The sequence below is a fragment of the Zosterops lateralis genome (assembly GCF_965231275.1).
Source record: "Zosterops lateralis genome assembly, chromosome: 19".
In the NCBI taxonomy this organism is placed as follows: Eukaryota; Metazoa; Chordata; class Aves; order Passeriformes; family Zosteropidae; genus Zosterops; species Zosterops lateralis.
Window position 1 is genome coordinate 4,909,047 of NC_139779.1, and position 258,363 is coordinate 5,167,409.

Genomic DNA, 258,363 nt, shown 5'->3' on the forward strand with positions numbered 1-258,363 from the left:
GTGTGTTTGCCAGTGAGCTGTGCCCCCACCCAGGGCAGAGGCTCCGTGACAGTGAGATTTGGTGAGAAATCAGCCTTCCTGTGCAGCAGGGCACAGGCAGACAAGGGAGAGGGTGGGACGTGAACGGCAGAGTTCATGCAGGAGCCAGCGCCGGAAAAATAGTCTGCGAACTGCTGCTGCAGCCAGAACGTTGCCATCGTTATGGGGACAAACAGACTGGATGCAGGTGATCCTGGCCTGGCCCTGGCCTGATGAGAGCGTGTTTCCCAGTGGGAGCTGGTGAAGTAAACTGGTTGGACTGGGAGCAGACTGCTGGCGATGCACCCTGTTGCTTTAAGAGCAATCTCACATGCATGGATGGCTGTTGGCTGCCTCCTCGCTCGCAACCCCTCTTCCTCCAGCCTCACAGCCCAGATGAGGATTTCTCAGCAGAGGAAAAATTCTCCCTGGCTCCCCTCCCCCTCACCTCCGCCCTCTCTAATGCCCAGGGCCCTTCACTTCCATAATTCTTCATTTTCCAGCCTTGAACGTAAGCCAGACACATCTGTCTGGCCATATGCGTGAACTCTGCAGTGTGTGCCGAGGTGGTTGTAAAACAGGGCTGCTGAAGGCCCTACTGGGAGAGCCTGCACATGTGTACCCTCGGGCTACTGGCGCCGGGCCCAGAACCACTGCGCTTCGCTTTTCCAAACCCACCCCAACCTTTTCAGATTTTGCCTTTTTTCTCTTTTTCTTTTTTTTTTTTTCCCTTTTTTTTTTTCTTTACATTTGAATTTGGAGCAATCCATATCAAGGCGAAGGTAGAAGTTTGTGTGCCGGGAGGGAGGGGCCGCCCCCACAAGCCGAGTCCATTATTGTTGGCAGGTACCTGGGTCACGTTAATACGAGGAGGAAGAAAGCAGCAACGAAAAAACGAGTGAGAGATTGGAGAGATGGGCTGTAAATTAAAGCGGCCTGAAGCCTTCCAGCCTCCCATGGTTGTTAAGCGGGAGGTGTAAGTAAATTCCCCACTTCCCACTGCCTTGTACAGACACAGCAAACAGGAACTGCACATGTTCGGGGAGGGCAGCGCGCGGCGGATCCCGGCGAGCGGCGCAGCTGCAGCAGGGCCCCCCGGGATGGCCGCTGCCCATTCTGCGGGGAGAGTGGGGGCTGCCTGATGTTGTCAGGGGCTTTCTCCCCCCGGCCTGCTCCTCCCTTCCTCCCTGGCTGTGCTGGGGCCGATGCTGGAAGGCAGAGAGAGGTCAAAATGAGGGTGTGGGCAGCTTCAGGGGCTGCACAGCTGAGAGCTGAGGTGCAGTTGGAGTCTGAAGGCGCGGGGTGGAGGAGAAGTCCTTGGGGTTTCAGTAAAGTCATCCAGGCCTTAGCTGGCTGGGAATGGCCTGGAGCAGAACATGTGTGCTTGCCCCGGTCCTCTCCCTGCCTGGGTACTGACCATGCAGCTGGAGCAGCAGAGGAGCTGGGAGGGAAATGCTGCCGGGGGAGGCCAGGTTGGAGTCAGCTCAGCATCCACCCCCTCCACTTTCCCTCTTAACCTGTGATCCTTGACCTTTCTGCTCCTCCCAACAGATTCAGTGTTTCATGGAGCTGGGGACCTTTTCCCTTCCCTGTTACAGCCTGTCATTCACTGCCCACCTAGGGAATGTCAGCTGCTCTCCAAGTCACCCTTTCATTTTTCTGGGGACAAGCCACAGCTCCATCTGAGTCCAGCAGATGTGGCTCCTGTCTCAGGAGACAGGACTCAGCTCCCCACACAGCAGTGGGGACTCAGGTCCAGGTGCTGTGGCTGCCTCCTGTGGAATCTGTGAGGGTGTGTGCAGTCCCCCAGGGTGCAGGGCAAAGCCTTCATCTCTCGGCTGTGTGGTTTCTTTCTGTGCCCAAGGAGAGTGTAGTGTCACAGCTTCACCTGGGACTTGCAGAGTTGTACTTCTGCTGAAGTCATTGCCTTCTCCCCTGCAGGTTTTCCTGCCTTTGCCCTGCTCCCCAGTCTCTGGCAGCCCAGCTGTGCTGCTGATTGACACCTTGAGGGGGATTTGAGCTTCATTGCTCTCCTTAGGTCCCTGTCCCTGCCCTGGCTGTGTGCAGGACTGTGACTCTGAGCTGCTGGGGAAGCACAGGTCCAGGCAGGATAAATGGCAAATGTGGAAGCCCTCAGCCAGCACCAGTTTAGAGGGAACTCAGCTCCATTCCCCTGCATAAGCACAGACCCCAAAACCATTACAATGAGAGGAAAGAAAGACTAGAGCAGGATCAGGTCTCTTGCATTCCTGGGCAGCTCTAGATGCAAAGCAGCTCTGTGGCTCTATTGCCAGGCTGCCACTGCCCTCACTGCATTCCCACACTGGGACAGAGCTAGTGACAGCTGGTGACAGCAGGGATGCATCAGGACGAGGTGGAAGACCAGGCACATCCCCGGGTGCTGCTCAGGTGTTTAGAGGGAGGAGAGGCCAGGCGGGCAGGTGGACAAGAAGAGATGGCAGCAACGCTGCTGGGGCAGGCAGAGCTCTCAGGCAGGGCTGTCCCCAAGCCACAGCCTGTCTCGCTGCTTGGCCAGCCCTCGGTCCATGCTGTTCAGCGTCCCCTGTCCTTTGTGCCGCCGCTGCGCGCTGGGAGCGGTCGAGTTTCCTGACCGGTTGAAAACATCCCACCTGAAACATAACAGGCTCTTCCTCTGGATGCTGCTATTGTTTTGCTCAGCATTACAGAAGCAGCTCAACCGGGGCGGCCAATTATGACATGTCTTCCCAAAATAGCCGCTCTCTCCTGTCCCTTCTGAGCCCACGGAACGGCCGCCCCCTTAAGATGCAGCCGCTCCTTTGTGGCGGTAGTGTGAGTAAGTGGCTAAATTTAGCCGTGTCCCATTCACGCTCTCCCTTCCCCGCAGGAACAATGCCGCGGGCGCACACGCGCCGGCACAGCACCTGCCTGGGAGCGGGTGCCTGCTGCCTGCGGAAGGCGCACACCCACCCACGGCGGCTCCGCCACGGCGGCGGCCCCGGTGTGCTACCAGGCACGGGGCACGTTTACTCCCGGGGAAGACGCTGGGGACGAACCTTGGGAGGAGGAAGCCCTGGAGCAGAGAGGCTCGGAGGAGGCATTGTTCTCGGCCCTGGAAAATCCGATCCCCGGGGAGCGCGCGGGGCTGGCAGGGGCAGCGGCGCCGGCTTTGGCCGCGCTTGGGGAGCGGGTGGTGGCAGGAGGGGAGGTGGTGGCAGGATGGTGGTGGCCCTTCCGGCCTGGCTGAGCGGCGTGACCCCGTGTGACCTTGTCGCTTTTCTCTTTGGCCTCTCTGCCATCCTGGCACCACGGGCAGGTGGAGTTTCGGGGTTCATGTGCAGAGCTCCAGGGTCCATGTGGAGCCTTCTCCTTTTTTCTATGCTGGTGGTGGACACCCTCAGTTCGCCTCCCTGTCGCTCTTCACAACGTCCTGGCTTTTGGGGGACCCGTCCTCTGCCCACGCTGGAAATCCTCCCCCGGGCACTGACTTCCGGGGAATTCCCCAGGTGATCCCAGCTGATGGATGAGCTGGGAATTTGGGACTGCGTGTGCAGGAGTGTCTGATCTCAGTGCTGCCACCAGCTGGGGCAGCCGGGGGAGCCACCTCCGGCTGCGGCCCAGCTCCTGGGAAAAGCCCCCGCGGCCGGAGCAGCGGGATGGGCAGGGGGCTGCGGGTGGGACCAGCGCTGACCACGCAGTCTGCGGGTGCAGGAGGCCAGGGGGGTGGAGCTAGCAGCCCAGAGAGGGCAAGGAGCCCCTGGTCTCAAAGGTCCACTGCCATGTCCAGGACCGTGGGGTCACCCTGCCACTGAGTTGAGCCAAGCCGAGCCTATTTGTTTAACCCAAATAAGCCAGAGCTAAAATCCGGCTGTCCCAAAACACTAGGGCCAGGGTGAGGCTGTAGCTCTGCTGTTCTATCCACCCGGGATAGAGCACTCCCCAGGGTGGTTTCCAAACCCCACCTCCCAACAGGACACACAGGCCATCTATCTCCCTGTCCTTGTTTTAGGGACACTGAGGCACAGTGGGACCAGCATCTCGCTTCTGGCAGCCCTAAAAGCACAGAAGCCAAGTCCCAAACATGGGCATCCCGATCCACACCCGCATTCTCCCCTTCCTCCCCACGGGGCCGTGCCCCACGGACCGGCAGAAGGGTTAAGGCAGAACTGGCCTCCCCAGTTCTGCCGCACATGGGCTCCTTTCATCTCTGGCGTGGGGCCAGCCAGCGTCCGCATGAATCACAGGCCACTCCTCTCTCCCCCAAACCCCTTGGCCGGAGGCTTCTGCAGCCTTTTACTCACACAAACAAAAATAAATCTCGCTGCCGGCCTCTGAACTCTGCAAAGGCGAGTTTCCCTCTGGCTCCCCGAGCGGCCCGGAGCTGTGCGCGGGGACTTGGCACGCTCCCCGCCGACCTCGCTCTTTCACTCCCGGCGCATCCTGTGTCCTTCTCTCACCGGGCGGCCCGGCGAGCGGAATGGGACGTGACGGCCGGCACAGGCGTTGCTGCCGGCTGCCAGGAACCGGCCGGGTACGGCCCGCCAGGGCCGCGGGGGCAAATGCCACACACGAGGGTACTGCCCTCCCCACCGTCACCGCCGTGCCCCCCGCCAGAGGGGTAGGTGAGCGTCCTGCTGACGCTCCTGAGGTCACCTGCAGGGGCTGGGGTGAGTCACAGGCTCAGGAAGCGTATTGGGGTGCAGGCAGGGATCCCCTCCTGCCACCAGCTCTTGTTCACATAGGGCTGTCACTGTTCAGTGGAGACTGTGTGGTTTCACCCCCACTTCCTGCAACTTCAGGGCCATTGACCTCTTTGGAAGCCACACAAGAGACTTGCCACTCTCTGAGCCTCTGCATTGGTCAATGAGGCCCTTCTCTATCTCCCCAAGGCAGGTGTGCAGGGTCCAGTGCCTCTCAGGGACAAGCAGCTCCTCTCACACCCCAAAACCCTATGGAGACACCCCACCTGCTGTTCTCCTTGTGGTGAGGAGGCAGCAGCAGCTCCATGCTGGGGTTGGTTCCAGGTGGTCCCTGACTGTAGCTCTTCCTGTGTCACCAGTGAGTGCCCAGGCAGAGCACAGGCAGGGATGGCATCTAGCACGTGGCTGGTACAGAGCTGCAGCCTGGCGACACTGGTGTGTCCTCTGTGTGAGGAGGAAGGCACGTCCTGCAGACAGGACCTGGCATACTCCCTGCTCTGCCTGACACCCCTCAGGGTTTGTGGGAGCCACATCCCCAGGACCAGCACTGCCAGAAGGAGGGTGGGAGGCACGTGGTGAGGTTCTGGTTGCTGCCTTGCCTGGAGACACTTGTGGGAGGTGGCAGCATCAATTTAAAGCCTTGATTTAAAGCCAGATGACAACACTTGGAAATGAATTAAAAACCACTTCTTTCCATGGCCACTGCTGGCCCATGCAGCTCGTTGTTCCAGGGCGCCTCCAAGGGTTTGGCATGACTGAGGGAGGGTTGGGATCCTCACTGCGGGCAGGGGGAGCTCCCCATACCATTGGGCAGGACAGGCTTGGTGGTCACCATGTGTGCCCAGGGCACATCTGGGGGTCCAAGCCCAGTCTCAGAAGGGTTTGCATGGTGGATGTGTTCCACAGCAGCTCTTCTGTGCTCTAGGGGTGACGGGTTCCTATTAGAGGCAACAAACATCAGCGAGTCCAGGGAAGCTATTTTTAAGCAGAGGAAGCACTAGAATAGCATCCTGAGTTTTTTAAGCCTGTGGCTTACTAAAGAGCCCAAGTCCTTCGAGAGCCTCGAAAGTCATACGTGAGCTCTGGGCTCCCGTTCTGGCAACTGGCATTGGCCAGAGGTCCAGGTGCAGCCCAGAGGGCAGCCAGTGAGCCCCAGCAGACCCTCCCCCTGTGAGTGTGAGCACCTCTGTCTCTATGGGTGTGAAGGTCTCAACCAAGGACAGTACTGAGAGTTTTCAGGGCTGGAACCCACCTGGTTTCCCAGCTGGATGGAGTTGGAAAAGGCAAGGCATGTGCAGGAGGTGGTAGGACAGTGAAGGAGATATTCAGACAAGGATCCCTACACCACCGACCTCTGGCTGCCTGTTTGGGGTCCCTGTGTTAGGAGGCTGTTGGCAGGACTTATGCATCCGAAACTGGTTTGTTTTGTGTGTTGTCACCTTGACCTGTTTCCATACAAAACCCCAGAACCCCTGTCCTCCCTCCCCCTTGGCACCAGTGCAGATTATCCTGGCAACTGCCAGTCCCACCAAATAGGACCATTCCCAAAATACCTCCATTTTCAAGACTGGTCCCAGTTCTCCCAAAGCCTGGACAGGGCTGTTTTCTAGGAGAATGTTTTCTTGGAGATTTTTGCCATCCACGTGCACTATGGGCCTGCAGGAGCTGATGTTTGGGGTGTGCAGGTGGGATGGATGCTGCCTCCTCCCAGTCCCCTTCACATGGATCTGTACGTGCCAGCCAGGCTTATCTTCTATTCTCAGGGTCCACGGGTCGTAGGACTGACATCCTCCTTACTCACCATGTGTCCTTCCTTCTCCTCCAGGCTGTGCTGAAAGACCAGAGCCAAATGAGGCAGATGGAGCTGGAGATCAGACCAGTCTTTCTGGTCCCGGACACCAACGGTTTCATCGACCACCTCGGCAGTTTGGTCACACTGCTGGATTGCAGGAAGTTCATCTTGGTGGTGCCCCTGATCGGTGAGTAGGGCCAGTGCTGTGGTGGGGGCTTCCCCTCTCCCCTGGTGTGGTCTGTCCTTCCAGTCTGGCTCCCTCTCTCCATGCCCCATGTGCCCACAGTGCCTGTGTGGTCTGGAGCTGGTCAGCTCATGCTGTGGGACTAGACTTCATCTTGCCCTGTCTCAACCCAGTCGTTGTTGGCATTCCTTCAGCCCCTGTCACCCTGCTCCCTCCCTGCCAGCCTTCTGCCCACAGCACTCAGCAAACTTCTCCAGTGCATTTGGGGATGCCAGGGGCTGGGAGAAAGCAAATGGGTGTTAAATGGGATTTGGAGGGAATTTCAAAGGGGGCAAGGAGGAGGAATTGTTAAACAATCAGAGCAGATAGCTTATCCCAGCTGAGCTGGGGCTTAGGCAGGCTGAGCAAATGGCCGGCCTGTGTCCCAGCGTCTCGGAGCTGCTCAAGCCCAGCCCTTCTTTTTATCCTTATAAAGCTCGCAGTAAAACAGCAAGCTGGTTCCCGTTATTGGTAAACACTCACCCTGGCAGATAACGGCTGTGCTGCTGGGTGGTCTCCCGGGGTGGCGGCAGCATTTGGTTCGATGCCTCTGCTCTGATTGTTTGATCACGCTCCGGGCTGGAGGTGCCGCTCCTCCGGCCACTGGCACTCGGGCGCCTGGCACGGCCCCGTGCCAGCCTGGCACTCACAGAATCCCTGAGGACAGCAGGAGAGGCTGGGGCAGGAGTGGGGCTGAGCATTGCAGAGCCTACATCCCATCCACAGCCCCAGGAAGCCAGGGACCAGCTGGGTCCCGTGGGTATCTCCGGTGTCCAGGCAGTGAGGTGGCACAGGTACACCCCGTGGCATGTGGGGGTGCTGCCCTCCGAGTAACTGTGGGGATTCCTTCTCAGCTCCTGGTGTCCAGCACACAGCTCTGCAGTCCCAGAGCAAACATCCAGCTGCTGCCCTTCCCCTCAGGCTGAGCAGCCCAGCTTAGGAGGGATTCCTGAGGCTGGGGATGGCACCCCTGGGTAGGGAGAGCAGGGCTGGATGCCTGCCCAGCTCAGCACAGGAGTTGCCAAGTTGCTCTGTGGCTTGGCACTGCAGAAGTCAAGGGAAGGCAGTCAGCAGCACCAGCAGAGCCTGGGAAGCCCTGGGGGCTGTGGGGCATATTAACACCTGGGAGAGCTGGGACCTGCCCTGAAGCCATGGTTTTGCTTCCTGGTGCACTCCAGTGGTTGCTGGGAGGCTTCTCCATCAAACCCCAACCAAGGGCAGCAGGAGACCTGAAAATTCTGGTCCTCTTCCTGTCCAAGATGCTGCTCCCCTCAACCTGCAAAACAAGCCTGGCCTGCCCTTCCACAGGCATGAATGAGCACTTTTACTGCCCTCCTGCCTCATCATATGAGGACAGAGTAACTCATCTTCCACTGCTGCCACAAGCCTCCCAGAAGCACCTCAAAGCCAGCAAGTCCCTGTCCATGAACGGGTTGGTCACATTCCCCCTCATCCCCCAGGATAGCCATCAGCATAGGCAGGAGGAAGCCATCCCCTGAGCCTGTCACTGCTGGGGACAGAGGCCTTGGTGCCATGTCCCATGGGAGCAGACTGGAGAGAGGCACAGTGCCCTTCCCCCGGCACTGCTCCCTGCTCTTCCCGGGGATGCAGCAAGGGGTTAAGCGCTTGGCTTCTCGTTGGGTTTGTTTCTCTTGCTCTTTAACCTGCTCTGTGCTCCTTGAGCCTGACCCCGCCATGGAGAAGCCAGGCCTGGTGCAGAAGCACAAACAAGCCTCCCCTTTGAAGCCTGTTTAGCTTGGAAGCAGGAAGGCGGATTTCGGGAGGGAATACCAGCTTTTCCTGTTTGATGTTCCGTTCTTGCACGGCTCCCCCCACCCCGGGCCCAGCCGTGCATTGTGTGGAAATGGCAGCATCAGGTCGGTAGCAAGAAGAGTCTCCAGCCAGGGAAGAGCAAAGCAACTCCACGCAGATTTAATTGGAATACCCAGACAGTGAGTGCCAGTCTCACCATGGAACAGAGCGATCACGCAGGCTCCCTGGGCAGTGATTCACAGCACTGGGGAGAGGCCTCAGACCCCGAGCTCTCTCCCCGAACCCCCCAAGGAATGCATAGTTCCCACTTGAACTCAGGACTTGGCTCCAAGCTCGGAAACAATCTTCAGAAATGAAGCCATGGCTCAAACACACACACACACACACACACACACAGAGTGCAGAGGCTGCCTCGCGCACACGTGCACACCAGCTCTGTGCACACGCAGCCCCGTGCACCAGCACAGCCAGGGGACACTTGTTTGCACATCTGGATACACATTTGTGTGCCCAGCCCTGCTGCCAGCTGTGAGGCTGAGCATACCAAGGGTGTGTCCAGATGTGCTCACGAGCATCGTCACTCGTGCACGCTGAGCAGCTCTTCCAGCAGCCCCAGCACCCAGGGGTTGCTGCCTCTTGGAGCTCTGGGGTCCCTTGGGCTCATCGGGCTGGAGCAGCTGGAGTTCCCAACCACTTGGCAGCAGTACAAGAGGTTCCAGTCAAGGTGAACAGGCTGGGAATTCACCTGGATTCCAAGCTCGTCTCGAGGCAGGACAGATGCGCAAAGCCAGATGGGTGAGGTGTTGAAAGGAGTGTGTTCCCTGCCAGGAGCACGGGGTGGTGGCTTCAAGTGGGAAAACAGGCCTGGGATTTGTGTGGGAAATAGTGCCAGGGTGGGAACTGCCTGCTTCCTGTTCCCATGTGCAGCCCTGCAGTCAGACAGTGCAGAGCCAAGCAGTGCCACACGGGCAGGAGGCACAGTGCCACCAGCCATCGCTGTGCTCAGAGATAGAGGAGCAGGATGCAGGAGTTCAGGGTTTCCTGACAGCCCCGGGCACGGACGTGCTGTTGGTCACGCCACAGGAGTGTGGGGTGGGGGGCACAGCGATGCTCCCTGGGGTTTAGCAGGGCAGAACCAGTTGCCCTCACACTGCGGGGGTGAGGTGCCTGCGCTCTCGGGGCCGAGCCAGGTGACCCGTGGAGGTGGAAGGCAGCAAAGCTTTTCCAGACCCGCAGCCAAGTCCAGGAGCACAGGGACACTGCAGCAGCTGAACCCAGATTTCCTGAGCCAGCTCCCAGTGCCCCGGCCCTGAGGCCTTGGCAACTTGCGTGCTCCAGCAGCAGGTCACGGGAGCACCTTGTCCCATAGTAACTGTACCTCCTCTTCCTGTTTGAAGTGATAAACGAGCTGGATGGCCTGGCCAAGGGCCCAGAGATGGAGCACCGGGCTGCAGGCTATGCCCGCCAAGTGCAGGAGAGAGCCAGGAAGTCCATCGAGTTCCTGGAGGAGCGATTCGAGAGCCGGGACAACTGTTTGAGGGCTCTGACCAGCCGAGGCAACGAGCTGGAGTCCATCTCCTTCCGCAGTGAAGACACCACTGGCCAGCAGGTAAGGGACATCCTGGACTCTGAGGGCCACCACCTCCTTGGGGAAAACCAGGGACCCTGAGGTCCCTGAGCTCTGGGCAGGGGGTGGCTCTGTGCTCCCACATTGCTGGTGGCTGAGCAGGCCCTTATATCTCAACTTGGGGTGGCCCTGCTCTCACTGAGCTGTGTTGGAGTGTCTCAAGGTGGTACAGCAGTCAGGGTGGTGGGAGTACAAAGTTTTCCCTGCCAAGGTTAACCTTGCCCTTTCTTTTCCAGGGAAACAATGATGACCTGATTCTGTCCTGCTGCCTCCACTATTGCAATGACAAGGCCAAGGATTTCATGCCCTCCAACAAAGGTGGGACATCCTCACATCTTCTTTGTCCCTTCTCTGTGGCATTCCACAGACTCCTCCCGTTTCTCTTTCATGGCCCTTGGATCTGTTCCCTCCTGCATTTTGCCTCTTTCAACACCCAGGTGCCACCTCCTGCCTCCGGTCAGCCCCAGGCTGTGCCACTCCCACCTCATTGCCAAATGTCACCTCATGGCACCTTGGGGATGCCCCAGCCTGTGACAAACTCATTATAAACATCCACAGAGCCATTTTTGTGGTGACAAAGGGCCAGAAAATGCCTCCTCCCCATGACCCCTGATGCCTTCCGTCCAGGACTCTTTCTTCTCTGGATTCCTGGCTGGCATCAGCCATGTGTGCTGGGACCAGAGAGCCTCCAGGCTGTTGCCAGGGCGGCAGGGATGGGAATCGCATCAGCAGCTGCCCAAGAAATCAACCCACATTTGTCAGCACGAATTCTTAGCAGCTTAACTTGTCAGATTCACAGAGAAACCGTCACCAAATGTTTATGTGCAAATGATGCTGAATTTTGAAATCATGTGGATTATGGGGAATGGGGCCTGACAAGCTGACAGCCTCTGGTTTGTAACAAGGAGGCTCGTCACCAGCGCGGGGCAGAGGATGTTTATTGTTACACATTTCTTAAAGTGTCCGCGCAAAACCTCCCAGTCCCACTTGAGGCAGCTCTCAGTCCCTGGCCTGTCTTCCTACTGAGCCCCCAATTCCCTTCCTTCCAGCACAGGCCAGCTGGGTGCTCACCCACCATCCCCAGCCCCGACACCATGACCGTAGCCCGCATTCCTGGCCACCCTCCCCTTCCCCTCGTCCTGCTGCTCCCTGCACAGCCAATCTGGGCCCATGTTGGGCTCCCATAAACTCTGTTTTTTCCATTCCCGTCCTGGCTCGGAGGCACTGTGTTTCCTGTGCTCATAGGAACAGTACTCTGGTCACAGGACCCAGCTGCTTACACATACCCCATATGCTTCCCCTGCCTCGCACACACGTAAGCGTGGCTCCCACATCCCAGCCCGGCGCGTTGCGTGCGGGGCAGCTCATCCATCTGGGGGCAAGATCCCTTCGGTTGTTTCTCAGGCATCAACTCTCAGTGTCTGTGTGAGCCCCAGCCAGAAACGCCTCAGTGTCAGTGGCGACTCCAAAAAAGCTCCGCAAGAAATAAGGGGTGGCTTTAGATCTTATAATGAGATCAACAGAATAATAGCACCAGCTTCCTGCTGGAGCCAGGGTCGCAGGCCGTCTTCCTGGCCTGGGTCAGGCAGGGACCTTCTCTTCCCAGCCTGTGGCCAGTCCACCACCCCTGTGGGCAGTGGGCAGTGATGACAAATCACCCCTGGGTGGCAGAGAGGGGAGCTGATGGCCTTTGGGATGCTGGGATGTCTCCAAGGCCCACCAGGAAGCTTGGCAAAGGAGCAGGGAGCTGAGAGCTGCTCCCTGCAGGTAGGGATGGGTGGAAGGCCTGGGGCAGGTCTGAGCTTCACCGTGCTCTGTGTGTGTGTGTCTTGTTGCAGACGATCCCATCCGTTTGCTCAGGGAAGTGGTTCTGCTGACGGACGACCGCAACCTGCGAGTCAAAGCTCTGACCCGCAACGTGCCGGTGCGGGACATCCCCACCTTCCTCAAGTGGGCTCAGGAGGGCTGAGGGGGCCAGGTGGGGCCCAGGGCCCCTGAGCGAGTCACGCAGCCCCTGACGGTGGGAGCCCGGCTCCAGCGGCGGCCGCGCCGCACCGCCACCGCCGCCAGCCCACCACGAACAATAAACGCCACGTCTTCAACCCACCCCAGAATGGCCGTGCTGCCGAGGGCCCCCCGAGGGCAGACCAGCCGGGAAAGGTCATTGCTGTGGATGGTTCACGTGGAGGCTGGGCCGTTGAGGGTCCCGCCGGCCTTTGGGCAGTGCCAGCGTGGAGCTGGAGAGCCCCGCTGACGAGGGAAGCTTTGGGTGAGCCCTGTGCTGGATCACCACCAGCCTTTCGCTTGGTTTGCTTGGGTGCAGAGAGCTCGAGTCACGCCTCGGCGGCTCTTTGGGTTTGTAGGCTGCGTAGGGCAGAGATTGGGGACACGCCGGCACAGACTTTGGGATTGCTTAGTCCAGCCTGTACATCTTGGAGAGGCCATGGGCTTCAAGGGCAGGTTTCCCCCTGCCCCAGCCTGTTTGTCCTGCATGGCCAGACAGCTCCAGGTCCCCATCCCCTTCCCCATTGTGTGCTTCCCCATGCAGGAGTGCTGCTTGCAGAGGGGTTTGGCCTCTCTGTGCTGCGGGGTTTGCTTGTTGAGTTTCATTTTTTCAGTGTAGGTTAGTTTTCAGGTGTGTGCCCTGCCTGCTTTGCTGGGGGAGGCTTTGAACACCCCCACAGCTGCTTTGTCCTGCCATTACTTGCCCCTTCCCTTCTCCCCCAGATCCCTTAGTCCTACCCTGCTACCTTTAGGCACGCTTTTGACCTAAGACTCTGTGTGAGGCTAACAGAATTCTCCAAGGACCCAGCACCGGCTGTCCCATGGGTACTGTGTGTCCTCACATTGCCACAGGCCCCTCTTCCATGTGGGATCTGGCTTCTGCCTATGGCTGCAGAGTCAGAGAGAACCACAGAAATGCTCAGACCTAGCATTTGCCTAGCTGAGAGGGTCCATGGATGGAGCTATTGCCTTGTCCCTGGGTCATTTTGCACTTGGATTTGGGGTTGGGGTGCTGCTAAGCCTTCCACACCCCACATCGTCCCATCACCAAGTGTCCTGTCCCCAGTGACAAACCAGATACAGAAGCTAAGAGGGAGCATTAACCCCTGAACCAGAGCCCCTGGAGCTCTGTCAAGTCACAGTCCCATGAGCCTAGGGTGGGAGCAACCCCAAGGCCACCCCTGGTCCCCGCTGGGGCGCTGCAGCCATAGGAGGAAAGTGTCAGAGGTGGCAGAGGAAGCAGCAGGACAGAGCCCAGTGTTTTCCTTTCCTGTGTGGGTGGCTCAGACCCAGTATCTGCATCAGGAAGCCCAGTTACCCCTGTGCCAGCTGCCCACCCCACGGCCAGAGCCAGCAGCAGGGTCAGAGCCTCGGCAGCACGATGGACACACAGGGTTTGTGCTGGATAACCTGTGCCAGAGCAGTGCCCAGCCTGGGACACAGCCCACAGAGACTTTGGGGTGCCCGCTGTGGGGCACACGGAGCCATCAGCACAGCACCCACGCCCCAGTTCCTTGCCCACAGCCGTGCTGGCTGCCAGCTTTGCAGAGACTTTGCCTTCTCCTCCAGGCCGGGTGTGTTTCAATGTTTGTTTTCTTACGGCGCTGCCCCAGTGCTGCTTTCCAGAGCCCTTCCCGAGGTACCACCAGCCCAGAGGGCCCTGCAGCTCTGCCAGACGTGTCACAGGCTCGGCCATGGGACTGTTTTGGTGCCACCAGACCAGCTGGCACAACAGCAAGCAGAGCTTGAGAGCTGGGGCAATCCCTGCCAGGCTGCTGGGAGCCCTTGTCTTGGGGCAGCGCCTGCCTTTGAGCTGTTAAGTTGGTTTTAATAATTTTTGGTATTAAACATGTGTCAGTGCAGAGTGGTGTGTTATTTGCTGTCAGCACATGAGTTGCTGCTGAGGTTGGGGTGGGGGATAGCAGTGGGACACGTTCTGAGGATGACAGCAGCTCTGTCCCACCTGCTTCTGCTGCTCCCCTCCAGCTGAGGAGGTCTGGGCAAACCAGATACACAACAAAGCGCCTTGGGTCCCCTCCCTGCAGCTCTGCACCCACAAACACCCCCTGGGCCACTCCCAACCGTGCTCAGCATCAGCCAGGCCCCTCCCCAGAGAAGAACGCGAGGCCACGCGTGTTAATGTCACTTTATTGCTCATTCCGTTTCGACTATAGAAAAAAAAAAAGGGCGAGAAGCCCGTGTACAAATTGGACGTGATACAGGGGGGGCCGGGGCCCCGCTGGGCGCTGCCAGCTGTGCTTTGGGTGCTGCCACCGCTGCCAGTCACCCCACGGCAGCTCCGGGGGACACGGCCCGCCCCGGGGGGCTCGGGGGGCAGCCGGGCAGGAGCGGCCAGCTCGGGCTAAGGCACAATGGCGGCGAGGCCGGGGGCAGTCGCTGCTGGCGGCCGCCCGGAGCCTCGTGTGCAAAGGAGAGGAGGGGGCTCAGGAGGGGGGAGAAGCTTCACATTAGCCCCAACGGAGGGGTCAGGGCACGGGCCGGGGGGGTCCAGGCTGGGGGGACTTGGCCCACACCGAGCAGAAGGTGGGAGAGGGGGTGCGGTGGTGGCAGAAGGTGCCCGGGGTGGGACTCGGCCCCAGGTCACATAACACCCCCCGGGCTCTGCCCCACGGCCCCTCCCGCAGCCCCTGCCCACCTCCCGTAGCTGACAAACCAGAGACCGCTTTGTCTTTGTCGTGGACCCCCCGGCCCGGCCGCGCTGGAGACGGGCGTCTTTGGCAAAAATAAAAAAATAAAAAATAATCAAGGCGAGTGGCCGCCCGAGGGCGAATCGGCCGGGCCCCGGGGCTGGCCCGGGTGCTCTGGGCATCCCTGATGGCGAGGCAGGGCCCAGGGGCTCAGTCTGGGACAGGCCCTGCCCCACCTCCCAAAAACACGGGGAGCGGCCGGCTGAGCCCCTGCCTTCGGGACGGGAGGTCAGTGCTTTGCTTCGGGGCGAGGAGCACCGCATTCCCCGGCCGCCCCAGCATGGACGTGACCGCCTCTCCCCCGTCCCCTCCTGCTGCTCAGACCCCACCGTCCCCCTCCGTCAGTCTGTCCCCGAGCCCCGGGCGGACCGGGGGGTGCTCGGGTCGGGCACACACCCCCGGCCCAGCGCCGGCCGCTCCCGCTCAGCTCGGAGGCGTCGCTCCGGCCACGACGGACGAACTACTCACGGCCCGCGGCGGTCGGGGAGGCACAGTCCGGGTCCCGTCGCGGCAAAGCCGAGCGCCGGCGGGTCCCACCGCGGCGGGGCCGGAGCGACGCGGCGGCTGCCGAGGGCGGCCCCTCGCCCGGGGGCGGCCCTGAGGTAAGGAGCGGGCTCATGTCCTCCAAAGCCTCGGGGCGCAGCCCGGCCTCACAGCTTGTGCGTCGCTGCCGCCCGGTGCCGGGGGTCCCGGCACCCCCCACGGCAAGGGGCGGAGGTGCCGCGGGGTCAGTCCCTGATTTATCGGCTTCTCCCGGGCAGGCCGGGCCGCTGCTCGAGGGACGCGCCGTCCATCCATCCCGGAGCGGCTCTCGCGGGACCTTCGCTACGAGCGAGTTCTCCGGGACCGTCGGCAGCGCCGGGGGACGAGCGCCCACCGCCTCTCGCCCCCCCCCAGCTCCACACGGGGCAGCGAGGGGAGCCCCCCAGCCCCCCGGCCAGGCCGGTGCTAGGGGGGCGAGTATCGCTCTATGGTCCGGGCAGCCTCGGTGTGCAGGTGCGGAGCCTGCGCCAGCACCTCGGCCGCCTTGTCCTGGCTCAGCCCCAGGTGCTCGGCCGTGAACTTGGCCAGGGGGTAGAGGCTCTCCATGGCCTTGGGGTCGCTGAGGAAGTGCGAGGTGTGGGAGAGCAGCTCGGCCGCCTTCTCCTGCTTGAGCCCCAGCTGGTCGGCGGTGAGACGGGCCATGGCGTAGACGCTGTCGGGGAAGTCCAGCTTGGCTTTGCCGTCGGGGCCGGCCGCGTGCATCTTCATGTGGCTGATGAGGTTGCGCTGCTGGGCGAACTTCCCGCCGCACACCTGGCACTCGTAGGGCTTCTCGCCCGAGTGGATGCGCATGTGCTCGGTCAGGCGGTACTGGCGGGTGAAGCGCATCCCGCAGGCGTCGCAGGCGAAGGGCTTCAGGCCGAGGTGGCTGCGCATGTGGCGGGTCATGGTGCCGCGCTGCGTGAACTTCTTGCCGCAGATGGTGCAGGGGTAGGGGCGCGTCAGCCAGTGCGTCTTCTCGTGCTGCCGCAGCGTGGCCGGGTCCTTGTAGGACTTGTCGCAGGAGGAGCAGCGGTAAGGCCGCAAGATGTCACCCAGCCCCGGGCCACCTTTGTCCAGGAAGGGCACGGCCTGCTCGGCCGCGGCCTTGTGATAGAGCTCCTCTTCGTTGTGGGCCTCCACGTGGGCGTTGAGCTGCTCGGAGCTGGGGAAGCCCTTGCCGCAGGGGATGCACACGTACAGGTTGTCGCCCAGGCTCTCCGGCTCGTAGCCCAGGTGGTTGCAGTAGCGGTCCAGAGCATCGCCGGGCGAGGGGCCTTCGCTGCTGCCCGTCTCCTCACTCGTGCTGTTATCAGGCTCCAGGTCGTTGCTCTCCACACTGGGGTAGCGGGACTGCGGCGCCGCAGGCGGCGATTCGGCCTTCTCCTCCCGCTCCAGCTCCTTCTCCGCCTCTCCCTCGTCCAGGTAGGGGCCCAGGGGCTCGTGCTTCATCCAGCGGTACATCAGCTCTCTCCCATCAGCGCGGGGCAGCGGGGGCTCGGCACAGGGCGGCGTGCTGCGGAAAGGGTCGGGGGCGTGGGGGTGTCCCCCCGGCTCTCCGCCCGGCGGGGAGTCCTTGTAGGCAGCGGCGTGGCTGCCCAGGAGGCCGGCGCTGACGGGAGGGCTGTCGTGCCGTGGGGGCAGCGAGGGCTCGCGGGGCTCGCTGGGCAGCAGGCGGTCGGTGGGCAGGAGCTGGGCAGAGGGGCCGGTGGGGCTCTTCTTGGAGAGGTCGAGGCCGCAGGGCGGCGAGCAGTGGCGCTCGGGCGGGCACAGCCCGTGGGGGTGCAGCGGGGCGCCCTGGGCGGCCGAGGCGTACAGCTCCCCGCACTGCGTGTTGAGCGGAGCCGCCGGCTCCACGGGCGGCAGGTCCACGGGCCGCGGCGTCCCCGAGTAGCAGGCCTGGATGACCGGCGTGGCGGCCCTCAGCCCGCGGCCCAGCTTGTAGGGCGCGTAGCCCCCGCGCAGGTGGCAGTACTTGCCGCTGCGCTTCAGCTTCTTCTTGCACAGGGCCACCAAGCCGGGGATCTGGAGGTAGCTGGCGGCAGCCAGCACAGCACCCAGGCTCTGCTCGCTGCCCGGCTCGCAGTCGGCCAGGCGGCCGGTGTAGATGAAGTCGAGGATGAGGCGGAAGATGCCGGGGCTCACCATCTCATGGTCCAGGTTGAGCAGGTTGTCGTGGACCACCAGCGACTTGAGGTAGGCGCTGCTGGCGGCCAGGATGTTCTTGTGCGCTCGGAAAAGCGCGTTCTGCACCACGATGATCACGTCGCACAGGAAACCCTTGGTGCGCTGCGTGTTCAGCTGCAGCAGCAGCTGCCGCGAGTGGCTCGGCACCTCCATGGCGTCCAGCATCCCGCTCCTCGCCCGCCGCCCTGCAACACAGCGGCCGCCCCGTCAGCGCCGTGCCCGGCCCCGCACGCCCGCGGCGACGCGCGGGGGGCTCGACGTGCGCGGCCGGGGCTTCCCCCGCGCGTGGGGCGGGCGGCGTGGGAGGGTCGGCTCTCAGCCCCACGCACCGCCGCCTCCCGCCCGCTCTGCGCGGCCGCCCGGCCGGTGCCACCGCTTATATGGGGGCTCGTTTCTCGGCGGGTCGGGGGGGCGGGAAGGGGGCGAAAACCCCCGGAGGGTTTTTGGAGAAAGTGACATCACCCGCCGCCGCCGCCAGTGCCGCGCCCCTGCCCCGCCAGCCCTGGGATCCCGCGCCCACCTGCCGGGGCGGCGCAGGGCGGGGGGACACCCCGAGGCGCTGCCCGCCGCTCGCCCGCCGCTCCCCGCGCCCCGCCGCCGTCCCGCTCCCCGCCGCGCCTTCCCCGCTTCTTATGCGCCCCGGTCCCGGGAGGCGGCCGGCCGGACCCCCCGGGCGCCCCCCGCCCCCGTTTCCTCTCCCCCCCTCGAGGTGAGCGGGGGGAAGGTTGGGGGTGTGGGGGGGGAGCGGGACCTCCCTTCCCGCCTCCGTTCCGGTGCCGGTGCCCCCCGCCCAGGTGCGTAAAGCCAAGCGCCCGCGGAGCTGCTTTCTCGGCCGATTTTCCCGTATTTCGGGGTCTTCCCCCCCTCCTTTTACCTGGGCGTCCGGTGGCCTCCGCCAGCCAGCTGAGGTCTCGGTGAACTCTCATGGCTCAGCCCCTGGGGGGCCGCCGCCGGTTGCTGCTCCCCTCCACCCTCCTCTTCCTCTGCTGCTTCTCTCCCTCCATACCCCGCGCTCCCGGCCGGTCCTACGGAACGGGAGGAGGAGGAAGAGGAGGAGGAGGTGGTTGTGGAAGAAGCAGCAGCGGTTCCTCGGGGTTCCCGACGCCGCCAGCTCGGAGGTGAAACCCGGGCTGCGAACTCCCCCTGACCCCGGCCTGAACTCCGAGCAGCGCCGCTGGCTGTTAAAGGGACGGCGGGAGGTTTTCCTCCTCCCATCCCCGGGCGGGGCACCGACAAGCCGGGCCCCCCCTTTACACACCCCTCCCTCCCCATCCCGGTCTCCTCCTCCTCCTCCCAGCCCGGATTTTCCCTCCTCCCGGCTCTTCTCCCGCCGCGCCCCGACCGCCCCCTCGGGGGTCTCTGTCCTTGGGACGTCGCCCTTTGCCCGGGGACACCCCGGGTGGGGCCGGGAGCCCCGAGGAGGGGGAGAGCCGGGGTGTCCCCGGGCTAAGGGCGATGTGTCCCCCCCGTCGGTACCGCTCGTAGGGCGCCATCTAGCGGCTCCCGGTGCGCTCCACCCGCCCGTTACCGGGGGCGGCTCCTCCCCGCGCAGGTGGGACCCGACGGGGCGGACGGAGCCGGGGAACGATAAAGCGGAGGGGTTTCGCCTGCCGCCCCGCCCGAGGGATGGACGCGGATACACAAAGCGGGGTGGCACCCCTCGGTTGGGAAGGCTGGAGCGGGTGGGATCATTCTGGGGTGCAGAGGGTGAAGCATCGTGTCCGATGAGAGGAGATGATGCGGGAAAGGCTCCGGGGAGCAGGGAGGGAAGGAGACGGGCCTGATTTGCTGGTGAGGGGGGAGAGCAGAAAGCGGGAGGGGCGCGCAGCGCTGGCGCCCAGATGTGCGGTGGCAGTGGCTCGGGGTGGGCTTGCGGTGGTTTGGGATGAGGAGGAGAAGGAGAAGGAGGGGGAGGCAGAGCCACGTTTCCCCCGGCTTCATCCCCCCAGCCGTCCCTGAAAAGGCCGCTGTGCTGGGGGTGCTGCGCGGGGTACCCCCCTTGGCGCGGGGGGAGCCGCCTCTCGCTTCGCACTTTCACTTCTCCTTTCTCACAGCCGCAGCCTCTTGCACAACCTCCTGGTACAGCAAAGCATCGTGATGGGCTTCCCAGGACGGCTGCTGATCCCGGCGTGTCCCGCTGGCACCCCCTGACCCCAGCAGGGCACCCCGGGCAGTGGCCACCCCTCCCACTTGGGCTCCTGGGGTTTCACCCCATAACTCTGGTCCCCCGGCGAGTGGGAGCCAATGTGGGGTCCCTGGTGCCTGGGACAGCAGGGCAGCCCTGAATTTGGGACAAAAACCGATGTGTGCTGGCAGGGAGGGTGCAGGCTGGTGGCAGCTCAGCATCAACTCACCTGGAACTCATCCTCAGATTCCCTTCAGACTCAGCGCGTCCCGCTTCACTACGGAGACATCCCCTGGGGGCCGGGACGGAATGTCAGTGCCCGTGGGGAGCCTGCAGCGGGCTCATCCCAGGCACGGCTCACAAATCCCCCCTCCCTGCTCCCGTGCTGGGCTCTCGGCCACAGGGAAGCGCTGGGATCCTGGGAGCGGGGCGTGGGCGACCCTCGTTAGAGCCGCGGTTTAATCCCAACTCCCCGGGCACTAATTTCTCCCCCCTCTCCCATTTATTTATTTTTTTTTCCCTCTTCAATTAACGGCTGGAAGTGTTTCAGGTTCTGGCAGCGAGCTCTGGACGTCGCTGTGAGCGATGGCTCCCGCGGGCTCCGTCCCGGTAATTTATGGGGCTGAGCTGCATAAATCACGGCAGCGAGCGGCGCCCAGACAGCTGCATCCCCCGGGGCCGGCCGGGACCCCGGGCTGCCCCAGCTACCTGCTGAGTGACGCCCGAGCCCGGGGGCAGCGGCCGAGAGAGGGAATGGAAAAACTCTTCACCTTTTCCACCCTCCTTCGCAGCTCCTCTCCCATTCCGGGGCGGATCGATGCCCGTAGGGGGTTGGGGCAGGTGGAGGGGATTTTTTTTTTTTTTTGCATGAGTATCCCCCGTCTTGCCCTGCTCAGCCTTCTGGAGGGATCCTAACACAGCAGCCTGACCCTGCGCTCTGCACCCAGAGCTCTCAAAACCCGCCGGGTCCTCGCAGAGAGCTGCAGCCGGTGTCCGGCTCCGAGGGGCGGGGACGGCCGGGCTGCAGGACCGCGAGCAGAGCCAGCGCCGGCGCCCGGCAGCGCCAAGGGGAAAGGGGCATTTTCGCCTCAATGTGCTGAGCAGATTGGAACCAGCTCTGGTTAAGTCATTGGCTCTGTTGGGAGGTCTGAGCTGGGAGCGTTTCCCGCCTGTGCCCCTCCCCACGATCAATCAAAGTTGCAGCAAATTAGCCCAGATGCTGGGAGATTCGGTTCAAATCCAGCTGTGGTTTGGATCGCGTTCGCATGCCTGGCCTTCATGTGGGACTGGGCTTTTGGACAGGATACAGCCCCCCGGTCTCTGCAGGGCCCTGTTTCCCAGCGCAGCCTCTCCCCAAAGCCCACACACATGTCTTGCATTACGGCGCGTTGGCCAGCGGGGCCGCATCCGCAGCGCCAGGAGCCTGCAGCCCCCGCTGGCAGCTCGGCTCCTTTTCCCGGCGGTGCCGGGGCACAGCAGCCCCGAAACTGCGGCCCCTTGTGTGTGCGAGGGGATGCGTGTCCCCTCCACCTGGGCTAGGCTGAGCCTGGGAAACTCGTGACGCGGCTGAGCTGTTCCAGGCTGGGCAGGGATCGCCGCTGCCCATCTCCTGAACCGTCCCAGTGCCAAGCCCTGCCTGCTGCAAAGCGAGCCTGGGGGCAGCCACGGGGCCCTGCCAAGTTCTCCCAGGGTGCTCCCCATCATGAGAGGATCCCTGAAAGGCAGTGGGAAGGGCAGAGCTTCCCTGGCACAGCACAGGCCCAGCCAGGGTGGCTGCTCTCTGCTGTGCTGTCTGGGTGGCATTGCTGGGTGGGCAATGGGAGTCATCCCCTGTGGGGTGATGCTCAAGTGGCTGAGGGGGCCTTGTCTGTGGACCAGTCCCTGATGGGGCAATGGGACCCCTTTCTTGTCTGGTGACACTGAGAGGACCCTTTTCTGCAGAGTGATGCTTGGTCAGACAAGGGCGCCTATCCCTGCAAGGTGACATTTCATGGAGCAGGGCAACCCTTCCTTGGAAGGGGAAGGACATCCAGGTGCACAAGAGACAGAATCAAACAGCGGGAGCCAAGACTGGGAGACACCTCGGGAAGTCCTCACCCAACCCTCTGCTGCAGCAGGGCCACCCAGGGCTGGCTGCACAGGACCTTGGCCAGGTGGTTTTGGACATCTCAAAGGACTCCAGCACCTCCCTGGGCAGCCCATGCCAGCGCCCCCCTCCCAGTGTGAAGTGTGACCTCCCTGATGGTCAGAGGAACCCGTGGGGCTCAGTCTGTGCCACCTGCCCCTGGCACTGGGCACCACAGAGCTGAGTGTGGCTCTGTCCTCTCTGCACCCTCCCTCCACGGGTCACTGATGGGCCCCTGGAGCTTTCTCCTCTCCAGCCACTCCCAGCTCTCTGCCTCTCCTCATCAGAGAGATGCTCCAGGCCTTTACTCTTCTTAGTGGTCCTTCCCTGGACTCTCTCCAGTATTTCCATGCTGGGAGCCCAGCTCTGGACCCCACAGCCCAGGACTGAGCAGGGGGGAAGGATCCTCTCACTGCTGTCAACCAACATAAACCAGGACACCATTCACCTCCTTCATCTCAAGGACAAATGGTCAACTTCCTGTCCCCCAGGACCACCAAGGTCTTTTCCAGTGAACTGCTGTCCAGACAAACAGTCCCTGGGATATCCCAGAGCTCAGGGATTTTCCTCCCCAGGAACAGGGCTTTGCAATTCCCCTTGTCCAGCTGGGGTCCAGTGGGATCCCTTCTTTATGGGGGGATGTTTGGGAAGACAAAGGGCACCCAGTCCCTGTGAGGGGATGCTTTGTGGAGAAATGGGACCCTTTCCTTGTGGGATGATGCCTGATGGGGTGACAGGACCCATCCTCTGCGGGCAGATGAGGATCCTGACCCTGTGGGTTGAAGTTTGGTGAGATGATGGGACTCCTTTCCTGACGGGTGATGCTTTTTAGGGGGCAGTGGGACCCCTTGTGGGGTTAAATTTCAGTCAAAAAAGGGCACCCATCCCTGCAAGGTGCTGTTTCCTGGGGCAGCGGGATCCCTTCCTTGTAGGATAACACTTGGTGGGGTGATGGAAACCCTTCTCTGCACTCAGGTGACGATCTCATCCCTCTGGGATGATGCTTAGTGAAACCATGGGACCTCTTCCCTTATGGATGATGCTCCATGGGGCAGTGGGGCACTTCCATGTGGGACAATTCTAAGGAAAAGGCACCCATACCTGCCTGAGGTTGTTTTCTGGAGCAGCGGCACCCCTTCCTTGCAGCACAACGCTCAGATTGGGCGAGGAACACTTCCAGCAGGGTGACAATTTGGGGTTCAAGGTGCTGACACCCTTTTCCTTCGGAGTGACGCATCATGGGGACAACATCATCCCTTCCTTGCGGAGTCACCTCCAAGCAGGTGAACACTCCACCCCTGTAGAGTCACGACAGCACAATGACACACCTCCATCCCTCATCTCAGGTGAGGCCATACCACTCCCAATCCTCCTCCAACCCCACAGGTGACCTCCCCCTCCCCACCCACATCCCCGCGCCCTCTGTCCCCTCCTCCCGCGACAGGGACACGCTGTAATCACTGGTGGGAAGCCCACGAGATGGCAGCAACGGGCCGCTCTCCGGGATGCGACACCCCCACCTCGGGGGCCGCGATCCCCCCACTCCGCGTCCCGGTACCCCCGACGCGCACAAAGTGCGCGTCGGGGGTACCGGGGACGCGGAGTGGGGGGGATCGCGGCCCCCGGAGGAACGACGGAGCTGCGCAGCCGGTTGCGGGTGGGCCGGCCCCAGTTGCTGACTAATCCCGGGGCTGAGTCACGGTTGCGGCGGGGAGCGCTGCGGCAGCAATTCCCTCCCTCCCCTTTCCCGAACCGGAGAGCCCCGACGGGGCGAGCGCTGGTGCTGCGTGGGGAAAAAAAAAAAAATAATTAAAAAAAAAAAATGAAAAGAGGGGAGAAGAGTGGGGATACCCCAATTTGGCAGTGAGGCGTTTTGGAGAGTTCTAGGAGGGGTGGCAGCATCTTGATGGGGAGGTCGGGAGGGTTAATCCTCTGAGCTGCTCTGCGGTTTTTTTTTTTGGGGGGGGGGGGGGCGTGTTTGAGGGGTAAGGGGAGTGGGGAGAGCGCGGCTCCAGGCCCCCGTGGCAGCGTGTGGCCTTGCAGCAGCGTGCGGCCTTGCGCAGCGGCGGATGCTGGCGGGCGCGGATGCTGCTGTCAATGACAACGCCGCTGTTGCTGTGGTTACCGGTGTGATGCTTCGCCAGAGCAGAGTGAGGTCAGACGGCTCCGGCAGGAATGGGGGGGATGCATGGATGGATGGATGGATGGATGGATGGATGGATGGATGGATGGATGGACAGGTGCATAAAGGGGGAAAGGATGCTCTCAAATCCCCCTGGATATGATGCCAGGCCCATCTTGGGGGGTGCTGGCACTTGGGAAGGAGCAAGGGGCCAAAATTAATTCGCCCATGAAGCCGCAACCTGTTTCTGTAGCACTGATGGTTTTTGGGGCACCCAGCCCTGGTGGGAGTGAGGGCCAGGCCCCACTGTGAGGCTGGAGGGGTCAGGGCAGCACGGTGCTGCAATGAAATGCTCACCCCATGTATTCTAAACTCACCCCCCACCACCACTTTGTGCTGTCCCATTATCCTGCAGCGCCCTGGAGTGCCACCCATGGGTGCTTGTGACACTGGCAGGACAGGGGTTCTCATGAGGGGGCACGTGGGAGGTGCTGCTCAGGTGAGGGATGCAGGTGGGCAGGGGGCACCCCCAGGGTGGTGCCCAGGTGTGGGGACCTCTGTGCAACCCCTCCCCATGATGGGGGGCTCAGACAGCCCCGGATGAGCAGCCACGAGGCCAGGAGGGGGCCACGTTCTGGCCTAGTGGGGTGGTCAGGAGTGATGGGTGCCCTGGGCTCCCATGGGTGCCTGGATGGACACCTCGTGTCTGGGGCAGGGGGTGTCCCACGCCGCATCCCCAGGGTGTCAGGACCCTCAGTTTGTGTCTCAGTGGGTGTTTCAGCTCCTGAATCTGGCAGCAGGTGGAGAAGGGATGTGGGGTGCTGGGTGCTCTCCACTGCACTCCTCGAGCTGCCGGGGAACGCGGGGGGCTCCGGAGGGGTCGGGGGGGGCCCGGGGGTCCTGTTGCAGCCCGGACCCCCTGCCCGGCTCCGGGCCGCTGTTCTCCCCCCGCGCCGATATAAATAGTAGCGTCTTCCCGTTCCCTAAATTTCCTCGCTGACGTAGCGCTCACGTCATTGTGTAGGTTGATGCTTTTCTATGAATGAGCCGAGATCCCCGTTACTACGAGCCCGATCCTATAAAAGCCCCGCGCGCTGCGGACAGCGCAGCACCGACACCGGCGCCGGCCCCGCCGGGAGCCGCGGGGCCCCTGCCCGGCCCGGCAGCCGCGGGGCCCGCGGGAGGTAAGGCACCGGCCGGCTCGGCCCGCAGGTAAGCGGGGACGGAGCCCGGTGCGGGGGCGGGAGGGGGCGGCGGAGCCCCGCGGCACCGAGCGCTGCACCTGCCGGCCCCGGGGCGGGGGGTGAGGCGGAGCGGAGGGCAGCGGGGGCCGGGGCGGGGGGAGAGCTCTGCGGCGGGCGGGGGCGGCTGGCGCAGCCCCACGTGCGGGCCGGGCGGCGGGGGCGGCGGGGCCGGGCGGCGGCGGCGGGGGCGGTGCGCGGGGGCGGGCGCTGAGCGCGGGGCCGCCCCGGGGGGGGCGCGGCGGGGACCGGCCGCCCGCACCTTGCGGGGGTTTGGGGGGAAAAGGGGGGGAGGTTGGGGGCGGGGAGAGGTGCGGAAGCGCATCCGCGTGCGGGGCTGCGCGCGGTTCGTGTCCCGCTCCGCGGTGACACCGGCGCCCGCTGTCCCCCCTCTCCGAGCCTCCCCCGACGGGACCCCCGGCCCCATCCCGCGGTGCCGCCGTGCCCGGCGCTCTCCACCGCCGCCTCCTCGGGTTCCCCCGCAGCCCCGTGTCCCCAGCCCGGGCGCTGCCGGCTCCGCAGCCCGCGGGAGGGGGGGGGGAGTCTATCGCCTTCGCCCCGCTGCGTCTAAAGAGCGCGGAGAGCCCGTTGAGGAGAGCCCGAGTCAGAGCGTCGGCACCTTGGCTCTAGACTGCTTACTGCTGCGTAGGGACAGGACAGTAACAGTCTACAGTCATGGCTACTGAAGCATGACCCACCGCCGGCACCGGCCCCGGCCCCGGCCCCGCACCGGCCCCGCCGCAGCGCCGGGGGGGCGGGCGCTGTCCGTGGTGCTGAGCCGTCGGGGAGCGCGCCCCGACGGGGGCGGAGGGGAAAGGCGGGAAGGGGCGGGGATGGGGGGGGTGTCCCGGTGCCCGCCTGACCCCGCTCTCTCTTTCCCCCCCCGCAGACACCGACCCCCCCGCGGCGGAAGCCCCCCCCGCCTTCCCGCTGCAGCCCAGGTAGGGGGGGACCCCCGGCGGGGCGGACACGCGTGGGAGGGCGGGGGGCGGGGAGGGGGGCGGGCGGACGCTACCGATGCTGCCGATGCTACCGACACTCCCCCCTCCCGAGCACCGGGAGTCCCCCCCGCGCCGCCGGCGGGGGTCGGGCGCGCTCGCTGCGGTGGCGGGGACGCCTCCTCGCCGTCGCCAAGGCACCGGCTGCCCCCTCCCGGCCCGCCCTCCCGGCCCCCCCCTCCCAACTCCGACGCCGCCCGGGCGACCGTGGCTTTAGATTGTTACTGTGCCGCTGGGGGGGTAACAGTCTACAGCCATGGTCGCCGGGACAGGCGGACTCGCAGCGCGGGCAGCACCGGCTCCCCCCGTTCGCCCACCCCCGGGGGTCCCCGAGGCGGCGGAGGGGGGGTCCCGTCGGGGGCGGCCCGCCTCCCGGGGCAGTAGGAGCTCACATGCAGGATGCAGCTCACCGCACATCAACTCTTACTGTTCGGGGGGGCGGGCGCCGAGCGGCTCCTCCTCTGGCGGCGGGAACGATGGAGACCCCCCTCCTCGGATCCCCCGTCCTGCCCCCCGCCCCGCAGCCCCTCACCTGCCCTCCCGGCGGGGACCCGGAGCCCCTGGGGGACCGTCCCCGCCGGGCTCGTCCCGCCGCATCTGTCCGCTCGGCAATCGGGGTCCCGGCCCCCCGCCCCGTCCCCCCCGCCTGGCCGCCGGTGCTCGGGGGGCCGCGGGCCGGTGGCGGAGCGGGGCTGGCGGCGGGGCCGGCGCGGCGGGGACTGAGCGCGGCCCGCGGGGCCGGGGCGGGGGCGGCTGGGGGCGGTCGCAGGTTGCACAACCCGCCCGGCGCGGCCAGGAGATTCCTGAGCGGCGAAGTCAGAGCGGCCCGGCCTGCCCCGGCACCGGGCACCGGGCCTTCGGCAGCCGGCGGCGACCGGTGCTGGCCGGGCAGGGCTCCTCGCGGGGGGCACCGGGGAATTCACAACCCTGGAGACGGAGAGAGGGGGCTGGAAGGGCTGTAGTGACCACCCAGATCCTGGAGGGGAGGGAGGTACCTAATCCCATGGGGGCACCGGGGATGTAGGGTCAGTCCCAAGTGGGTGAGGGTGGCAGAGGCAAGAGGAACAGGGGGACACCCTGAACAGGCACCTTCAGTCTTGGCATCCTGCAGCACAGGGCTGCCGTGGGTGGCCCACCAAGATTGAGTAGGGGTCACACAGGGTCCCCTGTCCACACTCTCCCTCTCCAAGGCAGCCCCATTAGAATCCCTCACCCATCCATGGGGTCAGGGACCTGGCAGCTCTGCCCTCACCCAGACAGGCATGGCCACCCCCAGGTCCCCAGGGGTCAGCAGGGCCACAGTGGGACACGGGAGCCACAGGCAGGGGAGGATCAGAGGTGGCAGGTCCTCACTGTGCCCTGCCGTGTCTCTTGCTTGTTCCCTTTAACTCCTGCTTTTCCCATTGCTGCTGTTGGTGACGGGCCAAACACCTCACACCTCAGGATGGGGATTTTCGGGCAGTCCCAGCAGTGCTCAGGTAAAACTACAGGTGTGCCCAGCACATCCACACGGCAAAGTTGCCACTGCCACAAAACCCACCCTCCATCCCCTGGGAAACACCTCCTTGTTTGCACCCCGTCAACAGCATCACAGTGCAGTCCAGGCCACGGCAACACCCATGTCCCTTCCAGGGTAACCCCTGAGTGAGGGGACACGTCCCGTGGGCAGCACTGTGGCCCCTTGGACCCCACGCTCCAGCTCGGGAACCTTCCAGCTGCACTGTTGTTTTGAAGGCCAAGTCTCTCCCGCTGACACCCTGGAATCAGTTTTTCTTCCAGAGTACTTAAAAATATCCTGGACTCCTGACACCGGGACTTGTCTTCCAACGGCGCTTCCAAGGCGCTGGGCCTGGGGCCAGCCGTCAGCGCCGGGGGACAGAGGCCGTCCAGCTCCTGTGCTCCTCCTCAGCACAGAGATCACGGCGGTGCTGGGGAGGAATGTGGTGCCAAGGAGGATCACAGCCCCTGCCATGGCCTCTTCCATGATGGAATGGTGCTCAGCAGGGCACAGGCACGGCACAAATGCTCCCTCACCTCAGCAACGCACCCAGCGGCTTCAGAGCGTGTCCCTGCACACGGCCAGGAGGGTGGGAAGGGTCTTCCTGGGACCTCCAAGCCATGACCCTGCAGAGCCCGGCAGCTGAGGATTGGAGTGGACACTGCCTGCAGAGAAGGGACTCTCCCAGTCGGGATTTCCCTGTGCATCCCTGGGAAAGCACGTGGCCCCAGAAAACTTCCAGACAAAACCTGTCACCCACTCCTGGCTTTGCCAAGTGGCATCCTGGCACCGTAGGAATTCAGGGTGGGTCTGGGGGGGCTGAGCCAGCGAAGCTGGTGGGGGCTGCATGGAGAGGTGCTGCTGTTGCCCCCTCAAAGGCTGGGCAGGTTCCCACTGGCCCCACACGCTGTTGCTGCCATCTGACAGCTCTTGGCGAAACGGCCTTTTGTGATTCAGCCGTGTTTATCCCAGCCTGCAGCCCGGCCCAGCGTGGGTTTCCATGGAAAACTTCCATCCAAAACAAGGAGAGAGAAGGAGCTACAGCAGGAGTGACTCAGCCACAACTGGAAGCTTCTGCGAGTGAAGCAGGGAAGGGGGGGCTGTTCCCAATGGCTTGGTCCTGCTCCAGCAGCGGGGCCCGGGGATGGTCCTGGCTGTCCCCTGCCCGTGTCACTGTCACTTCACAGGCAGGAGCTCAGCAGGTTTGAGGGAAACCTTGCTGTAAAACCATCTGGGAAACACGGCACCCTCCTGGAGTGTCCCCTCCCCACGCCTCTGGCAGGTCCCGCTGGTGGGGACAAAGGAGGAAGATGAGTGAGATGAGTAAGGCTCAAACCCTGGCATGAGCCGTACATGACGCCAGGCTCGGTGGGAAGTCGCTTTTTCCAGTGCTGCCCACAGGAAAGTTGGGTGTGCCCCAAGTACCTGGTGTGCCCCAGGTGGGTGGCTGGCAGGGTGGGCAGTGGCAGTGACCTCGAGGTGGCAGTGGCACAGGGGGAAGGCATGCAGGGAGCTGGGGAGAGGTGAGAAAACCACTGGGAGTTTGCAGGGAAGTGGTGGCAGCAGTGTCTCTGCTCGTGCCAGGCTCCTCCTGCCTTCCCTGGGACACTGGGAGAGGCCTGGGGGCTCTGCTCACCCAGGGAAGGGAGAGCAAGGCTGTGCCTGGCCGAGCCCTGCACTCCATGCCCACAGCAGGCTCCACACAAGCGGGGCCACAGCCAGGGTCCTTCCTGTCCCTGAGCTCACTCAGGTGGCTCCAATGGCTGCACTGGGGTATGGAAAGGCCCATCTGGGGACAGGGATGACATCTCCCTTGCCAAAACACCCAGGCGCTGCTGGTAACACTGGTGATTGTCCCCAGGGCCCTCTTGTCCCAGGCAAGTGGCACAGCTGCCACCTGGATCCCAGGCTCACTCCATCATCCCCCTGTTCAGCAATAGCAACTGGCCCACGCTGCTTTGGGGTAAAAAAACAACTCCCCTGGGCCCCACCGGGTGATGGAAAAGGGAACTGCCCAGCATCAAGCTGAGTGAAGGGTGGGAAGGCATCAGCCAGTCTTGTCTCCAGGCTCACCTTTGCGGGCAGCCAAGGACTGTGGCTGCATCTCAAGAACAGACCTGGACCTGCGAGAGAGGCGGGGGCCAGCCCGAGGGCATCTCGCCCGCGGAAGGAGAGGAGAGGGCAGGATTCCCATGGCAAACCCCTCCGCCTGCCGTGACAGCCGCGGGAGCCGCTTCCCTCCTCCCACCACACCGGGACCAAGCAGGACCTCCCTCCGCTGCTCACACAGGCACCTCCTGCGGACAAAGGTCGCGTTTATCTGTTTTTATTAATTTATTTACACCGGTACAGCAGATACCCGGCAGGAGCCATCTTTATGCAGACCCCGGGAAAGAGGCAGGTATTGCAGCACCTCAGGTCACCCATCCCTCCCCGACCCACCCGAGGGATCTGCCTGCAGAGCTGGGACCGTGCTGCTCACTCACCGCACCCTGGGCTTCTTCCCTTTCCTCCCCTCTTCCCTGAAGCCGCCGGGGCCTCCCCGTGCCCGGGAGCTGCGGGGCCGCAGTGCGGCCGTGGCTGCGGAGCCTCCCCCGCGCCGGGAAAGCCCCGCGGTGATCAAACAGCCACCGGGGATGGCGAGGCGGCCGCTGCTGTCCCTGCCCGGCGGCGCGGGGACAGCGGAGATAAAGGCTCCGGTGTGTTGTCACAGCTGGTCGCCGTGCTCAGCCACAGCCCACAAAAAAAAACCAGCCTCTGGTGTCCCCGATGGGACCCCAAGGGGTGTAGGTGCCCCACGCCTTCCCAGCAGATGTGGCACAGCCCAGGTGAAGTGGCACAGCACTGCCCAAGCCCCCCCAGCCCCACAGGGGGGGCTGCAGGGAAACAGCCACATCCTCCTGCCACCATCACCACCGTGCTGCAAACCAGGGCTAAAAATGTGCTGGGGCTGAGAAGTGCTCACTCCTGCTGTGCTGGTTTAACCCAGGGCAGCTCCCAGGCCTCTCCCAGCTGAGTGAACACAGGAAGGGCTCCAGCAGCACAGTGTCCTCCGGCCCTGGCAGAGCTGACACTGCCCTGCCCCGCTGCTCAAACAGGGGGAAAATTCACATTTTTCACCCAGTTTCCCTCTTCTACCAACTCTACACCCCCAAGGAAAGATGGATTAGAGGAGCTCTGCTAGCACTCCCCTCCTGAGACTGGTGCCCAGTGCTGAGCTGGGCAGAAGCTGAGCAGGACACCTGCAACTGGTACAGCAATAAAGATTTTCGTGTGCTCCTGGATAATACAGAGCCACAAACAGCGACAAGTTTTTCTTGTTCATGGAGGCACTTTGTACAAGGAAGATTAAATACACGCATGCCGAGCAAGCAGGCATTTCACTCCTGAAACAAACACCAGCCCTGGCACTGCCAAGGATGAGAGAGTTTTCCAGGCCCAGACCAGCTGGAAGCTTGACTTAATATTAAAAAAACTGAATCTTTGGGGTGTAAAACTGCAGGAGCTCTGAGCTCTGCAGACACTTCCTGTGGCTGAGCTGAGAAACTCTCCTTTTGAGCAGGTGTTTGAGTCTCTGAAAGCACCTTGCACACAGAGCAGTGTCACCTTCCTGCCCTCAACCCCCTCACTGTCACACTCCCACACTCACATGTTACATCATACATGGTATATACATAACATGTAGCTTTATATACATATATATGTATATATTTTATACCGATATATACAACAAAGCTGAAAAAAAGGGAGATAAAGAACCATTTAGCCTGGCCTGGGTGAACACTGAAGAGCAGAACGTGCAGTGAGCTGTTCTCTGGTCCCTCTGGAGGCACGGAAACAGTGATGCTTCACAGGATGGGTTGGCTGCACGTGGCTCACCAGAGCCCTTTTTTTTATTACAGAGCCCATTCTCAAACCTCCCCAGCCCCCGGGCGCTCGGCCTGGCCCTGCGCGGGGCAGAAGCGTTCCAAGAATTCCAGGTAGCCTTTCTTCTGCGCCGCGGCCGCGGGGATGAAGTGCCCGCCGGGGTGCGTGAGGACCACGGGCTCCACGAAGCACTGGGCCAGCTCCCTGCTCAGGGGCGCCGCGATGACGGCGTCGGTGTCGCCCACGACGTGCAGCGTGGGCAGGGCGATGGGCTCCCGGTAAAAGTGTCCGTGCGCCGGGGCGCGGCTGGGGAACCCGGCCACCAGCACGGCGAAGGCCACCGGGAATCGCGGGTCGCCGCGGGCCCGCAGGGCGCACACCATGGCGGCCAGCGCCGCGCCCTGGCTGAAGCCCAGCAGCCCGTCGAAAGGCCCGTGCTCCGCCAGCGCCGCCGCCACGGCCGACAGAGACTCCTCTAGCCCCGCCGGAGCCGCGGCCGCTTCGCCCGCCTCGAACGTGCCGGGCCCGGAGAACCACCACCCGCGGGGGGGATCGTCCCCGTCGGGGTCGTCCTCAGCGCTGGCGGGCAAGAGGTGCGGCGCGTCGATGGCCACCAGCTCGGCGCGGCCGCGCAGGGCCTTGCGGAGCGCGCCGGTGCGCTGGCGGAGGCGGCGGGCGCTCTGCCGGTACCCGTGCAGCGCCAGCAGCCGCAGCGGCCGCGCCTCCGCCATGGCCGCGCCCCCCGCACCGCCGCTTCCGCCTTCCCGCCGAAACGCTGCGCGCTGATTGGTCGGAGAGAAGAGAGCGAGCGGAGCGCCCGAGCGGAGGTGACGCGCGCCCCCTGGCGGTGGGAGGTCGCCGCGAGGGTGAGGACGGGGCAGCCCCGACGGGGCGGGACGCGACCCCCGGTGCGATGGCGGCGGCCGCGGGCAGGGCGCAGCACGGCCTGGTGGGGAACTCCCCACGGACAGCTGGGGTCGGTCCTTGTGAGCAACGGTGTCGTTGGGTTACGGGGTGCGACCCCATCCATTCCAGCGACGGTAGAGCAGGGTCCCGGTGGTGCTTATCCTGGTGGAAGCCATCAGCGGTGCCCTCGCCGCTGCCCGTGCTGGGTCCCGGAGTGCGGCAGCTGCGGGCGACACTCACGAGGCTGCGGGGTCCCCGGTGCTTGGCTGTTCCCCACCCTCGGGCGGGGCGGGGGCCGCGGGTGGCTTCCCCTGCAGGGAGAGGGAGGGTGAGGGATGCCCCAGCCCCAGCCGGAGCTGCGATGAGCCAGGCCGTGCTCAGCCCACAGCACCCCGCGGGGCACTGCGGGGGGAACCCCCCCTTTCCCGGGGAGCCGCGGGGCTCGGCAGGCGCTCACCCCGACCAGGGCTGGGGAGGACCCGCGTGTCCCTCCCCCGGGCCGGGCTGGCACTGTCCCCGTTACTGTTGGATGGCCACGACACCACCGGGTGGCGCTTTTGGTACGCGGCACCGGGTGCTCAGGCAGTCCCGGTGCTCTCACCGGCCCGAGGGACGGGGCGGGGACCCGGTGACGCCCCGCTGCCCACCCACCTGTGCCGGCCGCCCGCGGCGCGGGGGCTGTGTGCCGCCGTGGTTCACCGTCCACGGCCCCAGGGACTGGCTGGCGTAGAAGTCCATGGGATAAGGCTGCTGCCACTCGATGTCCTGGAGAGCCACCGCAGCCTGCGGAGAGGACCGGGGATGAGTCCCCGAGCTGTGCCCGCAGAGGGGGAGCTGGTGGTGCTGGGAGAGGTTCCAGCATCCACCTTGGTTTGCCATTGCTGGGGCAAAGCTCGAGGCACTGGTGGGAATCCCACTGGTTTCACAAAAGATTGGATATCCCAGCAGCATGTCTGGACTGTGCACAGAGCACAGATGGAGAGAGGAGGGGACACTGTCTGGGGTGCAGGGACACCCCCAGGCCTGCTCTGGTGCATCACCCCAAGCCAGGACTGTCCCCCCAAAACAGAGAGGGGTGCTCACCTCATAGGGTGTCAGCAGTGGCTTGCTGAAGGCTTCTCCCCAGTCAATAGAGAGCCTGGGACAGGCTACCTGCACCCACCTGGAAGGGAAATGTCACAATGGGGATGAGCATTTTGGGAAAAACAAGCCACAATGAAGCCCCTCAGCAGAACCCCAGATGGTCCTTACTGTGCCAGTGCCACCCTGGTAAGGACAGCCATGCCCCTTCCCTGCACAGTGACAGCAGACAGATGTGTCAGGGACAACTCCAAGTGGGAACTGCACAGGGATGGGGCACCCTGGGGCTGGAGAGGGGTCAGCAGCACTCACACATCCACCTCTGGGAAGAGCTTTAACTTGCTGGGGAAGATCTCAGACAGCAGCACCCGCACATAGGGCCGGCCCAGGGCGCGGAGACGCAACTCCAGGTGCTGCGGGGGAAAAAGGCACCTGGCAGGGTTAGGGTGCCCCAGCAAGCCCCCCAGGCCGTGCCCACAGCCCCTTCCTGGCCATCAGACCTTCTGTGGGTCCCAGCTCTGCCCCACGGCCGTGTCCCCTCAGCAGTCATAGGCCAGACTGTGGCCATGGCTCTGGCTTGCCTTGCGCCCAGCTCTCCCCAGCACGTGCCTCAGCCTAATGAAGTAATTACTGCTCAATGACAACAATCTGTTCTCGTTAGCGGCTGCCTGCCCTGGGACACCCGCCTGTCATGGGCTGGCTGCAGCCAGAGCTTTCAGGAGCAGGAGAAGGGCCAAAGATGTCCTTGTCCTCCAGAGCTGGCACTAATCACCCCCTGCCCAGCCAGCCCGTGTCCTGCTTGCTGTGGAAGAGCAGCTACTGGGACCTTGCTGCCCTGCACTGCCTCAAATCTCACCTGTGGCTACCCCAGAATTTCTGGGTGTGAGCAGGGCCACCATGCTCAGAGGGCAGAGCTCTGCTGCCCTGCTCCCCTCACCCAGCTGGGGTGCAGAAAGCGCCAGCACGGCAGCTGAGCAGGGATGCTGAACCTGATCGGAAGTTCATCCAATTAAAACAAGCCCAGCCAATTAATTGCTGAGCTGTCCGGGTGGGGGGGTTCTCCAAGACTGGCCAGCTCTCCCCAGGAATGGGTTTAATGAGCCCTTGTCCAGCCTCCCTCATCTGCTGCTAATTGCCCACGCAGACCGGGGCCAGTGGCCACTGATGGGTTGCCAGCGGTGCCACATCCACCCTCACCCTGGCAGCGAGGACAGCAATGGTCCCATCGCTCACCAGCCTTTTCCCCCACCCAACAGCAATGCCTGGTGCCCGGTGGGGACATTGGGGAGGGGGCTGGTACCTGTAGGATGCTGGGGGAGCCCTGACGTCCCAGCGTGCCCAGGATGAGTCCCCAGCAGCGGGCAGTGGTGGCAGTGCGGATGGCGTCCTGCCGGGCGCGGTGCATGCGCTCGTGGCTGTAGTGCTCCTGTGAGAACACTTTGCTGTAGGGATCGTACCTGCAAAGCACAGCCAGGTTCACACATGCTCCATCACCTGCCCTCCTCCCAGTGATGCCCGTCCCTCATTAGCACTAATTGCCTCCCACAGCATCTGTGCTCCTGGCTGATGTAGGACCCAGCCGGCTCGTTAGGGGACAAGGACAGGGATAGGGACAAGTGTCCCACAACAGTACCCCAACACCCAGCACAGCCTCGACTCCGTGCTCGGCTTCACACTCGGCTTCCCCCCCCCCCATCTTGGCTCATCAATTATGAAGAATTCTTTGATTTGTTGCTTTGTTTGACGAGGAGAATTTTAATCAAATCCCACTCGGGTTTCGGCAGCTTCACCAGCGCCATAAACCTGACGTGCGCCTCCCGTTTGTAACAAACGACCTACTAGGAAATTCAGATTCTTCCAAATGGGCCCAGCCTTTCACTCCTGATATTTCATCTGCTTTCAGCGGCCTCATCATCGCGCTTTATGGCCTCTGCCTGCAGCAGCCGGGCTTTAATGGCTGCACCTCCACGAGCTTTCACAGGTACTTGTCAAAATGTTTATATTCAGCCAGAGTAAATGGCTGGTGTTCATCTCCCCCCAAAGCACCTCCTCACCCACCCTGTGGCCTCTCACCTACCCGTGCCTGCTGCTGGCAGCTGCCTGCCCAGCCCTGGGGTGTTCCTGGGGTGCACATGGGGACAGACAGGGTGCTCCCTGCCATGGGATTGGAGTGGGTGCAGTACCTGTATGCAGGTATCCCTGGGTTGGCAATCATGATGGACTCCAGGTGGAAGCGCCCGTCGCCCAAATACCTGCCGAGAGGAGAGGGAGAGCTATGGCACAGGGAAACAGCAGCACCCCATCCACGTGTCCACTGGTTTCCCAAACTGCAGCACAGTGGAGATGCCAGGAATCCAAACTCCTGTGCTGGGACCCAGGGGCAGCAGGCACAGCCAGGGCTCCCTGGCGTGGCAGGGCTGGAGAGGCAGCCATGCTCAGAGCAAGGAGGGGTGCTCACACCAGCACAGGATAGCTGGGAGCTGCTCCATCTCAATGGCTGGTTCTAGACGTTGCTGCTTCCATTTCTAATCGGATTTCCAGTCAGCAATTACATTTCAAAGCCTTTCATTCAGCTGCCCTAATGGAGTGAGGGCTTGGAAAATGAATTCAGACGTAAAACTTGACTAGATTTTGCCCTTAATTGGAGAATGACATTTTGGGAGATCAAAGCTAATTTGTCTGCAAAAGTTAGCCCCAGAGACGGAGCAAAGAAGAAAATAATAACGCAGGGAGGACGCAGGTAAGGCTAAGTGCACCTGCGCAGGTTGGTACCGCACTGCCGCTGCTCTGCCAGCTGAAAGGACTCACTCTCACCAATGCAGTGCCAGCCTGGCTGACCATCCCTGCTCCTGATGTCCTTGGAGAGATGGAAAGTGGTTCAGGATGAATCCAGAGCTCCCACTGACCACATGTGCAGCAATCCAGAGCCCAGCTCCCTGCATGGCCATGCTTGGAAAGGCACTGGTGCTATTGGCTCCCAGCAGGGTGGGCAAGAAGGAGCTCAGCAAGGCCCAAACCCACACCTGGGCTCCCCAGCTCCCCCCAAGTGTGGGGTCCTTGTATTTATTTATTCTGCAGCACACTGTATTCACAGTACATTAAGCATTTCCATTACCTAAAATAATTAGGTGATAGGAAGCGAAGTGCTCCCTCTAATTTGCTGTCCTTAAATAAAATTAATGTTGCTGTGATGTTGGGCCCCAGCCATTTGTCTTTTCCAATTATCCACCCGCCCTTCCATCTATTATCTATTCTGATATACGACTCAATTATTTCCTCTGTGCTACAAGCACATGACACTTAAAGCAGCGTGAGGAGCTGAAGGAGGCCCATCCCAGCCTGTGGATGTCCCTCACCACACCCCAAAATTGCACAAAACCAGGCAGGGGGTGCAGGAAGGATGGCAAGTCAAGGCCAGGCAGGAGGGTGCTGAAGGACCCTGGGTACTTACACAATGGCATCCGTGTCCTGAGCAAGCCGGGGTGACGTACAGCCCAGGATCTCTCCAGGGGACAGTGGCTTACACTGGGGAACACACACCTTGTACTGGGAGCGCAGCTCCTGTGACACTGCCTGTGGGAGACGTGGGGTCAGCAGGGACAGGCCATGGCACAAAGGGTGGCTGAGAACCCTTGGGGACATCCCAGTCCAGCTGTTGTGACCCAGCGGAGATGAACCAGCCCTCTGGGGGCGGCACCAGGAACAGCCCCGCACAGCCGGGATGCTCAGCGAGGCTCAACCAACGTATCAATTAAAAGACAAGGGAAAAGGCTTAACGCTTGGATAGCCCCGTGTTTAGATAGACACGGCTCAAGAGGCTCATTCATCTCCTCCCGTCCTGCCCAGCCGGCCGTTGAGGGGCAGACAGACAGACCCGCCGGAGCTTCCCCGGCCGCTGCCGGCACTGCATCAAAATGCCAAGTGCTCCACCGCCTGCCCTGACATTTCCAGAGCAGCTCCCGGGGGAGCTGGGGAGGGGTGCCGCCATGAAACATTGATCAGAGTTATTATAAAGTACTTGATCAACATTATGGTAGCAGCACATTATTGCAGTGGCTCGTCAGAGGAGAACCAGCTCCACCAGCACCCCAGGGCAGCCGCTCCCACCGTGGGGTGGGATGGGGAAAGGCTGAGCCAGAGGAAAACTCAGGGGGAGACAAAAGCCAGGGATTTCCATCTCACCTGCACTGTGGAGACAAACTGGATGGTGCTGACCAGGGCCAGGGAGGTGCCCGCTGTGAAGTTGAAGCGAATGGTCTCAAGAAAATGGGATGCATCGATCTTTATGTCCACAAACACATAGAGCATCTTCAGCCCCTGTGTGGAGTCGATGGGAACTGGTGATGGGAAGAGACAGGGTCTGAGTGTGGGGCACTCCCCGGGCTCCAATGAGCCCCAGGCTGTTGCTGCCTGCAGCTGGGGGATAAAGCATGTTGGTGAGGCTCACTGTGCCCCATACTGCTCTGGCATAGGCAGGCTGGGCTGTGCCACCCCTCTGCCTGTGCTGGCACCCATGGCAGATGGGAGCCATGGAGAGCACCCGCTCCCTTCTCTCCAGATAATGGCAGCCTGGGGAATCAATGAACACAAATCTAATTACCCCCGGTGCTAAGAAGCCTTTGTCACCACGATTAAGTGAATAATTAAAGTACACAGAGTCCACATCGATCCGCAGCTCCGCGTTCACTTCCCATTTTGGTGCTCTTCGCCTGATCACAATTAAGTGCAAATTACTCCCTCCTGCGGGGCACGTGGGGCTGGGAGGGAGCAGGAATGATCCCTGTGCCTCACCACTGGCCACCCTGGTGACAGGATTACTGTGGGCACCTCAAAAGGAGCCCAGCATCCTCACAGCAGCCTGTGGGTAACCCAGGGTGCCCTGTGACCCACCCAACTCTGCCCTGTGACCCACCCAGAGCAGCCAAGAGTGACAAGGCCACGAGCATCAGATGGCACCTGGGCTGGTGACAGTGAGCCTGGCAGTGCCTGCCTGTCCCTGCAGGGAGCAGCTCCAGCTCATGTGACTCCCATTCCCTGGAGCAGCCTGATAGATACGGCCCCTTCCTCCCCTTCCTGCTGTTCATTCATGAGCAGCAGGCTACAAAACAGGAGTTTTATACTCGCTGTTCCAGTGGTGCCCATAACCCTCCTTCCGTAACAAAGCACCTAGCACACATATTTATCACCACGAACGCTCACACCGACGTGGCTTTCAGGACAGAGTTCTCAACTGGGGAGTCAGTATTTCATACAGAGCCTGATGCAATTCTTCAAACCCATTTATAGGGCCCCATAAACGTCCAGGAGGGCTGCCAGGTACTGGGAGCGTGGCAGCAGCAAGGATGCACACACCTCCTACTCGTTATGGCAATTCTGCAGATCCACCTTAAAACCCAGAGCGTCTTATTGTTATTTTTGGGCTGATTCCATCCTGGGTGGACTTCAAAGTTAGCAGCATCTGGGACAGCAGCGCAGTTTCCATGGCAACTGGATCCAGAGTACTGTCCGCCTGGGGAGCACACAGCCTCCTCCTCCCTTCCCCACCCAGCCTGCACTGTACCCGCAGAGCCGCCTCTCCCAGCTCCAGGGTGAATGGGACCCCCAGGCCCTTGCTCTCCTCTGTTATCATTCCCTTCCTCATCACTCCACAGAGGCCAGGGGGGCAAGAGCAGCCTCATCCCTGCTGGCAGCTCCTGGGCCAGCATGGTCCTGCCAAGCCATGGCATTGCTGCTCTGCTCTTGGGGACAAGGCTGGATCCGTGCAGTGCTGCAGCAGCCGAGCAGGATGAGCATGCCCTGCTGTACTCAAAATCCTGCCCAGGAGCAACCACCCAACCAGCCTGGCCCCATCCAAAGCCAGCAGCTGAAGCTGGAGAACAGAAAGTCCTTTGGGAAGGGATTAGCCTTTGGCACTAAGTCGCCAAGCTGGTGTTGAGAGGGGTGTGGAGTTGCTCGGCATGGCACAGTGGCAGTGGCATAGCCTCCACAGTGCCACACACGGCCACCCCAGCAGCACCCCAGGACTCAAGTGTCACCTACTTAGGCAACTGTGTCCATAGTGCACCAGGAAGTCAGCGCCCAGGGCCCGGGCCGTGTAGTCGTCCACGCAGCAGGCGCCGTAGGTCACGTCACCCATCACCACCGCCTCTGCATCCGTGAATCTGTGGGAAGGCACAGCACTGAGGGTCATGGCTGCTCACCACAGCCCAGGTTCTGCCCCCCCAGCCCCGTGCCATGTCACTATAGGGGGACCCCACGCTGCCACTGAGCCACGCGCCGAAGAGGACAAGCACTGGCTACTCTCCGAGATGTCAACATGATTAAGCTGGAGAGCGGTAATCCGCCTCTTCAATTGGGTAAAGCTGTTTGCAATTCAGCGGATTATCCACTCATCAAACAATACGCTGCCAGATTCCTAATGCTCCAGCAGGGAGAGCAGCAGAGGGAGACCCGGCACAGCGTGGTGCCACCGCTTCCACCAGCCAGCCTGGGGGACTGCAGCTACCAGGATGGGCAGAACAGCTGTCCTGGCATCCTTTGCAGTGCCAGCCAAGCCACCCTCACTCCATGCCCGGGCACTGTGAGAGCTGGTGAATCCAATCTGCACCTGGTTGTGTCACTCCTGGATTTCAGTTTGGCCAAGCTGGGTGACCTCCAGAAGAGCTGGTGCTTAAGCGGCACTTGGTGAGGAAAAGTGCCAAACTACCACTGGTGCTGTCCCCTACCCCCAGTGCTCCAATCCAAACCTACCTGGCACCTGCCAGCCTGTGGGTGAAGGGGCACACACCAGGACTGAGCAGCAAAGCCAGGGCTCTGGCATGATTCAAAGGCACCACCTTGGCGGGTATTTATTGCACCATTTTGGGGGATTATTAGCTTGGCTGCCTTCCCAGGGAGCCTCGGCGGCAGGATGAGAGCAGGTATCGCAGTGACAAAGCCCCGTGCCTGGAGGGGCTGCTTAAACCAGATGCTAATTCCTTATTTACTCGAGGCCTGCTGTAGCTCGGTGCCAGCGGGGGTCCCCCCTGCTGCTGGCACAGGGGACCAGGGAAGGAGGGGGCCCTGGCACAGCATCACCCCCTGCAGCACCCATGGCTGGCTGGGGGCCAGGGTCCCGCGCTCCCCCCAAGCGCCAGGCAGGGAGCGTTACGTCGGCGGCAAGAATAGAAATGGTGGGCAGAGCTGGGCAGATGGCAGAAGGTGGAGAAATGGCGGAGCGTGCTGAATATTAACAGCTCCGGCCCATCCGTCAGCGCCCGGGGTGGGGGACAGGGGAGCAGCAATGCTGGAGTATCCCAAGGAGGAGGCAGAGCCATCCTCACCTCCTGAGTCCAGCATGGGCAGCTCCCACTCTGCAAGGGTTGGGGATGCAGCTGGGGAACGTCAGAAGATGGGCTGGATCCTGCCATCACCCAAATCGCGCGATTCCTCACGGCCAGCGTGGCCTGGATGGGAGGATGGCTCTTCTACTGCCCACATGGCCACGCCGTGGGGCTGGGGGCTGCCAGTGAAGGTTCGAGAAGGCTCTTCCCACCCTTCTGAACCCCCAGCCCCCTCCTCTAATGAGAGGTGATGAGATGAACATGAATCAGACTCCACACATCTCAGCAAAAGTGGAAAATTATTCAGCTCCTTAAGATTCAGGATGGGGAGGTCTGACTCAGAGCAGCAGCCAGCGCCGCTTAATTTTTTATAGATTAAAATGTATGCAAATTGGCCCAAACCCCAGAGAAAGTCCCTGGGGGTGAAGAGCAAGAAAGTGAAATAGCAACGGTGGAAGGAGGAGGGCAGAGGTGCCCGTGGCCCTGCCTGGTGTATGGGGCTGCAGCTGGGCAGGGAGAGGTGAGGCTGAGCCCTACGCTGGCCATGGGCAAGATTCCTCCTCTGGCTGCAGGGAGTGGAGTCACAGGTGACCAAAGAGGCCACGGGATGGTGCCTGGTGAGGAGGGAACTCAATGGTGCTGGCAAGGCCAGGAGCCTGGTGGTGCTGCAGGAGGGGCTCCAGGATGGCACACACCAGGATCACCCGCTCCGGCTGGGCTGGACAATCGAGCGGAGCCGTAATCATCTCCTGAGACAAATCAAAGGCAAGAGCCAGGGCCTCCCCTTGATGTTTTAATCAGTTCGGTGTCGCCAGAGTCTTTCATCAAACTACAGAGGAAGGAAATGTCAATTAGCAGCCACCTGCCTCCGATGTGGGCTGGGGAGCTGCTCGCCAACCAGCCCAGACTAGGACATGGGCAAGGGGCAGCCATGGCATCATCCTTGTCAGTGTTTTGTGTCCCTGGAAGTTGTCACAGCCACAGATGGGTCCCAGCAGCGTGCTGGCAGTGGTGACAGGGATGTCCCCACCCAGTGCTGAGATGCTCATTACAGCTGGGAGCTCATGAATATTGAACACGTGGGGAGGTTATTCATCTTTTACGTCCCGCAAACCCCGGCTCATTCTGAAAAACCGCCTGGCCTTAGCATTTTTCTCATCTCCCCCTAATTCATTATCTGCTCCTTTAAACAGATGGCTCCCAAAATCCCATTTATAAACCGCCATGCTCAGCACTGGCAGGATGTGCTCCAGGGCAGGCCAGGTCCCGGCCCTGATCCCAACTGGGACCCCTAGGCCCTCCCAGCCCTGCTCCCCAGCACAGGATGGAGGCAGCAGCAATCCAGGGACAAGTTTTGGGGCTGAAAACAGAGTCAGAGACATGCACACATGAGGCCTGCATGTCTCCAAGCATGGGGTAGCCAGTCCCTGTCACCTGAGCACAGGCACTTGGCTGGAGCAGCCCTGATTTATCCCAGCCCCTCGAAAAATGAATGAGAGCATTTGCTGCTGGCAAGAGCGCAAGGTCCCTTGGCAGTGTGTGAATGATACAGTGCTGGTCCTCAAGCCACGAGGCAGAGCTGCTCTCCCCAGCAGGGATAAGTCCTCAGCTCCTCTGTGTCCACCAGCTCTTGGTGGGGAGGGGATTGAGGGGACTGAGCTGAGAGTGGCCAGTCCTGGCACTCCTTTGCTATGGGAGATGGAGCCAGCAGTGGGATGCCAAGGTGCCTGCATGTTGTGCTGGGAACAGGGACATGATGCAGACTGCCCTTTGCCTCAGAGCCATCTGCCTCACCTGCATGTGGCCCTTCAAATACCCCACAACCACCCCATAATCACCCCACAAATTCCACATCCACTGCCTGCCCTGTGCCCAAGCCCAGCATGTCCCAGGACAGCCGTGGGTGCTGCTGTCCTGGGCTGTGCCCAGCCCTGGCCGAGAACAGTGCACTTAATTAGTGGAGAAACCCATCACCCAGCCCCATTACCAGACTCCCAACTTCATTAGCACAGGAAGGCTGCACGTAATTAAAATAATGAGTTTGCAATTTTATTGCAATTGGTGCTGGAAGAGCCTGGCTGCAGCTGGACAGTGATGGGGCCCCACAGAGATCCTGCAAGCGGGCCATGATGGGGAGAGGTGGGTGTCCCCACAGCCCCTCAGGAGGAACCATCTCCAGCTGGGTCCCCTCCCCTGAGGGGACTTCCCACTCTGTCCTCACTAGAGGTGGCAGGGCAAACACCACCTCTCAAGGGGCATGTCCTAGGGCACCCCAGCTTTGCTGGTCCCATAGCAGGAAAAAAAACCCCAAAATAAAGCAAACCAAGGGCCAGTGCATGTTGGTTGTAAAGCTACCATGACCATCCTGTGTCTGGATGGTGCCTGTCCCCTCTTCACAAGGAGGTGGCATGGGGCACCTGGTGGTGGGCACATCTGTGCTGGCACATCCCAGCCCTGGGAGGTGACAGCCCTATACATCCCACATATTCCCCCCAGCCCAATTCCCCTGGCGCAGCCACCACCCGGGCAGAAGGTTTTGAACATCTCCAATGAAGTGAGAACTTCATTCCTCTTAATGATGCTGTTGTGTGGTTAATGACAGTGATTAAATTCCCCTGCACAGCGTGCACTCGCTGCCAGAGCCTCCAGGTTGTGCTTAAAAGGACGAGGGGAGATGAGAAGGCAGCGCTGGTCGGCAGAGCCATGGCACTGGGCAGCTGAGGCCAGATCCTGATGTGTGTTAGTGTCCCAGGGTGGCCTTTTGGGACATCCTGGTGATGCTGCCAGCTCCATCACATCATTCAGGGCCACACTGCTCAGTGCCACATGGCAGACCTGCCTGGCCAAGGGACCTGGTGCTTGCTGGCACTGAGAACTTGCTGGGCACACCAGCCATGGCACAGGGGACTGCGGGGCACACCGGCCACCAGGGCCTGTTTTGTCCTGGCCATAGTGGGGCATTTCAAGCTCTGCCACAGCTGTTGGGCTGTGCACACAGATGTTTAACTCTTTATTGCTCAACCAGGGCCCGCTGTCACTCCAAAAAGTCCCCATATGCTCCCGAGTCACCAGGATGAGACTGGGATGGTCTGTGCACCTCCCAGCATTGCCTTGCATGGATCTTCAAACGCCATTGGGAGTTGGGAGGTGTTTAAAGCTGTGTCAGGGCAGCCCGTGCAGGCATCAGGACACCCCTGGGCCCCCTGCCATTGCCTATCCCCGCCACCAAGCCTCGGCTGATTAGCACGAGCCTCTCACCCCGGCGTGGCACGGGAAGACAGAGGGATTAGCAGCTGCGAAGCCTGACAGCCGACTTTATTAACACAGAATCAAAAGCCCAGCTGAGAGCCCAGCTGATCCGTCTGCTCTAGCCCCGGCGGGGAGGAGAGCAGGGGTGTGCTCCTGGCTGCACAGCCCCCAGCTGCAAGCTGCTGGTGCAGGGGGACACGACTGCCACCTCCCCGGCACGACAGCGGGTGGGCTGGGGGGCTGCCCCCTCCCTGAGCTGTGGTCCGAGCTCCCCCCACGCGGCTCTCCACGCTGCCGCCCCCCAGCACGAGTTCCCCTCTGCCGAATTACATCAGCCGTGACAAATGGAGCCAATTTGGAAGGTGCCGCGGGAGCGCCGTGATGCGGCGCCGGCAGCGCCCAGACCCCGGCCCCGCCGCCGGGCCGCTCGCCCCGGCACAGCTTTGACAATGACAAACCTATTAGCGGTAATTAAGTGGCCTCACACCGGTCAATGCTCCGAGTGTGCTCTCGATTTCAAAGGCTCCAGGCTAAGAACCCCACCGGCCTTTTCGGCGGCTGTTGTGATGCTTTAGCTACATCTTCATCCTCGCAGCCCCTCGGGGCTCGACAAGCGCCAGTGCAATGCTGGGAGGCTCAGACAGTCCCCACCTGGCTGCCCCCTCCCCTCTCTACTCCACGGAGCTCCCCGGAGGCCGTGCTCACTCCCACATGGCAGTGAGGGACGTGGTGACACTGCCATCCCACTGCACGGGGACAGACAGACGCAGAGCGAGCAAGCCGCCTGTGATGCGGGGGAGTGAGCCACATCCCCGCTCTCGGCTCTCCCCAGCACCACCAGGCCACGGCACAAATAGTCTATTTAAAGGCAGCTCCAGCAGAAGGGATAAATATTCCGTCTGAGTGGCAGCTGACACGGCTCCAGTTCAAGCGAAACACACAGGGGTGGGCACTGTCATCCCAGGGGCACCAGCCCCGGGCACGGCTCTGCAGCCAGCAGCAGACAATGCAGGGGAGGGGAACTCGCTCCCCAAACTCCCACCAGCAAGGACAGGGCAGGAGGTTGTGGGGATGGGCTGGGGAAAGGGGCTGCTCGCTGAACAATGCCCCCAGTGAGCACACAGGTATTCCTGTCACGCTCAGCCCTCACATCCTCTCTGTCACCAGGAGGAAGGGAACACCAGCCCAGGGCTGATGGTACCCCAAGCCCCTGTCCCCAGCCTGGCCACGGCAGGCAGAGCACAGGGCTGCAGCGATTCCTGTCACGTCGGAGGCTCATCCGGCCCCAGCACTGGGTGAGGAGGGCCAGCAGGAGCAGGCGGCCGAGCTGCGATTCCACATTAATGCTGGCGATGAATATTAATAGCAGGAAGAGGCAGGAACTAACGAGGCCACCTGCCGATTCACACCTCACCTCCAGCAGTGTAACCGGGTCCCCAGTGTGTCCCCGAGAGACAGGACACGGGGCTGGGCTCACTCCTGCCCACAGCCACAATCCTCTGGCTGGCACTGCTGGTACCCAGCACAGCCCCATCCCCAGCCAGGGTGACAGACAGCACCCAGTGCTCCCAGTAAGGGAGTGGCAGTGGGATGTCTCTGGGTGCTGCATGGCGGCAGTGAGGGAAGGATACAGCCCTCCTGCTCATCCCACATCTAAACACCATCCCACCAGTGCCCCCACAGCCCCTCCCTTGGCCGGGCACCTCCACCCACGCAGCACCCGTCTCCCACCAGCACCCCTCACCAGCCCTGTGGAGCCCCCCCAGCAAGAATCCAGCACCCCAGAATCCACCGGCACCCTGGCATTCAGCACCCTGGAATCCACCATCCACCGGGATGCGGGGCTTAAGGTTTCATTCAGATAAAAGAGCCCCTTAATCCGCTGCCTTTGAAGTCGGAGACATGAAAGCGGCTGGGTGCCAAAGCCGGAGAGGAGGCAGCTCCACTTAAAGGGACAAACCCACGCGGAGCTGCCCACACTTGCACCCATCCCCTGCCCCCCGCGCCCATCCCCTGCCCGCGCCCACCTTCCCACCGAGTGCGGGGCTGCCGCGATCCCCGCGGGGGAGGCGGTGGCAGAGCGGGGACAAAGCCTGCGGGCACGGCAGCGGCGGGGGAGAGGAGAGGAGGCTGCTGGCCTCGGCGAGGCAGCTGCTAATGAGTGCCACGACCCCGATGGCAGACGAGGCACCAAGTGCTATTAGCACTAATTCATTGTGCTAAAACAGAGAGGGGCTGCGGAGGGGGCTGTGGTGGGTGGCGGAGGAAGGCAGACAGCGCTCGGCAGGAAAGAGATCACGGCCAATTTCTGCAAGGTGCCTGCATCCACTGTCATTGCACAGCCCGGCTCCTCTCCAGTGCCTCAGCCTCACCTCTCAAGCGGCACAGAAAAATCAAGAGAGGAGCTGTGGCCAAGGGGTCACCCAGCAGGAGTGACCCTTTCCGTGCCATCACCGCGGCCTCAAGCCTCCCCAGCCGCAGCAAGGCTGCCCCTGCGCATCTCCGTGCTGGGCAGTGTGGCTGGAGAGGCAGGACGAGGCCGTGGGGGAGGAGGATGGGTCTGTGCTGCAGTGGTGGCCCCGCTGTCCACCCTCTCCTGGCTGTGCTGCCGTGGGGAGCGCGTGGACACCGGGCTGGCGTCAGCCGGTTGTTAACACGGCTGCTCCCTGGCTCCAGCACCCCCGTGGGGGCCCCGGCAATGCTGAGCCTGTCAGCAGCTCCCGGCATGGCTGAGAGGGGAGGAGAAGCCAAGCAGGGAGGGCTGGGCTGGCACTTGTCCCCTGTGACCTGCCGCAGGACTGCCCAGCTGTGCCCAGCCAGGTTGTGGTCCCACAAAGGCAGCCACGGCACCTCCACATCCAGAGCCCTGGGTTTCATCCTGCTCAGTGGCCAACCCATCCCCAGAAACAGTCCTCATCCCCTTGCCGGCCCCGGAGCCCTGCAGGGAAGCAGGGAAAAGCCGTGGTCTTACCGCTCAATGATGTCAGCGATGGTGCAGGCAAACATGAGGAGCCCTTCTGGCATCTGCAGGGCCACTGGGAAGAGAAACAGCCACGGGGTTAGGAGGGGCTGGAAGGGACATCCTAAAGCAGGAGCCAGCTCAAGGTGCAGCCACAAACCAACCTCCCCAAACCAGCCAGGTGTTGGCCAAAAATCTGGGTGGCTCTGGCAGCTGGGGTGCAGAATGTCCTGCCTTGGGCCGTATCCACTCTCCCTGTGCACACACCTCATCCCTCTCTGAACCCGCTGACACTGCTGGTCTCTCCCACTTCCCGCAGTAATGACTTCCAGATTTTAATTATGTGCTGCACAGCAAAAGGTACTTTCTTCTGTTTATTTTAAACCTGCTCCTAATAATGTAAGCGTGTGCCCCTGGTTCTCCTGGTACAAGAAAGAGTGAATAATCATCCCCTGTTCAGCCTCTCCACATCACTCACAATTCGACATCCCTATCATATCCCACTTCGTTCACCTTTTTTCCAGATAAAGGATCCAAATCTATTTAATCTCTCCTTATACAGAAGCTGGTCCAAACCTTTGATCATCCTCACTGCCCTTCTTCACACTCCCCTCCCAGCTTCTTTCTCCATTTCAGGAGGGTGGCCAGCAACAGCCGCAGCATTGTGCCTTGCAGGAATTTACTCAACAACAAATTATGTTTCCTCATTTGCTCCCTCCTCACAGCTCAGAACAATCCCTCTTCCTCCAAAGGCCAGAGGACTGCCCAGTGCCTGGGGTACAGCCAGGAGCCCCCCACAGGGTGGTGGGGAGGAGCAGAGACCATGATGGAAGATGTGAATGGAGGAGGCCCCATTAATCCTGTTGCTGTTCCACCTCCCAATCATACTAAGACGTCCCTGTTTCCATGCTATCTATCCAAACACTCTCTCCAGATTCCCCTCCAACAAAATCCCCCTGCTGTCAGGCCCAGCCCGCTGGCCAGTGTGGAGCTGTGTAAAGGCCTGGCTCAATTCAGGCTGATCCCACCCTGTTCCAACCCACAGGGCCCAAGAAAAACTGCACATGCTCTGCCAGCTCCTGCCTGACCTGGCAGGGCTAAGAGCTCAGTGTCCCAGCATCCCCCAGCTCATCAGAGACCATTTTGTCCCATTTGGGGCTGCCCTTCACCCCAGATCTGCAAACAGAGGGCTGGCAGGAGGCAGCCAGGTCGCTCTGCACCATCCCAGCACAATGGGGAAAAGGGGGTATGCCCCAGCCCCCCCAAACCCCCCACAGCAGGCAGGGCACAGGCAGGGCTGGCTGCAGCCCTGTGGGAGGCTGCGTTCCCCCAGCAACGAGCCCCTGGCTGGTCTGTGCACACGCAGATTTTTAAATCCCAGCACGGCTGGCTGGCTGATGGGCTCCGCTCCCAGCTCGGAAACCTAAATCCCAGCCGCATATTTACATTTAATTAGGAGGTGCCAAGCAGCAAAACACAGCAAGGAAAGCCAGAGCAGCACGGCTGGGCGGCCCCGCTGTGTCCTGATGGGACACGTCCAGCCCTGACTGCCACACCACAGCCGGAATGGGGCGGGGACAGCTCTTCACCCTCGGCCCTTCAGCGTCGCAGCCGGGAGCAGCTCAGCTTCCAGAACATCCCCCGTGACACCTGCCAGCCCTGCCAGCTCAGTGGCAGCAGGCAGAGACGTTCCCAGGTGGATACAAAGCATTTCAAATCTGGCTCTGCCACTGTGCACGTGAAGTCAGGGTGGGGATGCTGGTGACACCCGGGGGTGGAGGGGGAGGCTCCGTGCCCTGCTCCCCGGAGATGATCACATATTGCTCAGTGGGATGCACAGGCTGTGCAGGGAAAAGCCCTGGCACCACTCCTGAAGCCTCCACAATCATTCCCCTGCTCCTCTGGGGCTGCACAACCCTCTGAGGAAGGTTCAGAGCAGAGAGCAGCACAGCTCAGCTCCCTGCCAGCCCCCCCGCCCCAGTACCCGGTGTTGTGGGGCTCCCCCTTCCCAGCCCACAGCAGTGTGTCAGGAAAGTGCAGGAAGAGAGGAGAGAGGCAAGAGGAGCACAGCAGGGACCTGGCCAGCATCCCAGACACATCTCCAGGCTGACAGGTCTGCGCAGCTCAACCTGTCCTGTCCAATGTGATTATAATCCAGAGATACAGATCTATTAACCCCCCTCGAGAGGCGGAGAGCTCGCCAAGACAGAGCCTAAACACACCGGGGGCACAGCAGCAGCTCGGCCCCACCCCTGCCCCAGCCTCATCTGCCCCATGGGGGTCCCAGCAGCACAAACCAGCCCCAAAACCGCTCATCCCCCGGGGTCAGCTCTCACCCTTCTTGGCCTGAGCCTGCCGGATGCGCCAGATGGTCTTGGGGATCTCGAAGTTGTAGTTGGGGGGCAGGGCCTCGGCCGCCTCCCGCAGCTCCGCGTTCCCGAGGATCTCCTCGGGGATCTGCTGGGCCACGTGCCGCGCTCGGGCTGCGGGACAAACCGGGGAACCTAAAGGAGCCGCGGGAGGGCAGCGCACCCCGCACCCTACGGGCCACCAGCAGCTTGGCTGTCCTCATGCCAATGCTTGGGTCAAGCGGGGGAAGTGTCGCTGTGCTCAAACCCCCAGGGACAAGCGGGGAAAAGGGGTGGGGTCCTGCCCTTCACGCTGGGGGCAGATTGCCAGCGCTTTCTGGGGGAACAAGAAGGCTTTTTTCAGCCCCGAAAGCACCGCAGGAATTACGTGAAACGCTATGAGCGCAGCTGGCTGTCCCCACACCGAGAGGACAGCACGCACAGCCCCTCAGGGCTCGTGGGCCAGCATCACGGGGACACCTTAATGCACCCCTGTTTCCCCAACAGGGGGATCCCGTTATCCCACCGGGAAAAAGCCACACAGCGCCGGGCGATCCATCCCCGGGAGCCTCATCCTGAAGCCGCCCCCCGACAGCAGCCGCCCCCCTACAGCTCGGCGATGCCAGAGTGCAGCGGGGGAGTGACAGCAGGGGGATTATTCACTATTTCCAGCCCAACACCAGCACTCACGAGCCACCAAACCCTCCCCGCACGGCCCACGGGACAACCGACAAAGGGCCAGCTGGGCCGGGCCGGCGGCGGGGGTGGCCGGGACGGTGGCGGAGCCACCTCCCGCCACCGGCTCGGCCTCCCCCGTCGAGGCAACCAAAACAGCGCCCGGTAACGGCCCCGGGAGCCCCGCGCTGAGCCGGTCCCAGCCCACCTTTGGCGGGCACCGGGGCCGCGCTCCCGACCCGCACGGGGGCCGCCATGGCTGTGGCGCACGTGGAGGCGGGAAGGCAGCACTAAGCGATCCCCGCGCGAGGCCGGAGCAGTCGCCGGCCGAGAGATCGAGCTTGGGAGCGCACCTGCGGGCCCCGACGGGACGGGCGGTGCGGCGGGGACCGAGCGCTCCCGCCACGGTCCCGGCGGGACACTGGGAGTGCGGTGGGATGTGACAAGCGCTGCCATGGCGGGGCTGTTCGCCCGTCACGTCGGGGACGTGGTCCCGCCGCGTCCCTCGCGGTGCTGACAGCTCCAGGGTTAACACTCCTAACGTTAACACAAGGACGGGGCGGGGGCACCGGGGACGATGTCATGGTGACAGGTCCGCGTGTGTCCGTCCCCCATCCCCCCCCACGCCCGTGTCGTGGGGCAGAAGCCGCGTCCCTGCGAAGCGTGGGGCAAGAGGGACATGAGGGTAATGGGGACACAACGGGGATCCCGACGGTGCGATAGGGACAGCAGTGCTCCCGGTGGGATAACGGGACCCTCTAGGGCTGGGGGGGACAGCAGCGTTCCCGTTGGGACAACCGGACCCGCGGTGGGACAGAAGGAAGGAGGCAAGGAGGGACCCTCGAGAGGCAGGAGGGACAGTCCGGGGCCAGCGGGGACCTCCAGGGGACGATAGAAGACAGAGGAGGCAGCGGGGATCCCCCGAGGAAAGCGGCGATCCCGGCGGGGCAGCGGGGACAGCTGCGCTCCCGGCGGGATAACGGGACCCCCCGTGGTGCACAGGGGAGGGGGCGCGAGGGACCCTCTGGAGGCAGGAGGGACTGTCTGGGGACAGTGGGGACAGCTCTGGGGTGCCGGCGTCGCGGCGGAGAGCGCGGGGACAGCGGCAATCGGGGGACAAAGGGAACAGCAGCCACCGGGAGGCAGAGGGGACAGCAGAGCCCCCGGTGGGGTATCCGTGCCCCCGGTGGGACAGCAGGGACCCGGTGGGGCAGAGGGGACGAGAAGGGGCGGAGGGCACCGTAGGGAGCGGCTGGGACCGTGCCGGGGCGGCGGGGACCCGGATCGGACGGCGGCACCTCTGCAGGACACCGCGGGCAGGGGGGACCATGAGGGACCGAGGGGACGGCGGGTCCCCGGGGAGCGGCAGGGCCGGGGCCGGGCGGGCGGGACAGCGGGGACAGCCGTGAGCACGGCGGGCGCGGGGCGGCGCGGCGGAGCCTCGCTGCGATAACGGGGCACCGTGTGGACACGGCGGCGGAGGGGACAACGATGTGCCGCGGGTGACAGTCGGTCCCGGGGGCACCGCAGAGCCCCGGGAGGGCGGCGCCGGGCCGTACCCCCCGGCGGGGCGGAGGGAGGGCGGCGGCGCGGGGAACGGGAGCAGCGGCACTTTCACGAACTGTCCACGGGAGGCGGGAGAGGCGGCGGCGGCGGCGGAAGGGGGGGGCCCGGGGGGGGGGGGGCTCGCCCAGCCCAGCCCGGCCCAGCCCTGCCCGCCCCGTCGCTGCCCCGCCCCGCCCTGCCCAGCCCTGCCCGCCGCTGCAGGCAGCGCGGCACCGGCACCGGGCACCCCTTTATAGGCTCTGCCCGAGGGGGTGGGGGGCGGCGGCGGCCCCAGCCCCGAGGGGGCGGCTCCCCCCTAAAAGCCGGCGGCGGGACGCGCGGCGGGCAGAGGCGCGGCCGGCGCTCCCCGGTGCTCCGGGGCCGGCGCTCCCCGGTGCCGCTGCGGCTCGGCCCGCCATGCCCCCGCGGGGGCCGCTCGCCCGGGCTCCGGCTCCTCGTTCCCGGTACAGCAGCAGCCGCCGCCGCCGCTACCGCTCGCCGCCGCCGCGCCCGAGGCTCTGAGCGCCGCCGCCGCCGCCGCCGCCGGGAGACCGCGCCCGCCCCGGCTCCAAGATGCTCCGCCAAGGTGAGCACCGCACCGGGAGGGCACCGGCTGCCGCGGGCACCGGGGGCGGCGGGGCCGGCCCCGAAGTTTGTCTCCCCGCCGAAGTTGGGGCCGCGCCGCCGGGCGCCCCCCGCCGCCACCGCGTTACCGGCGCCGGCACCGAGGCTCGGGCACCCCCCGGGGAGCGGCACCGGCGGGAGCGCAGCGCGGCGGGGAGGCGGGAGACCGGGAGGAGCGGAGGGAGGCAGGGCAAGAGGCCGGTCCCGCAGGAGCGGGGACGCGGCGGGTCCCGCGGGCACCGGGGTACGGCGGGTCCCGGAGGCGGCGGAGCTGCGGCGGGCGCGGGGGGGGGTCGGGGCTCGTCCCTCAGGGCGAGGGAACGGGAAACGGAGCTCACCGGGGAGCGCGGGGGGTTCGGCGGGGAAGTTGGGGCGAGCCGTCCGGTTCGGCCCCCCCCGAGGAGAATCGCTCCGCTGTGACATCACGCCATTTCCATGGCAACCGCCTGGGACATCATCGGGGAGCTTTGTGACATCACAGCGAGGGGAGCAGCTGCCCCTCCCGGGGGGTCCGGGACGGTGGGGGGCGAGGGGCAGGACACCCGGGCCGGCTGCACCGGGGCCGGTCCCGGGGAGGTGCTGGGGACAGCGGTGCCGTGCGGGGGGACCTCGGCTGGACCCCCCCAGTGCTGTCCCGTGCCCCAGGGAGGGGGCGGCCACAGAGCCCCAGGCCCGGCCCTCTCCACCAGCAGCACATGCCCCTCTCCGACGAGGCTCGGGCAGTGGAGAAGGTGCCGACGCTGTGTGTGCAGCCCCTGGCATTGGGGTGCGGACCCCCAGGCAGGGCAGAGCCCCTGCTGCCACCCCAGGGATGCTTTTTCCCACTGGGGGAAATGTCACCTTGCGGCTGTGGGGCCTCGCACTCGGATGCTCCTTTCTCTGCCTCCCGCCTCAGCTTTGTTTGGCGTATTAACCCAACCCAGCTGGATGACTTGAGAATAAACCCCAAGCTTTCGGAGCAGTCCCGGTTTCCAGCCTCGATTCCCAGCCCTGGCGCTGCCGGCTGGAGGAAAAGCATCATCCAGGCTGGGAAGCTGGGAGCCTGAGGTGGAGGCAGGCAGCGAGGCTGCTGACAGGGTTGGATCCCACCAGGGGTAGCCTGTTAAGGTCAAGATCTACAGCTTTCATTTGTGGAGCTAGAAAAACAAAATGCAAATTGAAGAGCCTGTGGGCTAAAGCAAAACCTATTCTTAAAGTTTTTGTCTTGTTAAGCAAGGAAATAGAGTGCCAAATAGGCTTTGTTAAGTGGCAGTCTAATTAATAATTTAAAATCTTGTAGCTGTCTTTCATTAGAATTTATCTGTACATCAACCACAAAATCAGTCAAACACACTCATTTATAAGTTAATACCGTTCCTGAATAATTCAACAGGCAGTTAGAGGAGGCCTCCACCCTGCTGACAGGTCCTCCCCTCCCTGCCTCACCGTGGCCAGGTGTCCCTGGGCAGGGAGTCCCCGTCCCCATCATTTGCCTCAAGTGGAGGGGACATCCCACATGTGAGGCAAGGGGACAAGGGGCAGCTGTTTGGCTGGGCTGGGGCCAAACCCCTCTGCGGGGCTCGGGGGTAGCTGGTGTTGTCAAGGATGGTGGCAACGCAAGGCTGTGCTGGTGGGTGGCTGTGCAGGCTGATGGTGGCACTGCCACCGCCTTCCACGTCCCACTGCCGGGGACCAGGCTTGAGGCTGGGCTTGAGGCAGCAGGAGCTGTGCCGTGGTTGACACCTCCGAGGGAGGCAGCTCAGAGGGGACGGCTTCACTCACAGTGCCACACAGGCAAAGTCGTTTGCAGCAGGATGGCGGCAGCATGGCTGGGCAAGTGCTGCCATTCCTGGGGGCATTTTGGGCCTCTTGTGCCCTGTGAGCTTCATCTGTGGAGTCGCTGGTGGGATTCAGGGTGGATTGTGTACAGTGGGATGTCATTGGTGGCGTGGCAGTGGGTGACAGCGTGGGGTGCAGCTCCATCCTGAGTGAGGGGTTGTCACAGCCTTATCAGAGGTGGCCGCAGGCAGCTGCAGGCAGGAGTGCCATACTGGTGATGCAGGAGAAGGAGATTTCCAGGTCAAGGATGACACCAAGGTCATGGGCAGCCACATCCCTGTCCCTTCCATCGCTCATCCCATGGATGGAGTGTCCAGCCTCCGTCCCTCCCTGCCAGGGCAGCAGTCAGTGGGCAGGGTGCAGGCGCAGGCTGGACTGCGGTTCTTGCGCCGGGGAGCCAAGAGCCCAGAAACCTTTCTGCTTATAAAAGTTTAATTTCCTAAAGAGCTGATAGGAAGCCACAAGCTCTCTGTGCCCGGTGAAGCAAGGGAGGGGGTCAGGATGCAGCCCAGGCTGTCCCTGCGGTGGTGCTGGGGGGAGTGAGGAGGGCTCAGCAGACAAGACCTGCCTAGACCTGGAGTTGGAATGTGAAGGAGCCGTCGGCGCTCAGTGACCTGCACTGATGGAGCCTGGCAGGGTCAGAGCCGTGGCCATGCTTGGCTGGATGTTATTCCCACCTTTTGCCTAAAATGCCACACCCGGCACCCCGCAGACCCATCTGGGTGCTGGAGGCTGTGGGTGACACTCCAGGTGGCCTCAAAGCGCCGCCCTAAAAACATCAGTGAACCTGCCAGGGAGACGTAAAAATATGCATTTTTCTGGCATGATTTCACACCCGTCCTTCCCTGAGGCACCTGGCAGTGCTGGAGCCAGTGGCACAGGCCAGCAGCTGGGGCAGTGGGGCTCCATGGTTTGCAGGATGAGGCCACGAGTGGGATGTCATTGCCTTGGGGCCAGGCAGGAACTTGGGCTGCTGGAAGCTGGTGGAGCGCTGATGGGTTTTGACAGCAAGAGCCAAAATCTTGTTTGAAGACAAAAACCACACAGGGAAGTGTGGGAGCCTGGAGGGACATGGTGATGGCCAGGTGTGACTATCTCCCTGTTGGGGTGTCCCCTGCTCCTGGCAGTGCCCCTGTAGGGGTATAGAGGCAAAGCCCCCCTTGCAGAGGAGTGACCCAGGACACAGCCACTTCAGCCCCATGTCATTGGGGCACTGCCTGTCCTCACATTGGGGCACCACTGAGTGACACTGCTGCTCGTCCCTGCCCCTGGCAGCTGCTCCAGTCTTCCCCAAACAGCCAAAAACGTGGGCTTTGTTTGCAAAGTGCGATTCCAGGGTTCAGCCACGATCAGTAGAGACTTGGGTTATTAAGAGCAGATTATGTTTGCAGAGCACTTTGGTGGAGCAGCAGCAGCACAGGCACCCACACCCCCAGCAGTGCTGGCTGTTGTTTGGGTTCCCAGCAGGTTGGGATGGGCGAGGTGTTGCCCTCATTCAGAACCCACTGAAGGGAGGCTGGAGTCTGATTTAAGAGCAAAGGCAACAAGTGGGAGGCTGCAGGGAGAGCCATGAGGCCAGGAGCAAGCGGGATCCTGGTGGGAGTCAGTGAGGAGGAGCTGGGGATCCATGTGCTGGCACAGGCAGGGGTGCAGGGCACGGCCTCAGGAGCACCACTGCGATACAGGAGCATCCGTGTCCTCTCCAGCAAGGCTGCTCCTCCCCTGCTATTTTGGGTGACACTGCTCAAGCCCAAGGTGGAAGGAGCTGGCTCAGCCTCAGGATCCTCTGCCAGCAGCAGGGCTGGTGCTGTCCTCGCTCCGGATGTCAACACCACGTCCCATCTCCCAAAACCGAGGAAGCACCAATCCCACCGATCCCCCCGTACCATCCCTGCGGAACGGCATCACCATGGAAACCCACAGCCCTGCGCCTGCCGCCCGGCAATCAGAGGGGGGACACTTTTAGGAACATTATTTTTACTGATGACAAATGGTGGAGGCTCGGAGCTGACAAAGGAGATGAGCCCAGCGCTGGGCATCGCCTGTTTTCCCAGTGGCTGGTTTTTCTCCTGCTTTTCCTGCTGAGGGCACGTGCTGCTGGGGCTCTGCCCGGGGTGTTAAAGTGCGGGCAGGGCGAGCGGCAGATGCAGGACGAGAAGATGCGGGGGGCAATCTTCTTTACGCAGATTAGGATTGGGGGTTATTAAGCAGAAAATGCTCCATTTGGTGTAGAAAGCTCCTTTTCCTTTTTAACAGCATATGTGCCCGCTGGCTGCTTGCGTCCCGGTGGTGTTGGCACAGCGGCTGGGAGCCGGCACGGCAGCTTGGAGCCGGCCCAGCTTTGGTGAGCAGCTTTTAGAGATGCTTCTGCCCGGGCTGGGAGAGCCATGACCACTCACGGTGCCAAAAGCTGGTTCCTCTCACAGCTGCGTCTCTCATGGCCAGCGGGATTTGGCCCTGGAGAAGTGATGGCACAGCAGGTCCGTGGTGGTCCGGCGCATCCAAACGGATCCCGTGTGTGGGGAAAGAGCGGTGCTGGAGCTGGAGGGTGGCAGAGGTGCTCCACGTGCTCCCTAAGTCCCGGCATCACCATCACACGGGGAGGATGCAGCCGCTGTTTACCGGGGAGCAGCGGTGGGAGGGAATTTGGCTGCTGCTGCTCTGGCAGGGCTCCTTACGGAGCAGCCCTGCAAGCGGAGGGGAGGTGCCAGCGGCTCCGCCAGCCCCGTGTGCCGCACTTGGGAACCGCTTTCTATTTTTTTTCCAGCTGCATTTCCACCAGCGTTTGCATTGGTTTGCTCGGGGAAACCCCATCCCCGTGACCACGGGACCCCCACGGTGCCACCCGAGGGGTGCAGAGCCTGTCTTTGGGCACGGAGAATGTCACGGGGCTTTTTTGGCCCGAGGTGACCTGGGTGAGATCTTGTCCATGAGACCTTCACCCAGCTGGCTATCCATGTGAATTTGGTATGTGCTTGCACGGGGCAGAGCCCTTCTGATCCCCTCGGGGTGAAGGCAGAGTGGGACAAAGGCTGCCGGCTGCATCCGCTGCCAGCTCCTGCCTCCCTGAACCTCCCTCCTTCCCTCCCCGCTGCCTGCAAATCCGGCATCCCATCGGGTGCTGGATACAGCCACCCTGCGGGAAGCACACCGGAGCCAGCAGAGGGGTTGGGATGATCCCCCCTCGGCAGGGATATGCCGGGGTGTTTGTGCTAACAAGCCCAGCGTATTATAATTTCAATGGAATTTAAAAAACAAAATAGTCCTCAGACAAACGACTCTGCAGTGCCTCTGCCAGGGCCTAAGATCTGCTGCTATCTATTTTTTAATAATTGAGGGTAATAAATATGTATTTCTTTCTCCTTTCTCTCCATACGCCGCAGCTTGTCAGCTCCCTGCGTCTCTCCTCTGATCAGACCCCATCTTTGCCGCGCGGAAAGGAAAAGAAAGGGGAAAAAAGAAAGAGAGGAGAGAGAGAGAGGAAAAAAAAAAAGATTCTTTAAGCAAAAAGGATTAAAGCCTTGAAAGTAGGTCTGCCCGAGCCACTCGGCTCTTCCTGCTCCCTGCCAGCCGCAGGCAGGGCCAGGGACATAAGGAGCATCCCCAGGTGGTGGAATCCATTCCCATGGGGTGTTTTTGGGTGCAGAGCTCGGCTGGGCAGCAGCAAATCCCCCAGGGAACGGGGCTGTGGCTGGGCAGAGCCGCCGGATAACTTGGTGAGCCGCTGCTCAGAGCCAGTTCTGCTTCGGCGGCAGATATTCCCAGGCTTATTATTCCCTCTGGTTTTCAGATGGAGATGTTGGCTCCAAGACGTGGAGAGGGTTTGACGGTGGGGCTGAGCCCGGGCCAGGCTGTGGGACCCCCCCGGCCTCGGGATGTTGAGGTGGAGGAGGCGCTGGTGTGAAGGAGGTGGCTATTTATAGCTTCCCTCGGCTTTTGTTCCTTTTCCAGTAGAGCTCCTCTCGAAATAGAAACAGTGCCGACTGCGCGGCCGCTCCCGGGGCCCAGCCTGGATGCGGGGGGCACCTCCCGGCCCGGGGCAGGGGGATACCCCAAGCTATGAGATGCTTTCTCCTTGGGCATCCCCCTCCCTTACATCCCTCGAGACGGGGCTGATGTGGGATGGGGAGTGGAAGCTGCCCCACTGCACCTCCCGTGTGCTGGTGATGTCTGTCCTGACCCTGAAGGGGATGGATGGCTCTGAGGGGAGCATCTCTGTAGGGTGACAGCTCTGGGTGCCCCATGGGAGAGCAGGTGATGTTCCCTCGGGAACACCCTGACAGGGTCTGTCCCCGTTTTCCAGCTCAGCCGTTGCCTCTGCTTTTCCCTCCCAGCATCCAACAGCACCCCCTTGCTTCCTCCCCCCACCTCCCCACTCCATCTCTGATCAATATAGCTGGGAAAAACAAAACAAAACAAAGTAAATATTTAATACGATCCAGGGAGCCACAGCGAGCGCTCCCCCCGTCTGTCTCCTCCAGCAGCCGCTCGCAGCAGCTCCTCGGCCCTAATGAGCCTGAGTGCAACAGGGATCGATGGCAAAGGCAACCTCTGCAGAGGGGTCAGGTCTGCCACATCCCCTGCACTGCTCTAGAGCTCAGGCTTGGCCCCCTGCACCCCCCAGCCCTGCCTGCCCTCCTTGTCCCCCTCCGTGTGCCCCGTTTTTCCTCTCCCTTGTCCCCTTTGTCATTTCCAGTTCCTGGGAGGGATGAAGGTTCTGCTCCTCTATCACAGGCACACGGGACATGAGCTGTGTCAGGCATCAGCTCCAGGCTGGGGGCTTCCTCGGGGTGTGGGGTGGGCTGTGTGTAGGGCTGGATCCAACGTGGGATGAGTGTGTCTTCCCCCACACTTCTGGAGCAGATCCCTTAGAGATGGAGGAGGGAGCCTTTGGGAGACCCCAGATTACCTTTAGAGCTGGCATTGGCTTTTTAACTAGAGCCAAGACAGTGTCTGTGTTTGTAGCGTGAGCAGGTGTGCCTCCTCCTCCTTCTCCTCAGCCTCTCACCCCCTCAGCTGCATCCCCTGGTGTCCTCCAGAGACCCCAAGTGCTGACAGAGTTTGGGAAGTGTCAGTGCCAGGTAACTGGCAGGCTGGTGTTGGCAGTGCCAGCGCAGGAGCTGCCTCATTGCACTCTAGCTCCACATGTTTTCTGAGTTTGGATGGTCCCTGGTCCCAACACCAATGGAGCTTCCAGATTTCCTGTCACCCTGACCCAGCTACCCTGCACTGGACAGTCCCTGTTGTGCCCACCAGCCTGTGCCGTAGGTGTAGGAGAGGACCAAACTTTGCCCCCAGCCAGGCATTTCATCAGCTGGACCTGTGCATCCCCATGCAGCCTCATCCTGCCCTGGTGTCCTGGCAGGATGCAGAGGTGGCACACAGGAGGCAGAACCCAGGAGGGGCACCAGGCTGTGCTCCTCTGCCACCACCACATTTTGCAAATTGTTTTCCCATGGAAAAGTCAATTGTCCTTGGTGGTGCCTGGGATGAACCCATGGCTGAATTCCATCTCTAAGATGTGATGAGGGGGATGCCCACCCTGCCTGATGCCCCTTGTCCAGCAGCACTGCCAGACCTCCAGCACTGCAAAGCTTCAGCAAAGCTGTGCCTGGGGATGGGAACTGCATTTACAGCTGGAAAACAATCCAGTGTTCCCCGAGCACGGGGCTGGGAATGTGCATCTCCTGCCTCCCAGGTGATGCTGCTGAGCATCTTCCTGCAGCTCAGGGTCTCCCAGCAGGCAGAGGGCTGCAGAGGTGCCAGGGCAGGACTCCCCCAGGGAAGTGCAGCAGTGGGAGCACGAGTTGGGACAGCGGTGCAGGTCCTGCGTCACAGATGCAGCTTGTGGCAAAGTGCCGAGGAAGTTTTGCAGCAGCATTAGAAAATGTTGACATGTTTTTTGAAACAATTTCAGATCTGATATCTGCGCCAGATTGAGTTTGTAACCAGCTTTATTGTTTAAGCCTGCTGGGATTTCATCAAAGGCGTCTGCTGTTTACCCAGAACCATTTCATTGGAGAAAACAGCAAACAGACCTGCATTTCTATCTGATTTCACTTTTTCCTTTTCCTCCTGAATTTAAGTGCTTGTGAAAAGCATGGCTGATAAGGCAGAGCGGTGTGGATAAATCCCGAGGACTGGCGCGGTGGATGCTCTACCAGCTGCTCCAGCTTTATTAATAGACCGAAGGCAGTTGCTGGACCAGCTGCTGGGTGCCAGCCTGGAGCGAGGCACCCGCCTCAGGGGCAGCTGGATGTCCCCAGATGGTTTTGGGATCTCCATCCCAGCAGGCTGAGCCGAGTCATGACTCCTCAGGATGCCGAAGGCTGGGAAGAAGATCCACGCAGAGCTTTTTTAGTGCTTTCAGTGCGAATTTAGATTTACACTGTGAGGGAGCCAATGCCTGTCCCTCCCCAGGGAGTGACCCCAGCAGGCAATGTGCTCTGTCACTCCATGACAAGCCGGGCCAAGGCAATGCAGCCACGGGAAGCAGAGAAGGATGAAGGAGAAACCAAACTAGAAAGGGGCTTGGTGTAAACTGCATCAATCCTTCTCTCACATCCCTGGGGAATTCAGTGGCTGCCAGCCTGGCTGTGTCTTTTGCCTGTTGCTGACCTTGGAAACACACTGGAGAGGAGGATTTGGGGTCTCAGACAGAGCCCAAGAGGCTTTTACAAGAAGCTGACCTGGGGGCTGAGCCCCCTCTGCCTCTGACTGCTTTACTCCAGGCATCTTCCCACAGTTGCATCCTGGTCACCCATCACCAGCATTGTTTTCTCCAGGGTTTGTCATCTCCCTCACTTGGGGATGGCCTTGGTGGCTGTTCCCACTTTTCCTGGCATTTGGGACAGAGACACAACAGGCTGGGGTTGGTGGAATCCCACTGCCTTTCCTGGAGTCCCTTTGGCATCTGCCAGCTGTCCCAGGTGCTGGCACTCCCTGGGCAGGTTGTGCCAGTGGCACCTCACCGTCACTCTGAGGGCTGGTCTTGCCCATCGATCACACCTGCACAGTGACAATGTAATTTTTATCTCCAGTTGTTTATTTCTCAGACAGAACTACTTGTAAATTCCGAGAAGAATATATATCCCTGCGCGTGACAGATCCAGCACATGGCGATTAATCTGGCCCTCTTAAGACCTGAATACAAAAGTGTCCCTATGTCACTCCTCGATGGGGTGTCAAGCCCTGGGGCAGCACTTTGGGGATATGCAGGGACTTGGTGGTAGAACGTGCCCAGCTCCAAGGTGATGCTTCCCAAATACTTATTGCACTTCCTACCAGCTCGGGTGGTCCCTGACTGATATTCCAGCTCTCCAGACTCAGGCTCTGGCTCCTCTTTTTGGGAGGTTTATGCAAATAGGGCTTTTTTTTTTTTTTTAATTCCTCACCGCTGCTGCTCTGCTGTGCCCCAGATAGCAGAAGTGCTGAGGACAGGTGTTTGCGTCAGGTCCTGCGGCACCCGCGTCCCACCCGCCCGGCCGAGGGGAGGAGGGATGTGCCGAGGGGATAGCCCGGGGGGAAAGGGGCAGGGAGCAGCCAGCAGAGGCCAAGGATGGAGAGGGGAAGCTCCTTAAATGGCTGCGCTGCGCTAATGAGGGTGGGCACTGATGGCAGTGCAGGTCTGTTCCAAGCTCAAGCATGGAACAGAGGGGCAGGACAGGGATTGGGGTGTCAATTTGGGCTCTGCAGCATCCCACAGCCCCATTGGCAACACCCTCTGTGTCATAAAGCCTTTTATTTACAACGTCCTACTCGGGAGCATCTGGGAAGCGGAGCGCGTCATTTCCAGAGAGAGCAAAAAAAATGCTGCATATTTCAGTGTCTTTTGAATTTTTTAGGTTTCCCTGAACTGTGCTAATGGGTTGGTGGTGGCGGGGGGGAGGTGAGGGCCCAGCCCAGCTCCCGGCCTGCCTTGCTGCTCCTCCGCGCGGCCATCACTGCATTGCTGCTCTTAAAATATTCAGTGCTGTTGGCCACAATTTCACAGCGGGTCAAAGCGCGCCGAGCCAGCAAGAAGGAGGGAAAGTGTGACAACGAGATTAACCCCGGCCCGGCAGGCCCCGGCCGTGCTCGGCAGGCTGAGCACGATGTGCTGCAGCCACCTCGTCCCAGGGGACCAGCAGTGAGTCCAGAGGGGCCACGACACCCAAAATCCCTCCAGTTGCCCAATCTTGCTGAGTCGGTGGCACCACCTGCAAAATGGTGAAGGGACATTGAGAGCATCCAGAGTCCTGCTGGGAGGACTGAGCATCTCTTCCTTCTCCCAGCTACTGTGAAGCAGGAGCCTGGTGATGAGGAGCTGAGTATAGAGTATACCCCCAGCTCTTGGGGACGTTGCTGAGAGCCCTCAGTGCTTTTCACCCCAAGAGGTTGTGGTTCCCAGGCCTTGCACAACCATCAGTTGGTGCTAGCAGTGGAGCAGCAGATTTACAATGCAAAAGAGCAGCTGCTTGAGCCCTGTTTGCTCACAGGGATTTAGTAATCCTGTCGTCAGCCCGGAGTTTGCTCTCAGAGTCGCTGGCTTTGGCTGCCAGGCTTTTCTAAGAAAACTTCTGAGGCTGGGGGAAAGAAGTGAAGCAAAGCACATGGTCTGTGCCCACCGTGCAAGAGGGGTCATGGGTTGTGTCTGATTCTGTGTGGAGTCTGGGGTGGATGAGGTATGATGCCACAGGGAGAAGGTGTGTGCCAGGCTCAAATCTTGGAAGCCACATGTTGTTCAGAGGCTGGAGACCCCCAAGAACCTCCTGTTGCATGGGCTGCACACCTTTGTGCTGGGATACCCTCCATGGCCACGCTGGCTGAGGCTTGGTCTTGTGTCTCCTGCACTTTCCTTGGATTCTTGGTCGCGTGCCACGACTTCAGAGCTCACCACCAGCAGCGCGGATGAGTGCGCACGCAAGCGTGGTGTCACCTGCAGGAAGTGCTGCAGCTGATGGATGCTCTCCTGGGGTTTGAAGGGCACTGTGGCTGATTTGTCAGGGACTCTCCAAGGGTCAGGGTCATGCCACTGTCTCCATGAAGAAGAGGTGGCTGCTGGGTTGGGTGTTCTGGCAAGGAGCTGGCAGCACTGTGGCCATCCTGCTGTCCCAGGCAGCCACCTCCAACCCAAAGACAGCCTGCTCTGTGGTGACACCTCTGTCACTGCCTCATCCCCAGACACACCCCACTCATTCCCAAAATCACCCTTCCCAAGGGTGCAGGGGAGTGTTTGTGTCTCTGCCAAGCCTGGGGCTGGACCAGCAGTGCCCTCCTCGAGGCAGCCCCGTGGTTGCCCTCCCGCACCCTGTGCCGGCGGCAGGCCAAGCTCTTCTCCCTAATTCTCCTTCATCCCTGTTAATGTACCACCAGATGTTCTCATTATCCATTTAAACATATAATCCTCCCCCGAATCCCGCTAAGCTCCTGGCCTCCCCGATACCTCATGGCAGTGCGTTCCACAGGTTAATTATGCATTTTTAATTAATCACCAAGCAGAGAATGACCCATGAATAAGGGATATGAAGATCCTTCAACTGGGAATAGTTGGCAAATTGTCCCCAGGCGGGGCCATGCCGGTGTCATGGTCTCCTTGAATAACAAGACTAGCTCTAAAAATTCCCGGTTTGTGGATCTGACATGACTGGAGGTTGTGACAGAGCTGTGCCTGTGTGGATGGGACCCCTTCTGTGCCTCATGTCCCCCTCCAAACGAGGAGGAACCACATCCCCACCAGAGCTGTCTGTGTCCCACCTGGAAGTGATGGAGCAAGCGCAGGGAGGAGGAGTGAAGCAGGGAGGAGAAAAAAAAAATCACATGTTGTTTTAAAAAGGCATTTTTGAGTGAATGCTGAATAGGGTTTGGGAAAATTGCCTTAAAGGCCTGTTCTCTGCAGGGACGGAGCTTTTCATGGAGCAGGAGTATTCTGAAACTTAATTGCACATTTGCACGGGCTAGTGTTTTTATTTCTCTCAGGTCTCCGAGGTGGTCTTTGAAGATTGCTGTCTCTCTGTAATGGTTTTCTTTATCTCAAATAAATTCCGCACACCTGCGAGGTGGAGCTGCTTGAAAGAAATTATGTAGGAATTGGCTCTCGATTTAATAAATCTGCAAATGGAAGTGGGATGCAGAGAGGTGAGGCGGTTGGTGGGGCTGGCTGCACCTCCTCCCTGCTCCCCACCTCTCCTCTCCCTTCCTTCTTCCACCATCCTACTCTCAGCCTCCCCGTGGGCCGGGAAGAGTGTGGGGCTGAGCAAAGCGAGTCCAGATCCTGCCTTTCCCCCCTGTCAGCCACTGCTGGCACATCTGAGGGGGCTCCAGCTGAACGTCTGGCAGTGCAGACCCCTCTAATGCCCACCTGTCTGCCTCTCCAGGAACGTGCGACCCTGGCACAAACCCATCTGCGCTTCCAAAAGTTGCCATTAAGCTCTAAACACTCCCTTGATGGAGATGAAACTACAAGCTGAATGCCCAAGGGGTATTCCCAAGGAATGTCCTAAGGACCCTTCTTCATGGAAGTCCGACGCCATTATCTTTCCTGGCCTCAGTTTGGAGCTGTGGTTTGCCCCGGCAGCTCCTCCTGCAGCCTCCCATCGCACGCTGCCACCATTTCTCCTTCTCCCCAGGAATCAGTTCCGCAGCTCCCCAGCTCACCAGGGGACGTTTAGCCAGCGCTCCATTCTGGAAGCAGCAGGAAAACACGGGAGAAAAGCCTGCGGCAGGGCTGTGTGCCGCCACAGCAGCAGCAGGCAGGCAGACACAAATCCCCGGGCAGCCGGGGCAGCGTGTGCCGGGCAGCCCTGGCTGTCGGCGGGGAGAGGGATGGGCGGCCGCGGGAGTACACAGACAGGTTAATGGCAGCCGTGGATGCTGCACAATTGGATTTCACCTCCCCGCTTCTTAAGGAATCAGCGGCTCTCCCTTGCTCAGAAATCCGGCTGTCCCCTCTCCCCTGTGAGCCTCAGGATGAAGTGCCTCCCGTGAAAGCTCACCAAGGGCCGTTTCAAACCCTCCCTCCCCTTGCTGGGCTCCCCAGACACGAGGTTGCCCTCCGAGGCTGTGCCACCACCACCTCCTGTGCGAGCCCCGTCTGCTCAGGCTTCAGGTGAACAAGGTGCCGGGAGGTTTTATTGCATTGCTGGATTTTGTTCCACTCTGTTATTGGCCACGATTGAATTTGCTGCCGGGGAGGCAGGAGCCGGCGCAGCCGGAGCTCCCGCGCCGCTCCAGTGGGACCGTGACCTTGTCTGGGTGCCTCACTTAGCCCTGGGCTGGGTAATTCGGTGCTGATGTGGGAGCTGAGCGTTCCTCTGCCTCCCACTGAGCATCCCAGCGTGGTCCCGCTCCCTTGCCTCAGCCAAATCCTCTCTCTCTGCTCCACTTTTAAGCGTTGACCTTGGAAATGCTTTCAGGGAAAGCTTCTGCCTTCCTAGCTCTCTCTCCTCTCTTTTCTACATGATTATGTCCCTCTGTCCTCATCTCCCTCACAGCTGCTGAGGTTTCAATGCCGTGGGCATCACCACAGTGCCTGAACCCCTGTGCAAAGCATTCCCAAGTTTTAGTCACACTCTCTGGTTCATGGTGTCAGCTGGGAAACAGCTTCTTATCTCCCTCCTGCCCTGCTCTTGCACTTACATAAAAACCACCTAAGTTTCCTGAAAATGTCGTTTCTTGGCTCGTTTTCTCTTAGGACAGAGAGATGTGTGGCAGCAGAGCTGGCAACATCCCACCTTTGGTGCAGGTGGCCTTGGATCAGGGCAGTCCTGTGTGGTGACATGGATGCCACACCACACCCCAGCCCTTAACAGCGACACAGAGCCATTCCCAGTGCGTTGGGAAATGCAGCCGTGAGGGGTCAGTGGGCAGAGCCACCCAGGGAGGCTGTGGAAGCCTCGTTCTCTCTGTGTTGACAGCGATAGCTCCTCTTCCCCACCAGCTGCACCATCGCCTCTGCCCCGTGATTGAATTAGGGGGCTTTGCCCACCCCCCTCTCGCCCGGGCCCCGCCGCGCCGGGCTCAGATGCTGAACTCGAGAGCCATAATTTAATAAGTCTCAGGCAGACAGTGCTCCGATAGCCGTCGGGATCTCTCGCCTCTTCCCTGCCCAGCCATGCGCTGATTTATGCTCCCAGGTGATGGCTGGGATTTTGCCTGGGATTTGTGGCCTTCTGGGATGATCTTTTCCCAAAGCAGGAAGGTTGTGGGGTGAGCTGGGAGCAGGAGCAGGGCCATGCAGGCTGGGGTGAGTGTGGTGTTCACACTTTGCCAGGTTGACCCTTTATTTGAGAGGGAAGGAGAGATGGGGGGGGCAGAGGGACCCCATTCCTTACAGCAGCAGCTGCTCTGGGCACAACGAGTTAAAAGTTGCAATTAGTAAAGTGCTGACGGTGGAAAGGTGGGGTGAAAGCAAGAAGCAAGCGGCACTAAATGAATCCTGAAAGGTTATTCCAATAAGCAGCAGCACAGTTTCCAGCTGCGCTCACTTTCCTGGGAGCTGGGGGACAAGGGATGGGATCCAGGATGAAAGATACCAGGTGGGATGAGGGATGTTACTGGAGCATGCTCAGGTGCCAGCAATGCCTGCTGGAGTGGAAAATACGGCAGGGGAATTAAAGCAGGAGGGGGGACAGGCCATCACATCCCAGAGATGCTCACCCAGGGGTGTGGTGGGTGAGTCCTGCCCATTCTCTGTCCCCAGTGGCTTTTCCACCTGGTCCAAGTCCTTTCACAGGTGTGGAGCCCTGTGGCCCATGTGCACTGGGAGGGGTTTGGGGAGTGGTGTGAGCCACGCTGCCTTGGCAGGGAATCCTTGAAGTGTGGAGAGTGGTCTGTCAGTCACAAGGGGGGCTGCAGGGGGAGCAGAGCTGGGAGCTGGGGAGGAGGATCCCGGGAAAGGCGTTGTTCTTCCAGCTGAGCAGACAGGAGCCCGGGCAGGCGCAGGCAGCCAGCGGTGGCCTCTCCCTGCCAGACGTAGCTGTTCCAGCTCTCTCTGCTGGTGCAACACCACGGAGCTATTATTAGACTCCAATTTTCTGTGGGTAGCTCTGAACTCCCCGGTGCCTCCAGCAGCTCGGCAGATGCCAGGGCAGAGCGGGATCTGCTGGCACCGGTGGGGACAAGTGTCCCTGGTGAGTTCAGAGGGGTGTGGGTGGCAGTGAGGAGTGGCAGAGACCTCCAGCACAGGGACATGGAGAGCTGAGCACCACAGCCTGGTCTGGAGCTGCAGAGCAAAAGGCAATTAGTTGTCTAATGAGAGGTTTGGCTGATGAGGAGGTCACAGAGCCCCTGGAAACACTCCTTTTGTGTCAGTGGTAGATGGGAGAGGTGCTGCCCCAGCAGGGACATGGTCTACTGGGCTCTGCGCCTCAAAGCACATCTGGATTTCACAGCATCACTCCAAAATGGAGCCACAGCATCCCCATCACTGCCGTCCTTGGCAGCGGGCACGTGGGACCACAAAAGGGTTATGGCACACCAGGACAACCCATCCCATGCCAGAGGAGGGCTGGGGCTGGGGAGACATGGCATCTCCTTGCTCCCACCCTCTCCAAGCCTGGTTTCCAAGCAGGAGTGTTTAAATGCCTTTTATGTTGTGACTCAAATGATGAAAGGCCTGAAAATGGGACTAACAAAGACGAGTTGTACTTCAGAATAAAAAACCCATGAAAGCAGCAGATGCTGTCATAGGAATAAATTGTATCAACAGCGATCAGATGGGAAGTGAAAAGTCAGAATGGAGTTGCTCTGTCTTTCTCGCTTCCAGTGAAAATTTCTGGGTCCATGAATTTAGCCAGAATCAGGTAGGATGAAAGACTTTGTCTGACAAGGCATTTCAAAGGATCTGGGAGCCTCCAGAGATGTGGCCACTTGGACAGGGAAATGGGCCCCCTCAGTTTTAATGAGCATTTCAGTTGCCTTCCTTTATCCTTCTGCCAAGATCTTATTTTTTTGTTTTCTTTTCTTTTCCCTTAAAACCGCCGATTTCCGCTCTTTACGATCTGTTTTAACTTTGCAAAACGTGCATTCCAGCAGCACAACATTAGGAGAAGGAGGGTAGAACATCCCCATCACTCCATCCATCCCAACGTGTTGCTTCTCACCATAAACCCCTCCTTACTGTGGCCAGCCCGGATGTTTTGGCTGCTGCCAGTCGGCACCGCCAACCTTCATCATCTTCCCAGCCCTGCAACGATTTCTCATCTCCCCATCTCCCCTTTCCACAGCGACAGGATCCTGCACAGGCTGTAATTAATAGAAATTAGACTGTCAAGACCTTGCAGCCCCCATCCCGTAATTACTTGGCCTTGGCTGTGTTGGAGGCGCAGGGATCGGCGGCGGGCTCGAGAGCTGCTGGTGATGGGAACACATCCCGTTATCAAGCTATTTTTGTTAAGCTTTTAATGCAGGCACTTGCCTGGCACTGGGGGGGATGTGCAGCATCTCCACAAAGTCCACTCCCGGAGGGATGTTCAGGGGGATATTTTGGGATGGAATACCGGCACTGGAGCTAGACAAAGCAGGATATTAGCAGAGTGCCGTGAACTGACCACGTTCATTGCTTGCGCATTAATTCCCAGCACCCAGCTGCTCCAAAGATCGAGATTTCAGGGGTTGGCAAAGCATTGCTGCTCAGTCCTCAGGTCCCTCACATCCCCACACACCCCAAGAGCCGTGTGGGAGAGTAACAATGCCCAACATCCAACTGGGCACTTGGCATTTCCTACCGGCTCATTAAGCCTCCAAGTGGCCCCGGATGCCGGGCACAGGAGCGGCACAGCTCAGCTATTCACAGTGCTCTGCTTTCATCACTGCCTTTTTCATGAGCTGGTAAAAAGTTCAGTGCAAAGCACAGGAGAGGTCCCTGAAAGGCAGCCGTGCTCATGACCCAGCACGCTGGCTCACGTCTCCAGTGGGGATGGGGTTTTGCTGAGATCTGTGGTGCTCACTCGGCTGGTGACCCGCAGGGATGTTCTATTGAAGGGCTCGTGGCATGGCCCTGAGAGGAGACCAAGGGCACAGGGAAAGGTGCTGCTGCCCTTTTTGGGTGTGGGAGAGAGACCTGAGGCTGTGGGCTGGGCTCCAAATGACGCCAAGACTGCTTTTTTGGTTGGGGGGAAGAAAATGTGACAGAGCCGGCAGCTTTGATGCCTCCTGTCCGTCTCCTTCCCCCCTGCTGCAGGCAGAATGATGTGCTGCTGAATGAGGAAGAAGGTACACGACAGACTCCAATTTGCCCTCTTCTCCACCAAACACAAGGACATCCAGTAAATCTCAAATGCAGAAAGGCTGAAAAGGAATGATGAAAGGGAGCCCATGCAGCACGGTACAGAATTCGCTTGTGGATCTCGGTGGCACAGGACACTGCTGGGGTCGGGATTACAAGTTTATAGGACTAATGCCCTCCCTTTTAGCCATGCTGGCATGAAACCATCTTTGCCTCCCTGTGTCGGGTCGCTGTCCCTCCCGTCTCCAGCCAGGTAAAGATCCACCCAGCACATCCCCACTTTTCCACAGCCTCCAGTTTTTCCATCTCGAGTGGATGCGGGCTGGATGGGGCAGCCGAGCGTGCACTGAGAGCTTGGGCAGCTGTCACTTTGCTCTTCCATCTCATATTTGCTCTGTTTTGGCTGTATTTCTGATCCTAAAGAAACCCTCGGTAGCTCCTGGCCAGCTGCTGGCAGGGAAACGGGCTGGTGAATCTGCTTTCTCTACACATGAGCTTGTTCAGTGTTTGATACCGATCTGGCTGGTGCTCAGCTGGGGTGGGTTTTGTCATTTCATCTGCAATTGTTTTGCTGTAAAGCACCTCGAAGGGTTCACTCCCCGGCTGTTTTACAAAGGACATCGTTCTTATTACTGCTGTGAATGAACTGCTTTGCATTTCTGTGAATGGGAAGGAAAACTTGTCACCTCGGGACAAAAAGGGAGTGGAAGTATCTGATGATCCCCTGAGACGCCTCAGACAATCCACTAAGCTCAAGTCATCCTCCTGTACTTCTCTTTCCTCGGGGGCAATTGGAATTATTAGTCCCTTCTCAAGGACCTCGAGATCTCCCTGTCCTTTGCCAAATTCTATCCCGGCTTCACTGCAGGCTGCTGCAAGTCCTGCCAGAGCCCTGTCCTGTGCTGGGGACCAGCAGAGGATGCCTGGTCCCTGCTGGGGGTGAGGACAGCAGCGCCTGAAACCCCTGTCCATGCCTGGAATCCTGCTCAGGGTGTTCCTTGGCCCATGCCATTCTCTCCTGGAGAAGCAGGAGCATCCTGGTATCCATTGACACCTCCAGCCACAGTGGGACCCAAGGATTTGACTCATCCATGCGCAGAGAGATGTGCCTTTCCCTCCAGCATTCCTGCACTTCAGAAAGGTCCCAGTGGCTTTTGAGATGCACAGTGGGGTGAGACCCAGGGGCACAATAAAGCCTGCAGCAGCAGGGAAAGAAGACTCAGGAAAAGAGGATGGTGTGTCTCCCCTGATGTGCAGAGACAGGACGTGTGGGAATGGTTGCACCAAAGGTGGTTTAGACTGGACAATTGAAAGCATTTCTTCACTGGGAGGGTGGTCAGACCCTGGAAGAGATTTCCTGGAGAGGTGGCTGATGCCCCAAGCCTGTTAGTTTTCCAGAGACATTTGGACAGTGTCTTTAAACAACAAACTTTAGCTTTTGGGCAGATGGAGCAGATGACCATTGTAGTCCCTTCCAAGAGAAATATCCTATCCCATCCTGTCCCATCCCACCCCATCCCAATGATCTGTCTCCAACTGCTACAAGCAGCAGCCCAGCCTCTGATTTAAAGGGTCTTCTCCCAGAGCTGCCCCGAGGTACTGGGGTTGTTCCCTGTGCCTGCAGCTACAGGACCAGCAGCAGCCCACTGCAGTTTTCCACCAAGGGCATCCCTGCCGTGAAAGGTGTGCTCAGAACTGGGGTTAAGCAGAGCAGATTGTACTGGGAAAACACACTCTACACTCCCTCTGCTTCTGCGTGTGATAGTCCTGAAAGAAGCATTTAAATTAAACAAGTTCCTATAGCCGAGTTTCAATCCCACAGCCACTTCCACCATTGACCTCCTTTTTCCCCCCTTTTTCTCTTGCTTGAGAGCAGGAGGAGGAGATGCAGACAGAGAGGAGTGCTAATTAAACAGGGAGTTCCACATTAGGGTACAAATCCTCTGGACTAGCACAAACCCTGCCAATTTCTGTATGTATTTATTATTTTTTCAGTACAATTGTAATTTCCAGTGGTGCCTCCAGCACCAGGAGAGAGTTCAGGGGCTGCTCTTGGAGAGGATTAGCACGCTGGAAGCATTATTGCTTTCCTTCGCTGTGAATTCAGGAGTGATTCCCTGACGGCTGCACTCTATATAGAAGTGAATCGGTGCTAATTTGTTTTTGAGGATCACACATCCACCAACATGTGAAAGACAATCCTGCTTCTCGATGTATATTTTGAGCCAGTGCTACAGCAAACAACGGAAAATAAGCAAGCAAAGGAAGCCAGACCTCCCTCGCCCAGAAAGCCAGGGCTGGAAAAGAGCGGACTTTTATTATTTTTTGCCCGTGTGAGTTCGTCCTGCATCTTTCCAGAAGTATTTTGGGTTTTGGCCCTGCTGCCCATGGCAATAGAGAGCAGGGGCTTGGGCAGCTCTTGCATGGAAAGCCTCAGGGACGCTCTGTTGGACGGGATGTCAGAGAGACTGAGCATAAAAGGCTCCTTATTTTTTCCTGTTAAATCATCCTCGAGTTTAACTGCGAGAGAGGAATAAATGAGCTAATTGAATCTGTAACTATGGAGGGACTGGGCACCTGGCAGGGGAGCAGCAGCCCAGCCACCCATCGCTCCTCTCTCTTTATTTGTGTGATTCAGAGGGACGTGGTCCGTGGGGAGATATCAGAGCCGGCTGAAATGGAAGACAAAGCTATTGTTTCAAACAGAGTTATTGATTTTTACATTATTACACTATGAAATTTATGGTCTGGTTTCAAACTGCAATAGGAGTTAATGACCACCATCCAGAAACTTCCAGGTGACCTTGGCCTTGACTTTGGTGGAGGAAGGTGAACAGCTCCAGTTACCAGGTCAGCAAATGTAAATTGAAGTTGCAACACTCTAAAGGACTTGATTTTGGGGTTCTGCTGGCCCCAGGTCTTCACCCTGAGCTTGAGCTCACAGGAAACTCCAAGCTGGTTGACAGCCATGATGGAGTGGGGAAATTGGACCTTCTCAGCTCCAAACAAAAATTGTTCCTGCTGTTAAGCCATGTTTTTGCCCCAACCAGAAACACCATGATGTCCCCAGAGCTCCTGAGCACGGTTCTCCATCCTCAGCTGACCTCCCATCACAGCTGGGCTGCCCAAGGGTTTGCTCCTTTCAGTCACAGCTGGAGAAATGCAAACCAAGGGGCTCTGGGATGGATAAAGAGCATCCAGAGAGAGAAGGCAACACAGCCCAGAGCAGGAGAAACCCTGTGAGAGGGGAGAGCAAAGGGCAGTGCCCAAAGCAGGCAGCTGCCTGCAAATGCCACGGCCCATTCGTGATTCCAGCTCTCCCATCTCAGTCACAAGAGGATGATTTGCTTTCAGAGTGACCAAGAGGACATTTGTACCATGAGATACTGGTGACACAGAAGGGTGTGCAAAGGCACTCCCCAGTCTACAGCCTTTTCCTAGCTTTTCTTTAAAACCTACCTCCTCATGCATCTTTTGGCACTGCTCTTTTCCCTAAGCTTTTCCTTAGCACTATTCCTTCCAAATTTCCTTGTATGCTTCTTCCTGTGGGAACAGTGTTTCCACGTGCCAGCCAAGGAAGGCAATTTCCAGCTGCTGGAGAAGGTTTTTTTTTTCTTGTAGTGCCATCTCCCTGGAACATCCCTGATGCTGCACCCCGAGCTAAAGTCGTGTGAAGCCAGTAGCCTCCAAGCTCATCTTCTGCCTCGGAGGTCATAATTGCCATTAAATCACAGCTTGCCTAACCAAATTATGCAAAACCGAAATTATCTCCAATGATTTTTATGTTGCTGAAATGTTCCAGAACTGCCGGGGTGATGACTGGGGGATTGGGAGCAGCTGTCACTCCATCAGAAACCATAACTCCAAACAGCTGGGATCTGTCAGTTATTTATGACACCGGTCGCAAAAAAAAAAAAAAAAAAAGAAATAATAAAATGATGAAGGTGGATGGGTGGCTGCCACTCTCTGGCTGAAAGGCAGCTCGTGCAGAAAGCAAAGGCTCGTGCTGTGTCCCAGTGCTGGGAGCTGCAGCTGATGTTTTGGGAGCAATCCCAGTGAGGATGCTCCTGCTGCAGGACCGTGGGGCAGCACCTGAGGGGCTTTGCACAGAGGCTGAAAGGGAGCTGCTGCTCACTGGGGAATTTAGGCTTTGTGACAGTCAGCATGGGTGTGTTTATTTTATCCTCTGTGTTGCCAAAAAAAAAAAGGAAAAAAAAAAAAAAAAAAAAAAAAAAAAAAAAAAAAAAAAAAAAAAAAAAGGAGAATAAGAGGAAATAAGCCCTGCAGCTGCTAAGCACAGGCCTGACACTGCTTTGTCGAACCGTCCCAGATCTTGAGTTTGACTCTTGGCTCATGCCCAGTTGCTTTTGCTACTCTGTCCTTGCCTTACATCGTCCTTCACTTGGCTGATGAAATTGTGAGCATTTGAGGCGGCTTTTTTCTCCCTAAACAACAGTTTCTCTCTGTGTGAACATCCAATTCTGAGGTCCTTCCCAAGTTTCAAAGTGTACTTTCCCCCCGGGGGTTGCAGTCATGTCTTTGTGCACCAGCTTGTTAGGGGTGGATTTTGAAAAATCCTTTGATAGATCCAGGGTGGGAACAGTGCAGGAAAATCTCTGTCTAGAGCTCAGTTAGGTGCTGGTGTTAGAGCAGGTGTGAGTTTGGCCTCAAAAGAGGGTGAGTGATGAGGAAGCTTTTCCCTTTTTGATAATCCCTCCTGTGAGCAGATGCTTTGTCCCCACTTGTAGCGCACTCTGGTTAAGTATTATTATTTATATTATGTAGTAGCTATACATAGTGTTTTATGGCAGTAAAAACACATAAATCAGCAACCAGAAGACGAGGGCTTTGCTCTAAAGAGCTTATAAATCTAACAGCTTGAGCAGCCCCGGTAATGGACACAGTAAGCAGGCAGTCAAGTTGCATGTAGACATGAGCTAAGATGGGTCTCCCAAAGCAGATGGTGGGTTTAGGAGAGATTTGGAAGAGAAGCAACCTGCTCCATCCTCGAGAGCGGATTCTCCTGCTGGAGAATTAGACGGGCTCTGACCCACATAAGCTTGTCCGGGTGGAGAGGTGAAAACATCCATCTGAGAGAAGCAGCTCACCAAGAGGGAACAGGCAGGGGGTGCTGGGGTGTGTGGCAGGGCTGCCTTGTGGGGTTGTCCTGCAGGTGCATCGCCCCCAGGGACAAACCTATCCTTGTCTTGGGTGATGTCTTGGCCTTGAGTCTGAACCTCCTAATGAAAGTAAGTGGCATCATGTTCTAAAGAAACCGAGTCCCTGCCAGCTCAGAGGAACAGTAAAGCGTTATAAACCTTAAAAAGCAAGAAAACTGCCAGGGCAGGTACAGCTGGCTCTCTGGAGCAAGTGGCACTGCAGAGTCAAGAGTCCCTGCCGTGGTGGCAGAGAAGTGCTCCAACCCTTCAAACCATCCGTCTTTGATCCTGAGTATCAAACCAGGGGTTTTTTGTTGGTTTTTTTTGGGTTTTTTTCTTTCAAATTTCTTCCTGTGCTGGCACCGGCCTGGGAGGAACCTGGTCTGGGCTGGAGAGGGATGTGCAGTGTCTGGCCGATCACGGTGGCTCCGGGTGTCTGCATTCTTCTGGCTGCTTTCAGCTCCTGCACAAATTGAGGCTTCACGCTAAATGCATTACACTGTATAACAATTAATCCCGTGCTACATATAGAAAGTCCTTACTCATCAATAATGCATGCAGGAGGAGTGATTTTCACTCTCAGTAATAAGGCTAAGACAATGGAAACAAGCAGGTAATGGAGAACATTTATAACGATGTTAATCTAATAATGAGTCTAGTGCTGTTAAAAGTAAGACTGCAAACTGGACGCATCCAAAGATAAATTATTTCAAGCATTCATTAACTGATGCCTAATTAATGCCCAATTAGAGGGATGTTACATGGGAAATGGTTTGGACAGTCAGACGAATTCATTCCAATCACTGAAACCTCAGTCAGGAGCAGGAGGCAGAAGGACTCGGCAAGCAGAGGCCGAGGTGACACAGCACGTCAGTGGGAGAAAGGCAGGAGATAAACACCCCTTTGCTGGTTTTATCCATGTCAGCGGGGATTTGGTTTTACTCACTTCACCAGCAGGTTTCTGGAGGATTTTTCCATGCTGCTTTTGAAGCTCTCCCTCCCTGGTGAGCTCTGACACTCGGGCTGGTGACCTTCTGTGTGCCTCACAACCTTTACAAGATGAAGTTGAAAGGGCTGAGTCAGGAATAACAAGTTAGACAGGGTCAGACTCTCAGGAGAGCTGGGCTGGGGCTTCTCAGGAGGCTCCCAAGGTGTTTTCCAGGCTGGCAAACCCAGTGGGACCCAAATGCTCCTGGCTGTCACGCCCCAGTGGGATTTGGCTGCTGGATATCCCAGGGTTGGTGTTACCAGCCTCAGGAGCTTCATGGCTCCATGGCCACAGCCTCTTTGGTTTTTGGGGTCTCATTCCCAAATCTAAATTGAGACCAGTCCCAGAGCATGCCAGGAGCAGCTTCTCACAGCACTAAGCACTCAGCAGGTTTTACAGGCTTGGAGGGAAGGCCTCCTTGATGAGACGACAGGCCTTGTGTGCATCCACTGGGAGTCCAGACCTTCATAGAACCACAGATTGCTTTGGGTTGGAAGGCACCTCAAAGAACATCTAGTTCCATTCCTCCTGCCATGGACAGGGATACCTCCCACTAGATCAGCGTGCTCCAAGGCCCATCCAACCTGGCCTTGGACACTTCCAGTGATGGGGCAGCCACAGTTTTTCTGGGCAGCCTGTGCCAGGGCCTCACCAACTGCACAAGGAAGAATTCCTTCATTATGCCTAATGTAAACCTACTCTCTATCCAAGTCCTGCTCCCCTCTTCACCCTTTTTATTCTAAGTGTCCATCCTTCTGTTTCCCCATTCTCCTTAGTCCCAAGTTGCAACAGGGGGAAAGACATCCCTGTCTTTTTTTCCCACCATCCTATTATCAGGAAGCTGAGAACCAGTGACAACCCCAGCCTATCCTCACCAGCATCCCTGGCTGCAGGAATCCTATCTCTCTCTCCATAGGAGCTCCAGCCATTAACTCACAGCCGCCTGTTAATTAAAGAGATGGACTCAGTTCCCTCTGACCTTTACCTCTGGAGTTATCCCTGCAGGCAGCGAGCTGTTAAACACTGCGTTCCCTTTCGGCAGGAGCCTCTACCTTGGCCATGCTCCAGGGAGGCCTGGGCTGCCTTGGTCCATCACCATGCTTTGCTAACAGCCTCCTGTCATCACCATCCCTATACGTGAAATCCTGTATGCTCCCAGATCCCTGCCCGGCTCCACCTCCTGTCAGTAATCCCGTTAGCCTGGCAACTGTCGTGTCACGGAAGAGCGCATAAAACTGTTGTTTGGAAGCAATATGTAATCTTCCAACCTGCTGCGTGTAGCTGGGAGATGGTTTATTGATTCAGGCCCTTGTGATTTGGTATTTGCAATAACAGACTCTGCATGTGGGAGATCGTCACAGCACTTGTGCCTGGCAGGGTTTTGCTAATAAACATCAGACCTACGGAAGGCGCCCGTGCTCCGGTGTCACCGAGGTAAGACGGGGGACGTGGAGCCGTCCCACCTTGGTGAACACATCCTCGAGTTAAAAAATAATATCTGCAAACGTTGCTCTACCTCTCCCATTGTAGGGTAATCACAATATCCTCAGGATACCAGGCTGTGAGTGGCAGCCAGGGCTCCCGTTTTGGCAGGGTAGTCAGCACGATGCTCCCACCAGCGCAGCCCCTCGCTCAGGCACGACAGCAAAGCCAAAATGCTACGGCAGTGACTTGGAGAGTGTTCCCTTTCCTACACAAGCCGTAGGAGTTGTCGCGAATTCAGCGTTCCCGACTCACCAGCCCTTTTTGGCAGTGGCACAGGGATGAGACATCCCTCCTGGTGGCCCATGCTTCGTTTCTGAAGGGCAGCTCCTGGGAGTCATCCCCCTCATTCCCATTCCCAGGCAAGGCTTGATCCAATGCTTTGGGCAGCGATGCTATTTTATTTTTTTTTCCTATTAACCTCCCAGTCAGAGATGACTGGCTCTTACTGGTGATTTATGGAGAGTCTGAATAACCCAGTTTATCTAAAATATATGGCAACTTTGCCTTGAAAGGATGGGTCTAGATGGACGGGTCCACCTGCTGTTAACTAAACAGCAATAGATCTCCATACCAGGGAGAAGGCAACAGCAACCACACAGTTATATTTCAAACACAATTAATAAGAAAACAGTGAGGTTTTTGTGCCTCCAACTCGTATTAGGCACTGAAAAGAGGGACTGTAAAAGCCCAAGGGGTCCCAGCTCTTGGACTAGCTGGTGATAACGACGTGGAGTAATTAGAGATGAACTCCACTTCCACTCTCGTTTTTCAGATTATTACAAGCTGAGTAGGACTCGTGGGCAGGATGGCACTGGCAGCTGTGCACTGCTCCGCTGCTACTCCTTTTCCCCGTGAAGTCCAGAGGCAGAATTCATTAGACATGAGCAAATTTTGCATGTAAGAGGAAAAAGCCAAATCTAGGAGGAAAATCTGAATGAGAAATGACAAGTCTGGTGCAATGAGTCTGAAAAGCCACTCGGCGCAGAAGGAATAGCCTGAAAGCAAGCCTGGTGCGAGGAGTGGGAGCGAGACGGGAGCGGGGCGGTGAAACCGGAGCTCTGGGAGCTGAGCAGAGGGAGGGGATGTGATTCTGCTTCTCTGCTGCGAGAAAGCCCCAGCCACAGGCACGTACTGTAGCATTAGAGGATGCAATATGCTTTGCCACAGGACATCCATTTAAAAATATGTCTGAGCATCCCACTTCCAAACGGAGTTTTCGGCTCAGCCTTTTCCACCAACTGCTGACAACATATTTCCCTGTAAATCACCCGGGTTTCGGGGTGGATGGTGGTGTCTAACGACTGTAGTGAAAGGAGACGGTGGGGATGGGTCTGTGCCTTTGGGGGAAGTTGGGATGCACTGCACAGGTGTAATTTTAGGTGGTGCACTGGGAATTGCCCAATCTCTGCACCTTTTCCTCTCTGATACGTGCAGGCGATTGAACAGATGCGTTTCAGGAAGAGTGGGGGGCATCTATGAGGGTTTGAATTTCCTCTGTTTGCTCTCACACCGCGGCGTTCCCTTGCCTGCAGGCAAGGGGCTCTGCTGCCTGCGCTGCCAGCGTGAATTCTCACCGAGAAAGTTTCTCCTGCCTGTTCCGGGCTGGGAACACAACCAGGCGCCTGTTGCAGGCAGGGAGAGGAGGCAGGGAGTACTCCATACATCACGTTTTAACTGCCGTGGGTGATGAGCCTACTCATCACAGCCGCGTGGGTAATTCATGAGCAGAGAGGAGGGCTGAGCTAATTGGGGGCGTTTTTCACCCGGAATAGTCTCCACAGCAGCGATGGGTGGGCGGGAGGTGCCCGGTTCCCGCTGACGCCGCTCTCCCCTCTCTCCGCACAGGGGGGTTTGCGGAGCTGCTGCTGGTGCTGCTGGGGCTGAAGGTGCCCGGTGCCCTGGGCTGCCCCACCGACTGCGTGTGCTACCCCTCCCCGATGACCGTCAGCTGCCAGGCTCACAACTTCGTCACCATCCCCGAGGGCATCCCCGAGGACAGCGAGAGGATCTTCCTCCAAAACAACCAGATCACCTTGCTGCTGCGGGGCCACTTCAGCCCTTCCATGGTCACCCTCTGGATCTACTCCAACAACATCACCTTCATCGACCCCAACACCTTCGACGGGTTCGTCAACCTGGAAGAGCTGGACCTGGGGGACAACCGCTACTTAAGGGCTTTGGCTGCAGACACTTTCCAAGGGCTGGTGAAACTCCACGCCTTGTATCTGTACAAGTGCGGGCTGAGCTCCCTCCCCAGCGGGATTTTCGGTGGCCTCCACAACCTGCAATACCTTTACCTGCAAGACAACCACATCGAGTTCCTTCAGGATGATATTTTTGTTGACTTGGTTAACCTCAGCCATCTTTTTCTCCATGGAAACAAGCTCTGGAGCCTCCATCAGAACACGTTCAGGGGACTAATAAACCTGGATCGGCTGCTCATCCATCAAAATCAGCTGCAGTGGATTCATAGGCGAGCTTTTCATGACCTCCGAAGATTGACCACCCTTTTCCTGTTCAATAACAGCCTCTCGGAGCTGCAGGGGGACTGCCTGGCCCACCTGGGAGCCCTGGAGTTTCTCAGGCTGAATGGGAACCCATGGAGCTGCGACTGCAAAGCCCGTTCCCTCTGGGAATGGCTGCACAGGTTTAGAGGCTCCAGCTCCAGCATCACCTGCGAGTCCCCAGAGCAGATGCACGGCAAGGACCTCAAGGTGCTAAGAGCAGAAGACTTTAGGAACTGTTCAGGGTCCGAGTCGCTCCATCAGATGAAAACACACACCTTCTCTACAGCGGACAGAGGAGCCTCCAAATCCCACCACCCTCACCAGTCCTCCAAGGAGAAGGGGAAGGAGCGAGGGGCTGAGAACAGTTTGCACAGCAACCAGCCCGCCGGCCCCCCCGGCTCCCGGCCGGGCTACCGCAAACCCGGCAAGAACTGCACCAGCCACAAAAGCCGTAACCGAACCTCCAAACCGGTGTCCTTGGGGCCGCGCAAAAACGGGCAGGAGGTGCCAGATTATGTGCCTGATTATCAGCACAAATACAGCTTCGGGGCCATGCCCACGCTGTCCCCCAAGCGCAAGGGTAAGTGCACCCGGCGGACGCCCATCCGCCCGCCCAGTGGGGTCCAGCAGGCCGCTGGCTGCCCGGGGCTCAGGGCGTCACTCCTGGTTTTTATGGTGGTGCTGGCGGCCGTCATCCGCTGAGCCCCCCCTTCCCCCGGCCGCGGACGGAGCGGAGCTGTTACTGCCACCAAATCTACAAAGGACCAGAGTTTCTTTTCTTCTTCTTCTTTTTTTGTACGTGGCTCAGCGTTGGCCTGGCGAAGGGGAAGAACGTTGTCTCGGCTTCTGAGGGTTTGTCTCCGTGCCCGGCCGGACTGTGCCGAGCGCAGCGGGAGCAGATTAAAAGGCATTATCACACCTTGTCACAAACAGCCTAACCGAGCACCTAACAACAACAACAACAAAAGCCAACCTTACAAAAAAGCAGATAACAGGGACGGTAACCAATTCGTCGGTGACAACACCTGGACAAATGGACTGTATCCATGCTCTTGTGAAATCCCGTTCGTTTGAGAGCGCTCCGAACGACCCCTCCAATTACCGAAAGGAACATAATTGCTGTAAAAACCATCACCGATTAAGCCTACACTGTTTCTCTCTGAAAGTGAGTGCAAGGACACTGATGCCGATGTAATAAGGACATTTGGTTCTCCCACGTTTTAGCCCTTTTGGCTCCAAACCCAGAGGCCAAAGTTGGCTGGGAATCTCTTAGAAGACAATCTCAAACCCCTGAATATCTCAGGCATTACAGCAGAACAGGGCTTGCCTGCTGGGCTTGGAGTAGCCAACAACCAAAGGAAAGACTGATTAGAGGTGGAATTAAACAAACAAAACAAAAACAAAAACAAAAACCAAACCCCAAAAACCCAACACATAAAGAAATGAGGTACCCGCAGGAGGTGTGTTTTTTGTAACCATGTTCACACATCAGAGAAAAAAAAAAAACCCCAACAATTGCACAGGCTCCCCCTCTTCCCCTCAGTTATCCATATGTATGTCTTACAATGTTTATAAACTATATGGAAACTGTATCTTCAGAACTAAGGATTGTATTATTGAATTTATAGCAGACCAGTATATGATTTTTTTTTTTTCCTTGAGAAAACAAACCGGCAGCAGTGCCTACAGATGCTGAAAGCCATCGGGCAGGGCTCAGTTACACGCGGGGGAACCACAACGGACCAACATTCTCAGCAATTCAGAGCACTAAACTTTGGCAGGGGTTGGGTGGGGTGGTTCTGTGCGATGCAGCAAAGTCCATACCCAGAGAGCCAAAATTCACCCTTACATCCTAATTTGTAACTCGCGGGGTGGGGGGAGTGAGAGAGATTAATTAGCCCAAATAAACAGAGCCATAGAGCTCTGTCTCCGGAGAGCACTCCGAGGCCCCAGGGAGGAAAGGGGCTGGTTTTGGGGCTGGAGGCAGAGAGGAGCTTCCCAGCCGTGGTGGTGGCGTGAGGACCTTTATAGCTGGACTAAGGTTTTCACTGGGGCAGCAAGGAGCAGCTGCCAGGCTGCAGACAGACCTGACAGAGTCAGGAGAGGTTTTGTTTCTTAAAAGGAACAGATTCTGGAAGGAGGGAAACTACAGCTTGTAGAGGACCGGCGAGAAGCGCGGTGCCCGAGGTTTCTGGTCCGTGGCAGGAGAGGGAAATCTGTGGTCCAAGAGAGCTGTACAAAGGGGGTTGTGGGGAGGTGGAGGGGAGGGAGCAGGGTTCCCCTCCTCTGGGTTAAACCACGTGCTGAAGGGATGTGTTTGCTGGTCGGGGGCATGGCAGAGCCGGCAGCTCCACCGTGGGCTCGGGGAGGTGCTGCCCAAATTCTGCAGTTGGTGTGAATTCCCTGTCAGCGTGGATATGTGAGACCAAACAGACACTGAAGTTAATGCAACAAGGGAAATAAAAGTGATCTTGGACAAGAAAAAGCTTCTTTCTTTCCATAACCATATCTCAGTGGCGGAATTTTGAGCCTGTGTGTGGGGCTTAGGAGTGGGGCTGGAAATACTGAAGAAAACAGCTGGAGTTTTCCATCAGACACACAGCTAGCTCCAGGAAGGATGGGCCAGCTAGGGAAATCTGCTCTCCCAACCACTGTGGGGAAGGGGAGAGGGTACTTACACAGTGGCAGATCCCTTGGAGGTATTTGGAAATGAAAAGGGAAACTCCCAGTGAAAAGAGAAGCAGAAAATTCCCCAATGCACTTGTGTTTACGAGCAGTTGGATGGTGAGAGTGGGAAGCTGGAGGGGCACGGCCTCCAGCAAGCAAGGAAGGCCAGAGGCTTGGATGCTTCTCTTTTAAACGCCCTTCTTGGGGAATAGCAAGAGTAATTCTGGGAGGAGAAAGGAAGAGGTTACTTCATCAAGCCCTCTGCCTTCCAGCTCCTACCCAAACTTTTCTGTCTACAGGGCTCTAAAGCTCCACTAAAGGGATGTCCAATGCAGCCAGAACAAATAATCCGTGATCTGAAATAGCTCCCTCAAGTCCTACTCTCTATAACCAATAGCAACTGAATGAGTCTGGCACTGTCCCTCAGAAGTGGAGCATGTTGTTATGTTGGTTATTTCGTTTCATACTCTGGAAATCAAAGCTCTCAGTGGGAGAATGAAGAAGAGAAGCACTTTATTAATTTTTTTTTAAGTCTGCGTGTAACTCCTGTAATATAGGAGTGAAATGTCAGCACAGGAGATGCTAATGTTTTATAAATGATTTGGGTGCAGCAGGCACGGTGGATAGTCTTTGAGATGAATTATATTAGAACAGACTACGCCTGGCTCAAAACCGTAATTGTATTTTTAGTATCTTTTCCTTTAACATGTAGGAAAAATAAAGGCAACTGCATGGTGTATTACAAGCCTTGTCAATCAAGTGCTCTAACTCCTAGTGATAAAGGCAACTGTTTAAAAACCAGAAGGGAGACATGATACACTGCTAAATAGGAGATGTGTCTTGACATGGTGTTGTGGTTTAACCTGGCAGGCAGCTGAACACCACATGGCCATGCTGGAATGGGGGAGAGGATTGGGAAAAATACAAGTGACATTCATGGCTTGAGATAAGGCTGGTTTAATGGGAGAGAAATTGGAAAAATAATAATAGCAACAATAGAATTGGAATATGCAAATCAAGTGATGCACAGTGCAGTTGCTCACCACCTGCTGATGCCCAGCCAGTCCCTCAGCAGTGGCCTTCAGTTTATGTACTGATCATGATTTGGTTTAAGATATCCCTTTGTTCAATTGGGATCAGCTGTCCCTTCCCAGTTTCTTGTGCCCACAGCATCCTCAGAGGAGCAGGAAAGTCCTTGACTCAGGGCAAACACTGCTGAGCAACAATGAAAAATCCATGTGTTATCAATATTATTCTCATCCCAAACTGCAGCTCCTAGAAAGAAAATCAACTAACCCAGCCCAAACCAGGACACACAGGTTCTTGATATTCCTCCTGTCTCCTCCTTAGCTGCCATCCTTCCCCGCTCCCATCCTTCTTCCATGACCACAGCTCTTTGAGGATAAACTAAATTTTTATGGCATGCTCTGACACTCAGGCTTGATAACGAACTTCTCAGCTGTGTGGTTCAGCTCACCACAGCCCTGGGTTCACGCTCGTGTGTCTTTTCCCCAGCTCCTTCCTACAGCATGTCTTCATGCATTTTGAATGTTGCTCTGAGGCCCGGCAGAAATCCCCTCTCCTCTGAAGCAGCAGCTCTCCAGTTGAGCAGGTATAACCCTGACTCGCCAGAGATTGTCTGGCTCGGGCTGGAGTTACATTGGAGAAATTTGGGATCTCATTAGAACTGCTCCCAGGCACCCAAGGTGCTGACAAGGATGAAGAGCTGAGCTCCAAAGTGGTGGGAAGCACCATGGCCACTGTGAGGTGGTGCTGGACTGGAACTGATGGGCTGAGGCTGATGGGATGAGGTTGAACAGGCCATGTGGCAGGTCCTGCACTTGGGTCACAACAACCCTGTGCAGCACCACAGGCCTTGGGCAGTGTCTGGAGAGGTTCCCCAGGTGGGAAAGGACCTGGAAGTGCTGGTCAACACCGGCTGAACATGAGTCCAGGTGTACCCAGGTGTGCAAGAAGGCAAAGGGCACCTGGCTTGAGGTCCCTATTCCTGGAGGGATTTAACAGAAATTGGATGTGGCACTTGGGGATGTGGTTTACTGGTGGCCTTGGCTGTGCTGGGTTAACTGTTGGACTTTATGACCACAGAGGTCTTTTCTAACCAAAATGATTCCATGATTCTATAAATTCTAAACCCTTCCTTGCTCCTATCACAAGCTCATCCTTTGGATGTGCCCTAATCCCTTTTTAGGGTGGGGGCAGACAGGCCGTGTTGCCTGGGCAGACACTGCCAATAGTTCCCCACAGCTCAGCTGTAAGCTCCTCTGGGAAAAATGTCACCTGAGCCTCTATTTGCTCATCAGTTTGCCTTTCCTTTAGTGTTCTCCAGTCTGTGCTGCTCTGGAAGATGAGACAAGTCCCTGTCGCTGCGGCTGCTTTCCCATTCCTTCCATCAGTGAGCTTTAACACTCTGACTTTGGGCTGTTCATGCAAATCCTTTCCATTAAAAAAAATAAACACCAGAGAACCCAGAAGAGACCCCAGACTGTGCCTCTGGGAACTCACTCCCAGAGGCAGAATCCCGTTTCCTGAGTCGGAGCCAATTTTCTCTCTTTTGTACCACTTTTCCACAGTTTCATCCCGTAATTGCTAATATAGAGCTTTTCGTACATGCTTTGAAATCAGAAACCACGCAACACTGCATCTCTTTTATCCTCCCAGGCAGGATGAAAAACCAAACACCTCTTGGATACTGAGAATAAATTTTTAGTTTATCAGTCTAAACCAACACCACGAGACTGCAGTTTCTCCTGTGTTCCCCATCGCTTCCCAGACCAGGCTTGTGCCCCCCCTGCACCAATTCCAAACTATTTCCTTTGTCTCAGAAAGTTGCTTTGTGACATGTTCCCCTTCAGAGGGACAGAGTGAAACAAAAGCACCACTTCACATTTCTTGCAGCTAAATAACACTTTTTTTGCAGTCCTTCAAGTTTATCCTCCCCTAAATCCCCTGCCTGTGTATTCTTTCCCTTTCTTAGCTTCAACCACTCCCCCAGGAACACTTCCCAAGAGCTCATTTCCCATTACTAAGATTATTTCCCTTTTCATCACTATCTCCTTGAGGTCCTGCTGGTTGGCCCCATCCCCCTGTGCCTCCAGCCCCCCTTCCCTTCCTTACCACATCCAGCAGCCCCTGAGCTCACCCCTGCTTTGGAGAAACACGAGATACTGACACCAGTGCTGGTGGGAACAGTGATTCCAGGGATGCTGTTGTATTCCTGACTGCGTTGGAGTTTGTGGGTTACAGATGGAAGCAAAAGCAACTCTGAAAGCAGGACACAGGTGCTCACGCTCTGCAGTGTGTGTTTTTGGGGAAGGTGTCACGCTGACGAGCCAAAAACATCTCTGCCCACATAAAAGCAGCCCCGGGAGCAGCACCCCTCCAGACTCCCCATCCATCTCTGTCCTCCCCATTCCCAGAGAAGCAGCCTTCAGCAGGGAGAAGGATGTGTCAGCTCAGTGACCATCTCTCTGGTCCCCACTCAAAGGCAGCCAATTCGGTGAACAAAAGAGGGTGTTACACCGCAAGCCCCTTGTTACCCAGCTCCCTGCTGGAAATAGCTGCTCACTAAAATCCATTTCTTCCCCCCACCCTGTGAACACGGGTGAAATTCTCCCCATGCCCAGATTCTCCCCACTCTGCAGATGCATCTTTATGTCTCTGCAGGCTCATCCCCACCCTCATCCACACAGCCTGAGTCCTTTCTGGAGCTGCCCCTCCATCCTCTTCCTCCTTTGTGAAAACAGAATCAAAATAACTGTTTAACAAATCAGCCATTACCTTCTCTCATGTCACCAATTCCCCACTATCATTTCGTAATTGGCCAATTTTCTCTTTTACCTTCTCTCTGCTCTGAATACGTCTCGGGGAGCTCTGATTGTGTGTTAAAATATCCTCCCTAATTCACTGCTCAATATCTCTTTCTGCTCTTCTAATTGCCCTTTTAACTTGCTTCTAATTTTTTTATAAATCTCCTAATCCTCTTCCTGCACAAGTTGTTTACATGCACCGGAGAATGTATATGTATTAGCAGATGTTCCTGGGTAAATAATGCACAAAAGAATATTACTGCTTCACGCAAGCTGCAATTACTGCTTCCCTCAGAATAAGCCCTGTTTAACCCTCCTATTTAGGGCACACGCCCCTGCTCTTGCTGCACATCTCCAGGCTATTTCACTCCTGCTGCAGAACATTAACACCACCAGCTCCACCACAGCTCTCTTGCTATCTTCTGGGAAAAAAAAAAATCAAAAAAGAGAGAAAGGATCTAAGGATAAAGGGAGTGGTATAGTTTTGCTCCAACAATTATTTTTTTTTTTGGGGGGGGGAACACAGCTAAAAGAAACTAAACAAAGTAGCTACATGAGTCAAACACAGCAAGTAATACTCTGAGTAATAAACAAATTTGATAGTCTTGGTGCTTTTGATTTATGGACAGCTTCCTGCACTCCCAGCTCGCAGGGAGTCGGATGTCACAGCCCCAGTGCCGCAGACAGGCACGGGGTCAGGCAGGCAGTGTTTGCCATCTGCTTTGTAAAACACTTCCTAACATTGCTCGAAATTTCCTTCCTCTTTTCCATCTCTCCTCTCCATTTGTTTGTGGTCTCCTTTTGCCAACACGCTGCAGCACTCGCCAGATGCTCTGAATCCTGTGTTTTCCAGCTAAAGCATGGGTTTAAAGTTACGGGTCTTGTTTGGATGAAAAGAGTCGAGTTCTCTTCTCTGGGGATCCAGGCAGAAATCACTGCTTTGCAACCCAACCCTTGATCTTCTTGAGGGACAAAAGAGGCTTTGCTGGAAGCTTCAGGGGGTGGGGGTTATTTTGTACTTACAGAGTGTCAAAATCTAAGTACCAAATCTGTACCAACAGAACATCTCTGGTGTCTTACACCTCCATCCTGCCAAAACCAGGTGTGCTACACCCTGTGAGGCTCCAGCAGGCACACCGAGCACCTCATCTGCCCAAACCTTCCTAGGGGACAGGAGATTTAAACAAATGGAATTGGAGAAAACCCCAAATGTGATGGAAACAGTGAAAACTCTCCTGCTTTTCAAAAGGGGCTGTGCTCTGCCACACAGGGTCAAAAGCAACACATTTCTATTACAATACTGAATTGCTCATGTGACAGGCTGAGGATTTCTGAGGCTGTTATGTAATAATGAAACTCTTGGCTATTTGTTGACTTGCCCAGGAAGATTCCCATTTCTCCCCCACATCCATACACTTTGTTCTCCAGAGAAGCAGATCCCACTCTCGGCAAGAGTTGCCATCCCTAGAGATGGATTTTGTTTGCTTCAATGTGAGCTGCACCAGGTGATCCCTCCCCACCTGGGCAGGTACCACAGCATCCCCAACACAGGACTTGTCTGCACCTTCCCCACCACTTAGATGAGATTTAACACCTTCACTTTGAGCCTACCAGCACAACTTGGTTATTTCTTTTTTCCTATAGACCTTGCAAAACTTCTCTCAGGCCTGATTTCTCAATAGTGCATACAAAATTGCTCTCCTTGGAAAAGGTTTTCATCATGATTCCCCCAGTCAATCCTTCTACAGCTAAAATATCCCATAATCAAAGGTGTTGGCTCCTCACACATCTTCTCTGAGGAAGCGTTTCTGCGTGTTCTCTCTCATGAAGTGCCTTGCATGCCCTCATGTCCTCAGAATAAGCCCTCCTGGAACACCTCCTGGGAATCACAGGCTATCTGTATGATTTTCAACTCATGCCTTAACCTCCCTCTGAAATAAAAAAATGTAAAAAAAATGTAATTTAAGAGAAAAATCAGTGACTACTTTGGCACCAAAGGATCCTGGGGAGGACCAAATGTGCAAAATCTGCTGGTACATGGTGTTGGCTGCGTGCAGGGTCCTGTTCTGTGTGCCCTGCTCCCAGGAGAATCATGTCCCTTACCACTTTTTCAGGGATCGCTGATAGAAGGAGTCCCTGGGACACTTGTTCCTCTCCAGCTCAATGTTTCCTAAGGGCACAGCTCAGGGAAGCAGCCCAGCAAAGGAGAGCAGAAAACAAAGCAGTGAAACCTCACCCTCACTGTCACGGGAAGACTTCTCCACTCTTCCCTGCATCTATTTAGCACATAGGAAGCAAAAGGAAACAAGAGAACACACACATATGGAGCCCCTGTTAAACCTGAACTAAATATACCACGGGATGTTAACAGCCTGCCTCAACTCCCTGGCACTCCAGCTGGCACGGCAGGACCCCGGCCATCGGCTTCCTTGGGTAGCTGGAAGGGTTTTCTCTGGAGCAAAGATGGGAAACCTCCAAAATCCCCCTCCACATGTGCTGCTGACACAGCACTGCCCTGAAACGTTGGTGCCAGCATCCAGAGAGCAGAGAGGCACTGAGCAGCCCTGCCTGACAGCATCTCCTTCTGTGAGGCTCCATCTCCGTGTGTGCCTGTAGGATCCCCTTCCCGCAGGCGGGCAAGGAGCAGAGCTGGGACCAGCCAAGGACATCTGCATGGGGGAGCTGTGCAGCACACTAAGCCATCAACTGAGTGGATCTCCGGGAAGGAAGATGGGAATTCTCGAGATTAGAGCAGTGAGAGAGAAGGGAAGGGCTCGGGAGAGGCAGGAACAGCAGGAAGGAGGGCATACGTGCCGGCTGGAGTGGGTGTGTGCAGCCCTGAGAGGGGAAAGGTGGACATATTTGTCTTGAGAGCTGAGAAATTATTAGAGCCAATTATGCGAGCGGAGTATGTGAAAAGTAATCCCAGCTGCAGGGAGCTGGGGGTAGGGGAGGGGGGGAAAGAAAATCATGATGTGATTCAAGGGGGCCCAAGAGAAAAAGCACAAGAGCGGCGATGACCTGGTTTGCAGATGGATCCATTTCTATTTCTGCTCAGATGCTGGAGCTGAGCCTCACCCAGAGCTCTCGGCTCTCCGATGGCTTGCGTGACTTTTTCCCTGCCTGGTGCAAGTGTCAGGCACATGCATGTACCACACGTCATCTGGGAATCATATTTGCCTTAACAGTCTGCACAAATGTAAGGGCAAACAAGAATTCACTATTACCATGAGCCCTTCCTCTTCCAGCAGAACAATGTTTTTTAGTGCAATACAACACCCTGTTCCCATGTGTCAATATTTGGGACATAGGCTGCTCGCTTTATTTCTATTTTCTCTCTTTGTACAGCTTTGGAAATAAAAGATAATTCATTGTGTGGATTCTGGTAATTCTGACTTGTGCACTAAATACAGCATTTCTCAAGCAGATTTTTTTCCTTTCCCCCCACTTGGTAACTTCCCCCAAGTAACACTGTACACAGAGAAACAAACACCAGGGGAAGAAAACAAAAAGCAGCTCCTACATCAAGGCAGATCCCAGCTCCTCAGGCTTCCAGCACATCTCAACCCAGAACTAGAGCAAAAGGGCAGATTATTTAAAGCCATTGCATGTAGGCCAATTTTCACTGCAGTTCCTTTTGGCTCTGATTTTCAGGCCCCAGTGGAGTGGTGAAGTCATGAATAAATGCAAGTAAACTGAGCTTATCCACTCTTATTTTGAGCAGTGGAGTTTACTAACCTCATGCTGCTTCAGATGGAACACCAAAGGGTAAGTTTAAAGGGAAAAAAAAAAATCCAGGGGGGAGCGGGGGATAATCTACTGCCGCCCTCACCTACTGGCTCAGTGAGTCCAGCACGGAGCAAAGGCAGGGCTGGGAAGCTGCAGACCCACAGAGACTCCTGCTCTGGATATTGAACACACAGAGTTATCTCCTGGTGCTCTGGAAGGGCTGGAGTTGGTCCCCTGCTGCGTGATGGGCAGGGGGAAGCTCCCCGTGCCCCTGCCAAGAGGGAACTCATGAAAACGGGATTTCCTGCCTCAGCCACTGCACACAGAAAGCTTCACTGGAGGAGGAGAAGACACCCTCAGCTGATGCTCTCCATCAGAAAGGCAGTGTTTGGAGGAGGAGGGCTGGATTTTGACCGGAAACAACATCACAGTCTTCCAAACTGAAAATAAATAGAGCAAATATTTGAGATTATCACCAGCCTTGGAACACATCACCTGCCCAGTGGTGTCCAATGGGACCAACAATCAAATGCTGCTCACCTGGGATGTTCCCTAGGGACAAGGCAAGCTGGAGACACTCTCAGAGCTGGCCAACAACAACACTGCAAAGGTTGTGTAATGAATTAAATACACTAAACACCATATCCTGCTCCTTGGAGCCAGGACCACCCTTGCCCACTCACCTGGTTTGTACAGAACTTTCTCTGAGCTCTGCCCAGGAGTGGCAGAGCCTGAATCTCCCATAGACAGGATCTGAAATCTACAGAGATAAATCCATTATGGTTATCACATTAAGCTCAAACGAAAAAAAGAAGGAGAAACACCCTGCAATTTTATCTCCCTGCAAGCATCCCTTCCGCTCAGCTCTGACTGTAGTGGAGAGATGGCCACACTCATCTCCTTGTGGTCTAAACAGCAGAGAGAGCCAGCTTCTTCAAAGTTAAAAGAAAATAGTAATAATGGAGTCCCCACATTCCTGCTGTGTTCATAAAGAGATGTTTTCTTCCTGAGCTCTACAGCATGGCAGGCTTAATCTGAAATTTCTTTTTAATCATAGCGGGAGTCCCAATTAACGTGTCGGGTAATCGTTCAAGTAGAACTGGAGTTTCATGGCTGCAGCAAGGCAAGGAGAGGCTCAGCATCAGGGTACCAGAGCATAGGCAGGGACCAGCAGCACATCCTGGTGCCACTGCTGGCCTCACCCCCTCCCCAAACCAAGGGGAATGAGGGCAGCTCCCCGCTACAACTTTTACACACAAATAGGTCCCCGAGCTCCCCAGGCGTCGGGAATGCAGCAGCTCCATGGAAAAACCTCACGGTGGGAGCGACAGCACCGCGCTGCTTTCACATGCACCTTCCCGAAGGAAAAACACCCATCACACTCACTCCTGCCTCAATCTGCAGGCGTGTAATCCAACACATGTGCTTCCAGCGCGCAGGCGGGGAGGGGGACCTGCCTCTGACCTACTTTCTTTTGTTGCTGGAAGTGCTGATCTCTATGCAGAATTCTGCGAGCAGGCAGAAGCTGTCATTAGGGTCTGGCATCATCTCTGCCTTACACCGCTCCTTACATCACCGCAGCCACCAATTCTAGCCCGAGTGCTCCCGATTTTTGCCCAGGACGCCCTGACCTCGTCCTGCCTGCGAGCACAGAAAATTCTCTGCCAGCACGGGAAATTGCCGCCTGTCACACAGCGGATTTTGGCCAGGCAAGGGGGTTACCTGCAGCCTCGGATGAACACTGTACTTACCCAGGGGAGTGTGCTGCAGTCGGCACACCCAGACCAGAGCAGCAAACACATCGCCTTCCTCTCTGGGTTGTTTTTTTATTATTATTTTTATTTTTATTTTTATTTTTCATTCACAAGGAAGTTGGGTCTGAGTTAAGGCACCGTGCTGACCTGGAAAGCAAAGCTCTTAAAATTCAAATGCGTACACCCAGGGCGGATCTCATCGGGAAGTATTATGGAAAACACGGGCTCTTAAAACAAGCTCTTAAACACACAGGCTTCCATCTCGAAGTATAAAAAATGTGGCGTGAGTGTGACCCTCCTCCAGCTCTCCTCTGCTCCCTCAATATCTCCTTTTAGGATGTTGAGCCGCAGCCCTGAGGTTTGGGAGTTCCAGGCTCACTGCAGTCACTGGGGCTTGTGTAAATTGGTCTTCAGAGAAAACCAACTCCGCTGCCTTATGCAAAAACACTCTTTAGTAACCTACTAAAGAGCTTCCCCAGAATCTGTCTTCCCTGTGCTCCCAGGTACCCGGGTGTAACACAGCGCCTTGATGTTGCAGATCTTGGAGATAAAAGGCTGTTGTGTTAAACCCGCATCCTTCAGACCTTGTAAGGCAGTTACTAGAAACAAGCCTTCCCTTCTGCAATGGCTTAAGAACAGACCATTTTAATTGATTAGTTTGCCCATTATGGGTAAGCAGAAGAACAGCCTTGCAATTGAACCTCAGTCCTTGAAATGCAGAGACATCAGCCTGCAGTGCATTTGCAAACCTCAGAGGCTAATTTCTACCCTTTCTGCTGTTCCACTCCCTCAGTCTGGGATTTACCTAAGCACAGGATGCATCTCTACACCAGGCAGGGGGGGAATTGCTTTGCATCGACGTTCAGTCAACAGATTCTAACGATAAAACAATTTCAAATCCACACTTTGATTAAAATCAGAGCCATGGAAAAATCATGGTAAGGTTCATCTAATGAATTTTACTTTCCAAGACTTCAGCAGAAGCCTGCCAGGGACTAAATCCAAGGGGGTAAAGCTAAATTTGACAGTCTGATAGTTGTCTTCACCCCAACTCCTCGTGCGGGTTTAGCAGTATAAATAAATCTGGTGTGGCAACCAAGAAAATAATCCCATCTATTTAGCAGCAACAGTCTTCTGGGGAGAGGATAAGAGGCATTTGAAGGCAGAGGCAACAATCACAAATTGTATACATATGCAGTTAAAGGATGAGGGTAATTAATTGTTTGATAAGATAAAATCTGTGCTAAGTTAGGGCCATGAGTCAGAGAAATGAGAGATAGAAAATATGTTCATCACTCAGTCCACCTCTTTACCAACACATATTTTCTAGCATTTGTCCAGTGTAGGCTTTGTTTTGTTTTTTTCAAGTCAATGAATCAACTTTCTTGATATTCAGCCCGACGCCAAACAGGAGCTACTGGCATTTGCCGAGGATGAATAAATAACTAGTAATGGCTCAGTCTCGTGAGATGATGGTCCAGGAAAATCCTGGGCGAGGTTTCCCCGGGACACGGCTGGCTCGATCACACTCCCCTGTGCTTTCTAAAAGAGCATATATACCTACATATGTACAGATCTGTGTTGTTACACCAACCGCCAACGAGAGCCGCCCATCCCGCACCTCGCCACGGATGCGTTTTTGCCTGCTGCTCCCATCTCCCCGAAATACCAAGTGACTTGTTTTGAGAAAGCTCATTTCTCCCGGCACCCTTACCTCACTCTTAGCAACCTTCTATTTAAAGTCACAATCTGTTGCAGCAAGCCAGCTTAGGAGTGTATAAACAAGCTGTTATGACCCCGCTGCAGGAAGGGGAGGAAATGGCCTATGCTTTAAAGTCAGCTGCCTTCAATAATTAGAAGCGAGTAGACAAACATGAAAGCAATGACACTTCAATGTTCTGTTATTTAAAGGGTACAGCCGCCGCTCAGTCCCTCGTTACCACCCAGGTATGCAGCCCCGGTGCAATTAGTCAAGCAAAGAACAGTGTCACCTTCCACAGGAGGGGGTCACAAACTCTTTCCCCGTCCCTGTTACTGGGAGAAGTACGAGGTGCTTTTTATTTTAATCAGTCTTTTTCTCTTAGCATGCAATGGCAGCTGCTTCTCACATCAGAAACCCTGAAAGGTTTTTATTAGTCCTAATGCTCCGCAGAAGAATTAAAGAGGTAACAGCACATATGTTCTGCTGTGCCCCAAAGAGTGGGAAAGGGAGGAAAATTAGCTCTTCTGCAGCAGCACCGCCCAGGGTGTAGGACTTGCTTATTACCAGAATCAGCTGCCGATGGAGTGAACACATCCATGCACAAAGCATTCCCTTTGCAAAGTAGCAGGCTCTGCATTCCTGGTCTGGGAGGGGGAAGCCAAAGGTCCCACAGAGCAGCAGGAACGTTTCTTGTGGAGCTGTCAGTAGAGGAGACAGTCTCCTTGCGAAAGGCAACGTGGGACTCTGCTTCATTCCATCTCCCAAATGGAAAGTGGAGAAAAAGGCAAAATCAGCACTAACATCACACCTGGGAAGCTCACAGTGCTGCGTGGTTTAAACCTGAGCGGGGCACATATCTCCCATTAGGCTGTCTTGACATTACACTCACAAATAACCCTCAAGTGCTTTTAGTGTAAAAGCCTGAAACTTGTTTGCTGAGGGACTCATTCGCATCAGCATCCTGAGCAGGGAGCCGACTTCTTCAAAGCAGCTTTCTTTAGGGAAACACAACGCCAAGGAGAGCAGGCACTCAGCTCTTCCAGGAGAGATTAAAGAGGAAAATTAGAGAAGCTGCAGCTTATGCCCATACCAATAAGAGCAGGTGTTTACCACCACTTAAATAATTAAAAAGATTTTTCACCAGTGACCAGGTTGTCACCGACTCATCTCGCTGCCACCCATGGATGCAGGCAGCAGAGTGACAGCAGGGCTCTGCTCTGTGGGATTCTGCCACCTCAGTCATCCCAGCACAGTGAACTGCAGGGAAGAGAAGAGGAAAGAGAGAGGAGGAAAACCCCGTTTCCCCCAGGAAACTCTGCTATGATTTCTTTTGGAATAGGACCCAAGGTTTTTTTAGAACAATTTTTAGCCAGACCATGTAATCCAGACTACATTAAAATGCTGAGACTTTGGGAGCAATTATCCCAAAAAAATAGCATGCCAGGCAGAGCAGTGCAATTAGGCTGCATGTTAAGAGGCAGGATGCAGGCATTAGCACCCAAACCAGCACGCACACGGGACACAATCCACATTTAGTGTATTTACAACACATGACCTAATAGTAAAAGTAATAATTAGCTACTATTAATACTACTAAAAATAGCTACTATTAATACCAGTGGATGAAAATAGAGGGGAAGGGAAGCTGCATCATGTAAGTTATTTATACAGAGGTGGCCCCACCAGCCAGGAGTAAAGATGGCAATGGTTTAGCATGCTCATCCTGAGCCCCAAGAGGAGACAGGATGGCCCAGGAATGAGGGACAGCCTTTGGAAACCTCTGTGGCTGTGCCATGGGTGTTCCAGCTGGCATTGAGGATGGGTACTCCAGGCTCAAGGAGGTGGATTTGAATCCCACCTCCATCTCCTCTCCGTGTACCGAGCTCACACGCAGCAGCCACAGAATCTCTCCCAGAATCTTCACAACCTGTGGAGGGTGAACCAGAAGGATGACACCCCCTCTCTTTTTACTTATCCAAAACATTGCCAGGCAGTCAGGCAAGGCAACAACTGCAGTGATGCAAAGCAACACCACGACGTCTCCTAGAGCAGGAAACAGGACTTGGCTCAAAGCTTTTGTTAGGGAGAAGAGGGTCCTTTCATAATACAGCCCTTTGTTCTGCTGGAGGAATTCAAATGCTATAAATTCATCCCCCTGGTAAATGCAGCAGTTATCAGGCATTTTACCACAGGATTCCTGGTCTCCTAGTGAAGTTAAATGCAGTGCCATTACAGCAGCACTTTAACGTGTAAATATTACATTCCCGGTTCTTTAGGAGATGTTCATTTAGTGAAATAAAATCCTGCTAGTAAAACACCTGATCAAACCCTTCAGCTGAACTGGCCCAGTAATTGCTCTAGGACTGGAGGGAGTCCAATGACTGGTTGCAATTTATGACCACTTTAGGAAAAAAATCTACCTTGAAGCATCCGCTAAGGACTGAGTTGTAGATGAGATCATGGAGTACATTTACATCGCAGCTTTCTATAACGTTAAGTGGCCACTAATTCGTGCTGAATTCTTTTGTAATTCTGATGGAATCACATCTGACAATCACATAAATAGCAAAAAATTCCTCAGGAATAATGTTACTACAACAAGGAGTAAAAGGCAAAGGAATGATTCATCTTTCATGGTGAGACATGCCCTTTTCTATCATCTCTACTCACCCAAAATAATTTGCCCAGCCCAAATTTCACAGCCAGGGCTGACAGACACCAAGTTGTAAAGGGGTCACTCTCCTGAGCCACACAACTCAGACACAGTTACAGTTTGAGGGGAAATACAGTTAAAATCTGAAGCTGTGAGAAAGCTTAAAGACAATTAAGCAACAAGATGAGCTGCCTGAGGGAGGCGGCAGGAAAACCTTGATGAAGATTTTGCTGCAGGCAGGGGGGCTGCATTAAATGACCACCATCTCCACTGCTATTCAAAGTCCAGGGGTCGTGGTAGGAACTGGACAGAGAGAAGAAATACAAAACACAACCATTTTAACACTTTCATTCAGCAGAGAGAATCAAGGTTAGGAAAGGGTGGAACAAAAAGATCAGAATGCAGGAAAAAGCAGAGTCATAAATGTATTGGAAGACTAAGATCCAGCTGGAGAGCTGTAAAATGGCAGAGCAGAGTCAGAATCCTGTCAAAGACATGGAGGGGAGGGATCATCACAGATTTTTAAGGAGTTTGATGTTTTCTCCTTCCTGCAGTGAGGGTAAATCCTCTCCATATTCTGGGAGCAAGGAGGAAAGGAGGGTTTAGGCTCTCTGCATCCCCCAGCTCCAGAAAGCAAACATTGGTTCTGCCCTGGAAGAAAAGTGGTTTTATCACCTTCAATCCTGCTCCAAACGGGCTGTTAGAAAAGCCACAATCCTTTGGCACTTGAATAGCACTGAAATCCAAGTACCAGCTCAGTTCTGCCTCCACATCCTCCCTGGGAGAAAAAAACACCTGGGAAAGCCATCAGGACATCTCTTCCTCTCGCTCCACGGACCTGAGAAACCTGGAGATGATCCAAAAAACGCTGTATTTTGACTGTCTCAATTAACCAAATAGCTAAAAACTTTGTTATTTGCCTGGCACCAGTAGAAGCAGGGTCCATATGCTGAACTAGAACAAGAACTTGCTCGAGGAATTGCTGCCTGCACCGTGAGATGCCAGAAGCCAGATGGGGGATTTATAACAGCACAAGGCTGGCTCAATGGGCAGGGGCTGCTCCAGCACAGCGTGTTCCTGGAAGAAAGCAACAATCACTAAAATTAGAGGAAAGGGTTAAAAATAAAAGTGAGCAACTTTCTTATCATGCACTCCTTGCCTTCCACTGAATTAACATCAGAATCAGAAATCAGATGATGCTCCAGGCTGCCTGAAAATTGTTTTTACACTTTCAGTATGCCCATGGCCAAAACCTAGACAATGTATGTTCATGTGAGGTGATTATTTAATGAATTAAGGGTGCAGATAGATTAGGAGGAGCTGATGCTCCCTTGTGCTGTTCCCCTGAACAAAGACTTTGGGACCAGCTCCCACAAAACAGCAACAGCATCCCTGGAAAGGTGACCGGCTGATGCCTCAACTCTTTTGGACAGCCAACACATTCCCCATCTCTTGTGGAAGTTACAGGGCCTGGGTGTGATGTGAGGCAGAGGGATGCACAACATGAAGTTGCAGGTTTAGCTTCCCATTGGGTGCAATAATTACAGGTAAGAAGTAACAGCAGCATCTCTCCATAAGGCTGTTAATAAAGTTCACCTTCACTAGCTGAACCCATTCCTCTTTCCTAAAGACTGGAAGAGATTTTATAGCAGATTCATCACCTCCACCCTTTAATTCTATTTTTGGAGTCTATTGAACTTTTGCATATGTTGAAATGAAAAGAGTCTATATTAACACAACCACTTTTTTGTTACTGTAATGAGAGCCTTGAAACCACCACAAAGAGAAACATGCCTTTTAGCAGCTGAAACAAATTATTACAGCAACTGAGTCTTAAAAGGAATTTCAAGTAAAAATATAGTATTGCATGAAGTTGTTATGGCAACTGATGTTGTAGAGTAACTGCACTGGGGCAAGTTTTCCTCCTTTATCCTGCTCAGCAAAGTCTGGGAAAAACTTTATGATAAAATTGTGCCTTAATTAGTCAAATAAGTCATAAATATAGCTTATCCCAAAATCCTTAACATTCCAGCCTCATGCAGTCTGTGTGCAGTTACTCTACTAATGAGAAAATATATCTACTAAAGCCCCACTTACCATTAAAAATCCTATCCAATATTTTTCTAATACAATTTATCAATTTAAACACATTGCACAATGTAATATTCTGCAGCATTCCATTAAAATGATAAATAGCTATGGAAAAAACAAGGGATTAAACATACTGTAATGTAATCTAACAGTATTTAAACATAAATTAAAAAAACTTAAATATGGATGGGAAATGTACCGTATTTGCGAGCAAGAAGAGCCCACGTTGCTCCCTGGGTTGGAGTATTAATAGGCCAGAGGAAGCAGAGCAGTGAGAAATGACAGTCAACTTCAGAGGATATAAAATGTCCATTAGGCTTTGTTATAAGATTACATCAAAGCAGTTCATATGTTTTAATCTGGGGAAAGAGAAAGCAGCTACTTGGGGTCTGTGCCTGGGGGCTGCCTCTGTGTACTGAACCAGACAGTTTGCATAATGAACAATTTTTATTCAATCAGGATTTCAGCACAGATAGTTCCCACTCAATGGGCTCTAGCACAAATGGGGTTGGATATTGATGCTATTCTTCAAGCTCCACCTGCTGGCTCCGGAAGAAGTGCTGGTGGCTTTCTGAAGGGCCAGTCTGTGGAGGGACATCAAGTTACTGGCATAAAAATCCAAGCCCAGGCTCTGTGCCTCTTGCCTTTCTCAGTTTCAAAAAAAAAAAAAAACCAAAACAACAAAAAACCAAAAAAAAAACCACACCAAAAAACAACCAACCAAAAACCCCCAAAACCTTCCCAAAAAATTAAATCAAAACAAAATAAAAACCCTACAAAAAAAAAAAAAATCCTCCAGACTTCAGAGTTTTCCTTGGGTTGCACCAATAATTTGGCTGATTTGCTTAGGCAGATGTTGAGCTGCAGACGAGCTCCCGCAGCAAAGGTGCACGAGCTGCCAAAACTTGCCTGGTTGAACCCACCTGATCACCAAGGGAGTTGCCTTGAGCTCAGAGTGCAGCCAAAAGGGCAGAGCAGCCAGGGAAATCATTCCATTTAGCGTGCGCCTTCTGCACAATAATTACTTATTTAAATTTTACTCTGCTGCTCGAGCCATTAGAAAAATGCACTATAAACAAAGGTGATTTTATGCAGACAATAGCTGAGCCAGTCATTTTTTAAAGACAGGCACACCATGACTTATGTCCCAGGATGTGCAGCTCTTATGAGATGGCTGAAACAAGGTTTATAGCCTAAACCCTATTTCCAAGGGTTATTCCAGTGGCTGCACTGCTGGATTCACCTTCAGCGTTAGCAGCAGCATGGAGCTCACTTACCCCACAAATGCAAGCCAGGGTCACTAACAGCTTTATGGACAGGAAGAGCCCAGACAACACTTTGCTGCACAGAATTGCTTGCTAAATCCTGGGATGATCATTTAAAGGTTCCACATATACACCTGATAATTCAGAGTTAATTAGTGTGGGCATATTAGAGATGTTCCTGCCTGCACCTCTGGATTCTGCCTATTGATCAGGCACTGCGGCTGCTCTCAGCTCTGGGAGGAAGTGAATTCACTCTGTTGCAGTGAATTTTGCTTCCTGCCTGATTCGGGTAGGCTTTGCTTCTGACTGGCACCAAATCCCTTCTTCCTATTTCCAGAAGAAAAATAGCTCCCTTTTAATCTAGACCTTCCAAAGCTCCTGCCATGCCTGTGACGTCCTGAATGCAGAATTATGGCTTTCCCTGGTTTCTGCTCATTTGTCTGGAAAGCCTGTAGGTTGTTGTATCTCACCACCAGTACTTTTTTGGCTCTGTCCAGAAATACTCTTTTATCAATTCACCTGACAGCGATCCAGCAGGAAGGGTGTGCTGGAAGATGATGCTAATCCAGAGAGACCATTCTTCAGTTGGAGCATTCATGAAGTCTAATGAACTATTGGCAGAAAGGGACTTCTGTGGCGCAATTAAAACTCGCTTCTGCGAGACACAAAATATTGCAACTAAAAGTTAACGGTGCCAAGCAGGGGAGGTGGATTAGCTCAGGGAACATAAATTGGTGAGAAGAAGCCACTTCCTTCTCCCCCCTCCTCATCCCCAAGCCTTATGCATTAGGCAAAGCTGAAATAATGAATATGTATTGCAAGGTGTTTGCAACAAGCCTACTTATAAAGTGCACAGCCAGGAACTCCTGGAAGGGGGATTTATGGGAGCAGTCACACACAGCTGGCACACTGTGTTCTGCAAGCTTCAATTGGGATGAATGCCCCCCCTGTAAGCACTTAGCACCCACCACAATAAACTAAGGTGTATAAGCAGAGTCTAAAGTTTATTTTCAGGAGCATCCCTTGAGGGGGAATGCTAAATCAACCACCTCGGGTTTGGTAAATTCAACAAGAAGCCTGAGCTGGGAGAGGGGACGTGGCTCATCTCTTGCTCTGAGATACCCAATGTCCTCAGAATGCTCAAGGAAGAGGAGGCAAAGCATGGGAATAGGTTGCTGCTTGAGGACTGGACCAGTCATTAACACCAGATGACATCCCATTAATCAGAGGAAATGACACTAACAGGACCATTACAATGCTGTGATCCTTCACCAGCTTTGCTAACTGAGGGGGGAAAAAATCACAACCCATTGGACACTAAGTTTTAATTTCAAAAAGAAATTCACCTTCAAATTGCTTTGTATTTTTGCATTTGTTTCCAAGCAGACTAATTAAAATTCTAAATCAAAATACAATTACTCTTTTCCTTCACTCTCACTTGGCAGTGAGCACGCCCTCCCCAAAACCCGATACAAGGCCAGCGTATAATGAGAGCAAGTCAAGCAAAGCTTTCTACAAGGTGAAGGCAGCTCCTGGAGCTTTAGCATCAGCCAGGAGCTGTGGTGACACAGGCTCTGACTGCAAAGGCTGGCTTAAGGGCTGATGCTAAAGACCATGTCCACTGATAGGTGGGATATTAATGCCACTCCTTTCTTCAAGCCCTCTAAGTCTGCACTGCTGCCTGGGAGAGGTTTGAAGACTAAAGATATATTTTTTGAATTATTAATCTCTTTGCAGAAGCCCTACACTTGGAGACAGCACAGAAAATAGGTTAAGGCTCACAATAAGCTGAACGAGTTAAATCAGAATCAGGCAAGTGTGCTGACAGCCAGCTCCTGTGACTCTTAAGCTTATGGGCCAAGGTATGAGTATGAAGGGAACAGCAGGATCAAGTCAGATAAAATGAACATGTTGGGTTTGACTAGTCTGTAAGGAAGGGTCAAATAGTGGCTTGCTGGTGGGACCCATAGCCAACATGGAGTGACTGACTGAAGCAAAGAAGGACTGACATTACTTCTCCAAATTATAAATTCTGCTTCCCAATCTATCTGAATGGATTAACCTCAAAACATGAGATCCGGAATTTAAAGATTCAGAATTCAGAAGCTATTATGAGTCAAGAGCAGGAATTAGCATTTGAGTTATAAATATGCTCTAACAAACTGACAGGAGTCGGCTTGCTGTTCCTTCCCTTTTTGAAGATGGTGGCATCATACTCGCAATATTTAGAGACATAAACCTAGAAGTGATTTTCACATCCCAGCTGGATGTTAACAACGTGGCTTGTTGGGAGAACGCTGCTCCTCATCTAACCAGTGCTGCCATGCAGGAAAGCTGTTACAACAAGGCAGGGTCTGGGTTTCCAGCACAGGAGATGGGAGCTGTCCAAGGAAAAAGTGCTGTCCCAGGACACAAAGCTGTGTCATGGCACCCTGATCTTCTACAGGTCCCCCCCTTACCTAAAAGGCCGTCAGGAGAGAGGCAGACACAAGCACATTCTGAATAAACAGGAGCCACTAATATCAGAGAAAGTCTCCAGGCAGTAAGTAATGAAGGCACTAAATAACTGTACCCGCTATTCGGATTTTCTGCCAAACATTAGCCAATTTAAAAGGCAGCAAGAGGCCTTTTACACAGGGAGAATTTCTTTGAGCACCGACTTAAAAGCTGAAGTTTGGCAGGAAAGTGTCTGAGAAGGATGGGGGAGAGGTAAAAGCCAATTTCACCTGGTAATCTGCTACACTATTTGTGTCCTACCCAGACCACACTTCATGCATTAAGAACACACTGCAGCTCTCCCCCGCGCTGGGGGAGCGGGGAGCTAATGGTTTCTATTACAGGCGTGTGTGGAGGGTGGCTGTGGCATGCACATCTGTCTGCAAAATAGATGTTAGCTCTGGAAACTGCCTAAACACCTCCGTTCCCCAGCAAACGGGGCCGGCAGCGGAGTTTTTTGGGCTCCCTCCTGGCGTGACAGGCAGGGGGTGATTGACAGGGCTGGGAGCCCAAAAAGCCCGCACGTGTTCCCACTGTAAATAGTAAAAGCTTAAAAGCCTCAGCCCCTTAACTGACTATTTCACAGACTTCAACTCGGTTACTCTTAATGAGGATTTCCACGAGCACACATAGAGAAAAAAAAAAAAAGAGTCTACGCGTTCTCCGTGCGAGGGGAAAAAAAAAAACAACAAAAAAAAAAACAAACCCAAAAAATCAACAAGCAAACAGCAAAATAAACAGCTGGTGAAGTGAAATACGAGGTTAGAGCCCTCTCTGATTCAAGAGAAGATTATTAAAACAGCTATAAAGATGGTGTTGGCATCTCTTGAAATGAGTTTGTTACATTCAGAAGAGGCAGTTACACATGACAAACCATTTTCTGTTTAATTAGAGGGCTCTGTGTGGAACACTTCCAGGCGGAGGAGGGGAGCAGATTGCCACCCAGCATCTCAATTATGGGACAGAGCCTTAACGATTCGACATGCAAATGTTTTTTGACTGACCGCAGAGGGAGGAAAAAAAATGAGGAAAAAAAAAGTTTTAAAAAAAAAAAAAAAAAAAAAAAAAAAAGCAGCAGCTCTGGAGGTTAAAGAACAGGAGCTTTGTCCCAGCCTTCAGCAGTCTGGGCTTTCTTGCCACACACATTAGTGCTGAAGGTTTCTTTCTGCCCAAAGAATGGTTTCTACTTGCTGGCTGGGAAAAAGAAAATTCTATGGGGAAAACCACAGAGATACCCTCTGTCCAACCCTGGTTAAAAGCTTTCTATTCTTCCAACCAGGTAAAATAATTCGTGGTTGAGGTATAGAGCAGGACCTTGGTATTCGCACCAAGGCTGTGAAAGTAAGCAAGCACAGAAAGGAAATTCTAGCTAATACAAGTTAAATATAGGTTATGTTAGCTGCATTTTACAAGCACTAAGAATGTTTTTGGAGAAAGCTGTCATTTTTAATGACAGCACAAGCTCCAATTACCACATAGCTGATACACTTGGGATTTGGAAGTTTTTTTTTAAATCACTTGAAATCTAAAAAAACCTTCATTATCAGCTTCTGAGTTGGATGTAAATAACTTCACCTGGTGCTAAGAAGTTTAACATTTCACAGGGGCACATGAACAACTTAAAGCCATTTATAAATGCAGCTTCAGCTTCCTGGCAATCTAAATGCAGTCTCTGGCAACTTGAGCAGCAGCAAAGAACACAAGGCTGGGCTGCAAGGGGAAGAGGAGCAAGGCTAAAGGAGATGTGTGAGCATCACCAAACCCTGGAATGAGGCAAGAGCACACCTCAGGCTGCAGATACCTGTCAGTTCAGGGGGAAGATTAATCTTGCTGCTAGGCTTAAGAAAGGCCACTTAAGCTGAGAGCAAAACCATGTATCACCTTGAGCCTAAAGCAAAGCATTTGCCCCACAAGACGCTTCCAGAACAAAAATGCAGCTATGCTGAGGAAACCCTGTGCCCAATGGAACACTCCCAGCTCCACCAAGGTTCCCTCAGGCATTCACCAAGGTTAACAAACCCAAAAGCAAGTCCAAAAAAGCCCCCAAACTCGCTTACAAAACCCAGAAAGCTCCTTGGAAAAGCCTGCAAAAAACAGCACCGCGCATAGGGCAGCTCCAGCCCCAAAACCTAATGCAGGAGGCAGCGAAGCTGAGGGCTGAAAATTCCCCTTCCCCACAGCTAATGTGAAAGCCTTACAGTCAGCAAGAAGAAGGGCAGCCTTCTAGCTTGTGGCAAGCACAAAGTGGGATTGAATCATTACTTGAAGAACGTGTTTCAGTGCCTATAAATAAAAACCTGCGAGGCTCCTTGCCAAAGAAGCCCAAGTCAATATCGCTTTTCTATATGCGCTGTCAAACTTTACTTTTAGACAGTATATTAATTACCCAGTCAATAATTGTGGGTTTCATTAGTGTATTAAATACCCCAATCGATAATATTTATCCTTTTCAGAGTCGGTCTTCACCAAAAACAAAGGCAGGAGTATTTTTTGATCCTGCAGTTCAAAAAGTCAGTGCAGCATAGCAGCAAGGCTTTAATGGAAAACATAAAACACTAGAAACAGACAAAAATCGGATTATTACTCTTATTTTTCAGCCTTTTGTACAATAAGCCATGAGGGAATTCCGAGAGCTAAACTGATGGCAAAAAAAATTAGATTTCTTCCTCTTAATTGCTCAGCAGTGATGTCAGAGTGGACATGACAAATGTTCACATCTTTCATTTCTCCATCAGATAAACCAGCAACCAGCTCTGCTCTGCCAACTTTCCTGAGGATAAACTCTCAGAGCAAAGAGCCCATTTATTGTGTATCCTCTGCAGTGCAGCCTCCCAAGTGCCTTTATCCTGACCTGGGCTATCCCAGGGAATTACATCCCTATGAGAGGTAACATCCTCACATGGGACCCTAAAGAAAATTTCATGAGACAACACAAAAGGAGCTCAGGGAGGCTATTTTCTTGTTGGTTTTGTTGGTTTTCAATTTTGTTGTTGTTTTTGTTTAAAATCTCCATTTAAAGGGCAAAATGTTGGGGACAAATTAAAAAAAAAAAAAAAAAAAAGGCGCCTTTGCAAGTGTCCAGTTTATTTTAAATAACTTACAAGGATGGGAAAAAAGAAAAGCACAACAAACAGCCAAGGAACACTCCCAAAGGCACGCTTTTGGCATGGCACAGAGGCTGAATTTAACAACAAATCAATGCAATATAAACAGGAAAAAACTAAAAACAAACAACACCCTACCCCCCAAACACAGACACCTAAATATCCAAATAAAATACACAGAAAAATGCATAACAGGCCTCATGAAAAATCCATCTGGCGATCCAAACTACTTTTCTTTTTTTTTAAATATGCATATGATTGAAATGCAAAAATGTAAACATGAAAAACAGACTTTAAAAACTGCGAGAAGGTCTGTGGGCCTCTTGCATCCTCGCAGATAATATATTAAAGAGAATTTCCACTCCCTGTAATAAGATTACTGATATTTACTGCACTACTCTAGTATTTATAATGCCTAATATGCTGCAGACCACTCCTTTCCATGAACACAGGCTTTGGAAGTAGGCAGCCCACTCCATTTCACGTTTTTCCTAAGCCTTTTATATCAAAGTGATGTGAAATTTCCCTTTCTTTCCCATCTGAGTCTCCCCAGCAGCCCTACAGTTGCCTGAGGGCTGAGGGAGAAGCCCTGTGGGGTGGCCACTCTTCTTCAAAGTGGCCACTTGTTCAAGGGCTAGAAAACAAGGAGGCCAAAGGAAAGATGACACAAAAAAGGACCCAGAAGGAAAGTTAATATTCCCTCCTCAAGATGTGATGCTGCATCTTGGGCAGCAAAACGTAAATATCACCAGGAATTAGGAATCAAAACAGCAGACTCATCTGCTTCCACTCTCACACCCGTTGCACTAAAAGGACAATCCCGTCGTGCTGGAACACAAGAGCCCACACACACACACTCATCCCAGCTGCCAGGCAGAGCACACACAGCACAAAACAACCTGATCCATCTAAGACCACCATTTATTCCTTACAACGGCTCTGAGAATGTATTGCTCCTCAAAGCTTTACTTCGGGGACAAAAAAAACCCCCAAACAAACAACAAACTACCTGATGCATCTTAAAAACTCAGTGCGGCTCTAACAGAATGTCCCCTCCAGGGACTCGTAAAGGGTCACTAACAACTCCTTTGAAATTCACACCCAGTGAAAACACAGCTCAATCCCACCAGAGGGAATTAAGACAAACAGCAGAACTACCTGAACATGGCCCGGCAGGGCACGCTCCAGATCTTCCCTCGGCCATGCAGAACTTGATGCTCTTGTGTAATTGCCTTGGCACCTGCCTTTTTCCAAACCAGCAGCTTCCCATTTTCATCTCTGCTGTGTACATTTAATTTAAAGCAAAACACGAGCAGCCACAGGAATCCTCACCTCACAGAGATCTAGTTATGAACAATTCCAGAATCCTTTCAATTGAGCAAATACATATTCAGCCCAGGTAATGGCTGAAGCCATCCAGAATAGCCTGGATGGTAGCAGGGGAGATTTATGATGAGGGGAAGGAAGGCACAGGCTAGTTTGCCAATAATCCAAATTAGCATTGTGAGTCCACTTAATTAGCACAGTCAGAAGAGCCCAGAGCCTTTGTGAAGTTTTCCATGGCTCGTGCCAGTGGCTGCAGGGATCTACCAGGGTTTGGATGGCTGTGGTCAGCTGGCAGTGAGGTGGGAGGAGAATGGAGACACCTTCCTTGCCCTCACTCCTCAGCTGGATACCTCACTTTCCTGGGATTAACAAACAATTTATTAACCAGTTACCTTCAGCAGCTCTAGCCTATAATCAAGGGAAGAAAGGCAAGATAGAGAGAGGCATCTATCTTTTATATAAGTGGGAAATCATATGCCCCTCTCAGGATTCATTCTGCTATATTAGCTCTTCTAGGCCCCTCCTAAAAAAGATCCTCATTCTCCTACTCAGCAGTGTAGTCCTCCTCTGTACTCGCCCCAGCTGAGTTTCTTTTTTGCCTCTCCACATTGCAGGCCAGAGCTGTACATAGCATTCGAGATGAGATCTCACAGCAGAGGCTTATATAATGCTGTGGCACTTGTATAGCTACACTAGAAATACCTTGCCTCACATAGCTTGATGTTTTTATCATATACTAGCTGATTAAAGCATGATTAAAACCCTCCAACTCTTCAGTCACTAATGAGCATCCACTTTAGAGCAGAGGGTTGTTTTTTATTAGTCCTCAAATAAATGGCTTTTCACACAAACTGTTTTAAGTTGATTTTCTGTTCCAGTTCTCAAGGTCATTCAGCTGATCCTGTAAGATATCTTAGTGCTCTTGAGTATTGATACCCTCCATCTCTAGTGCTCTGGCTGATGGCACAGTAAACCCTGCAATATGGATGTGCAGCAATTCTCCTTGGGAGAAGGAGCTGCCCCAGCAGAGACAGGTGTGCAACACTCAGATCAGCAAACACCTGCCAAAAACAACACCCATAAAAGCTTCCTGGTGTATATGGATGGGCCCAGGAATTGGAAATGAGCCTCAAGGAACATTGTACATTACCACTTGTTCCCAGTTTCCTAAAATTGGGTAGGAGGGATAGGAAGGGAGCAGAACTAAAAGACTGGTTAGCAGAGTGGAAAGATGGATTATCACCACTAACCTACCATTTGTCAATCCAGAACTGTGCTGAAGACCGTAATTTTCTAGTCAATGCTTTATAAGCAAGGTCAGAGGGAACAAATACTTCAATAAAAAAAATGCAAGACATCAGCAGAAGAACCCAGTCGTGATCTTCAGAATCAAAAAAAGAAGAGGTTGTGTTCACAATTAATGGGCCCAGAATAATGTGCTTCATGTCCATCAATGGAAATGACATTTACAGCACTTAAACACCAAGACTTGAGATGACAAACAGGAAATCACAGGGAATAAAGGGCACCAACTGAATACACACTGAAGAAACTCTGCTCTACGGAGCAAAATAAATAAATAAACCTCACTTGTGCTACCAGAGCCCCACTGCAGCATTGCCTGGATGCTTGGAGCTGTGCAGCAAATGCCAAGCTGTGAGCTGCAGCCAGGGAACACATAATTAATGTGATTAGGAGCACACAGAGCTAGCATGCTCTGCTGACTGAAAAGCCCAGTAGCATAATTACTGTTTTCTGTACTAGCTCTATGTCTGAACAAATCTCAAAGCCTGGTTAGTTTTAGACTGCTGTGTAAACGTCAATAAAAATCCCAGAAGTGCCAGCTCATCAGCATTCTCAGGCACAGAAATGGTGAAAATATCACTGCATTTCCATGCTGTTAACATCAGGCAAGGAAGTCTCCATTCTTCAGTCTAACCTTAGAGTTTGTAATAAGGTAACATCTCCCCCAAGTGAATGCTTATTATGAAAGCTAATTAATTGCTTTCCAGTAATGAGAAGTCTTTGGTGTTCAAAGAAAGCAAAATTCACTATACAGGAATTAAACAGTGTTTATTGAAACAAAGCTCCCCCCATTTAAAGACCTATTTCAGATTAACATCGTTACAAATAAAACCAAAGAAACCCAACATACAAACATACAAAACATGTATAGGCAGGAACTGTGAGCCCAAAAAAAAATCAGTCAGAAATCCATAGTATTAATTGAAGAGAAAACTAAAGCAATGCTTTGTAGTTGCCTGGATTTCCCTGGGGGATGGAGAGTCAATGCTTATCTGCCTTCCTCAGAAGAGACAATTTTGATTAATATCAGACCCATCTGACTCAGTCTATTAAACCCTGAAGGAAGGATATTCTTCAGATATAAGAGATATGTCTTTGATTAATAATTCTACCATATTGCCATTCCAAGCATTAACAACTGCATGGCACCTGTGGAAAGTGAAAGCCTTTGAATTCTATGGAAGGGAACTAACTTGTACTAATAGACCTGTTCTCTTTTGTCCAGATCTGAAAGCTCTGTGACACTGTTCCTCCTACCCTCTGCTGAACAAGTCAAAGTGTCAAGGTTGTCACTACTTCCTTGCAAAGACGACAAAATGGTTATATAATTCAGCTTTACATATAGGAAGAGAGCAAAGTTACCTCAGACATACTGAGTGGTTTGTCTTAAAGAGCCTGGCAATCTGTCTAGAGATTCCTTTCCAGCACTGTCAGAGTTTAATAGACCACAACAGACTACAAAGTCATGGCCATCAGAGTGCACTCTTACCTCCCAGGGCACATCTCCAGAGAAATACATCAAATCACTCAGCCCACTACGCTGGGCTGCCATGCTTGGCGTAACTAATGCTGAATTATCACACATGGGGTGCAGAAAAAAAGTCAGTGTAACGTTATCTATTGAGTTTTTCCTGGAAGTTCTGGGCTCAAGCAGCCAGCACTGGCCTCCTCACCCCAGCTGAGCATTTCTCCTGATGTTGGCAATCAACCTCTTGCTGTATTCTCTGTAGTTCACGGGTTTGACGTCCATTGCTGTGGCCTTAATACGAGACTCGTCCTGCAAAAGAGAAATTTTAGTATGTAAAAGAACATGAAGCACTCCAGGCATTTGGTTCCAACCTCCTTCTGCCCCATTAACTTACTGCTCATGGTATCTGGGTTAGCTGGGAGTGCCAACACAACTCCCAGAGCTGATATGTTGTTTTCATGTGAAACCAGCCACTCTTGATGAGCCTGAGAAGGAGCAGCAAGGATCCCCCCCTTCAGTGCTCAAGATTGACAGTATTTGTGTGATCTTTGGAATCTTCTGTTCTCTGTGAGCAAGGGAAACCTCTCCCCACAAACATAAGAGGAGGAAGCCACCTCCTATGGAGACAAGTTGAACTACAAAAGCCACAAGTTACATTATTTGCCTTTTGGGCAACACTTACGTTGTAAGTTTCCAGTTTCACTCGGATCCTGAACTCGTAGGTGTTGAAGTTTGCGTTTTGGAACACTTCTTCAAAAGCCTGCTCGTTCTGAGGGAAGGACAAAGACAGGGATCAGCCGCAGACACTCCAAGCTCCCAGTAGTGCCATGAACTTTGAGAACAGCTCAGTTTTTGGGGAGGTTGGCAAAACACCAAAAATACCTGGCCCCCACAGGCAGAGCCAAGTCTTTCGTCACTACATTTTAGATGCCAAACCCATAATTCAAAAGTTTTTAAAATAAAAAGGTGACAACTTTTTAGCTACAAAGGAACACACAATTGCACTGAATCTGCAACCAGGTGTAAGGAACAAAAATGCTACAAATCTTCAGGAGCTGCCAAACTGGCTAATTCTGGTGTTGTACTGTGATCACAAACACTGACAGAGTTAACTATTTCCTTATTAATTGCCTTATTAGGCATTCTGGTTTTCTGCTTATCCATCAAAGCTGCAATGTATCCTTCTCATCCTGACACAGGCCTATTTAAGAGAATGTTCTATAAAAAAAGCAGATCCATGTTTTGAACGTGCTTTAATAACCATGAGAAGACTGTGTCATATTTATAACATAAGCTGCTTCTAATTACCATATGAACACTAAACATCATCATCATCATTTATAACAGACAATTTGTCAAAACAGTAGAAAAGGAGCAGGCAAGTCGTGGAGACTGTGAAAAAAAAAAAAGTTTATTTTTGTAAAAATATGAGTCGTAAAAACCTTTGCTGACATTCAAAAAAATTCCTGCATCTCCCTGATGATACTGACAAGTAATTATTAATGCATTTATCTACCAGATGCACTTGACTTGATCAGTCACTCCAGCAGCAGACAGAGCATCTGATCTGGAATTGAATCCACCCCAGTTCCACTCACATTCCAAGTGTTACATCTGCTGTTTTTCACTGTGTGCAGCACTATTTTACACTACACAGTGATTCTCCTAGGGTTTAGAAAAGCACAACAAATGAAGGTGAACAGGAGCAGCTAGGTTCACAGATTACAGAATTTAGGCATATCCCTCCTGAATATCAAAACCCCTTCCTTTGGCCATTTTGTGGATTAGAGGATAAGAAAACTCGCTTAATAAAGCATTTAGCTCCTCTCTGCAGCTCTGTCACAAACTGTGCTAACCATTAGTGAGTTGAAAATGCCCTCAGCATAGCAGTCACTGCTACCCCACATTACCTCCTTTGGTATCTAACAAGCACAGGCAAGAGGCAGATGAAAAACCTTGCACATGTATCTCTGCTTAGCGTGGTCACGGGCTGTACATGAACTCCATCCATACTGTGAGCAGTGAAAAGACTCCCACCAACTTCACAAGACACTGCATCAGCTCTATCAGAGAAAAACCACTAAGAAAAGCTTACTGCAAATGCATCGAGTACCATTTTTAAAGGCTCATAAAAGTGTCAAATCAAAACCAATTTCTCCTGGAACACAAAGCATTCCCGCTCAAGGGCTCACTCCATATTATGTTCCATTTTCTATCCTCAGCCATTTCCATTAGGCAGCTCTTCAAAAGGCATTACATGTTTGTACTGGTACATAGGATCTGCTGTCTCTCCTTCCCCACCCAGTTCTCTTCAACATTAAAAGCGACTAAGAAATTTTGTTTAAAGTCTAGCAGAGATTAAGCACGGCTGAAGAAAGAAAATATTGACAGGTTAAGAACATCTGAAAATGGAAATGCAAAAGTGCAAGCACATCTAATTAGAATCCCCTCAGCTGGACATCTTCCTACAGAACAGAGGTGTACAGCCTTTGTAATGCCACAAAAACTCAGCATCCCACAACCACAACCTTTGTACCCTTCACCTCTGACAGCCAGAGTACAGAAAATTTCCAAAAATCATTCCACGTTACAGGAAAAATAGCCCTGCTTTGCAGAAACAGACGTCTCCAACAGTGTCTCAAGACAACAGCCTCAACAATCCCTCCTGCTTCATTTCCCTCCCAACATCCAAGCAATGTGTTAACCAACAACTGGGCTATCTGTGGAGTCCTGGAATCAAACAGCCTTAGCCTGGGAGCACAGCAAGGCTCATATGCAATTCAAGAACTTATCATGCATTCCACATCATTTAAAAACCAAACAAAGCCACACAGTTTTTATACAGTACACAAGTTTAAAAAAAAAAAAAAATCAGGAAAAGATTATTTTGGTTGGAAGAAAGACAAATGCAGCAGAAAAGCACAGAGTGACAAAGGGAAGATAATACTGCCTGTTAGTGTCTAATGACTTACAACCTTAAAAACTGTTCTACCTGTCACAGGAAGATCACTTCAGCATCTCTGCCAATGACCTGTTTTACAAACTGTGGTTTTCATGAGACCCTCAAAGTTCTGATGATATTTGGTGCAGGGAAAAAAGAGCCTTCAAAAGTGGGCTCACACACATCAGTTCAATAAGCTTCCTGCCTACTTAACAAAGATACATACAAAGTGTTCCAGAACTTTTTGATTTTGTAAACAAATTTTTGGAACACATTAGGGATAATGTTGTCAGCATTCATCGCTAAACTAGGGGTTTTTTTTTTAGATTCTTCCAATCTAGGTACAGTGATAAAACAGGCTGTCTTTTCTGCTGGAGCCAACACATGTTAAAGCTGTCAGTCCCCCAAAGGCCATGGCACAACCCTGGAGTCATCAGCTGCCTCTGCAGGTCCAGGTGATGAGGACAGGCTCATCTCCAGCTTTCAGCAGCCAAAAGAGCTCAGGGGTAGACAGACTGACTGTGGGAGCAAACTATGGGGGAAAGCAGGCAAATCTCTGTTCTTCAGGCAGATGGCCTGTGGAAAATAATCCCAAGGAGAGTAAACAAGTCCCTGCCAAGAACTTCGGGCTAGGGAGAAGCAATGATTTGTGAACTTGTAAAAGATACTGAAGGCCAACATCTGGAGGACAACCTTGGGCTGAGCCGAGCTGGCCTATCACCCAGAGAAAGGGTCAAATCAAGTCCTTGACAAATGAAACAGAACATCCCTTTCTTTCATGTGGCATAATTTTATCTATTTTAAATGCTGTTAATTCCCGCAGCAAGTACATGAACATGCCCCAGTGCCTTTGCCACATTTCCTGCACATTCACACACAAATATCAGACCATGCTCTCTGGGGGATCAGCACTGGTGTTCCACACAAACCTTACATCTTTGTCAGACCCACCTTCAAAACATTACAAGAATATTTCCTTACCAGAAGGTTTAAAAAAAAAAACAAAAACAAAAAAAACCAAAAAACCAAGAAATCTGAGGGCATCCCAACACAAGATGAGTGAAACATAGTCCAACTTCAAGGCAAACAGTAAAAACACAATTAGCTAATTGACTGACCTTTTCCTTCAGTTCTCCCAGGAAAGCTGCGTTTTGCCCAAGAATGAACTCTGCTGTGTCTTGGAAACAAGTCACCCACTGATATTCCAGACAGTCTGCAATGGTAATCTAGAATACAACAACAAAACCCAAAAGGTTATTTCACCCAGTTGCCTTTTCCTCCAGAAAGACAGAAGATAACACAAAAGAAAAAATATCTCAGAGCTATAGTGTGTTTTAAATTTCCAGTAACTCTCAGAGCCTGACCTGTATGTCCTTTCAATCACTGAGGGTAGAAAGCAGTGACTTCCTATCTTTTTTAAGCTCCACAGAATGTCCATAACTTAACAAAGGTTAATATTGGCAGTAGATTGAACCACAGGGAGAGGCCAATAAGATCATAGCAGGACAACACTGATGGATGCTCAGCTGTGTCCTGCTGCCACTGATGAGCTGTGAGCAGGAACAGGTATCCCACAACAATAACCACCAAGGGGGACAGCAGAAACTCTGCAAACTGAATTCACTTTGCACATACCTAAGTGCTTGAGCATAAATTCATGTAACACTATGTTATGGTATGAGGAAACTATCAAAACATTCAAGGATTGGACAGTTAAAAGATCAATTTCCGGCCTCACATGCACTTCCTGGCTGCTTTGACAATTAAGAATGAGGAAATGGGAGACACTGCTCTGACGGCCTTGAGTGTACCCTCAACATCCTCTTTATATTCTACAAGAATGACTCTGCTATGCAAAGCAGCCTATGTGTTCCTAGAAGTTAGCTGATAAAAATTATTCAGAAGTAGTTTGTGTTTTAGGGAGGCTGCAGGGATAGTTCTCTTCTCTCTGCATGCCCACCTGGCAGAGCATTTCTAAGAGGCAGCTACAACCCTAATTTATAATGTAAAACAGAAGAGGGTTCAATGCCTATGGTGTAAGTGGGCATCACAATAATAATCCCCAAACAACTTTCTGAAGCAGGCTCCATTAAAGCACGAGGCAGAACAATACCTACCAAAAAAACTGTACTAAATATAGGTAGCAGCTGTAAAAGTGCAATTACTGCTCTCCAGAAATGCCATTTTACTTCAGTTTATCTTCACTACTGAAGAGGCGGAGGCCATCTGTATTCTGCACTGCATAGTACACTTGGAAACCAGAATCCACCGAGCTAGCAGCAACTTTTTGGCAAAGAGAAAAGCTCTTAATTGGAGCACTAGGAAAACAAACTGCTAATCAGCTCAATGAAACATCCCTCACTCAGGTATACAGCACACAAAGCAGCTGAATACCCTCTAACTCAGGGGCAGCACAGACAGACAAACAGCACCGGTGATCCCTCAAAAGATTTCCTGTTTGGAATGTGCTGGGAACGTGGCAGGAAACGCCCTGAGATCTGATCCGGGTACTCACCAGGAGCATCAGGCGGTACTTGAAGTTGGGGAATTCGCGGTCACACTTCTCGCAGCGGTAAAGTCCGTTTTGCTGGTCTATCACTTTCTTGTTGCAATCCTGAGAGGGACATGCCTGGTACATGCTGTTCTCTTTGCGCAGATGTACAATTGTGCCCACACAGCTAAAATAATCTGCCTGGGAGAGTGAGTGTGCAACATTAGCCTCAAAATACTCAATGTTTTCCCCCATTCTGAATTAACTACAAAAGCAAGGCGCCCATACTTGGATATTTAGGATTAGAAAGCTTAACAGCTATGGATTACTGGGAAACTGTAAATCAACCCCTCTGTTGCAATAATTTTTAGGCTTCCATTATGTTAATAAAGCCCCTACAGCAAGATTATTTTGTGTTTCCATTGCAGGAAACTCCAATTGCTAGGTCTTCTTTAGATAAAGCATATTTGATTCTCCATTGTGTCTGTTCAAATCTGCACTTTTTCACAGGATTAAGATTCTGCACTTTCCTACGCTTCTTTCGGGAACCAATACAAAAAAACAGAAAGCCTATTGTGTAGTGTTACAGATAAGCATTTGATTAAACTATAGCCTACAGAACAAAATACCCACTCACCACACTAAAATAATCATCATAATGGTTTGAGACCACGGTCAAGTCTTTCAGCAGAAAAACAGAGGTTGCTTAAGAAGCATGGGCAAAAATTGTCAGAGAAAATAGCTGAATTACAAGTAAAGTGAAAGTGTTCAAGGCCAGGCTGGATGGGACCTTGAGCCACCTTATCTAAGAGGTGGCATCCCTGCCCATGATTAGGGGTTTGGAAAGAGGTGATCTTTAAGGTCCCTTCCAACCCAAACCATTCTGCCATTTTAAAGGTTTTTTCATGGATAGAAGCTCTTGGATATTCCAAACAGCTCAGCACTTAAGACAAAAAAAAAAAAAAAAAATTAAGACTCTAAGAAAAAAAAAAAAAAAAAAAAAAAAAAAGAAAAGCGCAGTATAAATTTTAAAAAATTAAAAATAAAAAACCTAGAGAGGTTTCTGGAATGAAAAGCCAAAGACCTGGGGTTTATTACCAGCTTTTCTATTGACCAAGTGTGCACCCTTGAAAACCACTTCCTCCTAATGCACCTGTTTCTCCTGGAACACTCTGTGCTGCTTATCTGAAAATCTCTGGGGTAGAAACATCCCCCCTTCATTTAAACAAGGCTGAGGATTCTCTTGCAAACAATGTGTCATGTTGCAACATCAGCAACAAGCTTGGATTTATTTGAAAAACAATAATATTAATTAATAGCATAAATTCCAAGGCAGTAAACACATACTGCTCAACACGTAGGCTACTTCAATAAGAAGAACACCTGCACAAAGCCTTGCTTTTATTTTCTCCCCAATACACAAAGCTTGTGCTGAGTGGCCATGCCTTACCTTATCTCCTTGTCCCAAGTTCTCAGATTTGGCTTCAGACAAAGTTTTCCAATTGGTGTTTGCTCCAGCTGCTGGCCCACCCCTCACATCAGAGATGGAGGAACATTCCAGAAGCTGCCCCTCGGAGTCAAACCTGCAACCACACAGATGCACTTCTATTTTTGGAGAGCAGACCATACAGACTTATCAAAAAGCTTATGTTTATTTTCATGTGCTTGATACATGAGGGATTTTTTATCAATGATTGCAAAGGAAACAATTACAGTAATATGTGTATATTGCAAACAAAAATAGCATTTCAGAATAAGTTAATAGTCTGACTTAATTAGCACAGTATTTTACAAACCCACAAAAGGAGGACAGCTTTGTTCTATATAACTGCAATTTGTTTGCCAGCTAGTGGTCAAACCACGCACTGCACACTTCTCAGAGAGAGGCAGATAACAAGATTTAAGGGCATCAAGATATTTCCATAATTAAAATTAAATTACATGGTACCATTATCTTCGCAGCAGCTTCGAAAGAAAAAGCAAATAGCATTGAAAAGATTATGCTTCCTCTGTTAAAATAAGAAAGCACAGCTCTTGAGCAAAAGGTTGCACTGCATTCCTGTTGTGATGGGCTTTGTGATTTCACAAACACACCAACGAGGCTCAAAGATTGAGCTTAATTAAAGCGTGACAGTAATAGCTCAGACCCACAATCAATTTTATCTCCAACAAGCCTCTGAAGTATGGGAGAGCCACAGCTCAATGACAAATGGAGGATGCCACTTATTTCATCCACATTTGGGTGATGTAACTGGAATCTGAAGACTCAGGATTCACAAGTCTGATGCTGTTGGCACTTAACCCTCTTCACACATACACACACCACATCTCACCACATTCATACTTACAGCAGACAATTTAACAACTACTTACAGGAGAGGCAACAATGAAATCGCTTTGTTTTCCTGACAATAAAAGAGTTATTTTGCTATCTGAAAAATATCTGGCAAGAACCAGACACTGAGAGATGTCAAACAGTCCCTCCACACTAACTGAGTGCGTATCAGATTCCACACAATGGAAAAAAAGCCTGTGGAAAAAAATACTGTTCTCTCAGATCAAGCCTCAGAAAGTAGAGCTGGTCAAGCCTGATTTCATGCTGCCTTCCAAGGCTTTGGGTCAGCATGCACTACCCCGATTCCAATTTTTCAAGGTCTGTCATGGAATTAAAAGTTTTTTGAATTGAACAACTTAAGAAGGACAGCCTTCCAGGCTCTAGGGCTTGCAAGCCAGAGAAGTTTCTACAGCCCTGGAAGCCATACCCTCCTGCCACTTTCCCTCAGTGCTACACAAACACTGCTCAAGTACAGAGAAACAAAATAAAACAAATACTCTGCGGGAGGTTGAAATGAAACAACAAACACGCTCATACCATCCTCGGAGCTTGAAAGCCTCTGGGCTATCAGGGTTGATGACAACTGTGCTGGAGGACAGGACAGACAGGCTTCTGCCACCAAAGTCAGAGACACGGGCTCCTTTGATGGCAATCACAGGCTGTCTGGAACCATCAAACTGTTCAGCCTGCATGTGTGAAAAACCAGAGAGCAGCAGCAGCAGCACGTTACAGGAAAGGCACTGAACTTGTGGTCATAATTCACAGGTCGTGACAAGAGACCAAACCTGAATCAAACGACACCACTGTATCTAAAAGGTGAGGTTTTGAATGGTGTCATTAGGAGTTTAAGCAATGGTAGGTGACAATTTTCTGTGCAATCCCAACACCTTGTTTCCTGGGGAACCAGAGAATCCTTAAGTCACACCACGGGTTTATTAGCAAAGACTGGTCCCCTCTGTCAGCAGCTTTACACCAGGATTTTAGGAAGGGAGATGTGTTATGGGAATGGAAACAAAATTAATTGTTCATATCAGACTCCTCAGGAGACAGAACAACTCATTCAGCTTCACTGAGCCAATCATGTCCATCTTACTACCACTTACACAGAAGTGCAGCTATGCTGACCAAACATTTTTACTCAACTTTCCATCTTCTGGTTTTTATCTCATAAAGCTGCTCTAATGCTGTTCAACTGCCATCACCTCAGTAGTCTGACACTAACAAAGGACCTCATGGCATTAGAGAGAGTTTGAAAAGTATAGATTTTATGGACCCCACACCACACAGCAAGCAAGGGGGGGATCATAAGATAACAAATGAGCTGGAGTTGCAGTAGTACTCCCTGTACCTATGAAATGCAAAACGAACAGAAAACACATCCCAGGCGTCATGGCAGTGACTGTTGTAAAGGACATACAGATTCTAACCCTAACTGTGCCAGCTGCAAGCCATACATCACTCCCCCTCAATGTTTATTGATATTTCTATTCTACAAGCAAGCAAACAGATTTAACTATGCAAAATGCAGACTCTGATCTCTGTTGGAAGAGTTATGCCAGGAATTGTACACCACTAGTCTCTCCTAGTATAACCTAGTTCAATCTTAAGGCTTTGTGATACTGAACTTTAGTTTACTTCATTTGTATCAGCAGATGGTTAATGGTGTTTAGGTACCTACAGTATCAGTGCACTTGATCATTTAGCCATAAAGCATCACTGTCAAGCTGGCAGGATCCCTCCCATTTTATAGACTGGCACATAAATCCCTAAGTATCTATAACAACAGTAGAAAACAAAGTAGCCTGTTAAAAAGATAAGCAGTTTACTGCAACTGTTCAAACTTTCGCTTCCAAGCCTCTGATGCTTTAAAACTCCCAGTCTGAGACAGAGCCTCTCAACCTGCTCATTAGGGGTAACACGTATCCCACCCTAAAAATAAAATTCATCTCATTTGAGACAGCCATAGCCAGCAGGCTTTTCCATAATCAAACTGCAGCTCATACCCTTTCCTAAACCAGGAGCCCGTTCCCTTCAGTGTTTTGGCTTGAGACATCATGTCTGCAGTTGTTCAGAACACATTAGTCAGATCATGTCAGCAGTTTGTCAGGGAAAGGTTAAGAACATCACACCTGAATGCAACCAGACAGTCTTTCACCTTCTCTTGGCCCCTGATCTTTTGAACACCCAGGACTGTGTCAGTGCTGTGCCCATCTCAGGTGACAACTCACCCTACACCAAGGAAGCTTTGTTAAGAACAGGTAAGAGAGCACATACCTCATTTCCCCACAGCGTAGCTGTCACCAGTTTCCCTGATGTATCCATCAGATGCACGTTCCTCTTTGAAACCTCCCTATTGTTAGCTTTCACTGTAATTTTAGTGACATCTTCGTAGCTCTTGCAAATTCCAATTACATCTGAGAAACAGTTACAATTTAGAGTTACTCAAGGGTCACAATCGGGGAATACAAGATCACAAGAGAAGAATTTAAACCTACTGTCAGATTTTTACCTTGTATCCCAGCTCCCTATTGAAATGCAATCTGATATGGAAATTAAGTGTATTATGGTAGGAATGTTCCACTACAGAACTCTTCAGTGCTTTAATTTTGTTGACGCAGTCATTAAGATATTCATGAATGCAAGCCTCGCCACATTAGAGAGATCAAGGCATTGTACTATCTTTTCCCATCACATTCTGTCAAAGGACTTCAGTCCTGATCATGTAACACATACTTGCTGTTAAAAGCACAAGCAAGAGCCTTCAAAGTGACTGAAAGACAATGAAACAACTGGCTCGTGCCTCCGCAAAACTCTGCAATCATAAGTTACAACTTTAACAAGTCTGCATGTTCAGGTGGTAAGAGCTAAAGCAAGCCCCTGTGCAGTCCCTAAAAATACACCATGTTTAATATTACCCATCTACCTTTAAAATTCCCAGCTGAATGTCTCTGAATCACAGGCATCTTGTGCCTCTGAAACCTGAGAACCCTCGCCCCCACCCAAGCCTCTGATTTTTCCGGAGTACTCTGCCCAACGAATTACAGAAAAACAAACCTCCAATACTTCACAAAGCAAGCCAAAACAGTCATGCAACTTGGACTTGGATGCAATGAATTATGCCAAAATCACTACAGAGATAATTAGATAGTGAAAGAAAGCAAGACCACAGAAGGTATGAAATGCACACGTGCTGAGCAAGGGCATTTTTTTCTTTCAGCCTTTTTCTGTGGAAAACAGTGATCACAGCACAATAAACAACTATCACCTACTGTCTTTAGTTTGAAGCACAAGTTTGAAGAATAATTGTTATATATTGTTAGAAAACATGGCAAAATCATCTTAACAGGAAATTGCCTGTGGTGTTTTTTAATGGCAACCACCACTGGATGACTTCAATTAAGAGATCACAACACTCGAAGCATCCTATGCTCACTACCTGCCCAGAATTGAGGACACAAAAGTCAAACTTCAAAGCTTTAGAATTTGCCATTTTTCTACTTTCACTGACCAACAATCGAGTCTTTGGGTGTGTTCTCCAACTCAGAGATGGATACAAAATCAAACTGAACAGATGGAAGATGCTGGGCATCATCACAGGGCACAACTGAAGTCTCATTAGTGAATGTAATCTCATAGTCATTCTTAACAGCTGTATATTGCTTGTTAGCAGTCTTCAAATTGCCTTTGGTAAAATAATATACCTACAGGAGAAAGCAATGAAACAGGGGATATTATCAGTAGTCAGGGAAAATAGATTGTGTTCACCTTTAAAAATCCTTGCTAGACTCAAGTTCCTCTTTTTCCAGCTCCTGTCAGTCTAAGAAAGCACAAAACTACCATACCTTGTTCAATTCAAGGAGCGGAAAGAACTTGTCTGCTTGATCGTTGAATGCAGTAGCTCTAATCTCACCCTGCAGGAAAATAGGGGAGCTGGTCAGAAGTGAAATTTGGCATGGAAAAAGATTTTAAAAAAATAATAAAAAAAATCTTTGCAATGTTAAGTGGCAGCAGTCCTGCAGAGACAGCGGGGTCTGCCAGGGTAGCTTCAGGCATGTGAGAAACAAACAACCTTCCCTTCACATCTGTAGTTAGAGCTAAAATGACATATTCTACACCTGACAATCAAACCTCATATTCAAGTCTCATTAGTACATCTACAGCTTCAGAATAAAAGGCATAAGAACTACATCCATCATAGAGACACCTCTGAAAATGCCAGTGAAACTGGCAGTGATGAAATAAAATTCAAATAGACCCCGCAGCTCCACAAGTTAGCACACAGTGTATTGTGATGGCTCCCACTCAGATATGTCTATAAGTAAGAATTAATAACAATTATACCCTCACTAGATATAAACACTGTTTTAAAAAAAAAATTAATACAGACACTATGCAGAGAAAACAAATGCCTGGTGACAACATGTTATATTATTAACCTCACATTTTACACTCAATATAATCTAGCAGAATCTTGTTTGTTTTCACGACAGAAGGCTGTAATTTGATAAGAGGTTTGACAAACGGCAAGTTTAGTTCGATTAACCAGATACCATTCCCCAAACAAACCACAGAGGAAATTTCTCGGTGTTACAATAATTTGTACTCCAATTTCCTCATGAAAATTGAAAGCTTGTAACTTGGAGGTAATGCTCCTCTCACTCTCTGTTTTGTAAGGTGTAGCTCAGCCAGGAGGAGATGTCACTCTCAATCTACAGGAAACCACCACAACCCTCAGTATTAGGTTGTCAGTTTGCATAAATAACTCTGTTTTGAAGCTGCAAAAATCCAGTCACACACTATAGACTTTGATGAAAAATAATCAGCAATGCTGCACATTTAAGACTTCATTCTGGATAAAAACTGGCACGTTGATGTGCAACTTAATGAATGCGGGGATACAAGTTTCAGTTGTAATAAAAAAAAACCATTTCCGAAAAATGCACTTTATTTCCTCTATTCTGTCTTTATGAAGGGTTCATCAGCATCTGGCATACATTATCTTTGTCTCAACATATGACACTTACACTTTCATCAACCAGCTCTATGGAAAAGAGCTTTCCTTCACCACGGGAGTTGCTCCACGTGCGGATCTGACCTTTTTGGGTAACCCGAGCACAAATGGTCCACCTGAAATCATGCAAGAAATCACTCTTCTGCATCTCCTTAAAGAAGAGATTGACTTGACAAACCTTTGGAACTGTAATGTGACTATTTAAAAGCCAGAATCTTCCCACTGCACCTCGGCAACTCTTTCCACAGCTCTCTGTTTTAATGGCCTAGACCATTAAAGACAGAAAGTTGTAGAGAAGGCAACAAAGCAGCCATAAAGCATCCAGTATGATAATAATAGTGAACAATTCTTCTGCACAGAAGCAGGCCTCAAATCTTTTACTCTTCTAGGGTACATTTCTCACACAGCAGTTTGCCTGCTCTGAAAAGCCACGCCAGAACTCAAGAGCTCAATTATAGGATTCGCATTTAACTTGGGTAATCAAATCAGTTTGCATAACTTAAAAATGTCATTCACTAAATAATTACATCCTCATGCTTTTCAACAGCTCAGTAGCCGAAGTGAATAGCTTACTGAGCTGTTTTGTCATTAAGTTACCAAAAAGAGGGTTGCTTTAGGAAGAAAAAACCCCCAGACAAGTCAATCGATTTTCAACTAAAATATTAAAAACCTATCAAGCTCAGCAGGGCAGCTGCACCAAGACAATGGCAAGGCAAATCTCAGATTGTTAAGAGTGTTGATGCAATTTAAAAAGATAAAAAAGAAAGAAAGAAAGAACACCCTTCCCCAAAAGAAAAAAAAAAAAGGCAGAAAACAAAACCCCAAACAAACCCCCAAAACAACAAAACAAAACCCCCCAAAAACCAAAACAAAGCCCACCAGTGTTTCTATGGAAGGTTTTTTGCTTGTTTCTTTGGGTGGTTTTGTGGTCATTGTTGGGTTGGTTTGTTTGAACTTAACCAATAAAGTCTAAAGAACTCAATGAATTATCTGACAAAGACTCACACACAGAAAAGCAAAACAAAGCTATTGTTCCTTCATGCCTGTGACATGAACAAGGCCTGGCAAACCACAAGAACTCACTTGCTCTGGTATGGATTCAGGCTGGCAATTGGCACCACTTTGGCCTGAGACCCTCCAGGTGTCTTCGGGGCACTGGGAGCACTTGCTTTTCCAAACTGGTTGGAGGGAGCGTGGTACTTGGGAGCAGCAGGACCTTCCAAAAACCACAACAGAGCAGAGAGGATTTCAGCTTCGCACACAAAAATCAGGTTAAAACCAACTCAGGGTGCAGAACTTCTCCACCATGCCAAGAGGAGCCACACAGGCAAAGTTCTAGGGAACACTGGAGCTCCCTGTCCATGTGGGTACCACAGAGGGGCTTGAAGTTTGTTGCATGGTTTCTGCTCTTGGTCACAAGTGTTTTCTAGGCTGCAAAATGCTGCAGAAGACACACTCTCAGACCTTTTGGAGTGCCTGCACTTAAGTGGAGATGTGTCCACAAGAGTCAACCACTTGAACATAGGTTAAGTGGCATACAACAGTTTAGCAGTAAATTCTCTAAAATAACAGAATTACAGGGTGGTTTGGGTTGGATGGGACTCATTCCAACCCCCTGCCAAGGACAGGGATATCTTCCACAAACAACCTTACCCAGAACCCCACCCAACTCAGCCTTGAACATTTCCAGGGATGGGAAGTGTTAGATCAAGACAACACTTGGGGAACAACTAAGGAAAAATACCCCACAAATAGTTTTTTGACATCAAGTGATGCTGCTAATTCTAAACTCAGTCTTGTCAATGTATATGCAAAAAACTCTTGTGATCAGCTTCAAGCATGGAAGGAGGAGCTTGTTTTCTGCTTCAAGTTTCTAAGCAAATGTCAAAATTTTACTATTTAAAAACCCTTCCCAAACACAGGGGTAAAGAATACAGACAAGTTAAAGCAGCACCAAGAATTGGGATTGACAACTTTTTAGCTCAAGAAAAAAAAAAAAAGTCTACAGGCTGACATTTAAATTGACTGCATCTTTCTCTCACTGAAATCTTGATTAAAAAAACACGTTTCTAGATGTACTATCAAATAATTTCAGTGTATTGCCTAAACTGTTTGGCCTCTATCTCAGCATTGGTAACACACACAGTTGGTGGCCAGCTCCAAACTGCAGCCTCATTTGGGTGTCCAAAGAGCACTGCTTCAAAATGCAGTGTAAACTGAATAAAGTTGGGGGTTTTTTCCCTTGGGGAAGGAAAGGAACATTTTTTTTCCCACTTTTATAACCAAGTATTGAGTTCTCTGGAGAGAATTCACCTTGTCAAGCTATGGGTTACTCCTCAGTGGAGAGTTTCTCGTGCAACACCATTAGAGAAAGGATTTTATTTAAACTGAAGCTGTAGTTTCTCACTGATCACATTATCAGAATTCCTGCCCAGGATGATTCTTACCTGCTCCAGACAAATTGCCATTTTGTTGCTGGGGTTTGCTGGCTGCTGAGTTTCCTGCTGGAGCTGCGGAACGTTGCCCTTGTCCTGGTAATTAAAATGGAAAGAGACCATGGAGTAGGGAGCACAATAATTCAAAGTATCCTTTTAGGAAATAAGACTTGCATTAAAAAAAAAAATTAAAACCACAGAGAACATGCTAAAATTCAGGTATTTAAGACACAGGAGCAGCAAGCTATCTGTTGAACATTACCATGAAGGAATTCCAGTCAGATCTCTTTCCTCAAGCAACTGCTTTCAACTTGGAAAGAACTCAGAGCTGATGGTGATTTAAAAGGACAGCCCTGAAGTAATCTTGACAACTTTTCAGTGTTTATCAGCTGCTATTGCTCTGACAGGTAGTTTCTGCTTCTACCTAACAGCTAAGATAAAAAAAAAAAACTGGAGAGAATTCTGTCTCATCACTCAGAAAGGGCCAAAAATCCACTGGGTAAAGTCAAATCTGAAGTTAACCCAAGACAAAGAAAACACCTGCTGCATTTTATTTCCAAAATATGAAGATGTTTAATATGGGTGTGATGGAGTCATCACTCCAGAATTCACCAGGGCCCCTCTTGGCACAAAGCAGTAAATTGCTTAGGGAGCAAAGTGATGCTATAGCAAGAACACAGTGTCCATTTTTTTACATTTCAGGACTTTTACTTGCTTTAAATTAATGATAAATTACAAGGGTAAGAGCAGACAGGCATATCTAAAGTAAAAGTCCATTAAAAGACTAATTTACCATTCAAAAATTTGAATCTCTTTACCATAATCTGCCTCTAGACGAGAAAATATCCAACATTTTTGTCCTTTTGGACACAACTGATCCTTAAGGTCTTGCTTTGCAGGGAGACCTAGGCCTGACAGGGAAAACCCCCACAATTTGGGATGTGAGGAGGAAAATGGGCAGAGAAAGTGGATAAGAAGGTCAGGCCAAGCCTGAAGAGCACTACGAGGAACAAAAGCAGAGAACTCCAGGATGGAGGGATGGCACCAAACTACGGGAAAGGATTAAAAGGCTCACACAAGGAGAACCCAGTGTGGTGCTACCTGATGTGGTGCAGGCTCCAGAGGTAACCCCCTGGTTATTTTTAATCCAAAATCCAGGTTCTTCCTTGCACAAACCCCAATCTGCTCTTCTAACTTGCCGCAGTAGAGTCACATCGGTGAACTGGTGACAGTCTCCCTGGCAACAGCGTGACGTCAAACAGCAAAATGTGTATTTGCTGCAGGTTCCACTAGATGGAGGAGCCAGGTCTCCCCCTTGCTCAGTGGCCTCAGGTGCTCAGAGGGTCAGCACTCCACACCCAAATTCATTTTGTGCAAGGGAAAGTGGAAAAAACCCAACAAGACGCATTAGGAGAAAAATATGTCTGGTCAGGGGAGGAATATTCAGGAAGAACAGAATGTGGGTATGAAGCAGCAAGAGGTTTCCTCATTGCTTTTCTTCCAAATATGTTTTTTTCTGTAGGAATTTGTGATTTAAAAAAAAAAAAAACACACTGAAAACCAAACTAAAGACCACCACATCCATTGGAACACGTGTGCGTTATGAAACACAAATTCACATTTTAATGGCTGCCTACCCACAGCCGAGTGTTTCTCAACAGAGTAAGAATAAATTCACACATCTGTGCATGTGTTCAAATACAGAAGTAGCAGAAATATCTCTCCAATTTTCTCGCTTGGAGAGCCTAGGGACTCCTAAACTGTGATTTTTGGTGGCTGGTGGCCTACAGATCACTTAAAGTGCTCAGAAAACTGAGGAGGCTGCCTGGTTTTTGCTGTTAGTTTTTATTAGAAGAGGTGAAAAAAACCAGCTGAAATACCTGCTCACATTTCTGCCGTATGTAGTGGGTTAGGCAAAGCCAAGACCTTTGCCTGCAGCTGCCCCACAGCCCACTCAAAGGCAATAACTATGTAACAGGAGCCCTCAGCTTCCAATAATTTGTCACCAAGAGGTTTTGCCACAGAGCCACAAGACCTGCCCCAGAACTGAGCAGCAGGGAAGGGAGAGAAGGGGGGAAAAAAAAATGCACTTTGAAACAACACACACCTAAATCACAGCAGTTGGAAGGGCAAGAATAAGGAGTTCAAGTGAATGTGTAAGTACATAAACATTTCAACATGGAAAGATTAATGACAGAAGTTAAACGTAAGTAGCAAGTCATTGTCATAGTGAAAAGAAAGTCCAGCATCAGAGTAATTTGAATGAGATTAACGACAGTAATAACACAACCATCCAGTCTTCAACAAGAACTAAACTGCTCAGTCTTAATTTTCAATACTATTATGAGAGGCTGCCTGAAAAGTTTTTATGATTTGTAATAAGAAGATTGTGTCTCTAGCTTCCTTGTTAGGCAGATTAACCACCTACTGCTCCCATGTAAAGTGGCCAAAAGCCAGCTTCTCACCCTCCTGGGTCCCACTGTGCTATTACAGCCTGAGAAAGAATATTCCTTAATCCTAGGTCTGGCAGTCTGAGATCTGTATTTCAAGAAAAACCAAAAGTAGGGCTATAAGATACATTTTTAAAATACCAGAACTTATTTTTAATGGAAACCGCAAAGCACATTTAAGATGCTCATTTTGCTTCAGCCGAGTGTCCCTCAAAAATATTATTTCTTAATATATACAGGAACTTGGAGAATATGCAATTTGAAATACACACCTCTGCCATTTCATCAGGGCCTTCGTGACAAACCTTGCAGCCTGCAGATCAGCAAGGCTGGGTTAATCTTACCTAATCTAAACTATTACCATCTTCTGTATGAGAAACCTTATTCAGTACCAAATAAAAGGGTATGAAGTCGTCAGAATAAGATCAGTGTAAAAATGAAATACATATCCCATCCTATTTGGCATCTTTTATCTAGTGCAAGCCTCCACATATTATGACCACAGACCTGTAACATCTCCAAAAGAGTTTAGATTTGAAACCTTCACCGCAGGGTATTTTTGTAAGTCCAAATGAAGAACACAACTTTGATCAAAGTAATGGTAATTTCACCAGAATTTATAGTTTAAGGTATATTTTCAGCTCAGTTCTGTCAGATACCACGTTCTCAGTGGTTTCTAAGCAACAATATAACTGAAAAACACTATAGTTCACAAGCTCTTGTATCACATAAGCAGGGAAATGGGAGAAAGGCACAAAACAGTCTGCTCAGTAGCTATTCTGAAAGTCTTGGTCTCTACAGCAACTGTGGGATTAAACCATAAAATCTGAGATGTCAACACATTTTTTAAACAGCAATTAGCTAAGTAACTATCAAAGGAACAAAGGATTCTTTAGGCTCATTTAACAAACGCCCCTCTTAATTCCCTTGGAAAAAGTTAATGAAGAAAGATGTCTTTGCCTTTGCAACAGAATAGATTTTTAACCAGAAGAGCAATGTACCTACCACCACTGTTTGTCCAAACTGTTCTACAGAAAACTCTTGCCACTAATGTGTGGTCCCTTAGTAATAAAAATATATTAGTTCACTCCTCTCAGGATAAAAAAAAATCTTCAGGAAGAGCTGTTTGCTATTAAATTCCAGCCATTATCTGTGTATACATCACTGACAGAGCTGTTCAAATATTTTCTTTAAGTGCTTATTATTCTCCCTCCTGTTTAAAAGATCAGAATTGGAAGAGCAGAACAGACTTTTGAACGTTCTCTGAGGGAAAAAAATGTTTTAATTTAAAAAATCATTTGCATGAGAACTGCAAGCTCAGCACACAAAAGTGAAGAACACAGTTATTTATGCAACATAACAGATCTAATGAGATTCATGGCAGGTCAGATTAAGGTCCACCCAGTGCCTCAATCCTTTTTCAGCTGGGCATGGCAGGAATGGGTGTTTGGGGAATTTTGTGCTCTCCTTGTTTTCATACCAGTCTCTCATCTATGTACTTGGAGCAATCTAAGTTTTAGTGCTTCCTGCGCCTAACATTCATGCAGAGGATGTATTGTTATGTTTAACAGCCTTTAATGGATTCCTCTTTCACATCTAATTGCTTTTTGAACCTGAGCCAATTTTTGGCACCTACCTCCACAAGTTCCATAATCTAACTATGCAGTTTAGGGGTGTGGTGCAGCCTTTGTTTTACAACCACTGCCTGACAACACGAGAGCTAAAGAGCATCAAATGAACATAGGAAAGAGAGAGAGAGAGAGATTCATCATTCTTTATTCATCCCCTCCACACCATCTTAGACTTTTACAGATCATTATTCCATCTTCCTCCTCCTGTTTCTTTCCAGACAGGAGAAATTAGAATCTATTTGATTACTCATTATGAGGAGACATAAAAGAGCTTCCGCTTACTTACTGGAACTCGAGGTAGAGACCACTCACTGCAATAAAAACCTGTCAGAGTTATAAGGTATGGATGCTCCAAATACCATGGAGAGACTCGAGCTTCAGCCACGGTGCAGAGTTTATTAAAATAGGAACAACCTCCAGTTTTGTGTGGCACAAACAAAAAGGATTTTCAAGATCTGGACATCACTATTCCAGGCATAAAAAAACCTGAACATGTCTGACTGCTTTTTTTCAAGTGAAAGAGAAAAGCTGAAAGGCTCTCTGAGCTGACAGAAAAAGTATTTGCTTACAGATACTCACCTTCATTGTATGGCTGGGGATTGCCAATAGGCCCAGGGACCTGATCAGCAGTTTGCAGGACATTTACATCCATCAGGATAACCACTCTCCTACAACACAGAACAGACAGCAAATAAAGACTTTCACTTCCTCTGCAACTCCCATCTCTGAATATCCTTTGCAGCAGGTGAGAAAACCAGGCATGAAGAGGCTGATTCTTTGGATGAAGGATCTGGGAGACAAAAGCTCTCCACTGCCAACTAAGCCCCCTCTTGAGGGACAAGTAAGCTTGGAACAACATCACACTGCATCAAAGACGGGTGATGGCAGGTTGAACAGGCACTAAAAATAGCTTGGGAAACCACTGTGTTTTAAAAGTAGCAAAACCATACCAGATTTTTATTTTCTGCCTCAAAAGTTGTCTTTTCTGCAGAGTAAATAGAATATGAACCTCAGTTCACATCCTGCTAGACATACACTTAGTTTTTCTGTAATAGTTTCACCTGGATTCTTTCTCATTTTGCAGTATCTCATCCCCTCAAATTTTTCTCCTATCTTATTTCCTCAAATTTTGATGAAAGATTAGATTCCACAGCACCTAAGTAACAAGGTATCTTTATTGTTTCCTTTCAACAGCAGATAATTTTAAGGAAGCTTTGTACAAGTATTTGGAGTATTCCAGCTGGAGTTGGAGTATTGCAACTGGAAACTTTGTATTACTAAATCACTGTACCAGATACATCTGATCCCACTAGAGCCACATCCTGCAATTTATTTCTTCTGTTACTGCTGTGGACTTTCCTTCTCACCCTAAAGCCCAAGTATTTTCACATAATCCCAACCAAAAGCACCTGGCCTCTGCCTAGCCACAAAGCACAGAGCCCCCACTGGTGCAGCTGCCTTTCTGTAGGGCTGTACTTAAAGATTAACATAAATACCTTCCATCTTTCAGGCTGTTGACAATGAATCTGTTAACCTGGCAAATACACCGGGCTGCCAGGCGTTCCTCTTCCACCAGGGAGTTCAGCTGTGTTGCTAACATGAATGCTGCAGGAATAGAAGGAAAATATTGAAACAATTCACAGTGCCAGCTGTAAAAAAGGGCTGCCATGGCTGGCCACACCTTTTCCAGCCAGTCAAGTATTGCACTGATCTACAGCTTGACAAAGAAAACAGTGCAGCTGCTAAGAAGTCATCAAAACTGGCTATAAACTGTATTTATTCCCCACACTTCAGAGTGCAGTGATAGCTAGAATGATTGTATATCAAAGAACTGAGAGGAAAATTAAATTACTTTAAAATCAATGCTACACGTATAGACTTCTGTATTTTCATTATATCCTGCAGCAAGTTGATTGCTTACATTTCACAAAGTTCCAAAAGTCAAAGATTTCACCTAAACAACAAAATGTAGCTGCACACTTCAGAGTCTGTGGCCCAGTGAAAAACCACAATTTCCTTCAGTATTTATTTTAGCACCTTGCATCCAGTTACCACCAGACCAGGAACTTTATCACCCTTAGCATCTCCACACTTAGAAAAACCTCAGAGCAGCTTGTCATACTCACAGGAGAGGGTGTTCACCCCATCACTCATCAGCACACGGTAACGTGGGGGTCCAGTTCCTGTGGCAATAGCCCGTGTGTTCTGCAGGGGAAAAAAAAAAACAACCCAGGCTGTCCGTTCACATTTGTTCAGAAACTTTTCAAAAACAGGAAGTGACATCAACAACAAGTAACTTATCTACTCGGCTTTTTTCAACATTAATATCAATGGCACAGCCCAAGGAATGTAAAATAAAATTAAGAGAACTAAAAGTAGAGCAGCCTTGATCGGCTTCTCTGCAGAGAAGTCTGACTGCACTCAGGACCCCGGAAGGAATAGTACTCACGATGACTTGCAGCACGGGCTTGGAGACTTCCTCCCCTTGCATTATGGCCTGGAGAAATAAAAGAGACGCTCAGAAATGTGGCACTGCCACGCCCGGGAACGCCTCGCCCCGCACAGTGACAGAACCACAGAATCAATGAGCTTAGAAGTCTGAGACCATCGGGCCCAACCTACGAAGGGTTGTAGCCAAGCAGTTGAGGAGGAACTGCCGTAGAAATGCCAGGGATGCGGGTGCGACCGTCACCGCTGGACCAGGACCATCCCCCGGGACCAGGCCCCGCTCCGGGCCTGCTTCTTCCCTCGGGACCGGGCCGGACTCGGTGCCAGGCCCGGCTTTCACCTCCCACCCTGACCAGGAGCAGGTCCATCCCAGCCCACCCCGAGCCGCTCACCGCGATGGCCCCCTCGGTCAGCCGCACGCTCATGGTGCCGCGTCCGCCAAATCCTCCTGCCGCTGCCGCCAAATCCTCCCGCCGCTGCCGCCAAATCCTCCCGCCGCCGCTGCCGCCACTGCCTTTTTCCGGCGTCGCTACGTCACCGTCGTGTTGTCACCCGCCAGCACGGCGCTTCTATTGGCTGTCCGGCGCTGTACGGCGGAAGTATCCCCGTATTCCGTACAGGGATGCTGCTGGGCGCCGCCATGGAGGTGGCGGCGGCGCTGCCGGTGGCGCGGTGGCGGTGATGGCGCTGCCGGTGGCGGAGTGGCAGGCCCGCACCGCCCGGCTCTGGGCCGCGCTGGACCCGGCGCTGAAGGAGCGGATGGGGGCGGCTTCGCTTCACGACGCGGTGCGGCTGGGCTGCGACCTGCTCCGGTGAGCCGCGGGCGGGGCGGGTGCGGTGCGGGGCAATGAGGGGGAGTGAGGGACTGGAGCATCTCTCAATGCGTGTAAATAAAGCGGGCGGTATCAAAGGATAGATTAGGCTCTGCTCGGTGGAACAGAGTAATAGGACACGGAGTAACGGGCGGAAAGTGATGCTGGGGAAGTTCCATCTGCATAAAATTCCACCTTTCTACCTGACGGGAAGTTGGAGTTCGGCCTCGTCTCCCAGGCTACTGGAGATAGGACAAGACGTAGGCTTAAACTTCACTTTAGGAAGATTTAGGTTGGACACTAGTAAGGATTTCTTCTCAGAAAGGGTGATTAGACGCTGGAATGGGCTGCCCAGGGAGGTGGTGAAGTCGCTGTCCCTGGAGGTGTTTAAGGAAAGACTGGACCTGGCATTCAGTGCCGTGGTGTGGCTGACAAACCCGGGATCCATCACAGAGTAGACTCGATGCCCTCAGAGGTCTTTTCCAACCTAATTGATCCTCTGATTATACGAATATGAGGAAGAACTTCTTCCCTGTGCAGTGCCCACGCGCTGGCACAGGTTAAGGGTGTGGAGTCTCCATCGCTGGAGATACTCCAGAACCCTCTGGACACAACCCTGTGCCTCAAGGATCATCCTGCTGGAGCAGGAGGCTGGACCAGGCAGTTCCAAACTGATTCTCTGGTGCTGACCCGGTGTCCCACAGGAGCCAGGAGGAGGAGGAGGAGACAGCCCTGGTGAGGTTGTGCCACCGGGCACGCACGGGCAAGGAGCCGGAGGCCGCCAGCTGGTACCGGGAGCAGGGAAACCGGGAATTCAAGCAGGGCCAGTACCAGGCTGCCCTGAGGCTCTACTCCAAGGTAGGTGTGGAATGAGAAGATCCTGGGGTGGGGGTCCCACAACACCTCCCAGCCAAAGGGGATTCCCGAGGGAGGATCCTGCAGTTCGTGGTTGAAGGGCTCCTGTGAGGGGCGAGGAGCAGCTCTCTCCCAAAGAGGGGACCCTGCTGAGAGGGTCCTGTGAGGGATCCCCTGAGGCAGCAGCAGTTTTCTGGTCTCTGCAGGCAGCATCCCACGAGCCCCCTGGGAGCCCCGAGGTGTCCATGTGCTTTGCCAACCGCTCGGCCGCCCTCCTCCACCTGGGGCACTTTGAGGTAAGTGGGGCCAGGGCAGCACCCACCCCACAAGGTCCTGGGTGCCCCTGAGGTGTTTGATTGTTAGAATAAGAGGCAGCAGATCAGATGTGCTCCTCAAGCTGTTCTTAAAGTATCCATAACTCAACGTTCTGAAGGACTCCTGCTTCGTTTCAGTGTCAGAATGCTTTATTTGAGCAGCAGGTTGATTATGCACATGGAATTTGCTGGTTAACACACAGAATTCTTCCATGAGGCTGTCTTAGGTGAAATGAAAGAGCACAAGCTGGTTTTCAAGCCCAATTAAAAGGCATTATATTTGTTCCTAGGTTTGTTTGGAAGATATTGCCAGGGCTGAAAGCCATGGCTATCCAGACAGGCTGCTGCCCAAGGTCTTACTGCGGAAAGCTGAGTGTCTACTGTGCCTGGAGAGGTTACAGGAGGCACAGGATATCCTCGGAGTGCTGGAGAGTAAAATTGCTCTGGATGGGGTCGTGACTACTCACCTGACACGGCTAAAAAAGTTAAGTCAGCTGAAGGTTAAATTGGGTGAGAAAAAGAGGTGTCCAGAGCCTGCACGAGAAGCACATGGTGGCATTCAAGGGGAGCCAGAGGTCTGGGAGGAGAACAGCAGAATTTCAGGTGCATCTTCATCTCTGAGCTTGAGGTATGATGCAGAGAGAGGACGTCACTTGGTGGCCTCCCAGGACATTGTGGCAGGACAGAGCCTGGTGAAAGAGGAGGCCTTTGTGAGTGTGCTGTGCCCCGGGGAGAGCCTTCCTCTGCAGGATGGTGACACAGCGTGGGACACTCGAGCCACCAACGCAGATCTTTACTGCCACCACTGTCTGAGGCAGCTCCTGGCCTCGGTGCCTTGCCAGGGCTGCAGTTATGCCAAGTACTGCAGCCAGGACTGTGCAGACATGGCATGGCAGCAGTACCACAGGACAGAGTGTTCCCTGGGAGCGCTGCTCCTCACACTCGGCGTCTTCTGCCATGTGGCCTTGAGGACTGTGCTGCTGGCAGGATTTGCAGAGGTTAGCAGGCTGGTGGAGTGGTCCCACCATGGGGAGAAGAACCTTCAGAACCCTGAGGCAGGATGCAAACCTCTCAGTGATGCAGGAGATGGTAGCAGAGGTATCCCTGGTTGTGGCAGCAATGGTCGGTACCAGAGTTCTTACCAAGCTCTGTTCCACCTTTTGCCCCACACTGAGCAGCACAGCCCTGAGCACAAGTTCCTCTGCACTCTCAGTGTGGTAGCTATATGCAAACAGCTGCAAGCAGCTGGCCTGGAGGCTGCCGTGTTGAATCAGGAATCACCTCAGCAGGGGTCCAAACCAAAGACATGTGAAAAAACGTCAGATGAATTGTCCCCAGAGCTGAAGACTGTGGCAGAAGCAATGCTGAGGCACGTGTTGCAGCTGCAGTGTAATGCACAAGCAATCACTGTAATGCAGGAGCTGGGTAAGATTGAAAAAATTTAAGCCCTACTGTGTTGTCACAGAATGGTTTGGGTTGGAGGGGACCTCTGAAAGTCATTCAGTCCAAATCCCCTGCCCAGGCAGGGTCACCTGGAGCAAGTGACACAGGAACATATCCAGGTGGGTTTGGAATGTCTCCAGAACTCCCTGGGTAGCCTGTTCCAGTGCTCTGCCACCCTCAGTGGAAAGTTTTTCCTCATGTTGAGGTGGAGCTTCTTGTTTAGTTTGTGGCTGTTACCCCTCATCCTGGCAGCACAGAAAAGAGCCCATCACCGTTCTCTGACACCTGTATTTGAATATGTATTGATGAGATCCCTCCTCAGTCTTCTCCAGACTAACTAAGCCCAGCTCCCTCAGTCTCTCCTCATTAGAGAGATGCTCCAGATCCCTCATCATCTCTGTGGCCTCCACTGGACCCTCTCCAGTAGCTCCTTATTCCTGTCCTGAGGAGCCCAGGACTGTCCTCCCCATGCCCATCTTGTGTGAAGTGAAGAGATTGAATTATCAGCTGTAAAAAGCTCCTATTGCAAATGGAAATGACTTGTTTAAAATTTAATGGCCTGTCCCATTCTGGCCTGTTCCTCGGTGCACATGCAGAGAGTGTTTAGCTATTATTTATTGCAGCAATATACCAGGAACCTTTCTGCTGCTGCCTGCGATTGGTCACAGTGCTCATTGCAGAAATTGTGTGGGTTTGTGAGCATTCAATCTCAACCTGCTTGGTTTTCCTCTGTCTTCAGGGCCTGGAGATGGGGCTGTTGTAGATAAGAAGCCTGTGAGGCTGGCAACAGCTTTCTTCCCTGTCCTCAGCCTCCTGAACCACTCATGCTGCCCCAACACCAGCGTGTCATTCAATGGGACAGCTGCCACTGTCAGGGCATCACAGCCAATCTCAAGTGGCCAAGAGGTTTTGCATTGCTATGGTAAGCTCTAATTCTGTGTTCCTCTTAAGGCACAAACATTATTCACCTCTCCTTATCATGCTGATGGCTATTTATATCATAACTTTCATATAATTCTCATCTAACATTGTCAGAGTCTTTGTTTAGCAGCCTTGACCAACATTTCATCTCTTAAGCCCACTGTTAGATTTTCACTCTCCTGTTGTGTCCTCCCCAAAATATACTTAGTCCCAGTTGTAACAAAAATTCCATTTATTCTGTTATTAAGAACTGTATCTGTTGAGAGATCTGTACCTTTGCCATCTTTTGCAGGGCCTCACTGGTGTAGGATGAGGATTGCTGAGAGACAGCAGCTTCTCAGTCAGTATTTCTTTGAGTGTCGCTGCCAGGCGTGCCTCGAGGAGTTAGAGTCTGGTGTCAAGAGTGTGGTGTCCATCAGAAATTCATTCTGCTGTCCCAAATGCCAGGCCCAAATGCAGGTAATTCTCCATAGTTATGATTGTGCAACTTACTGGGTTGTGCAAGCTTGGGGTCTGGGAAAGCCAAGAGCTGAAAACCTCACTTTGATCCCTGCTCGGAAGCTAAAAAGCCCCTGCTGAGTCAAGACAGTATCTCACTGTTTCTTATAAAATCAAATAAGCTGATAACAATTTATAACAAAATCACTTTGTTTAATGAATACCACTGAGAAACCATTTAGCATCTCTATAACCCAGAGCTAATGCTCTGGAGAGTAAGCTTTGAGCTGAACGTGAGCAGGAATGATCACAAGGGTGATTTCCACAGGAGGAAGAAGACACACTTTGCTGTTCAAATGAAGCCTGTGCAACCTCAGCCAGCAGAGATCACCTGTCAGGCCGTTTGCAGGAGCTTCAGCAACAAATCAAGAAAGCTTTAGACCTGCTGAGAGTCGGGAAGGCTGGTAATGCTCAGCTTTGTGCCCTGAGGTCAGGAGCTGAGGAGCCCAGGTCGGGACAGGAACCATGAGATGGCACTGTTGCTCATGCCATTGGGCTGCTGTGACATGTGGCCTGGTGTCCCTGGGGACTTGAGCTTTAGATTGTTTATACCCCCTGATCTGGGTGTTAATCTAAGTCATATTGTTCCATAGTAAAGTAATTGAATCAAAAGAAATCTGGGTAACATTGGAGTTGGGCATTCCCAGGCCTTGTTTTCCTGAAGGGAGTTGGGCCAGCACTGGGGTAGAATAAGGAGAGGTGCAGATGAATTTACTTTTAATTCCTAACCAAACCCCAATCAGCTGTGTAACATGCAAAGATGAGATTGGATTGGTTTTTTATTTCATGGATCATGCAAAACTGGAGACTGGCCACAGGGTGAATTTTATAACCTTTTTTTTTTTTTTTTTTTTTTTAATAGATCAGGCTATCAAAATGCTCCTGAAGTGTCAGGTGGATGCTGGAACCTTCTTGTCTCCAGAGCATTTGCTGATGGGAGAGATGGAGGATCATCTGGCACAGGTCTATGCCACTCTTGGTATGGCATTGTCCTCTCACTATCCCATGTTTCCTGAACTTTGAATTTAACGTGACTAGCTTTTTCTTGGACTGGCCCTCTCATTTTTTCCCCTAGTTTTGTAAGCAGGGCTCTCAGAAAGACCAAACCTGTGTTTCCAGCAGCCAGTGAACTGGAACATGTGCTTTCATGTTCTTTTAGATTCCCTGTCCTGTTTTTGTGGACAGAGTTCACCACATTTTGATTAATTCTGTCAGATTCTTTGGGTGGCAGTAGCTCCAGGAAGTATTTATTCATTTCACATTGTTTTGTTTTGCTTTGTTTTTCCATCAGGGAAGTGGCAGGAAGCAGCCAGACACCTGAAGAAGAGTATTGAGATTGTGGAAATGCACCACGGGCCATCAAGTGTAGAAACAGGCCATGAACTTTTCAAGCTGGCACAAATCCTCTTCAATGGGTGAGTTTGGTTTCATCCTCTGTCCCTGCCCTGCACCACTCCTGTGTGTCTGACACAATATCAAGGCACCTTGAGGGTGTCTCACAGGACACAGGATAGTCTAGCACAGGTACTCTCTTAGGAATCTGTTTCTCTCCTTTGTGCCTGTCTATCTTTTTCTTCTCCCTGGCTTAATTTATTCCCTGTCCAATTGTTTTATTCTGTCAACTCATCACCCTTGGTGTTTATACCTCAGTTGTATAATGCTGCTGACATCTTTTCAAAGGAGGGAGTGAAATCCTCTTGCCTTATTGACAAAGAAATCCCCTGACTGTTTCTGAAAAATCTCACAACAACTCTCTTCTACCAAATTAATTTTAGAAGGAGCTGCAGTGATGAAGTAGTAGGTTCCTATATACTCAAAGATAATGTTTTCAGGTTTTGTCCATCTCCTCAGCTTTCCATCCCCCTCATCCTCCCTTTGCAGCTGAAGCAGATACAATTTTCCTGCTGCTGGAAGGCAGAGGAGGGTGGGATCTGTGGCCATGAACAGGTTTAAGTTTTTGTTAGGGAGGGCTTAAAGGTTGTATAAGTCAAGAAGCTGAATTAAGTATTTTGCATGCTCTGTTCTTATTATCTCCCTGTTTCAGATTTGCAGTTTCTGAAGCTCTGAGCACAATTCAAAGAGCAGAGGGGATTTTGTCAGTGCACTTTGGTCCTCAGAGTGCTCAGATCCAAGAACTACAGGAGATGAAGGCCTGCCTGTCAGAGCTTCCCAGAAACATCCTTCAGAGAACTTAATTTCCCTGTCAAAGGAAGCTGCAATGTGATCTTTCATCAAAGCTAAGTGTCATGTGGTAAGGTAGTCATGTAGTACAAGCTGGAAAATCATGTGTAACAGCAACTTGAATGAAGTCTTGAAATGCTCTTTAGTGAGCCTGTTGTAAATAAAATGACCAGTTCTAACGTGAGAGGTGTGTGTGTGGTATGGTGGGAACAGAGGCTGTTGTATAAGTTCTGTGTGTGGGTTGGAAGCAAATGTTTGAGTTGCTTTTGTGTGAGATGTGACTCTCCCCTGTGTGGTGCCCTGAGCATTATGAACATACAGTCATCCAGAGCACGTTGCCTTCTATTTTTAATACTGTGAGGCATTTTCCTTCTTGCCAGTGTCAAATGGAAGTGATTGGAAGGGGTGAGGCAACAGCCTGGGAAGTGCAAACTTAAAAGGGGGCACTGCAGAACTTGGAGGGCTCCAAGTGTTGTCAGTGTTGAAGGATTCAGAATCAACAACTGGTGTCAGGTTGGAAAACAGGATGGGCAACAATGCAGCATACACCAGATAATGTTTGCTTTCAGGACACAGAACTGCATACCTCATGTGGGGAAATTGGGAGTGTGGGCAGACAACCTTTCAAGGGAGAATACTTGGGCTTGCTGAGATTAATAGCAAAAGCTCTTTTATTGCAGCATGAAGGCGTAAGATTTGCAAGTTGTGTCTTTGTGCAGCAGAGCAGGGAGCCGAGTATCCCTCCCAATATCACCCTTTCCATTTGGGCCCTACCATTGCAGATTATTGTGAAGGGATCTAAACACCCCTGGGATCCAGGATCTTGCCAATGAAGAGGAGGGTTCCAGTGGTGTCATCCCTCAGGACAAGAAGGAAAGGTCTGTCCACGTGGTATTCTATGGGGAAGGTCAGACGAGCAGCATTGGCCCCAGGGTTTGGTGTGGATCCCTGCCCATCCTCACTAAGCTCCAGCATTGCCTTGTGTTGCACATGTGATAATCTCAGAGGTTTGGCAGAAATCTTGGAGAAATCAGGTGATGTGAAAAGTGATTGGAGCCCTGGAGAAAAGAGAGAAAGTTCCATTAGCTGAAGGCATGGATTGCAGAAGGGGGAGCAGCCCTGCTAATGTGTGATCCACGAGGGCTAGGAGCTGCTTGGGCAGAGTTTTTTGGGGGAACAAGGAGAAGCAGCTTCCATCTGCTTCACTGAGCTTCACCCACAATCTCAGCAGTATCAGCTTTGTGGAGGGATTTGCTAAAAAGCTGAGAAGTCCTGGGTGAAGGTGGTTTGGTTGCTGGTGAAACCTCCACAACCATAACTAACAACCCACTAGCTCCCTATTCTGAAAGCAGGAAGCAACTTGACCACTGCTTTGAGCCCTGGCAGCCTGCAAAGGGGGTGTGATGCACATACTTGTCTCCTTTAGCGTGCTGTCAAGTGCCTCTTCATGGTTCAGCTTTAGTTTGGGCAGGCTTAGCACAGCATGGACTGTCTTTAGCTCCTTGTCCACATCATGGACAAACTCGGAAGTGAGGCTTTCCTCTATCAGAGTCATGTTCTGGGTCACCTTCGTGGGCAGGAAGAACATGGCACTGATTCCTTCTGTTAGGGGCAGCTGGGCAATCTACAAGGCCAGAAATAAGAGAGAGATAAGAAAGGGTCACATCAATAATAAGCGTTTTTACCCATCCTGTACCAGGCAGAGGCCTGATTCTCAGGCTGGAATCTCAACCTCTTCAGTGAACATTTGATCTTTTTCCCTGTTTGCTTTTATCTCCCCTGATGCTTCCTGACACTTCTGGCTTTTTCCCCAGGCTTCCATCCATCCTTGCTGCACTCTTCCTGCTATGGAAGTGCTCTCTCACCTGCTGAATCCTGCAGCATTGCTTGGGGAATTCTCACTGGAACACCTTTTAGCTCATGCTCCAGGGGAAGATTGGTTGAAAGAGGTAGAGATGGAAAAGTTTTTAGAGGCGTGCCCTGCCCTTCTTGCCCAACTTTAAGTCAAGCAATACAGGCTGGTAGGACCTGGGCATAAATTAAATTTTGGATTACTTGTGACATAGCCTGGGTAGAAGCAGGATGTCCTAAGAATCAACACACTGCCTTTCAAAATAGGGATTGCAAAAGTAGCTGATGGGAGGAGCAAGGCTGGAATGGGTTAACAGGTAGGTGTAGTTGAACCTGCTCCTCATTAGGTTTAGGAGATCTTAGGCAATATTTGCTGTCTGACCTTGCAGTTGAGTTCCGAGTCAAAACCGTATCTCAGGATGGCTTTGGGGTCTGACATCATGGGCACCTTCACAGTTCTGTCCTCGTCCAGGTGGAAGTCCTTCAGGGCAGTCTTCTTGGTGTCAAACTTGGTTTTCCATGTCCCTGTTTTGTAAGAGAGAAAATGGAAGATTTTCTGGAATAATAGTATATGAAACCAGGCTTATGCCTGTGGCTGAATAATCTTGTGCTTTAATGTGCAGTATTTGTGCATTAAGGAGTTGAGGCATAACAGGGATAGAAATAGACTGATTGGAGCTACTGATTTACTGCCATCCTTGGCCCCTCCTTTTCATCTGAGAATTGGCTAAATGGCAAATAAATAATCAAGCCAGTGTATGGGTGGAGTAGCCATTGGGAAGTTGATGTCTACTTATGTAATTACAAAACTATTTTAAAGGGTAACAGTCGTGTCAATGGATATGAAGTGCTTCTCTCCCCACCCTTTATTTTGCTCCTTGTCTCTAAGCAATAATTCTCCAGGACACTGACTTACAGTGTGTTTAAGAACAGCTCTCTAGTATCAAACTTCCTTCTACAGTGGTAAGAAGGCTCAGAACACTCTAAACTGTTCCTTCCCTAAATGGTAATATCCTGTCTCTGAATGGAGTTTTGTGAGCTTGAACTTTCTTCTCTGATTCTTAGTGCAAACGGGTCAAGATTCAGTTTCTCAAGAGTAATAATTCGTCCCTCAGGACTATTTTTGTTCAGGTAGTGTGCTTTTTTTTTCCTTCTTTACTAAACATTCTCAAACACCTTCTTCCCACACTCTCACTTTGGCAGCCTGTTTGCTTTATTGGAAGTGAGAGCATTCCTTCACATCTCCTCTAACACGTACTTAATGGACATTTTCTGTGCCCAAGCACACAACATCCTTACCCTTGAAAAAAGCAGCCCCAGCAAGGAGAATGCTGACATCTGTGGGCATGTCCTTCATGAACCTCATAATCCTTCCCTTTGTCTGCTGTCTGACCCAGTTGTTGATTTCTTGGAGGTCCAGCTGGGTGTTGCCACTCAGTGCCCTCAGTCGCATCTTGTAGGACTTCTCGAGCTGGCTGGGAAATCCAGGCTTTGCCCTGAGTCCTGGGGAATAAAAACATGGATACTGCAGCTAGCTCCCTTATCTAAACAATCTCAAGGCAGCAGGTGGCAATCCAAAGCCCAGCAACAGGTCTCTCATAAAATATCTGTGCCTGTTTGTCTACAGAAACCTGCTTTGAAGAGGAATATCTGAGAGCACATTAAAGAAACTGATCCAAATCCTACAGCCACCCATGCTGGAGCATGGGATAACTCTCTTCTGAAAACTGAAAAAAGGAGATAAGAACTGAAGGCTTGGACACAGCCATTCCTACATCAGCCTTTCTTCTTTCTCCAGCCTGCTTTCTGAGTACAGCTTACTCAACCTATTGGATTCTTGGAACCAGCAGGTTCCAAAAGATAGCTCTTAGCATTCTCAGCAGATGTTTATTGCATGCCAGAAGCAGACATTTCAAATAGCTCTGCAAGGAATTAAATAAAGGAATATGGCCGAGTGTTATCACAAATAGAAAATGTGATCTGTGGTTCCTGGAAGCCAATAACACCTGCCAGACAGCCTGGAGTGAAGGCAAAATTATCAGCAAGTTTCTTTCAGGTCTTCTGTGAGTTAACTGTTCTGTCACCAATGTCTTTGTGTGCATGTCTGGTCTTTTATTTAAGTACACACAAACTTTCCAGGCTTTTTCTGGAGCAGCAAGAGCATTCCATGCCCTGTCTGCATCCTGGCTCAGCAGAATGTCAAGAGCCAGCACTGTGTTACTCAATGTGTCTTTATATATATATACACACCCCAAAATAACAACTGCTGACAGCTTTTTAAGGAGGATTTCATAGAGGGGAAGAAGGGCTTTTACTTTTCTCCAGGATGATGCGGGAGGCACTTTTCATGCTCTTCTCTGGGCCAGTGACACTGCTCAGGAGGTCCTTGTAGGTGTCGTGGACCTCAGCCTTGTTGAGCAGATCGTAGAAGAGGGCGCGAGAAATCACATTTTCGGTTCGTTCTCCAGCCCCTGCCAACGACCAGGAGAGAACATGAGGGAAGGGCTGCTGAGCCAGAGGGTGAGTGTGGAAATGGGGCAGAGAACTCACCAAGTGAGAGACCAGAAAGTGCAGTAGCCAGGCTGAAGGGAGACAGCAGCACGTTGGCTGTGGCTGTCCGGCTGGACTGCTGGCGGTACAGGTCATAGCCAAAGTTGGAGACTGCAGCTGCCAGCTTGTTCACAGGGCTCTTGTAGAATGGATCTTCCTCTTCCTCGCCAGCATGGGCTCCATCAGCTGTGGCAGAATTCTGGCAGGTCCAGGCAGTGCTTTGGTTAGACTTGCAGGTGTGGTAAACACTTTATAGGCAAACAACTACAGATATTCTTCTGTGACCTACAGAAATATTGACTTCATCTTATAGACAGTGTAGGAACAGTTACTTTAGTGCCAAAGGCAGCATTGAGTTTGAAATTCTGCCTCCTGGTCATCCCCTGATGTAACTACTGTGGTTTTATCCAGGTAAAGCAGGAGTTAGTCTCATTATGTTGCTAAATAAAATCCCGGTAATTTAGGAGGGTAGTGCTTAATCCTTTGGTAAGAATCTCTAAAATTAAATTACCTGCTCCACACCTCTCACTCTCTGTACATTGTCTCCTACTCACCTGGTCATTAGCTGAGTTCTGTGTTCTGCTTGGGACACTTAAGAGACCCAGGAAAAGGAGAACCAGTGGAATCTGCATGCTTGGACCTACAGAGTAAGAATATGACAGAGAGAGTTTGAGCAATCAGGTAAATACATCTCTACTAAAACTATTCACTGTACCTGGTTGTGACAGGAGCTGCAGTGACAGATGCTGCTGCTTGTCCTTCCAGTTGTGAAACACACACCTGATCTGAGCCAGGTTTCCTTCTCTAGTTGGAAGTATTCAGCCAGACTGGCCCCAGTGACTTCAAAATTGGGCAAGCACATGGTGTGGGTGTGCCTGAGCAAAAAAGCAGATGTGTGTGGCCCAAACCACACTGATGCTGGCAGTTACTGAGTGCCAAGGTCCAGAAAAGCACCAAGTCATTACTTCTGAGTCTTAGGCTTTAAAAAAAATGCAAGACTTCATTTATAAAAGGTACTAAATCCATTCTATTGAATGGGGCGGAAGGCAACACTGACTGGTTACTGCTTTGATATGCAAATTATCTGCCTCAGGCAGTAGTTTGCTTGTGTCTACATGTACCTGCGTCCATCCTTTGCTTCTTATTTGCAATCTGATGAAGCAAAATAGAAGAACTTTCTTAAAAGACAATAAGGAAACCTAGAGAAGTAAAAGGCAGAGCTTGGCTTATTCGACATTTTTAATGGAGGTGGGAGAAAACCACCAAACTCCCCAAAGCTGTTCTTTCTGTGGAATCCACTTTCCATCACTCCAGTACTGGGATGAGTGGCCTTTCCAGACAGATCTGTCTGGTCCAGAGGGCACTGAGTAACCCAGGGCTTTGCTGTGGGTAAACCAGAGCTACTGAAGTGTCCTGCCCCTGAGAACAGACGCCACTGAGGCTGGTCTGAAGCAACGTTTAGATAGATTCCCAGAAATTAAAAGAAGAGGGTTGTATTTAACTAACCCCTGTCATCCAGGCAGCTAGAGAAATCAGAGCAAGAACATGTGTTTCAGATTAACTTCAGCTACAAAGAAAACACGCCTGCTGCTAGAAATACACGTGGCGACAACAGCCCAAGCTCGGGACCCTGTTCAGGCAGAGTGAGAGGCAGTTTGCTGTTTCCCTTCCCTGCCTTTTCTTCTGGAGGCAGCTCTCCCTTTGAGAAAAAAAGCGTCACAGGGGAGGTTTTGAGCTTTCATCTGTGTTCAGCCAGTGTAACACAGAAGTGGTACCCTCTTTTCCCCATGTGCTTGGATCCTGCAACCTGCTGCCATCCCAGCAGAATAGGTGAGGATTTCTGGTGCAGAAGAAATCTGGATCAAGAGGATTTACTGTCTGGTGTATCTGGTGGTGTGATAGTGGATATGATGCTGGGACTGCTCCCATCATTCCAGAGCTTTACAATAAACAGGCACCACGCTGGAAGAGAGATGTCAGAAGTCCTGCATGAGTCTAAGACAAACAGGCCTTAGGGAGGGCTCTGTGAGGATGCCTGTACCAAGCTGCACTCCTGCATGCTGAGAGGAAGAGGTTTGGCCCAGTTTAGGTTAGAGATGAAGCTTTTCCATGGAGCATAACCTTTTCTCTGTAGAAAAAGAAAATAATCTCAACACAACCTCTGCTTCCAGCTACACTGAGCTCCTGGGAGCATGGGAGCAGAGATTGGTTTTGCAGATTGTATTGTTTTTGCCAGTACTGTCACCAGCTTCATATTTCTCAGACTTCGCCAAAAAGCAATTTCCATTTTAAAAAGACAAAGCCTTTTGCGTTTGAATTGGCCTGAACATCTGGATTCTATTTGTATTTCTCTTAGCACACAGCCAGAAACGCAGAGAAAAGAATTTGGTTGGATCGGAGGTGGGGTGGTTTCAGGCATGATATTAAAATCTGTGGCTGCCTTGAAGGAGAAGCGAAGGAGCAACAGCCAGTGATGTTACAGTCAAAAGGTATAGGAAGAAAACCTTGAGAAATGAGCTGAGAAGGATCTTTGTGTCTGGGTGTTGTCGATTTGTGAAGGCCTGCAGGTGCAAAGGAAATATTTTACTTTCCACCTACAGTGGTACAAGTCTCTCACATCATTTATAAACAGTTCTGACTTTAGAGGTGCTGTGAAACAAGACCCAAGAGTTCAGACTGCTTGCTCTGCTTGTTCCTCAGCACCAGCTCCTGGAGCATCCTGCAACAACCAGCTCCAGAGGAATTGACTGTCACACCATCACAGACAAAAAAAACATGTTCCCAGCTGCGAGGCAGATGCTTGAAAGGCAGAAAACCCACCCCAGTTCCCAAGCACAGCTCAGCCCCGGGGGCAAAGCTGATGCTGGTGGCTCCCGATCCTTGGTGAGGTCTCTTGGTGGGAATCCCACCTGCAGAAGAACCATTCTTCCCATTTCCCAGGCCCTCTGAGAGCTGCCCAGCCTCAGCCCCTGTGCTCCCCTGGCCGCTGGCAGTGGCACAGGTGAGCTGTCCCTGAGCTGTGCCTTACCTGGGGCTCCTCTCGGCCGCTGCTGTCAGGGCTCCCAGCGGGTGCGAGTCGAGGACAGTGCGGGTTTGGTGCAGCCACATCTGCTTTTTGCTGCTTCCCCCAGCCCAGCCTTCGGCAGGCTTCAGGTTACAGCTTCCCAGGGCTCTCTTAAAGTGCTCTGCTCCCATTTTCTGCCCTTGCCACCCTCGCCCTGAATTGCACTAAATTTTCAACCCTTTTTTTCCCCCAAAACAAATCCCCGTGCTAAGGGCAGCCTGGTGGGTAAAGCACAGGTAGGAAAGGCAAACACTCCCTGCCCTGTTTGAGCAAGTCTTTTATCCCAGGAGTTCTGCCATAGGTCACATCAGGGAATTCCTTCTGTCTCAGAGGTATGGTTAATGCAGTAGTGTTTAATGGATTTATAGATTTATGTCCAAGATTTAATGGAGAGACTGTGGAAAGAGGATTCTGTTGTTTGAGGCAGTTAAGATGCTGGGAACTGCTTGTATCCAGTGATAGTTAACAAGAAATCATTAACTGGCTCAAAGTTTTTGGCTGAAAAGAAAGAGGCTAGAAAGCCAAGGACTTGTTTAAAAAGAAGATGAATTAAGAGAATCTTGTAGAAGCTTTCAGAATGATAAATGATATGGAGACAGGAAAGGGACAGAGGAGTTCCATTATTGCTTTCCACAGAAGGCTCAAGGGGAGCACCCACCCCTGCACATTTAAATCAAGGGAGTGTATTTTTAAGCAAGTATTAAATCGTAAAACTCATTACAACTAGATATTGCAGAAGATGAAAGATAAATAGATTTGAGGGTAAAAAACCCAAGTCAAATTAGTGGAAGAAAGGTCCCCTGAAGGCTACCGATGGTCACCTGGGCAATACAGACAGAGAATAGTGGGTTTTCCTTGTCCCTTTATTTTCCTCAGCCATGGTTACTGGAAAGACCAGGATACTGGGCTAACTGGACACGTAGCTGACCAGATCCAGCTGTTTTTTCTGTTTGGAAATGCTGGAGAGGCAGTGATGTCAGGGCCCCCAGGCTGGGACATCTCTTTGGGCTCGCTGCCAGCAGGTAACAGGAGCTCCTCCTGTGTGAGCACTGAGCTCATCCAGTCCCCCAGCAAAGAGGAAAGAATGGGCTCAGAGATGCATTAGCTGCTGGTTTTGCAAGCCAGGAAAGCAGATCAGGTGTGCCCTGTGATTAGTCAGTGCTTCAAAGGCCACCCCTCATAACAAGAGGGGTTGGCAGCTCTGCTTTCAGATGCTTCTCAGCTTGCTCTGTGCAAAATCATCTGCAGAGAAAAAATTGTACTTGTTATTCTCTCACTCTCAGCCCAGGAATGGGGGTGTTGGCTGTGGAGATGTTTTCTGGTGGTTTTCGTCTCTTTGTGATACCTTGTTTGTGGTGTTAAAATGCCCTTTATGGAAGGACCGCTAGAGAAGTTTTTATGTCTTGTCTCTATCTTCAAATGAAAATCCATCTGTTTAAATACAGGTTTGGGTTTAAAACCATTTAAATCAGAGTGGTAGTTTCATAGAATGTTATTACAGACCAAAGCCAGCTTTATTCCCGTAGGTGAAGGGTATCCCTGAAATGGTGCATTAAACTCATCTAACAAAGTCAGTTTTGTTAAATCAATACAAACATTTTCCTGTTGTTCTGGTTTGGTTTCAGTATGCTCTCTGACAGGGTTCACTTCTGCTGTGAAAGTAGTGGTGATATGAATTTGCTCTAGGTAAGGAAAAAAATACATCTAATATTAAAGAAACTGGGACTTATTTGATATTCTGAGCCAGTGGTGCAGATGGATAGAGCAGACACCCTGTGCTAGTCATGTCTTTTCAGAATACAGCTCCGTCAAAATGAAAGCTTTAGCAATGCAAAGTGGAAACTCCTGAGCAGAAACATTAATATTACTTTGCATTTTACAAACTGCCTCTTCTGGAAAGTCAGTGGAGTGAAAAAGAGTCTTATGGTTGGTGTAACTGATAATTTGTTGAGCGAAGCACAGTCATGGAGGGCTGCTGTACTGTCAAATAAGATGAAATTAATAGTTTGACAAGAATAGCTTGGAGGAGGAGTGATGGCAGCAAGACAGAAAATAGGAAATAAGAACCAAGCTGTTCAGGAAACTGAGAACAAGGGGAAAAAACTTTATAAAAGCGGGAGCTGGAGGGCAGAGGCGTGAAAAGGAAAACTTGAGCTTCAATTTTTGCAGCGGTTGCAGTGCAACAGGGTGGCATTCAGGGAGGCTACAGTAGGCAAAGAAGACTTACCTAAGGCATGGAATGGTATTTCTGAATGCTAGGAATGAATCTGTATAAATAAATAAGTTAAAATGTTCCCTGTGGGCTAGAGCTGTGCCCTCTAGTAAGAAAGGCTGAATTCTTGTGGGTTTACTTGTTAAAATTGCAGGGCCCTGTAATTACAGCCTCTTTCTGAAGGGTTTGTGTCACTACACTGGCTAGAGGGGTAGGCATTATCTTTGGCCATTCTTCCCCTTTTAGACTGGAAGAAATGTATAATTGGAGGTTGGAGCCAGGACTTTTTTATTCCCCAAAGTCGCCTGCATCCCCGAAATTCATGGTTAGTGAGTCAGTCCTGCTCTTATGCCAGCAGATGGTGCAGACTATTCAGGGACGGAGGCTCCCAGAAGCATTCTGCTCCTTCCTTTGAGGGAAGGCAGCCTTCCCGAGAGAGGAAAACACTGCCAGAAGGGTGGCCCTTGGGCTCTGTAACTGCTGCTCTGCAAGAACAGAGCACCATCCTTTCTAGCCAGCAGCTGAGGAGGGGGGTTGGAAGCAGAAATTACTATGGACAGGAGTTATTTTGTACAGAAGTACTCATGAGTTAGGCCTATATTTTTAGGTGGTGGGTGGAGGGACCCCAAAATTCCTTGATAAAATCATAAAATGGTTTGGAAGGAAACTTAAAGATCATCTTGTTCCAACCCCCTTGCCATAGGCAGGGACACTGTCCACTATCCCAGGCTGCTCCAAGCCTTGTTCAAACTGTCCTAGGACTCATCCTTCCAGGGATGGGGCAGCTACAGCTTCTCTGGACAACCTGTGCCAGGCCTCATGGGCTTTTAGGGCACTGCTGCATTGGAACAAGGACCCATCTCTGCTTTGCCCATCTCAGGCCAAAGGGAAGCTATAACAGGACGTTGCCTTTTGCCAAAACAAAGGCAGTGACATTCAGCTACAGGTGTCAGAATCTTTCCTCCTTTCCCTGGAAGCTGTCCCAGCCATCCACAACATGGAGACTGTGGAGCCAGGAGTATCCCAGTGAAGAACAAATCACAGATAACAGATGCCAGATCAGCACCTTTGACCCTCTGAGCAGACTCCAGCACTTGTCAGGTTTTACCCAAGGGAAAGGTCAAGGGCTGTTCCATCCTTGCTTATCCCTGCATTCCTGCTCACAGGCCAAACGCCCTCCTGACCCTGAGCTCATGCCCTAATTCAGGGAATTCTGCCATCTCACAAAGCCAGCTCTGACACAGAGCATCCATGCCCTGCACACTTGGCAGGGGAGATGCCCAAAACTTGTTGGACTCGGTCCTTGAAGAGTCTTTACAGATTTGCCATTTCACCTCACAGCCCCTGTGGTTCCCTGTGACAAGGTGTAGCAAAAAGCAGATCCTTTGCCAGAGCCCCTCCTCTCTTTTCTTCTGTCATACCCAGATTTTTTTCCTCCCAATCTTTGCAATTACTAAATTTTTGCACCTTTTTCCTTTCTCTGTTGGGTCCTTCAATGCAACACCTTCAGCAAATATATTCTGCTTTATTCTTTATTATTCTGCCAACATAAAATTTACTAAAAAACAACTCTATAAAATATGCCTTGAAAAATCTAGCATTACCCAGCGTCTAGAGGAAGGGCTGGAGAGAAGGATCCTAAGGGAGGGGTTTCCTACTGCAGAGCCTCCTACATCAAATCCAAATAGCCAAGGAGTGGGAAAAGGGAATCTTTGAAAAGAACCCATGCCTGGAAGTGGCTGTGACTCATCCTAGAGAAGATAACTGGTTTCTAGTCCAGTTGCTCTGGAGGTCGTTGTCTAGGTGGGCACAGATGGTTTTCAGAGGAACACTGAGGGATTCATGTTCCCAGGAACTGCGGAAGGAAGAGCCACATTAATACATCCCTGGCTGATGTCCAAGCTGCCAGATGCTAATGATGATTCCAGGCTACAGGGGACTCTAATAAGATCTTAATGAAGACTCTAATAACAGTCTGGGGACAAGAAAGTCTCCCTTCCATGACTGAGAGCCCTGGAAGGGAACAAGCTTTTCAGGTTCAGCAGAGGGGAGCCTCAGCCTGAAGAAGCTGTCAGAGCTGGAATGGGCTATCCCAGGACTGATCTCTAGGGATCTGTAAAGGAAAACAGCAGGGAAACAGGCCCCCTGTGGCCTCAGAGGGGCAGGAGACCTCTCTCAGCTGGTCCAGAGGCTCAGGCAGGAGTCCCAGAACACTCAGGCTCTGCCCTCTGTTACTTGGGCACGCGGCGCTTGTTGGTGTCTGTGGCTTCACTTGAGTCCTGTGGCTCCCGGATCTGGGGAGTAGCATCTGGGCTGGGGTTCTGGACACTGCCAATAAAAAGTGGGATCCCTGTTTCATCCTCAAAGATGATGAAGACAAAGGGCCTGTCGAGGCTGAAGACAGAGACTGAGCGTGACAGCATGACACTGGTGGCAGCAGATGCTTCCACCCCATCTTCTTTGAGCTCCAGGGTGGCCTGGTGCTGTACACTGGACACAAAGAGAGGCTCCTCTGTGATCTTCTGGAGATTTGGGCTCGTGAACAGCTCCTGGAGGCCTGCAGAGAAATGAGACCAAGTTGGTGCCATGAGTTTCTCAAAGCTGTTTAAAGAAAGCAATTCCCTGATCTGTTGCTCCTTGTCCTGCCCACCATGGAGAAATGGAGAACTGACAGATAAGAGAAACAAAAATTCCACCTCTTTAAGAATACTGGTGTAAGAACTTGACATCATCCTTTAAAAGCAGCAGCAAGTCTAAAGAGTTTCTAGCTAGGCTGGAAACACTTACAGAGGTTATTTTTTTAAGCAATTCTTCACAAAACAAAGTGAACTCTTAAATTATTCTCATCTGGAAAGGCAGCACCTGGTATTTTATTTCAGCTCCAGGTTTTGTGATCTGCATTTTCTCTGTTGGCAATTTCCATGTCCTGGACACTGAATTAAATGACAAAGTAAGAGAATGAGATTGATGCAGGGGGACATTGGTCTTGGCTACAATAGCAAGAACTCATAAAGACTGTGAGAAGCTGTGAATGCTGCCTTCTCTGTAGTATCATCTTGTTGGAGCAAAACATTTGGTGCCAGGCAAGCAAGGAGTAAGGAGGAGGAGAGGAAGAAGAGCTGGGAGAGTTTGGAGTTCTGGAGCAAGCTGTGAGGCACAGCTTTAGAAACAAGGGTGGCAGCTTTTGGTGTCAGCGAACAGATTGATCAGCTCCTCTTGTTCTCTGCAAACCCTGCTAGAGGCCTTACCCATTTGGCTGAGAACCTGGTTGAGTTCCAGCTGGTAGTCCAACTTTATTTTGGGGATCTTCACTGTGGTGGGCACCTCTCTGGGGAAAAGCCTGCACAGTTCTTTGTAAGGGAAGTTCTCCAGCACGTGGGAGGTGTTCTGGGTGTTATGGTTTGGTACAATGACCACAAAACTCACATTACTCTTAAAGGGAAACTTGGCCACCTGGAATAAAAAACAACCAGAGAAGAATTTAGGGAAAAGGAAGGGAAGTCCAGATAGTGATGCTTTTAATTTAGTCTTTTTCTAATTGGTCTACAAGGCCACTCTTGCTCTTGGATTAAAACAGCCTGGTGAGAAGGAGGGATCTGATTTCTCCAGAGGAGAATTTGTTGGAATAACAGCTTTAAATTTTAGTATTAGCCACTGGCTGGTAAAGATTGAGCACATGGCAGAGTGAAAGCCCACATGCACAAGCTTGCCCCACACTGGATTCTGAAAAACTCCAACAGCACATTGTCTGAGGGAGTTCCTTTCCATATTTCCTCATTTATCTTTAACTCAGGGCTTTAAAACTCTATTAATTCCCAGTTAGTCGGAATATCTCTTTGTGGTTTTTCCTGGAGATTAAAAGTGAAGATTCAACATTCTTGCTGGAAGCAAGGACAAAGAATGATTATTAAATTTTTGTGTGCTATGCCTGTTTAAAAAAAACATTTGAGTTTTTTGGAGAGAATGCTTGCAGTTAGTTAAAATACCACAGCAAGAGGAAATTCCAATGAAAACTTGCAGTGCTCTTGAGATCCCTACCTGAATATCCTGGGACTCCAGTGTAAACCAGCTCAGGGGGTACAGGTTAGCTTTCATCATCTCAACTGGGACCACAAACTCATTGTCAAGGTGGAATACATCTGGCCCAGTGAAGCTTGCATTAAACTTATTCATCCAAAACCCTGTAAAAATAAAAGTCTTGAAAGTGATGAAGTTAAATGTGGGTAGAAAACCAGAAACTGCTGAGCTGACACTCCTCCTATCTTGAGTTCTCTAACAAGGCCAGTAGTGACCAGGGAAGTGAAAATACAGCAAAGAGAAGTCAGTACCAAGGCTGGAAGAGCCCTAACAGCAGGAAACTCTTATCATCCAGAGAGAAACTATGGAATAACAAAAAGAACATGGATTAATCCTTGTGCCTCAGTGTGGGAGACTACTGAAGGCTGTGGAGATAAAAGAAACTATGTTTGTGCTTTGAAAAATAGGGAGTATTGCCTCTGTGCTGCAGAGGGGGAAACACTGCTCCAAGACCAAGGTAAAACGTTTGTAGATTTACACTGGAAGTGTTTTGGTCTGTGCACAGCCCTCAGGGAATTTAAAAAGGAAGATGTGGCCGACCACTGTGCTGTAGTCAGAGAGAAATCCACAGAAGCTGCCTCTGAGCTCTGTGGTGGGTGTGCAGTGAGCTGCAAACTACCTGGTTCATCGTTTAGGTTAGAAAAGACTTTAAGATCAGAGTAGATGAGCAGGGATGTGCCACTGCCTGGGATCCTGAACCAGGAGGCAAAGATATTGCAGGTCCTGAGGATACTGCTGTGCCCTGGCTCTGCTGTCAAGCAACATTTTTAGCGCATGTGAAGCAGTTGGGAATCATTACTGTAAAGAAATCTAAGCAAGAGGAACAGCAGATGCACAGGAACAAGCAGATTGCCTAGCAGGAAGCAGGGAGAGGAGATGCTGTTCAGCTACAAGGCTTGCAGAAAACTGGAGTTCTAACTATTTCCTCTTGGAAAAATAAGGAAGGGCCTGTGGAGCTCACCGTGGAAATAGACAGCGTTGAGCAGGAGCATCACTGTGTTTGCAGGGAGTTGCTGGAGGAAGGAGGGAATTTGTCCACGAGTGACTTCTTTTACCCAGTTGTTTATGGCCACGAGGTCATCCTGATCGATCCCAGAAAGGGTCTTGGGCTTTGCTCCATAGAATTTCTCTGAATCCTCCAGGAACTTCTCTTTCACCTCAAGCCCTGGCAAAGGGGAGGGATGATGGAAAAGGTTTGCCCAGCGTGATATGACACTCCCCAAGAGAAGGAAATAGGGGAAATTGATGTCTGCAGTGTGCTCCCATCACTCTCTGTGACTGGGAGGTTTATCCAGCCCTCCCTGGGCCACCTCTCACCTTTCTGAAGGTACAGACGTGACCCAAGGCTGAGGGTGGACTCTGTGAGCTTCCTGCGAAGGGTGCCCAGCATGTGGTGCAGGCAGGGCACTGACTCCAGGTGCATCACCTCCAGCAAATGCTTCTCTGTCTGATTTGCTGCTCCTAAAAATCAAATTCCTGTTAGGTCTCATGCTCATGGAGTGGAAAACAGGGATGTTACTCTGGCTGCCTCTTGTCAGAAACACACTGTGCTTCACAAAAGAGGCTGGAGAAATCTGAGAGTCAGCACCTCAGAGGGCAGCTTCAATTGTAATCATGCCTAATTAAAGCTGCAGGAGCAAGGATAAGTGGAAGAGACTGTATTTCATTTGCATCTTGCACACTGGTTGCTCGTGCCTCTGGGAGAGGAAGCAGGGAAGGGCAGGGAATGGTGGTTTTGCCACTAAGAATTACCCAGTGCCAGGTGAGACAAGGTGAGGGCGATGCTGAGGGGGGACAGGATCACGTTGGTTCTGTTGGACTCCTGCTGCACCTCTCTCAGGAGATCAATGCTGAATCTCATCAAGCCATCTGCCAGCCTCTGGCTCTTCTTCCAAGTCATCTCGCAGCTTTTATCTCCAGCCTCTCCCTCCTCTTCAGAAGAGGCGTTTTCCCCACGACAACCCCCAGCCCCAGCTACGGCTTCATCTTCTGAGTTCCAATCATCCCTCATGTCTGGCAGGTTGGTGGTGAATGGTGCCATGGCTCCACCATTCTCCTGGAAGCTGTCATAAGTGAATTCCACCAGCTCTCCTTTGGGCAGCTTGGCCATCTCTTTTGGTGGGATGGCTCCTGGCAAATCCGACTGTACAATTCCAGCATTTTTCACATCCTGGGGAGAAACAAGGATAGCACTGGGAAAGCAAGAGCACAGGTGACACCCTCATGACACCCTCATAGGCTTTCAATGCACATCTAAATGGGCTGAGAAAACTGGACAGAGCTGGACTCCTCTGCTCTGGTGATGGTTTTGCTTCAGTTTCCCTTTAACCCTGAGGATAATGATTTGAGGCTTTGGAAAAAAGAAGGTCTTGTATGTGAAAATGGATCCAGTGAGGGTCTGGCAGTGGTTCCTCCTCCACTTGCTCTCAGGAAAGCTTGAGGGCAAGACCCACCACCAGCTCAGCATGTCCTGTCCCTTACAGATCTATCATCCACCTTGATTTCATTTCCTCCCCTCACCTGCCAGTGCTCACCCGCCTCACACCAGTCAGTCCCTTCTGCTGCTGTCACAGTCCTGATCCAGTTTGGCACAATTCCTCCTCCAGGCATCTGTGTTTTCTTGATTCTATTCCATCCTTCTTCTCTCTAAATTTCCTCATTTTCCACTCTTCTAAGCCATAGCCTTTAGCACTGCCACCACTCTCCTCACGTTTGCATGGTCTGAAACATCCCAGGCTCAGTGGGCTGGATAAGCTATGGGTCTTTCTCCCTGTCATCCTCACAGCTGGTGGTTTCCCTCACCTTTCTGTTTCAATCATAAATTAAATCATCCACCTGCCAGTCCCTGTACACACCAGCACTGATGTTAACTCCATACTCTGCCCAGTTATTTAGGGTGGAGCTTCCAACTTGAAGGAGCACAGCATTGGCAGCAGCTGGGAGTAAAGCCAGCAGAAAGGTGGACTTTCTCATGGCACTGGCACTGCCTGGGCTCATCCTTTCTCAGGAAAAACTGCAAATCCCACAGCAGAACTTCAGCCCCCTTGGGTGGAACCCATCAGTGCTTACCCTCAGCTTCCCATCTTTGTCCAGGAAGAGACGCTGCTGATCAATGGCATGTGCCTGCTGTGGGGAAAAAAATCAACAAAGAAACAAAGTCGGGTCCCTCTGAACTTCCAGAGTTTGTCTTCCCTCTCCCACTGCAATCCTGGCTGTAGCAGTCCCCACAAGGCAACAGCAGGGGCAGGGTTTTGGGATGCAGACCCAGGGGCAGTGGGGTCTGACATGGGGAGGTGGAAGTGAGGAGCAGCTGCAAACACTGGATTTGTTTAGAAAGGGGTCAGGCCAGTCTGGCACAAAATAGTGGATCCTTTTGAGAGTGAGCAGTGGGGTTTTGCAATCTCAGTTCTGACAGTGATCCAGATTTAAAAGTGAGGGGGGGAGGAAAAACCTGACTTTGAAAAACCTCCTGTTAACTCCTGAAGCTAACAGTCACTAAATACAGTTGAGGTCAAGTTCCAAAAGAAAAGTTTCTACAGAAATACAAATATTAAGAACACCCACAAGTATTTCAGCTGGGTAAAAGATTAGAAACCTTGCTAGTGAACCCCCCCTATGAGTGTGCTCCACCTATCTGCCTTCTAGGGCTTCTCTGGGTGGTATTTGCCCCATGGTCTGGCTCAGGGAGCCACCACACTTCCCTTGCTGTTTGCTGGAATAGCAACTTACCCTTGGGAGGCTGTGCAGAGCAGCCAGGCACAGCAGCCCCCAGAGGAACCCCATTTTCCTGGAACAGAAGGACCAGCAGAGAGAGGAGTTATTTCCAGCTGCAAGCTCAGCCTATTCAGGTCTACAGGGAGAAAGTTATCAACCTGGCCAAACAGGTTGGCACAGGAGCTGGTGGAAAGCAATAGGGAGATGAACAATGCTGCAAAGAAACAGCACAGGGCTCCTGGGTTCGGTGCCAAGGCAGGGAAATCAGAGAGGAGCAGAGGCCCGCAGCCACAGCCAGGCTCCGCTTGGATCCTGCCTGTCTGACCCTGCTGCCCTGGTTTCTCTGGACTGCAAATGGTATTTCCCTAATCAGTGCTGCACACACTGTGCCTCTGGAAGGAGACAAGAGCCTTTCTGCTCCTTTCCCATGGAAACCACCGAGATACAGGCACAGCATCCTCAGCTGTGCCCCAGGCTCTTGGGAGAAGGGCTACTGACCTGCAGGTGCTGCCTGGGAGAGAATTTGCAGGTAGGAAGTGCAATACCAGAGCAGTTTCCCAGCATTATGTCCTGCGAGGGGGAGTCCTCCCCTTCCCAGCACTCATCTTCCCCCTTTGCTGGCAAACTCCGCCTCTCCCACCTCCGTGCTCCGATTCCAGCTCGGGACAGTGAGAGCAGGGCTTCCAGGGTCACGGACAAAACCCCACCCATTCCCTGGACAACGCTTCACCCAGCCACTTTTCCCTTTCAGACAGAAATAAAATACATTCTCCTTCTCATAAAACATCCACGCCAAAACCCAGCCCCCTGCATGGCGTCCACATTTAATTCCTGGGGCTGCTTTCCACTCTCCAAGCAGTCCTTACTTCACCCAGAACTGCTGGGCTGAGATCCCACTGGCAGAAGATAACTTGAGGCCATTTCCCTGCTCCCCTTCCTTCACTCCAAATCCTGCAATCACGTACAACCCCAAATACCCCTCTTCCTCCCCTGGTGGTGCCCATCCTTTAACCCTCAGCCAAATTCACCCCTCTCTCCCGGAGGACCATTGGAGGAGCCCTCATTTCTATCAAATCATTTGATTTTCCCCTTACCTGAGGCTGTTCATGTCCACGTTGGAGCTGGCACCTGCTTTAGCCTGTCCAGCAGCTCTGCATGGGGCACACACAGAGCTCTTGTCCAGCCCCCCCCTCCCAGCAGCGACCTTCGGCACCACCCCCTGTTTGGGAATTTGGCAGGCAAATATTGACCTACTGCATCCGGTTAAACATTTGTTTGGGGGAGAAGAGTGAATTTGTGGTGCATTTGGAGATGGGGACACACTTTTTTGGGCTGCTGTACCTTCAAGACAACCTTAGCACCGAGTTTACCAGATCCGACACTCCCAGCAGCAGAAGTGATTTACAAGTGGCTCCACTTTGCATACACTCCCTGTGCTAGGAATATTCTCTTTTATTCATAAACTTCAGTGAAAACACAGAGATTAGTGTTTATTGCCACAGGGCTGTCTGGTTTGGGAATTTTCTGTGCTGAAACCCCCAGCTCTTCCCTCCTGGATTCCCAGCTGCTGCTGCTGCTGCACCCAGTGTGAGGCAGTGCTTTGGCAGAGGGCAGGTGCCCAGAGCCCCGTGGCTGCACGCAGCAGGTTCTGATAGCCAGGCTGGGCTGAGCCAAGAGCAGCTGGGCCCTCCCCTGGGGCACAGCACGCTCCAGAGCTCTCCCAGGGCAGCTGGTCCCAGTGTTCAGGGCATGTACACAGTGCCTGGGGCACAGAGAAAAGGTCTTGAGGACGGGCAGAACTCCAGCACACCTGCCCTGGGTGGATTTGTGCTGTATGCAGAACTGATGGTGATCCTTCCTGCCTCTGCCCATGTGCTCAGTGGGAGAGGAGTCACTGAGGACCAGCAGGCAGCACCAACAGCATCTTCCACTCATCTATTCCTAGCAGGAACTCTTGGTTCCCAAGTTCACCCCAGACAGTGGGTGACAGATCTGAGCTCTGCAACCACATTTGGGACATGCTGCTGCAACATAGGGAGCTAATTCCCCTTGGAAAGCAAATCCTGTGCAGCAGAGTCCTATCCTACATCCAGGGCTCCCCCAGATCACAAGAGGAGCCTGAAGGAGGAGGTGTCACTTTGGCTGAGCAGGAGGAGAGCTGCAGCCAGCACACCCAGCCCCTCCAGCACAGAGCTTACACACACACACAGAGCTTTGCAGCTCTTTCAAAGAGTTTATTAGAAGTAAATATTTACATCTATTGCAAATGGTTAATAGGCAACATGGGACTGAGAACTCCCCTTGGGTAGGGAAGGACAGCACTGGCCAACCACTCACCTCCCCAGCTGCAGCTGGATGGAAACCCTTTCCCCTCCCAGGACAACCCACAGCAGGCTCCTCTTCTGCCCAAGGTAAGAGCTCCCTGCTCCCCTGATACTGGCTCTGGCTAGGCTGAAGGATGGGTGGGAAAAGGGCTGCAATAGAAGGGAGGAAACTGCTCCTACTGGTGGGGCAAAGAGCACCCTCTGTGCCCTTGGGGTGGGGACAGTGCTGTCCCAAAGGAAAGGCCAAAGAGAGACCATGCTGGATTCTTCCCTCTCACCCTACAAGGGCAGGAGGGCACAGAACTGAGCACCTTTTTGTTGTCCTGTCTTCCCCAGGAGCCTGACCAGCACGAAGGAGAGGATTAGAAGGATTTATTGAGGATCACTGCCAGTGCATAGCACACATGGCATTCCTCACCCCTTACATCATCATGGGATGCTGGGGCAGCGACCAACAACGGCCCTACCCCACTGCTCCAGAAACCAAAATCCCCATGGAAGCATCTAGTCCTGGCCTCCTTAGAGAGTCACATTCCCACCCCAATCTGCCCCTCTGCAGCAGCCCATTCCTACAGGAACTGGCAGAGCAGATGGGGTTTGTACCTTGGCTGGCTTCCATCCCAGTCTTTGCCCTGGAGCCAGCACGGCAGCAGAAGGGCTCTGGTGAACCTCTCCTCCTCCCGTGCAGGCTCTAACTCAGCTGGCAGAACCTAAAGTTCACAGAGCACCTCCTCTGGGCTTTGAGCACCAGCCATGGGAGGAGGGGATGCAGCTCCAAAGGCAGCAGCTCCCAGGCCCAGCTTCTGCCATCCCAGTGGGGCTGTTCAGTGGTTCAGGAGAGGCAGGGGAAGTGCAGGTGGCAGTAGCTAAACTGTTGTGTTTTGTCAAGAGGCACCTCTTACCCCTTAACTGAAGGGAGAAGGGTACCTGTGGTCCCTATTACTGTGGAGGGCAGCTCACAGTCCCCTGGGGATCAGGCACACACGGTTAGGAAAGCTCCAGGCCTCTCTGCAGGGGTGACAGTGACCTACAACGCCTAATATCTCTCCCAGCAGCAGCGGAGGTTTCTCAGTTATGGCTTTTTTTTTTCTTTTTCAAGATACAGAAAGAGTAACAAGTACACCTCCCCCTGCATCCTCTGCTCAGAAACATCTGACTCTGCCTCCTCCAAAAGCCATGCTGCTGGCATCCAGCTCCAGCACAGCACTGTGGGACAGCCACAGGCTGCCAGGCCGGGGGTCACTACGCCAGGAGCCGGATGATGCCGTTGTCCGAGCCCAGCAGGAGGTGGCACTTTGTGGGCAGCACTGCCAGGCTGGTCAATGTACCCCGAAAGTTCTCTGAGCTCAGCTTGGTGGTGCTGGTGGGCAGGGCTGAGGACTCCAGCATGGAGTACACCCCGATCTTGTTGGCCACAGTGCCAGTGACCACTTCGTTACCGTAGAGGTCGAAGGCGTGGATGGGCTCGGAGGCAGATTTGTAGTGCTGCAAAGGTTTCTGCTCCAGCTCCTTCCACACAGTCAGGGAATGATCTGAAGAGGAGCTGATCAGCACATTGCCCTCTGCAGCCTGCAGGAGAGGAAAGGCCAGTGAACCGATGTTTCTGTAAAAACTCACAATCTGGTGCTGCACGTGAGAGCAGCAGGTGGCTGCCAGTGATCCAATCGTCACAGTGCAATCCCTCCAGACAGCCGAAGCCATTTCCAAGCAGCTGATGGTACTGAGCCTGTTAGCAAGACCTTGGGTGAACACTGCAAACTAAAGGATGCTCTGGTAGCTGGCAATCTCCTCCAAGAGATGGGCTAGGGCTCTTCTCAACAACATCCTGACACCAAACACAACTCATTCATCATCTGTAACTACTGCATTGCGTACAGGGATTACCATGCAGTCTCTCTTTCCACTAAATCACCTGTCAAAGTATTTTCCTTTTCAGGAGAAGGAATTGGGAGGCTCTCTCACAGCTGAAAATACTGCTGAGGGTAGGAGAAGCCTGGAGCTGCTTATTAGCAGAGCTAGTGAGAGGGTAAACAACCCACACTGCTGAACTTTGTTTAACCCATGTTTGGGTCGAGGACACTGGAGACCCAGCACTGCTCCCTGGGGGTGGGTAAATATGGACAAGAGTTACTCATTAGAGCAACACTCTCCCAGGGAAGCCCAAGAGCCTCGTGGAGAAAGCAACACATTTGCTCCTTTACGGGAGCCACGACTCCTCCCTGCCCCTGCTGCAGACCTGCCTGGCAGGGATTGAAACCCAGGAGGGCTGAACTCTGGCAGCATGAGTTGGACCAAGAACAGCTGGCAGCAGCACTAACCACGGGGCAGAAGAGCTTGGGCAGCCTCTTAGGGAACACTGCAAGGGATAGAGCAAGGATGGAGCACACAAACCCTGAAGAAAGGATGCTCCACACAGCCTCAGAGCATGGATGAGGCCCCACCCTGATCCCAGCTGAGCCTCTCACCTTGATCTGCAGGATGTCTCCCTCATGGGCGGGCCAGCCCCTCATGATGAGCCCCGTCCTGGTGTCCAGCAGCACGATGAAGCCGGAGGAGAAGCCGGCCACGACGCTGCGGCCGCTCGGACTCACGGCCAGGCAGCGGATCAGCCCCGCGCTCACGCCGCTGGCCAGGCGGAACTCGTGCTGCAGGAGAGACAGCATTTAAGGGCATTTAAGGGACAAGCAGAGCCACCACAGCTGGCTTTGGGCCAGCTGTGATGCCATCATTAAGCACAGGGCTGGAGGAAGGTGACTCACAGAGCGCCATATCCCTACCTGTAGTCCCGGCTTCCTGTGGTCGATGAACCTCAGCACGGAGTCTGCACTGGCCACAGAGATGCTGTGATAGGGAGGTGGCATGGTGGTCACAGCTGTGATGGGGACTTTGCTGTCTAACTCATCAAAAGTCCGCAGGAGTTTGCCTGTGAAAAGATGACAGGTATTATGGCAGGACAAGTCACACAGCAAACCTCCAGTTCTGTGCTGGTTTCTAACAGGAACCATCCAAACTCAGCCAAATAAGGGCTGGACCAGCTCACTCCAGCCCCTCACCCTTCCCCTGCTTACCCGTGAACTGGTCCCAGATGTGCACGGTGCCATCACAGCTCACCACGTGCTGCGGTGCCTCCAGCTGGCTCACGTAGAACACAGATTTCTTGTGCTCGGCGTAGGTGAAGCGTGGAGGCACCTCACTGGTGCCATCCCCGTAGTTGTACAGCGGCCAAAGCCTCACAGTCTTGTCCTTGCTGCCACTCAGGAAGAAATCCTCGCTGCCCAGCGGTGCCACGCACTTGATGGCCCCGGAATGCCCTGAGAAACTCTGCAGCTTGATCTGGTGGAAGTGGAAGCGAGGGTCGTGCTGGCTCACCCCGATCTCATACTGCCAGTAGGCCAGCCAGTTCCCACACAGCATGTGGGTGCTGCGGGGCAGGTCGTGCTTCAGCGTGTTCTCCTCGCTGGACGAGCTGGGAATGAATCCATCAGTGCCAGCACTGAGGCGGAGCAAGCCCAGACCCTCCCGCTGCGTGTCCACGGGCACCTGGATGCGGTTCCCCACCAGGACACTCCCAAAAGTGCCCGAGTGAGTGTCCTCCTGGGGGCTGGAGAAGGGCTCAGCCCCTCGAGGGTCTTGGTCTGAGCCCACCACACTCGGTGTTTGTTCCAGGCTGACGACCTGCAGGTTCTGGGGGCTCACGTTCTCCAGGTGGAGGCTGGCCAGCTTCTCAACCAGAGAATGGTTGGGCACAACCGTCCTGATAACGTCACCTGAGGAGACAGAGACAACGTGGCTGCAAGGGAAACAGTGTCCCCATCATCATCATCATCCCTCTCCACACACAGGCATGTGGGCACAGCATCCCCCAAGTCAGCTACATCTGCTTCCAGCCAAGGCAGCCTGAAGTCCAGTGGGCTCCCAACTCAAGAATCAGCCCAAGCCATGCTGTAGAAACTGTGGGTTTCCCCCAGCAGCCCTGTGAGCTGTGATTGCCCTGGAGTTCAGACCCAGAGCATGGAGCTCCCTCACAGACCCCTGGAGCTGGTGGCCAAGGCATACCCAGCAAACAGGAGAAGGGGATGTAGGTGATGTAGGCCATCTCAGGGTTGAACACCTTCTGTAACTCCACCAGCACAGATGGATCCAGGGCCAGCAGCTTCCCATCTGAAAGGGGCACCTCCATCACTGGCACCTCACAGCTGCTCAGTGACTCTGCTGTCAACCCCTGGGCAAAAGAAACAAGTCAGATAAACCCCAAGATCAGATGCTCTTACCACACAAACACAGCCAGGTGTGCCCACCACATTCCCCCATCTGGGGAGGAGCAGGAGGACCTCTCCCACACCACTGACCTGGTCCTGCAGCTCCTGCAGCAGTGAGAATGCCCCAAAAAAGTTCCTCACTGTGTCGCTCAGGTGCTGCTGCACCATCTCCTGCCCAATCCTCAGGCAGATCAAGGCAATGAGGCTGATTGTCTTCACACACAGGACAACACGGGCCTGGGCTCCACTGGGGAAACTGAAGAGGACATCCATGACCAGCCTGCCTTCCACATTTTCCATCCTCAGCCTCATGCTTCCTGCCTTTTCTGTGTTATCAGAATGCCTTCAGCAGTGTACCAGTGCAAGGAGATGCACATCAGAGCAGAAACACCCCCCAGCCCTGGCAGCATTAAAACCCCCCCAGAACCATTCCCAAATCCCTGATTTTGTGCCAATCCTGCAGCGCTTACCCGACAGCTGGTGAAGTGAGGAAGCCCAGCACTGGGAGCAGCACCTCCTGACTGATCTTGGGGAGGATGTCCATCAGTGTGGTGTCAGAGAGACACACCACGATCTTCTGTGTCAGTGTCACAGCAGCCAGGAGCCCGGCCTCCTTCCGACTGTTCAGCCGGACCCCGCCGGAGCCACTGCCAGGTGCCACCTGTGAAAGGGACTCCTTCAGTGCCAGGGCCACCACCTCCTCTGCAGGGCACAGCAAAGGTGACCTCGAGGTCACCTGAGCTCAGCCTGGAACCCAGCATTGCACTGCTGGTCACAGCTCCTAGAAGAGGAACCTGAGCACTGAACGTCAGCAGCAAAATATGTCTGGCACTCAAGGGATGAGTCCAAAAGCTGACAGGAACCCATCAGCACAAGAGATGAGCCTGGAGAAAATGGGGAATGACACCCCTGTGATCACAGATTTCCTCTGCAGAGTACAACATCCCCACAAGTGGGAAGCTGAGTGGCCAGACCAACAACCCCACACTGGCCCAAACCACCCTGGACACCCCAGAACATCATTTGCCAGCACAGAGAAAGGGGAAACTCTTAGATACACACAATTTAAAAGCAAAAATCAGTGTCTTCATCCCACAGTCTGCAGAGGAACAGTCCTTGCATGAAATATCCAAGCACAAATTACAGGCAAACCTGCTGCTGACTTCTAGAAATCCAGCTGCTAATAATTGCATGAGGCAGAACTGCACATCCTTTTTCTGCTGACAATGTACTGCTGCTGTTATGGCAGTGCCAAAGAGTTAATAACATCAGCAGCAACACTAAAATATTTCTTTCTCGATTGTCCTATTTCCTAACTCCTAGACAAATCAAACACCCAAGAAAAGAGAGCCAGTAACAAAACCCACAGACAATTCCCAGTTCCTGCTATATTTCTTGTACACCTGCCATCTTCCAGCTCATCACAGAGGCTCTTCCTCTCACAAAATAGCCACCCTGCCAAATCCTGCAAGAAGGATTGACTTTATCCTATTTGTGACCCGCAAGTTCCATGGCTCCAGTATCAGGTTGCCAAATGCTGTTTCACAGGGGTATTAATCCCCTCTGTGCCCCCAAGCAATGAGCTTAGAAAAGCAAAGCAGAACAGCTGGAACTATGATTGCAACTGGGTGGAGAATGATTTTTTGCTGAAAAATGGGATTTTTTCCCCTGAAAAATCTCCCCTTCGACACTGGAAAAACTGACAATGCCTTTTTGTTTTCTCTAAATGAACAGCTGTGGCCTCTTTTCCTCTATGTTTAAATTATCAGAAAGCTACTGAAGTTTCCCATTTAAACGAGAATCCATAACCAAAGTGTTTACAACCACTAAAGAGGGAGCAATATGAAAAATAAGCCTGTTTAAAACATTCAAAATCTTTTGCTTTTTAATGAAAAATTAAGTTTTTCAACCAGCTGCATTATCCATTTCCTTCTTGATATGAACTTCAAGCTGAAAAGTCAGTGAGTCTTGCCAGTGCTTTTTATTCAGTTGAAAACCCGTTGGTCTCCTCCCAGTTCACCCCTATCTATCCACACAGACCTCTGTGAATGCTCACTCCAGCAATCTCACAGCAGCACAGGCTGCTCCTCCTGCCTGTTAACACTATCCCACCCTCGTGCCAGCTCTGTTTGGGTACAGAAAAGCAGGAGAAATGTTTTTTCTCTGCTTTCACAAGGTCTGACAGGGAAAGAGGGGTATGAACACAGCCGTGTGCTTTGCTGGGAGCAGTCTGGAGCTTGTGGCAGGAGGTCAAAGTGCTTCTCCTGCCCTTCTCAGCCAACACAGCCAGAGCTCCTCAGCCCAGACTGGCCCAGACAGAGCCCAGCCAAGCTCAGTTTTTATGCAGAAGGCTCCTGGTGAGGCTGCACTATTATTTTTACATCTTCCCTTTGTGCCTGGACACAGCTCTTGCCCCAACAGAGAGGAGAAAAAGGCAATACTGACCAGGTAGCTGATGTAGGGCAGGTACTGGTAGGTGAGGACAGGCTCTCCATACAAATATGCCACATGCATGAGGCAGGCCAGCACTGGCTTGGACACCTGATCTCCCAGCACAGGCCGCTTTTGGTAGATATTTCCTGTACTCAGGGGACTGTTCTCATCACTGCTCGGTACAAACTGCTGCCTGGTCGGGCCTGCCCAGAGAACAACACACCATGAGCTGAAGCAGCAGCCACACCCAAGGCAGCAGCACACAGACTGGGACCCAGGGAAAAGGCATTACCGACGTAGCAGGACGTGAGCAGCCGGAGCAGGTTCCTGGCGATGAAGCGGGACGTGACAGTCGGGCCCAGCTTGGCCGAGAGCCACCTCACCATCTTACAGGCTGTGTCTGCAAAACAACAGCAGTCACAAGGACAGTGCCCAGCACAGCACTGATTAGCTATCAGTCCCTGCTGCCCCAGCCCTGACTCTCAGACCCACATGCAGTCCTGGCCTCTTACCCTGGTTTCATCACTGTCCCCAAGCTGGGACCACAAACACCCCCAAATGTGGACCCGCTTCTCCCAAGGCTCTGACCAACAGCCTGGACACTGGCAGGGTCTTACCCAGCAGTATGGTCTGCTCTTTGTCATCGGAGTGATCTGGCAGTTCCTCTCCCTCCCCATCCTCTGGCTCGCTGCTGTCATCAGCCAGGGTGACATCCACAGAGGCCCCAGCAACCTCCACGACCACCGTCAGCTCCGCATCAACAGCAGCATCCTCGTGCTCCTCTTCCTCATGCTCCTCTTCATCCTCCTCTGAGTCCTCACTCTGCTTCAGGTCCTGGCTGCTGTCCATTGACTTCAAGCTGCTCTTGTCCTTCTGGGAGTCCCCATCTGCAGGTCTGTCCTCGCCCAGAGACACCTCGCTGGCGCTGCTCTTGTCACTCAGCCGGCCGAGGCTGAGCGACTCCTGCTCCTGGGGCTGCAGGGATTCCCCGACGTAGAGGCCACTTTGGAAGTCCTCACCCTCGGGGAGGTAGGCCTGGTCATGGAAGCTGACCCCAGAGGTGTAGTCCAGGAGGTCGAGTGCAGCAGAGCTGTGCTCCACATCCATCTTGATCTCCTCCCCAAACACACACGACACCGGGCTCTCCCCTCCGCTCTCATCGTCCTCAGCGGTGCCCAGGAAGGATTTGCTCTCCTCCCGCGAGCTCTCGATGCCCACGAGGATCTGCAGGATGTGGGGCAGCAGGTTCAGGAGGAAGGACTGCAGCCCCAGGCGCACGATCAGCTGGGCCACAAAGCAGTCTGTGTACAGGTAGAACCTGCCGTGGCGGGAGCAGGGGGTCTCGTAGGCTCCGATCAGGGGCTTCAGCAGGTATTTATTGGCATTCTTGGGCCCCAGGGATTTAGCTATAGGTTCAAAGAGGTACCACGCTGCGTAGACAGCGGTGTTTTCCTCGGACATCAGAGATAATATGAAAGGCAGAAGAATCTCTAGGCCCTCAGGTGTGATTTCAGAAAGGATTCCCTCCAGCTGCTGCCACAGCTGGAAAACAAGCTCGCGGCCTTGCCCTTCATCCTCGATCTTCTTTGCCTGATAGGTGAAAATGAACTTGTGCAGAGCTGGGAAGTACGTGGGGAAGGGGACAATGGAGCTGAAGGGGCTGAGGAGCTGCGTGGGACAGGGTGGTGGGAGGCCCTGGGAGATGGGTTTGTATTCAAACAGCTGCACTGCGCTCTTGCTCGGCCTGCTCTTCAGCAGCTTCTCCACGGGCACGCTCAGCTGCAGCAGGACATGCAGCACGTGCTGCAGGGGGGCCGGGATCTCCTTGGGGTGGTAACGGCAGAGGTTCCTCACCATCAGGAACCGCTCCAACAGGGACGCGTCGGGCCTCGAAGGACGGAGCCTCGGTGCAAATATAATCTCAGCTACCAGGATGCCCAGGGCTTGCATGTCTCTCTGGAAGAGGTCTGAGAGACCCAAGGGTGGCTCTTCCCATGGCTGCTCCATCAACTGCATCTCGCTGCTTAAACCTTTAACCAGGAAATTATCCAATTTCTCCAGTTCCTCCAGGGCCTGGAGTGGGTTGAAGCCTTCAGGAAGGGTGATCTTCATGTCAAGCTGATCCACAGCCCCCGCCTTGCTCCGACGGAGTGGTCGGACCCCCGAGGATTTGCTGTCAGTGGCATAAGCAGGAAGGGTGGGGGGCTGTGCTGGAGGCACAGTGGCACAGGGCTGGTCAGGGGCTCTCCCAGGAGCAGTAATCGAATCCAGGGCTTCTGTGCCTTGTTCTAAATCATCCTCACCAGCGATGGGTTTGTCCCCAGGCCAGGTGGTTTCACTGGGAGTAGCCTCCAGGACCAGCCCGTTGACTGCATCTGTCACTTGGCCTTGGATGTCCTCCAAAACCACAGTCTCCCGGATGTTCTGGAGCAGAGGCCGGGCAATGGCTGGGGCTTCAGCAGGAGTGTAGGCAGGTCCCACCATGCGCTTGGGATGGGGCTGGTCAAACAGCTGCACCACCCCGTAGGTCGTCAGGTGCGTGTGGTTGTCAACCAAGTGGAGGCAGACATTCTTCTCCTTGACTGCATCCTTCCCCAGCAGCTTGTAGCCAAAGGTGAGGTCAATCCAGTGGTGCAGGTCCTGGGAGACCTCCCGGCTCTCCAGCAGCATGCGGTGAACTTCGATGAACTCCTCGTAGGAGCTGCACCATGAGGGCACATCCAGGTCGGGCATGTCGGGGTGGATGGAGCGGAAGATGGAGGGGTCTGTGTAAAACTCTGGGATGCACTCGTCTGGTGTCCAGCTCTGCATGCGCTCCATGCTGGCTGGGTACTCATTGGGCTCCCACTGGGACCTCACGTGGCAGCACAGCACTGCCTTGGGTGTCCTGCGGGCCGTGTAGACATAGTAGGTGATATCTGAGAGGACATCTGAGATGTGATGGGGGACATGGAGCTGCTCCCCACTCGACCCCCCAGCAACAAACGCCTGCTTGGTCATCTCGTAAGTGAAGTCCAGCTGCTTGTCCCCCTTGTTGAGACGGAACTTGGATTTCCGTAGGTCCCTGAACTTGCCATTTTTGGTAGTGAAGTCCACCACCCATGGAAGAACTGGGTGGTAATTGGGGTCTCCCATTCTCCTCCCAGCCAAGCTGTTCAGACACATAAGGTAGTCGAAGTTGCTGACCTGCCCATGCACCCACTGCAACACCAGGTCTCGGAGGTCCTTCTGGCAGGCATTGCACGTCACCCCCTGCCTTTGCACGCAGCTTTGCTCACTCTCTCGTTCCAGACCACCCTCCAGATTCTCTTCCTCCTTCCCGGGCCCCTCGTACCCTCTGAAGTTCACACGCAGCCGGCTGCACAGCTTCTCATCCACAGCCACGTCCCTAAGGGAGAAATCTCCACAAGCCAGACCCGCCTGGTGACAAGCCCTCATGGCCTGCAGCACGTGGAAGAGGAGGAAGAGGATTTTGGCGTGGCTGTTGGTGAGCTTGGCCGGGCTGAAGGTCACAACATCATGCAGGCAGTACTGCACGTAGGGGTAGATGATGTACAGCATATCAGCCGACTCCAGCAGCGCCTCAGCCTGCAGCACATTGGGGCACGAGGGCACCCCTTTGGCCGCGCTCTCCTTGGCAGGGGACGTGCCAGGCAGGTTCCTGCCCACCTGGAGGACGGGGCAGCCGTAGGCTCTGTGCAGGGCCCCCCTCAGCGCGTCCAGCGCCGGCACCGTGGGCGGCGCGTCCGGGCGCCGGTAGGGCCGAGCGTACAGCCCGTGAGCCTGGCCCCACAGGTTGTGGTAGTTCTGGGTGGCCACGCTCCGCATGAAGCCGTGCAGGCTGTCCACGCTGCCGCAGCAGCGCTGCTCGGGGGGCTGCGCCCGCAGCGGGTACCTCAGCCGGGCCTTGCGCAGCCCGTGGATCTCCACCCGAGTCCAGCCCGCAGGGAGTTTCTGCACCGAGTGCTGCAGGAACGTCCTGAGCTCCACCTCGCTCAGCCCCTCGGGCCGCGGGCAGGCCGGCGGCAGCGCCCGGCGCTCCTTGAGGCTCTGCAGCCATTTGGCCGGCACCAAGGCGGTGACGTGGGTCCTCTCGGGGGCCAGCTGCCGGCGGTCGATGTTCAGGTCCTTCTCCACGCTCCGCAGGAAGCCTTCCATGCTGGGTTCTGCCGGGAGAAAGGTGGCCCAGGCAGGCTGTGAGCGAGCAGAGCGGCACAGAACCGCCCTGCCCGCCCCAGTCAGCGGAAAGTCTCACTTCCCCATTGGCACCCGGGTAAAAAATAGCTGTTTTGAGGGGGTGGTCACTGTGCCTGTGTGTGGGGGTTGAGAAGGGATCAGCCCTGGCTGTAAGGGACAAGGTGGGACCTCTGCAGCCAGGCAGGGTGATGTTGTGGGGCTCCCACAGGCTCTGTCAGAGGGACATGATGGGGACACGATGGGGACTTGCACATCCAAGTGCTGGGGGAAGTGACATGAGAGAACCTCTGCGGGCACAGGGTTGGCGGGGGCACACACAATGGAACATCCACAGCCAGGGAGCGGGACGCGATGGCACCTCTTCAGCCTCAGGCTTGAGAGACACAATGGGACATTCACAGCCCCAAGAACTGAAAAGAAATATGATGGGACGTGAAGGGGGACATCTGCAGCCCCGGGGTCGGTGGTGGGGACACGACGGTACCTCCGCAGCTGGAGGGAGTACACGATGGGCTCTCCCCGTCCTGGGGACACAAAGGGATCTCTGCAGTCCCCAGGGCCCCGGAGAGCGGCCACGGGAGCGACGGAGGATGCTCACAGAACGGAGCACCGGGCCACGGCCACGGCCGGCCAGGCGGCCCCGGCCCCTCCGGGCCCTCGCTACCGGCGGGGGAACGACAGAGCCGGGCCGAGCCCCGCGGCCCCGAGGGCCGGCCCGGGGAGCCTTCATCCCCCCGTGAGGTCCCTCACCGCCCCGGCGGCCCCGCGTTACCTGGCGGCGGCGGCTCAGCCGCGGCGGGCGGCGGCGGGGGCGGCCCCGGCCATGTTGGTCAGGTGACGGCGGTCACATGCGGCCGCCGCTCCGCCATGTGCGCGGGGGGGCCGGGCCGCGCTCCCCCCGGGGCCCCGCGGGGCCGGGCCCGGGCTCCCTCCAGCGGCCGCGGGGCGGGGGGGGCCGGGGCGGGTGCGCGCGGCCGGGGCGCGGGGCTGCGCGTGGGGGCGTGACGCTGCGGCGGGCCGTGACGTCACAGTGACGTCAGAGGCGCCCCGGGCTGTCAGCTGGAGCCGGGCGAGCCGCGCTGACGAGGCAGCCGGTCTTAAAGGGGGCCCCACCCTCTGCGGGCGGACCCCACCGGCGGCAGGTGAGTGCCCGGGGGGAGCCGGCGCGGGGCGGCGGGGCCAGTTCAGCCCCGCCGCCCCGGGACCCCGCCGCCCTTTGCCCCGCAAGGCACCGCACGCTACGGGAGTTGCCGGCCTCGATGCCTGTGAGCCGAACCGGGTCTTCCCACCGCCCCCCGGGTGGTGTCGGGCCTCCGGGACCGGCGGGTGCGGCAGTACCCAGGGGGCACACGGTCACGACAGCCACGGGCGGCCGGACCGCGCACGGCCCCTTTAAGGGCGCCGGGGGCTCCCGCCGGGCAGCGCCGCATGGCGCGGCGGCGCGTGGGAGTCACGTGGGTGGGACGTGGCGGCCGCCGATTGGCCCCCCGGCCCTGGCCCGCTGCAATCAGCTGTTACTGGGACGAAGGGCAGGAAATGGCTTTAAAGGGGCACCGCAGGTCAGACCCTCGCCCCACGGGGCGGGAGCGGCAGCGCCGGCGGGGCAGCAGGTAAGCGCCACTGGTCGTGTCAGGCTGAGCCGCCGCTGCCCTGCGCTCTCCCCCGAGGGCACCCGCGGCGGGCGCGGCCCCTTTAAAGAAGTTGTCCAGTCATCGCGCGGCGCTGCCAAGTCATCGGGGTCAGTCGAGTTCTCGCGGCCACGCCCCCCGCGCCCGCCCATTGGTGAGCGCTGCGAGCGCTCACTTCTGATTGGTCGAGGACTTAGAGCAACTTCTCGGAATCGGGGCTGTGTCACCAGCCTCAGCACAGTGAGGCGCCGCCCGAGGGCGGGCGGGGGCGGCCGGGCCATGCCCGCGGCGGCGCCACGCCCCGCCCGGGGCCCGCGGAAGGGTCGAGGCCCTTCGGAGCCGCCCTGCCCCCGCCGCCCCTTCACCCGCTTGAAAATGCCAACTCACAGCACGCGGGGCATGCCGGGAGCCCGGCGCCGCACTACGACTCCCGGCATGTCCCGCGGCGGGGTGGCCCCGTCCGTTCCCAGGGTAACCGCCGCCCGGCCGGGAGGGAGCCAAACTCTCCCTGGGCGGGGTGGGCGGGACAGAGCGCCCGCCTCGCCTCCCCATTGGCTGAGCCGCGGGTCGCGCCGGGTCTCTATTGGCTGGAGCGGGCGGCAATCGCGGCGCGGGGGCGGGCGCGGCGCGCGCCGGCGGTGCCGGCCGGCGATTGGCCCGGGGGCGTGGCCGGGGGCGTGGCCGGGGGGCGGCTGCGTCATGACTCCGCCAGCTGATCCGGGACGGAGCCGGCGCGCGGCGGGGGGAGGCGGCGGCACCGGCACCGGGCACGGCCGGGGCGGCACCGGCGGGGCGGCGGCGCCGGCGCCGGGCCAGCTCGGGCCCGGCCGAGCCGCGCAGGTGGGTCAGCCGGTACCGCGCTGGGACGGGCGGTAAGGGTGGCCGAGCCCCGCGCGTCGCCCTCGGTGCTCCGGGGGTTGAGGGGCTCCGCCGTGCCCCGCTGGGGAAGGTCACCTTTCCCCGGGGCAGGGCGGCCATGGGGGGCGCGGTGCGGCGCGTCCTTCGCCGGACTCCGCGGCGCCGCCTGGGCCGGGCGGCCTCGCCCCCGGTGTCGGCGGGGCGGGGAGGGGGGGCTGGGGCCGCGGCCCGTGCGCGGCTCCCGCGCCGGAGGGTCCCGGTGGGGCGGGCGGGGCCGCGGCCGGGGCCTCCCCGCGACGGGCGGTGGCCGCCCCGGGGGTGACCTTCACTCCGGGACCGGACTGGGCAGACTTTGACCCACGGCCGCTCCCCGCCCTGGGCACGGAGCGGAGCATCCCGGGCAGCGGAGGGTCGGGAGGGCGGCGGGGTGTCCCGGGGGGAGTGGAGGGACAGACTTTGCCGGGGGGCGGCGTGGGGGGAGCTGCCTCCCTTAGGGGGGAGGGGGGAGTTGGCTTTACCGAGAAGAGAGACTCTGGGGGAGGGGGGGTGACCCGGTTATACCGGGAGAGGGGCACCAGCTGGGGGTACAGCGTTTTTTATTAGCGGGGTGTGCTCCCACCGGGGCCCTTCCCGGAGCCGCTGGGGTCTGTCGGTGCTGAGAAGGGCTGGGTGGGAACCCTGTTAACGACAGGGCCCCCCCTCGTCGGCCCCCGGTGCCGGCGGGGCCCGCGGTGCCGGCGGGGCCGGTGGGTTCGGCGGCGGGTGCTGATTCACGGGCCGGCGGGGGTGGAGCAGGGCCGGGACCAGCTCGCTGGAATCCGGACCAGATGTACCCGGCACGCCAGGAATGCTCGGCATCCCCGCCGGGCCCCGCCGCCGCCGCTGCGCCCCGGCCACCGGCCCCGCACCGAGAGCCCCGCAGCCCCCGCCGCGGCGCCCACCGGGGCCCGGCCTCCCCGGTGCCTTCGGGGTGACGCTGCTGGGAGGATGCTGTGCTGCCCCCCCGGGGATTTCCCATGTTTCCCGTCTGTCCCCCACCATACCCGGTTTCCCAGGGGGTTCCCAACACTCGATCCCCGGCAGCCAAAGCGCTGGGTGTTGTAGAAAAGGGATTTTTCCCGGGCCGAGGGGAAAGCGGTGGGGTCCCACACCAGCCCTGGGGTTGGCGTCCTTACCCTCCAACAAAACGACTGGGAAGGGGGCTGGGCTGCCCGAAATTCCCCCGCCGGTGGCTTGGCAGCAGCCGCCTGACAAAGTGTCTTCCCCGTCAGGAAGTGGCTGGCTCCTGTCCAGGTGGGACCCTGCCAGCGCTGATGGATGCCCGAGGTGAGCCCTGGGAACGCCGTAACCCCTACCTGCAGTGGCCTCCCTGCTGCAGCCACCGGGCCCTGCCCGAGCAGGTTGCCTTATCTCTTGTTTTCCAGCAGAAATGGCCTTGGATTTCCCTGCCTGTCGCTGGTGGTTTAGGGCTGGCTGCAGGTGCTGGAGCTCAGGCACTGCCCGCTTTGGGAGCGGGGAGGGATGGGGAGAGTTGAGGTCGGAGCTGCCTCTGGATTTCTTTGGATGGGGGATTGTCCCTGGGGAGAGGACAGAGTGATAGATCAGTGTTGGGATGAGGGAGAGAAGCTGCTGTGGGTGACAGCTCAGCTCGGCACGGTTCAATCCTGGCTCTGAAATGTGTGTTCCCTTCCCAGGTGCTGCCGTGCCACCCTGCTCCTGGCTAACCAGCACCAGTTCTTCAGTGGCAAGCTTTATGTCCTTCTCCAGTAGCTAAAGCTGCCAGTTGAAGAACTGTTGAATGTAGCCACTCTCTTCTCGTCACTGGGACCTTGGATGCCAGCCAGAGCCGTGCCCTGAGCGACCGGGATGAGCCACTCTGCAGCGTCCTGTGGATTGGAGGGCTGAGGATGAGTCTGACCAGGATGAAGAAAGTCTCCTGAAAGCCTCCAGACAGAGCCTTGGCTGGAGGATTCCAGACAGCCATCCCAGCAGGGCTGTCAAACTGTGTCCCCCCACCTCAGTGGGGTGGCACTGAGCTGGGAGGTGACTGGAGGAGACTGAGAGAGAGGCATTAAACGTTGTTTTGCTCAACTGTTCGGTTTTAGGAAGTTTGTTGCCTTGTGGGTTGCCTGGATCAGGTGGGAAGATGGTGGGGGCTGCAGACCCTGGGAGGGGCCACAGCCCCAGAGCTGTGCCCCCATCTGATGCCACTCTGGGGTCTGCTGGTGGAGAGTTGATCCTTTAGGTGCCTTGGGCCAAAGGCTGGGCGTAACCCACAGGTCTGACCAGCTGCTGAGCTCAGGAGCTGGATTAATCCTGCAGCATGCCAGGCAAGTGGGATGGAGCCTCAGGAGAGAGAGGGTGGCTGCACACCCACGCTGCCCTGCGCGGGTCGGGCTGGGCCACTGGGCCAGGGTGACTCAGGGCCGAGTCACACAGAGCTCTGGACGGCTGTTCCCGGAACCTCTGTCCCTGGGAGGCCCCCCAGCAGTGCCAGCATTCCAGGTATTCCAGCTAGCAGCACTCAGAGGGGCTCTGGTGAACTTTATTGGGCTCTTCCACGGTCCAGGCTCTGTCTCATTGGTGAACAGAAGCAGAAGACTGCCCCAGAAGGAACTTGGAAGCTGCTCTCCAGGGCTGGAGGAGGCCCTGCCTTGCACTGAGCGAGAGGGGAGCTCCCAGCAAGGGCTCCAGGGAGCCTCTGCACCCCAGGCTTTCCCACAGGACTGCCGGGACCTTCAGCTCCCAGGCTGCCTTGGTGAATGGGAATCAGGGGAGTGTCCAGGCATTGCTGCTCAGGGCCTGCCAGAAAGTGCACGGCTCATCCCAGCTCCGAGGGCGGGCAGGGAGGAACAGCCCTGTGCTGAAATGTCTGCACAATCTCAACTTAATCTGCCTGCCCAGGCTGCAGCTGCCCAAGGCAGGGCTGCTCCCAAACTCTGGCACCCAGCAAAGCACAGAAAGTGGCCTGGTGTCCATTAAGTGGTAAAAGTAGAATAAATCTCTTGTCCTGAGGTCTTTCCTTTTTACATAAAGCTGCTGTGCTTGGTGTGTTCTTGCTGATGGTTACAAGAAGCTGAGTTTCTGTGGGGTGGCTGTCACCCAGAGGGAGTGGGACTGCTGAACGCCCTTGGATCAGTTCCTCCAGCTCAAGGCAGAGCCTGTCTCTCCACCACAGCTGCCCTGCTGCAAGTCCATGCAAAACAGCTGGCACCTGCTCAGTGCCCAACACATTCTGGAGTGCAGCGAGGGGCAGAAAGTTATGGTGGGGGGTATGGGGGGTGTGGAGGGTGCTCGAGGGCAGGGAGGAGCAGCTCCTGAGCCATGCTCCCCCTCCTCTGCAGCACAGACTGATCTGTATGAGAGCTGTGTGCTCCATGTGCCTCACAAATCTACACGTTCCTGTCACGAAGGAACAACCTGTGCTGCTGAAACTCAGCTCTTTCCTGGTTAAAATGTGCCTCTCTCACAGCAATGAGTTGCTTTGAGCAGAAGCACCAAACCCATGGCCGGGTCAGGAAATGCAAAACGTTGTATTTCAGGTCAAATTCATGCATGAGGTGGCAGAAGACAAATTCGGGTGTTTAACACAAACCAGCACTGCAGTATCTCACCTACTGAGCAGAGGCTCTGGCTGTCTTTCACTTCATGTCAAACCAGAGGGGATCTGGGCTGTCAGTGAGTGTCCCTGTGGGAACTTGCCCGGCTCCTGGGACTTACCCTTCCTCCTGCACAGCCCCATGTGACTGGTGAGTAAGTGCAAGGTTTCCTGTAGAAAGCACGGCCTCGCTTGCTGTTGCCTTGCAAAAAAATCTGGTAACTCTTTCCTCTAGCATCTGGCCACCTCCTCCAAGCATCCAGCAGGAAAGGCTGGATCTGGGATTTCTCTGCCAGAGGCTGGCTGCTCGCTACGGCAGCTAAAATATTCCAGACAGCAGTGACACTGCCAGCAGGTGCTGCTGGCTCGCAGGTCGGGTGGTATCCCTGTGTCCTTAGGGGCAGAGTATTCTGTGCAAGTTCCTGCACACAGCCCACCTCGTTCCCTGCTGGGAGAGCAGCTTGTCTCGGTCACAGCTCCCCTTGCTGGGAAAATGTGTTTTTGCAAAGGAGAAGGTCAGCGTGACCGGTGTGCTAAATGAGAGCTCCCTGCCAACAGGGAAGGAACAGGAGGAGCTGGTGTATCTCTGGCTGGTGCATCTGTGCATCTGTAGTGGCTGCTGCCAGCTCAGACCCTCAGCTGAGCCCCAGGCCATGGGCATCCTCCTGTCATCCAGCACAGCAGAACAGCAGCTCTGCTGAGCTTTGCCCAGCACAAGTGGACAGCCAAGGGCTGTCTGCAAACACAAGATGCAGGTGCTGGGTTCAGCTTTGCTGATGGTTTTATTGCTCCAGGGTGGGAGGATATGGAGCTGTTAATACTTGATTGTGAGCCCCTCACAAGGAGCACACACCAAGCTTAGCTTTGTGCCAGCAAGGGGATGTTGCCAATGTCACAGGCCCTGAAAACAAGAGGAAGGTTGGGGATTTGCAGTGACTCCTCTTGGTTTTGTGTCTCTCAGTGGGCTCTGCTGACATGGGGAACAGCACAGAGCCACCCACCAGCTCAGTCAGGACGTCACTTACTCTGCTTCTTCTTTGGAGATTTGTTTCCCCAAGTACAAAACTTCTGCAATCAGGGACACCATGGGGTCACAGTTCAGGCTGGCAGCTGCAGTCACATGGCCATCCCTGGAATGGAAAGAGGAAGAATGTGGATCTTGTCAGTGTACATAGCTCAGCACAGCAGCATCCTCGTGGCACAGTGGCCAGGGATCAGCTGTGTTTCAGAGGGCTCAGGGCAGGGTGGCTGGTGCTGCAGGCTGCACAGGGACTCATGGCAGATTGCCTGGCACTGCTGGGAGCTGGGCACTGAGCCTGGGAGCAGTGGGGCACAGGGAGAGATGTGTCCCAGGCTCTCTGCCCAGCTGGTGTCATCATTTTAGTTCATTCTCTTCTCCTTCCCTGCTCTGCTTTGGTTTTCTCTGGTTCAACACCCAGCAGCTGCCTTCAGTGCACAGCCAGGAGCCTCTGTGGGATCTCTGCAGGCTGTAAGAGAGAGGACTGTGCCCTGTTTCCAGGGCATGGACTGGCCATGGATTCACTCACCTGATGTAAAAGATGAGGAATTTCTGTTGCTCCAGGCTGCCCTTCACAACAGTGTCTGTGTATCCCTTCCCACAGCCTGTGAGAGAGAGCCTGCTCAGGGAGCCCTGGCACAGCAATTGCCACCCATCCCACCCCAGAGCCAGTGTGGGTGGGGACAGAGGGGACAGTGACTGGGGCTGGGGAGCAGATGTGAATGCCCTGCACAAGCAGAACTGACTTTGAGCCTCTCCTTGGTTTAGAGAGGGAAGTTCTTCCTCTGTGACCTCTAAACCACTGGAGATTAGCAAGGAACAAGAGCTCTGGGTGACCTCTAGACCCAGGGCTCCAACTCACCATGACAGCCAGTCCAGAGCTTGAGCTGCCTCAGGTGAACTCTGCAACCACAGTGTGTTTACAAGCCCCAGACCCAGCTGGTGGGAAGAAGTTGTGCTCCCCTCTCCCTGCCCCTTCCTACCTGCATAGCGGATGCTTTTCCCAAGCATTGTGGTCCAGAAGTAAGGAACAGTGTGCAACTCCTTACCCCTCTGCAACATGTTTAAAGCAGCACAGTGACCTGTGATGAAACAACACAGAAAATATTCTTCTTGCAGGTCCTTAAAAATTGTTTCCTTCTGTTCCATTCCCATCTCCAAGGGAGCTGGAAGGTGGCTGTGCCCTCACCATGGGCCTCTGCCACTTGCTGGTGGTGGATGCTGGACCTGTCCCCGTCAAGCAGCGCCACTGGGAATGTCACCACGTCCCCCGCAGCAAAGACATTCGGGATGTTAGTTTGCATGTGCTAATGGGGCAAAAGGCAATTAGTGCACTGAGGAGAGGGAAGGGATGGGGTGTGGGGTGGGATATTCAGCTGGCACTCACCTGATTCACCAGGATGGCACCTTGGTCGTCTCTGGCGATGGAGGTGCCCTTCAGAAACGCTGAGTTGGGGGTTGACCCTGTGGGCGGAGGAGCAGGGATGAAATGCAGCGAAGCTCTGCAGGGACAGGGAGGAAATTTGACCTCACAATTTCTGTTCCTGCTTGGAGCAGAGCACTTGGAGCAGTGACCTGCGCTTGGGCTGGTGCTGAGCCACTGCAGGGGCAATAAAACCAGGGCCCAGGACACAGCACGCTCTGGTAATTCAGCAGGGACCTGTGGAGCACAGCAAGAGCCAAAGGCACAACAAGAGTGTAAACCAACTCCTTTCCTCCTGCCAAGTGTGTGCTCATGGGCTGCTGACTTTTCCAGGTGTTTGGGGCCAAGAGGAAAGGCTGGATGATAACAGAGTGGGAAAGAGACTGCAGGGAATGATGTCCTGGAAATGAACTGTGATGCCCTGGGCTTGCTGGATGTTCTCCCCATTCCCAAATCTGCCTTCCTCTCCCAGCTGGGGTCTCTTACCTATTCCCACCACCACCACATCTGCAGGGAGATTCTTTCCATTGGCAAGAACAGCCTCTGTGACCTAGGAAAGAAGGAAGGATCATTAATAAAGAGTTAAAACCTCTGTCCTAATTCCCACAGCCTCCCTGCTGCTTTGCTCTTTGCTGTCTTTTTTCTTCCCCAGGTTTGGATCACCTTGTCCAACTAATGTGTGTTGCTGGGAATGAAAAGAAAATCACGCTGTTGTCCCTGGGATGGGAACACTTACTGGTGCCCTTTGAGCCCAGAGCTGTGCTCAGTGAAAAGGAAGGGAGGGTCTAGACATGGGAGAGGAAAGCCTGATGTAGGCACTGGGTTATATCCCAACTTGGGCTTTTTTCCCCTAAAATTAGCAGTTCAGGGATCACAAAGGCACGACTGACCTTTCCATCCTTTCCTTTCAGCTCACGGAGTTCTGTTTTCATGTGGAACTTCACCCCTTTATTTTGCAGCATCTGAAAAGGACTGGTTTGAGTATTCATTAGGAAATTCCAGGCTATAAAAACAGCTGTACCCAGCCAAAACCCAGGCAGGCAGCTCTGCTGCTGCTCCAGGCTGCAGGGAGGTTCCATTTGTGTCCCTGGCTGAATGCAGGCAGCCTGGAAGCCTGACTTTTCTTTGCAGTCCTGGTCAGGACTGGTGTGTGAGGTGAGTTTGGGGTGAAGAATCGATGTGTGTGTGTGGGAAGATTGAGACCAGCCGTGTGTGCAGAGCCCGTGGGTGAGGACAGAGGCTGGGCATGCAGAGTTATGACTCAGCACAGGGGTGAGGTTTCCTGGGCTGATGTGGATCCCTGGGCTGCTTGGATATCATGTGTTCTCCATCCTAGAAATCAGCCCCAGGTTTTCCTAACCTTCATGGCGACACCTCCAACCTGAGGACCCAGGGCGTGCTGGAAAGGGAACTCCTCTCTTTCCACCACTGAGATGGTTCCAGCCTTGTCTGAGAGGAAGGCAGCCACCTCCATTCCTGCAAGGAAGAGGCATGCCCAAGGTAAGCCTGCTGCAAGCATGAACCTGCACCCTTGGAAATCTTCTCCCCTTCCAGGAGAACAAATCTGATGTGCTGCCAGTGCTGAATTGCTTTGCTATGCATTTCTGGGCTGAGGTATTTAGCTCCCCCCATTCTTTGTTCTCGTGCACACCGACCTGGATATTAGGAGATCCAAAGAATAGCTCCTGGTTATGTACAAAATAACTCCCTTTCTGTGCTTTAGCTTTCCCAGTGCTCCTGGGGAATCCAGCTCCTCTGGAGGACAGTGACCTTTTCGTAAGGCACATTTCCCTCTATCCATGTGTAGCAATTGTTTATAGCTCTTAAAGTTTCTGGCTATCAGAGGAAAGAATGAGTGTGTGCTGCGTAACACACACCCCCAGCAGCTCCAGGGAGGATCCCAGCCGGGCAGAAAAGGAACATCCCTTCCCTGAGGGCCTCCAGTTAATGTGCACACCCAACAGAAGGGGATTTGAAGGCTCTCGCTGATGGTTTGACACCCACTCCAGCCTGGTACCTATGAATGAAGCTCCTACAATCACCACATTCTTCCCAGTTGCCAGCTTCAGGATCTTGCTGGAGTCTTCTGGGATTTGGAGCGTGCAAATGTTCTGCAGGTCTGCACCTGGGACTTTGAGGAAACCAGAACTGAAAGAGAGAGAATCCAGATGGATTTCATGATATAGATCAAACAGAAAGAATGAGAAAGGAGCACAAACCCTCGGCTGTGTCATTCCATCCTGCCCTTTCATCTCATTTCCTACCTCCACCTCTATATCCCAGTGTTGTCCTGCCTAAAACCCTGCGTGTGGCAGACACTTTGTGCACTCACTGGCTGCCTGTTGCAATGAGCAGCTGCTGGTACTTCTGAGAGGACCCATCCATGAAGCGAACCCTCTGCTTCTGGAAATCCACAGACGTTGCCTGCAGGAGAGAGGGGGCACAGGTCAGACAGGCACCTCTGATCCACACTCTGTCTTGCCTGTGCCTGTGTGCCTTGTTTCTGGGCACTCAGGTGAGATGAGGTGTGCTGGGGTCCTCTCCCACTTCCCACAGGTGCATCCATGAATGCACAGATCAGTGTCACACCCTCCCCACGGCAGGAACAGGATCACCCACTGAGGACTGAGCTCTGGTACCTCTTTCTCTGGCCAGAACTCTATGTCCAGAGCCTTGAGGAATTCAGGTTTCCTCAGGTACATGTCCTCAGGTTTTAAGTTCATTTCCTGGAAACACAACAAAAATATGAAATGAAGCATTTCTTGGAGGCAGAAATTCTCCTGAAGTGTTTCTTGTGGTTAGTTTGTAAAAGAGGCGAATTTTCCATTAGTGAATCACAGCTCCTCACACTGCCCCATCCCCATCACCTTGTGCCCACCTCAGAAAACCCATCAAACTCTAGTGAGAAGAACTCAATAAAAGGAGATTAAAACATCAGTTTATGTTGACTCTGACCAAAGACTTTTGTGAGGAAAAAGATGTTTTCCTGGAAATAACACCCCTATTCCTTTTGGATCTGCTTTGCTCTCTCCATTGTCTCTGGCCCTGAGTGTGGCCTCTGGTGCCCAGGCACAGTCCTGCCCTTGTCTCACACAAACCTTGCTCAGTTTGGACTTGTCATAGGGAACATGTTTCTCATTAGTGGCCATGATGATCCTGCCAGTGAACCCCTCCTGGCGAAGAGTCTCTGCACACACCAGGGCAGCCACACCTACAAGAGATGCTCATCTCTGACACGTCACTGAGGAGGAGGAGGAGGAGCAGCTCAGTCCTCCCTGGAGAGGAGATTGGCAGCTCCCAGCGTGTGTGGAGGGGGCAGAGATCCCTTCACTGACCTCCCCCCAGCAGCAGCACCGTGTTCCTGTTGAGGAGGCACCTCCTGCTTGTGTCCTTCACCCTCAGGCTGCTTTCCAGGTCCTGCAACAAAATGCAAAATGCTCAAATCATATGCAGCCCAAGGTGCTGCCTGTGCTCAGTGACAGCAGGTAAGGTCAGTACCTTCTTTTTTGCTGTAATAAACACCTTTCCATCTTCCACTGTTACCTGAGGGAGGGAAAGGAGAGGGTTTTTAAAGTGCTGCATCCATGAGGTTGCGGTAGGAGCTCTCCTGGGAGATCCTGGTCCAGTGTGCCATCTGTCTCTGACTCTGATCTTGGATGTCACATGATACTGAGGAGCTCATGAGCTTTTCTCCTCATCCTAAGAGCACTGAGGAAGAGCTGTAAATCCTCTTTTTCTTTCCCAAAGCACTTGTGCTGGCTCTGAGGAATACCAGGATCTATGGCATCACCTTTGATTGAAAGGAGCTTTAGGGCAGGGATTTACATAATCCCAAGGAATCATCCCAAGAGTCATCCCTTGTGTTGAAGCTCTAAGTGACAGAGCTGTGGTCAGGGCAGGGGGCTTGTGAGAGGCAGCCAGATGGGAGGACAAGAAGTCACCTTGAAGCAGGAGATACAGTCCAGAGTAGGGTATTCCTCAATGTCTCCAGTCCTGATGTTAAAGCAGGCCCCATGCCAGGGGCAGCGCAGCCTCTCCCCTCTCAAGACCCCTGCAAGAGACCCCCCCTCTCGAGCTGAGCACTAAGAACCAACCTCCCCAAGGTGTTTTTTTCCCCCCTGCCTTGAGCCAGGGTTACCTTTGCTCATCGGGGCACCGTAGTGGGGACATTTGCTGCCTAGAGCACTGAATTCCATCCTGTTCCTCACCAGCAGCACTGGGTAGCCAGCCACCATCACCTCCAGGAGCCTGGAGGAGAGGTGCAGAGGTGGGCACAGAACCAGCCAAATCCCCCACCCTCAGCCCCAGGCACTCACTGTCCATCCCCAACGTCATCCTCCCTGCAGACCTCTTCAGTGACAATGTCATCGCAGTCCATGCTGGTGGCAGGTCAATGTCAGGCACTCAGAGGGTCCCAAATTTCTGATGAAGCAGCAAAATGACCTTCAACTGGTGGAAAACACCCCTTTTTTTAACTTTGTGTCCTAACCCAACACCCATTCCTCTGCCCTTTTCTCCTCTGAATGAAGCAACTTCTCATTTCCAGCCCTGTGTCCCATTAAACTCAACTGCAGCACAGGGTGAGTGAGTAGATGTGGTTAATGGCTCTTGTAAACAAATATAATTATTTATGGGGAGGTGCTGCTGCTATAGCCCATGTCTCCCTCAAATTGGGTCTAAAGAGATGCTTCAGCCACTCCAAAGCCTCTCCAACATTTATGCAGAGATGTTATTCATGTTAATTGCTGTGAAAGCACTAATCCCTACCCAAAATGCCTCCTGGGCTAGAAAACAGCCAACCCCCTTGGTCCTCAGGGCTCTCCTTGCCTGAGCAGTCATTGAGGGGCTGATTAGGAATCTCCCTCTCTAATTTGGAGGGAAAAAAGCAAGAAATGAAGAAGGGGAAGTTCATTCAAGGCAGGTTTCAGTCAGGGTGGTGACTTGCTCCTGCAAATCCCCCCTGCACCACTTCCCTAATCCCAGGTTCTTCAGGAGAAGCATCAGTGGGTACTCACCTGGTCCTGCCAGGGGGGTTCAAGTACCTGTCCCCCAGGTCAGACAGCCACCACTGCTTCTGTCTGTGACTTTCTCCTGTGAGGTGCCACCCTGGTGTCTCACCACAGATGCCCTGCCTGCTGCCAGCCCACGGCTGGTGATGTTCTCCCCACGTTGCACAATGTTCCCATCCATCAGGAGATGCAGGTCCTGGAAGCAGCCGCCAGCAAGGGTGTTTTATCTGATTTCTGCAACTGGCCTGGGCCTAATTAAAGGTATTTTTCTGGGGTTTAGAGTTGCAAAAGGATTAAGGGCAAATAGGAATTATGGCACAGGTGTGGTGTAAAAATAGGGTGTGTCATGGGCAGTGTGACCAGAAACTCAAGGGGATTCAGTGATATCCCATGGTCCCTTCCCACTGCCCCTTTTCCTGATGGAAAGCACTCCAGCTCAACACAGGGTATTTTTGCAGCACTTTGGAATGATATTGCTACTTTTTATGTATTTCAACAACATTTAAAGTTCTTTAATTTGATTTTTTGATAGGATTTTTCTCCATTGAAGTTTTCAGCAGCTCTGCACGTGCCTTACATGCCAACTCTGCTCGTGGTTCAGCCATTGATGTCCAGGCACACGATCATCATCCCTTGATGATGAAGGAGCATCATCCCTTGGCCCGTGAAGGATGGCATGGAGCAGGGTGCTACTTGCTGGGCTATTTTTACAACAAAGTGGGAGTTGCAAAAAACCAGGAGTAACACCTACACTGTTTGTGTTTCCTCTTGTTCTTATCTCTATTTCACAGTCAATATGTTTCACAACTTAAAATATGTCTCAAAAAATTAAGAGGGGGGGGGGAAGTTACCCACAGCGTGCTTCCATCATCTCCCTTGCAGAACAGGAGATCCACAGGGATCAGCTCCCTGCCAGCAGCACGTTCCCAAATCCAGCAGCGGGGAGGATAAAAATCCTCTGGTGGCTATGACCTGGAGAAGAAGGCACGTGCAGGATGCTGGATGAGTGCAGGCTGAATTATTTGAGAAGCAGTTCAATTCATGGGACCCTCCAAGCCATGAGGACCCATCTCTTCAGAGCAGGATACTGTGACACTGCCGTGTCCAGACAATCTTGGCCCAAGGGCTCTGCACACCCACAACGGGCACAGGAATGAGGGATTTTCTCACAGCACCAATGAGCAGCTTCTGGGCTCTGCCCTCCTGGCCAGGAGCCTGAATGTGAAGCAATTTGGCTGCCAAACATCCGTATTTAAACTCTCTGTAATTATTCCCCAGAAACGTGTTCCCACGTGGAGGAGCAGCAGCCCTCACGGAGCGTTCTCTGACTCAGCAGAAATCACTGGAAAAAACGTTTGCTCATGGATGGAAATGTGCAGTGAACAGCCAAAGGGGCAGGCACAGAGGTGTGCAGCTTTGGGATGAGGCAGTTGGAGCTTGATCCTGTGCAGAGACATTTGCACTCCAGGGCTGAGCTGCAGACTCGGCTGCTGGATGCTCTGGATGCAGCCAAGCACCCAGGAAAGGCTTTTGTAAAGTGCAAAGGAAAGGGCAAAACAAAATGCCTGACAGAGGCAAAGATGATAGAATGGATATTAAAAAGGTGGTAGACAAAGGATTCAAAGTGGAAAAAGGCTTTGGATGTCAGAGAGAAGGTGGGGGTTGGCTGCAGGGATGTTAGTGTGTGTCAGGAACACACAATACGACCTCGAGTGACTGGGATGGGATTGGAGGCATGTTTTCAGGAAAATGCCCTGTAAACTTATTTTGGCCCTTTTTAGGTAAACCAGAGGTGGTTACTCAGAGGGTTTTAGACCTTTGCTTGTAGCACAAGTCAGGATTAAACATAGGAAGGAAGAGAGGAAAAGGAAGTGGCACCCTCAACCACAAACCGAGCCCAGGTGGGCATCAGACGTCTCTGGGCAGATCTGCCACCCACATTGGTGCTGACTCACAAGCTGCTGAGCTGACCTTGGATTTAATTAGATACCTTCACTTCTGCTGTGCCTCCCCAGTGCAGCTGGCCCTCCCAGAAAACTCAAGTTTAGAGGCAAGGATTTAAGGGGTGTACCTGCCTTCAAGTTCCCACCACCATCAGCTGGAGTAGCACGTTTTTTCATGCCATGGCTGTGTGGATTCATCTTTTTCCCCACTTTTTTCCCAGCTCTCCCAGCTCAGGGCCCTTCCTTGCTCTACCAGACCCACTGACTTTAACAAGCAGCACCCACAGAGTCAAATCATAGGAAAACTGCTCAGCTGCAGGAAGAGGAAGCGAGGTGAAACCTGCAGCAGAGCTGAAGTGATTAATGGGGCACTGCTCTCAGAACAGCTTGGTTTGTGATATTAATAACGAGAGAATTCAGGAGGGAACCTAACCTGTTCCAAGCTGCAGAGCCGGCAGCAGCAGGAGATGCAGTGGGGAAGCTCCTGTGCTTGTATTTGTAAAACAGGAGGAATTGAGTGGGCTGATGTGTGATGTTGAACTGGGTGAAGGGGCTGGGACGTGCTTCCACCTTGGAGGACTCATTCTTAACCTGTCTGAAATGCAAAAAAACCCCCATGTAGTCATAAATGCATCATGATATAATCATCAGGCACATGCATATTCATCAAAAATTACTTAAGCTTGAGACTGGTGAATTAAACAGGGAAAAAAAAAAATGTTTATCCCACAAGGGAAGAAGACAAGGAAAAGGAAATATTTAGCGGGAATGAATTTGCTTACAGGGTAAGAATAATTATATGTGATGTTTCACATTTTCTTCCTAGGCAGTCATGTCTGGGGATGGTGAGAGATGGGATACAGGCCTGGCAGACAGCTGGCACCACTTCACAGTGAACACTGGGAAAGGAAAGAAAGAACCTGAAACCTTACTAATAACAGCACATCAACAGTTCAGAAAGTCAAAACGTTTGGGGCATGGCAGCTGCTGAAAGCAGAGGAGACCTGCCTGTGCTGCTGTGCTTGAAGGGGATTTGCCAGTCAACGGAATTTTGTTTATCCCATGGCATACCTGTGCAGCTGGAGTGAGGAGAGAGCACATCCTTTGTGCCACTGGTTCATGACAGCTGGTCCAGCCCAAGCCCTTGAGAAACAGCTGAGCCTGCAGCATCCTTAGGGACACTCTGCTGTCAACACAGGTTTCTCCAACGAGTCCCTTGTGCCAAGTCCTGAGGGGAAAAAAATATCCTTCCAGTCCTGGGAAAAAGGATGAAGGCCAAAAGAAGAGCATCCAGATCAACCTGCCCTGGGGTAATTTATCATGTGGGCAAAGCAGGCTCTGCCTGGGTGGTTTGGGGACATTCCCACATGCCAGGCTGCAGAAGGCAGCTGCTGTGCCCAGTCTGTAACTGGTATCTGGCACCAGAACACGCTGGCTCTGTGAAACTCCGGGGAGACATTGCATTCCAGGAATGATCTCAGGAAGGACGAGCAGCCTGGGCAGCAGAACACCTGCAGGGCTGGTCAAAACACTGTGGGGTGGAAGAAAAACCCTTCTCTCAGGAATGAGAGCTTGCAGACATGGGCAGGGTGTGGTGCAAACACAGATGATTTCCTCTGTTCAAGTCTTGAGGTCTGGGTAAAGTGCTGCACATTTTGGCATTTCTTGCTCTTAATTTCAGAGCTGCTCACCACACTCACAGACACTGAAATCCCTTCCTCCCATGTCCACAGCAAGTTCTACCTGGAGAATATCCAGCTTCCACATCAGGAAGGTGTTCCTGGCTGGAAGGAATGGATGCTGAAATTTGCATTGATTTCAGCTCTTTCCACAGTTGCCTCTGCAATGCCTGGGCATGCTTTGCCATGCAGAACCTGCATTTTGCACAGTAGATCCTTTCATAAGTGTGAAGTTCCAGACTTCCTGAATTGGAGATGTGGATATATAAAGCATTCCTACATCATCTGACTTCTTATGGCCTAAGCAGACAGAGTGGTGACACAGTTTAGAGAGGGATGGAGACGACAGCTAATTAAAGTTTGGAAGCCAAGCTGCTTGATTTGTTTTGAGCTCTTGGACTCCTCCGATTACTTCAGGTGTGAGCCAGGTCTGGCATTAGGTGAGCAGATGGGTTTTATGACTGCCTGGATGCGGAGAGGCAGATTAAGGGAGGGAAGCTTTGCAAAACTCGTGCCTGGTTCCCACATCTGTTGGCTCTGGTGAGTCCTCTGTGGCATTTGGGAGGAGAGTGAGCTCCTCCTTCAGTAAGGGATGGTGGAAGTGCAAAAGCACACCCAAACCCCCACCCAGGAGTAGCTGGGGAGCATCTGGGGGGGACAGAGTTCAGCTGTCAGAATTCCTGTGGTGAATTATCACCAAACTGCCAGCTTTTTATTGTGGAAAATGGGTTCTATCTCTCAGATGTGCTGCAGAGAAACTCCAGCAGGGGAAAGGGAGACAAAAACCGAGGTCTAGCTATTGAATAAAATTTTGTACCCTCGATTTTACACCCCGACCGCTGCTGGAAAGTCCCCACTATGGGATTAGCTGTGGTGCCCGTGGCATTAGGGGATGGAGCTGGGAACGTCCTTGCTGGTACCTGCGAGGAGTGCCCTGCCCTGCTGGGAGCAGGGACCGGCAGCCACCCTGCACCAGGCTGAGCTGCCTCCCCGCAGAAAATGAGGTCGTTTGGGGACAGTGGGAAAACTTCTGGAAATCTGGGTGAAAAAGGCGGTATCTCCAAATAAGGCGGGAATGAGGAATCCCATCGGGTCGGGCTCCCGGTTCTCCAGCGGGCGTGCAGGGACCTCTTGTGGCAGCTGCGCCCGAGAGCTCCGCTCCCTGCTCTTCCTTCGGGTTCTTTTGGGACAAGCCCGGCCCCCGAGCCTGTGGCGTGTGGTTGAATTATTTGGCCTCATCTGGCGTCAGGGGACTTGTTTGTAACTGGGCTTGGAAGTCTCCAGCTCCAAAACCGCCCCCGGTTAATGCCATTGCTGCAGAGGAAGGAAGACGAGAAAAGGCTGGAATCGGGGTTGTAGGAAACTAAAGCACAATGGGAAATCCTGGTAAAATTAAATAAAATCTGGGCTAAAAAATGACCCAAGAAGTGGTTTATATGTAACTGTTGGTAATACTCTAGCAATGGGATCAAAGTCCTTGAATCAGAGGCTCAAATAATCACGGCTTAAATTCCTCCCATGCAGAAGTGGTAGGTAAAAGCTCTCCAGGCTACAGAAACATTTTAACTATTCCTGTCCCCGAGCCCGGCTGAATGTTCATCTTTAGGATAAACACACCACAAGTGGAGGAGCCCCTGGGGAAACGGGGCTGGACTTGCAGGCATTCCACGGTCTGGGATTTTCCCTGCAGGCAGGTGAAGGGCAGAGTTGTCACCAGGGAAAGAGGCAGTCAAGATTTTTTTTTTTTTTTTTTTTTTTTTTTTTTTTTTTTTTTTTTTTTTTTTTGAGGCTAAAACACCACAGATGACTTCTCATTCGGAAACTGGCTCTGTGCAATTTTATACTCAATTAATTGTTAAATGATTTTTCTTCTCAGTGCCCTGAGCAGCCCAGCACGTCTCCAAGGCATGTCTCTCTTTCCTCAGCATATCTCATGCTGAACAAAAATGTCTTTGCATTTGGTCTTCTCAGTAACAGATTAGCCTGTGTGATCCTTTCAGTCCTAATACAGGAGATTATTTAAAATCCCCCGAGCACTCAGGGCTGCCTATTACTTCAGGCAGTGTCTCCCAGCCACATAACTGTTATGAAAGTACATTGTCTTGCCTGGCTTTTAAGCAAATTTGTGCAGCATGAACAGATGCTTTTCTACCAGCTGGGACTATCATAGAAACACAAAATCGTTTAGGCTGGAAAAGAACCTCACCCATCTCCCAATTTGATTTAATCCCTCAGCATCCTTTCCATCAGTGTGTATTTGATGTTTTTGTGTCCATCACCCCAAAGCCAGGACAGCAACTAAGAGCTCAGGCTCCACACGCTTCTGTTTCAGGGAAGAGGAAGTAGAAGATTTCATCCAAAATTAATACCTCAAAGGAGAGGTGGAGTTTGACATTAATCGGTGTGTACACGGTGACTCAGCCCGGCGGCACAAGGGGAAGCGAGGGCTGTGCAGCAGCTTCTGCAGGAGACATCAAAAAGCACCAAGGGAGCGATCGAATTACGGGAAGCTGGAAAAGCAGCGTAGTTGTAGGGTTGGACTAAAATTGTGGCTACGGGACTGTGAATTTCCACAACTGCCAGACAGCAGAGCTGGGGTACCCCAGACATCGGGGAGCTCCTCTCGGGACCAGACATGGGACAGAGGGATGAGGGATAACAGTGCTGTGGGCAGAGCATTTTTAGGCAAGGCAATCAGATCTTTTTCCATGCTTGATGTGCGATCAGCCCCGGTGGTGTGCTCTGGGGGGGTCCCGATCCGGGCTGAGCGGCGGCTTGGAGAGCTCCTGCCCGAGGGAACAACGACGGTGACAGGCATCACCTGCCGGGGGTGTTTGGGGCCGGGGACCACCGGCCGCAGCACCTCATGGGAGAGGCGTTCGGCCACCCGGTGCCACCGAGGTGGAGGAAGAACCCCCGGGGAACGAGGGCAGTGCCCCCAGATCCCGCACAGCAATGGGACACGCGTTCCCCGCTCCGTGCCACGCTCCCAGCCGGCTCCGGGCTGGCGCCGCCGCTGCCGTGCGATGCCGGGGAAGGCGGATACATCCCCGGGGGCTCAATTCCCGTTCTCCCCGTGTCCCACGGCCCGACGGGAAGCGCTGAGTGTCCGTACCCCTGTGCGGGGGGTGCGGGAGCTCCCAGCGCCAGCAGCGGGGCGGCCCCCGGCCCTTCCCCTCGGAGTGATGCTCGCCGTGCCCCCGCCCGGGCCGTGCGCGTCGCGGCCGGGGCAGGGCGGTGCCGGCGGGGCGGTGCCGGTGCCCGGGGCGGTGCCGGTGCCCAGGGCGGGCCCCGGGGCCGGGCGAGGCGGAGCCCGTCGGGCAGCGAGGCCGGTCCCATGGGAGCCCGGCGGGCCGCTGGATGCCCATGGCTTTCAGCCCGGGGCTGCTGGTGGTGGCCGGGTCCTTCGCCGCTTTCCGCCTGCTGAACCGGGGGCTGGAGCGGCTCGTGCCGCCGCCGCCCTCGGCCCGGCGCAACCGCTGGAAGTGGCGCAACATCTGGACATCGCTGGCGCACAGCGTGCTCAGCGGCGGAGGGGCGCTGGCCGGGTGAGAGGGACACCGGGCTGCCGGGGGACACTGCGAGGGAATGGGGACATCGAGGGACCCCGACGGGAATCTGTGGCCAAGGGGGCACTAAAGGAAATGGGGGTGTTGTGGACCCTGGGGAGGGTGAGAACTTGCAGACTGGGGGCACTGAGAGAGGGAGGAAGGTCCGAGGGACAGGGAGGCACCAGGGGATGGGGAGACTCCAGGAAAAACAGGAGGAGAGGGGTGGCTGTGGGTGGAGCAGGGCAACAGGAGGTCTCCGGGGAGGGTCAGCAGCACCAGGTGGATGCTGAGGACACCGGGAGGGAAATGGGGAACCAGAGGCACTGCCCGACACTCACAACCTCTCTCCCTGCAGGTTCTACCTCCACCCCGAGATGTCCAAAGACCTGGTGGGCACACACCCGCCCGGGGCGCACAGCCTGGTGGCCGTGTCTGTAGGTGAGATGTGGCGATGGGCTGTCCCCTGTTTGTCCCGCGGGGGGTCTTCACGGGCTCGTCGGTGCCTGACACCAGCCCCTCGAGCCATGTCGCGATGTCTCAGGCACCTCAAACAATCGCCCTATTCTTGGCAAAGGACAGTGGCTCCTTTCTGTCCCACGGCACCCGCAGCCGGGAGGTACTGGGCACCGGGCTGCCCTCCACCGTCCTCGGGGGGAGACGGGGCTTGGGGCAGCCCAAAAGTGCCCACATGGGTTTGGTGGGGTTAGTTGGAGCCTCTTCCTTGGCACCTATAGAGTGAGTGCCTGAGGGACACAAACCACACCAATTTCCTTCTTTCGCTGTGTGTGATTCCCCACCCACACAGATGTAACCATCACTTCCCTGGGAGGGCTGCCCAGCCCAGTCAGGCACAGAGCCCACTGGGGCGGGGGGGGGTGGTTCGTTGGCACAGCCCTTCCTGACCCCCTTTTTGTTCATGGACTCCCTGATCCCAGGCTATTTTCTTGAAGACTTTGTGGACATGTTGTGCAATCAGAAACTTCATCAGTCCTGGGAGCTGCTCTTTCATCACTCTGTGGTGAGTGCACCAGCACGGGTACCACCAGGGAGGCTGGGGATGGGGGACACGAGTGGGGCTCCTGCTGTTGTTTGTGTGGGTGTTTGCTGCCTGCTACAAAGTCTGATTTTATTTCCTGGGGAGAGGAGCCCAGACAGCAGGGCCTGGAGCTCCTCTTGGTCCTGCAGGATTCTGCTCTTAGAAAGGCATCCAAAAATGGGGTAGGAAAAAAATATGTGTACACAGAGTATGGGGGGCAGAGGGCTGGGCTGATCCACAACAGTGTCACTGACAGCAGTGACCCAGGTGTCCCCTCTGGCATAAGTGAGCAGCTCACCTCCTGTGGCTCTTTGCCCTCTCAAGCACCTGCCAGCAAGGGTTGCATTCTCCCTCCATCCACTTCCCTCTCCCTGGGGTATTTTCCTCCCACCTGGGGCTGGTGTGGCTGAAGCAGCTGTGATGCAGAACCCCCACCCCAGTGCCTTCTGCCTGTCTTGCTGTGCCTGTGGGTTTCTCCCTGCTCACCTCCGATGTCCAGGTGCCAGAGGGTTTTTCCCAACCTAAACAATTCTCTGGTGCTGCAGGGCAGGGCAGGGGGTGGCACAGCCTGGGGCTGAGCAGTGGAGATGCTGCAGGGTTCAGGAGAGGCTCAGGGGTGTGCAGGGCCTGGGGAGGGGGGCAGGAACACTCACCTGGGCTGAGACAGGGTAGTCAGACTTGCTCTGTCAGTGAGCCCTGGGGCTCTGCTGGCTGCTGCTAGTGAGCCAAAAGTTCATCTCCACAATGGCGCTAATTCAAGCCAAGACAGTGACTTAACGAGCGGGGAGCAGATAATCTCATTACTGAGCCCATACAGAGAACAGCATTAATGGCATAAACCAAAGAAAGGACTGAGTGTGCTGAAGCGTGGGCAGGCAGAGCCTGTCCCCCTGCCTGGCAGGGAGGGTGCAGGGCAGGAATCCTGTCCCAAACAGCCGCAGGGTGCTTCAGGGGGCTCTCTGATACATCAAAACCACCTAATCCCTGCAGGGTGCCTGTTCTGGGGAGAATCCCTGAGCCAGCAGAGGCCATAGCCCTGGGCTACAGTCTCCCTTCCTGTCCATTCACTGTGTGTGGGAAAACCTGCTGGGCCACAACCGGCTGCATTCCCCAGGCCACAACAGCAGGGTTAGGTCAGGCTGCTTTGTCTCCTCAGCCAACCCGGGACTTAGGGAGTTGTTTCCTTCTCTTCCCACTGAAACAAAAAAACCCACTCAGGTTTCATGCAACGGTGAGGAGGTGCCAGAGACTGCAGTGCTGCAGGGGTGACCAGTGGTTTGGCACTGCTGTGATGATCCTTTCCACCTCTGCTCCATGCTGTGCCCAAGTGTGGAGGGTTCCAGCTTGCAGCAGCTGAGAGCAACCAGCCCCTGGGCTCAGCCTCTCTTCTCCCTCCTTCCCAGGTCATCATCTGCTTCGGCCTCGCCGTGCTGCTCCACCAGTACGTCGGCTTTGCCCTTGTGGCTTTACTGGTGGAGATCAACTCCATCTTCCTCCACCTGCGGCAGATCCTGCTGATGGCCAACCTGGTGCACACCACCTGCTACCGCCTCAACAGCCTCGTCAACCTGGGCACCTACGTGGTGTTCCGCATCGCCACGCTGGCCTGGATGACCCGCTGGCTCTTCCTCAATCGCCAGAACGTGCCCCCGGCCACCTACGCCGTGGGCACGGTGGGCATGGCAATCATGACGCCCATGAATATCATCCTCTTCTACCGCCTGCTGCGGAGTGACTTCTTCAAATCCAGGCGGGATGTGAGGAGGGAGAAGGAGGAATAGCCCCCTCCCGTGTGAGGGGGGAAGTTCCAAGCCCGTGGAGCAAGTGGAGGGTGAACGTGGCTGTTACAGGGAGGGGCTGCACTAACAGAGCATCCAGGCTTTCCTTGTGGCTCAAGATCCTGGGCCCTGCACAGCTGAGGAGGTGCTCACGGACCAGGCACTGTGGCTCTGCTCCCCAAACACTTTTGGATGATGTGGTTGGACAATTGGGAGCTGCTCAGAGAAGCTTGGACAGCTCTCACAGCTCCCTGAGGCACCACTGAGACAAGAAGGGGGTAAGGCAGCGTTGTTTCCCCACTGCTCTTCCAGACATCCTGACACCACAGGGTGTTTCCAATCCCTATGCTGCTGCAGCCCACCCCTTTGGTGTCCCATCAGCCACAGGACACTGAGTTCTCTGTGGCATCTCCTGTGAGAACACCACCAGCAAGACAGGCCCCAAGGCTTTGTCTTTGAGGTGATGGTCACTAAAAACCAAACCCTGCACTGATGAGCCCTCCCTGAGGAGATTGTCCCAGGCTGAGATCTGGCTGGGTGGCTGCTGCCCACGGTGGGGTGCAGGTCGGGGGCAGCAGCCCCAACCTCTCCTGACAACTGGAACTTTTTCCGTGTTGTTTTGTCCCCAGATAATTTAAGTGCCCATAAATGAGCGTGGGAGAGAGCGAGTGGCTGGTGGGAGGATGCTGTGTGATGGTCACTTCCCACAGATGTGGGGTTTTCAGGCATCTTTTAGGATTCAGGCATCTGTTAGGAATGCCAGGTTGTGCTGCAGAGCCCAGTGTAACTCTCTCACCCGGCAGCAAAGGCTCTTACTAACACGAGCTTTTAATAAATGGCTGCAAATGAAGTGGCTTGAGGGGAAAGGACTGAGAGGGGACAAAAGGACTCAGCATCCCAGCCCACTCTGGGGGTGTCACTACTTAGCACAGTCCTTACCCTGTGTCTCCCCGCCATGGAGTGAAAATACACTGTACACTGGCACACTCTTCCTCTCTTGTTATTTGTTGGGGGTTTTTTTCCCACCCCTCTCCTTTCTGTGGAGGAAGATGAAGGTTTTTTAATGTTTTTCTACTCCACATTTCCTTTTCCTCACTGATTCTCACACACTGGAGTGTTCCCCAGCAGCCCAGCACTGTGTATATAACAGGATCATCCCACGTGGAGTTACGTGAACCAGTCTGGAGAAATGCACTGGGCTCGGTCACGTTTCCTTTGTGTGGCAAATAAGCTTTAGCACAAAATCTCTCACTTCGTTTGAGGAGCTTGGGGGTCAGACTGGAGCCAGGAACTGCTCAGAGAGGGCAGCACGTGTTTTAAGGAAGGAGACACATTCCTGCTGGGCAGGGAAAGATGAGTGATCCATGGGCAGTGTGAGGCTGGAGACAATGCGTGGCCAAAGCCGCTTATACTTCTATTTGTGGAGAGCAGGGAAGCTTCCAGGTGCTGGGCACAACTACTCCAGGTTTGGATGTGTCACCTCAAGCAGTGCTGAGGTGCCTGTGTGCCCCTCACAGCTGCCAGCTGGAGAAAAACTCTCACCCAAGGCTTCCTCTTTGGCTTGACCCATGTACTCCAAACGTTCCAGGAGCTGCTCCGCTGATCCTTGCCCGTAAAACAGCCTCTGCATCTGCTAAAAACGCTGCCTCTGCTCTCCAGCCTCTGCCCACAGCCAGGATGTTTCTCAAGGCCTGGATTGTGCTCCCACATTCCTGCTGTCACGTGGATGTCCTGTACCCCGGGCACGTGGGGCTGGGGGCCGGGGGAGCCTGGTTTGGGCGCCTCTTAATCCGCCGTGATTTTCCCACAGGGCTAAGGTGGGATAAGCAGTGGCTTTGCAGGTCACCAAGGTCAGGTGTGGGGATGCCCTGTGCTTGTCCATCCCAATGGAAAGTGTCACAGCCTTGGCTTGAAAGGTTTTGGGAAGGACTCACCTCTCTATTCCTACCGTATGGGGGACAACGGGGCTGGGAGGAGCATCTCCATCAGGGAATTAATTACTGAGGAGCAACGCCCCAGCCTGCCACCCAATCACCCCCACTGCAGCCCCATCCAATATCCCTCCAGAACAAACCCCTCTCCCCATGGAAGGCCCTACCCCGGCAAAACCCTAAGGCAAGAGCCTGCCCGGCTGCTGAGCGGCCCTGACAACACATTGAACCCATCCACAGCGAGCTGGACCTCACCTTTTCACAGATGCTGGCAAGCACTGAGGGTTGGGGGGCACCTGTGCTCCTGGAGAGAGGCAGGAAGGGGGAAACGAGGTGGGTGGCTACTTGCTGGGGGATTAGGGGCCGTAGTATGGCCATGGGGGCAGCGCTGGGGGCGAGGCATCACGGGGGCGCAGCATCCCCCTGCCTGCCTGGGGCAAGGGGGCTGGCTGAGTAGGGCTCAGCCCCACTGAGGGGATGGCCAGGCCCTCTGGGGGATGTCCCCGCGCTGCTCCAGAGGAGACATCACCGGGACGTGTCCGGGACGCGACCAGGACATCCCCTGAGGGCTCCCCCGCCCCTACCACCCTTCGTCAGGGAATGGGGAGGGCACGACCCGGCCGGGGCGCCCCCTACAGCAGGCAGGAGTGCGCTGCGCCAGCCGCTGTCCAATCAGAGGCAGCGCCGCGCCGTCACCGTCGCCCCTCTCCGCCAATCGGAAGCAGCGAAGGGCGGGACCGGGGAAAGCGGGACTCCACACCGGACGTGAGCGCCAGACACAACTTCCTCCCCTCTTCCGCACTCAGTCCCGCCCCTGCCCCACCCCGCACTCTAATAGGATTTGCTTGCTGTCTATCATAATTTCTGACCGCTGATTGGATATCACGTTCTACGAGACCCGCCTACATCCGGGTCTCGCAGGCGCGGTAGCGGCGGCGCGGGGCCGCCATTGTGGTGGCGGAGCGCGGTGGTCGCGGCTGACGGTGAGGGCCAACGGAGGGCAGCGGGTGCGGGGTGGGCCCGGGGCGGGCGGGAGCGACGGAGGAGCGACCAGCGGCGGCCTTGTCGTGGTCCCGCATCTCGCCCTGAGCCCCTCTCCATCCTCTCCGCAGGTGCGTCGCCATGGCCGCCGTGTTCCCGTACCGCGGCGGCTGCGCCCCGGTGCCCAACCCGCTGGCGCCGCTGCCCGACTACATGTCCGAGGAGAAGCTGCAGGAGAAAGGTGGGTACGGCCCCGGCACCCCGGATCCTCCGCGGGGGGACAAGGCCTGACGCGCCGCCTCTGTGTCCCCGCAGCCCGCAAGTGGCAGCAGCTCCAGGCCAAGCGCTATGCGGAGAAGAGGAAATTCGGCTTCGTGGACGCTCAGAAGGAGGACATGCCCCCCGAGCATGTCCGCAAAATCATCCGCGACCACGGTGACATGACCAATAGGAAGTTCCGGCACGACAAGCGCGTCTACCTGGGGTAAGGGATCCCCGGTGTGTGACGGGGGGAGCCCAGGGCATCCCTCCGCTGCTGCCTTGAGAAATGTTGAAGGGAGAGATCCTTCTCCAAAGGGCTCTTCGTGTCCACTGTAGCTCGGTGAGGATGCCCTGAGGTATCAGTGCAGGGAAGGATCAGCAAAAGGAGTTGGTGCTTTGAATTTATGAGAAAAAACATTAGCCTGGATAATGCATCACTGAAGGGAGAGACTCTTCTCCAAAGGGCTTTTTGTGTCAGTTGTAGCTCAGTCTGTTGTTGTCAGGTATCAGTGCAAAAGAGCATCAGCAAAAGGAATTGTTGAATTTATGAGAAAAAGGGAATTGTTGAATTTATGAGAAAAAAACATTACTCTGCATAATACAGTGTCTAAGAAGAAGTTGGGGAGAGTATGAAATGTTTTTTGCAAGATTGAAAAGCATCCTGAGTGCTTCTGTGCAGTTTGGGTGTAGAGAGATGTCTAGTGCACATTGTGGTCTGCTGCAGTAACTTACCATTGCCCAGAAACCCAGTTAAAAACTTCAGTTTTGTTTGCAACATTCTCGAAAGTCAAGTCACTAGAAAACCTTTTGATAGTACAAAGGCAGAGTGGGAAATTCGTGGATTTGCTTTTTGAACGGGTCCGATGAGCAGCTCGCAGGAGGGAAAGCTGGGGGCTTGTGGCAGGTGTTTGGCTATCCCTGAAATCCACTCCAGCGTGTTTTTCCTTGGTTTGTGGCTGCAGAGCTCTGAAGTACATGCCCCATGCTGTGCTGAAGCTGCTGGAGAACATGCCCATGCCCTGGGAGCAGATCCGAGACGTTCCCGTCCTGTACCACATCACCGGCGCCATCTCCTTTGTCAACGAGATCCCCTGGGTCATCGAGCCTGTCTACATTGCCCAGTGGGGGTAGGTGCCTTCTGCTTCATCCATGTCGGGCAAACCTTTTTTGCATCCACCATAAGATCCCCCTGATTTTAACCTTGCCCTGATTTCCTGCAGCTCCATGTGGATTATGATGAGGAGGGAGAAGAGGGACAGGCGTCACTTCAAGAGGATGAGATTCCCCCCATTTGATGATGAAGAACCCCCTCTGGATTATGCTGATAACATCCTGGATGTGGAGCCCCTGGAAGCCATTCAGCTGGAGCTGGATCCAGAGGAGGATGCCCCTGTGCTGGACTGGTTCTATGACCACCAGCCTCTGAAGGACAACAGGAAGTACGTGGTTGTGGTAGCACAATTCAGTGGGAGAGGGAAAAAACAAACAATGCATAAATTACCTGTGCAGAGCAGTGTGTAACCTTTGTGTGATGTTGGTGAGGAGAGAAAAACCTTCTGTTAAGGGTGGGAGGGAAAACCTGAGTGTTGGAAAACTGCATCTTTGGCTTGCAGGGTGCTCAGAGAAGCTGTGGCTGCCCCATCCCTGGAAGTGATCAAACCACGTTGGATGGAGCAACCTGGGATAGTGGAGGGTGGAAGGGTTGGAACAAGATGAGCTTTAAGGTTCCTTCCAACCTAAATCATTCTGGGATTCTGCGATTCAGCATCCAGCAAGGCCTCTCTATCCAGGAGGCCTGTTACCCACTTAGCTGCTAAAACTGATGTTTCTGACCATGCTGTTGAGCTGACAGCCTGCATTGTGTAGCTGGAATTTGAAACTGATTATTTGCTAAAGGTGCACAGATATTCTGTGTCAGTTTGGACACAGAGGAGAAGAGGAACTGGAGCAGCCAGCATTTTCTAGGCAAGAAGAGTCCAGTGGTCTTTAACAGTGCTGCAGCCTTTTCTTCAGCCTAGAGACACCCATGTGTTACTTCTCCTTGATGAACAATGGGTGGCAGGAGGTGTTTGGTTATTCTGGTGCTTTGGCTGTGCTGTGGCTGTGTCTGGAGTGCCCATGCTCTGCTCTCCTAGGTATGTGAACGGCTCCACGTACCAGCGCTGGCAGTTCACCCTGCCCATGATGTCCACCCTGTACCGCCTGGCCAACCAGCTGCTCACTGACCTGGTGGATGACAACTACTTCTATCTGTTCGACCTGAAAGCCTTCTTCACCTCCAAGGCACTCAACATGGCCATTCCTGGAGGTCCCAAGTTTGAGCCCCTTGTCAGAGACATCAATCTTCAGTAAGTGTTGGGTTTAGGAGAGAGATAGGTGGTTATCTGGGCTGTCATGCTAATAGCGTGTTTTCAGTCACATATGTTTGTCTCTCTCACCCCAAATGCCTGCATAACAATTTCTTGTCTCATTTTAAGGGATGAAGACTGGAATGAATTTAATGACATCAACAAAATCATCATCAGGCAGCCCATCAGGACTGAGTACAAAATTGCTTTCCCGTACCTGTACAACAACCTGCCACACCATGTCCACCTCACCTGGTAAGTGCAGCAGCCTCCAGAGCCAGGAAAGGAGGGGAAGGCTGTCAGAGGCTCTAATGCATATTTTTCTTGCAGGTATCATACTCCAAACGTTGTTTTCATTAAAACAGAAGATCCTGATCTCCCAGCTTTTTACTTTGATCCTCTGATCAACCCCATTTCACACAGACATTCTGTCAAGGTGAGTCACTGGGTTTACTGTGATAAACCGTATGTGCGGAAGTAGGGGGCTTTAGTACTTTGCTTCTGATAGCAGCACACAAACATAGATATTTCAAGAGAAGGCACCAGCCCTTTGACAAAGAAAGCCAGAGTTGTCATTTTAGCCTTTTCTACTAATAGAGTAGCACAAAGTTGTGTCCTTTGGTTTCTGTAGGATAAAGCCCGATGTCTAATTAATAGTGTTACAGTCTTCTGACAGATTATTTATCTTTCTGGTTGCCTTTGGTGTATTAATGGAGCTGACATCTCCCTGAAGTTACCTCCATAACACCTGACTCAGGGTCTGGTAGTCACAGTTTGCTTTGTTGAGTGCTTTTTGCTTCTCTCATGGTCAGTACAGCCACACTTCTTCCATGAGAGCAAAGAGGTGGTTTTTAATTTGCTTAACTCAGAAACTCACCTGAAGCAACCAGGAAACACCTTGTGTGGTGTTTCTGTATTTCAGAGCCAGGAACCACTGCCTGATGACGATGAAGAGTTTGAGTTGCCAGAGTTTGTGGAGCCTTTCCTGAAGGATACCCCTCTCTACACTGATAACACAGCCAATGGCATTGCCTTGCTGTGGGCCCCACGACCCTTCAATCTGAGGTCTGGCAGGACCCGGAGAGCTCTTGACATCCCACTGGTCAAGAACTGGTGAGTTCTGTCCTGGGGGAAGGGGTGATGTAATGATCATGATATTACCACCTTTTTATAATGAAAGTGAATTAAAGACATTATGGTGACTGCTTTATAGAGGTTTTAGGAGAGTTTCTGGAGACTTCTCTCTAAGGAGCGTGAGTTAGCTGAAGCTTGGAATGTAATTTATCCACAGGTACCGTGAGCACTGTCCAGCAGGACAGCCAGTCAAGGTGAGAGTCTCCTACCAGAAGCTCCTGAAATACTATGTCCTGAATGCACTCAAACACAGACCTCCCAAGGCCCAGAAGAAGAGGTGAGTGGGCTTTGTTCAGTGGGGAGCTGCTGATCTCTGTAGGGGATTGAGCTGACCGTGGTCTCTGCTCTCTCCAGGTACCTGTTCCGCTCCTTCAAGGCTACCAAGTTTTTCCAGTCGACCAAGCTGGACTGGGTGGAAGTTGGCCTGCAAGTGTGTCGCCAGGGCTACAACATGCTGAACTTGCTGATCCACAGAAAGAACCTGAATTACCTTCACTTGGATTACAACTTCAACCTGAAGCCTGTGAAGACCCTCACCACAAAGGTATCAGTCCATGTGCTGTTGTACACAAAAGCAGAATTTACATGAAGGTCGTTGTGTAGTCAGTGGGGAAAGAAGGGCACAGTGCTTCAGTTGTTGATGAAATTTTAGTTGTTTCACTCTTTTGTGACATTGTTACATAAATTCTGAATATTTTGTCTTACCCAGGAAAGAAAAAAATCCCGTTTTGGGAATGCTTTCCATCTGTGCCGAGAGGTCCTGCGGCTGACTAAGCTGGTGGTGGACAGCCACGTCCAGTACAGACTGGGAAATGTGGATGCATTTCAGGTAGGATTTTTGGGTTTTTGTTTTTAGATATGGTGAGAGGAAGTTGAGAGGAGAATTGGAATGTTTTATATGGGAAATAGCTTCTGTGGGATGCACAAAGTGGCTGAATGTCACAGTGTTATGGAGAAGAGGGGAAACAATGAAAATATGCAGCATTGCTTGAAATTCTGCTTTTATATTAGTTCATAAGAATTGATCATTGTCTGAGCCAGTGTTAGAAGCTTTGTATGGGCTGATACACTCTGTCCAATAAACCTGGCTGCTGGAGGTGGTGTCTGAGGTGATGACTGTTATCCCTGACTGTTTCATGTCTCAGCTGGCAGATGGCCTGCAGTACATCTTTGCCCACGTGGGTCAGCTCACGGGGATGTACCGGTACAAGTACAAACTGATGAGGCAAATTCGAATGTGCAAAGACCTGAAACATCTCATCTACTACAGGTTCAACACAGTAAGTTCCACCTTTCCACATGATACTGACTCCATGTAAACTGAGCAACAGGGGAGGGATTCTGAAATGTCAATAAATTATCTGCTCTTACCATGTCTCTGTTCTTTCAGGGGCCTGTGGGCAAAGGTCCTGGCTGTGGTTTCTGGGCTCCAGGTTGGAGAGTGTGGCTGTTCTTCATGAGGGGCATCACCCCGCTGCTGGAACGCTGGCTGGGAAATCTGCTGGCCAGGCAGTTTGAAGGTCAGCACCCTGTAAATCCTGCACATGAGGGGAGTGTGTGGTAAAGATTAATAATGTTTGCTTGCCAGCCAGTTTTCTGTTCACACTGGTGGTCTTTATCCATGCTCCATTGACCAGTTTAGAGCTCTCCAAGATCTGTGCTCTCAGAACAGATTCTAAATGGAAGTGGGATTTCCTGCTTCGTAGCCACCTAATTATCTTCTCCAGACTTCTGGCAGTATAATTTCTCCAGACATCCTGCACCTCCATGCACTCCTGAATCAGGAAGGAGAATCACTGCCTGGTGGTGTCAGAATTCCTGAAGGACTTTGCTCTTTCCAGGCCGTCACTCCAAGGGTGTCGCAAAGACTGTCACGAAGCAGCGTGTGGAGTCTCACTTTGACCTGGAGCTCAGGGCAGCTGTGATGCACGACATCCTGGACATGATGCCAGAAGGGATCAAGCAAAACAAAGCCAGGACCATCCTGCAGCACCTGAGCGAGGCTTGGCGGTGCTGGAAGGCCAATATTCCCTGGAAGGTAAATATCTCGCTTGGCCTTTGGGTTCAATTCTAACATCACCCAAGTGGAGCGGCTCTTGGAAGGCTCCCACTCCTGCTTTCCTCAAGTTCCTGTCCCTCCCCAGGTGCCAGGGCTGCCAACTCCTATTGAGAACATGATCCTGAGGTACGTGAAGGCCAAAGCTGACTGGTGGACAAACACAGCTCACTACAACCGGGAGCGGATCCGCCGCGGAGCCACCGTAGACAAAACTGTCTGTAAGAAGAACTTGGGCAGGCTGACCAGACTCTACCTGAAAGCTGAGCAGGAACGGCAGCATAATTACCTGAAGGTACTTCTGTCCTCCCTGAAATTGCCCAAATTAATTCTGTTTTCATAGAGAATCTTTTGTTGATTAATTCTGGTGGTGTGGTTCTGCAGGATGGGCCTTACATCACTGCAGAAGAGGCTGTTGCTGTGTACACAACCACAGTGCACTGGCTGGAGAGCAGGAGGTTCTCCCCCATTCCCTTCCCCCCACTGTCCTACAAGCATGACACCAAGCTGCTGATCTTAGCCCTGGAGAGGCTGAAGGAAGCTTACAGGTAAGCAGTGGGAAAGATCTTGATCTTCAGGGGCACTGAGAAAGGCTTCTGTTTTGCTATCCTTCATTCCTGTGATACAGTATGGTATAAAATTTACCCTGCTGGACTGGTAAAGCTGTTGGTTTTGGTACTGCAAATTTATCTGGGAGTTCTTATTGCCTCTGTCACTTGGGCAAAACCACTGCCATGCTTGTAAGTTTGGGCATGTGGATTGTGAGGATTTACAGGTTGAACATTATCATTCATCAGTTTAATGCAGTGGCCGTTAGGCTGTTCATGTGCAGGTGCTGAGCTCTTCTCCCTTGTTTTCAGTGTGAAATCACGCCTGAATCAGTCACAGAGAGAGGAGCTGGGCTTGATTGAGCAGGCTTATGATAATCCCCACGAAGCTCTGTCCAGAATCAAGCGACATCTGTTGACTCAGAGAGCCTTCAAGGAGGTGGGTGAAAGCCCAGCCATGTTATGCTGCATTCAGGAGCTGAATGGCACAAAAACTTTGTGTTTTCTCTCAACTACCAGCCTCAGTTTTTCCCTATCTTTTTTTTTTAAGGTGGGAATTGAGTTCATGGATCTCTACAGCCACTTGGTCCCTGTTTATGATGTTGAGCCCCTGGAGAAGATCACAGATGCTTATCTGGATCAGTACTTGTGGTATGAGGCCGATAAGCGAAGACTCTTCCCTCCTTGGATCAAACCTGCTGACACTGAACCACCCCCACTGCTGGTGTACAAGTGGTGCCAAGGTCAGTGGGCTCTTGGGTTCCATGCAAAAATGATTTTTCCTATGGGGGAACTTATGTCCTATAAGTCCCCTTAGGAGCTGAATTTTGATTTTGCAATTTACAGTCAATAATTAAAACCAGAGAGGGGTTTTGTAGGTTAATACATATGTATATACTGGAGGAGGACAACTTGCACAGCATTTATGGTTGATTACATAGTTTTCCTCCTGTTTCTGGATAGACTGGAAGATCCAGAGTCTGAAAAATCAGGCATTGCAGGACTTATGTTGTGTTCCTTTGCCCAGTGGCTGCTTCTGTGCTCTGATGTGTCAGATAACACAACACTGTTGGTTCCTTCAGGCATTAATAACCTGCAGGATGTTTGGGAAACAAGCGAAGGGGAATGCAACGTGATGCTGGAATCTCGGTTTGAGAAGATGTATGAGAAGATTGACCTGACCTTGCTCAACAGGCTGCTGCGTCTCATCGTTGATCACAACATTGCTGACTACATGACAGCCAAGAACAACGTGGTGATCAACTACAAGGTGATGGTTGTTGGCAGGAAAGGGGGTTTGTACTAAAAGGGACCCACCAGGGGCGAGGTTTTGCACCCATGGCAAAGAAGGAACACAAGCCTTGGCAAAGAAAAGTGATGAGGGAGTAAAAAAACCCTTCTGGGTGCTGCTGAGGAAGAGCTGCTCAAGTGAAAGGAGTTCTGATGTGTTTTCTCACAATTCCCCTTCATCTCCTCAGGACATGAATCACACAAACTCCTACGGGATTATTCGTGGGCTGCAGTTTGCTTCCTTCATTGTCCAGTACTATGGGCTTGTGATGGACCTGCTGGTGCTGGGCCTGCACAGGGCCAGTGAGATGGCTGGGCCTCCCCAGATGCCAAATGACTTCCTCAGCTTCCAGGACATTGCCACGGAGGTGGCCCATCCCATTCGCCTCTTCTGCAGATACATTGACAGGATTCACATCTTCTTCAGGTGAGATCTCTGGGGCCCTGCTTTCCTCAGGTGAACACAAAGGAAAGGGAGAATTAGTATGCTCTTGCTCCTGGCTTTTGTTCCCTTTGCTGTTGAAGATCAGGAATATTTGAATTAGCAGCCTTCCCTGGATAACTGGATGCCCACATGCCTCCTCTTGCTTTCTCAGTTTGCTTTTCTGTAGCTTCACTGGACCAACAGAAACAACAAATGTCAAGAAACACAAATAATCAATAGATTACAAAATTGTTAGGGATTTGGTAAATTAGAGACTGGTAAAATAAAACTCTTCCTGGAAAGATAACCCAAACCCTGAGTTGCTCCGTGCTAATGAAATTCCCCCATTCATTGAGAGGACACAAAAATGGGATAGTTACCTTGAAACAGGCTGACAAACAGCTTTTCGTGATTAAATCCTTATCTTTCTGGTAAGTTGCCCATGCAATTCCAGATCCTTTTCTGTGCATTTCCAGGTTCACAGCTGATGAGGCAAGAGACCTGATCCAGAGGTATCTGACAGAGCACCCAGATCCCAACAACGAGAACATTGTGGGCTACAACAACAAGAAGTGCTGGCCCCGGGACGCTCGCATGCGCCTCATGAAGCACGATGTCAACCTGTAAGTGCTGCAGCTGGGAAAGAAATGGGAGCAAAAAGGGGAAGATTAGTGATAAACAACTGTTGGAGACTGATAGATGCTCAGGATGAGATGTGAGGGAGAAATCCTGAAAAATTAATTGTTGCTCAGTTGTTATTTGGGCAAATTATGATGTGTCACTGTGCACATTGTGTTTTCCAGTGGCCGTGCTGTGTTCTGGGACATCAAGAACCGTCTGCCCCGCTCGGTAACCACAGTGCAGTGGGAGAACAGCTTCGTGTCCGTGTACAGCAAGGACAACCCCAACCTGCTGTTCAACATGTGCGGCTTCGAGTGCCGCATCCTGCCCAAGTGCCGCACCAGCTACGAGGAGTTCACCCACAAGGACGGGGTCTGGAACCTGCAGAATGAGGTGGGCTGGGAGAGCAATCCCTCAGTGGGATTTCAGTCTGTTGGAGGGTGATACAATCTTACACGAGGCCAGAGTGTTTTGAACCCCAAGCAGGCGTATCAAGTCCTGATACAACTTCCTGGAGATGGCTTAGAATATTTGCTAGACGGCTCATCGGGTGTGTTTTGAAAAGCAAAAAGTTTTAATAAAAGCAGAAAATAACAAACTGTACAAAACAAAACAGAAGCCAGGCACAGTGCAGAGAAACCTCTAGCACCTGCTTAGACACCCCAAAAAGCACTGAGGGGCTTTGTGCTCGTTCTTAAATACACAACCATCAAGGAGGGATAATTTGGCTTGCTGCCCAATAGAAACAGCCACAGGTTTTTAGAAACATTCCAAAGACCCAACAGGTGCCCCTGACCCAACCACAGTAAGAAGGGCATAGAAGATTGTAGGTTTTTTTCCTTAAAAGTCTTGAGGTGAAACCGAAACCCTTTCCCTTGTTTGCAAACATCCACTTGGGTGTGAGGATGCATTGCAACAGGAGAGGGGCTCCCAGGAGGGAACTGATGTGTCTCTGCTCTCTAGGTCACCAAGGAGCGCACGGCTCAGTGCTTCCTGCGTGTGGATGATGAGTCCATGCAGAGGTTTCACAACAGAGTGAGGCAGATCCTCATGGCCTCTGGCTCCACAACCTTCACTAAGGTAAGTGGCGAGGGAGAGCTATGACAGCTTTCTGCATGTTCTTGGGGAATGAGCCAAGAGCTGATCTTTTCCTTTCCTTTCTAGATTGTCAATAAATGGAACACAGCTCTCATTGGCTTGATGACTTATTTCCGGGAAGCTGTTGTAAATACTCAGGAGCTGCTGGATTTGCTGGTGAAGTGTGAGAATAAAATCCAGACTCGGATCAAGATTGGCCTGAATTCCAAAATGCCCAGTCGTTTTCCTCCTGTGGTGTTCTACACCCCTAAAGAGCTGGGGGGGCTGGGCATGCTCTCCATGGGCCACGTTCTCATCCCTCAGTCTGACCTGAGGTGAGTTGTGCTGTTCTAATTCCTGCTTGACTTGAGTGTTCTCTTAGATGCTCTTTCCCCTAAAACTATTCTGTGAGTGCTAAACCATACCATGGTACAGAGCTGCATTGCCTTTACAGCAGATAAGGGAAGTCCCAGTTCCTCCTACCTCATTCTTGTGTCTTTGCTCCAGATGGTCCAAGCAGACAGATGTTGGCATCACTCACTTCCGCTCAGGAATGAGTCATGAGGAGGACCAGCTCATCCCAAATCTGTATCGTTACATCCAGCCATGGGAGAGTGAATTCATTGACTCTCAGAGGGTGTGGGCAGAGTATGCCCTGAAACGACAGGAGGCTATAGCCCAGAACAGGTGTGTGTCCATGTGTGGGAGGACAGGCAGCAGTGGGAAGTTTTATGCTGTGTGGGGATTTTGGAGACCTTCCTGGCCCTGTGGTACCTGCAGTGCTGTTCCCTTACCTCTGGAGGAGGTTTGGCATTTTAGTGTCCCCTGCCAGAGCCCTGAGCTCTGTCACTTCTGTGATCTCATCAGCTGAACTGCTCATTAATGCATTGCTGTAATTTGAGAGGTAACAAAGTGTGGGGATTTTTTTCCTTCAGGCGTCTGACACTGGAGGATCTGGAGGACTCCTGGGACAGGGGAATCCCTCGGATTAACACCCTTTTCCAGAAGGACCGGCATACTCTGGCTTATGATAAAGGATGGAGAGTCAGGACTGACTTCAAACAGTATCAGGTATGGACAGGGAATTTCTCTTCACCTGAATATGAAGTTCAGATACCTGTTCCACACAAAGTCCTTTTACCTTGCATTGTTGCAGGTGCACTTCTATCTCTGCTGCAGAAAGAATTTACAGACTTGTGTTGGGACTGGTAGAGGCTGTTTGGAACCAAAGGCTCCAGAATTTGTAGCTATCCCCTTTTGAAAGCATTTGGATAAATTGCAGTGTATCAGAAAAAAAACCACAATAAACACAGCTAATACATATTACAGAATTAGTTCTGGAGAGAAAAAAATAATTATCCTAAAACAAGCATTCCAAGGTACTAAGTTTTAGTAACAGTAGAATAATTTATTAAAGACTTTAATGACAGCTCTGTAGAGGGCCAGTCCCTGAAAGATAAAAATACCACCTGAGGTTCCACCCAGTGTGAGTTGCAGAGCAGTACTGACAGAACTCATGTTGTAGATGAGCTGTGTCCTCCAGCACTGAGTGCTCGCGGCTTTTTACCTGTTCACTGACCATCATCATGATGTTGGTTCCTGCAAGGAGTGCAGCCAGGTGAGTGACCTGCTGGCTGTTGTCTCCAGGTGCTGAAGCAGAACCCGTTCTGGTGGACACACCAGCGCCACGACGGCAAACTCTGGAACCTGAACAATTACCGCACGGACATGATCCAGGCCCTGGGTGGGGTGGAAGGGATCCTGGAGCACACCCTCTTCAAGGGCACCTACTTCCCCACGTGGGAGGGTCTCTTCTGGTAAGAGGAACTGTGATGTGGGCTCTGGGCTCAGGCTCTGCTGATTCTGATGAGTTTCTGCTGGATTTCAGTTGTAAGGGCACCTGGGAGGGGGCTACAGCTGAACTTGCAAATCCATGGACATGTCTTGGCATGAAACAACCCTCCCAGCTTGTGGCTGATCCCTGTCTCTGTTATAAGTGTCACTCTGTTACAAGAGACACATAGCAGCAGAGATGAGAGACATCTCATTCAATTGAATCTAATGCAATTGATGGTCTGCCTTTTCCAGGGAGAAGGCCAGTGGCTTTGAGGAGTCCATGAAGTGGAAGAAGCTGACAAATGCCCAGAGATCGGGTTTGAACCAAATTCCAAACAGAAGATTCACTCTCTGGTGGTCTCCTACCATTAACAGGGCCAATGTAAGTACCTGGTGCTTGTCTCTCTAGGAGCAGACACCACTTCTCCAGTAAAATGAGAGCAGTTAATTGATCCAATTAATTCTCAGAACATCTCTTGCAGAGGTACTAAATCTCCTTAACAGAAGGTGCTCCATTTAAAAAACTTCCTCAGTTGTGCTGTTGTGTGTTCTCATAGCTGCTTTTCCTTTGCAGGTGTATGTTGGCTTCCAGGTGCAGCTGGATCTGACAGGGATCTTCATGCACGGCAAAATCCCCACGCTGAAGATTTCCCTCATCCAGATTTTCCGAGCTCACTTGTGGCAGAAGATCCACGAGAGCATTGTCATGGATTTGTGTCAGGTGAGCAACGTTGGTTTGGTTTGTTTCTGTGCCCTTTTGGAGCAGGACCAGTCTTCCTCCAGCAATTTGGCAGAGAAAGGGAAGAAATGAAAAATGGAATTTTCCTGCCTGCCTTGGTGTTGAGGATAGATTCCTTATCTGGGTTGCTCTAACATGTCTCATCTTTGACTGCCTTTTCCCCAGGTGTTTGATCAAGAGCTGGATGCTCTGGAGATTGAGACAGTGCAGAAAGAGACAATCCATCCAAGGAAGTCCTACAAGATGAATTCCTCATGTGCAGATATCCTTCTCTTTGCTTCCTACAAGTGGAATGTGTCACGTCCATCCTTGCTGGCAGATTCCAAGTGAGTTTTCCTTTTCCCTCTCCTCAGTCTCCCTGCAGAGCAGAGCTGCTGAGCCTGTCAAATAGAGCCTCTTGTCTCTTGGACCTCTAGGGGACACTGGAAATGGTGTCCAGCAAAAAGCACAGGGCTTGTTTGGGTGGGTGGTTGCAGCATCTCCTGGCACTGCCTTCTGCAAAACACCAGCACTGCCTTTGCTCCTGTTCTCCCCTCTGGGTGAACTTTTCCCTGAGCTGTTGAAGGTTCTTCTGGAAACCCCACAAAGCTGAGCTGGCCCAGGGCCAGAATCTGGAGTGAACTCTCACTGAATCCTCACCAGACAGTCCCTGGGGCAGATGACCCTTGTGACTACACACCAGTGGACTCACTGCTGCTTTGTTTAAACCTTTCAACAGCCTCTGCATTCACTGCTGTGCCATGAGAACAGTAGAGTCCCTTTCCAGGGTGGAATGTAGATATGAGCTGGCTGCAGTGTCCATGCTCGGTGACAGTTACTGCAGGGGAGTTTTGTGCAAGATGAACTCACTGTGGCTTGCTTTCTCCTCAGGGATGTGATGGACAGCACCACCACCCAGAAGTACTGGATTGACATCCAGCTGCGCTGGGGCGACTACGACTCCCACGACATCGAGCGCTATGCCCGGGCCAAGTTCCTGGACTACACCACAGACAACATGAGCATCTACCCCTCTCCCACTGGGGTGCTCATTGCCATTGATCTGGCCTACAACTTGCACAGGTGACAGCTGCACCTTCTGTGGTTTCATTTCTAGGGTTGGCATTGGTAGTTTGTGGGTATTGTCTCAGTGTATATCCAGACGGGGTTGTATTCCAGGTCAGAGGATTCCAGGCAGAAGCTGGAGATGTGCAGTGAGTGGGATAAGGCATCTCAGGTTGCCCAGTTTTGCTCAATAGTAGTGGTTCAGTTCCCCCAGTTCATTAATAATTTGTTTCTTCGGCTATTTCTGTCAGACTATTGTTGGAGCTGAAGGACAGGCCTTGTTTCAAAGTCCCTACAAGTGGGGACAGGTATTTCTCACTGGAAACTAGGAGGAAAGTCAGAAATCAGTTCTCCAGTGTGTTAGAGAAGGCACAGCTTTTCTGAGACTGCTGCATGTGTGTGCTGTGGCTTCCCACTGAAGGGGTGTAGGGAAAAGCCATAGGTGACCAGCTCCCAGGGACAATACAGAAGTCACACTGCAGTACAAAGTTGTATTTTCAGCAGGTAGAAAAGAGCCTGGCTGCTGCATGGAAAGTGGGGCTGTTCCCTCTTCAGGTCTGATGATAACAACTTCTGTTTGTTTCCTTCTTCAGTGCTTATGGGAACTGGTTCCCTGGGAGCAAACCTCTGATCCAGCAGGCCATGGCCAAAATCATGAAAGCAAACCCTGCCTTGTATGTGTTGAGGGAACGAATCCGCAAAGGGCTGCAGCTCTACTCCTCAGAGCCCACAGAGCCCTACCTGTCCTCCCAGAACTATGGGGAGCTCTTCTCCAACCAGATCATCTGGTTTGTGGATGACACCAACGTTTACAGAGTCACCATCCACAAGGTAAGGCCAGTGGGGTGTCTCACGGAAAGGACTGACTGGGGTGGAGGTTTCCATGCGTGATGGAGATCTGGGAGTCAACACACAGACCCAGAATTTTGCAGTGTGCACAGAGCAGCTCTTACATTTCCCACACAGCTCCTCAAAGCGCACAGAGAGTTGGCTCTTGTGAAAAGGTGTAGGTGGGCTCCATTTATCTCCCTGGACTTCTCACTCTCACTTGTTTCCTCAGACTTTTGAAGGGAATTTGACCACAAAACCCATCAATGGAGCCATTTTCATCTTCAATCCCAGAACTGGACAGCTCTTCCTGAAGATCATCCACACATCTGTGTGGGCAGGACAGAAACGTCTGGGACAGGTAGGGCCTGGGTGTGACCTGGGGGTGGGTTCTGATTGCTTGGGACACTCCCTTGAGCAGAAAAAACATCAAAAAGATCTTCATCTTCCTGCCTCTTAATGAGTTTGGATCTCCAAAGTCCAAGTGGTCAGGCAGGTAGGAGCATGGGATATGAAAGTGGAAGAGCACAAGCATTGCTGCTGCAAGGATTTTGAGGCTCTGAGATGTAAAAACCCCACATCATCAAGCAGAGCTTGAGGATCAGTGCTGTGTTCCTTGTTACACAAATCACTCTGCACTTGGCTGTACATCCAGTGCAGTGAGTAAACTCAGGTGGCAAATCCAGGGAGGTGGAGTAGCCAGCTGTTTTTTCTGAGCCACTCAGGAGTAACTAAGCTCCAGGAATAGGAACTGCCCTCTGTGATCAGTAAGGAGGAAATGCTGGGCCTTGTCACTGATCTGGAGCAAGCCATAAATTCCAGTTTTATTTTTAGAATTTGGCTTGCGTTCCCTGGTTCCCAGGGTCATGGAGACACTGCTGGAGAGCAGGGGGGTATTTCTCTAACCCTGCTGTCTTTCTGTAGCTGGCCAAGTGGAAGACTGCTGAAGAAGTGGCTGCCTTGATCCGATCACTTCCCGTGGAGGAGCAGCCAAAGCAGATCATAGTGACACGGAAGGGCATGCTGGACCCACTTGAGGTAAGGAGGCAGCTCCATGAGGATGTGTAAAATCTGTGGGGAGATAACAGGACAGTTCTATGTGCTGTCATGTTCTGCAGTAGTTGTGAGCTAATTCCTATTGATAAACTCCAGGTGCACTTGCTGGATTTCCCCAATATTGTGATCAAAGGCTCGGAGTTGCAGCTACCCTTCCAGGCCTGTCTGAAAGTGGAGAAGTTTGGTGATCTTATCCTGAAGGCCACTGAACCCCAGATGGTTCTCTTCAATCTCTATGATGACTGGCTGAAAACCATCTCTTCCTACACAGTAAGCACAAATGTGTCTTCTGCATTTTGCTTTGCTGCTGATAAATGAGGCAGGAACCAAGGCCTCAGATATCTCTGACGATTTGTTTGGGAGCACTTGGCTCTGAATCTGCCTGGATTTTCCTTTAGATGGATTTCCCTGGCAGTTCCCATGTGCTCAAACAGAGGAATGCTGTACCAAGGCCTTGTATATTTAATTTTCTTCTTTCTAAATGCATATTTTTTTTTCATCTCCAAGGCATTCTCCCGTCTGATCCTGATTCTCCGGGCGCTGCATGTGAATAACGATCGAGCCAAAGTTATCCTGAAGCCAGACAAGACAACCATCACTGAGCCTCACCACATCTGGCCAACCCTGACTGATGAGGAGTGGATCAAGGTGGAGGTGCAGCTGAAGGATCTCATCCTTGCCGACTATGGCAAGAAGAACAAGTAAGCCATAATCCTGTCAGCCTTTCCTGCCTGCCCTAAAGGCTGCACTCTCAGCTTTGTAGGGAAATCTGGTTGTTATTATTAATAACCTTCTGGTAAGATAGATAAAAACGTCTGCAGCAAATCTTTGATCTGAGCATCATGGCCCTTCTTTTGTTTAAAAAGTTGCATTTAGTTTTTTCATAGTGGATGTTCTGAGCTTGTGCCTGAAGGTGAGAAGGCTCCAGAATGTATTTTGAAATGCCTGACTGGGGTGAATTTTCTCTTCCAGCGTGAATGTCGCATCCTTGACCCAGTCAGAGATCCGAGACATCATTCTGGGCATGGAGATCTCTGCCCCATCTCAGCAGAGGCAGCAGATTGCAGAAATTGAGAAGCAAACCAAGGAGCAGTCACAGCTGACGGCCACGCAGACCCGCACAGTGAACAAACACGGGGATGAAATCATCACCTCCACCACCAGCAACTATGAAACCCAGACTTTCTCCTCCAAAACTGAGTGGAGGGTCAGGTAGGAAGGCAGGCAGGGGTGGTGGAAAGGGTTGGAATGCTCAGGGAAGATCTGTGCACTCTCTGATTGTGGTCTCCTCCTCACAGAGCAATTTCTGCCGCCAACCTCCACCTGCGGACAAACCACATCTATGTCTCATCAGATGACATAAAGGAGACAGGTTACACCTACATTCTTCCCAAAAATGTGTTGAAGAAGTTCATCTGCATCTCAGACCTGCGGGCCCAGGTGAGTGTGCTGGGAGTTTGTTACAGTTGTGCCCCACTCAAACATGCCAGGGGGAAGGAACTCTTGGTGGAGAGCTGGGAACCTGCTGTGGTTTGTCCACGTGAATCCCTCTGATGCTCTCTTCAGGAATTAAGGAGTTCCCACTCTCACAGTTACACAGAGATCTCTTCTGGCTTTCTAAAGCAGGTCTGTGTGTCTTAGATTGCAGGTTACCTGTATGGAGTGAGCCCTCCAGACAACCCCCAGGTGAAGGAGATCCGGTGCATTGTGATGGTGCCCCAGTGGGGGACACACCAGACCGTGCACCTCCCAGGGCAGCTGCCACAGCATGAGTATCTCAAGGTGAGTTACAGTTCAGCTTCCAGGGTGAGTGGAAGGTCAGTAAAAAGGACCTGAGATGGTGGAGCAGCTTCCCTTGGTCTTTTGTAGTTGTAGGACTGAAAAGGCTCAGTCTGAAGCCAAACCTGTTTGAGATCAAGTGAGGAGGAAGCCTGTGATCTCTGTGTTCTTTTTGCCAGGCCTTGAAGTGGTCTCATTTTAAATGGTTTTGATTTTTCTCTAAACCACTCTCTTCTTGTCAGGAAATGGAACCTCTGGGATGGATTCACACCCAACCAAACGAGTCCCCTCAGCTGTCACCACAGGATGTCACCACCCACGCCAAGGTCATGGCTGACAACCCCTCCTGGGATGGGGAGAAGACCATCATCATCACCTGCAGGTGAGGGGCAGGGAGGCTTCTGGTGCCCCTCTGAGGGGGGTGTTGCTGTGCAGAGCTGAGGAACTCAAAATAAAATTGGCAGAAAGGGAGTGTTGGCTCATTCCTGCTTTCCCTCCTCTCTACCCCAGCTGAGTGTAACTTGCCTCATGTCTTCTCCTTTCCAGTTTCACCCCTGGCTCCTGCACGTTGACAGCCTACAAACTGACCCCCAGCGGGTACGAGTGGGGCCGGCAGAACACAGACAAAGGGAACAATCCCAAGGGTTACCTCCCCTCCCACTACGAGAGGGTGCAGATGCTCCTGTCCGACCGTTTCCTCGGCTTCTTCATGGTCCCAGCACAGGGCTCCTGGAACTACAACTTCATGGGTGAGTTGGCCTGGGGAGAGGAGGGGAAAGGAGGCAGTGTGAGGAGCCTGGGGAAGAGGGAGTAGCTCCTTAGCTAATCCCAAAGCTTTCTCAGAGCAGCTGGCAGGGATACCAGCACTGTGCCCTGAACTTTCCTTAGTACCAGCACTGGGATGTCAGTTCAATGATTTTTTTGGTGGCTAGAGAGTTAAAATAGATCCCATTTCTGTCTGGATTGTAGTGCATGGTCTATCGCCACTGAATAATTAATCCCTGTCAGGCAGGAGAGATAATGGAAAATGCAAGAGAGGAGCTGTTCCCAGTAGGGAGGTCCTGGTATCATGAACACCACGAGCAGCTGGAGAAAGGGTCAGGAAATGAGAGTGACAGAACACTGGACTAGCATAAAAGGACTGTAAATCTCTTGGGTAGAGCCCAAAGAGGGATGATTTTGCATGGAAATGGTCATAGAAAGATGGAGGGCTTTGTTAGGCTCCTGAAGGATGGAGGAGGCAGAAGGGGGGCTCAGGTGGGTGACGCTCCCTCTTTTCCAGGTGTCCGCCACGACCCCAACATGAAGTACGAGCTGCAGCTCGCCAACCCCAAGGAGTTTTACCACGAGGTCCATCGCCCCTCTCACTTCCTCAACTTCGCGCTGCTGCAGGAGGGGGAGGTTTACTCTGCCGACCGCGAGGATCTCTACGCCTAATCCTGCCCGCGCCCCTCTTAGTACTGTTGATATTCAACAGCGTGTTCGTGTGTCCCCCCCCCTCCTCCTGCACCGCGCCCCGCTCGCCCCCTCACCCCGCGCGTTGTTGTTCTACCCCACTTTTCCGCTCAATAAATTTTGTACGAACGGGATGGCGGGCGCTTTCCCCGCCTCGGGGGCGGCCCCGGACGGGGCGGGCCGTGCCGTGCCGTGCCGGGCCGGGCCGGGCGGGGCTTAGGCGGGACGATGGCGGAGGCGCTGTGGCGGACCCCGCCGGGCCGGCTGGCCCCGCCGCACGTCTATCGCATGGCGGGGGCGCTGGGCGCCGAGCTGCGCCGCCTCTCCGCCCGCTTCGGGCCCGACGCCGTGGCCGGGCTGGTGCCGCCCGTGGTGCGGCTGCTGGAGCTGCTGGAGGCGCTGGTGGCCCCGCCGGGCGCCGAGGGGGAGGCGCCGGTCGGGCCGCAGGAGGCGGAGGTGAGCGGGGACCTGCGGCACAGCCGTGTCCCGCGGGAGAGGCCGTGGGGAGGCGGCTGTGGCTTTTCCCGGGGGATGGGGTTCACACGGCTGTCCCACGCGTTGTGAGACGGCTCTGATCCCGCTGTTCCCCTTCCTCGTGGGGGCGGCTCCGACCCCGCTGTTCCCTTTTCCCGGGGGATGGCTCTGACCCGCTGCCCCGTATCCCTGGCACGGCTCTCTCTGATGTGGCTGTTCCGTTCTGCCAGGGGATGGCTGTCCCTGCTGTCCCCCATCCCCTGGCATGGCTCTGATCTCGCTATCTCTGTCCTGTGGCATGGATCTGACCCGCTGGCCCCCGTCCCTTGGGATAGCTCTGACCTGTCTGGCCCAGCTGTCTCCCTTTCGGGGTGGTGGCACTGACCCCACTGTCCCCCATCCCCTGGGAGGCCTCTGACCCGGCTGTCACCATCCAGTGGCACAGCGCTGCCCTGGCTGACCCGGCTGTCACCATCCAGTGGCACAGCGCTGCCCTGGCTGACCCGGCTGTCACCGCCCCGGGGGTGGCTGTGACCCGTGTCCCCGTCCCCAGGAGCCGGAGCGGAGGCTGTGGGAGGCCGAGCGCCGGGAGCGAGCCCTGCACGGCCGCCTGGCCTGCCTGGAGGAGCAGAACCGGCAGCTCCTGGGGCGGCTTGCCGAGAGCCAGTCCCAGGAAGGTGGGTGTCCCGGGGGGTTTGGGGTCCCCTGATGCCACTGGGTGTCCTTGTGGAGTGACAGGCTGGGTGCAGGGCTGAACCTGTTCTTCTGGAGCCTGGAATGCTGCTCTCCTTTCTGTCACCTTGGAGACCTAGCAGGGAGCATAGGCGTTACCTTGTTCTGCAAATCACAGGGATCCCAAACCCCCAGAGCGCCTCGAAAGCCCCCAGGAGGGCGGTGGAGGCAGGCACAGGGTGTGGGCTGCTGTGTCAGCTCAAGGATGTTTCAGGAATGGTCTAAAAGTCTCAGTTCCCTTCTTTCCACTGTTCCCACTGTGAGATTACCAGGAACTTTGTAGAAGCACTGAAAGAAGAACTTTGAGGTGTTGTGGGCTTGGGGGAGTCCCTGGGGACTCTCACTCCTGTCCCTGCCTGTCTGGTGTCAGATAGCACGGCACGGAAGGAGCGGGAGGTGATGCTGCGGCTGAAGGAGGTGGTGGACAGGCAGAGGGATGAGCTCCGTGCCCAGGCCCACGAGATCGTCTGCAAGAGCCGGGACACGGAGGCGGTGAGGGCGCGGGAGCTCAGGGGAGTGGTGTGCCAAGGGCCCGGGGACCTGCTTTCATGTCACATCCCTTCCCCCCGGGGCTGTCACAGCTGCTGAGCCTGCTGGGGCAGGTGGCACTGATGTCCTTGGGTGGGGACACTGCCTCACCTTTGGCTGCCCTGGGCCCTGCAGCTGCAGGAACAGCTCCATCGCTTCATGGCCATGAATGAGGAGCTGCGGCACAAGGTGGCTGTGGTGCAGGCCCAGCTCAAGAGTGCTCTGGAGCAGAAGTCAGACCTGGAGGCTGCCGTGCTGCAAAGCCAGAGGGAAACAAGCAGGAGGAGCAGGACAGTCCCGGAGAGCCGGCGGCCAGAGCCTGCTGTGGTGAGTCTGAGCTGTGGCCTCGCTGCTGCTGGGCATCACCAACACTGACCCCACATTGCCAGCCTGGTGTGGAGCCTTTGGCACCCCCAGACTCAAGGAAACACCACAGTTGAAAAGTGACCAGTGTGGTGTCTGCAGTGCCAGTAACACCTTCTCTGTAAAAGCTGTTATGGGTCAGGCAAGATGAGGTGATAGGAGTTAAAAGTAAACAGGACACAGAGCGTGGAGGGGGGTTTGCCATGTGTGGTGATGGGCAGTGGTTGCTGGCTGAGATAGGGACATTCCTGGGACTTTTCTATCTTTGCCTGTACATGCACCCAACCTTTGGGTGGGGTTTTTGAGGTCTCTGCTTGCCTGCTGACTCTTTCCATCCCCTCCAGGAGGGAGCCCTGTCACCCTCAGAGGAGCCGCAGCACCAGGATGGGGACAGGAGCCCTGCTCACTGCTGCTTCTCCAAGGAAGAGGTGCAGCAGATCCTGCAGGAGAGGAATGAGCTCAAGACCAACCTGTTCTTGGTGCAGGAGGAGCTGGCCTATTACCAGAGGTGAGTCCTGTCCCTGCAGCCACCCCTGGTCCATCAGAAGCTGCTCCCACAGTCAGGGCAGAATCTTCCCCAGGCTCTTGGTTAACCAGCTGGCTGCTTTTTGCCAGGGAGCTGCTGAATGAGGAGAGAATTCCCAGCTTCTTCTTGGATGCAATGAAGTCAAATATCAAAAAACAGAGGAAAAAGATCAGAGCCAAAATGCTGGGAACAACAGAGGAGTCAGCAAGCAGGTGAGTCAGCCTGGGTGCTGGGATCCTCCCATGCAGGGTGGGTGCTGGCTGGGCTGCTCCAGTGTTTCCATCTGTGTGATGCCCTGGATTGCAACTTCCCCAAGCTCAGAGCTGCCTCCTCCTTCCAGAGATCCAAGCTTTGATGTCTGCAGTTGATATGTTGCTCTGAAATAACTGTGCCACAGGGGCTGGGCTTTGTGCTGCTGCTTGTGTGTCCCTGTCACCACTTAGGCATGGCCTGGCCAAATGCCACTTGTCCCTGTGTGCATGTGACAAAACAGGGGTGAGGTGGTGACACTGGGAGCACGGGACAAACTCCAGAGTGGCTCCAGCACTTCCTGCTGTGGCTCAGTGCAGGTTTAACCCCATTTCTTTGTGCTGCAGTGATGAAGAGGAGGGCTCCTGGCTCCCAGGTCATGGCACAGATGGTGTGGATGCTCAGCCTCCAGAATCCAAAATTAGGAGCTTGTAAGTTTGCTCCTGTGCTGGTAGGGATGGGAGGCTCTGCCAGTGGAGAGGTTTGGGGCTGGGCTGGGACCTGGCACCTGGTTGAGCTTGGATATGATGGGAACACAGTCAGCAGGGCTGCTGCCAAAACAGGGGTTGCTGTTTTTTGGGGGGATCTGCCTTGCCCTGGGTGTCACATACTCCCAGGGCCCGCAGCCAGGCTGTGTCCTGCTGCCACCACCACCACAGAGGGAGGTTGGGATTCCACATCCTCCCTAGGGAGGTTCTTCTCCCTCACAGCCCTTATCTGCTCTCTCTGCAGCTTTGGGCTGTGGTATCAGGGCAGCAGCAAAGACCCCCCCACATCCAGCTGCTCAGGAACCTGGGAAATCATCGACTCACTGGACACGCAGCTGGAGCCAGAGGGAGAGAGCAAGGCAGGCTCCAGCTCCCCTGACAGAGCCATGGCACCACTCTGACCCCACGGGAATGGGAGCAGGATCTGTCCTTGCAGCAGAACTTCCTGGATCCTCTTCTTCCAGTGGCTTCAAAACCAGCATGGCAGCTCTGGCACTGCCCCGTGCCGTGGTGGTGGCAAAGCCGCAGCGTGGGCAGATTCCTGCAAACCCACTGGGACACTTGGATGTGGGCAGCCAACCTGGCATGGGACAGCTCAGCACCTCTGGGCATCTCTGCCCACCAACCACCCTTTCACTGTGCCCACAGCATCACCACAGAAGGGCCCTCACAGCTGTGCCCCCTCCCCACTGCTCCCTGCCTGCAGCTCAGCATGGTGGGGGGCTGCACCCTCCTCCTGCTTCACACCCCAAAAGGAATCTTCCCATCCACTGGTGGCAAACCCCTCTGCTCACAGCCCAGGATTCCATGGCCCCATCCTGCTCTGTGGGGCTGTTTTACCTCACCCTTTTCTGTCTGTACCTCCCCAGTCCCTGCAATGTGAAGGTCCAGTTGGGGTGTCCCGGGGTCACCACGTGGCTGGGAGGGGCTGAGCACACTGCACTGGGTGTCCAGGTGCTCCCGTGGCTGGGAGCCATCAGGATCAGCACCACCAGGGCCACTCCTGCACTTCTCAGGCATGGGGTGAATCAGTTTTGTACTGGGACTTCTTCTGCCACCTCTGGGACCTGGTAAACTGGAACAATCCTTGTGTCCGTGGGGGGCAAGTTGGTTGCCTCAGGTCAGGTACTTTCTACCTTTAATTTGGAAATAAATCAGTCTCTTGTTTCTCTCCTGAGCCCCTTCTGGTGGGTCAGCTGTGATGGGGAGGGGGCTCCAGGGGAGTGACCCCACAGTGCTGGGCATGGAGGAGTTAATTCCTGCGTGGCCAAGGGGAGCTTCCAACCCGGAGCCCTCCCCTGGCTGAGCTGGCCTTGGGTAGGAAAAAGGTGTTTCCTGTGCATCTGCTGACACAAAGCTCCTGGGGACATGGCGAGGTGGGACAGTGGCCAGCAGCTCTTCAAAGGCCAGCATAGGTCAGGCTGTGTTGCCATGGGGGGCATGGGGACCCCTCCTCTGAGCCCCTGCCATGGGGTGGCTCATGGTGGTCGAGGCAGGGGGTGGCACTGGAAGCCTTTTTTGGGTTGGGGGGACTTTGGCTAAAGCAGTTTGGGGGGCGATGGAGGGCGAGTGAGGTGACACAGGTGAGATGTTCAGGCAGGTCCCAGCCCCTGTGTGGCTCTGTTCAGCCCCTGGATGCCCCTTTCTGAGGCAGGGTGGCAGCCAGGGCCAAAAATAGCCCGGGCAGCAGCATTCCCTGCTCCCCCTCCCCACCACACCCCTGACGTCTGGATCGGGGCGCCTCCTCCCACGTTTCCTCAGGAAGAAACCCAAGGCTGGAGGGAGGAAGAGGCCGCACCACGGGTGGGACGGGACAGACGGACAGAGGGACACCAGCGTGGGGCTGGGAGCCACCAGGACTGGGGCCCTGGTGCCCAGCTGGAATGGAGAGTGCCTGGCCCATCCTCTGCCTCCAGCTGTGGCTGTGGGTGCAGAGCTCTGCCCAGGAGCTCGACCCTGAGGGCAGGAATGTCTGCAGGTAGGTGCCATGGGGGTCCCCATTTGTGCCACTCCATCTTCTGGAGTCTCTCAGCAGCCCTGGGGGGTTGTTGTCCATCCCTCCTTCCATGGACAGGGATGTGCAGCCTGGCATGGTGTGGGTGCAGCGGCTGGGGTTGCTGCTGGGGAGTGTGGTTAGGGCCTGTCTGGGCATTTGGGGCATCAGATCCCTTCCCCAGGGTTTATTTCTCATTCACCCTCTGAGTGCAGGGCAACGGGGCAATATGGGACCCTTGGCAAAACTCATCTTGGGGAAATGTCAGTGTAGCAAACCCCAAAGAGCTTTGGGAGTTGACGTCCCCTGTTGCCTCTCCCATTGTCTCCCATCAACGGTGACGCCTTTCATGGCCTTCACTTCGCTGCCTCATTTCTGCACTGCTGCCGAAGCTTGAGCCTCTCCCGGGGCATGGGACACCCGGCAAAGCTCCATGGGGACATTCCCAGCACTTGGGGCAGACCAGCCCCGCCGCCCACTGGGGCTGCAGCCTCCTAAATTTCCTTCTATTTTTCTGGTTTCCTTCCGGAGCGTTGCCCTGGGGGCCGCGCCGCCTTCTCAGCACTGGGGCAAGGATCGCCTGGCCTTGGCCGAGGCCACGAAGCCATCCTGGCCCCCCGGCCCTGGCTGACACCCCCCGGTCTCTCCCGCAGGTTCGCGGCCGGCCCGGCGTGCTGTCCCGGCTGGAAGCAGGACGGGAGGGCGTGCACGGTCGGTGAGTGATGGATGGGGATGAATCTCGAAGCCTGGTCCCCACGTTTATCCGGGCGATGCTCTGAGTGTTGGGGGAAGCCCTGCAGCTCTGTTCCAGCGCTGCCAGTGGGGTCCCGCCCCGTGGGGACCCCCCAGCTGCCGCTGGTGCTGCAGCTGAGCTGGAGGGATGGAGCGGGAAGCGAGATGGGGGTTTCCCTGGGAATGCTCCCTGCGGCAGGTGGGTGGGTGGCAGGTGGGGTGTGAGCCCAGGTTTGGGGGGACCAGAGAGTGCTGAGTGCCTTTCCTGCCACGACAGCCGTGTGCGAGGGAGAGGACGCCTGCAGGGAAGGCGAGGTGTGCGTGAAACCCGGGCTGTGCCGCTGCAAACCCGGCTTCTTCGGCGCAGACTGCAGCTCCCGTGAGTGCCTCCCCCGAGCTCAGCCCCTGTCATCCCCCTTTAAAGCCAGTTGCGTGCTCGAGAGGCTGCCCAGGCTTTTCCCCATGCCGGCTGTGTCCTTTCCCCTCGCAGGCTGCCCCGAGCAGTACTGGGGCCACGACTGCAAGCGGAGCTGCCCGTGCCACCCCAACGGGCGCTGCGACCCCGTGAGCGGCCACTGCACCTGCGACCCCAACCACTGGGGAGGGCTGTGCCAGTTCTCCTGCCAGTGCGGCCCCCACGGCCGCTGCGACCCCCTGACCGGCGCCTGCCACTGCGAGCCGGGCTGGTGGGCACCCAACTGCAAGAAGCAATGCCAGTGCAACCCCTCCACGTCCCAGTGCGACCCCCTGACCGGGCTGTGCCGCTGCCTGCCGGGCTGGTGGGGCAGGAGGTGCAGCTTTAAATGCTCCTGCAACGTGTCGCCCTGCGCGCAGGAGACGGGCAAGTGCGAGTGCCTGCCTGGTTTCTGGGGACCGGCGTGCCAGCGGCGCTGCGACTGCGGGCACGGCTCCTGCAGCCCCGCCACCGGCCACTGCAGCTGCGAGCCCGGCTACCAGGGCAGGAGCTGCCGGGAGCCCTGCCCGGCTGGGAAATACGGATCTCATTGTGTGCACAGGTGAGATGGAAGAGCAGGGGGGGATACAGCAGTGAGATCTTGGGGGAAGTCACTGCGCTCGTGTCTGTCCCTTTGGCTGGGCAGGGAGAGTCCACCTGGGTTTGAGCACCCAAGGTTGGATGAAGCATCAGCGTTGCCCCAAAAGAAACACCTCGGTAATGCCAGCAGACAGTGTTGTCCTACAATCTGGTCATCCTTAGTCCTACTCCCCATGGTGATAAAGCAACACATCCCAACTCAGAATATTCTGTGATTCTGCTTCCCTCCCACTTTCCTGCTACCACAGAGCATTAGGCACTGCTGTGCATTTCCCGTTGGTCCAAAATCATGCTTAATGATTTTGTGGGGTGAAACCTGCATTTTGTGGGGTCAAACCTGCTTTTCAGTGGTACAAGGGTGGGTGTTGTGACCTCAGTGCCTCTCTGCCCACACAGCTGTGGGAGCTGCAAGCGCAGCCAGCCCTGCTCGCCCGTGGATGGCTTCTGCCTGGCCTGCCAGCCCGGCTGGAACGGGACCCTCTGCAAGGATCCCTGTGCTCCTGGATTCCATGGGGAGGGCTGTCTCCAGCTGTGTCCCCGCTGCCAGCACGGGGAGCCCTGTGACCCCCAGACCGGGTCCTGCCTGCGCTGTGATCCCGGCTGGACAGGCCCCAGGTACGCCCAGGGTGAGGCCACTGGGGGTGTCCCTGCTCTGGGGTGCAGCAGCTGATGCTTTGCTCTGTTTTGGCAGCTGCAACATCTCCTGCCCTGTAGGCACCTTTGGTGATGGCTGCCAGTTCCTCTGTCCTGAGTGTGTCTCAGGGAGATGTGACCCTGTGACAGGAGTTTGCATCTGCCAGGCAGGCTACTGGGGAGACAGGTAACGCCAGGAAAATGCTGGGATAATGCTGGGAGTGGGGCAGGGCTGGAGCCTTGCTCTCTCCATGGGCATTTCCCTCCTTTCCTCTCTCTTCCAGCTGCAACGACACCTGTCCTGAGGGGTATTTTGGAGTGAATTGTTCCTCACCCTGCCACTGCTCCCGGGGGACCTGTGACCCTGTGCAGGGTGACTGTGTGCTGAGTAAGATTAACCTCACATTTACTCCTTGGCACTGGGCAAGGGACGGTCCCATCCTCACTGGGGAAGGGGCTGGGATGTGTCCTGGTGTCTCCTGGCCCCACTGGGAGTTGTCAGCTCCTGCTCTCTCCGTGCAGGGCTGTTCTATAGGTGTCACAGCCACAGCACATGCCAGACTCAACCCATCTCCTCACACAGGTTTGAAGGACCACGGAGCCCTTGCAGCTGCCATCCTTGTCCCTCTCCTGCTGCTGCTGCTCTGTGTTATCTGCTGCTGCTGTGGTGCCGGCTCAGCAGATGCCAGAGACAGGTATTTTCTCATATTTTTCAACCTTTGGCACAAAACCCCATCTCCCGTGTCCCTTGATGTCCATCTCTGCCCTGCAGGGCGGCCGTGCCGGACGATGATGTGGTGGCCAGGATGAAGCACCACGTGCAGGGGGTGCTGGCCAACCTCAGTGCTCTCATGCCCTGCTTTAACCTGGGGGGCTCAAAACTTCCCAAAGTCACAGGTGAGCCAAGCAGAGCTGCCGACAGCACTTCTACAAGTGCTGCACTCTGTCGGGGGAGAGCCTGAGCTCCTCTCCCCCGAGCATCCTGGGGTGCTCAAGTTCAGCTGGGTGTCTTCTCCTCCCCAGTTTCCCATCACGACACGGAAATCCCCTTCAACCCCAGCTTCATCGAGCCACCATCGTCTGCGTGGGTTTCAGACAGCTCCTTCTCCTCCTTCGACACCGACAACGAGGGACCCGAGTACTCCGTCCCTCCCAGAGAAGGTGACGCCCATGGCTGCTGCTCCTCCTCCTCTCTGATCACCTCTGGGCTGCCGGGGTCAATTCTGGCCGTGCCAGGATTGTGTGCTTGGCGCAGACAGTGTTTATTTCCTTGCCCTTGTTTTCCTGTCTGCAGGGCTGTGTTTGGCTGCGTGCGATGGGACGTGCCCAGTGGGGCAACCCCATTTCACAACCTCGTCCCTGGGAAACGATCCCAGGGACAATCCTGTTGCATCAGCTCCTGTCCCAGCGTCCCCAGCTATGTCCCCGGGCAGGGTGGCGGCTGTGACAGCCGTAACACGTGTCACCTTGTCCCACAGGCATCCCGCTGCTGGGCGGGGCCGAGCTGCAGGATGGAGCATCCCCCGCTGCCGCTGGCGAGGCGCTCCCGGACCCGTCCGCCTTCGACTCCGAGGACGTCTCGCAGCCTTTCGCCATCCCCCGCACCTCCAGCATCGCCAAGGCCAAGCGACCCTCGGTGTCCTTCGCCGAGGGGACAAAGTTCGGGGCGGCCGAGACCCCCAGCCCCAGCCGGAAGCCCAAGGCGCCGTGGGGCCCGTCCAGGCTGACCCCACCGCCGGGGGATGCGGGGGCCGAGCCCCCCGGCGAGAGCCCGGCCAGCGATTGCTACGAGAACCCCGAGCCCCTCAGCAAGGGGGACGAAAGCCACCGGCCATCGCCTCGGGCCACCCCGGGGGGACGCCGCAGGGTGGTGTCCAGCACCAGGCATGTGGCCCAGAGAGTGGAGGCGCTGGAAGCAGCTGCGAAATCCGGCAGCTGGGAGGGGAAGGGGAAGGAGCCCAATGTCACCACCATCTACATGATGGTGGGAACGGCCGGGCAGGACCCCAAGGCGGAGGGGACTGGCGAGGGACGTGTCCAGGCTGTGCTGAAGCGCCTGGGCAGCTTGCAGAAGGGCAAATGGGCTGCCAAGGAGGAGCCCAAGGTGAGGAGGAGCATGGAGGCCATCCAGAAACCTCCTCGCCGGGCCCTGGCGCAGCGCAGGGACTCGGAGAACAGCTGCCAGCAGAGGGAGAGTGTGCCGGGGGCTCCTGCCGAGCCAGCCACTGGCAAGCAACAGCACACCGCTGCAAAGAGACTGTCCCTCCTCCTCGCATCTCTCTCGTCAAAACCCACCGGTGCCCAGGACGGGGCCAGCGAAACCGCAGGTGCCGCAGAGAAGGGCAAAAGTCCGGAGGAGTTAGTTGGAAGCCTCGAAAGGAAGGGACAGGCTGCCGCGGAGGAAGAGCCGAAATACGAGAACGTGGCCAGCAGCGGTGCTGATTCGCCCTCCGGCCCCGGCAAAGAGCTGCCGGCGGCCCCTCCGGCCACCTGAGCCGGCACCGCCCGGGCTGGGCCCGCGGGGCTCCTCCACCCCAGCCCGGGCAGCCGGAGCCCTCTCCGAGCTGGAGAACCATCGAGCCTTCCTGGTGACCCCCTCCCTTTCCTCCGTGCCGTGGAGCCTCGCTGGGGCCATAGCGGGGACAACCCGTGGGGTTGTGGTGTTTGAGGGCTGTTTTCTGCTCCTCCCCGCCCTACCAGCCCCATTTGTGTCTGCGCAGCCCCAGGGGACAGCGATGCTCTGGACGCTGTGGTGGCACCCTCAGGTTCCTGTCACCACTAGGAACATACCCAAGTCAGGGCTGCTGAGTGCTCAGCTGGGAAATGCGTACACAAAATCCATTCTCATCCCATCGGTTTTCACCTTTCCCTGTCCCAATTCCAGCGATGCAGCTTGGAGCCTCTTGCTGTAAAGGTTCTTCTCGCTGAAGGGGATTATTTTGTGGAGCTGGGCTGAGGAGAGATGATGGGCTGTCACAAACAGCTTCAGAGAAAATTAATTTTAGCTGCTTATCTCAAAGGGTATCTGGGTCTGCTGGGGTTTATCTGTGTGGCTCTGGCTTCTGTGGCAGGCCCTGGCTGCCTTTGCTTCCATGTGAAAAAGTTTGTGGCAGGACACAGGGTGTAATGACAGCTTTTAAAACTCCACACAGTTCCAAGATGCAGGTGTGCAAACGTGGCAGTTGGGCAGTGACCATCAACCTGTGCACCTGGCGCTGTGCTGATAAGGGTGGAAGTTGCCTGGAAAATGGCATTTCCACGGGTGCCCTAAGCTCCTGCCACCTCCCACGCCTCATTCCTGCTGTGAAGGCGGTTGAGATGCCAAAGAGGATTTGTAGAGTGATCTGGTTTTAGATGTATCTAAGTAGTAGAATGTTTTTGTGTATTTTTTTTTCTGTTATTTCGTGTGGTGTGAAAGCCTTGGAATGAAAATTAAATGCCCTTCAGCAGATGGGTTTCCCAGCCACTCTTTGAGTCAAAGATGCAACCAGAAATACTCTCTAGAGCATGGAAACTGTCAGCAGCCTTAGGCTTTCAATTTTTTTTTTTTTTTTTTTTTTTTTTTTTTTTTTTTTTTTTTTTTTTTTTTTTAATTTTCTGGCTCTGATGAATTCTGAATTCTCACTCACTGAGCAGAGCCCAAGACTGGCGTGCAGGAGGAATGTGAGGGGGCTGTGAGTGTCCAGAGCCCCTCTGCTGCAGCCTGCACCTCACGCATCATGTGCAGAGCTCCACATAAATCCTTCTGGTCTGGCACTGCTCAGCTGGGCTTCAGGGTTTGGGGTGTTTCAGAAAACACAGTGGGTTTTGCTTTTTCCCTTTTGCTTTCTGTGGATGCTTCTCCACAGCACAAGGCATCAAATCCCCACAGTCTGACGTGGCTGAAGCTTCCACTTTTGCAGCCAGCACGAAGCACCCTTTCCTGCAGTGGAATCATCTGCTGCTATGATTATAACACCAAATATTCTGGCGTCCAAATAAAACTGCTCATCCTGGCAGGACTGGAGCTGCAGCCTGTTCTGCACAGGCTTGCTTTTGTTTTGACACCGTTTTATGACAGCGGCAGGGACAGTCCCACATTTGATTTATAAGCAGCCATTTTTTTCCCCTAATGGGATGGATATTTTGAGCCTGTGAGCTGAGCAGTGCTGAGCCAGAAGTGAATATCACGTGAACCAGTTCACTCTGGGTGCAGCATGTAAATAGCTGACAGCAACCTGCCGGCCTTCTTGCTGCTCAAACCAACGCCTGGGCTGAGAAAACGCTGCTGCTGGGAGAATCTTCTGTGTCCACGGAACCAGGATGTTTTCCTTGCTTGAACATGAAGCATCTTGGCTGTGTCTGGGCGGTGAAAGGGAAAGGAGCTGCAGATTTCCAGCGTGTGGCTGCCGATGCACACTCCTGCAGCGTGGCTGCGCTGGTGTTTGCTTGCTGGGGATGATTCCCTTGGCTGTGCTGGGGGTTTAGTTCTGGATGTGGGAGGTCTGCAAGGCAGAGCTGGCGAGTTGAGGGAGGGGAAATCTCTTCCCGTGCTGGATTTCTGACTTTGCAAAGCTGCTGCAGTGTTTGGAAGGCAGGCAGTGGGAAGGGATCCATGTGCAGGTGCTGTCTATAAGCACAGAGATGTCTGTGTACTCTGCTGGGGCAGGAACACAGCCTGTTTCTGGGGTCTGTCCCATGGTGCTCTGTCCTTGTCATCCTGTCAGCCTTGTCATCTCCTTTCCCAAACTGCCCAAGCCTTTGGAAAGCACCACATCATTTACCCCAGTGGCTGTGCCAGAGCAGGAGCTGTCACCTCCCTTCCAGCCTAAACTCATTCCTGGCCAGTTTCTAAAAACATGGCTCTGTGTCAATGCTGTTCTTCGGCTTCACTTTATTTTTTTTCTCCCCATGCTGTTTACTCAGTCCCTGGGGTATTTATAGCTGGCCATGGATCACCTGATAGCTTCTTTTCTCCTTCTAGGATAGGAAAACTGAGCCTCCCCACTCTTGCTGTGGCAGAGTTCCTGTGACCCCAAACAGCCTCCGAACCCTCCTCATGCTCCTCCCTGTCACAGTTTGTGTTTCTTGGACACAGCAGCCAGGTCTGGGTGCTGAGGTCTCCTGGGTCTTGTGCTGTCTCAGCCTTCCTCTACCTCTGCTAAACACCTGGCACCCATCCAGGCTGCCTTGTTTTCTTTGGGCTTTCTGTTTGTTTGTTTGCATTGGCTTAAATCCACTTCCAGCTGCTGAAACACTTGACCCCCCTCCCACAGTCAAGGTCGAGGAGTTTCCTCTTCCCACCCGCCACAGGGATGGAGTGGTGGGGACATGTCCGTTTGTCTGGGGCCCTCTGCTTCCTCTGGGGTGTTTACCTGCCACAAATGCCGTTTTCCTCTCCTCTGGCTGAGAAAATATCCCCTGTAAAGATTCTAGGGATTCATGGCTGTGTCCTCTGATCCAGGACCACCCTAATGAGGGATGGATTTATGGCTATGTGATCCCCAGGTTTAGTGAAGGGATTTCCCCCCTTTACTCCACCATAAAAAGGACAGGGATGTGTTGGAGTGAGTCCAGAGGAAGCCACAATGATGGTCAGAGGCTGGAGCAGCTCTGCTACGGACAGGCTGAGAGAGCTGGGGGTGTTCAGCCTGGAGAAGGGTGCAGGGAAACATTATAGCACTTCCAGTTGTCTACAGGGGTTCCAAGAGAGCTGGAGACGGACTTTGGACAAGGGATGGAGGGACAGGACAAGGAGGAATGGCTGACAGAGGGCAGGGTTAGATGGGATATTGGGAGGAAATTCTTTGTGGCGAGACCCTGGCACAGGTTGTTCAGAGAACACCCTTGTTGTTCCACCCCTGGAACTGTCTGAGGCCAGGTTGGACAGGGCTTAGAGCAACCTGATCTGGTGGAAGATGTCCCTGCCCATACCAGGGGGTGGAATGAGGTGATCTTTTAGGTTCCTTCCAAGCCAAACCTTTCTGTGACTCTTTGAATAAACTGTGTCAATGGGCTGGGGTGTCTGGAGGGCTCATGTCCCCTGTCCAGCTGTGCCGTGAGGGTGATCAGCCCAGGGCTGGGGCTGTGTTGGACCCCTGCTCCCAAAACACCCTTTTAATGCGGTGGAGCAGCTTCTCTACTCTCTCTTCTTGAGCAGGACAGGCAGACTTCGCAGGACGCATCCGGTGCCTGTAGCCACAGCAGATCCGGTGCCTTGTAGGCAACGCCGCGTTCCCCGCACGGCTCCCAGTGCCCGGCGGAGCTGTCCTCACCCGGCGGCCGCCCGGGGCCGGCGGAGACCGGCGGAGAGCGGAGCGAACCCCGCGGGGCGTTCCCCGCTGTCCCCGCGCCGTGCCGTGCCGTGCCGTGCCGGGCCGTGCCGGGCCGTGCCGGGCCGTGCCGTGCCGGGCCGTGCCGTGCCGGGCCGGGCCGTGCCGTGCCGTGCCGTGCCGTGCCGTGCCGTGCCGTGCCGTGCCGTGCCGTGCCGGGCCGTGCCGGGCCGTGCCGGGCCGGGCCGGGCCGTGCCGTGCCGTGCCGTGCCGGGCCGTGCCGGGCCGTGCCGGGCCGTGCCGTGCCGTGCCGGGCGGGGGAGCCGCATCACCTCCTGCCGCCGAGCCCGTTTTTGTGGCTTTTCCCTGGAGGGAAGGGTGCCGCTGTCCCCTCAGACGGCCCGTGTGTGTTTCCCGCTCGGTTCCGTGCCCAGCCCCGGCTGTCCCGCCCGGTACATGCGGCTGTGCCGGGACAGCCCAGGGGCAGCCCGGGGCGCGGGTACCGGGAGATACGGGGGGAGAGGGGGATCCAGGAAGGTACCGGACACCGGGAGGGGTCCCGAGGATATCGAGGCGTACCGCAGGAGTACCGGGGGAACCGCGGCGAGTACCTGAGGAGAAACACATCAGGGAGGTACCTGAGGGTGGGAGGTACTTGGGGGAGATACCTAGAGATACCGGGGAGTGGATATTGGAGGTTACCGGGAGAAAATATCGGGGGTACCGGTGGGAGAGAGCGGGGGCTACCGTGGGATCCCAGGGGAAGATACTGGGGGTCTCGTCAGGAGATATCGGGGATCCCGAGGGGGGAGGGGGGGGAATGTCGAGAGTATCCCGGGGGGGGAAGATATCGGGGGGTCCCGGGATACCAGGGGAAGATACCGGGGCGATCCTGTGGGGATATGGGGGGGGGAGGTGGGTCCGTGAGGGGGTCCCGTGAGGAGATCTCAGGGGTCCCGGGGGGATATCGGGGCGACCCCGTGGGGATATTGGGGGGGGGGGGGTGTCCGTGAGGGGGTCCCGTGAGGGGAGGGGTGGGGGGGGGCGCGCTAACCGGCACGTGCCCCAGCGGCAGCGGCGCGCGCGGCCATTGGCCGAGGCGGCGGCCAATCAGCGGGCGCGGCTGTTTTGCCTCGGAGGCGGAATAAAAAGCCCGGGGTGGGAGCGGTGCGGAGCGGAGCGGGCGCGGCACCGGCGGTGAGCGGGGCACGACACCGGGCACGGCGGGGGGGACGCCCCGGGGGCCGCCGTGGGGTTGCCGGGGCTGAGGGGGTTACCGGAGCGGCGTGGGGCTTGCACGAGAGAGGGGCAGTGGGGAGGAGGGGGTGCGTGGAGGGATTCAGGCGTGGGAGTGGCAGGCGGCGGAGGGAGAGGGGATGGAGAGGGGAAGCGAGGGCGGGGGGCCGGATGGCGAGAAGGGAAGGGGATGCTGCGGGACTGTTCGGGGGTCTGGGATGCAGCGGGAGGTGATGTGGGGAGTGGCTGTGCCGGGGGTCACTAGGGGGGTGGCTGGCAGCGGGGACAGCGGGCTGCGGCTCTTGTCGCAGAGGGGATGGCCGGGCTGGGCAAGGATAAGGGGGCTGCGGGTGCAGGGATGAGGAAGAGGAGGAGGAGGCGATGGAGGAAATGCGTTGTGGGCTGTGCTGGGGCAGCGGGCCTGCGCTGTGGGTGGGGGGGTTTGGGGGGGCTGCAGGCTGGCTTGCAGGGCAGGGGGTTCTGAACCGGTTCCTGTGGCTGGAAGGGAGCCCTGACCTCCGGGCATCACTGCAGGGAGCTGAGTCAGACCCCGGTCCCCCCAAAGCACCCGATGCTGGGGTCTCCAATAAGGGAGGCTCTCCTGGCTGGGTGTGTGGCCAGCTGCTTTCCCCACAGCCCGGGCTGAGGTGTGCTTGGGCTGGGAAAACTTGTCTCAAAGGGCCCCCTTTGTGCCTTGTGCTCCCCAGGGTTGCCTCTTAGACAGGTGTGTTCCCAAATTTGCTCGCCCCCGTGGGCCCCAGGGACTGGGACAAGTGGAGCTGGACACAGTTAATGCAGCTCCAGCATCTGGGGCAGTCTGGAGATATCACTGAGCTGCAGTGTCTCCCAGCTGGTTGGTCTGGCAGGCAGCAAAAAGTGCTCCTTGGTGAGCCATTGGTAGTATAAACTGCATTTATAGAACCCTCACAACACCTTCCAGAGCAGGTCTGTGCTTTTGCATGGGGCAGAGCAGACCTGGTGGGTCTCTGAAGCCACCTCTGGGGATGTGGGGCTGTGTCCTGCACTGCCTGATGGCAGTGGGGACATCAGGGTGCTGGCTTGTAGCACTTATTGCCCCAGTGCCTCACCACTGAGCTGCCTGCCCCTGCAGGGGCAGTGGGCTCCAGGCTGTTTGCTGCAGTTTCATACCAGTTGCTCAGGAAGTGGAACAGAGTCCTTGAGCAGGGCCCCATGTCACCCACAGTGAGCACCCCAGGGGCTCTTCCAAGGGCACCTGTGCCTTCCCCCATCCCTCCAGGTCGCTTGACAAGCTGGTACCTGCAAGAACCAGTTCTGCACCCGAGTCCCTGCCATCCAGCACGGCAGCTCTGCCCGGCTGCTAGCGAGGAGATCCCTCAAACCACAGGGGTTTATTCTGTGCTTTCTGAGCAGCGTGTGCTGCCCGTGTGGACTCACTGGGTGTTGCTCCCTGCAGGTTGAGGCTGTGAAGGAGGAGGAGGGCATCCCCAGCAGCCATGGCCCCCACGCTGGCCACGGCGCACCGGCGGCGCTGGTGGATGGCGTTCACGGCCATCATCGAGAACCTGCTCTTCTCTGCTGTCCTGCTGGGCTGGGGGTCCCTGCTCATCATGCTGAAGGCAGAAGGCTTCTATTCCTACCTGTGCTACGGGTTAGGTAAGTGGAGAAGTCGCTGCTGAGGTTTGCTGGTGTGGTTCTCTGTTTTAGGGGGGTGTGGAGCTGGTTGGAGGAGGGCTGGGGTGAGTCAAGCCCAGGAGAGAAGGAAAAGGGATTTGTGCTCATTCCTAAAACCAGTGGCATCCTTGTGATGGTGCAGTGTGCCTGTAGGTGCTGCTGCTTTGTAGGGTGTTTGGGAAAAGGAGCTTTAATGATGGGGTAGAGCTTTTCAGAATGGCCTGTTTCACTTGGCCACAAGTTCTTCCTCTGCAAGGGAAGGCTGGATGGGCTCTGGAGGAGGATGATTTGTGGGGAGGGTGTCCTGAGTTTATAAGAGAAGCTTTGTCCTTAATGGTGAGAAAACAAGGAGCATGGGTGGCAATAATATCAAGGTAGTCCAGTGCTGCTGAGAAGTTGCAGAATTAAATATTACTGATCATTCCTCTCCTCCTTCAAGCACCCAGATGTGCTCAAACGAGGCTGTGTTTCTGTGAGGGCTTGAGATTTACCTTCTGCTCCAGCCAGAAGTGACTGTCCCTCTTGCAGACACAGCCTGGAAAAGGAGAGAGAGTTTCGTGATGTGGGAATGGCAATGCTGGGAAAACAGCCTGGAGGTGGACATGTATCCCCAGCCTGGGCATGGAGAGAATTGTGCGTCCCACAGTGTGTTTGGGTGGTCAATGGGGTTAAAAGGAGCCCCAGGGTAAAGGTGTGGTGTGGATTTGGAGAGCTGCTGTGGTGACTGAGGGTTTCCATGTGCTCAGAGAAGGGAAGGGCAGAGTGAAGAGAGGCAGTTTGGGCTCTGTCCAGGGATGTGTGATGGAGACTGAGATTGGATCAGCCCATCTGGGGCTGGTGGAGGAAGCAGCTTGTGAAAAGAGTTGGAAATCAGTGCTTGGACCTTCAGTGAATAGTGGGGAAAATTGAGGTGTGGAGAAACGAAGTCCAGACAAAGGTACCTGTCAACAGGCTGTGAAGATACTTTGGGTTTTGCTCATTCATCAGCTGCTTGTTATCTCCCTTGCTTTGTGTACCAGGGCCTGGGTTGGTCCACCTGGCAAACATGCATGTGTTTGAGTCTTTTATCAGCTGGAGCTTGGCAGTTCCATCCTGAGCTCTGTCCTCAGGGCAGTGCTCCCAAACTGTGTCACTCGGGTCCCCAGGAGCACTCCTGTGCTTGAGGGAGACTTCCTGGTGCCTGGAGACCTTGCAGGACTTCTGGTCAAGGCTACTGTGTTCTGTCCTCATCGTGGAGACTTTGTCATAGGCCTTTGTAAGAGATCACATTAAACCCATCAGGTGGAGACTTTCTGTCACCCAGATAAAGCACGAGGCAGCTGATAAGCAAACGCTGACTGTCTCTGTGAGCAGGCATTTTCTTGTCTGCTTCCTGAGATGTGCTTTGCTGACAAGAACTTCACTTGGGGCCCACCTCCTTTTGCTCTTTGCCTTGGCTGCTTTCAGTTTGTCCCCAGTCACTGAGGTTCACTTCGTTTCTCACTCCCGTTCACCAATCTGTGGCTTTTCTGGCTCTCCCCGAGGGAGTGCCCATGCCCACAGACCACAGGGAAGATGCAAATGTTTGGACTGCTGTGAAATTGCTGCCCTGGGGGCTAAACTGCTCCCTCCCAGTGGCCAACCTGTGCCCTGAGGCAAGAAAGCTCAGTCCCTGAAGAAATTTGTGAAGTCAAGTGTTCTCATTGTCCTCAAGTATCTGGCCTTCACTTCTGAACGCATGGCTTGTGATGAGCCCTGGGGACATTCATCCATGCTGACTCACTTTCCTTTCTCTGTTTTGGTCCTCACTGCAAGGGTTTTGTGGGGAAGACTCTTGGCTCCAAGTGTGTGGAGACTCTCAATGACCAGCCCTAAAATGAGTTTTCCCTTTGCTGGCATTAGGTTGACCCAGTGATTGCCTTTTTCAGTGTAACCTATTGAATCCTGCAGCCAACTTGGCTGGGAGGTCGGTGCAAGCAAACCATGACTAGTAGCCTTTGGGCACTTGTTGTTCCTAATGCTGCTGTGGGCATGTAAGTATTGCAAAGGAAGAAAAATAGAATTTTCCTAATGAGCCAAAGGTTCTTGGCAGGGCTTTTGGTTTGTCAGCAAAAGCTCTTGCACTTTGTGATGCTTTCCAATGAGAGGCAAAACTAGACCTTGTCCCTTCTGCAGGCTCTTCTCTGAAGGTGTAACAGCAGCTGCCCAGAAAATGCTGCAGTTCATGAAGGACTCCTCATCTCCCTGTTGAATCCCTCACTTGCCTTGCTTGCCCTTGGCTCCTCGTGTTGGATTTTACTCAGCCATTGTACAAATGCAGAGTCCAATGGACCCTTAACTCAGAAACATGAGGGTGGAGATAGACACCTGGGGGGAAAAAAAAAGTCCAAAATAGCAAATTTTTAGAGCACTTGTGCAACAGGGCCACCTCCTGAGAGGTATGTCTGAAATTCGCTGACAAGGAGCCTGGTAGTAGCACTTTGTTCCCATTTTAATTTTACTACACTACTACTTGGCCTTTAACCAACTGAAGCAGCATCTTTTTATTCGGTGGAAATGCTGACTCCACAGTCTTTATCACGGTTCTGGGCCTTATCAGCTCTTGGGGAATTTGATCAGTCCAGGGCCTTGCCTTGCTGTGATGTTTCGAGGATCGGGAAGCTGAAGGCTTGGGTCTGAAACAGGCTTTAAAAAAGAAATGTCCTGAACTTGATAATCTGCTCACAAAGAGCAGAGATAAGAGGCACAGAGGGCTTTCCTCTAAGACAGGGCTGCAGAATACCAAAGGGATGATAAGCTAATTCACTTACACTGAGTTAATGAGCCCTGACGTAGTCATAGGAGGAAGGTGCTGTTGTACAGTTCTTTTTGCTTATTTATCTGAGCTCTGGGTGGGGAACTTTCAGTCTGAAGGTCCCCACAATCTGGGGAGATATGACAGCTACCATTTGTGGCAGGGCTGCGCACGTGAGGCTGTAAACAGGAAAAGAATGAAGGTGGTAAACAGTCGCTTTGTGCAGGAAACACAGTGTGCTGATCAGCAGCTGTCGTGGGAAGGTGCTGGCTGAGAACAGCTGCAAAATGAAACCACAGCTGGGGAGTGGAGAGTTGAACTGAGACTCTGCCTTGGTCATATGAAGATTTCAGGCACCCAGAGAGGGGGGTCCTGGAAGGGCAGGGAAACCCGAATAAATTGCTTTTGCAGTGGTACAAAGCAAGAACATCTCCTCCCAGTTCCCAGAAGTATGACACCATCCTGAAAAGAGAAAACATGTTCTTATGTGGGCAGACTGCAGAATCAGTTGTTTGCACATGTCTTTCAGTGTGCTATTTTTTTAAACCAATACTCACAGTTCTTTGCCCTTGATTTCTGTCTTTTTTTTCCCCTCCTTTTCTTTTTTTTTTTTTTCTTTTTCTATAAAAAAGAGGAGGAAGATGGGGGTGTGCAGGCTGTGACAGAGCTATTGTCAAGGTGGCTGGGGGTGTCTTGCCTGTTTGACTCAGTCTGATCCATAAAATCAGATGAAAGGAAAGCTGCTCTCTGCCATCTGAGATGGCAGTCACTCCTGGAAAAGGCAGACTCGTTCCTCTGGTAATGTGGTGTGTGTGTGCCTGGGATTTGAAGAGGTCGGTAAAGAGCAGTTAATGATTGACCCTCGAATGGAACCTGCAGCACTTAATTTGGGAAAAAGGATGGCTTTGAATGTTCCAGCCTGAACAAATCCCAGCGATGATCTTGACAGAAATGATTACCCAGGCAGCCTTCTCCTCCACCTAAGCTGTCATTCTTTAAATAGTAACTTGAACTACTAATTGGGCAGTAGAAATCCTGCTGCTTGTGTGGGGAGTGCTGTAAAAATAGGCAGCAATGTTCTTGTAATTGCTGGTAAAGACTTGTAGCTTCTACTGGCTCGTCGGTGAGGCAGCAGTGAGTGAGCACAGCCTCTGTGCTGCTGCCTTGCCCGGGTGTCACACCTCGTGTGCTGCATGCAGGTGGACTTGGCAAGAGGATTTGGGGAGGGCAGCACCGTGGGCACAGAGCCAGCCCTTCCCCAGAGCAGTTTTCCAGATGGAGCCAGGCACGTAGGAGATTTTCCTGGGAGTGCGGCGTGCGCCGGTCTGGAACGGGATCTGAGCTGTGATTGAGGGGAAGCTGCTGTTTGCTGTAACCAGGTGCATTAGGTAGGTGAGTAGTTAGGCAAGTCCTCTGCCCATTAAACCCCTCCTAGCTGCATGTCCTGTGCTGCCACTTGCTGTCCTGTACCAGCGAGCTGCTGGCACTCAAATCCCTGCTCGTGGATGAGACGGCTCTTGGCTGGACCTTGTGCCTGCTGCACACACCTGCAGCCCCTCCAAAATGTTCTATTTATGGAGGTGGCTCAAAGGATCAGAGGATGTCAGGGTGCCAAGGGCTGTTGGAATCATTTCCATTACGCCTCAGTGGATCTTCTCTTGTTGCTCAGGGGCTGCTTCTATTTTCACAAACAATTTGTATTTCCACATAGCGCTGTTGCCTGGCCCCTCCTTGGAGCTGGCACCGAGCAGCTGTAAACAAGGTGGTTGGTACAGGCAGGGAGTGAAGTTTGGTGTCCCATTCCCAGTCTTCCAGTGTTCAGAAAGGGGCAAATTTCCTTGCTGCTCAGAAGCTGTGTCCTTGTCACCTCATGCACACTCGTCATGGGAGGGCCAGCAGGTGTGGGCTGTGTGAGCTCCTTGGGGATGTGCAGCAGCTGAACACATCAAAACACGAACAGGAATTTGTATTCTCCAGCTTTAAAGGCTGAGTATTCCTCTTTGGAGATCTCTTTGTGGGGGGGGTTATCCAGGCTTTAACACGTGCAGCCAGAAGTTACAAGGTCACTGCACTGCTCGTGTCCCTCCACCCTCCCCTCAGCAGCTGAGCCATCTCTGGAGAGAGCTGACACAGGAAAACTGCTACTACTTTGTCAATTCCACTCCCCCTCCTTGTTTTCCCGAGTTTCACCTCTCACCCACATCTGTTTCCTATGAATTTATCTTTGTGGAGAGCCCAAAAGCCTTGATGCTGTGGGTGAAAACTGCAGAGCGCCTCCCAAAGTCTGTCCAGGACTGATTTCTAAGGATGTGACTCGGGTGCCTCAGGCTGCAGTGCTGCCCTCCCTGCAGAGGAGATGCTGCTGGTGGCACAGTGTGGCATTTTGGGGACATTTGTTGCTTACTCTGGCTATCCATGACTAACAGGACAAGAGAAGGGACAGATTAAGTTATCAATCAGGAGCACATGGCAGTGGAAAGGAACACAGGCTGTTTGAAACCATCTAAGCAAAGATGTTGGTGGGAGCATTGTAAATGGGGAGAAGTGCCCTTTCCTTCCCTGGAGTGCTGGGAGGGGACAGAGGCAGCTCCAAGGCCTCAGATATCAGTGCTTGAATTCCTGCTGATACCTGATGGCAGGAAGGTGGAGCAAGGTTTGTTTGCAGTGGACACAAAGCTGGGCAGGGTGGTTTGGGGCAGCTGGGAGAACCAGGGTGAAACCAGTAACTGTAAAGGGGCTGAGGCTTGGGTAGAAAGAAGGGAAGTGCAGAGTGGGGCTGTGTTACCTCCAGAGATAACACAGAGCAGCCATGGGGATCTCCCCCAGCAGCCACAGCAAGCTGTGAATGGGAAGCCACTTGCACATGAGGGATTCCTGCTAATTAACTAAACCAACCAGGGCTTCCTGGGAATCTCCAGTCTCACCGTGCTGGTGGTTATGTCTGTGACTACTCTGTCTGTTCCTCCTTTAGTATTGAACTTTGTCAGATCAATTATTAAATATGAAGGAGAGTGTTTTATATCACTGGCTTGCAGCAGCAAGAGAGCAAGTGCTTTGTCATAGCAGCAAAGGCTCCAGATGAGTGTTGGGAGGAGGAGAGCTGGAGTGCACTGGAGCTGTGAGTTAATGGAAGTCTGAAGGCACACAACTCACTCGAGGAGTTGTGAGCAGCCTTGGGATAGGCATGTAACAGGAGAGTTGACATGAGGCAGTAAAAGGGAACCTCTTTCATTTTTTTTTTTTTTTTTCTGAGCTGGCCTGTTTCTGTCTCAGTTACACAACGTGGGCTCTGTTCAGCGTGGGAGTTTGCATGCAGAGTTCCTCATGTAAGGGCAAGACCAGAAAGCTGGGGATATAATTGATCTGTGTGACCTAAACCTATTTTGAAAGAATAGAAAATGCTAATTGCGGGGCAGGAGTTAAAGATGAATCAATCCTTGGTAAAAACAGAGAAGGCAGGTGAGCTGCCAGCCCCCCTGGGAACAGGACAGTTAAATCCAGGAAGGATTTTTTAGAGCCAGGGCAGTCAAAGCAGGGTGGCTACTGCAAAGCCATTCTTCATCCTGATGCCTGCAGTGAGGGTAGGAAGCTTTTCATTTGAGCAGGCTGTGCTTAGTGCCAGGCCTTGTCAGCCTGGTGTCTGGAACCAAAATAACTGATTTGGCTGTAGCTGTCGTTAGTTTTGTTAGGGAAAGGATCTCTGAGAACATGACAGCTGTAGATTAGGAGGACCTTATTTTTGTATCCCTTTGGGTTTGGCTGGGTTTAGTCTCCTGTAATTGCCAGGCCCTTGCTGTATAGTTGTTTTAATAACTGAATGAATCTCCATCCTTAGGTTTTTACCCTGCTGCTGCATGGGATACCTGTTCTCCTGGGTGCTTTTTCCTGCTCAAAGCAGAGCTCATCAGGTTTTCCTCATCCTTCTGCTGTTCTGCTTCTCCATTTCTAAATGATTAGAATAAAAACTGGACCGTGGAGGGCGTATGCCCAGCTGGGCTTTTCCCTTCCCTCCTTCCTGCTTCAAGCCTCACCCTGATACAATGTCCTCTCTCACCCCATGCAGAGACCACCACCAACAGCTCTGAGCTGGAGAACAGTACAGATTCAGAGCACAAATGGCCTTCCTGCAATGCCCAGGACGAAATGCTGAACTTGGCCTTCACCATTGGCTCCTTCCTGCTCAGTGCCATCACTCTGCCCTTGGGAATTGTCATGGACAAGTACGGCCCCCGCAAGCTGCGCCTGCTGGGCAGGTGAGTGTGCAGGGCTCCATCCCCACCCTGCCTGGCTGCTCTGCGCTCCCTGAAACCTTGGGAAGAGTCTGAAGGGATGGGGCTAGGGTTTGCACAGGACAGCAGAGCGGCTCTGGGGTGATTTCAGCCAGCACAGTGAATTGCTCCATAAGGGAAGGGCCTGGAACTCCGTGTCCACACTTCAGCTCTGCAGTGCTGCTCTGTGATCCCTGTCCAGATGGGGCCTGGAGGAAGAGCGGAGTCATTTGTGAGTCAGGGAGGGTAGCTTTCTCCTTGGGCTGGGAGCTATGTCCTGAGAGGCACAAAACCAAGATGTTACATCATTGTTTGCAGGCTGGGGAGTTAACTCGGGGATAAACATGTCCTGTTGCCTTTCCCAGGGCCCTTCTCTTCCATGTGGTGTGTGTTGCTTTCTGCCTCAAACAGTGAGGTTGTCAACTGCTTCTGTCATGGATTAATGGCTAGTGACTCATGGATTAGGGATTAGTGACTTTTGGGATCACTGGACCCCAGCACTCTTTTAACTGTCACAATTTTAATGCAGTGACCTTGATTAGAAACCAAACTGGCCTGTGGGCAGAGTGGGAAAAACAGGGCAAGTCTCTGAGTCAGACCCTACCAGAGAGGAGTTGAGTGCTGGGACTCAGGACAAAGGCTGCTGCTGCTGCCTTTGGTCACCCTGAGGTGAGGGCTGGAAAAACTCTGTGCTGGAAAACCAGTGGGAATTTGGGTCTGGACAGAGCTGTGTCAGTGCTGGGAGAAAAGGTTCCTGCCCCATCCCTTGTGCAAGGCTTGCCTGCAATACTTGTTGCCACTAATACTTGGGTATTTCCCTGGATTTCTCTTTCCAAAGTGCCAGCTTCCCTCTCTCTTACAGCAATTGCCCTGCTGAGGAGGTGGAAGCAGCTGTAATCTAGTGTGGGTAAGGCTGTTTGTGAGAAACTCATGGCTCTGGTTCCCTTTCAGTGCCTGCTTTGCCGTGTCCTGCGTGCTGATCGCGTACGGTGCCAGTAACCCTGACTGTAAGTTGGCATCTTTCTGCTGAGCTGGGAGCATTTCAGGGCTGTGGTTTGGGCTTTTTGGGGAAGCAAAGTTCAAACTGTCACCCCCTCCTCCCCTCCAGTGCAGTACTGGGGTCTTGCTGGGGACACAACCCAAGCAATCTGCCAGCCTGAGGGAGCCAAGTGGCTCTGGGAAGGGCTGGTGTTTCACAACACCAAGTAGAGAGTGTAGCAAGGGCCAAACGTCTGAGATGCCCAGGTCTCTTAGTTTTGTGTTTGGGCAGGGCCAGGCCCTTTAAAGGAGCAGTTCCAAACGAGTTCATGGCTTTTCCAGGGTTGGGAAATGGGTAATAGCTCACAATGTGTAATTGGCTTTTTTGCCAGAGGTAGATGGAGCTTGCTCCTCAAGAGCAGATAGTGAGACACTTTGGATTGTTTGCTCAAGTAAATCTTCCTTTTGAGACCCATCAGACAAGCTGGATGAGCAAGTCTGATCATTAGAGAAAAGGGACCCTTCCATCCCATCCTGAGCTGTGTCTTGGAGGAGAGCCCTGTCCCTCCCAGTCTGTGTGGCTGGGGAGATGGGTGCTGGGTCAGGAACAGTGTGACATGTCCTGAGGGTGTTGATCCACTGAGGTTTTCACATGTCAGGACCAAAGCCCTCAGGGCTCTCTCTCCTTTCCCTCTGCACCCCAGTGGAGCTGAGGGTAGGTTTTTTTTTATTGTTGCAGCTCTGTCTGTGCTGATATTCATTGCCCTGGCTCTGAATGGCTTTGGTGGGATGTGCATGACCTTCACATCACTCACGGTAAGTGAAGAATTACTACCTGACTGTTTTATCCTTCACTGTGGCTGTGAGCTGGGCTGGCAGGCAAGAACAGAGTGGATCTTCTGCCTGTGGCTTGAATAGCACGTGTTTGTGTTTGGTACAAAGGGTCAGTCACCCTTGGGAATGAGTCCTTGGTTGTTATTCTAAAGCTTGTTTTCCCCAATCCTTTTTTTTTTTTTTTTCACCTGCCCTTTGTATCTCAGGTGAAGGTGGGGGGATGAAAAAAAGGAAGTGTTTTTGTCTAGGATCATAATGTGCCTGTACATGCAGTGCTTAGCTGCTTGGCACAGGCTGGATGTGTGTTTGCACTGGATTTAGCATTGACATAGCACAGGAGGAATCAGCAGGGCACAAACCCTTGCAGCTGGGTATGACCAGCTTTCTGCAAGCTCAGTTTGCATCTCGCCCCAGGAACATGGTTCTTTTTGACCACAAAAGGTTTTGCTTTTCAGAAGGGTGAGAGTCCCTCACAGACTTCCTTAGAAATGCTGTTGTTGCTGGGTGTGCACAGCCCACTTGGATATGCTCAGGATTGCATGGAAAGCTTTGGTCAACAACTGTCAGCTGGATCTCTGCGTTTTGGGGTTCTTTCTGCCTGGAGGCAGAAGCAGTATCATTCTCCAAATAACTGCTTTATTTTCTGCCTCATTACCCTGATTGTTGTCAGTGTGGCTCAAACAGGGCTGGGTGGAAAGTCGCCCAGAAAACAAGCCTGGGAAGCACTGGGTTTATTTATTTATTTTTTTCCCCCTGAGCTGTAGTTGAAAACTTTCAGATTTGAACTGCACTACACTGAACTTGCTGTTGAAGTAAAGCTTCCTGTTAAAGTTACCTCTAATTTAACAGGGCTTAGACACTGGCTGAAGTCCTGAGACCTAAATTTGGCAGAGGCTGGCTTTAGAGAGCACTCTGTACCGTGGTGCTGCTGCTGTTGCTTTCATATACTGAAAGCTTTTAGAACTCTGTGCAGATGTTGCTCTCTCCTTCAAATGTGGTGTTCTTCACTGGAAGCCTTGGCTGTGACCCCAGGGAGCTGTGGGGCAAATGTCATCCTGCTTCAAATAAAAGCAAGGAAAAGAAGAGCATATCACTAGTGCTGTGGGAGAGGAGAGGATTCCCATCCTGCTGTTGCCAGCATTGATTATTGTCTCTCTGGGTGATTATTAAGGGGTCACAGATTATTTTAGAACCACTGGTGATGATAGGAGTGAGGGCAGGATAGGGCAGGAATAGATTGGGTGTGCTGTGCTGTGGCTTTTAGCAGCAGAAGTAAGCAAAGCCACTTATTAGTGCCCTCATTAGTGAGCCAGTTCTGCAGTGCCAAGAAAGAGCAGCAGCAGGAAAAAGGTCAGATCCTCCAAGAGGAGATCCAAGCCTTGAGGAGGTCTGAAGGAGGCAGTGATGTTGTGAGGTCACACAGATGCCTCAGGTGGAGCCCATCCCCTCAGCATGTTCTGCATGGGGTGGCTTCAGGCCTGACTTCTCCAATCCACAGGCAGGTGTAGCTGCTCCTGCAGCTGCACGGAGGCACTTTGGTACCTGAGGCGTGTGAATGTGATTAAAAATAACCTAAAGTGGGAGGGAAACACTTCTTCACCTGCACCATGGTGAAGCTGTGCTGCTGCCTGTTAGAGCCAGCTGTATTTTGGTTGTTGGCAGCTTAAAGTTTTATCATTCTGCCTGCAAGCTGCACTTGGTGTGTCAAGAGCCATCTTCTGCTGTCCTGGGTGATACTTTGTGGATTCCTTCCAGCTGTGACCCCTGGAGACAGGCAAGGGAGGGACATGGGGACAGCTCATGGGCTGACCTGGTCTGAACATGCTGTGCCCCGCCTTGTACCCAGGAGGGGAGGGGCTGAACGCTGGAAGGGGACACTCAAAAGACCTTTGTAAGGGTGTTTAACACCGAGGAGATGAGCCCTGCTGGTCCCAGTGCCAGGGGAGCTCAGGCTGGCTGCCACAGGCACACACAAGTCACAGCAAGGTGACTCCCTGCTCCTGCCAGCTGCTGGTGACCTGAAGTGCTCCAGGAAATGGGTCAGACCCACTGGTGCAATGGTGCTTGGCCACCCCAGGCAGGTTTTGGTTGCTGCTTCGTGGCAGGGTGTCCCTGGAGCTCAGCTTGTGGGGCTCTAGGTGATCAAACCTCCAGGGACACGGTGTGATCTGGTGGCAGGGACCCTCAGACAGGGATAAAGGGGATCTCTGAGGATTAGAGCCTGGGACAGTGCTCCACAAAGCTTTTGCCTCTTGAGTTTAAAGCCTTTTTCAGCAACAAGTCCCCAGGGTATCATGAAAGCACATGGCAAGCTGTGGAGCCAAAACAAGCTGCTGTTCCTGGGTGCCTGGGCTGTGGCTTGGGGAGGAGGGGGCAGCCAGCAAACTCTTCCCGGTTCTGGGAACAAGGTCAGGCTGTGCCTGTTGTTAAAATGCAGAGGGGAGATTTCTGCCTCGTGACTTGGTCTTGGCCAATATAAAGTGAAGATTGGAAATGGAAGCAGATCTGTGCTGGTGGCTCTGACAGCAGCACAGGAATCTGGCGCTGGTTCTGCTCCGAAGCTATTCCATGCAAAGAAATAAACATGTGTGATAAATTACCACAAAGAGCCTTTTATAGATTGTTCTCTGTCCTGTTTTCCTTTCAAAGAATTACAGCTGCTTTGCTCTGATTTTCTGCTGCAAACAACCCCCTTTAATCAGAGGGGGGGACATCTTCTTTGCTTGGAAGTATTAGGAAAATTTTGGGCTCTGTGAGCTTTTGTTTGTTAGAGAATGAGAACAGGAGTTTCCATGTGCTTTGGGCAAAGGGGGCAGTTTGAGGCTTTCCTGCAGAACATATTTTTAGTGTAACTTCCAAATATACCCCCAATAGGGAAAACAAAGTTTAATTGAACAAAAATACCATTTTTCAGTAGTCTAGTTCTCCATGCCTTGATTTTTTTTTTTCTACTGTTTTTTCAAACAGTCCTTGCAAGAGGAGAGAAACAGCGTTCCGTTAGCAGCGTTGTGCTATCTTCTGTATATGGAATGTCTCCAGGGAAAAGCTGGAAAACAATATAAATTATTATAAACTCACTGTAGGGCAGATGAGGAAAAAAAAAATCTGCAAGAGGAAATGATTTCTCAGTTTAGGATTACAGACCTGCAATAAAGGACTCCCGTAAAAAACAGTTACGTGTGGCAACATTCACTGAGTGTCTTTGTGACAGGGCATAAAGCTAATAGTACAATGAGTATTAGTGACCTTTAAAACAAGAGGCTTAAGAGTTTCTGTCGTCATAGGTCTTGCAGAATTGGAGCTGTCATACCAGAATGGGCAGAAGTTAGTGGAGGAGTCACTTCTGGCCTGAGGGGATGAGATCAGAATGAGGATTAGATCCTTTTTGGTGGCAGAAAAACAAGGCTTACTTGCTCCGTGGCTTGTGTTTTTTGTTGGGTGGTTGTTTTTATTATTTTTCCTCCTCTCTGTGGTTTGTTTTTTCCAATGCTTGCTACTATAAAGACAGCATGAAATATGACTTGGTAAATATTGCATGTTATTTTTGTAGCTGGTCTTTAGACGAGACCTGCACAGGCGCTGCCAGTGCTGGCACTGAGTCTGAGAGGTTTTCTGGTCTTGAAGGGACTTTTCCCCCTTCATCTCCCCTTTGCCCCTCTCTTCCTTCCAGGTGCTCAAGTGTTTACAGTTTCTGCTTTGATTGGGCTGGATAAGACATTAAATCTCTTCTGCCCAATTTTTTTAACCTAGCTGCTTGCTTGGTGCCAAATTGGATTTGAGGAAATCTTTAGCCTTTCTAGGACTTCTGTTCCAATCAAGGCAGAAGCAGCCTTGGGTTCTCCTGCTCATGGCTGCCTGTTCTGTGTCTCCAGTAGCCCTCAGAGCAGGAGGATACACCTGGAAGTTCCTTGCCTGCTGTATGAAAAAGGCTTTTTGTGGACTCTGGATCTCTGGGGAAAACCAGCCGGAGCCAAGAAGCAGCTGTGTTTACGCAGCTCTTGCCCTGCCCTGAGCTCCCCCCAGCAGGAGCAGCAGTTTTGTTGTAATTTCTGGACATTATTTTGAGATTTGGGGTGTTTGTGATGAACCAAACACCCATCCTGGTGACAGCCACCAGCTCGTTTTGCTTCAGATATTCCACTCAGCAGATGCAGCTTTCTGGGAGTGTGTGTAAATTCAGTCCAAGCGCTTCCAGAGAGGAGGTTTGTTTTTTTTTTTTTTTTTTCAGCGCCTGGTAACAGACCTTTGGATCCTTGATCCTGTGTTTCCTGCCTGCAGCTCCCGGAGCAGCCTGCTGGCAGCTCTCCCGCATGCGGGGATCGGCAGCGATGGGTGTGGGGATGCTCCGCAGAGCAGCGCAGCCTCTCCTGCCTCCTCCTCCTGCTCCTCTGGGGTTCACGGGCAGCATCAGGCTCAGCACATCCTCACTGCTGCTCCCCAGCCCCCGGGGTTATCTGAGGACCTGGAGGCTGCAGTGCATAGGAAGCTCTGCAGTGAGGCCGCGGGGATGATAAACAGCCAGATGGGTCCCGGAGTGCTCCTGCACAGGAATACTTGCCTTGTAAACACGCCGTGACACGAGCCAGATTTGGTTGCCTTATATGCTGCTCCTGGGGTAGATGGATTTGTTTCTCAGCCCTCTGCAAGGGGGGGAGTGTGATGGCAGCATTTGCTCGCTCTGATATTCTCAGAATCGTTTTTGTTCAGCAGCCTCTTTGCACAGAGGGAAGGGCTGCTTGTGCTGCCAGTCCTAGAAGGCATCTGCAGTGTCCTGCTTTGAGGCCCTCTGAGGCTGACGTGGTAGTGATGCTCAAGTGGATTTGGGGAGTGAGTGACCCAAAAAAAAAAAAAGGAGGTGGGAGGGAAATCAGCCAGCCTGCAGCAGAATCTCTGCCCATTGACCAGCTTCAGGAGGTATCAGCCCAGCTCTCCACAGCCTGACAGCTTCAGTGCTTCTCCCTGTAATTTCCAGTTTCCAGGACAGCGTTAGTGAGTGATGCAAACTTGTTCACTTCTGGTTGTTTAGGGAAACAGGGAGCTCTTCCTTTCCCAGGAGAGCAGGAAGGTCTCCCAGCTGTATCTGCCTTTGGCTCTTGAGTGGAAGCAGGGGCTAGTGAGCCATCCTGGGAGTGATTTTGCTGTTCAGGTGACAGAAGTGGTTGCTGCTGTCTGTCCTTACTGAGAGCTTTGCTTTCCCAACAGATCCTTGCAGAACCAGCCTGGTGTGCTCTCAGCAGTGCCAGCACACCTGATGGGAGCCCAGGCACTGACGTGGGGTGGGTGGCAGGGGTAGCAATGTCAGGTGTCGCTTCCTGCAGAGCTCAGTAGCTGTGCTGAGCAGTAAATCCTTGGATATCTGGTGTTTGTGATTCCTTCCCTGCACCTAGCTCTGGGATAGCGTGCTGAGGCATCTGAGCCATCCCAGTGATGCAGAAATGATCAGCAGAGAGAGTCTGCTGCCACAGAAGGAGCCCTGGAGATGGCTAGAAATGGAAATGCAAGCAGCAGCACCGTTTGTGCTTGTCTCTATTCCTTCTTGTTATAACAGGAACTTTCTGGTCTGCTGCAAAGGATTTGGGTGCTGACCCAAGGTGCATGAACAAAGCTGGCAGTTCAAGGTGTTGCAGGGTGTGTTAAAGACTGTATCGAGTATCTAAAACCCTTGACAAAAAGGTGATAAATAGAGAAATTCGGCACATGTTTGTGGGAGAGGAAAAGTGGTGGCTACAGGTTTGGGGTAAGGAACTCTTTAAAGAAAGCACAAGAGCTGGAGTAAATGCTCCTGTGCTGAAGCTGAAGGATGCAAAATATGCTGTCAGTCTGGAAAGAAGTAGCGTCAGTAAGCACATAAATCTTGGATTGCAGACGTTCCCTGTCTCTGGAGACACCAGTGCAACCTGCAGAGTAATATCTTGAAGAGCTAAGTCATGCCTAAATAAAAGTGGCTGCTTCACATTCTGGTATCCAGGAGAATTAATCCTAAATGCCAATATCTTCTCGAGAAAGCCTCGTTCCCTTGGCAGCAACCTGTTTCAACTGCTTTTTCCCCTCTCTCCCCAGCTGCCCAACATGTTTGGTGACCTTCGTTCCACGTTCATTGCTCTCATGATTGGCTCCTATGCTTCCTCTGCTGTGACTTTTCCAGGAATCAAGGTGAGGCTGTGGGATCAAGGCTTGTGACTGGTGGCATTGTTCTGGTGCCTTACCTCATTTAGCAATAATGTGGCAAGAAAGAGGGACTATTTGCTTTTTTTAGGGATGTGCATTTGCATTTGCAAGATTCGGTTCCTGTCTGTATTAGAGACTTCCCAAGTGACCACCTCAAGAATGTAGCAGATAGAACATTTTAGAAGTGCTAAGTAGAAGTGAAAAACTAAAGTGTTTTTTTTTTTCCTTAGAAAAGGTTGTTTTTTTAATCTCTAAGTTATGTGTATATATATAAAATTCTTTTTAATACACACAAGTATGTATTTTATCTGTGTGATTGTCACCAGTGGTTGGGTTTGAACATTATTTATTGCAGGCAAATGGCACTGAAGGGACAAGAGATGGTCACTTAGACTGCCTGGGTGGATCACCTGGTTCTGAACCAGGGATGTTTCATTGCAGTCTCAGGTGTGCAGGGAAATTCCTGCTGGTTTTCCAAGAAAGTCCTTGTCACAAAATTGGGTTTTGTTACCACTTGAGTTTAACCCATTTTAAGTGGATCATGATGTTCTTTCCCTGTTCCTCTCAGACCTCATTGCAAGAATATTGAAGCATTTTTCTGCTCCTTTAATCAAAACCATATTCCCTTGTGATTCCCAGGTTATATATGATTTTGGGGTCTCCTTCATCCTTATTCTGCTTGTCTGGGCAAGCTGTGCAGGACTCGTTTTCCTCAACTGCTTCTTCAACTGGCCCCTGGAGCCTTTCCCAGGACCAGAAGACATGGACTACTCGTAAGTCTCCGCGCCTAATCCCTTTCCTAATCCTCTAGGAAGAGCTGGCACAAAGAATTCAGAGGAGTAGACAGGGAACCCTTTGCATGTTGTTTATTGCTGCCACCTCTTAGGCTGAGGATTTCTGCCTGTCGTTAGCATGTGAATGAATACCTGTGGAAAGTGGAACTTCCCAGACTGGGGAATTAGTTAGGAAAAACCATCTGTTCCTGGTCAGAAGTATTTTTATATTGATTTATGCCAAGTTGGCCCAGGGAGAGTATCTCAGTGTGCTCTGGATTGAAACCATTTGTGGGTCTGTAATGGAAACCAGTGCCTTAAATCCACAAACAGCCTTTCTGACTCCTGCAAATGCTGCTTCCTCTGACTCCTGACTCTGTGTTGCAGCTCTCATGCTCTTTGCTACCCAACAGGGTGAAAATAAAGTTCAGCTGGCTGGGATTTGACCACAAAATCACTGGGAAGCAGTTCTACAAGCAAGTGACGACCGTGGGGCGCCGGCTGAGCGTGGGGAGCTCCATGAAGGGCCCCAAGGAACCAGCAGCTCTGCAGGAGAACAACAAGCTATGTCTGTCTACAGTGGACCTGGAAGTGAAGTGCCAGCCTGACAGTGCAGGTGTGGTTCTGTGGGTGCCCCAGGGTGCTGGCACAGGCCTGTTGGCCTCCCTGCACTGCTCCAGATCTGTTTGGAAGGGAGCAATACGTGATCCAGGTGCTGCCAGGGCCTCGTGCCAGCCACCAGGGCTGGAACACAAGTTATATAAGGGGTCCTGTCCTTGTGTCCTTCCCCAATACAAATGGTGAGGCAAGTGGTGAGGACAACACGTGGGAGCTGGTGTGGCTCCAGGGGGACAGGGCAGGTGGTCACTGCTGGCTCTTAGGTGGGTTGTTGTCATCATGACCAAGCCTTCTTTATTCAGGGGCATCATAGAATGAGTTGACTCGAAAGGGACCTTAAAGATCATTTAATTCCACCCCTTCCACCAGAACACTTTGCTCAAAGCTCCGTCCAACCTGGCCTTAATGGTGAAAGCAAATGGTTTGATGATTCTTTTTGTCCTAATCCAGTGAATCAGGGGACCCTTCTTTCCTGTTTCCTTGCCCCTAGCCAAACTCCAGGCATCTGCTGCTGTTGATTATGGGAGTGTGTAAGGCACCAGGTGAACTCCTTGGAGCTGCCACTGGCACTTCTAGCCAGGAGAGGAGCTCCTAGGCCAGAGGCAAAATTGTAAATGTTTGCCAGGGTGTACTGCCTTCTTCAGAGACTGTTATTCCTTCTGCAGCTACTCCCTCCTTCATGAAGAGTGTCTTCAGTCCCATCCTGCTGCTCAGCCTTATCACCATGTGTGTCACTCAGCTGAGGCTCATCTTCTACATGGGAGCCATGAACACCATCCTTGAGTTCCTGTCTGGAGACGAAAGTCAAGGTAGGGGAACCTCTGAAGGCCTTTACCTGCTGCCCTGGGGCTGGGAGCTGACCCAGACTTGCTCAGTGAAGGCAGAACAGCTGATTACTCAGCAGATACTCTGCACAGGGCACTCCATGGTGTCCAAGTGCACTGACAGCTGCTGGGAGGGTCCAGGGAAGGGCTGGAACCAGCCCAGCACAGAGGGGCAGCGAGGTAGACTCTTGAATGTCAAGCTAATTTTAGCCCTGTATCTGTCAAATGCTACCCCATGTTATTTCCCCACATAAGCTGTTGCAAGTAACCTCTGAGGGTGGACTCTGATAATTTTTATTTTAACTGGAAAACCTATTTCATCAGGTATTTGCTTAACTTATCCCAAGCAAGCAGAGAATGCAGAGCACCTGACTCTCATGAGTAGTGGTTGGACTCTGTGCCTCAGCCCAGCACCTGGGGGTGGGAGAAGGGAAGTCAGAACTGATTTTTGTGCAGCTTGGTGGGTGCTGGGGAGGCTCAGGGGTGCTCCCTGTGCTGGGTTCCCTGCATTTATAGTTCTCATGAAGTTCATGGAGCAAACAGGAAAGAGTACATTAGTTTACTGTCGAAAATACCCAGGATTGCAAAACAGGACTTAGCTTTTTTTTTTTTTTTTTTTTTTTTTTGGTTTTGTTTTTGTCCTTTGTAGTAAGATCCAGTTTGAACTTGTTAAATCTGGATTGCATGAAGCTGATAAATCAAGAGGCACTCCTCTGAAAACAGGAGTGAGCTCTGGGGGAGGGAAGGAAACTCAGGAAACTCCAAGTGCCCTGGCATTCCCTGAATTGCTTTGTTTCTTGAGCCTCTGACAAGCCTGCAGCATTTAGCTCTTCATCTCCTGGCTCAGGAGCCAACTTAGATGTTAAACAGCAAAAAAAGACAAACTTCACACTGCCTACCTTTCCCAACACTGCTTACTTTATAACTCTTGACACTGCCTTATTTAAAATTACTATTATTTTTACCCTGGCTTACTGTGCTAATTTAATTTTCCTTTATTTCCCTCTCCTCCCCTCCTTGGAATTTCAGAATTAATATTAACTATATAAGCTGCCAATTCTGCTTAGATCAAGCTCCTTGCTGAAACAGGGATTGTGCCCCTTGAGCATACTGCAATTTTTCTGTGCCACCTTTAAGATTTCTTCCTATTTTTTTCCCTTCCTCCCCCTGAATGTAGCCTGGGCTCATTGCAGTGCAGTCGCTGTCTTGGTGTTTCCATGGCATCAGCAAAACAGTGTTATTGTCTGGTCTCAGCAGTGTCAGGCTCTGCTGCAAGAGCAGTTCCAAGGCATGTGCAGCTCTCTAGAAATGTAATCTGTGTGTCCATCAGGAGAGGATGGGATGCTGCTCCCTGGCATTCCTCGTTCTTCCTGCGTTTGTTCTCTTGGGTGGGATTTGCTCAGAGAGCTCCCCCCACCTGCAGCTGCCCCTTGGGAACACTGAGGGAAGGAAGAGAAGAGCTGAGTCAAACCCTGCAAGTGTTGTTGTCAAAGGAAAGTTAAATATTCCCGGGAGCAGAACAGGAGAGAAGGGTGTGGGGAAAATCACGCAGATAAGTAGCAATGTCTTTGATTGCAGTGAGGCACAACATCCTTGAAAGTTCTCTCTGTTCAGGTTGTGGTGACTTAGACCTGTTAGGAAACCAAAAGGTGGAGAGAGCATTCAGCTTGTGGCTACTTATCTGCTGCTACCCCCCAAAAGATGAGGAAGAAGCTTAAGGGTTCATTCTGTAAATGACTGTGTAATTGTGTTGTGGGAAGGCAGGAGAGAGTAGACCTGTTATGCCCAGAACCTGAAATTTGTCTGTATCTTTCATAAATTGTCACCTTGTTCTCAAATGTGGTGATACTGAGAGACCTTGGAGAGAATCAGGGCTGGAAAACTCAACTGTGTGAGATTCATGTTCAGGGTAGTTTTGAGGGAAAAGCATCTAGAACAGGGAATGTAAAGGCTTGTGCCCATATGAGATTCCTTTGCTCGGTATTCTTGCTTTTTTTCCTTGGGAAAGAATAATTTTTAAGATGACAGATAAGCTGAGGGGGCCTTGTTTTGTAGCAGCTACTGCCTTTCCTCCTCTTCTCTTGCTGACCCCATAAATTTCACTCCCTAATTCAAGCTGGCCTCTGCCCTTGCTGTTTAGAGCCTAAGATTAAGTGTTCAGAGTAGCATAAAGAGGCAAAACATGACAGCATGGCTTGCTTCTTACCCTCTATTAAAAAATAACCAGACACCAGTAAATCAGCTCCTGCAGTGTTCATAGAGAGTGATGCCACCTGTTTCTCTTGGCTGCAGCAGTTGCTATAATGAGAGGGGATGTGGGGTCACCTCAGGGCTTGCCTTTGTGGGAGGAACGGGGCCATGAATGTGAAGTTTGGAGGTTGGAAGTTCCTCTCAGCTCCTTTGCCAGCAGCTGGAGCCAGGAAAAGATCACCAGGTGCCATGCTTGGGCACAGCTGGGGTTTGCTGCAACTGCCTAGAGAGGCTTGTTGGAAACTTTCTCTCCATTACCAAGTGGATTTTGGTGGAAATCCTGGCTGTACTGCTTTGGCTAGACTTAAAAATGGGAGGGTCAGGTTAAAATTTGAGCTGTTCTGCTTACAGGGCTCTAACTTGTGCTCTGTGCTGAGATGGGCAGTTTCAGAACTACATCCTTATTTCGGAGCTGTGGCACACCAATGACTCACCAGCCCTTTGCGTGGTGCCTCAGTCATCACATGGGCTGCCGAGAGGAAGTGGAAAAAAGCCTTGCAGGGTGGGGGAACTGCTCAGTAACAGGAGGAGATGATTTCTTTTTCTTCTGAGTGTGCTGGCATCAGCTTTCCCTTAGCAAGTCATGGAGACACTTCTCTCATTGTTAGCACGGAATTTTCATCACTGTGACCTTTTTAACAATTGCTCTGCAAATGCTGTGATTTATTTATTTATATATATATATATATATTTAATGTTAAAACTTTGATGTTGTCCCCTTTCTTCCTAACTTGTCCATTCAGCACAAACTGGGTTAGTCCACACCTTCCCAGCCTGATTGTCCTCACTGGAGCATCCCAGCTGGAGAAGCTGTAGCTGCAGCTCCCGGCAAGGCAGGAGAGGAGATGACTAAAGCAGGTCTGGCTGTGCAGCACACAAAGCTTATAAAAGCTTTTCCTGCCAGTCCTGCCCAGAATAAACCTCACTGCCACTAAGTGGGTGCCGTGTCCCCATTTTTTTGAGCCCGACATGCTGCTGCCCAGAGAATTCCAGTGCAGGATCAGAATGGCTGCAGGAAGTGTGCCCAGTATGTCCATTCTGTTGTCTGGAAGGTTGATGAATGGCTGGGTTTTTAATAAGAGAGGTGATCAATGGGATGGTTTTTGTCATATTTTTTTCTATTGCTTGGACTGAAAACTATTTTTAATATTTTTTGTTCCCCTGCAGTGGCTCTCTACACATCCATTTTTGGGGTCCTGCAGCTGCTGTGCCTGCTGACAGCACCTGTGATCGGGTGCATCATGGACTGGAAAATGAAAGAGTGTGATGATGGCTCAGAAGAGAATGAGGAGAACAACGCTGAGCAGTGCGTAGTGTGCGCCACACGGGACATGCAGCCACCTGGCAGGCCCCCCCTGCTCTGCCTTGTGTGCTGTGGGATGAAGGACTGGAAAGAATATTGGCTCTTCAGTATAGAAAAGAAAGCCTGAAGGAAGACTTGATAATGGCAGAGGAAAGGAGCAGACTATCTTCCATGCCCTCTAAGATCAGTCAAGAAGAGCAAATTTAAGTTGTAGCAGGAGAGGCTCAGACTTCCCTCCTAGCCTAAGAGGAAGAGTAACAGCACTGAAATAATTACCCAGATGTTCCTCAGCTTCCATTGGTGGAGATCCCAGCACCTCCACAGGCAGATCTGTAGCCAAACTGGTGTAGATAGTTGATGTGATGTGTAGAGAATCTTGCTGTGAGTTCCATCAGCTGCTGGGAGTGTGTTTGTAACACAGATTTTGCTGTCCTTCCAGAGGTGACAAGAAAAAGAAAAAGCGCGACCGCCAGATCCAGAAAATCACCAACGCCACCAACGCCTTTGTGTTCACCAACTTCCTGCTGGTTGGATTTGGGATCACTTGTCTTATTCCTAACCTACCCTTGCAGGTGTGTAGGTGAAATAGGTGAGGGGCTGGCAGAATGACAGGACAATGCCAGGAGAACCTGCTGGTGGTGGCAGGAGGGGTGGGACAGGCACTGCTAGGAAACTTCCATCCTGCTTTGGAAGCCCCACTTTTAGAGCTGAAACAAATTACACTGTGCAGTTCAGATCTCTTGGGAAAACCTGAACAAGCAGCTGTAGTTAAAAATGCCAGTCGATTCAGAATTTGCTGGCCTGCGTGACAGCAAATTCTTGCCCACCAAGATCCTCTCAGCAATGCCTGTACATTTAAACTGGGCTTGATTTAAGCTTCTGAAGGTTGGAAAAACTTGCTGCAAGAAGCATAACACAGCAGTGTGTACAGCAGGTTATTCCTGCGTCAAATGCTGTGCCCAGTGGTACCTGGGGGATTATAAACCTGTTAAAATATTTATTCTGTGGCACACACCTATTTTTGGCAGAGGAGTTTAGTGATTTTATGCTATACTTCAGCATGCCTTGATGATGTAGGCAAACAGCTGCAGTTTGCTCATACTTGTGTGTTGTCTGCAATAACTTGTGGAAAATTAACCAAGTTGGTGGCTGTGGAAAAGCATTTTGATCCTGGCCATGGGTTGCTGGGGACATGTCCTTGAAGCAGTGCCATCTACAAATGAGAGAGGTCTTGTGTGTGTGCACAGAGTAAGGAAAAGCTGTGCCTGGAGACAAGTACAGATTTCTTCCCTTGTGCTGATATTTCAGGTTTTGGGTCTGGGCTTCCCAATCCTACCTAAAAAGAGCAGCTTTTAGGAATGTCTGGTGTTGGGATTTGGCACACTTGAGCTGGGTGTCAAGGATGTAACATTTTTCTGCTTCTTTTTTCAGATTCTGTCCTTCATTTTGCACACAATTGTGAGAGGATTCATCCACTCAGCTGTGGGAGGCCTCTATGCAGCTGTGTAAGTCTCTGGTTCCCTATAAAATGTGGCTGGCCAGATAAACTGGTTTGGGGTGATGGGCTCTCCAGGGGAGAAGGGAGATCAGGAATGAGGTCTTCATGGTCAGAGGGGAAAAATGATGCAACTTGTTTCCTCAGTCACCTCTAGGCATGACAACAGCCGGGCTGAAATCCTGGTGCTTTCCTTGTTTAGCAACAGAGCCAGGCACAGCTTTGTGTGGACCTCACGTGAGATTAAACTGTTGACACTCAGGTTATATAGTAAAAACTCAAGGCTTTTTTTTGTCTTGTAATGAGCAGATATGTGCATGTGCCCAGGTAAAACATTAACGTGGCTGAAAACATCTCTGCTGCTGTCCTCTGAAGTTGACATTGGTAAAACATTGCTCAAGATAGCATTAGTGATGCCTCCTCCCTTTCCCAGGACGGATCACCCATCCTGTTTCCAACTTAGCAAGTTATCAATAACTGAATCTAAATATTCTCTTCCTCATTAAGCAATGTTTTTGGCCTTGAAAACAGATCTGTCCCTCAGTGCTGAGGGACAGAAGAACAAAGAGAAGCTGTTCTCTTTCAGGGAACTGGAGATTTGTTGAGGTGGGAAGGGACTTCTCAAGACCAAGGTCAACTAGTGCAGGTTGTCCACGAGTGCAACTGGCTGTGTTTTGAATATCTCCAGGGATGGAGACTCCACAGCTCCACAGACTCTTTCTGTCAAAGGTTTAGATCCCAGTGTCTGGGGAATCCAGACTAGAAAACACATCTAAGACTCCGCTTCAGAAATGTATAAACTTTTGGTTCCCTGGCAGCCAGAACCAAAATATTTTTGTCTTGGGCAAGATAAATAAATGTATGGTATCACCTTACTTGTAAACTAATCCTATTTGACCATTGCAACTCTGGAACTTCATGGAGCTGAGGTATTTTTGCTTAGAATATGACTTTTTTGAATATTTGAAGGTTTGGATTTGCTTCTTTCTTTCCAAGTTTAGTTTAACCTGACCCATTTTAAATATTGCCCAGCCATGGAAAGATGTTAGATGATTCCTGAAATTTATTTTTCCATTAATATTATCTGATACCAGCACTTGCCAGTCAACAATGTTGTTTAGTTTGACATAGGATCAGACTTGTCCTCTAAAAAGGAAAACACTAACCTGTTGTGCAGGTTTCACTCACTTCCAAAGGGAGCAAATTGTTATGACCAGATGAAAATGATTGCTCAGCCACAAGTGTTGTCATCTGGATAAAGAGGCCCTGCTTTTAACTTGTAAATGTCAACACTCTGCTCCCTGTGCAATACGAAGGGGAGCTGTATAAGCACTTCCACCTGCCCACAGTAGAGCTGCAAAACAAAACAAATGCTGGATCTGATATTACTGAAGTTGAAGAGCTCAGGATGAGAATAATCTGAAGAAGAAGGCTCCAGCCTTGGCACCAGTTCCATTCTGCTCTTGAGAGTACCTTGTACACCACAGGGTATCTGTAAATACCCTATAAAAAGGGGCAGTTACACACTGCAGGAGGGAGTTGTGCACATTATGCCTGTCTGAGACTGTGCTCTCACATTGGTCTGTGTTGTTACCGGGCTGGGAATGTCATCTGACCTGGGTGATGTGAACAGTCAAGGTGACACATAATAATGCTGTTGCTTTCTTTGTTGACAGATACCCCTCGACTCAATTTGGCAGCTTGACAGGGCTGCAGTCGTTGATCAGTGCCCTCTTTGCCCTTCTGCAGCAGCCTCTCTTCATGGCACTGACGGGACCTTTGAAAGGAGACCCCCTCTGGGCAAGTTCTTTTCAGTTTTGATGTGAAAGCTTGGGGATTAAGATGATTTTTGGCTCATTTCTTGGGGGGAAAGAAAAAAAGACTTCTGTGCATGGACCAAAGTTAAAAACAGCTGTAATTTCATGTGTTACTTGGTCTGCTGTTACCTTGGTGCTGTCCAGGAGACCTTTCCCTGTGTGAGTAATGACTCCCTGGGCAGGAAAGCCAGTAACCCTTATAGTGTATGGAAAGGGAGGAAGGGAATGCTTCCCACTAACAGTTTATGTGGTGAGTCAGAATCTGTCAGGTTAAAATGACTGAGTGTGAGCAGACCTCAAAATTCAGGGAAAACACTACAACACTTGAGAACTATGAGCTCCAATTACCAGTAAATTTTGGATTGCTGATGCTAATGTCCAAAAAGCCAAATGGCTGTTGCGGGCAGGGCTAGTGTGTCCTGCTGAGAGTCTGGGCATCTCAGTTAAATCCCTGATATGGGTGGTCTTGGGGAGAATTCTGGTCTCTAGGCTACACATGCCCAAGCCTGTTGCTCTTCAATCAGCGAACCTGGTATGAAACACCTGCAGCTCAAAGAGCCCTGCCTGGTTTTTTGGGAACAAGACACCCACAGGCATAATCCAGAGCGACAAACTCTTGCAGCATTGAGCTTGTGCACACAAGGTGCTTTGGGCACGGGAGTGTAAATACAAAACAGTGGAGGACGTTGCCAGCACACGGAGCAGGGCGTCTCCAGCTTTGCCCACAGCTGGGTGATGTGGGCTGGGCTCTGACACTGGTGCATGCGTGACTGGGTTGTTGTCTTCTCCTAACCAGCCTAATTTTGGTTTGCTTTCCTCCTGCAGGTGAATGTTGGCTTGCTGATCATGAGCCTCCTGGGTTTCTGCCTCCCAATCTACCTGGTCTGCTACAGGCGCAGGCTAGAGAGAGAAAAAAAGCAGAAGATGGAAGATGCCAAACTTTTCTTCAAAATCAATGGCACTCCCACTGAGGAAGCCTTTGTTTAAACTGGTGCTTCATGTACAGCCTCCCCTGTACAAGTTCCTACCACGTCTATGGGTTCTACCTGTGGTTGTAAGCCAGGACTTTTCTCCCCTGGCTCTGCCAGTCTTTGCTCATCACTGGAGTGAGGGCTGGACATAAAGACTGAGATTTCCTCAGATGTATGGCAGGAGGAGACTTCCCACTCCTTACTCCAAAACACGGGACACTTTTCCTTTTTTATAAGGGCCACACAGATATTGTGTCTTAAATTATCCCCATATCACACTCTCCAGCAGCAGAGAGTTTGCATAGGCAACTGGGGAGAGAAGGAATAGAGGGATGGGGGTAGAGAGAAGACAGACCATAATTTGAGTGTGCAAATGTAACACACTGCAGTCTGTTTTCTCCCCTTCTTCCCCCAAACTTGGCTGACAGTCTCGGATGCAAGCTGCACTCTCCTCCCTCCCCAAGGCTTCATAATGGTCTTTCTGCTTGATGTGTAGCTGGACCCAGTGGTTTTACTGTCTCTCCAGACATATCCCTGTTTCTGAGGCAGGGAAGGGGTTTTTATTCCTATGTGTATGAGCACAGCTTCAGTGTATTGCTAAATGTTGGCTGCTAGCACTGACAGCTCCCATACCTTTTATTACTGCAAATGACACAGACTGTGAGCAATGGATCTGCCTTCCACACTGAAATGAAGAGCCTATAGTGGACTGCTGGTCCTAGACCAAGCCTTGAGAGGCCTGGAATTCCTCTTCTTCCCGGTTCACAAACTCACTGGTACATGTTTTAAACTGTCTGCAGTCCTGGAGCCTCTGAGATAAGAATTGGATCTTGTTTACCGATGAAGTGCTTTGAGACTTGTTGCCTTTTGCCTCTTCTTCCCCCCCTGACGTGAGCCTGGGAGGGGAGCAGCAATGTGTGTTCAGTAAAGTGGAGAAGCTTCTTGAAGCTGAGGTCTGGGGCTTCAGATACCTTGGTGTTCACGTGAGCTGACCTGCTGGTGAAAAGAACCAAGAGTGCAGAACACTCCTTTGTGTCTGGTAACTGGATCCTGTGGACATACTGGCAGGGTGATGTGGTGATGTCATTTTTCCTTTAGCCATAGCTTATTTACCTTGGTATGATAATGGTTACCAAGCTGCTGAACACCAGGTTACTGTGACTGACCAAAATGCTGCCACTTTGGCTATCTTAGGAGCCTTCTCCAACGTTGATGCTCTGTCTGGACAGAGCACCTGGTGACACTGATTGTAGGGTGAAGCTGACTGTCAGAGCAATACATGTGGGTAAAGGTGCCCCAGGCCTGTTCACACCAGGGAGGGAATACAAAGGGAATTTTTAACCTGCTTATTTTTATTGTCTAAAGCAGACTTTTCTGCCCTTAACCTTCTTGTCGAGGTTGGTAGCTCAGGCTCTGTAGCCCTGTGTTGAGCAGTGCACTGAGAGGAGCTGCTGGGAGCAGGACTCTGCAGGGATGAGGATGAGCAGCACCCACTGCACCGGGCTGAGCTGGCGGCTGCGGGAAGGTTGGGGCAGAAATAAAACAAACTCTGGAGACCTAGTGGTGGTGTTTTACTGCAAAGCCTGGCAGGGGCTCAGACATTCAACTTGTCTAAGGTTGGAAAAGTACAAGAAACAACACCGTGCTGCGACCTTCCTGTGAGAAATTCCCTGGAAGCTGGGTGTGTTACCTCCTTTTCTGGGGGTTTGAAGGGGACAGACCCTCAGGCCGGGCAGGGATTCGGTTCTCCTAAGGAGCCCAGAGGGGCGGCAGCGGGGCCGGGAGCCCGGCGGGTCCCTGGCCGGGGGCAGTGCCGGTGCTCCATGGGCCGGCAGCGCCATCTCCAGTCGCTGCTGCTGCTGCACACTCCATGGTACCTTGTAGTCCTCAGTCATTCGTCTCATAAAGACTCGGCACTTGAAGATTTTACACATTTCTGGGTTTTTTTTCTTTTTTTTTTTTTTCCCTTTTTTTTTTTTCTTTTTATAATGTGTTGTCTTTATTAAATGTGTTTGTTTCGAGGCAGCCTTACTGCCTGCTGTCAATACTGTACTCTTCTGGAACTTTTTTGTCTTTTGGTGATGATTTAGTTTCCTTCCCGTGTTTTCTTTGAGCAATAATTAAGAAGGTGGAGTTTTGGTTAACTATCCTGGTCACCTGTCTTGTCTCAAGTACGTGTTCAGAGACACACCAGCAGTGGTACAGCTTGCCTGGACTGCCAGAGGGCTTTCTGCAGATTTCTGCATTTTATATTAAAATACTTCTAAATATTTTGAGAAGAGTCCTGCTCCTGCTCAGAGATATTTGTGACATGACAATGACAGTTTAAGTATCAGCTGCATGCACCTCCATCCATAGTCTTAGTGTCCTAAAGCAGAATTGGAAGGTGTTTTGTGTGCTAGCCCAGCATTACTTCCACCTCAGTTTCAGAATTGAATGTGATTTCTTCCACCCTTATTTCACTTAAATGCCTGTTACAAATGTCACAGCAAAATAATGGGATAGAGAGTGGCAGATTTTAATGAAGTCTTAGTGGAGATGCTGCTGCCTTTTAATTTAGCTGCACATACTTCAAAGAACACACTTTTATTTCTGCCATCTACCTCCCTACTTTAGTTCCCAGATCCTGCCCCTTATTAGGGATATCTTCAAATCCAGTTTCATCTGATAAACTGGTGAATGTGTGTGTTTAATGTCTCTGCTGATGTGCCATGGTGGTCAGAAGCTGCTGGTCAGCTGTGAGGAGTAGAGCTCATGTCCTGGTGGATACAGAGGGGAGTTTTAGCTATTCAGGGTTGAACAGACAAATGGGATCATGTTCTGGGGCTGGGCAAAGTCAAACTGTGGAATTCTTTGCTGCAGAATGTAGTGGGGAACAGAAGTATTATTTTCTTTTAAAAACAAAGAGGCTGGTTAAACAATGGTCTGATGCATCCACTAACTCAGGGAGATTTAAAGTTGCTGTAAATAAGAAAGTTATGCCAAGGAAAGATACTGTCTGCATGTTCTGTCTTGTAAGAATTGGTCAAAGCTGGAGAAAACATGCTGGGCTGAAGTGAAACATTGGTCTGATCTAATGGGGTGAAATTTATTTTGACAGTTGTGAACTAAACTAATTTCTAGAGCAGTCTTAAATTTATCTATCAAAACCCTGCACCTGCATGCAAGATATGCAAACACTCTACTGTTTGTGGCACAAGAGCTTCAGAGCTGCAACTCCTGCAGCAGTGGGGTCAC

The 258,363-nt window shown here is 53.1% G+C and overlaps 15 protein-coding genes and 1 long non-coding RNA gene across 23 annotated transcripts in view; 9 read left to right on the forward strand and 7 right to left on the reverse strand.

The window, feature by feature from the left end:
- The window catches only part of SMG6 (SMG6 nonsense mediated mRNA decay factor), a gene marked incomplete at its 5' end in the record, with an annotated part of 104,496 nt that extends 91,690 nt beyond the window's left edge, over positions 1–12,806 (forward strand). For all 3 annotated transcript variants that reach the window (XM_083875070.1, XM_083875071.1, XM_083875069.1), the window contains 4 exons: positions 6,523–6,676; positions 9,883–10,094; positions 10,349–10,430; positions 11,951–12,806. In XM_083875070.1, coding sequence (XP_083731196.1) covers positions 6,523–6,676; positions 9,883–10,094; positions 10,349–10,430; positions 11,951–12,081 — 579 coding nt within the window. In that variant the 3' untranslated portion in view covers positions 12,082–12,806. The remainder of the gene's footprint in view (positions 1–6,522; positions 6,677–9,882; positions 10,095–10,348; positions 10,431–11,950) is intronic.
- A 2,966-nt stretch (positions 12,807–15,772) lies between these two features.
- On the reverse strand, positions 15,773–18,741 carry HIC1 (HIC ZBTB transcriptional repressor 1; the record flags this gene model as incomplete). Its single annotated transcript, XM_083875517.1, has 2 exons — positions 18,408–18,741; positions 15,773–17,718 (listed from the first exon to the last, which is right to left on the reverse strand). The coding sequence occupies exons 1-2, from the start codon at positions 18,457–18,459 to the stop codon at positions 15,773–15,775; spliced, it is 1,998 nt and encodes a 665-aa protein (XP_083731643.1). The 5' UTR covers positions 18,460–18,741.
- Positions 18,742–30,330: 11,589 nt separating this feature from the next.
- OVCA2 (OVCA2 serine hydrolase domain containing) lies at positions 30,331–32,240 on the reverse strand (the record flags this gene model as incomplete). Its single annotated transcript, XM_083875091.1, has 1 exon — positions 30,331–32,240. One exon carries the CDS (start codon positions 32,238–32,240, stop codon positions 31,554–31,556), a length of 687 nt encoding a protein of 228 aa, XP_083731217.1. The 3' UTR covers positions 30,331–31,553.
- A 23,364-nt stretch (positions 32,241–55,604) lies between these two features.
- Positions 55,605–80,081, forward strand: RTN4RL1 (reticulon 4 receptor like 1; the record flags this gene model as incomplete). Its single annotated transcript, XM_083875316.1, has 2 exons — positions 55,605–55,790; positions 78,645–80,081. The coding sequence occupies 2 exons, from the start codon at positions 55,605–55,607 to the stop codon at positions 80,079–80,081; spliced, it is 1,623 nt and encodes a 540-aa protein (XP_083731442.1).
- Positions 80,082–108,047: 27,966 nt separating this feature from the next.
- Positions 108,048–130,986, reverse strand: RPA1 (replication protein A1). Its single transcript, XM_083875108.1, has 17 exons — positions 130,901–130,986; positions 130,510–130,557; positions 130,187–130,265; positions 129,557–129,665; positions 128,640–128,728; positions 123,992–124,075; positions 122,628–122,760; positions 121,558–121,660; positions 120,376–120,444; positions 120,042–120,234; positions 118,808–118,947; positions 117,071–117,219; positions 115,649–115,781; positions 114,223–114,399; positions 112,826–112,933; positions 109,449–109,535; positions 108,048–109,075 (listed from the first exon to the last, which is right to left on the reverse strand). Exons 1-17 carry the CDS (start codon positions 130,931–130,933, stop codon positions 108,968–108,970), a joined length of 1,842 nt encoding a protein of 613 aa, XP_083731234.1. The 5' UTR covers positions 130,934–130,986; the 3' UTR covers positions 108,048–108,967.
- A 152-nt stretch (positions 130,987–131,138) lies between these two features.
- SMYD4 (SET and MYND domain containing 4) lies at positions 131,139–137,716 on the forward strand. Of its 2 annotated transcripts, XM_083875107.1 has the most exons (10): positions 131,139–131,320; positions 132,028–132,178; positions 132,382–132,471; positions 132,780–133,914; positions 134,672–134,854; positions 135,146–135,312; positions 135,620–135,755; positions 136,214–136,330; positions 136,643–136,766; positions 137,396–137,716. In XM_083875107.1, exons 1-10 carry the CDS (start codon positions 131,190–131,192, stop codon positions 137,544–137,546), a joined length of 2,385 nt encoding a protein of 794 aa, XP_083731233.1. In that variant the 5' UTR covers positions 131,139–131,189; the 3' UTR covers positions 137,547–137,716. The 2 variants fall into 2 exon arrangements, with proteins under 2 accessions (XP_083731233.1, XP_083731232.1); XM_083875106.1 differs by lacking the exon at positions 131,139–131,320 and having other exon boundaries at positions 131,822–132,178; positions 136,643–136,775; positions 137,404–137,454.
- Positions 137,717–138,185: 469 nt separating this feature from the next.
- SERPINF1 (serpin family F member 1) lies at positions 138,186–145,062 on the reverse strand. Its single transcript, XM_083875109.1, has 8 exons — positions 144,962–145,062; positions 142,488–142,573; positions 141,934–142,132; positions 141,699–141,854; positions 140,683–140,886; positions 139,766–139,908; positions 138,946–139,156; positions 138,186–138,590 (listed from the first exon to the last, which is right to left on the reverse strand). The coding sequence occupies exons 2-8, from the start codon at positions 142,563–142,565 to the stop codon at positions 138,331–138,333; spliced, it is 1,251 nt and encodes a 416-aa protein (XP_083731235.1). The 5' UTR covers positions 142,566–142,573; positions 144,962–145,062; the 3' UTR covers positions 138,186–138,330.
- Positions 145,063–148,745: 3,683 nt separating this feature from the next.
- On the reverse strand, positions 148,746–156,172 carry SERPINF2 (serpin family F member 2). The gene is given in 10 exon segments (XM_083874973.1): positions 148,746–149,766; positions 150,458–150,662; positions 151,248–151,390; positions 152,248–152,451; positions 152,604–152,747; positions 153,039–153,456; positions 154,356–154,412; positions 155,016–155,073; positions 156,095–156,145; positions 156,147–156,172. Coding segments are annotated over 10 exon segments (1,617 nt in total). The 5' UTR covers positions 156,158–156,172; the 3' UTR covers positions 148,746–149,440.
- Positions 156,173–157,222: 1,050 nt separating this feature from the next.
- Positions 157,223–169,057, reverse strand: WDR81 (WD repeat domain 81). Its single transcript, XM_083875338.1, has 11 exons — positions 168,986–169,057; positions 164,634–168,182; positions 164,309–164,416; positions 164,029–164,219; positions 162,054–162,244; positions 161,674–161,839; positions 161,381–161,546; positions 160,393–161,091; positions 160,102–160,247; positions 159,790–159,969; positions 157,223–158,893 (listed from the first exon to the last, which is right to left on the reverse strand). The coding sequence occupies exons 2-11, from the start codon at positions 168,172–168,174 to the stop codon at positions 158,567–158,569; spliced, it is 5,715 nt and encodes a 1,904-aa protein (XP_083731464.1). The 5' UTR covers positions 168,175–168,182; positions 168,986–169,057; the 3' UTR covers positions 157,223–158,566.
- A 1,488-nt stretch (positions 169,058–170,545) lies between these two features.
- LOC310917264 lies at positions 170,546–172,790 on the forward strand. The gene is made up of 3 exons (XR_014591424.1): positions 170,546–170,681; positions 171,971–172,025; positions 172,394–172,790. It is a non-coding gene; the product is annotated as an uncharacterized lncRNA (long non-coding RNA).
- A 2,365-nt stretch (positions 172,791–175,155) lies between these two features.
- On the reverse strand, positions 175,156–181,851 carry LOC310917232 (apoptosis-inducing factor 3-like; the record flags this gene model as incomplete). Its single annotated transcript, XM_083875317.1, has 19 exons — positions 181,754–181,851; positions 181,055–181,160; positions 180,877–180,986; positions 180,680–180,789; positions 180,237–180,281; positions 180,074–180,155; positions 179,837–179,949; positions 179,378–179,464; positions 179,071–179,162; positions 178,756–178,886; positions 178,099–178,214; positions 177,629–177,700; positions 177,225–177,288; positions 176,703–176,779; positions 176,505–176,622; positions 176,299–176,397; positions 175,845–175,920; positions 175,323–175,427; positions 175,156–175,198 (listed from the first exon to the last, which is right to left on the reverse strand). Exons 2-19 carry the CDS (start codon positions 181,114–181,116, stop codon positions 175,156–175,158), a joined length of 1,602 nt encoding a protein of 533 aa, XP_083731443.1. The 5' UTR covers positions 181,117–181,160; positions 181,754–181,851.
- Positions 181,852–188,729: 6,878 nt separating this feature from the next.
- TLCD2 (TLC domain containing 2) lies at positions 188,730–193,268 on the forward strand (the record flags this gene model as incomplete). Of its 2 annotated transcripts, none has more annotated exons than XM_083874928.1 (4): positions 188,730–188,917; positions 189,276–189,358; positions 189,856–189,938; positions 191,360–193,268. In XM_083874928.1, the coding sequence occupies 4 exons, from the start codon at positions 188,730–188,732 to the stop codon at positions 191,735–191,737; spliced, it is 732 nt and encodes a 243-aa protein (XP_083731054.1). In that variant the 3' UTR covers positions 191,738–193,268. The 2 variants fall into 2 exon arrangements, with proteins under 2 accessions (XP_083731054.1, XP_083731055.1); XM_083874929.1 differs by having other exon boundaries at positions 188,733–188,917; positions 189,871–189,938.
- A 1,519-nt stretch (positions 193,269–194,787) lies between these two features.
- PRPF8 (pre-mRNA processing factor 8) lies at positions 194,788–213,285 on the forward strand (the record flags this gene model as incomplete). The annotated part of the gene is made up of 42 exons (XM_083875238.1): positions 194,788–194,887; positions 194,962–195,130; positions 195,870–196,034; positions 196,128–196,346; positions 197,043–197,255; positions 197,385–197,510; positions 197,586–197,691; positions 198,178–198,368; positions 198,547–198,666; positions 198,744–198,933; positions 199,099–199,218; positions 199,535–199,669; positions 199,780–199,909; positions 200,231–200,427; positions 200,534–200,740; positions 200,830–200,993; positions 201,306–201,432; positions 201,544–201,736; positions 202,076–202,263; positions 202,472–202,710; positions 203,184–203,330; positions 203,511–203,721; positions 204,292–204,408; positions 204,493–204,740; positions 204,913–205,092; positions 205,341–205,476; positions 206,053–206,222; positions 206,494–206,623; positions 206,816–206,962; positions 207,146–207,306; positions 207,851–208,042; positions 208,618–208,855; positions 209,085–209,213; positions 209,777–209,890; positions 210,005–210,178; positions 210,416–210,609; positions 210,881–211,120; positions 211,207–211,348; positions 211,550–211,690; positions 211,930–212,069; positions 212,234–212,436; positions 212,970–213,285. The coding sequence occupies 42 exons, from the start codon at positions 194,788–194,790 to the stop codon at positions 213,122–213,124; spliced, it is 7,008 nt and encodes a 2,335-aa protein (XP_083731364.1). The 3' UTR covers positions 213,125–213,285.
- Positions 213,286–213,370: 85 nt separating this feature from the next.
- Positions 213,371–217,671, forward strand: RILP (Rab interacting lysosomal protein; the record flags this gene model as incomplete). The annotated part of the gene is made up of 8 exons (XM_083875092.1): positions 213,371–213,598; positions 214,170–214,293; positions 214,719–214,840; positions 215,012–215,203; positions 215,584–215,747; positions 215,855–215,977; positions 216,362–216,445; positions 216,747–217,671. 8 exons carry the CDS (start codon positions 213,371–213,373, stop codon positions 216,901–216,903), a joined length of 1,194 nt encoding a protein of 397 aa, XP_083731218.1. The 3' UTR covers positions 216,904–217,671.
- Positions 217,672–218,359: 688 nt separating this feature from the next.
- Positions 218,360–224,808, forward strand: SCARF1 (scavenger receptor class F member 1). Its single transcript, XM_083875198.1, has 11 exons — positions 218,360–218,480; positions 219,149–219,210; positions 219,505–219,606; positions 219,718–220,243; positions 220,678–220,896; positions 220,973–221,101; positions 221,199–221,302; positions 221,498–221,609; positions 221,687–221,811; positions 221,938–222,075; positions 222,393–224,808. Exons 1-11 carry the CDS (start codon positions 218,386–218,388, stop codon positions 223,406–223,408), a joined length of 2,628 nt encoding a protein of 875 aa, XP_083731324.1. The 5' UTR covers positions 218,360–218,385; the 3' UTR covers positions 223,409–224,808.
- Positions 224,809–228,343: 3,535 nt separating this feature from the next.
- On the forward strand, positions 228,344–256,495 carry SLC43A2 (solute carrier family 43 member 2). 4 transcript variants are annotated; one of them, XM_083875116.1, is made up of 14 exons: positions 228,344–228,362; positions 229,837–230,036; positions 236,891–237,080; positions 238,047–238,102; positions 238,813–238,889; positions 244,968–245,060; positions 245,715–245,848; positions 246,262–246,464; positions 247,132–247,275; positions 250,708–250,846; positions 251,283–251,415; positions 252,275–252,348; positions 254,015–254,138; positions 254,981–256,495. In XM_083875116.1, exons 2-14 carry the CDS (start codon positions 229,877–229,879, stop codon positions 255,140–255,142), a joined length of 1,689 nt encoding a protein of 562 aa, XP_083731242.1. In that variant the 5' UTR covers positions 228,344–228,362; positions 229,837–229,876; the 3' UTR covers positions 255,143–256,495. The 4 variants fall into 4 exon arrangements, with proteins under 4 accessions (XP_083731242.1, XP_083731244.1, XP_083731243.1 ...); XM_083875118.1 differs by lacking the exons at positions 228,344–228,362; positions 229,837–230,036 and adding an exon at positions 233,853–234,219; XM_083875117.1 differs by lacking the exons at positions 228,344–228,362; positions 229,837–230,036 and adding an exon at positions 233,853–234,215.
- The last annotated feature ends 1,868 nt before the right edge of the window (positions 256,496–258,363 follow it).

Excerpts from the sequence above, each read along its gene's own strand:
- RPA1 (XM_083875108.1), bottom strand. The coding sequence starts at position 130,933 with ATGAGCGTGCGGCTGACCGAGGGGGCCATCGCG. Across the intron at positions 129,666-130,186 it reads TGGGGTGAACACCCTCTCCT|CATTCATGTTAGCAACACAG; the intron begins GTGAGTATGACA and ends CTATTCCTGCAG. Across the intron at positions 109,076-109,448 it reads TGAAACTGGAAACTTACAAC|GACGAGTCTCGTATTAAGGC; the intron begins GTAAGTGTTGCC and ends TCTCTTTTGCAG.
- SMYD4 (XM_083875107.1), top strand. The coding sequence starts at position 131,190 with ATGGCGCTGCCGGTGGCGGAGTGGCAGGCCCGCACCGCCCGGCTCTGG. Across the intron at positions 131,321-132,027 it reads CTGGGCTGCGACCTGCTCCG|CCAGGAGGAGGAGGAGGAGA; the intron begins GTGAGCCGCGGG and ends GTCCCACAGGAG. Across the intron at positions 136,767-137,395 it reads GCACAAATCCTCTTCAATGG|ATTTGCAGTTTCTGAAGCTC; the intron begins GTGAGTTTGGTT and ends TCCCTGTTTCAG.
- SERPINF1 (XM_083875109.1), bottom strand. The coding sequence starts at position 142,565 with ATGCAGATTCCACTGGTTCTCCTTTTCCTGGGTCTCTTAAGTGTCCCA. Across the intron at positions 139,157-139,765 it reads ACTCGGAACTCAACTGCAAG|ATTGCCCAGCTGCCCCTAAC; the intron begins GTCAGACAGCAA and ends CTGGCCTTGTAG. Across the intron at positions 138,591-138,945 it reads CAGCACGCTAAAGGAGACAA|GGCTCCAATCACTTTTCACA; the intron begins GTATGTGCATCA and ends TCTTTTCTCCAG.
- WDR81 (XM_083875338.1), bottom strand. The coding sequence starts at position 168,174 with ATGGAAGGCTTCCTGCGGAGCGTGGAGAAGGACCTGAACATCGACCGC. Across the intron at positions 162,245-164,028 it reads TGCCCTACATCAGCTACCTG|GTGGCACCTGGCAGTGGCTC; the intron begins GTCAGTATTGCC and ends TCCCTTTCACAG. Across the intron at positions 161,547-161,673 it reads TGCAGGAGCTGCAGGACCAG|GGGTTGACAGCAGAGTCACT; the intron begins GTCAGTGGTGTG and ends TCTTTTGCCCAG.
- SCARF1 (XM_083875198.1), top strand. The coding sequence starts at position 218,386 with ATGGAGAGTGCCTGGCCCATCCTCTGCCTCCAGCTGTGGCTGTGGGTG. Across the intron at positions 219,211-219,504 it reads CGGGAGGGCGTGCACGGTCG|CCGTGTGCGAGGGAGAGGAC; the intron begins GTGAGTGATGGA and ends CTGCCACGACAG. Across the intron at positions 220,897-220,972 it reads CCCGGCTGGACAGGCCCCAG|CTGCAACATCTCCTGCCCTG; the intron begins GTACGCCCAGGG and ends CTGTTTTGGCAG.
- SLC43A2 (XM_083875116.1), top strand. The coding sequence starts at position 229,877 with ATGGCCCCCACGCTGGCCACGGCGCACCGGCGGCGCTGGTGGATGGCG. Across the intron at positions 238,890-244,967 it reads TGACCTTCACATCACTCACG|CTGCCCAACATGTTTGGTGA; the intron begins GTAAGTGAAGAA and ends CTCTCTCCCCAG. Across the intron at positions 245,849-246,261 it reads CCAGAAGACATGGACTACTC|GGTGAAAATAAAGTTCAGCT; the intron begins GTAAGTCTCCGC and ends GCTACCCAACAG.